Source organism: Neolamprologus brichardi, chromosome 14, assembly GCF_056152115.1.
Source record: "Neolamprologus brichardi isolate AB-2024 chromosome 14, ASM5615211v1, whole genome shotgun sequence".
Taxonomy (NCBI): Eukaryota; Metazoa; Chordata; class Actinopteri; order Cichliformes; family Cichlidae; genus Neolamprologus; species Neolamprologus brichardi.
Genome location: NC_142117.1, coordinates 12,801,226 through 13,067,266, shown reverse-complemented (window position 1 = coordinate 13,067,266; position 266,041 = coordinate 12,801,226). Strand labels below are relative to the sequence as shown.

Genomic DNA, 266,041 nt, shown 5'->3' with positions numbered 1-266,041 from the left:
TTTATATTATATTATCTGTAGAGCACACCTTTCACTTTATTAAAAGCACCTTATCAAGCACTTTATTTAGCATTGCACTTTAAGCATGGATTTGCACAGTAAAACATTTGCACACAAGAAGTTTAAATATTTATTGACTATTTATTGGGAATTTTAAAATCAGTTGGTAGCCTTATTTCAGATCCTGCACAGCTGCTCCTCATCAAGGAATGTGGTGGTTGTCTGTCAGGAGAAAAGAATGGTGATTGAAATAGTGATTAAGGTTTACCAGTAAGGAAAACTAATGCAAATGTGTGTGTGAAATCTAGGGATAAAAGTGGCGCAAATAAGTGTAAGATAATGATTACTCACCTTTCTTGCCTGTGTCCTCTTCAAGGTGTTTTGGCAAATGCTTTCCCGGGGGTCCAGACACCATTTAAAGGTTCCGGGAGAGACCATTGGTAAAGAGAGTGTGGTGAATCTTTTTGTGCTTGGGTTTCTGGGTTTTTATAATATTGGGTTTGGTGTAATATTAAAGTGTGAAATATTTATTAATATGCAAATGTGAAATGTATTTATGTATTTATTTATTCTTATTGATATATTGTATACTGTGGTGGAAGGTTGGGATTTAATAACTTACCTGAGAGTGGAATAATGGTTAAGTCTGTGACAGCTGAACATATTTAAGGCTGCCAGTTGTCATTAGAGTGTGGATTTTTGTGCTGTGAAGAAGCTCGACAAGTTAATTATTGTAAGGAGAGCTGTATAGAAAATAAATACTTTTTGTTCCACTACACTTGCCTTGGTCCATCTCACTGTGTTTCCAGCCGCTAAGGGCCGCCCTGTTACATAACCGATGCATGAAACTATACATTTTTAGACATAAGTTGTAAAGGCCACCGTTTTCTTTGAGTATTTATTACACGGCATGCTGCGGGGAAAAGCCTGTTCTAACGTTTGAGTCTAAGGTTTATTTTTTAGCACCTGGCGGCTCTTTTTTTTAAAATTCTCATCCGTAAATAATCTGCTCTTTCACGTGATTCAGTTTATTTTGAAAAGTCTCAACAGGATCTTGAACTTTATTATGAAAGGTTTATGTGGAACATAAACAAGCGGACACGCGATGCTGTTACCGTAGTTGTTGCTAACCATAACGCATAAAAACAGGTGCTTGTCTTCAGTAGTGTGGTTATATAAGAGAAATAACTTATAGAAATGAATATAGTCACTACCATCAAAACAGTTTATTTTACAACACCACGAAACAAACATAGCGTAAAATGAAACCATAGACGTTTTTATATGGTCATCCGATATATATCTTTATATCGAACAGGCCTATACCAGAGGAAGACTTAATTTTCTAAATCACAATGGCTGAAGTGTTCTTTGATTAAAAATGCTTCTATAGTTTAGAGGACACTGCATTATTCGAAGAAATGTTCTTTCTTTTTGCTACTCTACACTGACCTGCGAAGGAGATCAGTCAGTGATGTATATACATACTGATCATCCACATAGATAAGTCCATTAATGTGAAAGTTGGATCCTTAAAAAAAGAAAGAAATGGTCTCAAAAGAAAAAGGGATAAAAGGCTCAGTTATGAATACCTGAACACACAAGAACTGTATTGAAAATCACTGGCAGCAGATCTTGTAAAGCAATTCATCCAAACTGAATGCATGAAAGTTAATGTCAGATTTTTATCTACCATGTGGAAACCATCTAATTGACAAAAGCTTATTTTTTTCCGCTTGATAGTAATCCCAAACACACTGCCAAAGTAGTAAATGTATACCTGGATAGAAAACTCCATAGTCATGGATTGACCTCAACCTCTCCAGGTTGAGGTCAATCCATGACTATGGAGTTTGGAGAGCTATTACCTGAAGGCTACGTAGAGAAATTACAAGAAAGCTTGCCTAAAAGAGTTCAGACTGTGCTGAAGAATAAAGGTGGTCATACCAAAGACTAACTTTCAGGCTCTTTAGAATTGTACACAAACAGTTTTTGTCTTATATACTGTATTTCCAGGTATGTTTACACATTTCAATAAATCCCTGCAACTAATTCCCATTTCCCAAAAATATAAATGAGTGAAGGCTGGCTCAAGTCCTTTGTACATCACTGCATACACATTAATACAATTATCAATTAATCCCTAAAATGTGCATTTTTGTGAGCTGTACTCACACAAGCCTAATCAGATATCACAGAGAAGATGCGCAACTTTCTGCGCTATTTCGTCATTAACGCTCAGGACCAGCAGGGGGCGTGAACGCGCTTTGAAGGCGGGCTCCGGAGCGCCCCGCCCCGCATGCAAAAGCTGCTGCATTTAGCACAGATTCGCAGCGGCGTGTTCGGCTCTGCGCTGTTTGTTGCGCACTTTCAAGCAGGGGTTTTAATCAGCCACGACGAGAACCAGAATTCATCAGCTTTTAAACTACACATATATAAAGAGTACACACAATGGCCACTGGTAAGTGAGAACGCACTTTTTTTCGATGAGAAAGTAGGTCAAATAGCTTTGGAGCTAACGTTAGCTTGCGAACCGCGAGGCCACAGCCAGGGCTCCGTCTATTTCATGGAACGCAGGCTCCTTTCCCCCCTCATTAATGCATGCAAATAATTGTATTTGTTTATAATTATTCATCTTTTCATTATGGGAATGTGCTTCACGGCATCTTATTTTTTTAGCTGTACTTTAAAACACGAACTGTGGCTACAGTGGGCTTTGTCGGGATGGCTGTTGGCAAAGAAAAAAAATTCAAAGCGTCTTTGTTATGGCGAAGGCTGTTGTTTCTCTTGCGGATCCAGAAGTATTTTGCTCTTGTAACGTTATCTTATATCCTGTGTTATAGTTAACTGTAATACTACATGTGTGTATTTTAATTACACCAGGCTGTGCCAAGAACAAGGGGTATTTTGAGCAGATCATTTGTTTCGTTTTCAACATTTAGTCTAAGCCAGCGCTAAAGTGACCGCCATTTTCCCGGCTCGGCCTGACTAAGGGCCTGTTGGCGTGTTGCTGGCCTGCTTAAAGTAACCTATTTTTGCCTTTGAGGCCAGCTGCTTGGACAGCTAGATACTTCACTTTTTAGCAAACACATTTACACCACTGTATTATTTTTGTTTCAGACTCAGGCTACGGTGGCCCGCAAAGGTAATGTGCAGACAAACTTTAAATTACATACACATGTTCAAAGCGTGTAACTGAACAACGTTTTAGCTTTTTGAACACATTTAAACCCGGAAGCTAAATGTCTTTTTAACCATGTGTCTGCAGCTATGGCTCATATAGTGGAGGTCAGCAAGGCGGGCAGGTAAGACCTCTATTCTGGCTACTTGATGTAATAGTACAACTTCATTTATTTTTACGTAAAACCTGCTTAACTTATGCATTTGATTGGCAGAGTTATGGACAAGGAAATAGCGGCAGCTCCTATGGAGGACAGAATTATGGTGGCTATGGACAGCAAGGTACAGTATGTAAATGCAACTTAAACACCGTTGTTAAACAGAGGCTACCTAAAAAGTGTCTTATTATTATTACATTTTTTTAAATATCAGTTACTAAAATGTCTTTTCACATCTAGTTTAGTTGGTGTTTAAGTTATGTGTCCTTTAAGATCTGGCATACGCCTTAGTTTAGTACAGGTTTTTATTGTCTTTTGGTGGAAAGTATCTTGGGCACAGCAGAGGTCAGGATACTGTCCACTTTAGTACAATCTCATTTGGTACAGGTTAATTGCTTTATAAATTGTGAAATGCTAATGTGAACCTTGAGGTTGCTTTTAACCCTGGAGAACCAGGAGAGCCCATGGGGTCAAATTTGACCCCATGGGCTCTCCAGGGTAAAACTTGGGTAAAACTTGGTTAATGTCATCTCTTCATCTCCACAGAAAATTATGGCCAGTCTCAGCAACCGAGCTATAATAACTATGGACAAGAGTCCTCTGGGTAAGTTCATAATATCTCTGTATTAGGGATGGGGTGTGTTTTGTGTGTGGAAAGGCGCTTCCAGTGACATCCTTTGTCTGTTAAAAGAAAGTTGGGATTATTAAATAATACAAGTGTGTAAGATTTTGTATGTATTACAAAATGGGGAAAATCCAGTAATGATTTGTATGTATGTAACTCTAATGCAAGATTTAAGGGGGGGAAAATCCAGCTAATTCTGCACTTGGTTGATAATTTCCCATTCAGATATGGTGACAAGCCCTCCTATGGGCAGCAAGGATCTGGGTCTTATGGACAGCAAGGCTCCTACAGTGGTCAGGGGCAAGGTGGAGACAGTTATGGACAGGGACAGGGCGGCGGCAGTGGTGGTAGTAGCGGATACAGTGGCCAGGGTGGTGGCAGCGGTGGATATGGAGGCCAAGGGCAAGGAGGAGGTGGTGGCGGTGGATATGGACGATGGAATGAAGGTACGCTAACTGGATCATAAAATCTCAATAAGTCTGTATTCAAAATTGGCCTGTGCTAAGAATTTCTTTTCTGACTTCCACCAGGTGGTGAAGGTGGTGGTCAGGGTGGGAGGTTTGGGCGTGACTATGGAGACCGTTCAGAAGGAGGGGGCTACAGAGGCAGAGGCCGTGGCGGCGGTGGCTATGACCGCAGTAGTGGATATGATCGTGGCGGAAGAGGCGGACCTCCTGGTATGGGGTAAGTTGCACAGTGCCACTGCCCCTAAGGTACCCTTTTTAACTGAAATATGAGAAATGACTTGTTTATAAGCACATCATCACCACTCATCAACTACAAACCATCCACATAGATGGATTTTTTTTCACCACTCATCTGCTTTGTGCTCCAGATCCGCAAACACTGGTAATTTTTCTTCTTTTAAAACCTGAACGATCAAATGTTGCCGCAGGTAAAAATTTCCCCAAACATCTGCTCAAGGTGCTCTGAGCCTTAATTCTTTTATTTTTAAATCGTGTGTGTGTGTGTGTGTGTGTGTGTGTGTGTGTGTGTGTGTGTTTGTGTTTGTGTTTAATCTCATAAGAGACACGCTGGTGACAAAATCCACTGTTAAGATTGTGTGATTTGTACTCAAGTGGTGGTTAATTGGAGCATAGTTGCTCGACTCATTGGAGATCCACTCGCTATCAATGGGATCTTAAGGTAAAAAGAAATGGAGATTGAATACAGCTGCCCAGATAAGAGCTGGTTGTGCAACTAACATACCCAGAAAGTGACACAAGTTTTGTCCATTTGGCAACAAAGGTTGAAAAGGACCTCTTGGTGTTTTCAGAGACTTTTATCTGGTGGAATATTAACCTAAATGGTGCCATACCATTCTTCTTTTTCTTCTTTTTTTTTTTTTTTTTTTTTTTTACTTTGGACTAATTTGTTACTAAAAATGAATCTGACTTTTTAATATTTAAACTGTGCCTCTATTGAGATGAGGTAAATATAATCTTTATTTTTGGAGCCTGTACAGTCCAAAAGTGCCACATTTCTTTTTCATCCTTTAAACCTCCTGTTATGTTTGAGATCTCGGTCTCAGTTAAATTTCCAGTAGCCACACGTTTTTAAGATGCCAGTAAGTTCATAAACTCCAGTTTTTGGTATGTTCATGTCTTATAATGACCACACTATACTGTGAGCAGTGGAAACTCCCCTGAGATGATGCACTTAGACCTGGAGCCACATTTTCAGCTGCTTCACATTCAGCAGGTTTCATTCAAGTGTTGTATATTTGACAATGGCGAACATGTATGTTGTGTTAACATGGATCTACATTTTATACTACAGGTGATTGAACTAAAACATGGACCTCAGTAAAAGGATCACATAAATGCACTCAGTGGAAGATTGCTCATTGGTTTGCTGCACCCCTTAACATCAATTTGGCTCATTTTGTTTAAAAAAAAAAAAGCTGTTTTTTCAGCTAATGGTATCTAATTTGGCCATGTGAAAAGTACTAAATTATATGTAAACGGTGCCCCAGTGACATGTAATAACTGCCTGATTGTTCAGTCAGAGCTGCCTAGTCGTCTGCTTATTGATCTCTAATGTCAAAGACTAACGCATTCATCGTGTGAGACATTTCCACCGTAGTCGCACACCCTGGCAGGAGTGCATACTGGTGGGGATGTAGGGGAGCTTTGAGCTCTCAGTTGGGACAAAGGAAAAGCCATCATATCTCCAATTTTTCCTCTGCAGAGGTGGTGACCGTGGTGGCTACAAAAATTACGGTGGTAAGTGACGAGCATCAGAACTGTGTCGGTGGGGGAGGAAAGAGTTTGAGTTAGGAAAAAGAAAAGAGGGTTTAAAAAAAAAAAGAGAGAGAGAGGAACTTCAGTGAATGCCACCATTTCCATGTCCAGATCCCAAGGGTACTCCACCTATTGCTATTTGTCATAATGGTAAAGAACATGGAGCTTGAGATGTAAAATAATGGTAATAATGGTTGCATGGAGACAAGAGCTGATTGTAAATGAGAGGTGCTCCCAGGATGAAGAAGGAAAACTTTCTAAAACTGGAGACTTTATGGTGGTTTTCATTTCTGGTGTAAGTTCAAAAAAGAAAAGTGAGGGGAGGAAAAAAAAACAGAACAGTTCTGTTCCTGTTGAAAGGTGTTGGTATGTGACGCAATGGTATGAAAACACCCACCAGAAAGCTGTTAACATGGTATTTGGTTAATTTTCTTTGGTATCATTATGCAATGCTAGGGACAAAGTTAATGCTTAATTATGTGAAAGCTCACCCGGAGTTAAAAAATCCTTTTTCACACATTCTCCTTCCATCCTCTTTTCTGTTTTCCAGGATCTCGAGACTACGGCTCAAGGGATGAACCAGGTGAGACTTAAAGTGGGCATTAAACATGTATAGACCTGCTCTGAATAAGTTACATAAATTTTACACTGCCTGTGGAGCCGGATGTAAGAAACGAGTGTTTACGTTTTTAGAATGAGTTTGGCGCCATCTTGTGTAGAGTCCAGTTACAGCCTGGGAGACTCCACCAGGTTGGTTGGTTGTTTTCAGCTAATACACCTGCATTGGTTTATGTTGGCTAACTAGCGAGAGAACACACAACTCATTGTACAGCCAGAGGCAACACAAAGGTGACCCTCTTGGACTCCTTATTTTTAGTGTCTGTATTTTCTGCTGAGTTGGTTCCATCTCTAGTTGATTAACACAAGCTAATGTAAATTTGTTAGTCGCAACTTAAAAAAACAGCCAACCTGGTCATGTACTGTTCTGTAAGATGGAGCCTAAATATGTTCTGTAATCTTTAAACACTTAAATTTGATCTGTTTTTAGATGAGGTTTGTTGACACTTTCTGTCGTCTGATCTCATCCACAGCTGGAGAGCAGGACAACTCTGACAACAACACCATTTTTGTACAGGGACTTGGAGAAGATGTCACAGTTCAGGAAGTTGGAGACTTCTTCAAGCAGATTGGCATCATTAAGGTACTGAGCGAATCTGAGACTGATTTCTTTTCATTTGACTGGATTTTTATTATACCAGATCAGTCCTTTCTTTATGCACCTGAAGCATAAAGACATAAATTTCAGTTATGTCTAATTTATAGCCACAAAACAGACAGTAGGGGTAGTGCATTACAATGCAATCATGTTGCCTGGCCTAATAATGGACTAAAATGATGTAAGCATTACAGAGGACCAGAGGGCTAATACTATTTATCTGTCTTTGATTCGTATAGGCATCATCTACCACCTCTACCTCATTTACTTTAGTGTAATTAGGTTTCAGTTTTCCACCAGCACAAACACACACGATGCTAGTAGCATGGGCATGTACTCGTGTAGATATTCATTGCAGCAGACTCGGGTATTTAAAACAGAAAATGCAAAAAATGCGGATCATCTCGAAATCTTCTGTACTTTTAGGTGAATAAGAAGACTGGCCAACCAATGATAAACATCTACTCTGACAAAGCCACTGGGCGACCAAAGGGTGAAGCTACAGTGTCCTTTGATGACCCTCCATCAGCCAAAGCTGCTATTGATTGGTTTGATGGTAAGAGCCCTGATATGTATTTTTATTTCCTGACCTGTTTCAGCACTGTTTTCACTGACCTGTTGCTTGTTTAATTTCAGGAAAGGATTTCAATGGCAAACCCATCAAAGTATCATTTGCCACCCGCAGAGCTGAGTTCACACAGAGGGGTGGTGGTGGTGGCGGCGGCGGCAGAGGGGGGCGAGGAGGTGGGTGTTGCTCAGGCCGTCATCTGGGTTCAAATGATGGATATCATATACAGTTGGTAAATTAAGTTACCTGTACTGATGATGTATCTTGGCAGGTTTCAGAGGTCGTGGTGGTGGTGGACCCAACTTTGACATTAAAGGAGGAGACTGGCCTTGTCCCAACAGGTGAGGATTTTAAACTTTTTATTTCATTTCTTAATGTTTATTAATAAAAACTCCACAGAACATGTCCATTTGGCTCAGTTGCATTTCTAAATGCCTGGATTTCCTTTCCTCAGCTCTTGCGGCAACATGAATTTTGCCCGGCGGCAGGAGTGTAACAAGTGTGGTGCACCCAAACCAGGAGATGGAGGATTTGGAGGTGGAGGTGAGTGCTTCAGAGATGTTTTTTTTACCTGAAATGTTTACAGGATTGGAAAATGGTCCCTGTGGTTTTAGCGAAAAGAAACCTGGTAGCAGGAACATGTTTCTAAGTATGGCTAAACTTGCCAAGTTATTTTTTTCTTCCCACCCCTTGTCCAAATCCTTATTGCTCAATTTTTATGTTAATACATTTAGTAATGGATTAAAGGCTTTGGGGTAATTTCAGTTCTGTCATTTTATAAATGCAAGAAACTCATTTTTATTGTAATCAAAACACAAAGTTTAACATAGGAAATAACAGCACCGCTTCAGAGTAGTTGCATGTGTTAAAGACTTAAATTGTTAGGCTAGTTTGTGCTCTAAGCTGTCACGGACCCATTTGTGTTGTCACGTCATGATGCATTTGCAGATCGTGGAGGCAGAGGCGGATATGGAGGCGACAGAGGCGGTGGCTTTAGAGGGCGTGGAAGTTTCCGCGGGGGTGACCGTGGAGGCTTCGGAGGAGGTGGCGGAGGATTTGGAGGTGGCGGCTACAAAATGGGAGGAAGGTCAGTCGAAGACTCTTGGTTGTTGCAGTAGTGTCATTACAGCAGGGTGGTCCATGTACTTTGTTGCTCGGTTTAAAAAGTGGCGGTTTCTTGTGAAATGGCTCAAGCAGTGATTTCACTCCTTGGCCAATCAGTGTCATGCAGTCTGTCACATTTTTGCTGGCTCTGAGGGGTACTAAAGTACCAGTACCTAATGGAAAACTCTGGGGGGGAAAAATGGGTGGACTTAGAGTAGGTGCTAGTGGAAAAGAGACTTTAGACCAGGGGTGGGGGAACTCCAGGCCTTAAGGGCCAGTGTCCTGCAGGTTTTAGATGTGTCCTTGATTCAACACAACTGATTTAAATGGCTAAATGACATCCTCAACATGTCTTGAAGTTCTCCAGAGGCCTGGTAATGTACAAATCATTTTATTCAGGTGTGTTGACCCAGGACGATATCTAAAACCTGCAGGAGGAGGCCCTTGAGGCCTTGAGTTTCCCGCATCTGCTTTAGACACTACTTTATGGCCAGAAGAGGGCGTACTCTGCCCAAAAATGACTATGTTTGTCTTTTTCAATAAGGTAAGATAAGACTTTATTGATCCCACGATGGGGAAATTTTTGAGTCACCTCAGGTACAGATATCAGAAGGAAATACAAATAAGTACAATCAATGAAAAAAAGGTAAGATAATACACTATATACAATGGTAGCATACACAGTATGTGATTATGGATGTGGTTGGAAATATGCAAGACATAACCTATATAACTTGACATAACTATTGTACCACTACTATTCCTATGTATAGACATGTACACACTAAATATACATATGTATACATATACATGCATATATACCTACACATGGAAGGTCCATTATGCATGAAGTGGTGACCGTGGATGTCCAGTGACTTATGACATCGTGTTTGAGGAGTTATAGAGTCTAACTGCTGGTGGGATGAAGGCTCTGCGAAAGCGCTCCTTCCTGCAGCGAGGGTGTTTCAGTCTCTGACTAAAGGAGCTGCTCAGCCCACTCACATACTCATGCAGTGGGTGATGTGGGTTGTTCATGATGGATGTCAGCTTTATTAACATCCTCCTCTCGCCAACCACCTTCACAGACTCCAGGGGACATCCCAGCACGGAGCTAGACCTCCGCACCAGTTTGTCAATCCTGCTCCTGTCCCTGTCTGTGCATCCACTCCCCCAACAGGCCGCTGCATAGAAAAGGGCAGATGCTACCACAGTGTCATAGAATGTCCTTAACAGAGTCCTGCAGACTCCGAAGGACCTCAGTCTCCTCAGCAGGTGGAGTCGACTCTGGCCCTTCTTATACAGGATGTCTGTATTTGTAGTCCAGTCCAGTTTATTGTTGAGGTGAACACCCAGGTACTTATAAGAGTCCACTATCTCAATGTCTTTCCCTTGGATGTTCACCAGTGTTGTAGGGGAAGACTTCCTCCTGAAGTCTATGATCATCTCCTTTGTCTTGCCGGCGTTGATTTGGAGTACGTTGGTCTCACACCAGCCAACAAAGTCACCGATGACCCCCCTGTATTCCTGATCATTCCCATCTGATACACATCCAATGATGGCTGTATCATCTGAGAACTTCTGTAGATGGCAATCGTCCGAATTATAACAGAAGTACTTTGGCAGTATGATCTTCCAGGAAATTAAACTGCATTTTGTGCTGTTAGCAAGCTGTGAGTGAAATTACACGATCCAAGGAGCCCCTAAGTGTTCCAGGTGTCTGAATATTCACTCTGAATTGTGTTTGGTTTGTCTTCATGGCAGACTTGTTTATTGCTCTACCCTGAAGGTGACATGCTGCATTAATGGCTGTCTGCTTTATTGAAAGCAAGTTCTGCTGCTCATTTAAAATGTGAAGGCCTGTGCGAATGAGAAGTTGACATTATGGCTCACCTTCATTTGCCGGCTGATTCCGGTTTTTATCTCAATGACAGAAGCAGATGTGGGTCTTCGTTAAAATGCAGCCCGAGTAACAGACATCTTTGTCTTCTCCCCTCAGAGGTGACCGCAGGGACGACAGAAGAGACCGGCCGTACTGAGTGCTCCAAAGAAGAAAACCATTCCAGCCCTTAACTTTGCCGTGGACGGAGGATTTAGATTGGAGGACTAACTGGGTGTAGGAGAGGGGAGGGTGTAGATGAGACAGATGTGATTTTTGTCTACTGTAGCTGGTGCATCCTAAGTATTACTGTTCTTCTGTGATTCAGGGATGTGTTGAGCTTATGTAAAGGGGCTGATTGGCACCTGTAGGCATGTGGTCTTTTGTTTTCGTTTTTTTTTCTTTGTACATCTTTTTAATTTTCTGTCAGATTCTAGTTGCTGATGTTATGTGAGGTAGACTTCATACCATTGTTTTGTATAAACAGAATAAAATGTTTTACTTGGTTTCTTCTTTTTTTTTTTTTGTCTTTTTCTTTTCCAAAATTATATTAAACTGTGATCTTTTCTCTGTGCTCCGTGTGAGTTCATTACACACTAACCTCTTCAGCACTAAAGAAACAAACTGCATGTGATTCATATCTTTAAAATTGGTTGTGTGCAGCAGGGGAGACGCTGCCATGCCCTGCTGATTTGGATTTTTTTTTGCCCTGCAGACGAGGGGGCGGTGCTGACACACCTCCTCTCACTGTAATACTCCAGCTGTGAATAAGCTCCGTCAGTCCTCGCAGTAATGGAGAAGTCTTGGGATCACTTGAGTGTCCTCAGATAGTAAATTTAATCATGGAGGTTGTGAAGGGAGCAGGGCGCTGACTGCGGTTCTCCCCGCGATGAGCCGCCGAGCTCCGGGCCTGTGTGAGCGGGGCGTTAGGAGACTCTGGTTCCTGGCTGTGACGGCGCTCATCACCGCTCAGACTACCGCAGGATCACCGCTGCTCCTGGACCCGGAGGTACTGCTGTCAAAACTCATTTCACAGAGACTCAAAGACCTCTGTTACAAACATTTCTGGTAAGCAGGCGAATTAAAGTGACCCACATTTAAAACTACGCCGTGGGCACTGCGAAGTTATCCTACCGGGGACATTGTTTTATCGGCTTTACACCGAAACTTTGACACAGTGAATTTGGTGGTTATAATAAAATAACATTAATAGCTCACAGCAGTAATCAAATAAGATGATTTTACAGCTGTTTCAGACGAAAGGGCGCATGTCTGTCTAAGTGTATTTCTGTGAAAACATTAAATATTGTTAATGGCTGTTTTGTTTGTCATTTACAACCAACAATTTAAAACGCACCTCCCTCCTGTCTCTATAATAGCGCTTTCCTGTTTTGTCGCCATTATAAAACTTTTTATTACAGAAAAATGGACGTAAAAAGCTGTTAAAACAAAGTCAAAATTATAGATTAACTTTAGTATTTAAGTTGGTAAAATGTATTAACATGCCTGATGAGGCTTTGATGTCTACAGTGCTGTACTATACTGCAAACTTCAGATCTATACCGATATAGATCCAATACCATGTAAAACAGTCCCAGTATTGCCGATACCAATAAATACATTTAACCTAGATTATGAACCAAGAACAAAGATTTTGAGTCGTCGTGGCTATTTCTTTCTTATAGCTGTACTGATTTTCCCCAAATCTTGCATCTTGGAATGTGCCCTCCATACAACAATAGTTTAAAAAGACTAAAGCTAACAATTAAACTAAAAAAAAAAAACTAAGCTAAAATGAGCAACTCCACTCAAAACAGATTTAAAAACAGAGTCTGTATATATCCTATATTCGTTCAGGAAAGGTTACACGTACTGTGATGTAATGTTAAAGTCTACTGCATAAAGACAAGGAGATCTGACCCATTCATAAAGAAACATAAACGAGTTTCGCCTCGCTGTGGTTCAGACTGCACCGCTCTAATCTGACAGCTCCCTTTGCTGGCTGTCCAAAGACTACACGCTTTCCTCATCTGGTTTCACCAGCTATGCTTTCATTCTTACATTAAACAAAGCCCTGTGGCATTTTCAGAAACATTATTATTATTATTATTTTGTTGTTGCACATTCCTGTTGCTGAAACGCATCTGTCATCTCCTCAGTTTTAATTTCCGCCCCGTCACAGCTGTAATCGCACGCTGAGCGGTGCCTGCTGCTGTTGTCTGAACATGAAGGGGCTGTAATATTAAACTATGAACCAGCCTCACAGAATAATGCAACACCTGTTGGCGTGTACCCTGTGGGTTCACGTTAAAGGTATTACACTGGAGCTTTCCGTGACTTGCATGTTTATATGGAATTCTTGCAAAATTATAACTTGGGAGTTTCAGGGGCCCCCCGGGGGGCTTCTTTGTCTTATGGGTGGTCTGCGCACTCATAACCATGTACATGGTAAAATAATGCAGAAGTCTTGCAAACTCATGGGGATGTGTGGTTACTACGCTATGTTCTTATTAGAAATATGTCTGTGTGACAGCACTGGTTTTTGAAAACAGTAGCATTTTTTAATAATGTCACACTATTAAGCATTAGTAAGGTATTAGTAAGTGCTTAATTCATTATTTGTATGTCATTACTCCTCTTTAGTATGACTTAAAAACACGTATGGTTATCCATCTGTCCACTGTCACACCTTGTACAGCTATCACTGCTAGTAAAAATCATAGTCATTTTTGTTCTGCTGCTTCTCTTGGAGTTTAATTATTAACAGGTATGACTTCCCTTGTAGGACTTTCTGGAAAAGTATGGCTACCTCCATCATGACTACCACATCCACAATGCGGCTGAGGTACAGTCTGCAGTCCGGTAGGTCCATTTGCACACATTTCTACCTCTAGGCATTGCGTGTTCATCGCAGGGAGGGGTGAGCTCGGTGTGGTACAAGCCTCAGGGCTGAACGTCTGTGCAGGGCAGTAAAACACACCCTCATCTCCGCATTGGGAAACCTCTCCTGAACCCTCCCTGAACCATCCAGGAATTTCAGGAACCTCGCCCTCTGGCCCGTCTGCTCACTGTATTATAATGGGAACTGATTAAAACTCCTTCATCTTGGACTGAATGATGTGTTCTGTGTAAACTCTGTGCAGTTTTTATGTATCTAAATGCTCATCTCTGCTCAATGTATGCAGGCTCTGGTATATAAAGGACATAAAGGTTGGGGATAAGGCTACATTTTTGATGTTATCAACCTTAACAGCTCTTCTGCTTTCCATCCATTGATGTGGGAAACCTAGCTTCATGATGCTGATGTACTTTTGAGTTATATGTATCTGTAACTCACCTGAATCCAGGAACAGTCCAAGTGTCTGGCTGAAAGCTCTCATGCGAATCTTTAATAGCTCCTCTCAGAAACACAGAAGTGCATCAGATCATTAAATCTCTATGCAGCAAAGATCTATCACCTTTTGCAGCCCTTTTGGCTCACTCACTAGAGAGACTCTAAGTGTTTTGTCTCTCTCTGTCTCTCCGCAGAGAATTCCAGTGGTTGTCCCGTCTGCCCATCACAGGCAAACTTGACAGCGCCACCCTGCTGCGGATGGCAGAGCCCCGCTGTGGGGTGTCGGACGAGGCCAGCCAGCAGATCTGGGCTCAGAGAGTAAACTTCATCTTTACTGGACAGAGACCGCCGCAGCAGCTGCGCAGGAGACGCTCCGCTGCAGAAGGTATTGTTTTATTTAATTTATATGCGTGCATGTGCAAAGTGAGCCTGACTGACATGAGAGCCGGTGTTTCATTCCCTGCCTTTTTATGTAGCGCCTTTGTTTGCCCCATTGTGGTCTGAAAGAACCAACAGTTAACTGGGAGGGTCCGCCGTCATAAACTGAAGCACTAAATAGAGTTGAGGGTTGTAATTAAAGCTGGTGGAGTGTCTGATGGCGCACACGTCAGCCCTTCTTATTATTTAGTTACACAAGCCCGTGTGTCTTTCATGTCATGTTTGCTGGGTAAAAACTTCAACTTTAGTCTCCACTTTGTCTTTCGTTACTGGGATTATGCTTCTCTCTCTCATCTGCTAAAGTCCTTCACATCTCACTATGTGTTCTTCAGTTTAGATAAAGGTTTGGGGAAATGGGCTCGTCCAAACACATATACCCCTGCAACCTCACAACAAAGGTAAATCTGTTCCATCCAAACCTACATACCAAAATCTAAAAACCAGAGGATTAAAACAGGTTCGCCTTTCCAGTCTTTCAGTGTTTTATGTTGTTAGAATATCCTTGATGGGAACAAGAGAAGGAGACACTGAATATAGCACAACTTTGCTGATACCGATACTTTTAATGTAATTGTATTCAAGGCGTACCCTTTCATTACCAAAAAAGATTTAACACAGTTTAGTTGGCTACATACTGTATTTGAAACTATGAACTTACATTCTAGAAACAATACATTGATCCTTTTCCTCTAGTATTGATCGGATACTAATATTGCCATTGGTACTGACACTATCGATATTTAAATCAATATTTGAATTGGTCCTCCCACTAATCTTGAAGTTTCTGCCATCCAAGGCCACTCCACAGATTTCGATGAGACCTGTAAACGCCCTTTTTTGTACGTCTTCGTGTTTTTCGTTCTCGCTGTCTCTCCTCAGTGCTGCTGTTCGTCACATCTCCTTTGTGAATGAACAGCAGCAGCAGGCCGACGACAGCACCAGAAGCCCCAGCAATGTTTCCCACTCCCTCTCTCTGTGCTTGTGCCTCCAGCCTCATGATGTGTGAAGCCTCTGCATTCCTCAGTGTCACTGACGAGGTTGGCTAATGTTGGGGGAATGCAGCGGCGGCTGATGTTTGCCGCTGCCTCTTCGTGTCAGTACCTGACACGTTCCCTCTGGTACACACATCCATAACTGACTGACTGGATCATGTTGTTTGCCACCTATCTCAGCGGTCAGCTGCTTGTATGGATCTGAGCCTGCTCTTTAAGAACCCAGACTTGTCTCATATGACAGGCGGCAGTGTTATTAAACAGGCGGCAGATACTTTTACACCCTCGGGTCAAACCTCTTACTGATCTGGCTTCATGCATCCACTGATGTATTGTAGCAATAATAGCTTAATTGTGAATAACGGCGTTCTGCTCGTGCGGTGCCACCACCTCTAACTCAAACATTATGCCGCGTTATGCGATAGAAACGGCAGATATGTTTCTGCTTGCAGCTTCACGAGTGTTTGCTCAAGGAGCTTTGTGTTTGGATCAGACTCTTGGTCTGAACAGAGTCCTGTGAAAACATGCGTGTAGTAATAATGAGGCCTCAGGTATGTATAGTGTTGGCTGGCAGTTGTTCCACTTTAGCACAGAGAGTAATATCTCAACATGTACTCAACACATGGCAGGAAATACTGTACAGAGACATCTGTGGCTGCAGATAAGCCCAAAAATGTTGGTGATCTCTTTTGATCAATAACGCGACCTAAAGTTTTCACCTACCCTGTGGAACAGTTCAAGTCTGGCATTTTTTATATCCTTGTTTATTTATGTGTAACTTTGCTGATCCTCAGTTTTTGCCTCCCTCCGTCTGGTTACGTGTGTTGGTTGGATTGCCGCTATGGTCATAAGTTTACATACGCTCATCATGAGCATGAATGTCATGGTAACTGAGGTCTTTTAAGGATTTCTCTGAACTGTTGAATGATTGTACATCTTTAATAACTTACACAGGTTCTAACTTATTTAGCATTTTCTTTAATCTACAAAAAGTAAAGGCATACATACACATTTAAATGTGTACATACATACATAATTTGGTTACATTTAGAGAGGAACATTCATGTGAATAACGTTCATGTGCACATCAACTTTTGGTAGCCATCAACAAGCTTCTGGTGTAATTCTGGATGGATCTTCTTGGCAGAGTTCATTAAAATTGGTTGGATTGCTAACACAGAATCAGCTTTTAAACATAGTCCACAAACTTTCAAATACCAGCTTTGGGAAAGCCATTCCAAAAGCTCAGCGTTAGCTCAGTGATCCACACAAAATTGTGATCATTTTCATGTTTGTGTCCATGTTTCAACCATCCAGCTGATTTGAGGTGATGTTGAAGAATTTGGAGGAAATCCTCCTCTTTCATTATTCCATTCACTTTATGCAATGTACCAGTACGACTGGCAGCAAAACAGCCCCAGAGCACGGGGCTACCACCACCATGCTTGACAGCACGTATAGTTTTCTTAGGTTTGAAAGCCTCCAAACATACCTCTTGTCAATCTGGCCAAATAGCTTGAAGGGAGGAGCTTCTTTCTTCATTGGCACTCTCTCAGTCCACGGTGATGAAAAACTCGCTTCTCTGTGGACAGTGATGCTGGTGTTCCTGCAGTTTCCAGTTCATATCAGGCTTGAGGCTTACCATTCTGTCAAGCAGGCGATCCATGACTTAAAGCTAACCCTTAATGCTGTTTGAGCTGTTTGACCTTGACAGCTGACTGTGGCTGCTAAACGAAGCCGTGCGACTGCAGCATTGTGGGTGAGTCAGACGAGCTGCCTGCTCGTTCACTCTCACCTGTGGTGTGATGTGATTTTTGTTTATCAGCTTCTGAGCTTCCTGGAAACTGAGAACAGACCTTGACTTGTGGTTGTTCCCACTGATATTTACAGAACTGACTTTCCACCAGCTTGTCTAAGATAAGCTATTTAAGTGCATGACGTGTGTGTGTATTTTTCTGAGGTGTGCCTCCATGGATCCATGCCATGAAGTGTAGACGCTTAAACAATGAATGGGCATTTTTGCAAATTTTTGGTAACTATTTCAATAATTTCATTTTTAAATAATTAGATCGGAGTTTTCAGTTCAGTCAAAGATTCACTGATTCCAGCAAACAGTTGGTTTCTTTTGCAAAGTTCCCTATTTTCATATGCATGAATGGCTTTATAGGTATCTGAGGCCCGAGAGAGACCCACAAACAAGCAGCAGGTGAAGGTGTCTGCAATAAGGCCTGGCAGAGCATCTCAAGAGAGGGAGTACAGTATCATCCAATTAGAGCACTTTAGCTTACCTGTGGCTCCCAGGATATTTAAAACAAGCCTTCAGCTTTCATGCCCCTCTTCTGTGGAGCCAGCTCCCAGTTTGGATTCAGGAGACAGACACCATCTCTACTTTTAAGATTAAGCTTAAAAGTTTGTTTTTGATAATATTTATAGTTAGGCCTGGATCAAGTGACCCTGAATCCTCTCTTGATTATGCTGCCTGGGCTTCTTCTTCTTCCTTTCACTCTCTGACTCCTGTTAAAAGGGAGTTTTTCCTTCTCACTGTCGCCAAGTGCTTGCTCATAGGAGGTCTAGTCTGAGTATTGGGGGTTTCTCTCTTTCATTGTAGAGTCCTAAAGCACCCTGAGGAAACTATTGTCCTTATTTGATGTAAATAAAACTAACTGAAACAAATTTTGGATTTTAGACCACGGCCTGGACAAAATAACCCATGAGACGTGAATGAAATCTTGTACATCGCGTCGGGTCTTTTTTAGCCTCGCCCGTTGGCTTCGTTGTCAGCGGCATCTCTTGCGTGCATTTCTCGCACAGCCTTCTTAACACCAGAAACAAACAGAATCTCCCCGAACCTCCACAACCAATAACTTTAGCTATCAGATGGTCTAAGTCACTTCCTAATGTCTGTGACAGCACGCCCTCCCCTACACTGCCGCTATAGAGGGCATCATAATTGCTTCCATAAGGGAAGTCTTGGAATGTCTTGTGTGTATCGGACTTCCTGGCTTCTCTGCCGTCCTCTGGGACCTCTTACTCCGCGGCGGTCTGAGATGGAGAGTAGGCGCCTGAGCTCTGCTGAGAATACACATCTACACACATGATGCGGTAACAGGTCTCATGTGTGCAGTTCATCTTGGAATGAGAGGTGGAGCTGGGATGGGAACATGTTTGAGTATCTCACAGTCTCAAATCATACTAATCAGACTTCTAGAGGATTGCGGCAAATGATCACTTTATTTTGAAACTGATTTTTTTTTGTGGTGTTTGAGGCTCCATGTGCTTTCACTCTTACAGCGTCATATCTGTGTAAACTGTTGCAACAAAAAGGATAAGCATGAAGTTCTTCTAAGAGTCAAGCTGCTGCCGAAGCACAACTTCTGTTTGTGTGTTTACTCACACAGCTTACACACTGATGTCACTGCCAAAACCATGTCTTAATGGCTCCAGATTTCCAGATATTTTCCAGTCTCCAGGGTGCTGTTTGCGGTCTCTCGGCCATTCACAGTATGCAGAACATGCTTCTCGTATATTTCTCCCATATTCTGTTTGCAATGCGTTATTTAAACAAGCACAAATGGCATCGAAAGCACTCAGAGTCTGTCCTCCGTTGTAGCGGAGCAATAGTGTGTAACGTGAGCAAACCTCCCGCTCACATTTGGCCGTCTTTTAAAAAAAATATTTTGACAACTTTGGAAAATAAGTTTGATTTATGTGGACGCTTAAGCGTCAGCTCTCCAAGTATGTGTAAATCAGCCGAGCCCTGAAGTGAAGACTGAATGGAGAAGAATCACTTCTTGCAAGGTTTAAGTGTCAATTCGTCGCCCAGGTGTGCAAAGTTTATTTCAGTGACGGTTTCAGTGCAGTGTTCTTGTTTTGGCCAAAACCCCTTTGACAAAATCAGCGTTGAGGCTTATTTGAGCAAAGTCTGTGCAGTTTCATAAAGCTCTCATTTAAAAGTCCTTCTGTCAGCGACAGCCTCTCCAGCTGCCTCTTTCTGAAGGTTCATATTATCTGCTGATTGTTTCCTGCAGGCAGTCCCTTTTGTCTGTTCGGGCTGTTGAGCTGCTTGTGTGTGTCTGCTTTGTTTCCAGACTCTTTTACTGTGTGATCCTGTGTATGTGTGCGTGTATACGAACAAATTGGAGTCTGGTAAATTAATGAAAGGCTGAGCGTGAATCCCCCCTTCCTTCGATCCTCGAACAAATGATGTGACTGTGAAGTTTGCGACACGTGTAATTATAACTAAGCCAAGAAACTACAGACACATGGTGAAGTAAACTGTTTGGTGAAGCATGCAGTCGGAGTGCGTGTTAGTTTACCCAGCTGGAAGCTTGCATGGTTAACATCCTATCATTCTGGCTCAGTCGGCTGGATTTGTCACAGTTGAGGATGGGATATCAGGCATTCAGAACTATAAAACAATTCAATTCAATTCAATCACCCCGATAAAGCATATCCCTCTAAGACTGCAGGTTTACTTGTGGTTCCTAGAGGATTTAAAAGTAGAATGGGAGGCAGAGCCTTCAGCTTTCAGGCCTCTTTCAGTCCCAGTTTGGGTTCAGGAGACACATACCCTTTCGACTTTCAAGATTAGACTTAAAACTTTCGTTGAGGTGACTCTCAATCCTTCCTTAATTATGCTGGTTATTTAAGGTGTAAATCCACAGCTACATCAATGGCTTATAATAAGGACACAATAGTAATAATTTAACAATTTCCAATGGGATTAGCTCTCTAAAAGTTCAACTAGTTTAAAATAGCAGACTATACAGCAAATATGAAAAGAAAGAAAACAGCCACATTAGTCGAATGAAACAAAGCAGGGATTGTTTTGACATCTTATAAAGACGGTCACTTGTCTTTGAAAAGATAATTCAGTTTAACATATATGAGAAAATCAGCATGACTGAGCACTTTATGCTCTTATTCTCGTTCAGTTAGCATCTTTACCTGTCTGAGGGCTAACTGTGTTATTGAGTTTTAGCCAGTATTACTTTTTATATTCTTTGATAATTGCTTTAAACTGAGCCTTGCTCCGAATAACACTGCCGGCTTTTTTTTGGTTGGAGCTCATCTGCTGATGCACCGGCTGAGATGAACCAGACTGGGAGTTTCATAGTGTCTCATTTCTGCTTCTCTGTGTCTGGCTGTTCACCAGTTGACAAGTGGTACAAGCGCCACCTGACCTACCAGATCGTGAACTGGCCTCAGCACCTGTCGCTGGGCTCTGTCCGGCTGGCTGTGCGTGCTGCCTTCCAGCTGTGGAGCAACGTGTCGGGCCTGGTCTTCCAGGAGGCTGCTGGTGGACCCGCAGACATCCGGCTGGCCTTTTATGAAGGAGACCACAACGACGGGGCCAGCAACGCTTTTGACGGACCAGGTCAGGGTCACAACACATCGATCTATTTCATCTTCATTTATATTTACAAGGACTTGTTTAAGAAATTCTAAAGATATTTAACTTCCTTAAATTCTCCTTACACGTACTGGCAGGTTAATTTCATTAGTTAGGTGTGAATAGTAATGAGATTACTGGGAATATTTGGGCTTAAGTCCCACAAAAGCACAAGTTTACATTTAAGTAGAACATGTAAACTCATTAAGATCCTTTGATCTCACTCAGCAAATTAGAAAATATAGAAATATTCGATTTTCTGAATTTAAAGAGCACTTTAATGCAACTTTTTTCTCTACACTGTGTGTTATTTGTAACCTGAAAGCTCCCAGTCTCAAAATGGAAAGAACGGCTGTTCAGAGTCTTTAACGACCTCTTTAATACATGAAGCAGCACCATCCTGCAAGTCCTCACCGTATTCGAGTTGGGGGCAATTCATAAGAAGAGTGATTTTAATCTTGCACGGTTTTTATTTCACTTGAGTAGATGAGTAGGTATGCCTTTTTTGGTGTCTTATGTCCATGTGGGTCGGCGCTTTGTGCATGACGCAGTAAAACAGCTAAACTAACCAGCTCATAAGAAAAAGAGCATGAAGTAACAGTGTCAGTTTATACAGGCTAATAAGTCAAGCTTGATGGCTCAGATCCACAGTTGGAGAACGCTCATATAGTGTTTTTTTTTTTTTTTAAACAAACAGTTTTAGTGCAGTTGCTGCCCCACTGCAGGCACCTCTGCCACATCTCCTTTTTTGCTGTATCTGACATGTTGTCGCTGACAGCTGCTCTGCTTCTGCTCTGTGCTGAGATCCTGAAAACTAATCAAAAATAGCATCAAACAGAATGAACACAGTTCCAGTGCCGGCGGCTGAAATGTGCATCTTGCGAGAACAAACAACTTATATACAGGGGTGTAATTTCCAGGGGAGTTATGACAAGTTCCGCCCATGCTTATATAACGCCTTTCTACTGCGAGTCATCTATGCCTGTGGATGCCCTGAGGGGCAACTTGATGTTTAATACCTTGCCCAACGATACTGACACTGGAGGAGCGACAGATTGATCCATTGACCTTCTGATTGGTAGATAAACTGCTCTAGCTGAGCCACAGCTGCTCAAACCTACGGCACTAATGATTAAATGCAGAGTGTGCGTATAAATACATGGCGAGTGGACGGTGTTAGGTTTAACCAATAAGAATGAGGGTCTAATAAATCATAAATGTGCCTCAGAGTTTGTTTTTTTTTCCTTTTTCTCATTCAGGGGGAACTCTGGCTCACGCCTTCCTGCCTCGCCGAGGCGAAGCCCACTTCGACATGGCGGAGAGGTGGACGCTAAACGGGCACAAGGGCCACAACCTTTTTATGGTGACCGCCCACGAGATCGGACACACTCTGGGCCTGGAGCACTCCCCCGTTCGTCACGCTCTGATGTCGCCGTACTACAGGAAGCTCGGCCGAGGGCTGGTTCTGAGCTGGGACGACATTATTGCCGTGCAGCAGCTGTACGGTGAGAACACGGTGCTTGGTTTATGGTAACAATTTCAAATGTTAAATAAGTTTAAACTTTTTGGAAGAGTTGCATCAAGAGAAAATCATACCAACAGTCAGACATGGTGGTGGTAGTGTGATGATCTGGGGCTGCTTTGATGAACAGTGCATGCACTGTGACAAATCCAGACTGTCTCTCTGTTCTATTGCCCTCCAAATTGGGAGCTGTAGCACCGAGCTGTGAAAAAGGCCAGCAGGCCACTACAGCTCCAAACACTGACGGTGACTGAGTAGAGCAGCAAAGCCAAAACTTAATTTCTTACATTTCTTGTTTGCAGTCACTCGAAGTTTCTGCGTGTTCTTGGCAAAAGAAATATGCACAACACATCACAATCTAATCTTGAGTTTATCTTTAGCAGCAGGAGGAGTTTGTTCAGCCTGACAGCCTCTTAGCTGCTGCTGTGGGAGTGTTTATAGGGAGGGCAGCGGAGGTAGTGTGAGTGTCAAAACAACACACTCAGCAGCCTGTTTGTGTATTATTATTATTATTATTATGCACACTGTATTTACCTGCTGTGATAGATTACTGTTGTGGTTGTGCAATGTGGGAGCATCACCCTGGACTTCTTGAATGACGGCTATAAGAGTTTCTGTTTACTGCAAGTTTGTTGTCCCTCCTGGCATGTGTGAGGCAGGTTTCCACATGTGCCGCTCTGCACACTTCTTTTATTGCTTGTTTTGGGGTTTTTTTCTGCTGCTGCTTGGAAAATAATTTCTCCACAGCAGCTGCGCAACAATACGTCTTAAATCATTTTTGCATTGCCAGCAGCTCTTTAGTCGTGACTGTGTGACGTTTTGAAGATGCACGAGGAGCTTCCTGCGCTCTGGCCCGGCCTCTCAGGTGTACGGCAGCTGCACGGAGAAAAACAAGACACTGTGCAGGAATTCTTGCGTGGCTGCAGGACAAGCACACAGCTCTGAACCTGAGATCAGCAGAAGCTTGCAGGCAGACCACGTCCAGCTGCCTCTCCTTTTATCTAATAAGTGAGGAGTTCCATCTGCTCTGCCTCTGAAATATTCTGTCTTCACCATCCTAAAGTGGCCCTTCACTCCCGCTGTATCGGCCGAACAGAGAGACACACATCTTTATTTCAGCTACATTCAGGACCTAAAGCAATTTGACCATAGATTGAATTAAATGGCAGCAATTATAGCTGATAATTACGTTTAGTTGGTCGTTAAGCTGTATGTGCTTTTGTTTTTAGTGAAACTTGAACTTTGGGTGGCCGCTTATCAGCAGACCTTACACAAAGACCTCAAGACAACTCTCCAATAGCTTTTTTTTTTTGTTGCTTCAGGGAAAATTACCCAGGATTCCTTAGCGGGCACTCAAATGAAGCTTGGTCTGCTTTTTCTCCTTTATTTCTGTTAAGCTGTGGCAGTAATATGTGCACACTGCAGCTGCTCCCACGTAAACGTCAAGCGAGTCCAGCTGACAAGACTGCTGATGCTCCAAAAATGTTACATCTGCTTAAACATATAAGCTTTAAGGAGAATATGTGAATGTGTGTGTGTGTGTGTGTGTGAATCATTCCTGGCACTGCAATCTGATAAGGAGCACATGTGAGCAGACTGGATATGTCAGAGAGCAAACATAGATTTGGTGTTTCTGCCTTTGAATACGGTGACGTGTGCACTGTGACGGAGACATCAAAAACAACAACTTTGACTCGAAGTGGACTTTTTATGCTTTTCCTTCTTTGTTATATATACTGTTACAATGCTGGTTGCTCATATTAAATATGGCCAGTTTGAAATAATGAAGTCAGCGCAAACTTACCGGCCACTTCGTAAGATGCACCCGCTTAACCGCTTGTTAATGTAAATATCTGATCAGCCAACCACAAGGTAGTGGCTCAGTGCATTTAGACATGTAGATGTTTAAACTAAGGGAGCATCAGAATGAGGAAGAAAGATCATGAAAGTGTCTTAAATGGTCTGATTATTTTGAGCTGGTCTGCTGCTGACACTTTACAACACAAACATCTCAGTGGCAGAAAGGGCGTGTGGCCTTAAAGGGACAGCAGCTTGTAAAACAGTTACAGAAATATGTAACTATGTAACTAGTGCAGAATGTAATGCAATAACAATAAAAGTTAAATATTATTCACATCCAGGCCTATATGACATTAATTTTAGGATTTATAGCTTTAATATTTCAGTTTAGTTGCCACTTTGGTGCAATTTCATATCTAAATATCTCATCCACTTCTGATGAATGTGTGCAGAGCACGAGGAGGGAGTTTGTGTGTTTGGATGAAGTTATCTCTGCTCCTACATGCTCACACAGTGTGCACAGCAGAGCTATCTTTCCTGCCTTCTTCCTCCTGTTCTTGGGTGTGCTGATTTTATCCATCTTCCTACAAAAATGTTTGTTGAGTTCCTTGCAAACAAAGTGGCTGTAATCACATCTGAAGCGCTATCATTTACTCTTCAGTTGAGCTCAATGTGTCGTGCCCCCCCTCCCCTTTTTTTCTCCTTTATTCTTTTCTGGTGCGCACTGCGAGGGTACGCGGGCCAATAACAATAGGACGGCTCTGATTTTGGTAGTTAAAAAATGTTAAAGGTTCCAGCCCGTGCTCTATCTACAGTCTGTTGTTTATTTCCTGTGCACTGGAATGTCATCCATCAGTATACATCAACCCAGCCACATCCTGTAAAGGACAATTTAAATGTTAACATTCTCCAAGTCCTGTTTAAGAAGAAATCTCCACAGTTTGTGTTCCCATTTATTCCTGATCTAATTTAGTAAACAGTTAAATTGCTGTTTGGGATGCATGAGAAATCGGACCGATCTGTAATGTAAAGTTTGTCCGGTCAGCCAACGACAACAGTTAACAATAAACTCTGGCTCTTCCTCTTCATTGTTTTATGGCTTTGCTTCCTTTATTTTTTGTGCCTTTAGGTAAACCATTAGGCGATCGCCCGGTGAGGTTGCCGGGTCAGGTTTTGCACGCTGCGCTGCAGGAGTGGGAGTTCTCAGAGCTTCAAAGCAGACGCGACACCCCGGGCCTGCCTCTCTACTGCCAGGGCGTCTTTGATGCCATCACTATGGGTGAGGTCCGAATAAATGAAATCTTATCAGAAAACAACATTCAGCCACAACTCTTGTAGAAGAAGCTGAAGAACAATAATAAACCCTGTAGCAGGAACAGTGGATATTCCTGTTTTCATATTTATTTCTATAACAAAAGGACAAAGCTGCTGATAAATAATGCTTTCCTGTATTTCAAAATCATTTTATAGTTAAGCAAAACAGGAAAGAAAGTTTAAGCCACCCATGTGTTCTCATGATATCTGAGAGAAGAGCGAGAACAGTGAGATGCTGTAATTTCCAGACTTTTAGCTTTGCTCAGGGCTCAGAAACTGTTCCCAGCATGCTCTGTGCAAGAATGAGAGACATAGACACGTATATTCATGTGTTTTCCAGACCAAAATAAGACAGTGCTGGTGATTCGGGGCAGCGTATACTGGACTGTACCGGCTGAAGGGAGCGTAAGTGGCCCGCTGCCTCTCCGTCAGCGCTGGCCCGACCTCCCTCCGGCCATCGAGGCCACTGCCTTCTCTCCGCTGGACTCCAAGTGGTATTTTTTCAAAGGTACTGCCTCATTGAGCACATTAATGTGACTCACACCTCCTTTTAAAGGCATTTCCTAAACTGCTAGCTAACTTCACGCATCTGTTAAAACTCCCAAAATAGATCCTCTCGTGCCTTTTAAAATAGCAAAGTGCTGCTTAAAGGCTGAATACAGCAGTGAGGCTCCAGCTGTGGTTTTAATAGTCTTTTCTTTGTGCTAAAGGCTACAAATATTTGTCTGAAGATAGTGCCAAAATGTTCCACTAAATGCCAAATACCTGACAAGACTTTCTTATCTGCCGAATGCAAACAGTTTTATGCAAAGCTCAGATGCTCTGCTGCATTATTAATTTCCATAAATCATAATCACAAATTTTTTAAATTAAGAAAACCGCCCAAAACACTTGTACATACTGTGTGTACTTTCTGTCTTTAGTCAAAGTTATGCTTAGTTTTAAAGAACATATTGCGTTTTGGTAAAGTCATTTCATCTCTTAAAAGGCCCGGTGTCCTGAACTCTGAGTTTTTTTGCTAAATATCTATATTGCTGTATTGTTTGTGCAGCACTGGTGAAATAGAGGTTTTATTTTATTCTACTCTTCGTGAGCATAAAGTTTGGTGTCATTTCAGTGTCTCTTGCCTCCTGCTGTGCAGGGAAGCGGATCTGGCGCTACACGGGCAGCACGCTTGACCCCAGCTTCCCCAGGAAGAGCAGCGAGCTAGGACTGCCTCGTCACCCTGACAGTGCCTTCTACTATGCTCCTCTGAGTCACATGGTCCTCTTCAAGGGCTCCCGTTACTCCGTACTCAACCTTAAAACCTTGCACCAAGAGCCCTACTACCCACGCAAGCTGGCTGACTGGACTGGCGTGCCGCAGGGGACAAACGGGGCGCTGACCCGTCCAGACGGCCGCCTTTACTTCTTCAAAGAAAAGCGGTTCTGGAGGTTTGACCCAGTGAAGGTGCGAGTCACCAAAGAGGGCCACTGGGCCAAGGACCTGAGCTGGACCGGCTGCAGGAGTGTTCCTCAGAGCAACAACATCCTTTGACCAGCAGATGGCGCCGCAGGATTTAAAGTGCAATTTGTTGATGTATTGTAACACAGAGGAGCTACAGCTTCTCACGTACAGTATTTACACTGCAGAGCGATTAGCATTATTGTGTATGGAAGTGTAATTACAGCCTCAACAGGACTGCACATCAGCAGCAGCAGCAGTGTTTAAATTATAATGCTTACTCTGGAATGTGATGTTCAATCCCTCCTGATTGCTAGGGGCCCCAAATCAATCATGACAGAGTGTGAGAGCAGTGCAGGTGAGTCATCAATGGCGATGACGTTTCAGGATGTCAGTGGGCCAGTTTGAACTCTTGACCACATCTGAAGAGCCAGAAAATCATTTCAGAGACCCGATTGATTCGGAGCAGCGTCTAGCTGCGTGTCAGAGGTAAAATAGTAACATTTGACTATTTCCATATCATTGCATTTTTAGTATCGGCTGGTGTTTTGAGTGAGTGCACTTGTTTCCAAATGCAGCGGTCTGATTGGTCAGCTCTCTGTATTTGAATCAGATAAATCAAGCTTGAGCCTAAAAAAATAAATGCTGCAAATTTTTCCTGCTAAGTTACACGACCGGTGTGACCGGCTACATCAAGAATGTTTTTAACGCACACAATCTGTATACGGATTTTATGTGTTCTGTGTGTAAAGCAGCTGTAACTATCTGTGTTTCAACATTCAATGAAAAATGAAATTATGTCTGATCTGGATTTGAGAATTCAGCGTAGCAGTGTTATCAGCTGTGTGAATATGCGTCTGGGATACTTCAAGCATTCTCACCTACTTCATTTGTCTGCCTGTATGTAAACACACACACACAGAGCTGTGAGGGTGCAACGACGTAGCCATTTTATTATTCCAATCATTTATCTTTTAACCTACATCACTGAACATGTTACACACTACTTGCTTACAATACTCGCTTTCTTCCAGTTACAATTATTTCCAGTAAACGGTTAAACGCTCTGGCATTTTCGAGCTCCCCAGCTTGCCTACGGAGAGCAGCCCAGCGGGAAAAACTCTGACCTCATAATGCACAAGTGAAAAAACCCAGACTCTAATTAATCTGTTAGGTTAAACCGAGAAAGCCTTTTCAAAGGAAAAAAAGATTAAAGAAAAATAAGTAAGAGACTAGTCTGACCTGAATCATTACATTTCTTATTACGATTTTTTCCCCTCACTTAACATCTTTTGCCTTCAGAACAGCTGTAATGATCACAAACACGGTTTAAGTGATCATTAAAAATTCACTCAAGTTAACCTGTCCTTACTGTGACCTCTCAGTAATGAGCATTTCTGAGGTGTCAGGTCGACTAAAGGGAGATAATTATTCATTACTGTTATGTAGCCTGGTTTACTCCACTGCTTGTCCATTTTAACAAGCAAATTCTGGATCAATGATTATCTGAAGTTCCTTAAAACAAATGCTTTATAAGCCACAAATCAGCTTTCTAATCACGACCAAGGGCAACATCAAAGACAGCCTTAACGCTGAGATCATCTTAATCTGTTCGAAGTTAATCAAAGAAAAAAAAGTTGCCTAGCTGAGTGATGAGAAGAAGCCTCGTGTGCCTCACTTAAATACAAAACTCTGATTGCTATTCACTCGGCTACAACAGCTGCACAAATCATTAGCTGCACCTATGTATAAAACTAACTTAGACATTCATTGTATTACCTTTACCTGCGCTGTCTTGAAAAAACAAGACAAGTTAAACTAGTATTTAGACATCTGGATGTTACGTGTCAACTGCTGCAGTGCTCCGGTGTCCCTGTTGTTTGTCTGTGATTATTACCACTGCTCGTGACATGGTGGTAGGAATTTAGATGAAGAACTCATCCAGCCGTTCCTCACAGTTCCTCACACGTGCCGGCTCAGCGGTAGTCCTGCTTTCTACCAGGGGCCTGTTGGAGGGGCTTTGCCTGGTCCTGCCTGCATCTGTTCCACCACCAGAGCCCCATGTCCCAGACGACCCCTGAAGGTGTGTGTGCGTTCCTTGCAAACAATCACTCAGCTCCTTGGCCAGCTCCTTGACAGCTGAAGCTCCAACTGTTGTGGGTCTCTGTGACTGGAGGGTCACCGAAAGGTCCAGAGAGGAGGAGCGAGTCATCGCTTTGACTGCTGGGTCTGGGCGAGGAGAGACAGCCGCTCCCGTGTCAACGTTGGTCTCCGGCTCCTCCTCGTCCTCTTCCAGAAGGAGATGGGAGAGAGAGTGGGTGATCGAGGGACGCAGCGGAGAGTCGGGGTGGTTGGAGGTTGAGACTGGAGCAGGGCTGCTGCGCTGGGACGAATAACAGGAGCTGCCAGGAGGAGTGCTACAGCAGCTTCCTGATCCCAGGCTCTCCGCTCCACCACTTCCTCCATGAAGCTTTTCCAAGATGGGGTCGCTGCGCGGTCTCTGGGCTGGCAAAGAAACACCAAACAGAATTTAAAAATTAAAAATCGTACACTCAATGTACACAAACATGAAAACTATTTCTGCTTTGTGTTACTTTAAGCTGCCCCCAAAGTGTCTCAACCGTGACAGACCAATAAATACGATTTGATTTTATGTTGTAATGTTGCCTCTCCTCCTCTTCTGGGTCTTTATTCTTTTCACTTTGTGACTTTTCTTTTAAAGGGCTATACAAAAAAAAGTACTTACCTAAAAACTCTCTCCAAAAAATGTAACTATGTAACTTAACACTTTCTTTGAAAAAAAATCTGAACTGCTTCAAATAACTGCTTAGAAAAGAGACCACGTGGCCAGTATAATTACTGGTAAACTTTTCTACTGATATTCATCTCCAATAAAAAGACTTTGCACTGTGCTGGAGGAAACATTTAATATTTGAATCATTATACGTACAAATGCTTTCTAAGTCAAAATGATCATTTAATACAACGGCAATTAGAGAGCGCCAGGGAATCATTATGAACTGAGAAGTCTTTGGGAGAGCGCTCAGTGAAGAAGTAATTTGGAGATATTTCTCCCCGTCTGTCAAGCTCCAGGCGATAAATCTCCCACTGAAAGATTGAACATCGCAGCTTACCGTGCCTGTGCGTTTGCCCGGACAGAGGAGATGTAAGGCTGCAGGGTGAAAGGCTGTGTCCCGAGCTGCTGAGTTGAATTCCTCGAGGAGGCATGTTCGAGCCAGTCAGGGGGAAAGCACAGGTCAGAGGTCGCTGAGGTTGTGCCGGGGTTTTCACCTGCAGCACAGGACGACAGAAGGAATGGGATTTATACCAGGACTACATCCAAACATATCTTTATGTTTCTACTGTTTATCTCTGTTAGAATACAGGATGTAAACTCCTGTTGGAAGCCCCAGCCCATCTACACCTGAACAGATGTTCATCTCTTTTTCATAAAATAACGTTCACAGATTTGCATATATTTGCATTAGATCCAAATCCTTATGTCAAACATATAAAAATTTCCTGTTTCATAAATCACACATTAGTGGCACATGGGACAAAGGTCTGACCAGTTTCCCAGCATTCTGTGAGGTAATTAGTGGTTAAACCTCCCACACTTCGGCGTGTTTACTCTTGCAATGCGAGGCTGCGTCAATCTGCCATTCACACAATCCTCACGTTTAACATAAAGAGCGAGATTGACTTTTAAAAACACTCAGCAAAACAACCTGCAGTTATGTTGAGTTAACCTGGGGTCAACCCTCCAAAGTATAAGACACAAGAGAGGTGAAGAAGAGAGTGTAGGCAGGGTGGAGTGGGTGGAGATGAGTGTCAGGAGTGATGTGTGACAAAAGGATAGCAGCAAGGGTGAAAGGGAGGTTTACAAGATGGTAGTGAGGCCTGCTATGGTGTAAGGTTTGGAGAAGGTTGTACTAATAAAAAGACAGGAGGCAGAGCTGGAGGCTTCTCTTATGGAAGAGAAATGAGTACGTTAGAGGAACTGATAACAAAGAGCATTTTAGACAAAGTTAAAGGGGGAAGGCTGAGACAGTCTGGACAATGCGTAGAGGAGGAATAGTGGATATACTGGACAAAGGATGTTGAAGACAGAGCTGGCAGGCTGGAGGTAAAGAGGAAGACAACTGAAAAGATTCATGGGGATGCTAGGGGTGAGAAGGAGACGGTGGATCCCGTGTGGCGAGCCGTGAGGAAGCAGAAAGAAGAAGATAACCCGCAGTTACCTGAAAGAGAACCTTGTTGCCGTCAAGGTCTTCAGTCTGCCAGCGTGTAGCGCTGATGGGGGTACACGGGTTTGGCAGCAGAGGAACCAGCTGGCCAATTTCTTCCACACTAAACTGTAGCACAGCAGAGCTGCATGGCTCCACCCGAACTCCTGGTGACAGCTGCTTTAAAGCCAGCTGTAGGCAGAGCCCGGGCTCTGGATGCAGGGGAAATAAGGCGGGAGGAGACAGCAGGGGATAAGACACATTTTTAATATGACGTTTAAAAAAACCCATTATTATTAAGAAATTTACAAAATTACAAAATTTGAAAGGAATAAATGTGTATGTAGTTTTAATTTGAGGAGTATAAAAACAATACTGCACAATCAAGAGCAAACACTCTAAAGCCTTACCCATATGCAGGGTGAACCAGCAGAATCCTGCCTTCTGCTCCTCTGCCTGTCGCTGCAGCACCGTCTCATAGAGCCGCACAGCATCCTCATAATTGTCATACGCACTGTACAACGTCACACGTAGTATCTCACCCCCACAGTGCACTGGTCGAACTCCCCACACCGGCATCCCCGCACCCAGGCTATAAAAGTCTCTGCTGGGCAGGAGGTAGGGCCGCAGCAGGGCATTGGAGGGCGAGCTGCTGGAAGTAATGTGGATCCCTCCGGTTCGGCTGCCACAACTCTCCGTGTGATGATAGTGCCAGGGAGGACGCTGGAAGAAGTCCAGCACTTTGAGGATTCGTTCCTCTCCGTAGGCCTCGTGCAGGAAGAAAGTGATGGCCACAGACGGGTAACCTGAAAGATGTCAACTTTTATTTTATTCATTCTAAGTAAAAACAGACATGGCTCTGGCAGGAGCTCATGGTGGGATGGCATGTTTACAACGGTTAAAGTGCAGCATTTAACGGGGGGAGATGTTGACCTCAATAACAATCTTAAATTTCTCCAAATATTTCTCATTTTCACATATGGAAGTTATCATTATAGCTGAATAATACACCTCCAAAGTGTGTAATAAGGTATAATGTATGGTTGAAACATCCATGCCAAAGAAACAGCTGAGATCCAAGTATATGTACTGTTACTACATACTGTGCTGAAATGCAGGACTACACACTGAAAACCCAGGATCCTTACCAGCCACGGGGCAGAGGCGGGGGTAAGTTCTGAATGGTGAGGCCCTCTCCGACACGTGGAAGATGCGTAGGCTCGGGCAGAGCCAGCGCAGCAGGCGATCCAGGGTGTGTTGCAACAGCAGGGAGTCTCCGGGGTTAGCCAGCAGATGCAAGTGCATTAGCAGGAGCTGCTGCTGCCGCTGCTGTCTGACCCGCCTGCTCACGAGGTCGACTGATGTGACGCACCAAAAACATGAGGCACAGAGTGTACAAAGATATTTTAGACAAGGACATAACTAAACTAATTCAAGAATACGTTTATCCCCCCCAAAGGGAAGGAGTATTTAATCGGTTCGTTTGTTTGTCTGTCTACTATCCACAGTTTTCAAGATATCATTTTAAATTTTTGTGTGACGATAGATATCATTTACTGCTCCATCTGATTACATTTTTTCAAGCCCACTGGACATAAATTTGGACTTTTAATCTTTTTAATTGCATCGTTTGTTTTACAACCTTTATAAAGATAAAAACCTCCCACATGGCCATTCATGTTCAAGTAACAGATGAATAATACATTACAGAAAAAGTTCATATTCTTCTACTGCAGTAATGTCATTTTTTATTGACAGTATGGCAGATCCGCAAATCCACACACGTATAAAAAAGGGATTAAATTTTATTTATTTTTCATATATTAAAAAATCTGCGGGATTAAATATTTAGAGTCACTGGTCTGACCCACTTAAAATCAAATTGGGCTGTACTGCAGCCCACGAGGTAAGATGGTTTAGACTATTTGTGTTTTTGTCTTTATGAAGGTGCGAAAAGTTTGAGTGTTTTTTTCTCTTTTTACTCTGTGTGTGAGTCTAGGATTACTTACTGCCAGATGACGACATCCTGCTGCAGTCTGATCTGAAAACAAAAAAGGCCACGAATTTAGTTTATTATTCATTCATATATTTGGGGAAACACAAAAAACTGTCTCCATCTTGTGGTGGCCGGTTTGGAAATGTTCCATTTACTTTGGTCTCCATGACAACACTTTATCTGTTGTTAGCTAGCGTACAACTTAAAAGAATCACTAGAAAAAACCCGTAAAGATCACAGCAGCTGCCAAAAAGCCGATGTCGTAAAGTGCTAAAGGGTTAAATGAACGATAAAGTCATACTCTTCATAATTTAATGTCTGGAGCAAAATTAATTTCCATTGTGGCAACCGCTAAAAAAAAGAAAAAGAAAAAAAAAAGCGAAGCTGGCTAGCTGAGGTTAGCCTCCGGAGCTAGCGCTGGGACCGTTGACTCACTCACTCGGCAGTATCAGCTCCAGAGTCCACGTTTTCATCGTCGGCTCTCTTCAACACCGCCGCTCGGCGCAACATGGTCCGGTCCACACTTTCACATCTGCGCCCATGCTCCGGCCAGTGAGTCTGAGCTGTGTTTACGGCAGACCACACTCTGGTTGAAAAGCATCCCGTTTGATTTCTTTCCGCAGGCTGCTCCCCCCCCCAAAAAAATGGGACACTTGCTGGGACGCTGACGTCACATGGCACCCACACACCCTTAGTTTATCGTTTTAACTGTAAGACCGGCTGGTTTTTAAAAAAAAAAAAAAAGAAAAGAAAAGATAAAAAGGAGAGGTGGCCCGTTTGGAGTCTAGAAGAAAAGCAGGCTTGAGGGTGTACGTATGTTTGCGCAGAGACCAAATCCCGGGCGAAAGGGACCAGCAGAGGTGGTGCTACTTTAAATCCAAAGCCGCCTCCTATAATAACAGAGCAGATGGCAAGCTCTAACAAAATGACAAGACAAAGGAGACGGTCCAGACGGCCTGGGCAGATTTAAAAGTGCAGGGGAGGCTCCAAAGACTGTAAGTTAAAACATTGTTTGTTAAGACCTTCTTAAGACCATATGGAGAGCTTTAGAAAGGCACAGTTTGGACAACGTTATCAAGCAGTGCGAAGTGAAAAGCAGATAAAACCATCATTCAGTGAAAGACACAAGTTACACCAATATATTCAGAAGAAAACTAAACAAAAACACCAAAGCAGCCCTGCAATCTTAACAAAAGTGTTAAATGTTGAAAAACCAGGCATCGTGACATAATACAAGTATTTAATCAAGAATATTCACTTGATTAATATCACCCTTTACACTAATTTGGGCAGATATCCTAAATAGAAACGTTTCTAAAGCACAAAGTGCTGGAAAAACATTTTTAATATTTATTGTTGAACAGACTGGGGCTCTAATTCGAAGGCCAAGACTTGTGTTTTTGTCATTTACTGTTATTTCATTACTTAGTAGAAGTATTAAGAACGTCTTTCAGTACAAAATAATATTATTTAACACCAGTACAAGCCACGGACCTGAAATAACTATACTCTGGTATTTATTAGGGACACCTGTTCAACCGCTCAGATAACAGCCAATCACATGGTATCTACTTAGTGAATTAAGGCATGTAGACATGGTCAAGACGATCTGCTGAAGTTCAAACTGAGCATCAGAATTAGGAAAAAACATTATTTAAGTGACTTTGAATGTGGCACGGCTGTTACTGCCAAACAGGCTGGTCTGAGTATTTCAGAAACTGCTGATCTTCTGGGATTTTCCACACAGAAGTGTCTCTCGGGTTTACAGAGAATGGTCCAAAAAAGAGAAAACATCCACTGAGAAGCAGTTCTCTTGGGGAAAATGCCTCGTTAGTGTCAGAGGAAAACGGCCAAACTGCTTCGAGCTGTTTGGAAGGGAACAGTAAGGTAAATGTAAATGGACTGGTTTTTATATACCACTTTTCTACTCTGAGCACTCGAACACCTCAAAGCAGATGGGCTACAGCAGCAGAAGACCACACTGAGATCTAGAGCTGTTGGTCAGAGGAGCCTCCATTTCTGCCTCAACATTTGGATGGTAGGGTCAGAATTTGGTGCAAACATTAAAAGCATGGATCCATTCTGCCTTGTATCAACGCTTCAGGCTGGTGTAATAGTGTAGTGGATATTTTCTTGGCACACTTTGGGCCCCTTAGTACCAACTGAACATTGTTTAAACAGCCTACCCGAGTATTGTTGCTGACCACCACCTTTGTGACCACAGTGCACCCATCTTCTCGGATAAAGCGTATCACAAATGATTTCTTCAACATGATAAGTTTACTGTACTCAAATTGCCTCCACAGTTGCCAGCCTCAATCCAATAGAGAGCACCTTTGGGATGTGGGATTCATAGGAGATATGGACCAAAATCTCAGAGGAATGTTTCCACCACCTTGTTGAATCTGTGGCATGAAGAATCAAGGTAGTTTTGAAAGAAAGTGTTTTGACAGAAAATTATCCAAGCTGGCAAGCAGGGTGTAGCATAGCAAAGTGGCCAATGGCAGCTTCAGCTGAGTATTTTCTTACCAAAAAGTAAAGATAAACAGAAACACGTGAATTGGAAAATACTGTAATAAACAACATCCTCGTGAAGCCTGCCAAATTCTTGTTGTGAACACAGAATCTGACTGTGGCTTACCACTGAAATTAAGCCTTACAGATGCATTCCTGAGGCTTGCCAAGGCCTTGGTTGGTCATGCAAAGATGCAGAAAAAAAAAGCATCCCTTTCATTTTTTTTAAATTCTACATTTAATATGATGAAAACAAGGCCCTGTACAATCCACCTTTGCAGTGAGTACAATATTTATTTTACAATTTGTACACATTAGAACATGGTGCTAAACTGGTTCCAGCTGATCAAAATGCAGTCGAGAACGAAAAATAATATCCTCTTTGCACACCTGCACCACCAGGAACCTTCCATTCAGAGAGAAATCTTTTTTTTAGGGGGGTGGGTGGCCTATCATACAGCAGGCCTTACGTGAAAAATGTGTCATGAGAGTCCAAACACCTTTTATGGAGTTTCATGTGTGTCTTATATTCCCCTGATTGATCCAATAGATAAAAGCATGCTGTGAAGCAACAGCCCTTGATCTCTATAACCACTAGTACAGACCTGGCCAAATGAGAATGGCATTAAATAGTTCAGCTGTGAGGTGGACATGTTTGATAGTAGACATTAAAACAACCCCCCCACCCTCCCTAAAAAAAAAAAAAAAAAAAGCACCCCAGACCTATTTGCAACATAAATTAAGCACTCTTCATGTTTTCTCAAGTACTCAAAATGTATTTCACTGCTGTTTGTAAACCAGGTCTGTACCAGTTAACACTCTGTCCTCTTCTTTAAATCTAAAAATCCTCTTGAGAGGAAAAAGGCCTATCTGTCAACCTGTACAGCCATTATTGTGCCACAAAACACAAACAGAACACATTGACATCAACATTTAAAAACAGGGGAGTGAGTTCAAATGTTTTCTCGTTCTCCGTGTGGCCTCTGATGCGCTCGTTGGGTGGCGGCGCGTCGTTAGCCCGCAAACAGGCCCACTAAGTTCTCTCCAAAGGCCACAAGAAACATGGATTTTATACAAAACTAGACTCCCTCATTTCAGTTCTCTCAGCTGAAGAAATCTAATAATGCTAGAAAACTTCACCATCCTTCGCATGATTTTTTTTTTTTTTTTTTTTAACTCTTTTCTTTTTTTAAACACATTTTTATGGAAGAAATGTTAACCTTCCCAGTGTTTCCCAGAATCAACAATGAAAGCATTTCCAAGTTTGTTCAAACACATAGCAGTCCACCAAAAAAAAAAGAAAAAGAAAAAAAACAAAGGCCCTCAGCTTCTTTCAACTCGACGCTAGCTTTCATTGAATTAATTTGTTTTATGCTACATAAGTGTACACTTTGCGGTCCTCCGGTGTTCTTGCCAAATATTCCCTCTCAATGAGTCCTTCAATGCGTTTCTTGATGACTACAGGACTAGGAAGGAATCGTGCCCGCAACTGCTGTGTGACCTGTGGAGACACATGAAAACACGACTGTTTAATTCACGGCTTCTTCTTTCGTGGCCTTTTTATTTACCAATTTATTATTAACTTTGCTATGCAAGACTTTTATATCAGCTTTTTATGTGAAAGAAGTAAACCACTAGAGCGCACTAGAGGCTCTAACCTCTTGTACATCATATAATGTGCCACTAGGGGACTCACTGACTGGTGCTGTCCACCACAGAACATTATTACAACTATAGTTTTATTTTTGTGCTCTTTACAAGTGGGGTTTAGCTACAGCTTCTGCCGACTGACCTCTGCTACCAGGACATTGTGCTGCATCTTCTTTCTAGACTTCATGATGCGAACGATGGCAGCTTCGATCTCATGCTTCCTGTCGTCGTCCACTTTCTGCCGCGTCTCTTTCCTCTCTGGATCCGACTCCCCCTGTTTAGCAGCCACTGGGTAGTGCACAAAAAACACGGCAGACAGACAATAAATGCAAGAGATCATGATGAAACGTGTCATTTTCTTATGTACATTCAATAGTCACTTTATTAGGTATGCCTTGCTAGTACTGAGTTGGAACCCCCCTTTGCCTTGTGAGCACCTGTAACTCTTTCCCTCATAAAGGCGACATGTGACCACCTCCCCTCTACCCTTAATGAGGAGTTCTGACACCTTAGTATATAATCAATAAAGATGTGGTTTGATGACCATCAGAACAGTTTCTGGGTTTTTCCAGATTGTCAAAAAATAATATAAAATAGTGTGCAAATACTGATAACAGTGCAAATGTTTGCAATATAAAAAATAAATGAAAAATGTAAACATCTATGTTTAGTGAACTTTGCAGTGTTGCTCTGTGGTGCAGCTACGATACTGTAGCAAAGTTTATACACTATGTCTACTTGATCCACGTCTGACTCCGGGAACCCATAATGTTTCCACAGCACTGAAGGTTTTTTTTTTACCTCTCTTTTCAACCAACAACAGTCACTCTCCTCTCCAAATAACTTCTGCTTAGCTTTCCGAGCTTCCCTCGGGTCCTCTTAATCAGCGGTCCCCAACCCCCGGGCCTCACTGGTCCGTGAGTCGTTTGGTACCGGGCCGCAAGAGTTGAGGCTCAGGTGTGAAATGTATAGTTTTTAGGGTTTTTATCGGTTTTCAGCGTTATTTTGTTATCGTTTTTATCGTTTACTCTGTTTTCCTTGGTCTTTTCACATGTGTTATGAATAAATTTTCTTTTTTTTGGTACTGCTGCTCTTAATTGTTGTGACACGTGTTCGAAATGCAGAGAGGTGCGCTAGATTTGCCACACAGAGCAGCGCGAGAGTAAAGCACGAGGGAGGGGCTAATAATCGGCTCAGTCATTTTTAATGATCGTTGAAAGCCCAGATCGTAATCGTGATTAAAATTCGATTAATTGAGCAGCCCTACTACCTTCTGTTGCACACCCATTTTGCTCAGGAAACAGGCCTGAAATATGACAGACATCGCTCAGTTCAGAAGAGAGCTTCAAGGATTACTACTAGCAGGCTTTCAAAGCGTAAAGAGGTAATAGACAAAATCATTAACAGTACTGAGACAGACTGTGGTGTTAGACTTGTGGCGTTTTTGTCTTTCGGTCTTCTTTTGAACTGTAGCGTCAGTTTCCTGTTCTTAGTTGACGGGAGTTTACGTGGTGTGGTCTTCTGCTACTGCAGCACATCTGCTTTAAGGTCGACGTGCGCGCGTTCACGGATGCTTTTCAGCATACATGTAGTGAGTGGCTATTTGAGTTACTGTTGCCTTCCTATCAGCTTGAAGCAGTCTGCACATTCCCCTCTGACATCAATAAGTGATTTTCAGAAAATATTCAGAGAGTTTAGGCATGTCTGCCTAAATGGTATTGAGTTACTGCCATGTGATTGGCTCATTATACAATTGCTTTGATGCACAGCCGAACAGGTGTATCTAATGAAGGTGCCATTAAGTTTATATTTACCTGTTCACAAAATCACCTAAAAGACGACATTAAAATACTGTAATCCACGCATGTTTCCTGCTCTTTACGTGCTACTAGACTTTGAACTTCTTTATCTGACTAAATATTTATTAATTAACTAAGTTTTGTTCTAGTGATATGAAGATACAAGATTAAGGAGGAAAAGTCTTGAAAAAGCAAGATAAGCTGTATCTGTAACAAATTTACTGCCTATTACTAAGCTTTAAGAAAATAAAAGTTCATTTTTTTAAGCTTGACACAGTAAAAATCTATACTCACAGTTTACATTCACAAAATAACACCTAGAAAAAATCAAACTAAAGCTGTGAGCCTCAAGAAAAGTGCTTAACTTCACAATTTTTTTTTCATACCTGTCTGGATTTTGACACGGTGCAGTTTGGAGGTAAACTGGTCGTTAACTGTAAACACATGGCCATTTTCGATCTCCTTGGACTTTGGCTCCTTGGTGAGAACTCTCTGTGTTGGCTTCCCACAGGCCAGAGACTGCAGTGCTCGCACCAGCTCCCTCTCTGGGATGTCCGTCTCCTGCTGGATTTCCTACATAGTGAAGAGGTCAGGCTTGGTGTCAACACAGCACAGAGGCCACAGACTGAAATGACCTTTTCCTGCTTGTCCACTACACATGAACACATATGGGGACCAAAATATCCTACTATGTCGGGTACTAAGGAATTAAGTTGTGCACCTCAAAGGTGGACTTCTCTCTGTTGTTGAAAAGCATGAGAATGGTCATCTGGAAGGTGGACACTTGGAGTATGTGCTTTCTAGTATTGGAGCCTGTCACCTGGGCACCACCTACTCCGACCTCTGACCCATCCTCCTGTTCAAATGTTGGGATAAGGCAACATAAAAACATTAGTCAGAATCCATTTTGACAAGATGTCCACAAAACAGCAGATTTCATTTTTACTTTCCATTACTTAAAATTGTTACATTTATTCGCATTTGTTAGTCTGTCATTTGCTTATATTTAAAACACTAAGCTAATTTATAAAACAGAAAATTCACAATAAGTAATGAACGTAAAGCCAGGTCCACTTGTTATTCTAAAATGAAATAAAGGTTGCTGAAATGTACTGAGACTCCCCTTTCCAAGTGGAGCGTACCTTTTTAATTGGCCCGTAGAAGGTAGCATTTAGATCTGCAGAGCCCATATGGTGCTGCAGGGTGAGCTGTCTCCCACTGTGCTTCCCAAGGTAAAACCTGCATGCAGAGGAGAGTCATACTAGATTAACCTACAACAAATGATCAATGCAACTTTGCTTTCTGCAGCAGGACACAGTAGATATTTAGTTTGAAATGCTGTGTCTAGCAAAACATACACGGTAATATTTTCATGAAAGGGACTAAAAGAAAAAGTAATCTCCATGTACTACTTCTACTGGTAACAACCCATATAATGGATTTATTGTTCCTTGTGGATCACACGGAGAAACCTTTTAGAAAATCACCAGACTGAAAAGCTAAGTGCTGTTATGCACTCACATGTAATCAATAAACTACTAAATTTGTGAGTGAAGTGAACAACTAACAAACCTTCTGAAGACTTCAAATGCATGTCGAGGTGAAGGTGGAATATTGCACTTGGGTGTTGCTGATTGCGTTGGCCAGTATCCCGTGGTCAGGACTCTAACAGTGAGATCGACCCCTCCGAGTGACACCTTGAGTTAGGAAAAACAAAAAACAACACATACGATCACCTACAGTGATGCCATAGTGATACTATGTGGTAATATTGGTAGCATTTAGATTTGGGAGAAAGACATCCTCGCTACTTTTAAGACCTGACTTAAAGCTTTTGTTTTTGATAAAGCTTATAGATGAGGCTGGATCAGGTGACACTGAATCCTCCCTTAGTTAAATTGTAATAGGCCTAAGCTGCCGGGGTTTGTGTCAGTGTTTCTTCATCTCTCTCTCTGTGTTTATACTCTGCATTTAATCATTAGTTATTATTCATCTCTGGCTCTATTCCACAGTGTGTCTTTTGCCTTGTCTCCCACTCCTCAACGCCAACTGGTCACAGGACTTTCCTGGTTCTCCTGGAGATTTCTACCTGTTAAAAGGAAGTTTTTACTTCCCACTGTCGCCATTGCTTGCTCATGGGGAGAAAATTATTGTAGGGTCTTTACCTTACAATATGAAGCACCTTGAAGTGACTGTTACAGTTACTGTGCGCACACAAGATCCAGACATGACAAATATCAGACAACACTACTTGGACCATGAATTTAAAAGCAATGTGCATAAATATGAACTCTGATTGGTTACACTGTTCACCAAATGGAGCTAAAGTAACCCCAGCAATCTGAAAGCACAGCACAAGCCAGAAGCTTATGCACTATGATTTTCCAGGATATGGATAATTAGGTGCCTAATTGTTAATATGTAACTGAGCAGTGCAACAAAGCTCAGTCAATCAAGCAACAATGTCCTGATTACATTTACTAATTAAGCTCTTTATTGTGACAAAAAGTAGATTTTCCTCACCCCAGTCGTCTGTAAATGTTGTCTAAACTCATCCATGGTGGTGTTGGAGATGCTCATATCTCGGAACATGCCCTCCAGTTTAGAGGTGAACTGACAGCCGCACTCGGTCTGTGCAATAAAGACATGAAGAAGGATTAGATTTATAATTGGTAAGCTATTAAAAAGAAAAGGGGACAGCTCAACCTGAAATCAAGTGTAAGAACATAATTCTGGGCTGCAGAGCCAGATTTAGAGATATTAGCTATAGCGATATCTGCTTCCTCCTATCCTCGTCATGCTCAGTGAACCCCCCAAAAACCAATGTACCATGTATTTGTCATAATTCTGTATTTGTCATAAGTCTTGTCATAATTGGAGACGCTTCCATCTGCAGGGATAAAGCGGCGGGTGCAGTTTGGTAGAAAAAAATAAATAAAAATACAATTCCAACATAAAACTGCTCACATCAAGGTTTGTGGATATCTTTGAGTAACTGGGTCATGATTTCTGCAAAGAGTCATTTCTGCTGAGTTTTTCCAAATGTTTTTTTTTTTCTATGGCCGCTTTGAGCAAAAGAAAGCGAAGGACATCTGGTTCTATTATATTCAGGAGAAAGCAGACATTTCTACAGCTTATATCTCCAAAACCAAACAAGTCTTACTGGAAAAATGGATAAAAAGCACTACAGAGCACAGAAAAAGTGAGTATATTTGATTTTGAAGGGAACTGTCTAAATGGTAAATGGCCTGTATTTATATAGCGCTTTACTAGTCCCTAAGGACCCCAAAGCGCTTTACATATCCAGTCATCCACCCATTCACACACTGGTGATGGCAAGCTACATTGTAGCCACAGCCACCCTGGGGCGCACTGACAGAGGCGAGGCTGCCGGACACTGGCGCCACCGGGCCCTCTGACCACCACCAGTAGGCAACGGGTGAAGTGTCTTGCCCAAGGACACAACAACCGAGACTGTCCAAGCCGGGGCCCGAACCGGCAACCTTCCGGTTACAAGGCAAACTCCCAACTCTTGAGCCACGATCGCCCATAAAGTAAAGAAACATTTATATAATGATCAAACACAGTGGATAAAGTGGATACAGTCTGAAAACTGTATGTTTCCTTTTACCTAAACATCCACTGAAATGCAAAAACACGGAGAAAAAAATAATGTAAAGAAGTGTGCATAACACATCTGAGCACTGTGGCCAGTCTCCAAGCACCCAGGGATCTTTCATTTTAGTTATATCATGCCACATGCCTGCTCACCTTAAGTTTTGAGATCATGTTCTTTTCCGAGTCGTCAGAGACGCTCTTGTTAGTGAGCAGCCTGCGAGCCAGGTGCTGCTTGTAGTACCTCTCAAACACATCCTTCTCCTGCATGAAGCGGAAGAGCACCATGGCCTTGTCCAGTATAGACTCCACTTCTTGCTCTGTCAGCTGGATAAAAATAACAGGGTCAGATTATACCCATTAATCAAAAACAGACTTTATGATTTATTTTCCCCAGCACTTTTGAAAACACAAAAGAAAGCAGAAACACAACTTTTTACATGAAAACATTGTGTGGGTTTTTTTTCTTTTTGGCATTTTTTGAAGTGAGGTTATAAATTTGAAAGAAGCAGGTCAGTAACATTTGTCATACGTTCTAAAAATAAGAGCATGAATGCATGATTAGTGGGCTCACCCCTTTAACACCCTTCTTCAGTTTGTCATCGATGAAGAGTGAGAGGTATTCAGGCGAGCGGGAGTTCAGGTTAAGGAAGTACTCAAAATCACCAGCAATAGTTTGTTTAAAGAGGCGGTCATTGTTGAAAGACTCCTGGAGGAAGCGGTCAAAACGGGACTTCAGGTCCAGCAAACCCTGCAGGAAGACAGGAAATGCAGCAGCGGCGTGCATTAGAAGGAGCTTAACAAACAGTAGCTACAGCAAAGGAAAGGTGGTCTCATCAGAAAAGGTGAATCTGCAAGTAAGAGCTGATGTGGTAAAAGAAGAGGCCGCTGTTTTCTAGTAAGAGTAAGAAGTGAGTCATTATTTTAACCAAGAACTTCAAAAGGATTTAAAGGCTATAAGATTTTCAAAAGCACTGATGTCTTTCTAGTTGCCGGAAGGACCTCACATGTTAAGTACAGTGCAAAGACTCAGTGTGGATGAGGGTAAAGACCATCATGGTTTGTGGTAACAAACATGGGAGCGAGAGCAGTTATTCTCTGCTGGGAAGTAATTAAAGTGCATTGGTCAAGGCTCATCACGCAATGGCATGCTGAAATGTACTGAGCCAGAGGAAATCCATCTGTGATCTCTTACAAGGTAGCACATTCTCAGTATCATCAGAACAGTCCATCTTCAGCAACATTATGTCGATTGATAACCCAGTGCCGTACCTGAATATAGTCCACAGGGTTTTTCCCTTCTCCTTCCTCTGACACCAGGGCCTTGCCCTGCTCCCGCAGGTATGAGCTCATACACTCACACATGGTCTTCAGCCCATTGGGAACCCTGCTGAACAGCTTGTACATGCATGCCAAATCTGTAGAGAGGTAAGCATGAATACACACATGAGCACACATCAAAAATCCACTTCTGCCAACTGAAAAGGGACTGAGCATCTGAGATCTGCAGAAAAGGAGGAGAAATATACTCTCCAGGCACTACAGTTCCAGTTTGACTGAAATCAAATCATCATTGAATTCCTCACATATTACTATTTGTGGCATGAACCAATGGGAACACGATATGACTGTATTACTGAGCCAGTAAAGTATTTCCTGGAAGTGACAGCTTCACGGTTTATTAAAGAGTGTTGGGGATTTTCTATTTCACTGTAACTCACGTGGATGTCAATTTAAACAATAAATCACTAAAAATATAAACGCTAAAAAGGTGAAGTGGAGCAGCAGGCTGTGACTGAGGGCTTACCATCTGTTTTGCCGTTCTTAAGCATGTGGACCAGGCCTGAGTTTTCCATTTCTACGATGGTCTTCATGTGTTTGGAGATGAGCTCACGTTCCACCACCTTGACGATGGGCTCCTCTGTGGATTTATCCAGGCAGTGCATTACCCGCTCGATCTCCTCATTAATCCTGGCTTCAACTTTCTTTATGTACACACTGGCACTGTTTTCTGCGAGAAACTTTTGGCTTTCCATCTGAGTGAAAACAAGAAACAGTTTATACAAGAGGTTTTAGTTCCTTTAAGGGAAGCCACAAAGAAATATAGACCCAAATTAAAATAAATAAATAAACACATAAACAAGGAAAATGGATTTTCTCCCAAACCTGGAAAAATTCTGCAGACATTTCTAAAAACGGTGCTTCAAAGTCTTCTTCATACACAGATCTCCCTTCAAGGCCGAGAATCATTAACATTTGGCAGGCATTTCTAATGGCTCCCCTAGAGAAGGAGAAGCAAACAAAATGGTAAGTAATGCAAAACAAAACATAAAAAAAAAACTTTTGTGGAAGCTCATTTCACACTCAGTATAACTGCCAACTAACTTTTTACTATTCATCCATTGAAAAACAGTTACAGTCCACAGTGCATGAAATTCAGAATAGTCAATGTTTTTAAAATGCCAGAGGCTCTGAGGCTTTTGCCCACTGGGTGCAAATGCAGCAGATGTATTTGACAGATCTTATATTTCTAATACCAAAGGCATCTGCCATGTCCACCCCTGGTGAGAAATGATGACTTTTCCATTTAAAGATCAAGAACACAAACTTCATTTTATTTGAAAACTAAAGATAATTTATTAGATAATGCCATTTGTGACTTTTGGCTACCTGTCCACCACCTCTCCCTTCCTCTCCCGGGCAATCATGTCTAGCAGGGTTTGTCGGAGGTGGTCTCTGATGCAACCGTAGCGAACCACTTGATCCCTAAATATGATAAGGCCCAGGTTGTAGACGTTCTCCACGCTATTCTGCTGTACGTACACCCGATCCTGTGACACAGACACACAAAATGTCCCAAACAACATTAGAATGAACTGGAATTAACAGCAGCTGAGCTTAAATGTATATTTAAGCATATAAAATACAGCTGTTATGTGTAAAATATTTATATCTAACGCTCATATGTCTTACTGCATGACTGTATACTCACCATATACATCAGGATGTCTCTAATCATCACCATAGCTGTCTGGTGGTCATTCCAGGCCTGATTTAGGGTCTGGAGGAAGTTATTGTTTAATGAATTGAGAACATCTTCCCGTACCTTTGGACGAGACAGAAACACAGCCTTAGAACTCAAGCAGACACCTGTATTTGTATTTTGTTGCTCGTGCAGCATTTTAATGCGGGCCTTCTTTACTAGTCAGGCACACAACAGCTTGATAACAGTCACACTGCAGTGTGACTCAGCAAAGTAAACTAAATGTCTCAGTGGAGTAAGATTCTTAAGGGCACACTGACCTCTCCTTCCTTCTACTTCGGGGCAGAGGTAATATATTACGGCCTCTGCTCCCAATGTTACAGGCGACCAAGCTTTATAAATGCACCGACTTCTTCTTTTGCACATCCAGATCAAAAGTCAGAAGCAAAACCATAAATCTAAACGTGCACTATGCAAAGTCATGGCTTGCTTAAAAAAATCAACAACAAAAACAAACAAACAATGTACCCCATATTATATTCATCTGTTTTGCCACTTTGTAATGCTGCTTTCCCATCATATCAAATATTACATATATTACAAATCAAAGTGTGTGTGTGTGTTTATAAATGCTTTATTTAACTTTAACTTTCTTAAACACCAGCTGTAATTAAAGTATACCTTAAGTTATCAATTTCTGGCCTACATTAAAGAGCCAGAAGACTGCATATGGTCTCATCTAAACTTCAGATCTTAACAGGTTAACATTTGAAATAAATAGATAAACCACAAAAATGACCTTAAAAGCCAGGAGTGATTGTAGAAAATAAACATCTGAGACCGAATAGACATGCTCAATTGGACTTAAAGCTTATTTTCATCCCTTGTCTAGACAACGATGAATCACTGCTGAAAAAATACACATCTCCAAATCCTTCTCTCAATAATTCATAATAACATTAACTATTAGGCCCAAAACAATATATAACCCCCCCCCTCCCCGCAAAAAAACTAAACAAAGGCACTTCTGACTGAACCGCTCGACTGTCTTCCAAACTTAAGCTGAGTTGAGACGATGCTGCGTTCGTACCATTACAACTGTTTCTTTCAAAGCGATGCCTTTACCATTATAAGACAATAAAAACACACTCAGCTGTCAGAGAACTCGTCTTTGATCCATTACTTGTTGACATTTCCTGACTGCTCATTTACTAAGCCTGCCAAGCTGAGAATGTGCATTTAATTAAGCTGTAAAACCATCTGGCTGTTATTCAATAACATTGTGCTGAAATATTGCTCATTGTGTGTCTGCTCACTGTAAGCTGCAAAGAAGCATTTGCGACAGATCTCATGGACAGGCATAATTTGCCACTAATTATACATGCTACAAAAATACAAGCGACAGCTTAGGAACAATTATGCTTTCTCTAACTTATTAGAAGGAGTTTTAAGAAGGAATAAATCTCAGATAGCCCTCTTTTCTCCCACTTTTGTTTTTAAAAACAAGCTGCTTAGGATAATCTACTTCACTAACATTTTATTTTCAGTGGTAAAACAAACCAATTACATGTCCGATTTGAGAAAATGACTCCATCATCAAAAGCATCCTAAAGCTCTTCTATAACGCACAGGACAACGCCTGTTTTATGAAGGGCTTTCAGACAGATGTGCCTTCTCTCACAGCTGAAACCCCAGAATAAAACACCACTGAAGCCCCCCATCCTCAAACCTGGGCTCTTCCTTGCCTTCCAGCCACAGGAATGAGGCATCTGCTAAAAAAGAAAAAAAAAAGAAAAAAAAAAGGGGGGGGGGGGGGGGCATGAGTAAGGGGTTTTACAAATCTACCACAAGACTTAAGTAACAGCCTGTGGATTTATATTCTCCATCTTTCTGCTTATGTGCCTTTACAAGGCTGCTCATGAATGCAACCGGCTCATATTTTCTGGTTTTGCCTTTGTTGTTCAGTATGGCATGCAAGCCAAGCAAGGGAAAAAAGAAAAAAAGAAATCATAATATGAATCCTATGACAGTTTCTGTTTAGCACCAATCAGACTTTCAAGCATTTGAAAAACGGAACAGGAAACTATTCACAGGCCAGGTTAGGTTATTCTTTTGTGGAACAAACCGTCGCCAAAGAGCAACTACAGCTTCAATCTTTCTTTATGTAGATCAAATCCAGTCTACTTTAAATACCAGCACAGCATTGTGTAATACATACTAGCCCACCATACATGTGCTGCATGTATTACACACAGGAATGACAGACAGCTCAAATGAACTCTAAATATTTTAGTCAATCTGTCATCACTTGACTTCCAGCAACTGTTTTAGGCTGTGATCTCTGATGGCCTTACTTTGTTGATAAGGTGTTCGGTAACAACTTCACGCAGGCCGGTGTACAGCTTCTCTCCATGTTTATGAAGCACCATTGTGTAGGCGTTCCTATAAAGTTCCTCAAAACTCAGGCCGCTGTTGTTCTTCCTCTGAATTTCCTGGATGGCATTCTTCAGAAGGTCCCATATGTTGTTGACGTACTTCTCGTCCATCGTCATCTGCAAGAAGTAACAAGTAATGGGTTTCAACAGGACTATAACCAGTGATTAGTTGTGTCAACATGAAGAATCTGTGCATGAGAACATGTGCATACCACATCATGTTCTAGAAGATCAGTACATTTTGCTAGTAAGGGAGCTAAGACTCCATTCACACAGGCCTAGAAAGTGGTTGGTGACTGTCTGGTAACCACTGGTTGCCAGGGAAAAATGAATATTACCCAATTGGCTGTGAATGGTTGTTGGAGGTTGCCAGCTGTTGCTAGGAGAAACTGACTGCAAAGAGGTATAGCGTCTTTACCCAAAAAACCCTTGTGAATGCTTTGCTTCCCAGCAGGTTGCCACTTTGCTCATAGTTTGCATGTAATATGGCAACTTGTCTGCAAACACTGGCCAACTTTTTTCTTTTTTTCCCCCGTCCTGTTTGGCAGTGTAGCAATCAGAATTGTTGTCTGAAGGCCAAAAAATGACAAACAGATTTAATTTCACAAGTGAAGCATTGCAGCATTTGTTGTAATTGTCCACTTGATACTCATATTTAATTAGACCTTTATTAGGGTTTTTTGATTTTGGATTATCACAACCATAATGGACAAGACCAGGTGACAGAAAAGAAAAAGGAAAAAGTGAAGTCGGGGAGAAAGTTGACAGAAAGAGAGGGAGAGAAGAAGAGGGACAGAGAGAGAAAGGGAGAGAGCTAAATCAACACCTGTTGAGGGGGGAAAAACAGCAGAGAAACCACAGCAACAACCAACATATACATAAATAACAATGACAGTCACACAGCAGACACAGTACAGAGACCCCAGGGGGTTGCAGTGACAAGCCCGGAGGCTCTGTCTGCTAAACCAGAGCAGACTGAGCTCCGTGGCCAGAGACCCGAGACCCAACAGCACCCTACCCCCCAGTAAGGGCCCAACAGAGCCAGGGGGCCCACTGTGTGTGTGTGTGTGGGTGGGGCCCACACCTGAGATGTTCTAAGAGAGAGAAGAGAGGGAAGACAATGTTATCATCTAGGTCACCCAACAAGCAAACTGAAGGGGAGGCTGGAATGTTACACTTCAGAACCTTTGATAAGACTTCACATATCTGGAACCAAAACCTCTGAACAGGTGGACAGAACCAGCAATTGTAGATTGGGGTTTCTAGTCATTTTAGACATATCTGAGACCAAACGCTGTGATCAAAGCTGACTGATAGGTCGACCTCCCATTTAACAATAGAAAGGGATATCTACTTGGAGAGCGTAATGTATATTTGGAGGTTTTGAAATTAAGGAATTGCAATTGTTTGTAATTCGACTTGATTAGGCTTAAAATTCTTTTTTTACTTTGGATTTAATTTGCTGCTTATGAAATCTATAGATTTAATTTGCATTCTAAAAATGTATTCTTGTTAAATACTGTAAAACTAATCTGTCAAATGAAATAAAGTTTCCTTTGAATATATGTTCCAAGTATTTCATACAACTCAATCTAGGAAGTATTATCCATCCATTCTCTTCCGCTTATCCTTGTCAGGGTCACGGGGGGTCTGGAGCCTATCCGATCCCTTAGGGTGAGAGGCAGGGTACAGTCAGTCTGTCACAAATAGAGCCATCCGCACTCACATTCACACCTAATTTAATTACCAACCTAAACCCACTAACTGCATGTCTTTGTACTGTGGGAGGAAGCTGGAGTACCCGGAGAGAACCCACACAAACACAGGGAGAACGTGGAAACTCCACACAGAAAGACCCTGGCCTAATGGTGGAATTAAAGTCAGGACCTTCTTGCTGTGGCAACAGTGCTGACCAATGTGCCACCCCTTGGAAGTATCATATTATTGTTTTCTAGGATGTCACGGTTATTCCAGATGGATTTATGTTTACATGGAATTAGTAAAGACATTTTTAGAAATTCCCACCATGCTGTCAGAAAGGAGCTGATATTGATGCTTGAGCTAATGAACTGTAGGTCCGAAATCTCTATATTACTGCATAGTGCCTGTTCTGCGTCTAGCCACAGCTCATCTAAGAGGGTATGTTTTAACCATCTTGAGATGTACTGTAGGCCTGTTGGCCAATAAGCAGTGGTCCCAACTACTTGCTAGACAGTAGCTGAAGTTGAAAAAGTACAATTCAATCCAGAAACAGAAGATGTTTATCCTCAAAGTAAATAATGTGCCTTATGCTGAAACCAACGTGTTTTAAAAGGCATAACTATTAGTTAAAGTGGACGTCCTCTATTTCTGATTTGCATCACAGTTTTTCCAAGTTTCACTCCCACTAGCTGGTTAGAGAGGCTACGTTCACACTGCAGGTCTTAATGCTCAATTCCCATTTTTTGATCAAATCAGATTTTTTTGTCTGCTTGTTCACACTACAAATAAAATGTGACAGCAAACGCGCTCTAGTGTAAACCCTCAAAGAGGCCCGCACGCGCAAAAGAAGACGTCACACACAACGCGCTGTTTAGACCCAGACCAAACAGTATTGTTTGACTGATGGCCTTAATATAAAGACTTGTTTTGGACTTTACGTTTCCCAATTTTGTTTTAAATTATAAAGTTATTTTGTTATTTACATATGGCCTAATAATTATCCTTATTGCTGTTTTAGAGAGGAGCGGTGCTTCAAACGAAGTCAGAATCTGCAGATTATACAGTACAAATAAAATGTTCACGTTTCTCCAACGCTGTCTTCCCAACAGTTTCACTAACATCTACACTGGATGGCCAGGAAGCGTTCACGATGTCTTCTCCGGCGCTGATAATTGGCGTCTGTCTTGTGTCAGTGACGTAAAAGACGAATTTAATGCGAGATGACCATTCAAACAGCAGTCGCTTTCTAAAACATCAGGTATGTATCAGATTCAGTACCATATACAAAAGTGACCCAGGTCGGATTTGAAAACATCGGATTTCTGCTGTTCACACTGTCATACCATGATCGGATATGGGTCGCATAGGGTCAAAAAAGCCGGATTTGATGCGCTTTCGCCTGCAGTGTGAACGTAGCCTTAGTTACCAAGTGTTTGCAGACAAGTCGGTGCCTCCCATGCAAATTACTCGCAACCGTGGCAATCTGCCATTGACAGAGAGCATTCTCCCCTAGGCCTGCGTGACTGAGGCCTCATGTAGCATGGCAAAATGAACAACAGAGAATCAACTGTTCAAATCACATATAGATATTAAGAACATTTTGTTGATACTGATGTCCAAATTAATTATTTGATAACTCCTTATCTATTTTCTGTGCATTTAAAAAAATGGCTTTCATTATCTCTGAGTCAACGCACAGAGTAGGAAAAAGACTGACATGTGACTCATGTGTCACTGCCACAAGGCTGACGTCACTGTTTTGATATGTTCAACTGCAACAATTAGGATTTCATAAGCTTAGATTGAAATGACACTTTATTGTGGACACACACAGATGTGTTTATGTCCACCCCCATCCCAAAATTTTCTTTTCCGTGGATTCCACCTTCATTGTTGGTGCCCTGCACAGCAAACTGGAGGGCCTGCAAATGTCTGCTCGGAGCCTTGTGTTTATCCTGACCAAATTAAGTCACTTGAACACGAACAGGTCCTTTCTTACTCACAGATGTGTAATGTATATAATACCTGTATTAGTGGCATACGGATCTGGTCTGATGGATGATTAGCACTGGTAGTCACGTGGAACTGGCTCATGCTTCCAATCTCTATTCACGCCTATTATTCCAACAAGCTATGTTTATATTTGAATTGTTTGTGACTTGGTTGTGCTTCAACTACTAACATGAAAGTGGCTGTTTTCACATGTTTTTCTGCCAGCTCTGTTATTCTCAGTGTGTTTAAAGGAGGGAAAATAAGGTGACTACAAATGACAGCATTTGAGATAATTAAACAGAGATGAAACTGAGATTTAAAAAACGAAAACATTAAATAAAATACTTTGGCTCAGTAGTGATGCAGAATACATTTTGCAAAGTGTCAATCCTCAATCTTTGATTTCTTTTTTACTTCATTATTGAGTATAAGACACTAACAGAGCTTATTACTCCTCTAGAAAACTCTTTCTCATTAATAAATTTGCTCAGATCTGCAAATATTAAGATGATCATTTTTTCCCTGCTGTGTACACTGCCTATAAAAAAAAGCTTCAATCATAGGATAAATCTGCTTATTATAGCAAACTGCTCAGACTAGTAAGAAAACTGCAAGAGTAAAAAAGGATGCCTCTAAATTAAAAAAAAAAAGAATAAAAGACCCTAACATGAGGTACATTAAAAGCTCGAGGACGTGCTGCTCCCATTCCAACTGATTTAGAAACCATCACATTCCTGTAGCAACGATGAACACTAATGACTAAGCAGTTTTCATTCTTTTGAACACTGTGTTGTGGGTTAAACACCTCTCAGTTTCCTTAGAACCCTAACCTGGTATACTAATAAGGTAGTTGGAACAATTTTATTAGGTTAAAACCTTTCTCTCTCTCTTTCTTACTTAAACCCAAATTAACCCACCAAAATGATTTGTATAGTGAGAAAGCAGATATCACAAAGGGTAAAGGTGAGATATATAATATCTACCATGTCCTCTGAAAATTTGGCTCTGTCAAAACAATCTCATAGGCTGCTTTAAGTACTTGCATAAGCACTATGAGGAAAATGTAAAGTGAAAGAATGCAGGTCAGTGTCTATACACTAATATTAGGGTTAGTCATTGCATACACCAAGCAATTAATATTAAATATTTACGCATACATGGGCGTGGGTTTCAGTGCTTCTGAAGCTACCAGCCCCAGCTCTTATATTTTTGTTTTTTTTAAGGTTTCAGGTGTTATTTTAAACCAGGAGGAAAGGGGTTCTTTTGTTTGTTTTTTTACGTTACGCACTACAGATAGGATAAATAACCGTAAAGCAAGGACCTAGTTTAGCCCAGCTGTAAAGCATCATGATAACAAGAAATCTATAATCCAGTCTATAATTAAAATCTTTAAACTTACTCTAGACTCTTTGTGGGATTCCTAATTGCCAAAGACACGTTATCCAAAAGCAGAAAACATAACACATGCCACCCCTGTGCTGCTACTCAGCAGGCAAGCCCAAACACATGCACATCACGACGCTGGTTTGACAGCAGCTCTGACAGTTATCCTATCAAGACTGGGCCACGATCAGCGGGCCCATAGGCATATATGAAGGTGCCACTGAAGTAAAACTTCGTCACTAAGATCCATCAGCTACATGGATACTGTTGCTACGCTCTCATCAAGCCTTTACAGACAGGCTAATGCTTTATGAAAATTTAGGTCAGTTCAGAAAATAGATAATTCAGTGTCTCGCAGACAAAGGGAGTGCCATGTGAGCGAAGAATCGATTCCAACACCAAAACAGGTCCACAAAATCCACACAGGTATTAATTCAGAACCAAGAACTGGGTTAGCTCATTTTGGTTTTCATTAGCATCATGTAAAGCGGCCGTAACGCCGCTGAGGCTAAAGTACAGACCTCTGTCTGCACAAACGTCCGTTACATTTAGTGCTCAGTCATAAAGACATTATGCGTTTATATATATACATATATATACACACATAGACACATTTTAGAAGATGAGCAAAAATAAAATCAGTCAAAACAACAAGTGTCAAGACCCATGGCTAACGTTAGCATCGGCTACTTGGCTGATCATATCGGCTAGCTAATGCCTGGGAAGTTGTAAGACAGTTAAGCGACAGGGAAAATAAAAGTGATTTATAAAACTTATCACCGAGCTGGTATTATAAATGAGTTTCCATCTAACAGACCGACCAAGAGTGTGGAAGACTGGATATCTGACGGCTACACTTTGTTTACGGATAGTCAAGTCACCTCAGCTGGTTAGCCTATTAGCATTTAGCCCTTAGCGCAGACCACGGTAATCGAGTCCGCGACCGTCGGACGAGCAAAGCCCCTACTGCGGCGTGCACTTACAGGAAAGGCCCGTATCCTCATTTTGGTGTCCTTCTTGGTGCCGCCTTTGCTGAGATTGGACATGGTTGCCTCGTCCGTGGGCTCCGTATTCACATGAAAGTGTTGTCCAGGGAGGACTGGGCCGACTACTGGTTTATGGAGCAGCCGACGAGCTTTCACCCGACCTCGTAGCTCCGGGTCCCGGCACCACAAGTTTATTGTTGACTGCCAAACACCAAATCCGACAGTTCTTCATACAGCAATGGCGGACTACCTGCAGTTCTCATTGCGCAGAGCTCACGCACTCCAAATCACGCGATGATTCAATTAGTACGAGCGTTTTCTCAACTTTGCTTTGTTTTGAGCTCGTAAATTGCTGATTTTTAATTTTAGAGCATGCATTTAACTGCTACACAGTACTACTGTAGTTTGTTTACTCTACTTTACCAGTGTGATACTAAAGTGAAGTACAGGCGCAGTAATAAAGTAATAAATAATTTTCAGCCACTGTAATTGTTTTGCCTGACATTGTATACATAAAATAGATCACTTTATGAAATAGTATGTATTATTGAAGATACATATAAGTATATATCACGGACACTGCGCTATCATAAGGGCCTAATAGACATGAGTTAAGTAGGCCTCTTTTAGGCCTACTTAACTACCTGTTCCCAAAAGTCAATAATTTGCTGTTAAAATTATTTTGTTATTATTTATTTATTTAATTAGGTTTGTGATGCTTTGTAAGATGTGACGGATGCATTTGTGCTGTGATCTGAAGTCTACAGTAGCTGCATGGGTCTTTCCTGGACCTCTAAGTCTAAGACTCGCCTGTCTCATATTCATGAAAGGTGACCTATGATGTTCTTTCCTTATTCTGTCATATATGCACTATTGGGTGATTCTCATAATTCCCAACGCTCAGGGTTCAGTCTGCTCCAAGCCTTTCTGACAGCTTTTTCAGTGCATGGCCTGTATAATGACACAGAGAGCAGCTATCTCCCAGGAAGACAGCCCCACACACCTATTGTTCCTTTAAAAATATTTTATTTGGCTCAATAAGGAAAGCCCATCATAAAAATGTTGTTTTAAAGCAATCTGCTTATGTCAATTCCATTAATAAAAATATAATATGTCCCCTTTAATCAAATTTTGCTTTCTACTATCGATACAGAGTTGTGGTCAGAAGTTTACACACACTCATCATTGGTATAATTTTCATGTGATTTTGGGCTTTTAATGATTTATTTGAACTGCTATTTTTCCAGGGTGCAATGATTGCACAGCATTCACCTTTAATCAATTAAAAAAAAACAAGAATTGGGGTGTACAAGTTTGGATTTATTTTGGATTTTTCTTAAAAAGAATAAATCCTTTCTTAAATATATACATACACCATCTTAAACCTTTTCATAACTGGTAGTGCAATTCTACAATTGATTTTAACTTGCCAGTGCTGAGGCCTATTAAATTCTCATTAGGGGTCACAATTGGCTAAAACTAGTAGTTTCAGTTTGCCAGCATATAAAGGATTTATTTTACAGCAGTCACTGGATTGACCAATAGTCAGAACAATGGGGAAGTCCAAGGACTTCAGAGACGATCTAAGAAGGAGAATTACAAAAGTAAGAATGTCTCTTTGAATCATTTCTAAACAACTGAGGATTCCAAGATCATCATTTAAACACTTGCACATCTGTACAAGTTATTCAGATATGTCATGACTTTGCCGAGATCTGCAGGAAGACCCAAACCCCTCAGATGGTCAGGAACCCAGAAACCACAAGGTTTAAGCCTGTCATGAACTGGAAACTGCTGGAACACCAGCATCACTGTCCACCGTAAAGCAGCTTGTACATCACCAAGGACTGATAGAGTGCTGACCGTGAAAGAAGTCCCTGCTACAAAATCAAAATCACTTGAGTGAAATTTGCAGCTGCTCACATGGACGAGCCAAATGTCTACTGCAGAAAAGCTCTATGGACAGATGAGATAAATACTGAGCCGTCTCGCTTGAAGAGTTGTCATATATACAGCCAGACGTTTGCCAGAAACTTGTTGATGGCAAAAGTTGAGGCGCAACTTGCAAAAGAACATTAAACCAAATATTAGTGGGGTACATGTATATGTTTGAGTCTGTATATATACTTTTGAGAAAATCCAAAGTCAATTCAAGCTTCAACACCAAATTTTTCATTTTCTTTTTAAAGTTATTAAAGATATTTGTTGTACAGTCATTCAACAGTTAAGATAAATCATAAAAAGACCCAGATTTACCATGACATTTATGCCCATGATGAGTCTATGAAAGCTTCTGACCACAACTCTATACTGGAATATCTTCAACTAGGGGTTGATAACATATAATTTAAATGTAATTTCCCATTATAAAAGTATAGCTGTATGAACAAGCTATATAATTTCTATTTAAACTAATGTAAAAACAGGAGAAATGCTAACTACTTTAGGGGTAGATTTTTGTCCTAGGAACCCCTCCGAAATATGTTAGCCTAGCCATGCTTAACCATGAGTACATGTGGCACAGGTCAACAGGAACAGCAAAGATGCCTCTGTGACGACTAAATCCGTGTTGCCAGATACAAATACACAGTTCCAGACAACATAATACACAGTGCAGCATGTGGTGTGCACACACATTTAGAAAGGACAACCGAGAAGCCTTTCACCAGATTTATTTCAAGAAAAAAAAAGGATTTAAAATGTTGCACATTTGTCTACTTCTGAAAATTGTCCTTGTTCAACACGAAGAACAAGATCACCAGCACTCAGAACTCAATGAAACAAATAATTAACAGATGAATATCCTGGATTTATTGGCCAGTATAAGCATCATTTATACATTTCAGATTTGCCTGGGTTATATATTATACGTATATCCCAAACAAAGATATAATTTTCTTTCATCCCCTCTGTTAAAGTCTGAGCTTAGGGTTGTTCAAAAATGGCTTAGCAAAAAAAAGAAAAAAGAAAAAAGAAAGAAAGAAAAGGAGAACAGAAGGCAACCACTTTAAACACATTACAGAACTGGAAAAAAAAAAGTCCCATTGTAAATAATGACAGACGATCAAGAAACGTTTTCTTTTGAAACTCTTGATATTTACAGCAATTATATTTTTGCCACTTTTAACAATTATGTCACAGGTGATTGTTACGATGACGTTACGTCACAGGTTCGAGTCCCGCTGCTCTGTGATGATGGGAAATCGATTGCGTTCACAATCCATTGACAAGCTGTCATGACGTAGCGGGAAAAGTCAAATATGAACACAGCCCTCGTCGACACTCCAACATTAGAGAACAAAAATATTTTAAGTTCTGTCTGTTTTTTTTTTTCTTTTTTCTTGTGGTGTTTTTATGTTTTCTTTTTCTTTTTCACTTTGCAGCTTGCCAAGAAAGTAGAAAATGTTTGCTTGGCACATTTAGCCCTGACTCTCTAAAACAAACAAACAAAAAGGACAGATACACAATCGTGATAGAAAACTGAAGCATTTTAGGATTAAAATTGTCACACTCCATTGATTTGTGTTTCTTTTCTAAATGGAAACATCATGATCTAACACTTAAAAGGCTTTGGCAACTCAGACCTAAAGCAATAATTTAACAAGAGGCATAGGTATTTACATAGGAATCTATGCACTGTCACAGAGGCAGACAATTTATATTGCACATGGAAAAAAAAAGACAAGTACATGTGAAACGTTGGTTTTGAAATAACTGAAAAATAAAACAAAAAAAAAGAGAGTTCAAGAAAGAGAGAGTGGTTCTTATACAGACACGTCTGTACGCCCTTTAGAAGCTTTGCAGCAAAACTATCTCGTCCACGGCAGATCAAGCACTTCCATCGAGCGAGCGCTGATGCATATCCCAATCTTGGTTTCACACATACATCACACCACTTTTAGAGGCGATTAACCTTCCTCACTAATGGCTCCTCACTAATTGTCTTCAAAAGGATCCCATGAGGGTTCATAAGGTACTTTTCAAAGAGAAATCCTACATTGGTAACCTGCGATTTGAAAAAAAAATGAAAAGAAGCTTTCATCTTCTTCCATTAACATTATCGGGGCAGCATAAAAGGAAAGGGGGGAGAAGTAGGAAGAAATTCTGGTAGATCACTCGAGGTTTGTGTCAGCCTCGTTTCTGTGAACACCGCCTCTGTAGAGCTACACCAAACATTTCTCTCTTGCTCTTAACTACCTCTCTCTCACCCACGTACACGCTCGTGCCCATCCACACATTCGCTCATCCCCCGCCCCCTCCCCGTGCAGCCCACGTGCAATGGTGTCCACTTTCCCTTTGTAACTATTCAGCGGTTTTCCTCACACTGCTCTGCAGCATTTCCTACTTTAAGCATCGTAAGGTAAAACTGAGCAATAGCGTACTGTAACATAAAACTCCAGTCAGGTTTTCTATGAGGCACAAGCTGAGAACATAACTTTCTGACGCTTACTTTGGAGTGCAGCAATAGTGAACTGCTGGATGGTTCCAAGAAAGAGTAATTTTGTGATGGCTACATCTCTAGTTCCTTTAAAAAAGAAGAAAAAAAAAACAATCTGGATGCACTGAGAACTGAACAAAACGCTTTTATGTCTGACTGGGACACCCGAGGGTGGCTGTGCAGATAAAAGAGAAAGAAGTGAAATGACGATTGTGACATCTGAGGTTCTTCACACGGGTATTTCACAGATATACATCTTCTCAGCTGATCATTCAGTCAAACACGTCGATACTCACGCTATCTCTATAACAAATATACAACATACATACTAAACAGACTCTTTATTTCAATTTTTATATATTAAAAGCTCTAAGAAAGGCAGCAAAGATGCGCAATAAGGCAGATCCATATGACACACTCGATGACACACTCTACTCTGGCACATTTGCACTTACAGATGAGATGGATCTTTTAAAGGGATTTGGTTACTCTTTACCTAAAGTGGGTTCATGAGGAAGTTAGTTAAGAACAGAAAAAAGAAGAAAGAAAAGAAAATGACCTAAATGAAGAGGAAATGTGACAGATGGAGGATGGCGAGAAGAATAAAGTGGGAGTCTTTTTAGTTAAGTGAAGGGTCAGGGATCAGTGACTATGTCATTAATAAGTGATTGTCAAATTGTCCCCTAAACACCTAAAAAAGCAAGAAGTGAATCACTAAAAAGAAACAAAAACTCCCCGTGCGTCTTTATGGTCATGAATTTATTATTACACATATCCTGAAAAGCTGTAACTAAAATGTTTTGAGACAGAGTGGAGATGGAAATGGAGTGCATTCATTTCTTAGTTAATGGAAAAAAAATAAACACTGACCCAGATAAAAGGAATAAAACATGAGGTGTCCATACAGCATGCATTCATAAGCATCAGGTGAGGGCTATGGCAGCTGCTTTAAATCAATATAAGCTTTTATGACACATTTTACAGAAACTATAGCACTTTCATCTCACTGTTACATGTTGAAGTAGTCTCTGCTGTCACAATGAATCTTTCCCCCCCCCCTTGATCTTGAGACAGTATGTGCATGTACATATGTGTCAGTGTAGCTGTGTGTTTTTACAATCTTAATCAGGATCAGTACTGTATGAATGAGCTTGTGACTAGTGGTAAAAACCTATTATCCCGGTATAGCTGCTGAAATAGACAAAGTCACCACCTTCTGCCATCTTCAGCCGGAGACGTGTGGCTCCAGCACTCGTTTCAGATCGCTCGTCTGATTCAGTTTGAAACTTTTGTCCCGTCCTGTCTGGCCTCCTAAGCATCTAAGTGGTTGACAGCAGAGAGAGACCCGTGACTCTTAGGTCACTAAAAAGGTATTCTCAGCCTCTTACGGGACCACGGAAAACTCGACGAAAACCGTCCGCGGCCTGCTGCCGTCACTGACCCCTCCCTCCTTCTGTGTCGTCGAGGCAGCCGTTGAGGCAGTGGTCGTCACTCCCGAAAGCGCCCTGGGCCTGCAGCAGCTCGTATTCCTGGTCCAGGAAGTCGAGGCTGTTGTTGCTAGGCAACCCACGGATGGTGAACTTATGGGACACTTTGGTCCACTGCTCACGGTTAGCCGCCACCCTCTCGTACAGCTCGGTGGCCCCGGGAAACAGTTCAGACAGCAGCCTGAGAAGACAGGAGGCAGCAGGTGGTGTTAATTTTAGGCCTACACACGATTGCTAATGAAGAGTCCTCAATGTCCCAGTCTGAGAGTTTGTTCAATTAATGCCACTCTAAATGAAATGGATTAATCATTCATATAATTATTGTTTTAATTTTATTTATTTAGCGTCATGTAATGATTTGAACCATGCTATCGGGTATTTAATCATCCAGTAACTGGCATTTTGATTTTTCACAGGTTGCAGTCACAGCACATTATGAGAATAAACTGTATATATAGACAATGTTAGTGGCCAAAGTGATGTCAATCACTGGTTTTTGAAGTCCTGTTTTCAAGCTTCCACTTTAAGCATTATGTGTTTGTTTGGTTGCTTTTTCAATAACCTCGGACTGAGAATCTGAGGATCATGTGTGCTCAAATGGTAGCAACCACAGGTGGTATAAAAGTCGTCACCCTTTGGTTTTTCAAATCCTGTTCTGAAACCTCAAGATGAGCGTTTGCCATCGCCATCTTCATTGATGATGACTTGTGTCATTAGCTAACGAGTGTGTGGTTCATGCCACCTCCACTTTGAAACGTAACATGAACAAGATTTACATAACAGACTTCATTTGTTATTCAATGAGAACAAAAACGAGTTACCAAGCCCATAAAATCAGCAGAAAAGTGTTTCAAGAGGTCAAGATAGAAAGCTGATTTCCAACACACTTCTATTAGCACGGAAATCGTTTTGCAACCAAAACGAAACCCATCTGGTGGCCTTCAGATAAAATGCAGCTTTAACCTCCAAAGACCCGAACTCTTCCATGACATGCATTTTGAATTTGTCTTTGATATTTGGGCATATTGGGACCCGATGAATGTAAAATCAGGTTAAAATTTTTTTTTAACCTGATTTTTGTTTCTAAGAAAAACGAAAGCCACAGATTAGGATATTTGTTTCAAATTTCGATAGAACAGTAGCAGTATAATGTCCTCATAAGTGGATATCAGGCCACTGTAGCGCAAAATTTAGTATTTTGGTCTAAATAACCCAAAATGTGATGTCCACATATGTGGACGCCAGGTCCTAGGAGGTTAAGCCACTAGGCACACTCTTCTGACCTAGAAGCTACATCCATGCTTTATTCTATCTGTCTTAGTGACTTTTCAGTCACGAAGTAGTCCTGCTTCATTGTTTATTTCACTCTTATAAAGACCCCGACCGGTCACAAAAGAGATGGCTGCCCCTCCCCTGAGCCTGCAGGGGAGTTCTTAGTACTCGCTCATGGGGATCGTCTGATTGTTGGAGTTTCTGCTGTACATTGTAGTGTCTTTATGTTGAGGAAAAGTGCCTTGAAGTAACGGTTGTTGTGATTTGGCACTATATAAATATACATATATCAACTGAATTGAACTCCTGCGACCATAATTTACAAATAAATATCATGCTGTATTCAACAAAACTTGAAATGAAACAGCAGAGTCGCCTCCCCTGCAGGCCATTAGAAGGAATGGCAGGTATAAGGCTGGCTTCACTTTTCAGACGTATTTCTCTATGATTATCAATGTATTGCAAATGTGATGCACTTGCTTATTTAAATTTACTGAATTTAATTAACATTAATTTCAAACTGTTAATTTCGACATAATGAATTTATCTACCTTTATCTGTTCTTGCTCCTTTAAATGAGTTACTTAGATGCTCAAATGTCCACCAGTTAGTTTTAAAAGTTTCAACCGCAGTAAAAACAGTGCTGATGAGAGTGAATGCCAAAACAATCAGCCAAAAGACTCCAGAATCAGGGGATAATTTGTGCATAATCCACAGTTTTGTTTTAAGCACATAGAGCAACGTTTCAAACTAAATCCTTTGTGTTATAAAAGGACCAAAACAGGTCCAATAATAATGAGTCCGTGCTGCTTTCAGGTTTTGTACGCACTTGTAGATCGGCATGGCGATATGCTCCATGAAGCTGATCTGCAGTTCCGGTATGTACGCTTTCTCTCTGTCCATCATCTCACTGGGCCTGTTACCCATGGCTTTTTCCTGCAAACACACACGCGCAACGTTAAGCTATGATTAATGACCTCAGTCAGGCGTACAATAACACACTTTCACCACATGTTACTATTTTCACATGTCATTTAGCAGTTAGCGTACACTAAAACATACCAGATCTCCTTGAGAGAAGAACTCTTTATAAATCAGCTCCTGTAGGAACATAGCAGCAGATATTTGAAAGTCTTAACATGTGTCATATTTATAGAGACATCGTTATGTATGAAATTTAGTTTATTTGTCTTTTATGCAAACGTTTTATGCTGTTACCTGCCATAAACTGCAAGTCACTTCTATTAAAGCTCAATATTTGGTGTGATTGGGGTTTTTCCACTGATAGAAATGTGTTCTCTTGCTATTGAGATGATAATGTATCAACTGAGCACAGTAAAAGCCAATAAAGTCTTCCACAGAAATGTGCTATTGGTTTTGAAAACAAGGATTTACAGTTTATTTGCTTTAGGTGTTTGGAGATTGAGGGTGGAGGATTTGGGGCAAGGTTTACGGGTTTGGTGGTGGAAAGGGGGCAGGCCAAGATTAAACATAATCCTAAAATGGAGTGCGGTTTCTCAGAATAGAAAATAATGGAATACAGCTCAAAGGTTGTTTCCAGCTGTACAGCTTTGCATCTCATAATCTCCAATGTCCTAGAAATGGGTCAGTTTCACTGTACAAACACTGTTAATTAGAAATCTTTAGTCGTGTTGCTAAAAGATGAAACAGAAACTTCTTTCTCCTGCAAATCAGCAAACGCAGCATGAACCCGATCACACTAAAGCCTTTTCTATTTTCTTCTTACTTAGAATAAACTGCTACAGTGAGCAGTTTACTAGGTCAAAATAATTACAGCTATTAGTTCCACTAAGCTTTTGGAATTTGTACTGCAGTAATACTGAAATATTAATAGTCTTAACTGAATTAAACACATTAATACAACATTTTTGCTACAAATGGCAAGATCTAGTAAGTATGTGGTAATGTTTCTCATATACTGGTGCAGAACACAAACTGACAGCAATTTTGCGTGTGGTTTTCCAGCCCTTGGTTTGGTCTGACAGGTCACACGAAGTCATCAACAGGCACAGAAGCAGGGAGTGGTGGGTACGGCTTTTTGGATTGTATCCATCTGAAAAACACACAAAACGCATCGCTCCGCGTTAACAGCATTTCAAGCAATGTTGCCGCCTTTCGTCTCAGAGGAAAATCACACAATTCCGAAGCAAAAGTGCTTCAAACTCATTGCATAAAGTTCATTTTAGTCTCCAATATGCAAAATGATAGAAGTGACAATAAAAGAAGGTCACAACAGGATGTTAGATAAGCAGACTTTGTGTGTTTGGTAGGAAGAAATGATTTTCCAGTGCCTATTAACACTCTACACATTCATTCAGTATTCTACTCCATGATTGACAAGTCACCTATTCTAGAGTGTGAGAAAGTTGCTAACTCATTTAGTGGTTTTTAATGTCCTTGGATTGCTTTAACGGCTCGAAATTGTTTCCACGGAGGAGACATCCACTCAGGATAACTTATAATTGGTTGCATTCAAGCGTAACAAACCACTGGCCTGGAGGTTACAGCCAATTACATTACATAAGAGTGTAAGCAACTGTCTTTTCTAAAGGGTAAATAGTCCAATGAAAGTGGAGGATTATTAAGAATGTCAGAGCTGAATGTTGCAAGCGTGAACTCAGATCTCTGCAAAATGAGTCAGTTCATGAAAAAGAAGCAAGTCATAGTGCAGAGGAAAATGGGTTGTCTGTCTGTCTATGAGTGATCATTCGGCTCAGCGATGCATAATTGTACTGAAACGGTGAATTTCTAATGTTCTATAATGTTTCGTCTCCCTTGTGAAATCAGGCCACTTTAATCTAAGGAGAAGTAAAAAGAAATATTGCTTTGCTTTCAGTGTGAATCGACAATCAGAACCGAGCCTCCTGGAGCTGTTCACGGGTGTGAGTCTAAAGCAACTGCAGAGACGTGGCTGTGCATACTGAACATGTGACATGTACCATCAGACATCTTCTGCAGATCCTTGAAAATGCGAAGGTGGTGAGCAAGGTCCGTGGCCAGAATTATGTCTCTCATTAAATCCAACATGCGCTGGTAGTCCTAGAGACATAAAAAATAATCGTTAGCTTGCAAAGGCGGTGATAGAAGCAAATGAAATACATGAAATCAGCGAGAGACTGAGAGAGAGAGAAAAAAGAAAGTTGTTGAAATGCACGAATGGAGAGAGGGTTTGATAATTCACCTTCCTGGAGAACTTCTCAAAGATGTTGCAGCCATGAGTGTTCAGAATAGCGATGGCCTGGGCAAAGTGATGTCTCTGGCGTGGCGAATAAAGCATAATGACGAAACGTGTTAGAAAACGGTGACTCTAAAGTGACTAATGCTGCAATGCAAAAGGCAAAAACCAATTTAAATTCCTCACATTGCCTCATCGCTGCTGCAAAAAAATGTCAAGATTGATTTTGGCCACTAGATGTCCTAGCAGAACACTACATTAGCAGCTCTCAGATAATGGCATTCATTAACTATGAAGGAGCAAGCCTATACCAGTAATCGCACAATCTTATCGTCTCTGTCATAGGAAATAAAGATTTACACAGTCAGTGCGAAAACTTTGAGAGACTTTACCTCCATCACAGATCCCTCTGAGCTGTAGAGAGCAGCCAGCACAGATTGCTGGAAACATAACAGACACACATTGGAAACACAATCCTTTTAGCATGCGCGGCACATTGATTCAAATCAACATCCTCCAATAAAATATAGCAGTGTTTTCTCTTTAACAGGAGATGGCAGCTCTCAATTGAAAAAAATAAATAAATATATATATATATATACAGAAGCTTATCAATGATGGATTAGTTTTGTCTTATAATGTGTGTCTGATTTAGGTTTGTGCCTGATTAGAGTGTAGCAGGGCGACACGCTTCTAATCACCTCGTGATTAGACCCTGATAAAACCGTGCAACCCTCGCTATTACCCGGGATGCTTCATCTCGAGCATTTAAAGCAAAATTTTCAACATTATCATAACTCTCACTGTTGTTGTCATGTTAAAAGAAATAGTTTGTGCGTTCCTTCCTGGCTTTTGTCAGGCGGGGAAAATGATTCACAAATAACATCCCCCTAACGTTTGCTTTTTAATTTATTCATATGTTTTTTTTCTTTTTTCATTTACAGTAAACAATACATACTAATACAATATTGTTAATGCAGTAACCACTATCATTTACTGCAATATCTTCTCTTCTTCTGTCTCTTATCTCCTCTTATTGTGTTCCTTCTCTCTCAGTCTCATCTGAGTGGTTAGTATCTGGGCAGAGTGGATCCTCTGGGGATCCTCAGGAGCGGGCGGTTTGGGAAGGCAGGCCAGGTCACTGTTCCTATCCTCTTAAATACACGCTCTGTATTTGAGAGGATAGGAAGCCCAAATAAACAGGCCAAATAAGTGGAAAGATACCACAGTATATACTATAATAATAGATATAAGTTAAAATTACTGAACTCATATATCCAAAAAGGAAAAATGCCAAAGACAAACACAGCTTCACCGGCATAAAATTATATTTTTGTGGCACCAAGGTGATTCCTAAAGAGGACACATCAATGCATCTGGCCTTTTGCTCATCCATCTATCCATCTCTTTATCTCAATGGATCATCTATCAGTCATGGATTGGTTTTCACGGAGCCCAGACCTCAACATTATTGAAGCAGAGTGGGATCATCTTGACAGAAACATCCAAAGAAGAGCTTTAAATGTCCTTTAAGAAGCCTGAAGAACTATTCTTGAAGACGACTAAAAGAAATGAAAAGACTAAGAGAGTTCATGGTACCACACTGCTACCTATTTTTTGTTACCTTCCTTGTGGGTTTGTATATATTTAGCTGTCATTTGTATGATTATTTTCCTTGCTCTAATTAGTATTTCGTTTTCTATTTATCAAATAGCTGCTTTAGTTGAATTCACCGTGTTTAAGAGTTCAGAAGCCTCGTCTGTTTGTGGTTTCCTTTTAGGATTTATTCATTTTTATTCACATGTTTTATTCCTTATTAAGATGCCAAGTTTTCAGTTTTTATTAGTTTTTATTTTTACCGTTGACGTTGCTTTTAGTTCACGTTTCACGTTCACCTTTCTACGTTCCTCCGTCTCGTCCGCCGATCTTCCCTCCGTGTCAGGCTCATTCTATTCCATCCATTGTGTTGTGTTGTGTCACACTTCCTGTTTTCTGTGTCTTGTGATGTGTTTACTTCCCCATTTTATTATATTTGTTGGCTTCAGCTGTGTTAGTACCTGCTACCGCTCCTCTCTATATCAGGTGTGTCTCTGCCTCCCTCTGTTAATTGCAGTTGCTCGGAGCTTCCCTGTATCTCCTAGTGTTTTTGGATTACTTGTTCATTTCCCTGGTTTGTTTACTTATTATTGTGTTTATTTTCCCTATATCAGCTTTTGGACTGAATAGAAGATTAATAACATAATGGACTTTTTGTCTGCCCTGCTTAGAGCTTTGTTTATTTTCCTATTTTTTTGTATCATTCCTACTGCTTTCTAATAAAACCAAAGCAAAGTATGTGCTCTCACCGAGGCCACTTGGAAAGAGTTGTTGGTGCCACGGTGGTCCAGATCATGGCACATACAGGACACAAAGAGCGCTAATATTTCAATATCCCTAGAAGACAGCAGGCATAGGAGAATCATTTTAAATACAAATGATATAAAACGTGATTATAAAGTCTTTTGAGACTTGTGTACTCACTCGAGGTAGTTGGACAGCCCTAGGTTTTTGTAGAGCAGGTAGCAGAAGTGTGAGACGGAGAAAGCGTGCATCCAGTTGTGGTAGGGAGGGTCTCTGTAGCCTTTCTTCACCATCAGACAGAACCTGGCACCAAGGCAGCAGTTTAAAAACACTCTCATGACTTGTTTTTCCCAACATGTAACTCAGTGGTAGCCCCGGAAATTCTCATTCACAACCCATCTCTCCATCAGCTTTAAAAAAAACAAACCTGATTGAAGATTTTGCTACAAGCTTACAACGTAATAATACTTAACAATGTAGCCAGAGAATCATTAATAAATAAAGTAAATATTCTTTATTTAAACAGCTGATGGAAAATGATTTAAAGCACAGGCTCTTATACACAGCATATAAATTGATGGATGTCAGACCTGGCGAGCGTGTGCATGTCGATCTTATAGGTGTTGATGAAACCCATGTCTTCAAACATGCTGAGAACGCACTGCAGACACACAACAGGAGAAGTTACATCAGATTTTGTTCTCTTTAAATCTTTGTGCTGATGGCATTCAGACACACACTCTCTCTCTCTGCTTCTTACCATCGGCGTGGTGTCATCGGGAAGGGAGCGCGGCGTGCACGTGAACTCTGCGAAGCACGGGTCAATCTCGTTCACCGGGTCGATGCCAGATACCAGCAGCTTAGTCACCTCTTCCTCTGAAACCTGCCACAGACTCATACTGAATCATACTGAGTAAATAGCATGGACGCTGTCAGTAAATGCTGCACGTCGCTGTGCGAGAGTGAGTTTGTGCGATGAAGAGATGTGATTTTACCTTCATATGGTACATCATCATTTCATTGGCCAGATGGGATCTGAACTGAGCCTCGTGGACTCTCTTGTAGAGCAGAGACTGGAGGAAGAAACGGCACATTAAAACGTTGCTAATTCATTTTTAGTAAATGGTAAAAATGGTAAATGGCTTGTATTTGTATAGAGCTTTTACTAGTCCCCTAAGGACCCCAAAGCGCTTTACACACTCAGTCATCCACCCATTCACACACACATTCACACACTGGTGGAGGCAAGCTACAGAAGACTGACAGAAGCGAGTAGTAAGAATGAATTCATTATATTATCATGATAACTGGATAAACGGCCAAGACAAACAGAAAGAAAGAAATTAAATTAGATGTTTGTGATATAAAGTAATAAAGTTCAGTAAAATATTATGTTATCAGGATCTCCTACTTATGATCGATCTTCCAGCTGGAACCATATTTTGCTTTTCATAGTACCACTGACTACATGCTAGTGAGAGATGAAGTTCTATTTTATTTTGAAAGTATGTTTGTGGGTGGCTATGGGACAGAAGGTAGAGCAGGTTAGTGGTTCGATTCTCCCTGTCTTTATGGTCTTTTACAGAGTTTCCTCCAATGCATCCACTGATATAAAATCATTTATGCATAGAAAAAAGTAAGTGTGTGGATGAGGCATGTAGTAAAAAATGCTTTGAGTGCTCAGATACAGTAGAAATGCACTAAATAAGTGGCATTTACCATCTTTGGATGCACTGAAGCAAAAAAAAAAATATCAGGTTACCAGTTTTCCTAAATTATGTGATTGTTATGGTTAACAAGAGGTATGATGTCATTGATAAAAAGATAAATTATCCAGATTTTTATTTTGGCCTTTCGTTCACACACAAAAAGCATTTTGATCTCTGAAAACTGACATACAGGAAACAAACATTAAGGCACAAGAGCCACTATAAACATATGTTGCAGAAAATTATATTTGATTTTCAGCTTTTGCTCCTGCTTCTAAGACATGCGCCCGATTTTTGATGTCAGACTGTGCGCCGTGTTATTGTTTGTAGGCCTCTGAGTGGCCAACATTTCTATATGATCAGGATTTTATCGCAACCTGTTGCTTGGGCATGATCTCGTTTTGCATTTTCATGTGGACAAAACAGTGGTTGTATGGATTTTTTTTCTTTAATGACAGTGAAAAAAACCCTAAAACCGTGTACGTGTGGATGTAGCCCAACTTCTATGGCTGAAAAACATGTTTAGCTGCTTTGAAGGAAACTCTTAATCCTCTTCAGCTTTCAGTTTGCCAACCTTCGTGTCTGCTCTTCTTGCGCCTCTCTGTTTGTTTTCTGAGTTTTGGCACTTTTCAGTTTTTCCCCGTTTGTTTTTCCTCACTTGGACTTTCGTATTTTGTTTGGGCTTTTGTCGGATTACCCGGAATATTCTTCACTGCCTTTTTCCAAGCACATCGAAGCCATTTTCAGTTGTCTCACCAGTTTGTGATTGCACACATATTATGTTTGTTACTGCTTTTACATTCACATTCAAATGGTAAACCTGTGATTCATGATTAACAAGCATGTTTTAATTTTCGTGGGCTTTTCACAGCCCTACGTCTGGCCCCCGCTTTACCCTTTAGTACACGAGGGAGCTTTTTACAACCTTGAGAGTACTCTACAGCATGATACTGGGTGAGATCTGATGAATAATATATCTGGCTGTGCTTTAAATCATTAATTAGTGGCCTCGAAAGCAATTATTTCTTTTCTATCAAATATGTTTATAGTTTGTTGATAACCTATTAAGTACCAGCAGTCATTCAGAGGTCACACTCTGCAGGAGCTACTCAACATGAAGTGACTCTGTTTATTAGAACGGGAAGACATTTTCTTTTATCTGAGATCAGGGTGGTGAAGGATGAAAAAGACAATATTTCAACAGATTTTGTGGGCGATAACAAATATATCTCTCCTTGTTTGTTCATCTCTATTATCACAGACGTGATCGTCTTCATAATCGTCTCTGTGAGCCGCGCACAGCTGTTCAGCTGGAAGTATGTTAATAAGTTCAGTTTGCAGCAATCATAAAATGCCAATGAACTGCACCACAAAAGCCGCTCACTTCCATCTGACTGAATCTCCTTAAATTTCCCTTGAGACTTTCCTCTCCTCTGCCTCGACTGAGCATTTCACTCCCGCTGAGCTGATCTCATCTCGCCAGGACGGGATCAATCTTTCTGACATCGTCAACTATTTTGGGGAGAGACTCCTAATGATGGATATACTGTAAATACTAAACTCACTTATATTTGCATCATTATAAGGATGCATGGAACTTGCAGAGATTACATTATTTAAAAATGAAGCTGACTTATTGACCGAGAGAGTCAGTGTGTATGAAGATGAATTGTGTAGCAGTCTGGATTTATTCACTGCTGCTCACAGAGATAATAAGAGGAAGTTTGGAAAGTGAGAAGTTATAAAATAATAGTTACTGGAATTAAATTATTTCTGCTCACATGCTCATGTATGTGTGTTACTTTTTAACAACTTAGTCTCTTTGATTAAAGGGAGTTAGAAGAGACTCACATGGGCAATGCTGATGCCACAGTAGATCGAGAAAGCTGTCGCCAAATCCTCATCGAAGCGGTTGAACCACGGCCCATTCATCTTATTCACCAACTCAGCGACGCCGATGACTTCTGGAAAACGGAAGATTTAAAGAGGAAAGGGGCGAGGAGAAGAGGAAGGTGGAACAATTAGGGAGGAAATGATTAAGCAGGAAGAGGGGCGAGAGATGCAGGGATGGATGGAGGCGGGTGAAAGTTGATGAAGAAAAATGGAGAGTGGAAGAAGGAGCGACAAGGACGAGAAAATGAGGCACAAATGGCAAAAGTCAACGTCGAGTCAAAAAGGTCTGCTAACTTGAATTGATTTCACGGTGGAGTCAAACCTAATTGCACATAAAAAGCTCTGAAATTAAAATGTTAATATGATCCGCAGACAGCTCCTTTTTTTACATGGAGACAAATGACACTGAATGCAAAGCTTCTCCGTGGATACAGCAGAAACCATTAGGCAGCAGCATCAAAATGGAGAAGAGGTTTCTGAAAGTCTGGAACACAGAAGATGGTCTAAAGTGCACTTTATACATGTAGGACGTGATGTAACCTCTCTTTGTGCTATTCCGAGAATGTAGCTCCACTTAAAAACAAACAAACAAGAGGGCAATAATGCACTAAATATGATGTTTTTAAATCTGGTGTAAGTTGCTTAGCTTTTATATAAGTCTCAGAGAAGATACTTCTCTGTTTTTGCACGACATCTATTACAGTTCTTCTTGTTTGTTGGGTTTCTTGTGAAATAATGCTGGTCTGGTCTCGGGGACCAGTTCAGCATCTGCTCTCTTTTATTGTAGCTCTTGGAAAATGTCCAAAATGTTTTTTTTGTTTTTTTATACTGAAATAATCAAAGATTTCCCTAAAAACATGTCTAAATGGCAGTAAATGTTGCTTCATATTGATATTTACCCTTCATAATTAAAAGTTCCTTTATAGATGTGTACGTTGCCTACACAGTGTACGCCACTGCATCCCCTTTTCCAGTAAAGGTACTGGTTTTTGAACTGTTCACTGATAAAATCCATGTCCATGATTTCCAAAAATATTTTCATACCAAAGGAGAGGTTTCACGTCAGCCTCTCTTAACTTTTTTTCCTTTGCATCATAGAGTTTTAACTTGGATGCTCTGATGGTTTGCATTTGCTGGTTTACAGAAGCCGTCCTGATCATGTGTAGTAATATTCACTACAGAATCACGTACATGTTTAATGCAGTGTTGCCAGAGGCCAGCAGACCAGAGCTACTCAGTAATGGTTAAAGTCTTGTCCTCTGCAAAAAGAGCTTTGTCTCAATTCCCTGCATCTTTTAATTATATTAATCACTGTATGTGACAAATTCCCCAAATTCTCTGGTATTGAACAATTTGCCCTTCCATGAGTGTTGAGACCCTCCCCATATTTACTTGTAAAAGACTCTTTGGGATGTTTTTTGTTAGACACAGTCCTGTTACTAATTATCCTAATGAGATGTGAGCTGTTCTGCCAGGTGTCTTGTTTTTAGCATCACACTATGTTTAAGGCTTTTGATCCTCTTGCCTGAACTGTTTTGAAATGTGCTGCTAACCTCCAATTTCAAACAGGCTTTGAACTGTTGTCAAATTGAATTACATAAAAATGTTCTGCAAACGAATACATTCTGCTTTTATCAACATTTTACACATAGTTCCCACTTTTTGGTACACAAGGTTGTATATTTTGCATGACTTCATCAGGAAATCCCTTTGTGTCGAACTCACTGGTATGAAATGAAAAGTCCAAATGTGTGTGTTCATGCATTGTTACCGTTATTCTCATCTTTGATGGGGAAGCAGAGGATGTTGCGAGTCCTGAAGCCCGTGCTGTCATCCACCCCACGATAGAAAAGAGGATGAGAGTAGGCGTCCTTAATGTTCAAAATCTGACCAGTTGTCGCCACGTGGCCGGCAATGCCCTGATCGGCTGGGATGCGAAACTCATTCTGTGCTCAGACGCGAAGACACACACAGTTTTGTCTTTACTTAACAGCTCACAGGATAGGGAGACAATCAGCAAGTGTAATCATATAAATATCTTGGAACCATAATCAATGAAAACCTGAATTTTGATGAGAATTACAAATTGGTCTGGAAAAAGGGTCACAAGTGCCTTTACTGCCTTAGGAAACTTGCTCATTTCCACATTGACTGAACAATTTAACTTCGTTTTATCGTCCTTTTATTGAGTCTGTTTTATCTTTTTGTTTGGTGGCATGGTTCGGTCAGACTGTTGCAGAGAAAAACTGACTGAATTGGATAGCGAGATGGTCCAGTCGTCTGATAGGTGGGTCACAGCCCTGTTTAGCCTCCCTGTACACTAAACAGATACAACGGAGGGCTTTATCAATTCTTAATAATGGTTCCCATCCTCTACGGGGTGAATTTCAGCTTCTTGAACTGAACTCAATAAGAACGGTTTTATTTGATTTCATCTTGTCTAATTAACAAATATGTGTCTGTCAGGTTTCATTAAGTGTGTGTGTTTAGTGATGGGATGCTAAATGCTATCATTTTATTGTGGTGTTCCTCAAGGTTCTATGCTTGGCCCACTTTTGTTTTCAATATATATGCTGCCTCTCCACCGTATGATTCAAAAGACTGATTCTAATTACTTTAAAGCATTAAATGGTTTGAATTACATGAAGGACTCACTAACATCTATGTGCCTGGGCACTAACTGATATCAGTGAATGAGATTCTGCTGGTTATCCTGAGGTCTCTTGTAAAGAAAGGTTAGCGGGCCTTATCCATCAGAGCTCCAATTGTGATCGGAATGACATCAGAACCTTTTGAGTCTTTTAAAGCATTTTTTAAGTTAAGTTTTTATGACTGTCACAATGTTGGTTTTAGTATTCATGTATTTCTTATTATTTGACTTGTTGTTATTTGGCTTTTTTTTCTTTTTAGATTTTTAACTCTGTTTAACATTTTTCCTGTGATGCAGTAAAGTTTATTATTATCATTATTATTCCAGTATGTAGATATTTGTTCAGTGTACTTTGATAATTCTCCCTGTTATAATGTCCTGTTACTCCCTGTTGCCAAATTCAAGACAGCCAAAAAAGTCTCCATAAATCTTGGACCATTAGGCCACAGTGCAGCTGTGCACTGTCAGCACAGTCATGCTAAGTGTTTATATGTGTGTTAAATTAAATGCTTGTTTGCCGTACCTCCTCCTCACTGACCACACCACCATCAAACACCTTTGCCACCAGCTCATGGCTCACACGATCTAGCAGGAACACCGAACAGCTGCAGAAACAGTGAACGTCAGATTTCGAGGGGTAAGAGACAGAACGGAGCACAGCTGAGAGTTTTATCTTGTTTCATCTCAGGTCATTTTGTAACTTATTAAATGACGCTAGTCGGTTAAGAACAAATTGCCTAGATAGCCTTTGCAAATGGAGATAAAGACATTCACACTATGCACAGACACACATGCGCACACTCTTTCTCTCTCTCATACACGCACACTGATAAATCCCTTTGAAGATGAATCAGAGGGCTTACATCTCTGCATCACTGAGGTTCCTGGCCTCCACTATAATTTCCTGTAACAGCACTGACACATCATCTGAAAGAATCAGAGAGACAGAGAGGACGGGGGGAGAACGAGAGAAAAAAAAGAAGGATGAGAGAGGGAATTAAATGGAAAACAGAGGAAATTATAAGAGGACACAGCAAAACCCAGATAGACAAAAACAGAGATTACAGTACGAGTACCCGTGGATCCGCCGCACAAGCTGATAAGAGCTTTTGTAATCAACGCTTCAGTACAGTGAGAGGCAATTTGCTCTACCAACAGATCAATTTTTGTACCTGCAATCATGATGCCATCAGTGCTTACAGCTCGATAAGAATGGAAATACCTCCATAGATAGATGGAAATTATAGGAAAGAAAGGTGGACCCATAATTTTCAATGCCCTTTTGATTTTATGACAATGATCACCTTAAGGGTCGCTAATATCTCATTCAATTATGTGCACCATTTGTTTCACAAGGTGATCACTTCAATTAATGCAAATTGCACCACACTGGTCTTGCTTCACACAGACAGACACATGGATGGACAGACGGAGGAGAGAAGACTTACCCAAGTGTGTAAAGAGATTTTTGGCCACTTGCAAGAGCGCCTATAAAGAGAAACAGCGAACACAAATAGCTCTTCAAAGGGCAACTTCATGTATATTTATGCATACGGCATATGTGAGAATATGACCGGATGGGTGTGTGTTTTTGTGTGTGTCCGTGTGCATGTGCAGTACCTGGCACTCCACTTTGAGCTTCTGCTCTTTCTGAAAGGCCAAAGTTGAAGTGAGGACTGTTGAAGTGTAGCAGAAACAGTGCTGGATGGCATGTTCATCTACCTCGGTGTGTCTGCAATAGGGAACACACACAGGGGTCAAAGGTTAAAAGCCTGGCTATAACTAACAGGCTGCTACTTATTTCATTTATAATAACAAATCTGGATTTTGCACTGCTGGTTAGACACAGACATCATTATAGGCTATGAAACATTCCCCATTTATGAAATGGCTTACAAATGCAATTTTGTAATTAAACTATCCAACTGCAGATATTTAAGGTTTATGTAAATAGAGCAGTGTGCAAAAGTCTTGAGCCACCTTTTATTTCTTCATAATTTGCTCCCCAGGATCCAGACTTTCTAATAACTTTTTAAAATGCCCTTGATAAGTAGTTCTCTGGGTTTTCTGAAGGTCTTTCAGTTTTTCTTAGGACATCGGTTGCTTTTTCACTTATTTTTAGTCCAGTCTTTGTACCTGAACATTTTAGGAGGAATGTTTTCTGCTTTAGTCACTACACAATGACCTATGAATCATTCAAGCATACCTAATCCAAGAGATTAACCTGTGTACTGTCTACATGCAACAGACAACTTAGCAATGAACCAATTTCAAATGGTATCTTTAGGTACTTTGTTAATAGCAGCCTGCCAGAAAAAACAAAGATAACACATTTTGACAGGCATCAAATTGCCAAAGAGCTGTTTTTTTCCCATTTCCATTTTCTATTTTCCATATTCCTACTAACATATAAAAACTAAATGAAGACTTTTGTACAATACTGTATATCAGAACCATTTAAATAATCTGTTTTGTCATAAAAACATGAACACGCTCCAAAACTAAAATCATGCAAAAAAGCCTATAGTAAATAAGAAACCTCAATAATTACCTTCACACACAGGAAGGTGGAAAAGACAACAGTCTCTACTCTTGGCTAACTATGACAAAGACTTACAACTCTGTGCAGGCAACAAGTGAAGGCAAAACTGACAGCAACACCATTGACCACATTCATGCTTGTAGTTGTCTGTGTTTGCCTACAGAGGGCAGCGGCACATTATTGTGCAGATATCAGGGTATCTTGTATATTGCTTCAAGGCGTTCTTGCCCTCCGCTTGGAGGCCTCAGAGGAATCTAAGCAAAAGAGGTTGGAGCCTGAAAAAAAGCCTGTCAGGCTCACTTTAACTTCAACAAGTGTCCTACAAATCTTTACGAGTGACATTCAGAGATTCAGAGGAGTCAGAATAAAGAGAGTGGAGAATAATTTTCGGTGGTAGACGCCAGTTATTTGAAGCTGTGATAGAAAATGATCAGCAGCCTGTGGGAGTCCACCTCCAAAGACCAGAAGGTGCATGTCTTCTGTGACACTGGACTGGAGCAGTTAAAAATCCTGCCATCACTTAGAAACAAACCATCGCTCAGCCTATTTGTCAAAAGAACAATATATCTGAGTGTGAATTAAAAAAACAGTGACTCTATTGTCTCCTTCTAACAATGTGCTTCTGCTCATTCTCAAGCTGCTTCTTTTTCCTGCTGTGTCACAATATGTTGTTATACACCGGTGTCACGGGTGAAGAGGACACATAAAGGAGAGACAAGCGTCGGCAAACCGTGAATATGATCACACAATATCTATAATGAGGCGATGCACCTTCGAGATATACGGCTCTTCTAAAATCTGGATGATTGTGCTCACAGAACAGGATATTCATCACATTATATGCGCAGCTGAGACCATAATCCTGCTGCTGTTACTATGGTAATGAGATGCAAGCTCTATCATTTGTGCCACTGGCAGAGGGAGAAATTATAGGACATGATCCCTTCTCATCTCTCACAATCTTGACGGAGAGAGAGAGAGAGAGAGAGAGAGGGAGGGAGGGAGGGAGTACAAACACCAGACTGCATGAGAGTGTCTGCACGTGTGTGGAAACCATACAATACACAAAACAACTTTCCCAGTTTCTTAGACAAACACAGAGACAAACAGCTGGAGTGCAAGTTTGCAGACTTCTGCATTCAGGAGATAGCAGCATTGCTCTGGGCAACACACACACACACACACACACACACACGCATGCCAAAACATAGCGCCACACCAGGCAGCAAAGCCTCCCACTGCTTTTAGTCTCATGACCTGACGCTAGATCCTCACACTGTCATCCTCATCGCAGCCATCTGGATACACACACACACACACACACACACACACACACACACACACACACTAGAGGATTTCACACAAGCTCAAAAAGTGCTGTGGTACATGTTTGGGGGCGGTCACTCTGTCAAATGACGGACTTTCCACATCTGCCAGTGACACGGAGCGGGACCCAGACTTAAATTATCCGTGTAAAACTGTGTCACTCTGGGTTATAATGGTACGTTTTGTAAGCATCAGCCCTTGCAGTGAAAGATGGGTGTGCATTAAAAAAATGATGCTGTTGTTGATGGAGTCATATTAACAACCTGACGAGTTAGCGGGTCTTCTTGCCCAATAAATGACAGCTGCATACTTTTGCAAGACTTTTAAGCAAGAAGCACTGCCGAGTAGGGATTCGCAAGAGTGATGACAAACAGCCATGCAGAATGAGGGACAGGTGAGGCCTTGACTTCTAACAAAAACATATACAGGGTTTTCTTGCAAATCATCAGTAAATACCTGAAGATCAGTTCAGCTCAGACTCAGATGGCAGACTGTTAATAACCAGCATTGTTTCCCTTGTATGCTCTCTGCACAGACACTCGGCATCACCAACAGTTTCTGCTTGAGCTAACCTAAAATATCCTGATTTCACGCATCAGTATCAGGCATCTGTGCAGCTCCGTGTGATTTGTGAATCCATATAGCCTGTGCACAAATCTGGTGCTTGGCTGGAAAATGACTAAGAAACTTTAATAGGTAACTTGAAAAGGAATAAAACAATTTAAGCAGCCTAGTTTTGTAGCCAATGGATGGGAGGGATGTTTATTTTATTCATTTATTCATATGTTTTGAGAAATACAATATATCAGCGAATATTTTGGAGATTGTTATTCAAATAGGTAAGAAGATTTGCTATAACACATCTATAAGAGATGGACAGACGAGACAAACTGCAGATGATCTGTGAATTGTTTTGCTCCACAGTTAAAAAGGTAAAAAGAAAGGTTTTACATATCAGGAGATAATAAAAATCAGCTGGTCCTTAGCAGGTCTTAAAATGAGGTAAATGGAACTACAGCACATAAGATATTACACTGCACCAAAATGCAGTAGCAATGTGTGAAAAAATACACCCTACAAGCTGATTCCTTGCCACCTTTAGGTGCAATAACTTAAAGATACATGTTCTGTATTAATTCATCATTTCCTCACATCATTGTGGAGGAATTCTGACCCACTCTTCTTTAAAATATTGCTTTAGCTGATTTGGTTTGATTTGTTTACGCATAGCTCTCTGAATTTCCTACCACAGCACATCAGTCAGGTCTGGATTTTGACTGGACGATTGCGACACCTTGATTCTTTTCTTTTCTAGTCATTCTGTACGAAGGATCATTTTCCTGTCGCATGATCGAGTTTGAAGCGTTATCTGTCAGACAGATGAATTCACGTTTGACTCTAAAAAAGTTTGGAACACAGAGGAGTTCATGGTCGACTAAAAGACTGCAAGCTGCCCAGGTCCTGTGGCTGCAAAACAAGCACAAATCACCACCCCCTTGATGACAGTGGGATATATAGTATAATATGGTCAATAATCTTCACTTTGGTCTCATCTGTCTGAAGGACATTAGTCCAGAAGTCTTGTGTAACTTGGCAAACCTCAGCTGTGCTGCCACGTGCTATTAACCCTCTCAAGGCAGGCGTTGCCGATTTGCAACAGTTAAAAACTAACAACCTGATCACCCCACATACATATTTTAGGAGTTTTTTTTACTCAGAAGTACCACTGCAGGACTTGGTTGTGCATTAGCAACAAAAGGTTTAATTTGAGCCTGAGAGGGTTAAGAGAGAAAAGATTTTCTTCTGGCTACCCTCCCAAAGACTTGTTCAGTCTTTTTCTAAATTTAACTGAACTTTTAACATGCTAACTGAGGCCTGTAGAGTCTGGGATGTACCACTTTGTTATAACAGGGGGTGACTTTGGTGTAATTTGCTGGGACGTCCGATCCTGGGGTGATTGTCAGCTGTCTCAAATGTTTTCCACTTGTGAATGATCTTTCACACTGTACAATGATGGACTGATTTGTCAATGAAGTACATACCTGTCCTCTTATCCTCTTGCTTCTTATGGAAGCTGTAAGGGTGTACTTAGTTTTTGGTGATGATATATGATGTATGTGATGTGTTGGAGTTGCATTTACCTCATTTTTACACCCTCTAAGGACCAGATGATGCTTTGCTCTGATATTTAAAGCCTTAAGAGAGTATACTTTCTTTTAACCATGACTGTATTTGCTCAATAGCACCCTGTGCTGGAAAACATGAAATAGCCTCTTTGTGTTATACTGATGCATGAGAGTATTATATATTTAAAAAGATAGCCTTTAATTGTAAAGCTGTAGCAGCATGTGCATGTGTCACACGTTGCCGTGCCTATCACTGGTCTGAGTAATATCATTTCTCCTAGCCTATCCTTACCTTTCCATTATTCTGTCTTTTTGCACACACTTTTGGAACCTGTCATTACACTCACATTTCTGACACGTGTCTTTAAACAGACACTCCGTATGAATGTCAGCCCTGCACAAGTATTTCTGGGCTACTCTAGGTTAAACTCCAGGGCTGCTTTTGCATCTCAGTCCTTCCCCTGCATCTGTTCATGGCCAACACAAAGCACAACCTGCTGGTAAGCTGCAGATCTTAGTGGAAACAGCAGTGCAGTCTCTGCTACTATAACCTCAACAAATCTGAGCTGTAAGGCGCAACTAATCAGGCCCCATCCCGACATTACTGTAAGCTGCTGTCAGATAAATCTTTGCATCTACCATGAGTCAGCAGTTGTGGCATTAGGAAAAGCCAAATCACTTTTGGACTGACAGCCGAGTAATTTCAAAAAAGTTTTTTCAGCATTAAGCCATCAACGCTGGAGTGATTTCTGAACAGCTGCGAGGTTCAAAACGCGATTTCAGCGAGTGCCGTGTGGTCTTCTCAGCATTAAACTGAAAAACAAACCAAAAAGAAACAACTCAAAGCGTGGACGTACCTTTTCCCGCCCTCCTTGTTGAAAGCGCACGCTAGTGCCACCACCTGACCTGTAGCCCTGCTGACCACAGGCACACAGAGCATGGAGGAGATCTCACAGCCCAACATACTGGACAGTTGCCTGCGCTCCTCCTGCCATGGTAGCAGGCAGAAAAGACAAACAGATTAGTTACAGTGATGCAGACAGATAGATAGATGCACAAATAGACAGATCTCTTACAGCACTGATGTCTTGAAGAGTAATTGACTTCTTCTTCTCGACAACCTGACCAAAACGTCCAAACATCAGCTGCACAGAAGTAAGAAAAACAAGGAGATAATAAAGACAAGATGAGCACAAGGAAAGTAAATAAAACCAGTATAATGAGGGTAAAATAGATATAAAAAAGCTTGTTTAATATCAGTGAAGCTTATTACCACTGCTAAACAGCACATACAGCCACTTAAGGTTTTTTTCTTGTGTCTTGATATCTCTCGTCACCGGCTATTATCGAGATTTCACACATCATTTAGGCTGGGGCACGCAGTCTATTCACACGATAATGGAAAGCCTGTTAAATATGCTACACAAGCACTGCAGCCAGAGACAGGAGAGTGCAAGCCACCCAAAGGATGTCATTACTGGCCCTCACCAAATTTCTTAATTATAACTCCTGCTGAGGATTATAAGTGATTACATGTGGGAGGCTTATTCTATCATGACACTCGAAAAAAAAAGAAAAAGAAACTACACGCAGGGTTGCAACACTTGCATCATAATTCTGCTTATTAAAAATAGGAGAAGACATCCCTGAAATCCACACCTCAGCTTAACAGACCACATAACGAACAAGAAGCACCCAGAGAGCGCAAACCTCAGCCGAGGCAGCTCACCTTCAATAATTTAAGAAAAAACGACTGCGTTTTGTATAAATTCACTTTGTTTTCTTTGTTACTTTTAAACTTTAAGAAGTTTGTGGCGCAGTAAAAACAACTGCAAAGTGCAGGCTTTTGTTATTTGCCCTGTTGAAACCCATTTGAATATACTTGGCATATTTTTTTGTTCAGATATTATTCTTCGTGATCTTTTATTTATGTGGATATAGCGTTCATTTCACCGTATATCACTCCCTATGTGCCTGTATGCTGACATTGCAAACAATAGTGTCAGCTTTAAACAGCTGTGTGTAGCATTAATATCACTTTGACCTTCAGATCAAGTCATTGATCTCGAAGAGGCATTTTGTATCATTGTAGGGTCTTTAAGCAACTGTTGTCGTGATAAAACTGAATATAATTGGATTGAAAGAGGTCAGAGGTCAAATATGACATATTTGAAATTCACAGCATACTTGCAAGAATCATAGTTTCTAAGTTATACGGTTTTTTGTCAGTTTTTGAGTGTTAATAATTAAATTGACCTTGAAGACCTTGGTGGGTGTATGTACAAATTTTTTAGAATTCATTCAAAGCATTTTGAGCTATTGTGTTTACAGAGTTAGACACACGCAAAAGCTATTAAAACATAACCTCGCTCCCCAAAGGAAATGAAGGTCATTCATGAGTAAAAGGGAAAAATAAGACTTAATGGAAATGCGATCAAACCGGTAAAAAAACTGTTTTACTGGGAACATTGGAAACAAACATGAAATGTAGATGAAAATCAATAAACAATAAGTAAATTATTGCATTGATATTTTGCCTCACCGGGAAGCTGATCTCCTCTTCCAGGACTTTGTCTCTGACTACCTAAAAGATCAGAGATGTCAAAGGTCGGGAGTTCGTCAAATGTTAATGTTCAAATTGCTCTTTGATAAATGAGTCATGGTGTGTGTGTGTGTGTGTGTCTGTGGCGGTGGGGATGAAGAGAACAGTATGTGTGTCCATGTTGTTTTTTGTGTGGTATTTCAAAGACAGATTATGAAAACAAATGTGTACGACAGCGATAAAGACGTGTCTGTGTGTGCGCGTTTGTGTGTATACCTGGCAAAATAGCTGGTGGTTATCCTCAGAGACCAGTAGCAAACAACAGCACTGCGACCGAGTCTGCTGCTGCAACTGCGGAAGAACACAAACACGACATCAGCCCTGACGTATAATCACAGAAATCTCTCTTTATCGGACTCGCTCAGATTGTTTTAAAACCTTCAATTTACTATTCTTTGGAGAGTAGCCTAGGCGTGGAGATAAGATAAGAAATCGGCGGACGGGGAAAAATGACTGCTCCAGGGGTGTGGTGAGAATTCAAACTAATTTTTGCAGTAGATTAAAATCTGGAATGAAATTAGGTTTTTATTACGCTAAACAGACGGGATTTATTCAAGTACATTTTCAGCGTAAGCCCCGCAGTTAGCTGTGAGATGGATAAACAGAAGAAAATCACATTTGGTGTCTGCGTGTGTGTAAATTAAAGTGTGTGTGTGTGCTCAAGCTCCCTGAAGCTGTTGCTCTGTAAGACCTGCAGAGTTGCAACCAATTTCCCGCTGCTGTCTGTGATGAAAACATTTCATTCACATTCATAGACTGAAAATACACTCTGAGCTGTACACGCCCATTGCACGCACGCTGACACAAACATATACACGCACACACACACACACACACACACACACACACACACACACACACACACACACACACACACACGCACACACACACACACACACGTATGCAGCAGCGCTTCCTCACACAGCATTCTTCTCCGTAATCCACCGAGCTGGATGGAGAACAAGCAGAACAGGAAAAAACGGCAGCCACTGCCAACACATTTGCCCCCCAGTCTCTCACACACACATATGTGCACGCACACAAAGCACGCTGCTGCACCCTCATATAATAATAAGCCCCTCCAACCCCTTTTTCAAAAATGCTGTTAATACCATAAGAGCTGCCCCGAGCTCTTCCCACCCGAAAAAACCCACGATTCTTCAGAAGCAACAATCCCATGCTCCCCTTCCCTCTCCTCTCCCCTGTGCCCTCACCCCATTATTTTTACAACTGTAAAAATAAACAAATAGACAAAAACAAATCATGTCGGATTTAACATGCATCTTTAAAAGATCTGCAGTCTATTTTGCACCACCGCAGCCTCTGTTTCGCTCCCTCGCTCTCATCTGTGAGACGGATGGATGAAGGAAAAACAAAAATCCAATGCAGGTTCAGGGGCATAAAGGGATGCAGGCCGCGCTGCCGTTGTTCAGCACCGCTGAGCTGGTCCCAGGGTAGCACAGGTTGCACAGAAGGTCAGGTAGGTTTGACTTAAGCGTTTACAGAGAGAAATATCCACCTCGCTTTACGCCGGTTTTCGGGGCAACCTTTGCTATCCGTGTCCTCAAAGACAGCATCTATAACTTCTGCTGTAACGCCGGTAACAGCAGCTAATGGTAAATGAGTTCATCTGATAGCGTCCGCCTGCTAGTGCATGTTCTCATTTTAGAAACATAATAGAAAATGAGGAAAAACGGTTGTCGAAGGAAAGCAGCGCGTTCACTTGGTTCCTTTAACTAAATTAAAAATACTCGGAATACCTGAAACTCCAAGTATGTTAGGGCCGCAATTATTCCGACTATTATGAGATTATGAGTTGCAGCAGTGCTCGCGATTAGAAATTGCTGATGCTTTTATTTTTCTTTTCATGTGAGGACAAAAGACTGTGTTAACATTTTCTTTTACTAAACTCTGAAGAAAAGAATCGCGTCCCTTGATCCATCAAGCTTCCTTGGATGGACTGAAGCTCTGTCCATTTGATGCAGCATAACCTTCAAATTTCTCTACTTTCTCTTGCTTTATTCTCTCTTATCTTCTTCTTCTGTGAATATTTCCATACATTTGAATTGTAGCCAGAGTCCCGCTGACTACAATTTACCGACTGGCTGAAGCTTGATAACTCTGCTCTCTCTCATGGCTCTCTGCACAGCTCCTCCTTCCCTGCAATCAATCTCTACACCTCTCACTCTGCTCCCCTGGCTTCAGAGAGTGTATCATATAAGAAGGGTGCGCACATTAAGGGGAGGCTAATGGAGTAATTGTGTGACAATAAGCTTGTAGTAAAAATAATGACAGGAAGAGAGATAGAAATCACCGGGAAGGATTTTATGTCTTGAATGTACTGTACATATTTAACACACAGTGTGTGTGTGTGCAGGTTGTGTGTGTGTGAAAGTGCACGAGTGATCTCAACCACTTACATAATTGATGACTTTAAGCTGGAGCGAGGCTGCATCAAGGTCATAGAGCTCACCTAAAAGAGAGAGGGAGACAGAGAGAGAGTCAGAGGATGACAGGAGGAAAAACCAGCGTAGAGCAAGGTCGGAGTGGCGTTAAGGAAGAGTGGGAATGCAGAGCATGTACGCAAGTGGACAGAAAGCAATCCAGGGAGAGATACACTGAGACAGCGAGGTCGGGGAAGGGTGAGCAGGAACCAGCTAACAGAGGGACTAATAATGAAGACAAGACATGGGATGGAGGGCTGCCTGTACTGCAGATGAAGACAGAAGGAAAAGAAGTGAAAACTGAGGTTGCAACCCCACTAAAGACACTAAATGCAACCCACATTTTTTAACAGTTATCAGGGAACAATCTCATGCTTAATGCATATGTGTGAAGAAATAGCATTAAGCATGAGATTTAAAACAATGCTTTGTGTTTTCATCCATCTGAATTCCCACAGCTCCATTATTATATCCCACCTCTCATATACGTATATGCATGTGTGCATGAGTTTGTTGTTTTCTAAGAGAAGAGTGAAATAATGTCTGTAAAGTGTGTGTGTGCTGTGTGCGTACCACAGAGCTGCAGGATGTTGCGGTCAAGCTCGCAGTAGTCCTGTTCTGAGACATTGAGGGGCAGCAGTGCATTGTGGGACTGTAGTGGAGAAGGGCTGAGAGGAGGCCTCTGGTAGGATGTCTGAACAGCTTGGACCCGCACACATGCCACCGAGGCCTGCGACACCACGCGGACGTAAAAAGATCAATTATAACCTCTATATAAGCATCATCGATTTAACATTATACACTATTATTGGATCCGTAAAACAATACAAATGTAAAATTGTTGCGTGTGTCAATACCACAGACTATAGTTAAGGAATAGAAAATAACATCAAGGCTTGAACAGATAGTTGTTAATGCTTGTTTGACAACCAGTGTTTCCTAATTTCCTAACACAGCAGAGCACACGCATGCATGCTGTTTTTTTTTCTTTGGTAAAACACCGTGCCAAAGAGTGTCGATTAACTAAAGAGCACCGTAGCTGCTGCCAGGCTGTTTTTTTTTCGCAGGAGCAAGCTTACATGTTTCTCCAGCACGCTCAGATGCAGTTCATCCTGATCAGATAGTGGACCGCAGCCCACCTGCAATACAAAAACACACACACAGAGTGGAAAATCAACAAAATGCTATTCAGTGGAGGTGGTGGTGCGAGCTGTGTGGTCTCTGTGGAGAACTGAATGCACATATGGCGCACGACTGAAAAAAATCTGCCTTTTGCTTCTTTAATAGGAGAACTTAGAGGTAATGACCTTCTCTGCTGCAACTGGTTTTGTTGCTTTGGACAATTCATTTTTTTGTCCTTGACTGACTCACCAGTAAGACAGCGGTGACCTTGTCCTGCTCCAAGATAGGAATGACAACAGCTGAAAGAAAGAAAGAAGAGCATTCAGAACACATCATGAATTTATTCAGAGGTCTTTTAATCGTCCTTCAGTTTTCCTTCCATGCCCTTGTCTAGCTCCTAATCTTATTTGTTCGCCCCCACGTGTTCTTGTGCTACATATGCAAGAGAAAATTATGGTAAAAAGTACACCTGATGTCCTTGCATAATACTTTTTCTACCTCTGTTCTTTAATTTGTTTTTCTCATCTTTAACAACAACTTATCCTAATGAGCAAAATAAATGTCATCACCGAGGTGTGTGCTGCTGCGCGTGTGGACAGCAGAGGACAAAACAAACAGAATGATGGGTTTAGTACTTTGGTGCCAGGCTAACTCTTTCCCTGCATCATTATTATGATGGGTGTTCAGTATTATGTATCGATTCGCACAGTGCAGAGTGGTCATGCATGTGTACTTTAGGGTCTATAATTACACCTAACAAAACTACACGTGGTATTTTGAGTGTATTCACTCGTCTCCTTTTGCTCTTCTGCATTTTTTCCTCATCACAGACCTCTCGCTGCTTTTTTTAGTCCTCTTGTCCAGCTTTTCGTGCCCACACGGCTCCATGCTTTTCCCTCAGCAACCATCGCCTCTCGCTACTTCCCTCTCTATCTCCTCGTACTTGTTTTTCTCCTCCCACGTTCTCACATCTCTCTGCTCTCATGCACGCAAGCGAGCTCCCGCGCACATGCACACATTTGCGAACAAGGACATGCTGGGCACTTTGTCTGTCCGCTAGCAACATTAAAGCCCTACCCTTCAAAACATAACCACACCTCTTCTGTGTGCTGGTAACGGCGCTGCGAGGCAGATTCTGTACTTCTCTGGCAGTTCGGATGGAGGAAGGCCGGTGCACTGACATCGTTTCAGCTGGTCCGCGATACTCCTGAAACAGATGTATGATAGATAGTTGAGTGTGACTCTGGTCTGAGACAGACAATTACCCGCGCCACATTCGAGACAAAAGGGAGGAGACAATCTGAAAGACAGCTGGAGCAAAAGGAAAAACAAGCGGCAACATTATGAAACCAGATGTGTGCTGAATTCATTCATGCTAACAAAAACACCTCTGAATAGCCCTATTATTCATTGTGAAATTATAAACTCACCGCAGCCATTTGTGCATATGTGTGTATGTGTGTGAAAGAGCAAGCCAGGTGTGAAGCCAGGTGTGAAGCCAGGTGTGATGGCAAAGGTGTAGGTCTTTGTGGGTGTTACATTAAATAAAGAAGGCAGGTGTTTCATGCTAAAATATAGGACACTGGGGCAATTGTGTATTTTGGACCGGCTACCGCACGCAAACACAGTGCACGCCTCGTGTTAAAAGTGCACGAGCATAGAAAGCAACAGGAAGAGGAAGCAACACGGTGCACACAGTTAGATTCAAGATGTATGTACCTCAGATAATAATCGGTAAATCCCTCTGGCAGCCACACACACACACACACACACACACACACACGCACACACACACACACACACACACACACACACACACACACACACACACACACACACACACAGAGCAGCAGTCGCTCTGTAACGCACACAGGCTCTACAGAGTCTGAAATCCCTCCGAGCGTTGAAGCCAAATCTCTGCATGGTGCATTGATTTAAAAATGCCCATTTTTTCAAACTCACTGAGGAGTACTGCACTTCAGTCAAAAAACATTCTCATTGCACTTCACTACTGTGACAAATATAGTTGACCTTTGCGTAATGTATTTGGTTCAAAACAGCTTCTCTTGGTACAGCGGAGAGCAAAACAAATGACCCCGAGGCGCTATGAACAATACTGTTATTTGCTGTTGTGTGTGTGCGTCTGACAGCACATGTGATGTTAAAATGTGTGTTTTAATGTTAACTAAAAGTCTCAGTTTGCTATTGATCTGACACCAAGTAAATAAAGGGCCAGTATCACCAATACCGATACTTTTAACTACTTTAAAAGCACCTTATTTATGTCATTTTCCATATAATAATAACAATTCAGTGGTCTACACACTGAACTTGGAGGATAGCAGTTTGTTTGCGTATCAGATGACAGTTGCAAATGCTTCTGCTTAATCTATAATGTAAATCTTATTTGTCATAACTACTTAACCATCAAGAAAAAAGGGGGGAAACACTGATATTTAAATTGTTTCCAGGGGCTGAAAGGCTCCAGTTTAGCTCTGGACTCTTTTACTGCGGCGCCGTGCTGATGTAATACATCATCTGAGGCTCACCCAGAAAAATATGTCATACATATGGAGGGCAGCATATCCATCGTGGATCACTCATAGCAAGCAGGGTGGTCCCTCTGCTCTTCAGCTTAGAAGATGCGGCAACTTCCACAAAGACGTTTTCATTGGTCAGACAACACTACCCCTCGCTCCATATTTAATGAGCTCCGGCCCAAAGAAGGTGGCAACAAGTTTGAATCGTGTTTATTATCATATCCTTGCACTCTGGCCCTGCATCTTTCTTCTGCAGCATTTGTCATTTGGCTTGTTTGGCTCACATATTGTGAGCACAACAAGTTGTTTAGAAGAGAAACCTTCAAGGAAGATTTCTTAGCTGAACTTGTTTAGGTTTATTTTTTCGCGTGGCTGTGCATGTGCGTCAAGGTCCACATAATGGGCTTGTATGTATTAGAAAGTAGGCTGGAACAACATGGCCTTGCCTCTTATAAGGGTTCATTGTGTGTGTGTGTGTCAAGGACTTGATAACAGGCTTATATAAGCAGGTGAGTCGGAAGGAGAAAAAAGTAACAAACTTCCCTGTAGCTCTTTTAATATCGCCACGATATTTCGCCCTGATAAATGCGAGTATGTGAGCGTTCGTCTGTGCTCAGGTGTTGTGTGTGCGCGTGTCCTTGTGCGCTGGTGCCTCGTGAGGATGTTTGTGTGGCTTCCCGTTGTTCATGTAGCAATGAGGTGTTGGAAACGGGGTGGTTGTCTGACAAACAGACAGTTTCATCAATAATGTAGAATTGGTTTTTCCCCAGCGCCTCGGCAGCAGTCGCAGCAGCACATGGGGGTCGTGGAGCTTCGGGGAGCACTTAAGAGAGGAGAGGATCGCCGAGCCTCGCTGAGGGACCGGAGGCACTGTCACCTCGGCTATTAGCCCCGCAACGCTTCCACAGGAGAGGGATTGAAGGTGAGAGAGAAAGAGGAGCACGGGAATGGGGGAGGGCGGTAGCTGAAGGCAGGAAGATCTAAACACAGGCAGCATAGCGCTTTGTGGCTCTTTGGGGGAAGATCAGGCTGAGAGGGAAAAGAGGGCAAAGATAGACTCATGCAGTGAGGTGGGAAGGTGGGAAAGCAGATGACAAAAGAGGAAAAAAGAAGCTGTCAGAGAGATGGGTGGGTGAGGAAGGGTAAAAAAAAAGTGATGGGGTAAAAATCAAAGGCCAGGACAAAAACAGAGGAGGTCCCCTCTGTGTGTCACCTTATCTCTGTGCTGAGGAGGATGTGATTTTGGACCGAGTGGCTCACATTCATTTAGACGACACCTGTTTCTCACACAGAGGAAACATCCGTCTCCGTTTCCCCTCCACCCCCACCCCTCCTCTTTGTTCTATTGCTTCTCCGGGTATCGCTGCCCTCAACAACAAATGCAGCAAATCAGTACACGGAGGTGATTCACTGAGACGAAACATCTGTGACTTGCCGCATAGAGAGAGAGAGACACACACAGACACAAGCGGCACACACCTGATTTTTCCCTCCTGTGGCAGCTCATGTGGCGGGTCGTCAGATAGTAGCCTCGAGTCTTCCTCCAGCAAGTAGACACATGCACACTCCTGGAATTAAAACACACCCGCGTATACATGCACGTTATGCACGTTTGTAAAATTAATCAGATTCTGATTAGTTTAATGAGCGATGAGCCTCATCCATTTGTAACAAGATTTGGGGCTCTGTTCCCTGGTCCTGTGTCAGGGCCGAGTACTGAGTACTACACCACTCTGAATACTAACAGGAAGCCTTTTCTTCTTCCTTCCCCTTCCTCCAGGTAATAAATTGAGGAAATTCCAATACGTGTGTGTTCTCATGCATTACCGTGCTGGGCAGCAGCTCCTGAACGCCATCTCGAAGGGCCACTCGCAGAGAGCGCGCATCCACGACTGCCGCCAGCCGCAGCAAGGCATCCTGGGGAGGAAAACAAAAACAGATGCTCCGATGTTTGTTGGGTTGTTTTTCTACGATCGTAAAGTGCAGCTCGAAAAACCCGAGGCCTTGGCTATCAATTTGTTTTCTTTGTGGGCACAAGGATTACACCGCAACAGCTCTTCCTCAGATATTTACCTTGGCAGGCTGCAAAGGACTCTGAAACAATATTTAAACTGTGTCACACTCAGTATATACTCAGCAAACTGCACCAGTTGGAGACACAAGTGTGGTACTTAGGAATGAACTGAGCTCGGATGTCACCAGGGAGTGGATTTTGCTCAACAAGGCGCTCGTTGCTTTTATTTCATTTCAGAAAACAAAGCACTTGGCAATTCATTTGCACACTTTGGTAGGCAGCTGATTTATGAAACGAGTTAACAAGTCGCAAGAAAATGTACATTCCTGGATGCTCTGTTATGCCTGATCAAATTCACCAAGAGCCTGTGAGAAATCATCTTTTCAAATCTTTAAGAAAGACAAACTAAAAAAGGCTCGCCTGAGGCTATGCAGGCTCTTACTCCTCTTCACGGCGGAGGCTGGCTCTGCTTGGAAAAAACCTTTTTACAGGAGGTGGCATCTGACCGCTCGCCACACAGAAAGCATTTCATCTGAGTTTCCATCCAGCTAACGCCTGACTGAACAGATACGCTCTTGTTTTAATCACTCCAAGCTGTCTTCAGCACAATGGCTTCCCTTTCATTCATGCCAGTAAATGTGAAACAACAGGTATTTTTCTTTTTTTTGCACCTTTTTGAGACAATATTGGGCTCTGAAAAAAATGCCAGTCATCTCCACCATTCCTGTGAAGACATGGTGTAAAGGAAAAACTGTTTGTACCTGATGTGAGCGGACCGACTTGACAGAGACGTATGAAGAATGAAAAAACAGAGCTTGAGAGAGAAGTTCAATCCTCACTGTCTCCACACACCAGGCTGGGTGTAGCGAACTGCAGAGGCAATTTTGATGTCAGAAAGGTTTAAGGGACGGGTGTTTCAGATACATTTCTATAAACAACCCCATTTGACGTCCAATATTGTCGTAAAAGGGACAATTCAACTGCAAGGCGACAGCGCTTTTATAGCTCTTTTCGGTTCTCTGAAATACACACTTTGATAAAAATGAGATTAAAAAACAGGGTTGAGGAATGGAGGAGTACACAAACAGGGGAGCAGATCTCAGATGAAAGGGACCGTATAGTTTGAGGTCCTGCAAAACGCTACAACGAAGCACCTCTGCATCTCCCGCCTCAGCTTTACCAGAAACGGCTATAAATTCCCACCATAGGCATAATTATTCTCTGTGTGAAGTCTACTTAAATCCCTACCAGTTCCAGTGATCACACTGCATTATCATTACATTTAACCGTGGTCTACAGAAACATCTCAGCGGGACTTCAAAATCTGATCAAAGCAAAGGAAAACACAGAGGGAAATCTCAAAGGCTTTATATGCTCCAGCTTTAAAACTGTGTGCTGAATATGAATGGGGAAGAATACACAGAGCCCGAAACCGCCAGATCTTCTTCTTCCAGTTGTTTACGACAAAGCTGTTAGTGACACGGCGCAACTGAAAGGAAGAACATCTTGTTTCCCTTGGGCGTTCGAGAGCACGAAGGTATCGAACGCCGCGGGCTCAGTGCTCTAACGAGGCAGCCTTGTGTCCTTTTCGCCTCATTTTGATACCTCGCTTCTAGCAGTTTTACCGCTCTCTGTTGGTTGCGACTGATGCTGAACATGGATGAGGAGGGAGGAGGACATGTTTTTTTTTTTGTAGGTCTGCATGTGTCAAATGTCAAGGAGGAGAGGAGACGAAAAGGGGGGAGATGGAGAGAGAGTGGAGAGCGCTGTCATGCCTGAGCGCTCAGTGTTGGTTATTACATATGATTAGATAGGATTAAATGTGATTAGCTTTGATCACTCAATCAGCCGGCCCGAGTGCTGTTGTAATGAAGTTGGAGCTCTGCCAGCCCATGTGTGAGTGTGTGTCTGAGAGTGTTTTGTATCCTAAGTTGCAGATTGTGAAATACTCGCACAAATCCCAGTAAGTAATGTGTTGGCCGTGGCGCAGACAAACAATGAACGTCTCTCTGGCTTCCATCCTCCCCGCGCTGATGCTGTCAGGAACGACGACAGCGTTTGTGGCTGTAACGAATTTATGCCTCGGTAAATGTCACACTCTGCACTTTGACCTTTCGCAATAATTTCTTTCCATATACCTCGAACCATCTGTTTTATTAATTTACCTCCTTCTCCGCCCATCATTGCGCACACATTTGCACACACCCACACGCATTCCTTCAGGTATGCATACATATCCTGCCACCCACTCAAGCAGGACCTGAAGACACGAGATGATGCCGATGATTTTTTTCTTTAAATGATAACATTTCTAGTTTTTATTATCTGGTGTTTCTTCCCGGGGACTGAAAGAAGACGTTTATTTAGTCGAGCTGGTTTTTTAACCGTTCCTCCTCACACAGAGGATGATGCAATCCTGGGAGATCAAAATTGAAATGAAAACGGCGATTGTGATTTCATTACACTAACAGCGTTCTCTAATGCCGGTTCAGTTTATGTGAATTTGGCTACAGCTTTTATCTAAATTGATCTGAAAATGCTTTACAGAACAAATATTTGATCATCAGCCATCACCAAAATGGCAAATGCGTTGCTTTGATTTAATTATCGGAAAAATATTCCCATAGATTTGATATTTATTCAACTCATTGCATTACTGTCATGTTTGAATTTGTTTCGGGATTGCACTCGTCTCAAGCAGGTTGCGCTGCCCTTTTGTGTCTGTGCATGCAGCATCATGATTTTTCTTAAATCCACCTTTCCTCAACATCTCTCCGTGTATCAGAGTTTAAATTTTTATGTTGATCTTCAGGTTTCTCCTCCTCTCATGGGGATGTAGTCTTTGTTGTCGTCTTTATCTGCAGTTATTCTAATCACTTGAAGCACTCTTCTGAAGGGCACCTTTGATCAGCATAACCAAATGCAGTCTTTTCTCTTTGTATCGTTCTCAGATCGTCACATCACCCATGTCTTTTTTTTTTTAAAAGAAACGGCAGTATTGGCGGTGTCAAATACTCCAGTTAACCTCAACTGCAGCACGCTTTGCACAAAAAACAAAACAAAAACAAAAAACTATAACTGACAGAGAAAGTTGAGGGCAGCGCATTCAGGGTGTGAGGTGCTCTGTTGCATTGAGGTCATGTGACTTGAGTACAGTGAAATCAGTGTCACGTTCAAGAAACCAGTTTGAGATAATTTGAGCTTTGTGCATTTTCCTGCTGGAAGAGCCATCATAGGATGGGTACACTGTGGTCAAGAAGGGATGTACGTGGTCAGCAACAACGCCTTTGGTAGCCTGCGGTGTTTAAATTATGTTCATTAAGCCCTAAGAGGTCCAAATTGTGCCAAGAAAATATCCCCCACATTGTAACACCACCACCAGCCTGAGCCGTTAATACAAAACAAGCTGGATCCATGCTTTCATGTTGTTTGTGCCAAATTCTTACCCTACAATTGAAAGTCACAGCAGAAATCGAGAGTAGGCATTTTCATCCAGAGAACTGCAGCACACTCGATATTTTCTCTGTTTCAGACCCTGCAGATGGTTGTGTGGGGAGATCTCAGCATACAACCCTGTATGTTCAAAGTGACTTAAATCACCTTTCTTCCCCCCTTTTAATGCTCAGTTTGAACATCAGCAGGTCGTCTTGACCCTCGCTACACATCTATATATATACATACTGAGTCTGATTGGCTGATTAGATATTTGCTTAACAATGAGTTGAACAGGTGTAGCTAATGAGCCTAATGATTTCCTGCAGGGAAGCTCTTGTAATGTAGGCAGAAAGAGTGTCTAAAGCCTCTCCTGCGATGGCTATTTACTTTTAATATTCTCGACACTTAAGCCATCAAGTTTCTTGGTGACTTATGCAAAATAATGAAAACATAGTGGTCAAGCGTAAGGTAGTGAGGAAATTACATTACAGAGAAGCGGAGCTTGACTATCGAATGCAAAAAGGCTCCTGCTCATCATCGTTAGGCTGCTGTCAGACAGAATTTTCAGATTGTTACAGTCTGTTTCCATCAGCCATTCGGTGGAGTTAAAGGAATCAAAGGTACGAACTTAGATGCCGGAAAAGGAAAAGAAAAAAGCAGCATTTCATTTATGATGTCCCCGAACTACAGCAGTCATAAATTTGAGTTAATAGAGAGGGAGCCAGACATTTTCAGAATAACTCCAGGAGGACATCTCACTGAAAAGTTTAATTAAGTCTACACGGACAGAGCTGTAGCTAGCAGGATAAAGCCAAATCAAGCTCTGTATAATGTCGAGATAATTTCCTGTTGAGCAGAACTAGACCAGATAATATTTGCACATTCTTTCTAACGTTTATTTTTGCTGTCTGGTGAGGAGGGATGCTTTTTTCCCGGGTCATACATTATTTGGAGTTGCATTTCTATATTAAAATCAACTCTTCTGACGTTGCCTGATTTGTACGCATTTTATATTTTGCATTATTTCCAGCTGATTAAAGCAAAATGATATCGCCAAGCTCTCGCTGCTCTGGATGTATTTCTGCTCCAGCGGCGAAAGCATAATCGCACGTTCGCTGCCGGTTGTGCTCTCTGAGGGACTCTTCATATGAATCCAGCAACAACAGCAGTGTGTGAAAGGCTGGAGAGGAAACAGATTTATGCCCCCAGGGAGTGTAGCATCATATATTTGATGAACACTGAAAAGGGAAAAAAGAAGTGAGTGGTGTTGGTAATATAACAGGTAAAAGTGAGAGAAAGATCCCTAATGGCCCACTGTATTTCATTTAAGTGAAGACAGACGAAAGCCTCGGTTGAGACAGGAGCTTGTAAGAGACGACCTATATTAATGTTTATATCTGATAAAAAATGTCTTAAATTACTGAAAGTGTTCCAGGGCCTCAACCGACATCTCCAAGCCTTTATTAATGACTGGATTCTGCTGAAAATAACATAAAATAAATTTATAATAATATGAAGACATAGTTCTGTGTTCCTGCAGTACTTATGGAAAGGAACACGACTGAATATAACAGTAAAAAAGTCATTTTCTTTCCACTTGAATCGAGTTCCAGAGCAGTCTCAGTCTAATGAAGTGCTGAACATGGATGGAGAGAGTGTGGATGCCTTTAAAAGATTGTCCCAGTGGTTATGTGTGGTATTCCAACTAAAACACCTAAACCAGTGGTCCCAAACCTTTTTTTTGCGCCACTGACTGGTTTATGTCTGACAATATTTTCATGGACGGGCCTTTAAGGTGTCGCAGATAAACACAACAAAATAAAACCAGTACTGGTACGAAAAACAGAAGATTTATTCATAACACATGCGAAAAGACCCAACAATAAAAACTGAATAAAAACCCCGAAAACCATAAATTTCACACCCGAGCTTCAACTCTCGTGGCCCGGTACCAAACAACTCACGGACTGGTAACGGTCCGTGGCCCGGGCGGTTGGGGACCGCTGACCTAAACCCTTTATAGATATCCCATTTATAAGAGGCACTTGTATCTCTAATACCATATATTCATTTTAAAACTGTGTAAATAAGAGGCACCAGTGGTGAGTTGTCATATGGTAGCAGAAAAAAAATGAAACTTCAAAAAAGGAAGCCAGAATTCATAGAGTACAGGAAAGAGGAAATCACAGTGGCAAGCAAGAGGAGCTCTTAAGATCTGCTCCGATTTTCTCTTGCAAAATCTCTGGAGCCAGTAGAAAGTGAAGCAGAAATGAGGGAATTGTCGGTGGCCTGAGGTTGTGGTGGTTACAAGAAGGTCCTGGGCTTGAATCCTGCTGCCTGGAGCCTCTCTGTGTGGAGTTTGAATGTTGTCTTAGTGTCTGTGTGGGCTTTCTCCTACAGTCCAGAGACATGCATAGGTTAGATTAAACCCTTAATGCCTAGTGTTTTTAAACAATAAAAATTGTGAAAAGGTTTAATAAACACTTCACTTTTGAAAAATTAAAACTTTCTTGCAATTATTTCATGGTTCAGGCTTTAGAGGGCAGAACAGTTGGGTCCGACCTCGCTGATGGGAGTGCAAAATCGAATGGCCCTTGACATGTTGTTGGCGGAGAAAGGGAGCGTATGTGCCATGTTCGGAGACATGTGTTGTACCTTTATCCCCAACAACGCTGCCCCAGATGGCTCAGTAACTCGAGCTCTGGAAGGGCTGAAAACTCTGTCTAAAACTATGCATGAACACTCAGGAATCGACAACCCGCTGGAGAGCTGGATGACATCCGTGTTCGGACAATGGAAAGGGTTTGTGATGTCTGTAATGCTTTCTATTGCATCATTTCTAGGGATATTGGTGACTTGTGGTTGTTGTCTCATTCCTTGCGCCAGAGGATTGTTGGAAAAGGTAATCACGAGGGCAGTGGACCCCGGAGCGGTGACCCCGGTGTCCATGATGCCATTGATGGAGCTAGAAGCAACTGAGGGGGCCGAGGAGTGACACAACAAACGGTGTGGTTCCCAAGAGAGGGATTTTATTGCTACAATATATCCTGCATCATTAATAATATAATCTATAGTATAGATACTGCATTAAGATGTTCATTAAAACCTGCCGGCCTCACATTAACCTTTTATTACAGGTGCAGCCATAGTAATTGTACACACACATTGCATTTTGTGCTTATTAAAGAGTTGAAGTTCAGTCAATTAAGGAAAGGTCATAAGCCTCGTTCGGCGCGATGTCCGGACGATCTATTGTGTAAGTGACTTGGAGCTACAGAAGGTTAAAACTGCATACACGCCTACAAAACACATATAATACATACAATCTAGAAACAGGCCTGAGCAAAGGCCTGAATGCATTCAGCAACCTGATGCATTTGAGTTTGCTTAGTAACAGGTGACAGAAGATGTGTCAGAGAGGAGGACAAGTCCACGGGGGCCTTCAGGGCCTCAAGTCATCGCCATATTTGGAAAAGATGCTAGAAAGAGGAACTTCTGTGTCTGCCTTTAGCTCTAAAAATTGATCATTGTCTGTAAACGATGCACATAATGTTCTTAAGATGCAAATAATGTTCTTATAACGCGTGAAGGGGCGTTAACCCTGACATTATAAAAAGCCATTGTCTGTGTATTTTGGGCGAAGAAGTCCGCTGATGTGACGCTGTGTGCTTCTTCCCACGCGTGTGTTCTTAATAAACTCTTCATCTGATTGCACTCTACTGGGCCTCCATTGGTTTGCTTTTGTGCCACATTTTCGAATTCGGGACACTAGTGAGTCTACATTGGCTGTAGGTGTGAATGTGGACATGATTGGTCGTCTGTCTTGGTGTCACTCCTGTGACAGGCTGGTGTCCTGTCCATGGTGTACCCCAGCTCCTGCCCTGTAACAGCTGAGATAGGCTTCAGCACCCCACATGACCATAAACTGGATAAGTGGGAGAAAAATGAAGGCAAATCTTGGTTCGATATTTAGCATAAAACAAATTTCTCACAAACATAAAAAAAAAGACTTTGTGTACTTCATAACTGCAAAGCAGCCACCTGCAAGTGCTGATAAGAGAAAGACAATAGGGGACTGGAAGGGAGCGATGTAGTGCATACCCCACTATTTGGCTTTAATTTTGTTATTCTAACCTTAATCCGTTTGCTGAGTCCGTTTCACACTTGTTGGACCCGAGGAGTCTGGCTGGGGGGGGCGGAGATTATCTCTGATAGCGTAGTTACTGGTGGTCCCTGCACACGCTGTGCTCAGTGTGCACACAGCACACCGGAGAAACAGAGCACTCTTAACTGCATCTTAGTTAAAGAAATCATTTTCTTTTACTGCTTTTTTCATAGTAACGCACAGTTTATTTGTGTGTTTAAGAAAAACATAAACCAATATTAGATCATAAATTATTGTAACGTTTTTATCACTTTGACGGGATAAAATTAAATGGGTAGATATAAAAACAATTACAGGGCTGTAAGCGCATCCCTGGGATTGTTTGGGGAACTCTTCACAATACATCACCAACAGCAAACAAGGTCAGGCTTTACTCTTTGTATTGTGGATTTTTTGATCCATAGAAAGTTTGTGTCATGGTCCTGAATTTTCTTTACAGTCAATGTAATCGGGGGTGAGTCCAAATCACATGACCAATTTAAGATGACCTAGAGGCAGCACAAAAGTGTAAACAATGGTTTTAAGCCTAACAGGGTGGTTTTGTATCATTTTATGAATCACATTTAGTTGTATATTTTAGATCATCTCGACAGATATTTGGGATTCATGTATTTGTTTTAGTTTGATCTTGCTAAGCATCATTTGCTGGCAATGGTTGGTGCTGCTCTCCCTGACTGAGTCTTAGTTTGTGCTTGTTTACAATCGTCCATCGCATCTTAAAATCTTGAGCCTCAGTTCTGTTTCAGTTCCTGTTTTGGCTTTAATATCCTGCTCACGGTTTATTCTATCTCTTCTATTAGTTTTACTTCCCTCCCTGTATGTTGTTGTTTGGCTTTAGTTCAGCTGTGTCTCCCAGGTGTCTCTACTCAATCACCCCTGTGTGTGTATACATAGTCCTGTCACGCCCTTAATCTTTGTCTTGAGTCTTGAGTGTATCCATTCAGTGTGTCCCTCAGTCCCCTGTGCCTTAGAGTTTGTTTACATTTCCTTTTCTTATTTCTTGTTATAGTTTGTATTTCACATTTTTTGTGTGTTCTGGGCCTTATGACAGTCAATTATCAGATTATTCTGCCAAAATGCAATCTACAGTGTGAGTATTAAACTGCATATTTAACAAAAGGATACTAAAAGGTCCTGACGGAGCATCCTTTGGTGTAAAAGCTATCCCTGGAAATTTTGGTCTTTTATGTTTTTTAAAATCATTTACACATCCACCTAAAGAGAAAATATTAGCACTGAAATGAAAAACCAATTTAAACCAATTTAGTGTTGGTTTAAATTAGCTACATTAACCTTGAATAATGATTGTTTGAGACTTCTAAGCCATCAGTGTGATATATGTAAATTAATATTTAATTAATCTAAAAAATGAACACTTTATTTTCCAAAAATGTGATTTTTTTGCCGGCAATTATTTCATGGTTCAGGCTTTAAAGAGTTCAAACTGCTGGGAGTTAAATCAGACAAATGCCCCAGCAACAGAAATCTGCCACTTTGCCCCTTTCTAGAAGAAAAATGGCTGCCTTCCACCTTCCACAGGCAAAAACACCCTTTTGAAGTCAAGATGTAAAGTATATCAACACAACCAATTTGTTGCTGTTTGTTATCTGGTTATATAGCTTACAAATTGACAGAGATTTTAGTACCCTGTATGATATATTATCCCACATGTCAGTAGGTGGAGAGAATCAGAAGCATAAAAACTGTGAGTTTCAAGATGCAAAAACAGGTAATAGGTAACATTCATATCCTTATTTATTCTAGCATAACTTCTGCAACTTTTTGGAAGATTCACTACAACAAAACCTGACTTTATATAGATTTTAAAAATATTATTTTGTGCTTCATTGCACTCATGAATTCACTGAAGGAAAACAACCATTCCTCTGAGAAACAGAGCAGATTAGCCAGTTAGTTGAATACTAATATTCTAAATTGGTCACATTAGTTAACGACTGCGCTGCAATAAAGGCCTGACCGAGAGGATTAGTTTAAGGAGCTAATTGGAGTCTTTAGGGTAACTCCCATATTTCTTATCTGCTGCATTGTTCACAGAGCCTTCCGACGCCTTGAGTCAAGCCCATCTGCATTTCAAGTGAGTCGACCTTGATCTAACAGCGAGAGGATGGAGGGTAATGGCATTCCACTTGCACATGATTAAAGGTATCCTCCTTTATGTCTGCAGAGATTTATGCAAAACCAACAATTTACTTGATCCTACAAGCCCCTCTGTGCATTACAGTGAATCACTGTGCTTAACCAACACCTTCTGCTTGCGTATCTGTACAGTTTAAAGGCACCAGCACGATTGTGAGCAGGGTCTACACGCAGCAGCTTTGCAGACCATCAACTACATGTTATAACAGTTTACTGTCACCAGTGTGTGGGCTATGGCTGTTTGTGTTGTTGCTAGTCCTTCAGCCCGCTGCAGAGAGGACTACAGTTGTAACATTCAACAAGTTGAAGTGAACGTCAGTGTTAAACACAATGAAAAACGTCCACTTTGTGTTTCCACTTCATGAAGAAGTCATTTTCCTGTTCAGGCCCAATTGTGAACCAATCAGCATTTGACTTGTGCATAGTATCATTCCTGTTGCATTATGTGCTTTTAGCTTTTGGGACACAAGTACATCTGAGTGAGCTTGCATACCCAAAATCCTTCACTCTGTGGAGCCGAATATCTCCGCAAACTGAGACAAACTCAGCCCACAAATCCCGTTCGAGTCAGCAAGAGATGCACAGCTGGGCTCTTCCGCTCTTTAACATATAAGTGATTTACCAGTGTGTATTGATTTTTCCTTACCGGTCGTCTGTCACGGAGAGAGGAGGGATGAGGGACACATTTAACGATTTAAGGAAAGATTGAGAGAAAGACAGGCAGAGGCATGTATACACACACATGCACACCACAGCTGGTGGGAGGCTAGCAGCGTGAGGTCCTGGTTGTTATTCCAACAGAGCTGGGTCTCCAGTAGCATCACTAACATACTGGAGACACATGCACTGTAGAATACAGCCAAGCCATGAAGACGGGCCTCGGAACAAGCACACACACCCCATTCATTCAGGTAAGAGTACCGAGAGGAGGAGGTTTTATAAAACAACAGAGCGATGCTGACTCCTGTAACAACAAGGGCGACCTATCGCCGAAGTACAGGAGAAACAGATGCATCGCAATGCTAACCCGTAATTAACCAAACAACCTGTGTGTGTAAGAAAGAGAGACTCAGAAGACGAGAGACAGCAATTTTCAGCAGCTTCCAGTGAAACTTATTAAGATCACATCGCATGAGCAGCCAACAAACCACAATTCATAATTCATGCTTCTACAGCGTGACTTGAAAGGAGGCAGATGATAGACAGAAAGAACGAGGAACAGAAATTAAGGCTGAAGTGGACTGACTAAACACGGGAACCCGATCCTATAAAGACTATAAAGAAAACTGTAAAGTTTTTCCTATAAAGAAAACTGCTTGCTGATGAAATTCACACATTGCTCAGTTGGAGAGAGGAAAAAGGATTGGAGGCAAGTGATGCTTTAATAATACAGCACAAACTGGGGCTAACAGATTTTAATAGAATGAAATAGGCGTTAAATTAAAAGCATAGGCTAAGTCTGAGAGGGGAAATGATGACCCAACGAAGAGGACATGCAAACTCCCTGGGCAAACATTTGCCTTTAAGTCATAAACCTCAAACATGTCATATCATATGGTCACTTCCTGTAACATTATAGACAGTCTCCATGCAAAGTTGGTGCACTTGTTACATTGTTTCAATAATCCTACTTACAGCATTCTTTAAACGTAGATGTCTGGATTAGTGCAATAATGGTTTTCGCCAGCAGCTACTGCTCGGCTAGATCACGGACAGCCCTGCAAATTTAATACAAACTCATGCATAACAAATATCCCGCAAGGCTTATTTTTCTAAGACCAACACACTATAAAACTTGACGAAGATTTCATGGCAGTAATAAATGTCTGCCAATCCTCCTCTCAGTTGCCTCCTTTATCTCCTCTGGAGACAACAGCAGACAGCTGTTCTCGTCAGGTCTAATCAGATTTGTATTTTAATTGAAGGAGTAAGAGAAAAAAGTTAGAAATAAGAAATAGTGGATTCATAAGCTTATTTATGGGTCTAGTCTTTATGAAACCTGATTATTTAGCAATAAATTCATCCTGAGTTATCAAATAGACATTGAATCCCTTGTAAAGTTTCATAAAAGATCTCAGTTTATCAGCATCATGGTCTGTGGGTTTTCTGATCTTTCTATTGTTATTGATAATATTATGAAGCCTCTGTTCTTAGGGGCGATTGTGGCTCAAGAGTTGGGAGTTTGCCTTGTAATCTGGTTCAAGCCCCGGCTCCGACAGTCTCGGTCGTTGTGTCCTTGGGCAAGACACTTCACCTGTTGCCTGGTGGTGGTCAGAGGGCCCGGTGGAGCCAGTGTCCAGCAGCCTCGCCTCTGTCAGTGCGCACCAGGGTGGCTGTGGCTATAATGTAGCTGTGGGTGGATGACTGGATGTGTAAAGCGCTTTGGGGTCCTTAGGGACTAGTAAAGCGCTATACAAATACAGGCCATTTATTTGTTGTGTGGGGTTTGGTCATATATTTTTATTTTATTTTATCTGGTGTTACATGTTATTTGGTGTTTGATTATCAACTATTCCTAGCATTTGGGTTTGCTTTCACAAAAAACATCTGCTCGTGACACGCAAAAACCCCCCAAACAAAATTAGCATAAAGCTTGGTTAGGTTATGAAGTATTCTCAAAGATTTGAGATGATTGTGAATCCAAAACTGAGCAATAAACCACTAATTAGGAAGTTAGTTTTTCCTACTTGCCGCTGGTCTCAATTGCACTGCATTTATTACTTACGCCCACTTTTGAAAAACCTTAGCTCATTCGATCTCCCGTCAAAGTCCTGCAGCTAAATCTGTGATGAAAACTGCGGATGACAAACAGCGGTGCACAATGAGCTCGTTTTAGGTGGAGCGTTTGATTCTTGCTCGAGTGTTTGTGTGAGTAAATGCAGCCTGTCTCATGTCTCCTTTTGTTTCAGGCTGTGAGTGAGCAAGCATCGGCTTCCTTTCATGCTGCATGACTCTTTCGCTGTCATCGTCTCTGGAGGTAGTTGTTGTCAGCGGTTATTAAAGCGGCACTAATGTTCCTGTCATTCCTACAACCTGTGACGACAGTGACAACACTAACCGAGCCAGTGATGTCACTTCATGAAATCTGAATTTTTTTTTTTTTTTAGCCGCGCGCCTGTTTCAAAAGAAGTCATCGAGTTTTAGACGCACAGTTTTTTTATGCACTTATAAAACCCCTGACATGTCTGAGTTAATTGGATGGCTAAATTTTAATTACCAGTCTGCTTTGTTAGAACACCATAACATTTGCTTTGAGTGTGTTCCTGACACAGTGCTGGTGCAGTAAAATGCAGAGCACCTTGTCTAATTTAAATGATTGCCATCAGTATTAACCGAGGGACCGGACTGCTCGAAAATGTCAACAACTGCCAATCACGGCTGTCTAAATATCACGGTCGCTCAAAAAAACGACCTTACTCGAATGCAGCAGATGTGTTGTATGATAGCACATTTGTTACAGACAATGACACCCAGGCTCATCTACTTTCTCTCGCCCCGGGAGCGCCGCAGTGAGGATTTATTCAAAGCTCAGGGGAGTAAAAAAGGGACACTGATGGGACTGCGCAGGCAAAAAAAGAAACACTAGTTGTTTCTCACTCGCACAATCTGAAAGGGAGGACACAATAATGGCCTCCATTCTTCATCCTCACCCTTTTTTTTTGTTGCTCTGAACCTTTCACTCATCTGCATCTTATTCACGGACTCACTCTTTGTCACTCTGTTCCCTCTAATGTTTTGCATATTCTCACTATTCACAGCCCCCCCCCCCCCCCCCCCCGTCTCTTTGTCACCTGTTTCTGCATTTGTCCCTTACATCCCATTATGAGTCTCTCTTTCTCTCTGTCTCCCTGCTGCAGGTGTTTGACAGTCACACTGTCGTCATATGGCTGTTGTTCTATTTTAATCTGACTCTTCTGTTCAGGAACAGACGCCCACATGCTCTCGCCATTGTCTTGGTTCTCTATTCACTTTTCTCCTCCCCTGGATCGTTACCTTGCTTGAACTTCTACAATTTGCTCCGTTTCTACCTCCAGTGCTCTTAACATCCATCCATCCAACCATCCTGGGAGAAAGACGGGAGGAAGACACACACATCAACCCAGAACCCAGACCTCTTCATTAGCCTTACAGCACAAATGTTGGCTTTTACATGATGGCTTCCTGCCATCTCTACCATAAACAGTTTGTGGTTATACATTTGAGTTTGGTTAGCTAGACCTCTTGAGCTTATGAGCAGTTATTATTTTTCCAGTGCAGATTCATTTGCATTTTAAACCAAGTAAGTACTTAATTCACCATTTAATGTTAACAGCTGTTCCATAAAAACACACGTTTAGATTCAAGCTACAATGACATTTAATTAAGATGGGAGAAAATAAGTGAGAAAGTGCTGCTGACATATTTTTTAATCCACATCATGGTCCTAACTATAGTGCTTTTATGCTAAAACCCCCCCAAACCGTAACTATAATTTATTCACATCAGAAAAAAAAATAACTCTACAGTAAAATCCTTTTTTTTCCATCAAACTTTTGTAAGATTTGGAAGTCAAACTATTTATGCTCGGTCTTGTTGACTGAAATGTCAGATTCTACTAATCAGGGGACTGACAAATGCACGCATCACTTTGTTAGGTACGCCTCTTCAGCAGCTCTAATCAGCCAAGCACACGAGAGAAACTGAATGCACTGAGGCCTGCTGAAGTTCAAACTGAACATTGCCTGAATATTTTAGAAATTACTGATCCACTGGGATTTTCTCCACAGAACCATCTGTAGAGTTTACAGACAATGGTTCAAAAAAGAGAAAATATCAAACACCACTGCCTAAACCAGCATTGTTGCTGAACATGCCCATTCCTTTATGACCATAGTGTGCACATCTTCTGGTTGCTGCTTTGAGCAGGATAATGCACCATACTCAGAGGCCTCCACAGTCACATGATCTTAATCCAGTAGAGGAGGAAATTCACATCATGGATGTGCGACCAGCAAAGCTGAAGCAACCGTGTGACATCATCATGTCAATATGGACCCAAATCTCTATTCTCTGTTTTCAGCACCTTTTTGAATCTGTTTCCTGAAGAGTCAAGACAAAAAAGTACCAACCAGCAGTACTCCTTGGTGCTAGCAGGGAGTACTGTTGGTTATTCATTAAGAAAACTGTAATAATTTATATTTGTTAAATGACTCACTTTACACTAAAACTTATTGCTGCTGATTGGAAGATTGCCATCTAAATAGTTACGTATGCATAAATGTGCATATCTATAGTTAAATATCAGACCGTAGCTACCTAAACATCCATCCATACATCCGCTTCCGCTTATCCTTTTTCAGGGGCCGACCTAAACAAGAACTTGTAAAATGTAACCAATGTTGCCAAAGTTCCAAAACAAATTTGCATCACTTTTCTTTTCGTGACGCTACAAATTTTGAGTTTTGTTCGTGTAGAAACTAGTCGCACTTTTGTTTCCGCTTTTATGTTTGTCTCCTGTTGCTAAAGCTAGGCCGCAGCAACACGAAATCAGTTGTGTTTGAAAATAGTTGAAGGGTTGGAAAAGTCTAAGACCGAATCCGTCTTATGTCACATCACTCGCTCGGGCATGCAGGGCTTCAAACCCTCTAGATGACAACCGTGGGATTTGTTTTTGGCAACAGGTAAATCTCCTCAGAACCGACCTTCAGCGATGTGGCTGGATCGCTACATAAGCAATCTGTAAATAAAAGAGTTTGATTAAATAATCAAACATTTACACATTCTGGGTTTTGTTGATGATTTTTAAATTAGACTTTTCTCTGTGAGTGTAATTACTGTATATGTCAACTAGAAATGACTCTTGTAAGGTTTTTTGCCTTTTTAAAAAAAAAAAAAATTACACTTTACACTACAATTTATTTTTCTCTAATATCTCTAATTCATTTATTCTTGCTGCTGTAACATGCAAATTTCTCTGGTGTGAGATTAATAAAGTCTATGTCTTTGCAAAGAAATGATTACATTGCTACTTAATATATTCAAGCAGCAGCCAGTGTACTTAAAGGAGGCTGAAAATAGCACGTTCACATTAACTTGCCAGGTGAAATTTCTTCTCTCTGTCACAGAGGCAACTGTGGAGACAAATACACCTTATTACACTTTCACTGTATCTAGTGAACTGCATGTATTTAGATTTATTCATATAGTGTTTACTTATCCAGGGACTGGAGATGGAAATTAGCTGGTAGCTAAATCAGGTACAATGCGCTTTTTCCCCATATTAGATTGCTGTGCATGTGTGTCTCCCCTGACAATTACACTACATAAAGTACACTAAACTGAATATAACTTCATAACAATTTACAGTGCACCCCTTTTGCAGGTCTGTTGTTTTCAGTTTGGTTATTTGCTCACAGCAAAGTGTCTGGGAGAATCTGTGGGGAGGTCTGTGACGCATCCGTAAATACCCTCTGTCATCTTTCAGTGTTGACACTTTCAAGTGTTTCTTCTTTGGACAAGAGACAGGAAGTCAGGAATACCAACACGCACGCACACACGCACACATGCACATTCCCTGTGTTCACAAGTTCACACACTTGTTATTTTAACCGTGGGGGCCTTTCACCCCGACTCCAGCCTTCTGTTTAGCGCGTCACGTTGTGAGCTTGTGTGCCTGTGTGTGAGACCCCACTTCAAAGTGTACACCTGGGGCAGCTATTGCACATGAATACAGCAAATTAAAAATGACAATGTATTAAACTGAATTATAAATGCACTATGATTAGTTTATCCAAACACACACAAATGAAAATACGCACAGGTGCAATCTCATAAATGCAATTTTAATGGCTGAAAAGGAAAGGGAACGCACACACACACACACACACACACACACAACACACACACACACACGCACACACGCACACACGCACACAACACAACAAACACCTCAACACATAATTAAGCAGAGGCTGTCTAATGTGTCTAATGTGATTTGACTAATCTGAATGTTTTGTTGTACTATCTCTGTTGTACTGTACTCCTAAGCACATTCAGAGCCATTGTGACTGTGTGTATGTCAGGGTGTGTGTCCCTTATGCCATTGTTTAGGGTAGAATAAATTTCCTGTTGAAAATTCCAGGATGGACTCTGGACGCTCTGGGAGCTTCCCTGTTTATCAATGTGTGCGTGTGTGTGTGTGCGTGTGTGTGCGTGTGTGTGCGTGTGTGTGTGTGTGCGTGTGTTGGGCAACACAATGCCTCGATCTCCTTATGTTACCTCTGAGTCTCCTTGACATTCCACTCACCTCTCCTTTTCTTTTTTCCTCCCTCACCCCCCTCCCCCCTCTCCTGCCTCCCTCTCCATTTTATCTTCTACTGGGTCATTTCATGTCCTTTTACATGCTTCTCTCCTTTCCCATGACCTATTTTCCTCTCCTGTGTCCTCTTTAAAAACAAAAAAGAAAAAGGGCTACCTTGAACTCTGTCGCTGTGTGAGTACTGTGTGAGTGGAGCCTCAAGTTTTTTCTTCTCTTTTTTTCTGAAGTATGTATTCAGAAACATGTAGTATTATTTTAATTTACTTCTGTTTTTTTCAAGGTGCTGTTGAAGGGTTGAAGGATATTATTTGTAAGAATGAGGTGGGGTGTCACATATAGGAGCCATAAATATTTGCAGTGCTTCTTTACTTTCTGTGTATGTCCTGAAAAAGAAACAAGATTGCATGAGGAGAGGAACTGAGAGTTAGATGGTTTCACTGGGGAAACGGGTGTGAACATGCTAGAAGGGTGACAGCAGGTAAGAAATACACCGGGGTTTTGGCCCTGAAGGCAAACCCGTCAGCTATCGTTCTTACCAGGCGATAAAGCCAACATTTTCCCTACATGTAGTTAAACTTCACCACTTTATTTTTTCAAGGTGAAACTGCATATTGCCTTTAACGTTAGCAGGCGAGCGAGCATAAATTAAAGCTGCTTTGCAATACCGTTTGGTTTGATGGTTTGGCTTCACAATTTTCTGACATGTAAATTGGTTGATGGGTAAACTGAGACCAGTCACAGTGATGTGCAGCACAATCAGTGTGAAAATCAGCTGGGGTGCGCTAGAGGATTCAAAGGAAACTGATGCAGACAGGAGAAAAAATTAAATCTGCACCAAGAAAAGTCCACACAGGTAACACAAAAGTCAAACACAGGTCAGCCTACTGTGGTGTGATTGTGCTGTGTACTTTGAAAGACTTCTTTATATCTTTAGTGGTAGAATAGTGCTAGGCCTTAAGAGTTTGGGATATGGTACTCTCGTCTGCAGTGATGACTAATGGAGAAAGAGTGTTGGTGGCCATTTGGAAGTCTGGTAGCGCCTGTGGTCAGATGGGGGCAGAGTCAAAAACATGTTGTACAACCAGCATGTGGGCTACTCGTGCTTGTGCTGTTGATAGTGCTCTGAGATACAGCAAATTCTGGTATCAATCCAAAGCACACCTTTCAGCTTTTCATGTTTTTCATTGCAAAAGTATTTGTATTTGTGTCCATTTGCAAATGGGCTGCAACATAAATTCAGACCTCACAATGTTATATTTTCTTCACTAGTAGATCCTCATGCTAAGCGATTGTTTGGTCTGTTTGCACTGTTGGCAACGTGCAATACTTAATCACATTGAGAAAGGTAAAGACTATGTTGCTTATATACTAAAAATAGGACATTTTAGCAATTTACTAGGTGGTTGGTAGGCAATTCAACTGTGGATAAAAATAAAACATTTTTGCTGTGAAATTAAAGCGATAGGATGCTGTAGGTGCTTAAAGGCTAAAAGCAGGCCATTTGAGCCTGTTTCTAAGTGGTTTCCAGGGAACATGATAGCATCATAACACATCATTTATGTGTAAATTAAATGCTACTGTAATGATTAAAATTATATGGTATTTTATAGGTTTTTATGGCTTAGTTTAACTTGTTTGCCAGGTTGCTGGCAGGCAACATGATGCCATCATAATATCTGATATAGATAAGAACCTTCAGGGGTCTAAGATGTAGCTGTCTGCCAAATGGAGTTCCTCAAACCCTGATAGAGTATTAGGACAAAGACACAAACATACAGACAGACAGATTTCATGCAATGCAGTACTATAAGGTACAATGTTAATAAGAATAGAGTAGAATTCCCATATATAACATCTGTCATATGACATATGTCAATAAAAATAGTCTGTAATGTGACTACGGGCGGACCAAATGCTGAACACATCTAAATAAACAGACAAATGCACTGAACCACAGCCTCTCATTATGCAGCCCTCCTGGCATTGGCAGAACCGATACTCTCCCTGAGTTTTATGAAACACACCGTGCGGTCCCAGTAGGCAAAGAGTAGGATTTAGGAAAACAATTATAACCCCAATAGCATGAGCATAATATGGAACAAGCCCAGAAACAGTAATTACAAGATGGGTCTATTAATTGAAGTGAGCTAATTTGTCCCCTCTCCGGTCTGTGGATACTGAACGATGTCTGTGGCATCTGAGAAGACTGATGTATTAACGAAAAAATAAACAGACTCTTCCCTCATGTGTGCATTAGTTGCTTTTTTGCCCCTATGACAAAGTTGACCTTGTTTACCCAGATTTGTTCCCACTGTAAACAGCTCACACCCATCTAAGTGAGTCTGATTATTTTGAGCAAGTCAGCTCGCGATGGATGCGTGGTTAGCACTTTGCGTTTATGTCGATTTCTTTCGAAAACAAACTGTCTGCAGATGAGAATTTATGGACAGCTAACCTGTCTAGTTTTTTTTGAATTTTTATTCGAGCTTTTATCTCACCGAGTCAGGTCACTGTTGGCTTGCTTTCCTGCCACAGTCAGTCAACAATGACCTGGCTGCAGCTGATGTCGGACCCCGCTGCCAGGCTTGTGACAAACACTCTTGCAGATCCCACATCGCCACATGGCTGTCCTATTTTTATTGGCTCCCACTGAAGTGGGATTTGATTTCACAGTCTTTTTCATTTCACACACGGCACCATGGTCAGGGGCTGACATTGCTTTAAATGAAACACTGAGTCCTCGCGTGGCCTGATGGATGAAGTCCAAGCTGAAAAAAGTCCGCAAATGAATGTCTTTATCTACGATCTCCTCCCACGTGGAAAAGTTCTACTTCCTGATTAGGCTTAGGCACTAAAAACTCCCTATAGAATCAGTCCCAGTAATATATGCTGGAAATGTAGTTCAGATCCAGGGACATTTATGCATGCTATTTGGGAATGTGGGAAAGTTTATCCCTTTTGGCAAAAAGTATTGGACAAAATAGGAAGGTGGATTGGTTTGGTAATACCCTTGTCACCAAGACTGTGCTTATTAGGGGATTGGTCGGTGTTACCTGGGGTTTCAAAGTATGACTTTGTGGTTATAAAGGTGGGGGTGATTGCAGCGGCTCGAGTTATTCTCAGTGTATGGAAGGAACCATCTCCTCCAGAATATAATAGGTGGAAGGAAAATATGCTGAAAATGGTGTCGTATGAAATATTCTTGGCTAGGATTAATGATGATAGGGAGGGTTTTGACAAATCATGGGGACGTGTTTTTGGCTGAGATGGTTGGAATTTATTTGGTCAGGGCAATTATCTTTAGTTAAATTTTATGCTTGCTGCGTTGTATGTTTGTTTAGGCACTTAGTAATGGAATAACTTAAGATTTTATTGTCCTTTTTTTGCGGGTGTACCGATAGTTAGTAAGTATTAAAAATAGAACCAAAATACAAAGGTGAATTAACCATGGGATTGGAAGCTGTCTTTTCTTTTTTCTTTTCTGTTGTTGTTTTGTTTGTTGTTTTGTTTATGTTTTCATGTGGCTAAATGTTAAAAACAAATAAAGACTTCAATTACAAAAAAAAAACTCCCTATAGTGTGGCTTTGTAAAAGATAGTGGTTTGGTTTAACATATGCCACTTCACAACAGTGAGCCTGCACACTGACAAATTATGAGTTTGGAGCCCCATCTCAGTGATGCCATGACCCAGTCCATCACGTGGACACCGTACGTGTAACCAACGCCTTTGACAAAATGTCATTTGATGAGCAGGGAGGGGAACGGGCTGGATGTTGCACAAACTTTTGTGTCAGAGTGATGTATTCATTATTCGTGTAATTTGTGATATTTTTTGTGAAAATCTGACACGAACCAGTGAGTGAAGATGATAAATTCATCATAAAGCAGCTGCTTTGTGAGCTCAAAAGTAGAGCTCCTTCCAGTAATTAAACCTCTGTCCTTCACTGTTCATTATGTGTTTCACACTGTGACTCTGTTGCCAACTCCCATTACCGCTGACAACAATGTTGCCAATCGCTCACTGCTCGTGTATCTTTTTTTTTTTTTGTGTGTGTGTGAAATGGAGAAAAGGAAGACGAAGGAGCGGTTAAATAAGATGGAAAGAGATAAAATGGAGGAGAGCGGAGAAAGGAGGAGAGCGGGGTCACTGAACATGAAGATGGGAAAAAGGGAGAAAATGTGATGAAGATATGTCAAGAGGAAGAGGCGGGGAAGACGAGACCTATTGCCAATAAAGCTGTGTCGTGACAGTGGGGAGCCAGACATTCAATCAATACTTGCCCCAGAGGTCACAAACACACACCAATAAGGATGCACACACACACACACACACACACACACACACACACACACACACAAGCCCACAAACAGCCTGACAGCATGTTGCTGAAGCCCGAGGCCATAACTCTCACAAAAAGGATTCCTGCCACAGATACACGGAGAGAGACGACCGGACAAGAAGCCTGCTGTGGCAGAACAGAAATGGCACACACACACACACACACACACACACACACACACACACACACACACACACACACACACATCTTTCAGACTATGTGACAATGATGCAGTAAACTGTTGATGCGAACACTTTGCACTCGCGCAGTAAGGTCCCATGAGGTCCGCCAGGTGGACAAATTGTGCGTTTGTTAAACTGTGTCATCGTCAGGGAGACAAGTGTCTGTGTCGTTAAGCCTGTCACGTTTGGGTTCAGTGTGACCAGGAAGCGAGAGACGCCTGACGCAGTGTAAATCTCACATTCAAATGAGTTGTGCTGACTTAGCAGAAAAACGTAATATATTTAATGAAAATGAATTAGATGAAGCAGTCTACACATGGTTGTGTGCATTTTAAACACAAACACACACACACACACATTCAGGCACAAAATCCCCTAGTGAGGTCCACTTAGCTTATTAGACTAGAAGTGATTGATTTTGTTTAGTTTAGTGGCTGATGGATGGCAGCTACTTCAGAACAACACACACACAAACACACACCCCCACACACAGAGACACAAACATGTGATGCAAACCTTATGAAATAGTTAAAACTAATATTAATATTTGTTGTATCTTGCAAGGCTGCCTTATCAGGGACTCGCAGAAGTCTGCTTTGAATTTCAAAATAAGCACTCTGTATACGTGCGCATGTTTCTGTGTGTGTGTGTGTGTGTGTGTGTCTATGCACGTGTTGCACTGTTAAATACACGTCTAACTCCTTGCCATCATAGCCCATGCACTTTTCAGAAATAAACAGCGGGCTGCAGATATCTGAACACGTCATGTGCACATTTGCAGACACGTTCAAATAGGTTAATGGTAGAAAAACGCCATTCTATCCAGACTCTCAGGCTGCCGTCCTGAAACTGCATTTTCACCTTGTCGACAGAAGGCAACATTACTGCGACAAGAAAAACAAACACTTCATTTGGTCACCACATAACTGCAGCAGTGTGTGCTGGATTTTAACCACCTCTCGCAAAGCAAGAGCTGCACTGCTGTAGCGTGTATCTTCTCCTCTTATCTTCTGCGCGTGTTTGTTTGTGGTTGTACTTGCGCATTACCTCTGAGCGGGCAGTCAAACACAAAGATTATAGTATGGCCATTAATTCTCTTCCACAAACATACTTGTGCATGCTCATGGTCAACCGTTTGAACCCTGGCCATGTTATCTGCCTGTGTTAATCTAGTTTAGCATGTGTATGTGCATGTGTGCGTTAGCCCCAGTGAACTGTATATATCACCTGCACCATTTCGAGATGACTGTGTTTATAGAGCAGCTGCACAGCAGATTACATGCTTGTGTCAAAGGTGGGCATTATGTGAAGGTATTTAACCACAGTGTAGTAGTTTACACATTCACTTAACAAGCAAAAGAGCCTCAGTTCGATCCTGCGAGGATGCACAAATCCCTTTGGGGTTGCCTCAAGAAGGGCATCCAATGTAAAAATCTGCCAAATCAAATATGCGGCGTAACCCTTTGTGAATACGAGAGCAGCTGAAAGAAGCTTTTTTAACAGATGTATGCTATTCTGCCGGCACACACACAGCAGCTCTTGTGGAAAAGATATGATCCTTAAAAAAAATATGAATATAAACAAAAAGGAGAAAGAAAAGGAGGGCAATCTGTCTCAAAGAAACTATCCACCGCAATGCAGGCAACACAAAAACACGGGCATGCAGCAAGCACAAAGATATGCGCCTATACTACCAAAGTAAGATGAGAGAGCAGACACTTTTCTTTAACTCGAATCACAACTGATGGAAGTCAATAGTTTATACTCAGTACCAAAGAAAAAAAAAGATAAGATTGAAAGGACAAAGGAGAAGGACGGGGAGAAGTGGGAGACGAAGAGACAAATAGAAGCAGGTAGACAGATTAGGAGACATGACACAACGGACAAGGGGAAAATAGATGGGGGTGAAGTGATTGATAGATGGCAGACAGCTGCAGAGGAAAAAAAACATACAAGAGGAAGGACTGGGTGGGTGAAGGGCAGAGAGAGTGGGAAAAGCATGTGCATGTTTCAGTGCAGTTAAAAAGATTGATGAGGGAGGCAGAGGGACTGACGGTAACTTGTAGGGCAAGTTCACCCGTCTCACATGTCCCCACTGTGCATATTTCATGTATCAACCCAAAACAGCACACTGATCATTTTGTTTGTACCATGCCTGTACTGAGGTTAGCATGACATTAACTTGACAGCCATGTTTGACGTGAGACAAGTGAATAAGGCTTCAGTCACACAGGTCTAGGGATCGGTCAGCGACCATACGGCAAACACTGGTCGAGAGGGAAAAATGTGTTCGGGGAGATCCTCCTTGCTTCTTGTGTTTTGCAGATTTCTGTGGTCACCTGTAGACTGCAGGGAAGATGCTGGCATGTCTCCACACACCCACTAATTACTATCAAAATTGTGATGTAGCCCAGAAATGGTGAGCTTTGACCATCAAAGTAAAAGCCAGACCTTTTGAAACATGTTGGCTGCACCCCTGAGATAAAACCTTTACTTTGACGGCAAAACTTTCTGTCACAGTTTTTCAAGTTTTACAACTGTTTGGGTAGAATGTTTGCAGACATTTCCCATGCAAACTACAGCTGGCCGTGGCAATCTCCTCACGGTGGGTTTTTTGTTGAGCAACGTCTTTGAAATCGATTTCAACAGCTACCAACCGCTAGCTAACCAATCATGGAATACATGTTTCTTTCTTTCAACTGGTGGTTGCATAACATCTGAGAGCTGGTGGACAACTCTCAAGTGATGTGCACAGAGAAACCTCTATAGGCCTGTGTTGGAGCTCTAATGGAGTTTCTGTAGCTTTAAATTGAACTGAAACAGTTGCTTAACACGCCCCTTTCAGGAACAGGTGACAGTAAGTAGACCAATAGAAGCAGCGCAGCTCATTGGATAGACTACACAACTTTACACAAAGTTACTTGTGTAAAGTTGTGTGTATGTTTTTAACATATATCAGCTATTTTATTGGTGCTTCACCAACAGCTGGTCGCAGAAGATTGGTGCCTGTGTCTGAGCCTGGTTCTGTTGAAGGTTTCTTCCTGTTAAACGGGTGTTTTTCCTTCCCAGACTCTCCAAGTGCCTGCTCATAGGGGATCATCCGAATGTTTGGGTTTCTCTCTATTATTGTACGGCCTTTACACTAAAAATTGTGCCTTGAGACGACTGTTGTTGTGATTTGGAACTATATAAATAAAATAAATAATTTGCTGGCCACATAAAAAACGATATTTCATAGTTTGTCTGACAGAAATATAAATCAATACATCCATCAATACATGTTGTGCATTTGGCTGAAATAAAACCCAGTAAAAGTGAGTTCTGAGAGAAGCAAACAGTTGAGGTTAACGGCACTGAAGCACATAAAGTGACAATAACAAAGAGAAACACACTTAGTATCGCTCCTTGAAGTTCCCCCAGTTTGTGGTTGTCCCTCAGCTTTACATTCTCCCCAAAAGCTCCGGCCTGTGTGCAAACGATCAAAGCTAATAATTACATCAGCCAAATTAAGCACGCTAGACAACAACAGGGTTTTCTGCTCCTGTGGGGACACCATCAACTGAAGTATTTCACTTTGTTTTCAGTTCTTCAGCTGGCAGGAGAACATGAAAGTGTCAGTTTGGTTATTTGTAGCCTATATTAATTTTCATCGCTTTACTCGCTGTCACACGGCCCTTTTTGATGTTGTACACGAGCCATTATGTTTCTCTCGTTAAGTCCACCAGACTCCATTGACAAAAAAAGAAGAAGCACTAAGTTTACCTCAGACAACACGGGGTTGCTGCCTGACTATGGTGAACAGCAATCCCATAAACTAACTCATTGATTCTCCACATACACTGATCCAGGAAGAACAAGCGGGCGGAACAAAAGGCGAATTTAGCCCAACTCCTATTGGTTACATATTTTCACGATGTTTTCATTAAATGGTAAAAAGAAAGAAAGAAAAAAGGCGACTTGGTGACGAGACATTAAATACTGAGCCTTTGCTTTACACCTGGTATAAATGGGAAACGGTGCGTAATCTGGCACCTGTGATGTGACTCGGATCAGTGTCAGTGTCAGCTGTGGCAGAGGATCTCAAATGTAAGAAAAAGTATTGCATGTGGATTAAAAAAGAAGTGAGTTTACCACACCTCTGCATGAGGCAAGCAGCTTAAGACTACATTAAGTGCTTTCAACATAGCGCACCCTAATCTCAAAAACTCTCTTTCATTTCTTGGTAGCGTTGTGTTAAAGCAAACACTTTGTTTATGGTTCAGGAGGCAGAGCTGGCCATCTACTAATCAGAAGGTTGGTGGTTCGATCCCTGTCTGTTCCAGTCTGTGTGCTATCCTATGGTGGCCCTGAGAGTCCAAACAGACTGCAACTTGAGAAAAGACCAGCAATAAGAAAAATGCCGCAAAGCCTACAAAACACAACAGAAATAGAAAAAAAGAAAACAGAAATAGGAAAAAACAGATTTCCAAAAGCACAAGGGAAGTTTTTCTGGGGAGACAATAACCCGACGGACCAGTTGCAGGAACCAAAATATGCTAAGAATTGCTCTGGGAGACACTTAAAAGAAGTGGAGGATCTACCGGTTTTGTGAGGAAAGAAAAGATGAGAGGTAAGTGTGTTAGCCTAACTATCAGCCTAAAAATCCGTCATCAGTATTATATGAATTATGATAAAACACACCTACCATGTTTTGGGTTCCTGCAACTGGTCAGTCGTGATATTGTCTCCCCAGAAAAACTTCCCTTGTGCTTTCGGAAATCTGTTTTTTCCTATTTCTGTTTTCTTTTTTTCTATTTCCGTTTTGTTTTGTGTGCTTTTGCAGCGTTTTTCTTATTGCTGGTGTTTTCTTAAGTTGCAGTCCGTTTGGCCTCTCAGGGCTACTGTACTATCCTTTGGTAAGATTCTGAACCCAGAGTTTGAATAGCACGTTCATCAGAGAGTGGATTTTAGAGAGAAAAAAAGTGAGCAGAAAAGCAATATATAAGAGCCAGTCCGTTTGTCATTTACTAATCAAAACAGCGTAGCTGCAGGAAGATGAATGCAATAAAAAAGTATTTTGTGGCATCAGATTTTATCCTTGTTTCTTTCACACTGATATCTGGCGGTGCTAAAGTCACCTAACATGGGTAATGCTATGACTATCGATAGCAGGACAGAGTTCCCTATCAGAGTTTTCCACATAGTTTGAAGAAACAGTGGTAACAGGCAGATTAAGGTGCAAGGGTAAGGAGGGCTACTTGAAATGTCCACATATTAGAAAACTGAAAATGTTGTTGAGCTTCCCCCACAGGTGCCTCGACGGCCTTACCATTCTAGTAACGCTCAACCTCTTCGCGTCACATTGCAGAACTGGAGTTTATGGTCAGTCATTTTACACCCGCTGTCACGGTCGGGTATAAAAGTCAACACAGGCACTAATAACTTCGTTTACATAATTTTCCTCTACGGGGTTCTATAATTTATGTTATTAAGTAAAATAAGCCCTTTGAATGAAGCGTACACAGAAAAAATGGATTTTCTTCTGTGTGTTCGCATGGATGCGCGTGTGTGTTTGGGCATCTCTCTCCCAGTCCAGCTGGTATGTGACAGTGCTGCCATGGCAACACGGAAAGCCGTCACAGCCAAAATGTCTGTTATTAGACTTGCAGATATAATTGTCCTTCTGTTTAACCCTTTTTGTCTTTCTATCTCTCTGTTCTGTTTATTTCTGTCCAAGTGATTATCAATTAATCTGCCCATCTGTTGATCTGTTGATCTATCTATTCTCCTTCAGCCCCTCGATCGATCTTCCTGTTCATCAGCTTTTGTATCGATCCATCCTCCCCCGTTGCTTGCTCAATCTTTCTGCTCATGTGGAACCGCTATCTATCTATCTATCTATCTATCTATCTATCTGTATCATACAGTGGGTGTCTTCATTTTTCCTTACCTTTAAAAGGAACCGCCCAAAAGCATCAGCAAGGCGCGGAGGGAAACATATAGAAGAGAGAGAGGGAGAGAAAGACAAAAGACTATTATTAGAAAAGAATATAGTGGAATATGCACAACTCAGCAGTTCTCCTACACTGTGTTTCAGCGTCATCTCGGTTCGACACAAGCTCAAAATGTCAAAACCAGCCACTGACGAATATTAGTTCCAAAAAATGTCATTGAAATATTCATTGTTATTGTTATAACGTCAGCGCAACAATTGATTCATGATTACAAAATACTACAAAAACACGACATTGTGTAAATTATGGGATTCCACCCGAAAAGCCTTGCTTTGGTCAAAGGTCAAAGGTGATCACGAGGCCCTGATGGAGAGGTCATCATGTCATCACACACACTTCCACAACGGAGCGAACACCACCCACTTCCTTTTGTTTCTCTCTGACCCCTTAAAGCACACGTGGATGCCCGGATGCGATGCATAAACACATACTCGGTGTGTAAAAACAGCTGTGTAGTTAATTATGCTCTGTGTGTGAGTGTAATTAGGTGGTAATTATCATCATCAAGACAAACGTGGGCTTATAATTCTTAAAAAAACACAGTGTCCTGTCAGCTTTGCATGTGCGAGAGAGGGTGTGTTTGTGGGCGTATAAAGATACACATGTGTTTGTGCGTTTTTACATTTCCACGTGAACCATACACAACACCTAGTGTGCATTTGTCTACACACCTGTGTCTTTGAGCTGTTCTTTTCAATACGTTTGCGTGTCACTCCTCTCGCATAGTTTTGAATGTCCTACTGCAGTTTCATCGTTTAAAGCCTGTGTGTGTGTGTGTGTGTGCGTGCGTGTGTGCATACTCCTCTACAGAAAACTCAATATGGCAGGGTCAGCTCTGCAGAAAATGGTCCATTGAGCAGCAATTACATTCTGCTGCCAAGGACTCTCTGCTTGACTCTTGCCTTTTCTATGGAGCTTTACGTAAAACCGCTGAGCCCACACACAAACAAAGACACATTGCGTACGTGCGTGCGTGCACACACACACACGCACACACACGCACACACACGTACGCAGATACACAGTTGTGGAACAGAGGATAAAGGAAGAGACTGAGAGCAAGAGTGGAGGAGGTGTGACTAATCTTCTCTTCCTCTGTTTGGAAAGACTGGAGGAGATGAGCGAGGGCTGTAAAATCATTTTGACGGGGAGGATTAAGACACTAACAGACACACACATGCGCGCGCATGCACACACATATATACACACACACACAAACACATGCACAGGTATACTCCCCTTCTCACACCTAGACAGACCAACATCTCTCACTGATACATACACAAATGGAGAAACACTGCTACATCCTTGGCTCCAACATGTGCATGCGAACTCAGGTTTTCTCTCTCGCGCATTTATTATTATCATTTTAACACACCTACACACATGCTCACAAGCTCCCACACCAACAAGTATACAAACTACCAACTGCACCTGGCAGTAACATGGATCTCCTCTGACATTGTGTCTGATGCTGCCAAATTTCACTAACATCTGCCACGAGGATCCGATTTTTCTTTCCCTTATGTTGCAGTTTGTTACGCTGTCTCCACTCCTCCTTGTAATAATAAACCCTTAAAGGCTCCATGTCATTCAAATTTCACGTGCTCATATCCACCACAGGATAACGTTCTTCACACAGATGTGGGTTAGTTGGACCAGTTACACTGAATAAAGTTGAGGGCTAAATCAAACTACACAGTCATAACAGTGAGCTCTTTCTGGATGAATTCAAGCTGCTGGGTAAACGTAGTAGTCAGACTTAACAAAGCTCAACTTAAAAAATGATCTATGCTATTTGTAAACAAAGAATATAAATGTTTTTGGGCAATGAAGACCTACAATGCATAAAAATGTAAAAACAGGCAGCGCGCCATGTCAGAGTTAACCCCCTGCTGGGCCTACATAGCGGGATGCTAATCTATCTTAATTATCCTGCTGTTTTCGCCATTTTCGCGTACAGAAAAACAGAGTGGATGAGTTCATAAACTATAAATAATTATAAAAAAAAAAGTTTGAAAAGACCCTTTTCAGTTTTTGGCATATTTTTCACACTTAAATGTTTCAGATCATTGAATGAATTTTAATATTAGACAAAAATACAAAATGCAGTTTTTAAACAACTGCAAAAGTTATCCAAACCTACAGGGCTTCCTAAATCTAATAACTGGTTGGGCTACCCTTGGCAGGAAGAACTGCAATCAAGTGTTCAGCCACATTGTCCGGACTTGGCCAAGCCATTCAGAGCTGGACTTGCTGCTGCCTTTTGGATCATCGTCCTGCTGCGTAACCCGAGTGAGCTCGAGCTTCATGACATGAACTAATGGTCGGACATTCTCCTTCAGGGTTTTCTGGCAGAGAACAGACTTAATGGTTCCATCAACAATAGAAAGTCATTCAGGTCAGCCTGGACAGCAGCCTGAGACCATCACACTACCACTGCCATGTTATTAGTGCTGTCAGATGTAAAGGGACGCAAACCTTCCAAAAAGTTCTACTTTTCTCTTGTTAATCCACACAATGTTTTCTCAGACGTTTTAGAGATTATCAGGATGTTCATTTGTTGATAATCGATCTCACCCTGGTTCAGTCGAGTCCCAAAGCCTTTAAAACGTTTTATTTTTAAACCCTTTCCAGACTGATGGACGTCAATGACTGTTTCTCATCTTGTCTTGAGTGATGTGTTGCTTTTGAGACCGTAAAGATAACTTCACTTTGTCAGACAGATTCTACTTAAGTGATTTCTTGATTTAACAGGTCTGGCATTTATCAGGCTTCGGTGTGGCTACTGAAATTGAATTCAGCTGTCCAAAGAATCTGGCTAATCACAGTTAATCCAGGATTTAACAAGAGGAGGCAATTACTTTTTCCACACAGGCGCAGTTAGGTTTGGATGACCTTTTCCCTTAATAAAGGAAACCGTCATTTTAAGACTGCAATTTGTAGTTATTCAGGTTATTTTTGTGTTATATTAAAATATGAACAGCTACATGTGACAAACTTGCAAAAAACGAAGAAATCCTGTAGGGGATAAATACTTTCTCATGACACTATACTATACATTGTATCACCTTATCTCACCTTAAACCATTTCCTGTATCTGAACAAGACCAACCGTGGTATGGTGATCTGCTATAACCTATGTTAGTTTCTTGTGGATGTTTGAAGTCCGTGTCTGTAATGAAGACCCGGTCGACCCTGGAGTGCAGTACAGTCCCAGCCTGCAAAGTTTTATATCAGTTCCCCAAAGCAGCCTTGTCGTGTTAATAGTTTAAATAATTGCTTTGGTATGTTCAGGTGTTCCAGTTACTCTACATGTTTGTAATTCCTCCACATGTGCTGCAGAGGTGTCCCAGAAGCAAATCTCTGTGAGTGACGTTAAAAAATATAGGCGGAGCATATTTTTGAAATAAAATAAATAGTACTGAGCAGGTGAGGAGGACTGGATATCAGACACAGGAAGGGAATAGAAAATTTAGTCCATTTTTAAAAATAAAAGTCCTCTAAACGCTTTACTTCATGACTATAGTCATGTTGTGATTTAAAGCTTATTCCTACCTTATTCCTACAAGGTAGGATGTAATATGTATAATAAAATTTCTGTACAGAAATGTCTGTAACACAAAAAAGGCCTATGTGGGATATCCTGTGTGTTCTTTTACAGAGACATTGAAAAACTTTGTGTTCTGCATTTGAACGTTTGGCAGCACGACTTGTTCAAGTATGACCAACTGCTGGGTCTGACGGGTTACAGCAGGGTTAAAATGACAGAAGACACAAATATACTCACCATTCATCCAACATACACACACGCGCGCACACCCACACACAGAGAAACACACACAGGCCCTTGCATCCTGTCCATCTCTCAGTGCCACAGCAAGAGGCCTGTTGCCAGGATACAGGGGCTGCATGTGTGTTTCCTGTTAGATCAGTCAAAGGAGGAGAAATACAATTTTCTGATCAAGCTGTCACTTTCCTGTCATTTTACAGCCTCTGATCTCCCGTGCCCGCTTCTCTGAATGCACGTTTGTTTTGAGAAGTGTGTTTGCCTGTAAGCCCCGATATGTGTTTAAGCACATTTGATGCAGTCTTGCATCTTCCTCGACTCCACATTAGTGAAATGCCAAATACATAATTAGCATTTATCTTATGTTTCCTGGCACTGTATGACATAATTCTGTTGACATCTGCTATGCCAGTCAAGTGTAATTTAACTTTGTGCGTGTTTGTCTTTTTTCAATAAAGATATCAGGTGAAACATTCAAGGAAGTTTAAAAAAAGCAAACAGGTTTTGCAGACATTTCAGCCTGATTTCAGAGTCATGAAATACAAAATAAATATACCTTTGCAGAACCCCCCCCCCCCCCACCACCACCACCACTTTAGACCACTCAGACCTCATCTTTAAGCCCCCATGTGAATTACGGTGGTCGTTTTGGAGCTTTCCTGGAATCTTACCTGAGCTGACCTAAGAAAGAGTTGAGGAATAAGAAAATAGCAGTGAAATATGGCGTCTGGTATTCTCATCAGCGGAAATAATACAAGAACATTCACTGCAAAAAGAAAAACAAATATGCAAAAAAAAAAAAAAAAAGAATTCTGTGTGACTCATAGATTCATTAGAAACCAGCGCACCATTTTAAGATCCGTCTGTGTCTGTGGTGGCAGGAATATCTGCAGAAATTCTCCCCAGTACACATATCTGGCAGAATACTTACAATTATAAAGCAATATAAAAGGCTTTTTGCCTCTGCACAACGCTGCAACAATACTGAACAGAATACACGCAAAAACTTTCCTTTTCAACCCAAGCTTTTTGATCTCCCTTTGTTTGGCATATTTCTACATTAGTACAGTGAATAGTGGCATTGTAAAGCGCTTTGGGTGCCTTGAAAAGCGCTATATAAATCCAATCCATTATTATTACTATTATTTATTTCATAGTTAGGGGGGAAAAAAAAGCAGAAAAAGCTTCTGGCTTTTTGAAGCGCATATTTTGTGTTTTGGTTTTTGTGGGGGGTTTTTCCCCTTCTTTTTAAGAAAAACCATATGATCGGATGAGTCAGACTCAATTTAAGACAAGGCACTCGAGAATTAGGAAGCTGTCTTTTATACTGAAATCAGTCAGGGGTCTTTTTAAATGTCCTCCGCAGGCTGCTTAGGAAGATTCCTCCAAACTCCAAAGATATTTTTGGGTGAATTTTAAGGCGGGATTTAAAAGATTTCTGCATTTAAAAGGGATTAGTGCAACGACAAGATCAAAATGTTTCAACCAAACGCTAAAGAGTGGGTTGAGTTTAATGTAGAAAATCTCCCCCCAAAACTGGCTTAAACCTGCGAGTGAAAGCAGAGCTGCGTACAGCACTCGTCGCTCTGATCGGAGGGTTACTGTGACTCATAGGTCAGTGTAGTTCGCTCCACTCAGAGGAACTGCTACTAATCTTTTACACCCACATAACCCCCACTAGCATTTAGATCTTTGTGTGAAGGAGGCCGCGACACAGAAGGCAAAATCAGGATCTGCAGCACATACGCAGGAACAATCATTTACATAATAACTGTGCTGATTAATTCCTCACTTACGCCTTGATTTCTCTTTGTTTGAATGACATGCACAAAAACACACAGGGACACCTTACACTTTATTGTGCAAAAAAAGAAAAAAAATCCAAAAAACCTCACCCTGTCATAAGGACATCCATCATTCCACTAGTTGTTTTTAATATCACTCACTCAACTTCCAAGGTAACGGCAATTTTACATTCGTTGGTTGTTTCCACGGTTACTGAGAGATGACTAACTCTAGCAGGTGCCTTTTTTCCCCATCATAACTAATTTCACTTCTGACTTTCTGCTGACAGTTTTACTTGCAGGAGGATTTTGGCTCAGCACTATCACACAGCGCACTCAATGTTCTTCCTGTCGGCATTAACAGAAAAAAATTAATTAAGAAAAATTATAATACGACACTGCAAAACAGCACACAAGCAGACAGTCCATTAAATATCATCCACAGAATGGCCCCAAAAAGCAAGCTGTGCAGAGGAGGATACTTAGATGACAGAGTGCATTTGTCAGGACTCTCTAGTGGACAAACTATGTCATAGTGGTACTATTTTTAAATTATAAAATTGATAAAATGACCACGCACAGGAATATTTCATTTGGCTATTACATAACTGTCAAGTTATGGTGCTTTATCAACATGATGCAAAAATCTAATAACATTTGCAACATCTCCCCGGTCGTCCACTACCATAAATTTGAAAAAGGTCCTGTCTAAAAATGGTTGTGGTCTGACTGCAAAATTGCAGAGTGGATATGAGAAAGGCAGCTGCAGGAGAACTGTTATTTCCACCTCCTATAGACCTTCTATTAGAAACCAGGAAATTTTCGATATTTAAGTTAATGCATGCGTCGGCTATGTGATTGACAACTTATTTAGTTATGAAATGGTGTTCAGATCGCAACGTAGCGTCCGCTCCAAGTAAAAAAGACTTGTATTAAAAAGTACCTGGTTTTTAAATATCCACATGTACACTGTGTCATCATGTGTGGCACAGTAACGTTTTTGTCCAGGTACCTTGAACATGTCCCTCTCTGTACACAGTATGAAGCTGTGGTTTGTACCTGTATGATATTGTGGCCGGTTAGCTCCAAAGTATAAGAAGCAATTGTATGAGTTTGTGAGTATAGATAGATACCACCTCAAGGCAATTAAATGTTTCTACAGGATAAAAAGTTTCTTTAAAAAAGCTCTGCTTTGTTAAAAAAGTCAACAAAGGCCATCCAGCTGAAGGACACAAAACACGTTGACATTGTCTTCTTCTGGATTTTACCTACAAGCCTTAAGAAACAGTTTCCTTTAATTTGAGTCATTTGTGTTATTTCAGTGAAATATGGTGCTTTGTCACGTTAACTCAATAGCTTTTTGTTAAGTCGGTTCAACATTTTAGAGTCAAGTGCAGTCAATTTCTCAACAAACTTATTTAACAAACTTGTGTGGAACCAATTTTTTAAATGAATTAAAAAAAGGTTTTATTTGAGTTCACAATATTTTGTTGAAATAAATAAATAAAAATGTTAAGTAAAAAAACTTAATTTGTTCAAATCCAGCTAAAGGAGATTCTTTAAAACCAACAATAGTGATAGTTCATGTTTTTGGGACTGCCTTTCATCAAAATGAAACATTCTGTGTCTAAATGTTATATATCTATATCTATAGACCAGAGGCAGGGTTATGCTCTGGCAGTTTGACACAGGCTAGCACATAGAGACAACCATTCACACCTAGCTTAGAATAATGAATTAACCTAACCCCACTAATTGCATGTCTTTGGACTGTGGGATGAAGCCACGAAACCTCCACACAGACAGGCTAGTCGAACTCAGGACCGTCTTGCTGTGAGGCAACAGTGCTAACCACTGCCCCTACCTTTTTGGGGTATTTGTGACATGCCCTCTAACCACTAAGGCATCATTCCCTCATGAACCAAACATCTCGGGACTTCAGTGAGTTCAGTGTTGCTTTTAAAGCTGGTTTGAAATCAGGTTTCAGTTGAACAAGCCTTCATTACTGAACTGACACAATTTTAGGCACACATGGGTGAGTCAACATGTGTTAAGCACATAAACTGAGATAAAATGGGAGAATGTGTTTTTACTGGATTAAGCAGAAGCAGAACATCCTCCATTAGCTACCGTAACAAGCGTAGCATTTCTGGATGTGGCATTTCTGCTTTATCTCCCTATCAGATAATGAAATAAATCTAATCTCTGCGTGTGAGACTCGCGCATATGTGTAGGTGCTACATCTGAACTTTTCTGCATTGTCCATGAACATCTCTCAGCTACTGCAAACAGCGCCGATGCGGTCTCGTCTCTCTGTGCTCCTCCCCTCCTTCATCCCTCTCTCGCACTCTTATGTGCCCACTCACTGCCACTCACACTGATAGACACGGGAAAACACACAGATGAAGTGAAATTAAATGAAAAATGAGAGGATGGGATGTAGAGAATAATAGCTCCCCTTTCAGTTTGCACACACGTTTGTGTAGTCGCTAGCACTGCACCAGCTTGGACTGCTGTTTCAAATGATCTTAGGATATCAGCCATGGACTCACTGCTTGTTCTTCTCTGCATTCCCTGTGGCAATAACACATCCTTGCCGTTCCCCAAAACCTCTGTTGCGCGCTCCTACAGTATATACACAAAGACTGAGCACTTTCACACTCCCCAAGGCCTCCTTCAAGGAAAGTACACAGCTCATTGATGTATCTCTGCTTCCTGACCTTCCTCTGCCTTGCACTTACAGTATCTATTTTTCAGTTTCTCTATTCCAGTCCACAGGTAAAAGCATTTATAGATATAAACTGACCTTTAGCGCTGTGAATGTACACAGAAAAACTGGCAATACTAACCAATGCAGAATAGCACTTTTCCTGTTTCCTCTCTCAAATCTGCTTTGCCCATTTAAACCAGTCATTATCTTCCTGTTGTTGGGTGGAGCTTACGTCTACTGCAGGCGTATTTTTACGCCTACATGCCCTTTGTTTGAAGAGGATTGTGCTGATCGTGTCCCCACAATTTACTGTGGGCTGCAGTTTTACTTTCACTTTGATCAGTGTCAGCATGTATCATTACGGAACAGTGAACAATATACCCCGAGGTTGGAGGACTATTAAGAATCTGACAAAATAATTACATTGTAATTTCCCACAAAACCGATGCCCGCATTTTGTCGAGCTGCTTACTCACTCGTGTAAACCTAGATTTAGACTTGTTTTTTATGTTTCTTGAAAGTCTGATATGTGATAGGAAAACAGGAAGAGTTATCTGAAAGGTGTCAGCCAAGTAATCAAACTTCAGCTGTTCAAAAATTAGTGTTTCCCACACTTTGACTTTACTTGGGTGGGGCACCCTGATATACTATTAATGCCCATTCGTGTACATTTGCAGATATATTTTGACATATATTGAGCAATCTCTTTGCTGTGACACTCTTTTGAAAGTCTAGTAGCAGCAAACCAACTGCCTGGGCATTTCCAGTCTTCTGCTTCTCTGCTGGCTCTCTGGCTATTTACAGAGTTGCACATTCTCCAGCTCTCCTGTTGTGGACCTAAGCTGGTTATGATAGTCTTGATTCACTGCAGCTTCACTCTAGTCAGAGAAGAAATTAGTCTCAAGTTCACCATCAAGACCTGCAGTCCAAAAAAGTGGAGTTAGCATTCTCAGTGTGTGTGATTCACTATGGAAGCAGCTGATTATTGCTCTTCTGTTTATTTCTCCTAATGTCGCCCTGTTTATACAGCTGTGTGAAAAACTAAGTGCGCTCCATGATTCAGTAGCTTGTACATCCACCTTTAACAGTAAATTAATTGTTTTCTATATCACTATCAGCCTCTCGCTTGTTTTTGGAGGTATTTTGACCCACTCTTTACAAACTTGCTTCAGTTCATCAAGGTTTGTGGGTATTCATTTATGCACAACTGTCTTAAGCTGTGCATAAACCTTTACTGGGCCACTATAGCACCTTCATTCTTTTCTTTATCAGCCATCATCTTGTAGATTTGCTGCTGCTGTGCTTGGGATCAGTGTCCTAGCTCCTGGACAAGCCTAGCTCCTGGACGGGCCTAGCTCTGCACATTTGACTCTAGAATACAGGAGTTCATGGTCGACTCAATGACAGCAAGATGCCCAGTTCTTGTGGCCACAGAATAAGCCTAAATCATCATTCCTCCACCACCGTGCTTAACAGTTGGTATAAGGTGTTTTGCTAATATGCTCCGCATTATGGCCATAAACATAACAGTTGTTCAGATACAACTCTGCAAACGTAAACAGTGCTTTCTATGTACTTTTTAGAGAAAAAACGGCTTCAAAATGTGACTCTTTGGGTTGTTTGCATTTTTTCTGACCTTGGGGTCAATTTGGTGAGACGTCCACCTGGAAGATTGTGGCATTGTGTTAAAACACATCTGATTGCTCCAAACGTGCAAACTGCGAAAACATCTGCTTTTTTTAGAGGTGCTCACACTCGGCGATGATCAGTAAATCAGTTGCATTTGATTAGCAGCACCTGGCTGTTGCTGACCCTCTTAATTCCTATGGAAACAGTACCAGTGTGTCTGCTAACCATTTACTTTTAAAGTCACAGTGTAATGTCATTGACATTATGATCAAAGGACTATCTGTAAAACAGTATCTGCTCACATAAACTATTGATGTAGTAGTTACAATTTCCATGCGTTTAGGTGGGAATAGATATTTGTAGTTAGTTGTAGTTATACCGATTTATTTATCATCTCAAGAAAACTTTTGATGTTATTTTCCCACAATCCCTCATCCAAACTCTTCTAACAGACGTACAGCTGCTGTACGATGTTTAGAAATCCTCTTTTTCTCCAAACTTTTGGGTTCATTTAACTTCTTCTGTAGAGAACATGGCCCCCCAAAAGCAGTTAAATGAACCTAAGCAAAACCTCATCATCCGTTTCTTCCCAAAACAGCTGAATCTCACCAGGATCACCCAGCGAGGGCACATCATGGTGTGCTACAGAGTGCGAGTTGCAGAGATAACAGAAAGCACAGCTGAGGAGACGAAGTGACGTCTCACAGGAGATGAAGAGGAGAAAGATTGGCAGGTAGAAGAGGGTCAATAATGTTAAGACAATGGATGAGATCAAATGGTTCATCTTTGTCTTTAAAGGATGAAATATTTAATTTCCTGGTGAAACACGCATGGAGGCATTTAGTGGCCGAGGGCAAGACCTCTAATATTATTTTATCAGCTGCAATAACCAAAACAAACACACATCACCACTGCAGACCCTCTTAAAGGGACGGATCTACACATCCAAATTAATACCCACTGCATCTCTCTCTCTCTCTCTCTCTCTCTCTCTCTCACACACACACACACACACACACACACAAACACACACACACACACACACACACACGCACGCACGCACGCACGCACGCACGCACACACACACACACACACACACACACACACACACACACCAGCGCTCTGCATCACTTATCCCTCTTTTCGAGCGCTAACTGATAATTTGGCTCTGTCATTTCCATGGTAACACAGAACTGGATTGCCTGTGCAGGCATTTCGACATGTCTAAATATACTCGCTCACACACGCACGAACACATACGTGTTGCCTCAGATAAAGCCATGCAGAGAGCTATGACTAAATGTAAAGAGTTTTCGCTGTTAGTGTGCATGTGTTGCTCACGCTGTGATGAAATAAAACTGATTGCACAGATGCACGTGCATCCGTTTCAGGGACAAAAGTCTCCCTGTAATGTAAATCATTTTAAAGGTTAGTCGAGTAGCTGGTAATAGATGGTAAGGCTGAGTCTCCAGTCAATGTAATGTCCTCTAAAGAGATGGAAACTGGAGTGTGTGTGTGTGTGTGTGTGTGTGCGTGTGTGCTTGTGTGTGTGTGTGTCTTTGAGCAGGCAGTATCAGTGGTGTCTTATTAGGAAAGGTCATTTTCTTTTTTGTCATACAGACAGGTTTCCCCAGCTAAGAGTCAAATCTGGAAGGTTCAGTGTTCCTTCCAGCGTGTCCTGCAAAATGTGTCCAGCTTTTCTGCATAATTTTCCTCACTGAGCTGAAACTACTGAAGACGTTGTTGTTTTAGCCTCTAAAACCACTTTTACCAACCAGCCAATAATACAGAGCAGCCCTTCGTATATACAGCAGCATCATGTAGGTCTATTTTATTCTAATCGGATAAAACAGAAGCACGCAGAGAGAAATGGGCATGTGACAACATGACATTCAGCAGTAAAAATACATCACCTCCTCTATTGTCCTTTTTTTGTCTGTCCTCTGTACATAACCCCGACCTTTTTCTCTGTCTCTGTCTTTGACTTTAAGTTCGATGACTTGAATTAAACAGTCAATCTAATCCTGGAGGGAGCGGTATAACCTCTCCTCTGTTCCCATTTCTCCTCCCCTACTACCTTAACTGAATACCAAACAGGAAAGATGCAGACTTTGTAAACAATTTAACCTGCCGTTAGCTCTGTATTACTACAAAGTTAATATATCGGTATGCTGTGAGGACACCGTGAAGAAAAAGGCAGCATTAGATGTGCAGTAAGTACAGTTTCCTACACTGCAACCAGTGAGCGAGAGAAGGAAGGTGGAAAGGAAGTTGTGCACCCTGCGTCACAAAATAATGATTGCCCGAAAGGCAATTTCAATTTCTGCTTTCACTTCAAGTCTTCGATGCATAAAATGTCCATTAAATGAATCAGTCTCACCAACTTCCTGTTTTGCTTACAGCTTGAAACAGTTTGAGACGGTTTCTTGGTTACAGGGACTGAGACTGATAATTGGAAAGTTAAGATGCTAGATCCAGGCAATTTTAATCCTCTAACGATTACTCTGAGCTGTCTGGGTAGTGTCGGTGACATTTTTGTTATTTGGATCGGAGGAGATCTATAACAAAGCATTAATGAATGATTGATTGATTGATTGATAGATTGATAGTTAATGGCAATATTCATCTTACTCTCACATGACCTTCCAATAATCCATATACGTATACAAAAGCATTCATAGCTACACAGTGATATGCATGCATACAACAAATATCTGCAATTATACATCTATGCATGCATTCACCTATACTATACACACCTGTACCCTTAGATTCACCCACACCAACACTTAACCACATTACATAGTCTTCATCTCAGGTTTAATCAATAATCACGACACCTGTTAGTGGGTAGGATATATTAGGGAGCAAATTGCCAAAAATGGTTAATGCCAGGGGTCAGAATACAAAGTGGATTGCAGTTTGTTGCAAATAGGCGTAGGCTCAGATCAGTCAGGGTGCTCATGCTGACCCTGTCCACCAGCAACAATGGGCACTTGGGCATCACAACTGGACCCCGGAGCAATGGTGGGCTGGTCTGATCCACAAAGAAAAAATTGTTCAGGAATGGTTTGATGAGCACAACCATGAGTTTGAGGTGCTGACTTGATCTCCAAATCCTCCAGATCTCAATTCAAACAAACAGGTCAGATCCATGGAGTCCCCACCTCCTAACCTACAGGACGTAAAGGATCTGTTGCTAACATCTTGATTCCAGATACCACAAAAGGGAGCCCAACACAATATTAAGCAGGTGTGCATAATGTTATGCCGTATATAACAAAACAATAAAAGCTACACAAGCCAACGAATGCTGAATATACACATAAATTCACGTGTCAAGCTGAGGAAAAATCGCTATCATATCAGTTGTTTATTGAGTTTGCATGATGAAGGTATCGCCACTGGAAAATAGGGGCAATTTAAGAGCAACCTGACACAGTGTCATTAGTCATGTTCTCACTACTGCATGCACTGGTGTGTGTGTGAGTGAGTGTGTGTGTGTGACAGGCGGCAGCTGTGGCGTCTGTTAGCGCTGCCTGTGATTAAATCATAAATAATTAAAGCTTTGAAAGAGACAGAGGGCGAGGAAGAAGAAGAGAGGAAGAAAGAGGAAGAAGGAAGACAGGAGTAAGTGTAATTACAATCTCTGTGGGGTTTTCATTTGATTGTTGAAACAAGTGCAGAGCTAATGTATTTGTGCAGGCTTGCCGTACACCTTCTTCCTGTATTTCTTTCTTTCTTTTCTCTTTTCTTTCTTTCTTGCTTTCAAGCGAATTAAATGTTGGCTAATCCTCCTGGCAAAGACCGAGGTGATTGAGCACGTGCAACTACAAACATGCAACGAAGTGGAAGGAAATTTGACAAACCCAACGTTTCTGTTTGCTTTTTGTTTTTCTCGTTGGGCAACCAGAAAAGCTGCTTTCTGTGGCACCGCTCAGCTCGCAGGTACGCTGTCTTCATTAAATCACAGAAACACTTTGGTAGGTGAATCGCTGGCACATCTGCGCTCTGAGCCTGTGCCAGTCAAAACCACAGCGAAAGCATAAAGGTAAGCAGTTGTGTAACAGTAACCCCCTTCATGTCTCTCTATTCCCTCACCTCCCACACGAGCACTTCATCTAAGTAACATGCGTCACAGCTTTGGATGGAGCAGATATTTTATCCAATATACGAAGCATCAGCAGTCATCTTTTTTTTTTTTCCCTTTCCCACTCATGCAACACTTCTCTCTCCTTCCCTCTACATTTGTCATCTATTGCTCGTCTTTCTTGTTGCATTTCCTTATTTCTCTTCGCGTACAAGCGGCTCTCTATTTCTTTTGAGACCTCTGTCTCATCTCGAGGCTTCGCTGACTGAGCAGAAAGCCAACGTGTGGGAACATTACCCTTTCTCTTCACTTTCCCACCTACTGTGCCGCACCTTTACTCTGTCTTCCTCCCCTTTCCTCTCCTCAGTCTTCCGCTCTCCATTTCTTCTTTTTCAACTCACCTCATTGTTTCCTTATTTCATTCCTATAGCTGCGACTACTTCTAAGGTGTGCAATTATTCCTGCAGTAGAATCTTACACGTACTTGACTGTGTGTGTGACTGTGTGAATACTTATGCATATACTAGACATGCCCTTAATTTAAAAGATGCACACATTGTTTGGCAGCAAAATGCTAAACTTTAAGGTTAGACAGTTCTGCACAGAGGTGATCATTTAATACATGCCCAGTGATGGCAATGGTAAATGGACTGGTTCTTATATAGCTCAAAGCACTTTATATACCTTGCCTCATTCACCCATACAAGCACTTGTTTTCTATGCCTAAGTGCTTTCTATCTAACACTACGATGGATGCACCAGAGAGCAACCTGGGCTTAAGTATCTTCCCCAAGGATTCTTGGGCATGCAAACAACCAAAATAGTCAGCAGTAAGGGATCAAATCCTCAACCCTCTGATTAGCAGATGACCTGTAGTACCAACGTTGCTCTTTAGTAGCGGCATAAGCGTCAGATCGGCCATCATGCACTGACACTGGACATAAACGGCCTCAGTGCGGCCAAATCTCCAGGATTTTAAAGGATAACAGTTTTATTTAGGATAAGTTTTTATTTTTGTTGTTTATTGAATGAAAGTTTTGTTGAAGAAGAGTTAAATACCACAGAAATTTGCATCTCTGGGCTGACAGACACAAAGCTAACGAATCTTGTGCGATTTTATACTACTTGAGGAAAAAAGAAAAAGGACAAAACAAATGGAGCAAACAAAGCAAACTGTCACCGCAAAGCAGGCGAAAACCCTCTTAGAGAGACTACAAGATCTGAGATTGTTTTCAAGCACTCCAAACAAAGAGTGAAGCGACAAAAAGACGCTGCTACTTAGATCATCGAGTTGCTTTATTGAGCCACCGGTTTTGTGCCTATTGCACCCCCGTGACCATGCATCAAGACAAACACAAACGCGACACGCCTTATCTGTCAGGATGGGAGTTTGGGGGATACAAGTTATCTCTCCTGGACCCAGACTTAGAAATGTATCACCGTGTGCTTCATCTCCCTGCTGCTGATAGAGATGGAAGATACAGGAAAAAGTAATCGAGGCCCAATAGTTCTGACACGAGGAGTCACGGGGGAGCAAAGCCGGAGGTGAAACTTTGCCTGTTTCAATCTTGCAGACAGACATTACAAGCTGCTCCCCGAGGAGTGCCATTTTATGCTTGCCTTGGTTTGTAAGAGACAGAAAAGGGGAAAACAACACAGGAAGAAAAGGGAAAGCAAAGCTGGTATTCAAGCATAAGAGGAAAGAGAAACTTCAGAATCACAGTCATGTTTGCATGCCATGGTCCATTAGTTACAAGTTTTTGGATTGCTTTTTACACCTTTCAGGTACCTGTCGGTCAGCACCTGTGAAAATTCCTTAATAAAACCTTCAGAGGTGCAATTACATGACTTCTATTTGGGGGCAGGGGGCAACATGTTGAGCAAAAATGTAACTTGAAGTGAGTCAAAATACACATTTGAGTATGAAAAAACTGTAACAACAGCCTGGGTTGATATGAAGAGTCAGACCTGGGTTAATATAAGGTGTAGCCAAGCTAAGAATGAGATAATAGGCCTTTTCACAGAAGAGATGTGACATGTCACAGTGGGAGATAAGGAAATTAACTGCTTCAGTTACAGGATCCTGGTGGTTTTCATGCTGACTTGTTCACACATGAACGGGACAAAGTACTTATTAAGGTTTCATGTATTTATTTAGAATACTTTTGCTTTTCTACCATCAGGGGTGAAAGTGGGATTTAGCAGGTGGGGGAAGCCAGTCTGAAAAAACGAGTCTTCAGCTGCTTCTTGAAAGAATCAAAAGAGTCAAGACAGCGCAAAGATGGAGGCAAGGCATTCCACAATCTGGGGACCAAAGCTCTAAACAATTTATCCCCTCTGGTCATAAAATAAGTTTGTGGGACCATTAACAGCCTTTGACTGGAAGATTGCGAGAAGACGTGGGTTTAGACAAATTAATTAAAAAAGACACAAGCAGATGTTACGTGAGTTATACGGCTGATTTCCACTGAATCTAATCAGCCTAAATTTAATTTGACGTCTGCTACCCTTGATGTGACCTCACATTGACCATGAACACCACGGTTTGCCCTGCACCAGTCCACATAGTTAATTTTTGTAAACTTCATCACAGTACTGCAAACTAACCAGTTTAGCCTGCACTAAACTGCAACAAAATTAGTATACTTCAATTTGTCTTACAAGACGTTTCACCAAAACCATAAATCATCAGATCAGCACATTGTGTACTAATTAGCATTTGATTAAAAACTCTATAAAAACTCAACTCTTCAACATTTTACACTGTATTTATGCAACAAGATTACATAGAAAATGTACCTAATTAAATTGGTCAAAGTAGCATTTTGAGCATTTTTTAGTATACTTTTTAAAGTAACCTCTCACTTTCCTCCCCTTCCCTCATTCTTACTTCATTCACCCTCTCTCAGTGTCGCACATTGAGATTTTTTTTACAGTAAGTGTATATTTAGCTCACAGATCCATTTTGTGAGAAACTGCACAGAAAACCGTTTTTGTTGATATTGTCTGAGTTATTTTAAAAGCTGCATTTAAAAACCACCTGCCACTTAAAATAAAACAGGCAATTTATGCTCCTGTGTAGTGCTAGATAGTGCCGTGACCACAACTTTTTACATCTGCTCCACGAACGCGTCGCAGGGATGAAAGAAAATAAGGGATGCGTTGAAGGTGTAAGCAGGTGTGGGATGCCATTATTTTCTTATTACTGAGCAAGTATCTCCATGCTGTCACTGGAAACAACATCAGGCTGCAGCACATGAAATAATAACTAATTGAACAGCAATATGCATTAACCTGCCAATCAGATTTAATTACTCATTAACTGAAGGTGCGTTAACACCTGCCTATGGCAGATGAATAATCTAAAGAAACTAAACAACAAACATATCTAGTAGAGCAAGTAGCAAGTAGAGCTATGGGGCATTTTTTTTTTTGCCTTGCTTGCCAGAATTTGATTTATTACTTTAATTATTTTTAATTTGATGTAGGTTATGAGTATACATGTAGGGATGATGAATACCAATAAGACACAATGTTAAATTGCAAAATATTTTGGTATGTTGGCTGCAGCTGTGTCGTTTTCTTGGAGCTAGAAGTTGCCTTATAAGGAAGATCGGAGTGATAATTAGCTAACGCTATAGCAAACGTGATTAGCAAGGTGAATCCATAAATGGGTGTGAGAGCAATCCACAGATAAAAATTTGAGCTCATTAGCGCTACGACTAACAAAATACTAACATTTCACTCACTAAAACTGAAGCACAAACTTCAGCAATCTATAAATCTGAGTCAGTTATTCTATTAAAAAAAAGCTCCAAAAGGCCCTGGCAGCAGGCACACAATGAAGAGGTCCAGTTAAATGACTAAAAGTCGGCAGTGACTGTCTGTTTGTGTAAACACCTGCCACGCCCATAACTCAATAATCCAGGTGGATGAGCTATAAAAAAAAAATCTACCTATTCAAAATTGTCATTAGGTGGGAAACAGTTTTTTACCAGGCTGTAAAAATGCTTTTTAATGGTGGACATTTTCACACGTCCAGGGGAGTCCAGGGATGTCCAGGGATGTCCAGGGGAGTCCAGGGGAGTCCAGGGGAGTCCAGGGGGACTGATTTGCTTTTGGAGCCATCCTCAAGTGGCACCCAGAGGACCAGCAGTTTGTGCTACTTCTACATTGGCTTCATTTTTCAGCTCTGGAGGTTTCCCCTTGGTTGGCAGCAGATCCCTTGGGTTAGGATTGGGTCTTTTTTTTCCTGGTGTATCCCAAGCCCGCTCAGTTAAATTGAAATCTGGGGAATTTCTATTTCATGATAACAGGCAGTGGTGCTGTCACTAAGGTCGCATACGTGTGCAAAAATTTGGAAGAGGTGAAAGTAAAAGTTACATGAATGGCATGGACAAAGGTTTGTCAGCTGAAATGTGACTAATCCATAAATGTTTTTCACTTGGCTTGTTGGTGAACTGTGAACAAAAAACACTTTTTCTGCACTCTATGTGCACTCTATATGCATGTCTATTCATAAAATATCAGAAAAGTCAAGCTTCTAAAGTTTATGGGGAATTTGTTGGAGAGATGCTAGTATTATCTGCTTAGAGCAAAGTACACTAAAAAGAGAAGAACCAGTCTTTTAAGCTTTGAAGAACGTAAACTGCATGTCGTCTTTGCACTTAGTGACATAAAATGCCAAAGACCACCTTGTTGTTCCTTTACAGGCAGGCATTTATATTCACAAACACGATACACTGGATATAAAACATCATTCGAGGGACTTGCAAAGGAATTTTCAGTTCACTTTGCACAAACCAAATCTCTTTAGTCTTATTTGCGTCACTTCTTTGTATTAACTGCAGATAAACTTTACCAGGAGAAATCAGTAAAAGAAAATGGATTTTCTTTTTTTTACCTGATTCAACTGTTTGATCATTCAAAGGAAAATGTTTCCGATAAATCAGAACTTTAAAGTACATCCACATTTCCACAGCTCATTACTTTGATTACGACATCTCTGTAATATGAAAAACCTCGGTAATGTAACTTCAAGAGGTCTTAAAATCACTTCTGTTGCCGCTTCTTTTCGTCTATCAAAACGTAGCTCCGCATTTATCTTTTCCTCGCCTCGCTTCCTCTCCTCCTCCCATTTTCTTTTCTTCCTATTTGCCATCTGTCTCTCCATCTTCTCGCTTTGCCGTCCTCCCTCTGCCGCTGAGAACAGATCTGACTTAATGTGGCAAAAAGGGGGAGGATTGCTGGACCTCCCTCGCCAGACTGGCAGAGTCCACTGCTAAAGACCTCAATTAGCCCTAGCAAAACAAATACCCGCACAGGGACACTTGGATTCATTTAGAGGGACATTCAGTATGCAGTGTGAATATACTTTTGCAGAATGTAGATTACACAAGTGCACATGAATATAGCGTTGTCTGCAATGCTCCGGGCGCTGTCACACTGCACGCTTACATGCGAGGAGTCGGTATATATTTGTGTTCATGTGTTCTGCCCTCCCTGCATGTGTGTGTTTCATTTTGCTTTTTTTTTGCTTTTTTCTAGACTGTTTATTTGTCCACTTATAAAAAAAAATGTGTTGTTGTGTGTTGGTGTGTGTCTTTTTATAACCTCTGCGTATCGCTAGAGAATTCCTTCACACCCTCGGCCCGACAGATGCTGTGGCAGCGACTGTTGCGCTGCGCCTCGCTCTCTCTCTTGGCCTTCAACCCACACATAGACAAACACAGCCACAATATACTGCACTGTTACACTTACACGAGCACACACACACCTCATTTGTGCCTCATAATTCATAGAGCCATAGCCAGAGGGATAAACTGGGGATTGAGGAGGAGGCAGGGGGAAAGAAAGGGATAAGGAGAAGGAGAAAATGGAGTGAGGTTATTAAGAGCAGATGTATTTACTGATATATATAATTGCCACCTGAGGTTAGACTTTATTGATCTGCCCTCCTGTAGCTCCGTTTCCTTCCTCCCCTCCTCCCCTTTTCCCCTCTTTCCCTCTCTTCCACGCTGTCTGTTTGAGTTGTGGTGTCAGATCTCTCATCCATATTCAGTGCTGAGGCCATCTGTGTGTCTCCAATATGCATGGACCAGCCTGGCGGAGAATCACTGCCAAGCTCGCAGCCATCCAGTGTTAAAAGAGAATGCCGGTGTCATTTTGAGTCAAACTACAGCCCGTTTACTTCCATCTATGCATTTCGCAGTGCACGTCACTTTGAATTACTCGTATTCTGCTGCTTTTGTTCAAACCCAGCTTGAAATGACTGTAATGCCCCTCCACCCTCGCCCCCCCCTACCCCACCCACCAGCTGAGGAAGATGCCCTGAAACGAGATGTGACAAAATCTGCAAAGCGACATGCGATTTCTTCAAGGACACTCGCGTCAGACGATCGCGTTGTGTCACAGAGGACTGCAGTGATCAGTTTTGTCCGCTTCCCTTGTTTACGAGATGTCACCCCTGCAGCATCTTTCATTCAGACAAATAAATATTGTTTGGTGTGGCGGGAGCTTTCTCATTGCTTGCGTAGATCTGAAAGCTACTCGGACGCAGGAAGAAGAGAAAACTATAAACTGCAGGCTTTTTGATGATCTGGATGGTGGAGCCGGTTCGAAGGCTCTCACTGACGAATCCACAGTAAAACTCCTTCTGAGAGAAAGAAAACAAGCCCTGATGGCTCCGGCAATTTTGACTGTGCGTGGACTCACCACGTGTGTAATGAGTGCTCTTGCGACCTCAACATCTGGCATTAAATCACGCACTTTAGTGAACCCTTAGAATAACCTCGCTTCACCTTTTTTCTGTGTCATCCCATTCTCAAGGCAGATGCACACACATCACACACATACATATCCCACAAAACAGTAGCAGAACAGATGCCTGAATGCAATACCTCATGGGATTATGTGTGCTATTTTCTAAAAAATCCAGGAAAAAAGAAAAAAAGAGCATTTCTAGCTTGCTTCTATCCTTTCCACTCCTCACCTCAGGAAACTCTTTGCATGCCCTCTAACTTTTACTCCGTCCCTCTTCGCTCTTTCTCTTATTTCTCCCTCGATTTCTCTCCATCGCTGTGCCTGTTCAACACGTACCCACTCTTCTTGTTATGAAGCCAATTAGTGTAACTGAAATAGTTTCCATGGCGACAGAGGTGCTAATAATAACAGACACCCCCACAGCAAGGGCTGCTGAAGAACATGCATGGCTCATACACATATATGTGAGCTTGCACATGCGCGCGCGCGCACAAGGACACGGACACACACATCTCCGCAAACACGTGGCACGAAGAGGAACATGCAACACATGAACGACTAACAAAGACGAGCCTCTTGCATGTAGCGGCTGTGTCGCTCTCGAGCAGTGTCCAGTCAGTGTGCAGTGCAACACTGACAGTGACAGGTGGTTTAATCTCTGATGCTAAGTTGACTTGACGTCGAGCATGGGAATATGTTTACTTCTAATTTAACATTTGTAGCAGGGCCTCTCTTCACAGGCTCTTGATTTAATTTGATAAGGCAGGAAAAAAGAACACTGTTTGATTGATAAAGCTTCTGGAAAAGGCAAAAGAAAAACAAGAAAAGTGCAAGAATTTGAAAACAGACAGCCCTCCTAACCCTCTACTCGGTGCTGTCTTTACATCCTCACTAGACAGCGATAAAACCAGTGAGGTACAGTGCTATGTTCTACTGGGAAACTGTACATCCTGGTTTTAATGTGGCTATTGTTTCAAAACGTACCTGCATTGGCGCTTGGAGTTTTGAGTTGTGGACTGTTAGATTTATCCAGTGTTCTCTTTTTGGTTCCTACTTTATTTATCGGTCACTGTTTCTTGTTGGGGTGGGTTCTTCAGTATTTTGAAACTTAACTTATAGCTCTGAGATTTTGGTTACACGTTATGAGGTTTGTTGTTTGGTTTTCTTGAAATTCCTGTTTTATTTTGGAGGTCTCTTGCCTCTTCCTTTATCGTCCCATTGCCCCAGGTGGAGGAGTTTGAGTATCTCAGGGTCTTTATCACAAGCTATAGGAGGGTGGAGAAGGAGACTAGTGGCAGATGGATCAGCTGTGTCTTTTACCCTCGTGTGTCCACTCTAACTAATTACCACCTTCATCTACTTAAAGCCCCAGCTAGCCTATATTCATTAAGAAGTTTTGATAGTGTTGCAAATGAATTTATATGTTTCTCATGTGTAAGGATTGTCAAAGGAGCTTGCAAAGAAAAGTGTCTGGACTTCTTTAAGTTGCATGAAGACGTTTCACCTCTCATCCGAGAAGCTTCTTCAGTTCTAAGGTCAAATGGTGGGGAGTCCCAGATTTAAACCTAGTGGGAGTATCCCCCCACAGAGGGACAAAAGGACCCCCTGATGATCCTCTAATCGCCTGAGCCAAGGTGTGAAACTGGGTGTGGGTCCCAATCAGCCAGGGTTTCGGGTGAGCTCTTTGTGAAACCTGGCCCCACCTTATCATGCGAATTCCTGAGGTCAGATGGCCCAGGATGTGAGTGGGCGTTAAGGTGTCTGGGGAGGGAACTCAAAACTGGATTATAGATGGCAGACAGTTGGTGTCGGTGATTGGGACCCATACCGAGTTTCACACCTTGGCTCAGGCGATTAGAGGATCATCAGGGGGTCCTTTTGTCCCTCTGTGGGGGGACACTCCCACTAGGTTTATATCTGGGACTCCCCACCATTTGACCTTAGAACTGAAGAAGCTTCTCGGATGAGAGGTGAAACGTCTTCATGCAACTTAAAGAAGTCCAGACGCTTTTCTTTGTAAGCTCCTTTGACTACAATGACCTGGATGACTGAGAACCTTCACAGACATGTGTAAGGATTGCTGACAATAATCTTTCCCCCCCAATCTTCCTGGTTACTTCCTGTAGATTTTTCTCTTCATACAACTTTATTTTACTCACTGAATTCGTCTGAAAACATCACTGATTGTCCAAAATGACTGAAAATACCTTAAAACAGTGCCCAGGGCTCTACATCCCACTCACTGAACATATTTAAGCGCGACAACGACAGCCTGCGAGGGCGGCTGTGGCTCTGGAGGTCGAGAGGGTAGTCTACCAATCAGAAGATGGGTGGTTTGTATGAAGTGCCTTTGAGCAAGATATTGCATCTTAACGTATCCCTGATGCATCCATTAGAGGGTTTGTGTTTGTGTGCTCGGTAGGATAAAAGTGGAGAATTAGTGAAAGTCACTAGTGGTAAAAAGGGATTCAGTTAGAGTAGAAAAGCGCATTTGAGGGCCAGGCCACAAACTGAATTTGTCACTGAATCAAACTGATCAAGTTGCCTCTCATTTCCTGTTAAAAAGTGCGGACGCGCACACACACACACACTTGATCTAATGTCTCGCTGCAGGCTGCACAGTCTGATCCTGGTTGAAAAGAAATTAACTGGTCAATAATCTGTATTTGTTCTCCAAAGGGCATTTTAGATAAATGTACAAAAAGCCAAGTGTTTTAATGCCATTGTGAAGCTCATTATGCATTCTTGGCAGGAGTGCTGACTGAGAACATGTCTGATGTCTGGTATGGTAAAGTTTTCTTCTCACTGCTTTGCTCTGCTGCTTTGAGCTTTTGCTCTTTTGCTTCTAAAAGATAAGTAGAAAATAAGCACGCAATAGAAACAGAAATTTCAGTAATTGGCTCTTTAGGAAAAACAGTCAAACATCTCTGCTGTAACCTCCTGTGGAAATTTACACTACATTGCAAAAAAAGGAAAAACCCCGCGGGGGAATATTTCATGTCCGTCTGTGGGGGAACTGAAAAGATGTGACCAATCGCCTCAATTTTCAACAGAGGATAAAATCTCAGTTATGCTCCAGCGCTCGTTCAGACTTTTCTTTGGCCAATTCCATTCACAATAAGAACAACGAACACTTTGTTGAACATGCTAATGAGAATTTAATATCAGCTGAGTCCGTTTTATCGAGCCGGCTTCAGAGGCACGTCGCTAAAATCCCATTTCTGTGATATCACTATTAAGCAGTGACTCACCTAGGCACTCTTTTCATTTCAGTGCTATTCCGAGTGTGGGGATCTGTAAGGCTTTAAAAGATATTGATCTAAAAAAGTCACCTAGCCCTGACAGCTTGGAACCCAATCTTTTAAAGGTTGCTGTCGTTTATATTGCCGAATGAACCCCTAGTATTTTTAACCAGTCTTCAAACCAATTTCTTTTCCAAACAGACTGGAGCTGCCTCCGTGATCCTCCGATTATTAAACAGACCCGTCTCATCACAGAAAAATTTCCCACATTTCCAATCCCTGATGGGTTTATCAAATGCAGAATTAATTTGTAGTTTGAAGCTGAGTGAAAATGAATTTATAATTTAGCACCAAACCTGTGGGGGAGGGAGGGCACTTTTTAATGACAGCAACGGATTTCACTGCTTTGTTTGGACATGCATATTTTGCAGTATTTGTTTTGTTCAGTGACTTTAATTTTATAGATTGGTTTAGTAGCTTTCCTGTAAGTAATTACATAGAAAGTCAGATATTAAGCGTTATGGATAAAACTGAGATCTGAAAAGCTTGTTCTGATTTTATTGCCAGTGTTTGGGAATCAGGAAGAACATGTCGTTTTTAAGCATAAGCAGGTATTCTCTTTCAGACCTTACACAATATTCAAGGGCAAGGACTCAGCTGGAAGAGTCTTTGCTTTTTAGCTGCATTTTGGTCAGTTTGTAATGTGAAGCCTAAGCATTCTAACTTTTATATTCTTTTAAAAAAATTCACTTTTACCATCTCTTTGAGATTTTCGGTCTATTGTACTTCTGATCAAACAGAATCGAAGGCTCAAAAATAGTTCCTCAAATATCCACCTGAGGCTGCCTCCAACCTCAATGTCCAACTTAAGAACATGCAGCTAATTCACCATCTCGCTTTTTTATTATTTTTTTTGCTACATATTGATTTGTTGGAGAAGAAAAACCACAAATGTGCCGTATAATGTTTGAACAGGACAAAAATCAATGATTGTTGCACACATGCTAAAAACTACCTATTCTTCCCCAGGGAAATGAATCTGAGCAAATAGTGCTACCTGGAGCCCTGCTCCTGCAATTTCATCATATGTCGTTGCTTGATCTTCTCCACTGTATACTCTCTAAAGAGGCGAGTGATTGAAAAAAAATGCATCTGAAAAGCCATTTTCTCTGCTGAGCATCTCTCAGATATCTACAGACGAACGCTGAAGAGGCGAGACTGGTTAAAAGCGAAAATGAGAGAGGATTGGTGCTGAGGGACAGACGGAGCGAGAGAGTAAGGAAAAATGATGGTTTGGAATAAAGACGGGAATTGATAAAAGCAAAGGAAACGTATTAGGTGAGAGGCCGAGAGCCTTTTATTGTTCTCTGATGCTGTGCATAAATGCCATCATCAACAAATAGAGTGCTTTTAAATTGGCTTGACTTGAAAGTGCGTAGTAGAGAGAAGGGGAGAAAAAAGGAGAGAAAAATAAAGGTGGTCTTCTGAGGAGTGAATGACGCACAGAGCTGACTGGGACCAGAGTGACAGGGCAGCAAAAAGACATCTCTCACATTACCTCAATTTTGCTTTACTCAACTTAAATAAAAATACATAAATAAATGGAAATGCTCATGTTGAGGCTTCAAAACAGGACTTCACAAAACAGTCAAAAAAGTTTTGGTAGCTACATCCATCTTTTATTGTCTACCAGAGCAGGACACAGCAAGTTAATCTGAGCAGAATAAGGCTTGGTCATAAATTGTCCAGCATCTCTTTTTCGCCTGAATGAGTGCAGGATTTAAAGGCAGCACAAAGCTTTTCAAAGGCTCAGTAGATTTGTGATGGCATGTCCTGACACTCACTGCAAGGCCTGTCACATCCTGTATTATACTGTATGCTAAACGTGGTGCAACAGGAGCATACGTTGAATACATTCATAAAATTGATGATCTCAAGCAGCCAGTATGTTTTACAACTGTCTCTGACCTATCTAATGTTGCCTAACACAAGCTAAAGTTAGCAGTATTTGATAATGTAAGCTAACGCTATAAGCAAAGCTCACTCAAGGATGGAAACTGAAATTTGTACCAACTTAGTCCAACCTGTTATTCCTCGTTGGGCTGGTGGTCTCAAAATTTAATAGTAATTGCTTTAGCTTAGCTGGCTCCTTCATCTATTGAGCTCTTCTGCTGGCAAAGTTTGACCATTACAAATCAATTTAAGCCTCTTTGGAAATCAGGTAAAATGAAAAGGGTCAACATTACACCGAAGAGAGTATATAATATACCCAATATACTCAGAGCCACTGCACTTCCACCAATATGATAGCAGAGCTGCGGTGGTGACAGTCTGAGGAAATTGTATGAATCATATTTTGAGGAAGAGTCTCTTGACAGCTCTGCAGCAACTTGGGCTTAGACACACAGCAGAAGCAGATTTACTACAACAAACACACTCAGTGTGGCTTCCACATGGCAAAGAAGGCTCTTCAACGTCGATAAAGTCAGCTTACAGTGCGAAGAACCTAGCGAGTGAAAATAAGCCTAGGGCCGTCAAAGTAAAATCAGTTTACAGCAAAAAACTTTTCCACATGATTTGACTTGAATCAGCCAGTTTGATTGTTCATTATCTGCTGGTTTAAGCTGAAACGCCAAATCTGATTTTAAGTAACAAAATGGGTAAAAAATGCCTTCACTAATGAAATGTTATTTTAGTCTTTCTCATTAGGACTAGTAGTCTAAGGTGGAACAATCTACAGCAGTTATATAAATCTGTCTATATTTGCTGTGTGCACAACATTTTCACTTAGAGGTAGAATGTATTCTGTGATTTGTGTTTTCCTCATCACATAATAAGATGTCGTCCAGGAAAAAAATATGTAGAGAAACTGTCAGTAATACACAATGTTGAAGAATAAACTCTGCTAGTGGTCATTACTGAAATGTCATTGCAAATTGCTGGTCTGCTCCTTCAAAAGTTACTTCAATTATAATCAGCTCGAAATTATGTAGGTTATAACGGACTTAAAAGGTGAGAAGTTTCAAAGGTGAAAGAAAAAGATTTTTAGAAAATCTATAAAACCTTTAAAACATTCCTGCATATCAGGTTTGATGTTGAAGTTATGGCTGAATAAGAGTGAGATGCTGAGGGCGCACACAGCAGAAAATGCTAAGCAACAATAGCAATCAAACGAATGATCAAGGTAGTAGCCGTGCTGCTCACAGTGTGAAAAAATGTCACTTTACTGTTGCAAAAATGTGAACCTGAAACGTTTAGCTTGTTTTCTTGTTCTTAGCTGACAGCTGCTGCTGTAGCCCATTTGATTTGAGGCTGGGCGTGCTGCGTGGTCAAAGATGCTCTTCTGCATACCTTGGTTGTAACGCTGCCGTTCTATCAGCTCAAAACAGTCTGGCTATTTCACCCTGTTCACTCGATATTTTCTCTTTTTACACTAACGACTGTTGTGTAGGTAGATCCCAGTATATCAGCAGTTTCTGCAATATTGATATATATAACCATGGCTTGGTCAAAGTCTTAAATCACCTTCCTTGCTTCATTTTTATGCTTATTGCGAACTTTAGCAGGTTGTCTTGACCATGTCTACATGTCTAAATAAGTTGCTGCCATGTGATTGGCTGATTAGATAGTTGTGTTAAAAAAACATTTGAACCAATGTGCCTAACAAAGCGGCCACTGAGTCTATATCTACAGTCACTTCCTCACTCTTGACACTTTTTTCCCGGTTTGTTTCATGTCACTCGTGCTGATGCTAATTTGCTGGTGAAGAGAGAGAGAGTCAGCGAGGGGAAGGATTTTACTCCCGCGCTGCCTCCCAGAGGGCAGGAAAGCTGCTACCTCTGCACCAGATGTGGGGTTTTCAGCGTTAAAGTATCGAAACGTTGCACACACACAGAAATACACATGTCCAAACACATGCTGTGCTGTTTTATACGTCTGAAAGCAAAGTAACCCTGCTAAAACACGCACAGAGGGTAAAAGGCGCCACAGAAGCCGGCACTAGTTTTTTCCTCTTGTCATCTTCTCTTTCATACAACCAATGAGGCTGTCTCGTGTGAATCACGAGGTCAAATCCACAAGGACAGTGGTGAATAATAACAAAACCTGTAAAAAGGTGCTACAAAAGGACCCAAATTAAGTTATAAAATAAAATAGACCAATAAAAAATTCTATTTTTCATCACTTAAACTTATTGTAATCATCTAAACATCAGCACCTCACGTCCCAATTCCCCAAGTGTCTAGACGTCCCGTCATGTTGTGCCCATCATCCCACCATATGAGCTGTGCAAGCCACAAAAGAAACAAACAGCAGAAGTGCATTTCAAGGTCAAGAAAATAACAACCTGTTCTAGTGCGGGGTACAAGTCTGAAGCACTGCCATCTCCTCTCACTCTAAATCTTCTTTTTAAACACACACACACACATTTGAGAATGACGCTGCTTTGAGACTCCCCAAGGACAAAAAAAATCCAGAAGATTTTAAAACTTTGGGAACTTTCGGAACAAAATGTCGACCCATACGCCCACACACAATCAGTCCGTTTTCCCCTCACACCCGTCCTCTCAGCATATATGAGCGGCATCTCAGGCCGGATACATGCTGTGTGCGTCTGTGTGTGTGTGTGGGCGAGCACATGATCTTTGACATTAGGCACCGAAAAGATTTCCCATCGTGAAAATGTGCTCGCTATAACGAGAAAAAAGCCGAATGGCAGAAACCTCCACACGCACACCCACACAGGATGGACACACACACACCGAGTACACACACGAGCACGAGGAGTGATAACTAGATAGCGACAGAAAGAGATAGAGATAGAAAATCATGTTTAGAGAGAGTGCCTCAGGCTGAGGATCAAGCAAACAGGCTCTGTGTTATTTGTGGTGCTGTATTATGTAGAGCAGTGCATTACAGGGCTGCGGTTCAATTATTGAGCAACACTTTTCATCACAGCTGAATTATATGTAATTGTTTTTGGTAAGCCTCAGCAATACACTGTATCCAGCAAACACTCTACTTTTTTCCAAGCACACACATGCTGTACATGTAATCATGAGATTCCTTCTAAGTGTGCCTTTGCTGGTGACCTTTATAAAGGAGTAATAGACAGTAGGGCGGCACAATTACAGCCTAAAAGATTATAACATCAATATTAAGAGCATGATTATTTGTGACAATTATTCATTAATTTTAGTGACAAGAATTGTATTATTGCACTGTCATATAAACAGAAACGCTCGCTCCACATCTTCTGTGGATTAAAATAAAATTGTTATTTTTTAATCACCTAAATTCAGTTAATCTCTTAAAAGAAAATTAAAAAATAAGAAAAAACAAACCTTAAATTAAATAAACAACGTTGCTGCTTTCACTTGCTACATCCCTGCTAATTAAAACATCTTTGCAGACAAATGATGCGTTTAGCGACCTGACCTGAGCGCATCTCCGAGAAGCACAACATCACATCGTTCACTCCATTCATCAAAACCTGCATGATTGATATTAATAAGGTACTTGAGCACTGTGCGATCTCTCTTCATGAACCCTCCAACGCTTTACACAGAATCGCATGAGGGGATAACATATCTTTTCTCCAGTAAGTTGACCATTTCTCGGAAGTTGTCCTTCCTCGCAGTGTTTATTGGCCAAATGGAATACAACTGCGATGGTGATTTCAGTGCCTCTTTGTGAGCTGGCGCGCTGTACAGCCTCACTTTAACCGATGTCCATGTTGATGTTGAACAATTCACGTTAGCAATCAGTGCAGTGTTTTTCTAGGCCTTAATGCATTAATTATAGAGCAGTTTGTGGGTAGTTTCAGGCAGCTCAATACGTTTGTTGTATTGCTTTGTATAGGATCTGTTTTTAGCTAACATCGTTTGCTCTAAATCTGAAGTATTTATAAAAAATAGACAATTTTTTTTGCTTTGAGGGACAAGCTCTGTACCTTTTGCAGAGCCAAACATTTGAATGTCTGTCGTGTCTTTTAATGTAATGCCACTCATCCAGACTAGTTCGGGAAAGTTCACGCTGGACGGTGCAGGGAACAGCTGTGACTGACTCATACCGGCACGTCAGGCATTGATTTTGCTTTTGCTTTGGTAGAGAATGCATTTTCATTATCACTCAATCATTTGCATGAAATTGTGCGAACCTAAAACCGTGATCGAGATTGAAATTGCATTAATTGTGCAGCCCTAGTAGAAAATATACTAAATGGAAAGATAAAACTGGTGCGTGATGGGCGAAATCCAAGACAGGAAAGCTCAGCAGCAGGTGACTCAAACCACTCAGAATATCACCGTCACTCATGTACCGAGCATCAGCGGTGTCAGTGAGGTGTTTGCAAGGAGCCCAAAGGGTACAAAAAGACAACATTCACACCAGCCTGTTCACCCTGCTGCCATCTGGCATCTCCTCAGGCTGTGAGCCTACTGAGTTCATCCCCAACACTTCACCTCAAATAGTAGATTTATTTTATGTAATTATAATTTATTCATTACTTCATATATGTTTGTTAGAATTGAGGGACTTTATCTGAATTCGTCTAGTGATGCATACTGACGGTTACAATAATTCTTAAGTCTTGATGACTAATGGCACATTTTTGAATAAATCTTCTCTCTGGACAAATTTAAATTGCTATTAATTTCTGGAGAAGAAGAAAAAAAAATCGCTGTTAGGTTTTATCGGAGGCTGTGACTCTCTCTCTCTCACCACACCCCGCTGAACAGGATGCCAGAAGAATGAAAATATTCTTTCCACTGTGGACGATTATTAAACATCACCGTCCATTATTCTGGTCTGTAGCGGCCCTACAATTTCTTTTTCCTGCCTAGAATAACACATCTTCACTTCCCATCGCCCCCACATCGACACGTCTATGTGACAGTTGCCACGGTGATAAACGGCACTGAGGAAGCACAATAATCTGATGGAAAAACAGTTAAGGACATCACAATGCACTTCATTCATTCTCCTCTCTGTCTTTTCATCACCCCGTCCATCGGTCTCACTTTCTCCATATGTCTGCTTTTTCTTTCTTTCTGCTCCTCTCTGTGCTTCGATGTCTTTTTGTTTCAGCCTCTTTGCCTTTATCGCCCACTCATTTTGTTTCTTCCCTGACTTGCCCAGATGCCCGTGTCCATGATGTCAATGGTAATGACACAGTATCGGTGTGTTTTTGTCCACGTGCATGTGTCTGTGTGTCTGTTAAATGGCAAAGCTATTTTTATGGTTTCTACGATATGTCTGAAAGGGCCTGAAGGCTAATGAAGAGACCGCATGGTGGTTCTGCTCATTAGTAGGGGACCACCACTGAGTGTGTGTGAGTGTGTGTGTGTGCTATAAATTGGTACTGGTCCATGGGGGTCGGGTCATGATGACACTAACTAAAATGTAACACAGTACATACACAATGACTCACCCAATGAGAAAATATAAAATGAGAGGTGCTGAAATCAGTCGAGCGGAGGCTTCAATTTGAATCATATTGTTGAAACGATGTAATCAGTATGCTTTGAAAGTTTTCGTGGGTTTAAGGAAAATACCTATACATTAAAATTAGAATCTTAACAGTTTTTAGTTGTGCATATGGCCTGTAGGCTATTTAACTCATTATTGTTACAAGGGATATCACCAGAAACAATACTTAAAGTACTTTTCAATAACAAAACAAACTGAAAGTTTGCCTCCTCCAGCTGACAAACAAGCCCCTCCCCTCACTAGCAGCTGAACAGACACTATTTGCCAAAAGTATTCACCCACCCAACCAGATGGTAAATGGTAAATAAACTTGTTCTTATATGGTGCTTTTCGACTCTACTTGAGTACCTTATACATAACCCATTCACTTCCCAGACGTCCAAACTTAAAAGGAACTGTTAATTTTAGTGTGCCAAGACATTCTCGACAATTTCATGCTCCCAACTTTGTGTGAGCAGTTTAGGGATAGGGCTACACACCAGTGCACAAAACAAGGTCCATAAAGACATAGAAGAGCGAGTTTGGTGTTGAATAACATACTGGCCTGATATAAATATTTAGTCACAGTACCAACAAAATTGAACGTGTGATCTGGGTGAAGTAAGCAACTTGATAAAGGGGCCTGGCAACCAGTAATCGTCTCACCTTTAAACGCATCCCATATTTATTGTTAGCGTTAGCTAGCATCAGTCCTTACCAACTATGCCGGTTGCCTTGTAACCTTCATTTGAAGCTACATTTTGTCTTCCAGATGCTACAGTAGTACCTGTTGACACTCGTTGACACCTTTTGTCACAAGTTTGGGGAGGATGTTTGCCCAGGCGATAGCCAACTTTTTCCCCAGTGCATGTGCTTTGCTTCGTGTTTAGCGTCTTCGCTAAATTCTTGGTGAGGGATATTTGCCTACGATATCTACACTATGTTTTCATTGTGTGGTTTACTCATTTGTTTGCAAATAAAGATTTGCTGATTCAATTCACTAAAACACAAATACCCTTTGGGGTTTTATCAGGAAGGGCATCTGGTATAAACCAACCATGTGGAATGGTCCGCTATAGCAACCCCTTGTGACAACGGAACAGCTAAAATTAGCTTTTTATTAGCAATTGTTACCCCATCTCCTGTCCTGCTGTGATTCTTCTTGCCTTCTTGCAATAACTGTGTTGAAGATTTTGTGACAGTAGCTGATTGGCTTGACAAGTGCATACCAACATTAAAGAATTAAAGAGTTAGTTATTAAAACGGTTAAACAGGCCAGCACATGCTAGTGTTAGCTGTTTAACTATTAGTACTATTTCGTAGCTAATGATAAAGTGGTAATGTTGCAGCTAGACAGCAAACATTTTTAATCTTGCACACTGAAACCTTAATAGACAGTGCTAATTTAACAAAATATAACAATTATTTGTACATAAAAAGTGTTATGTTTTTCATAAAGTCTCTAATTGAAGCTCAGAAAATTCTATGAACAGCAATACAGAAACAGTAGCAGTTTTCAATTCTATCTAATGAGCAATGAAAATATAGGGACATATAAAGTGCAATAAATAGGCTGTAGCTCAATACATTTTCTAGGGATCAATAATGTTCTAATCTTTATTTAAAAAACAATGACAACAATTGCCCTCAACATTTCTTTCACTATCTACATGCACACAAAATGAAAATGTTGATAGTGAAGAAGATGGAGGAACATTATTGGAAAATCTGGTTTTAAGGATCTGCCCACCTACAATTCTGGTGAATTTTCAGTCCAAAATCTGCCCACACATTGTATAAAATCTATTATAGCAAATAAATACTTCAGTGTGATTCCATGGCTGAATAAATGAAATGGTTTTTCAGTTCCAATCACCACACACTGAATGATCCACTGTTATTTTTTTTTATAAGCTTGAATTTGTTAAACAGCCTCAAACCTTTTTACCATGAGAGCTACTCAGAGAAATGAAATCTGTTGAGAGCTGCCATCTGATTTTATTAGAGTCTCACTAAATGACACAACGCTGTGTATTTAGATTCAGACATATTCTCTTTTCTACTCATCCTGACACATCCATTTTTCTAAGCCATTACAACAGAGACTTTGTGTGACACATATTGTATTCCATATTTTATTATTTCACTTCCAAGTACAGTATATGATGAAGACAAAATATTAAATATATTTCAAGTTAGCGAAAAAAGCACCTCAGCTCACCAGGTAAATAAAATGAGCTTTCTTGTTGCACAGTGAATCTGTCATGCTTACTACATATACCAGCTGATACTATATTTTTAAGGCCTGCACTGATATCAGTGAACATAAATAAGAAATCACTTCATATTACTTATTTTACTTGAACATTGAAGTGTTTAGTGTAATGCACATACATGTACATGTACATGTACATGAAGATGCTCTGATTTCATTGGGAGTGACCACGATGGACAATTTTAGAAATGTGTACATCAGAGGGACAGCTCAGGTGGGGCAGTCTGGAGACTGTTAGAGAGGCAAGGCTGAAATTGTTTGGACATGTGGAGAGGAAGGGTGGTGGATATACTGGACAAAGATGGAGCTGCCAGGCAGTAGGAAAAGACCACAGAGGACATAGTGAAGGAGGACATGCAGAAGCCTGGTGTGACAGAGGAGGATGATAGTGATAGGGTGAGATGAAGGCAGATGATCTGCTGTGGAAAAAGAGGTGATTTGCTTTCCTCTGTTCTCTAACTTTCCCCCCACTGAGTTTCTTTTTCTTCACTGCAAGTGTCTTAGCTTTAATTTGCTTATCCCCCAAACATCTACACATGTGCCACCACAAAGTTTTATGGAGTTATGGAGCAACCAACTATGAGGTCACTGAGATTTGGACTTACGTGTAATTTTATTTTATTTTATTTTTTCAAAAATGAGACAAAAAAATTGGCATGAAAAAATGCGTGACACCCTAGATGGCTTTTACTTTGAAAATACTCCACAGGAATCCTACAGTTATGGCCCATCCTGCAGTGCTTCTGATTGGATTGTGTTTAAAGATTTAGGCTGATGCGTCACTCTTCAGTGATGGTAATCGGCTGGTTTAGACATGAGGAGTGAACACAGCAGAGGCACCAACTAAGTAACTTTAAGATTTCTGTAAATTTTATTCTATTGCTTTATAAACACCAAACTAATGTTTTATTTATACGGAATCAAATCAAAAATGCTTTTACTGTAAGGTAAAGACCCTGCAGTACTCTGGAAAAAACCCCAGCAATCAAGCCATCCTCTATGAGAAAGAACTTTGCGACTGTGTGAATGAAAAACTATTGTGAAAAAATATTTCACCTTAAAATGCATTAAAAGAACAAATTGTGGAACTCATAATTTCTAAACGCTGTCCCTGTAAACAGTGACTCTGGTATCAGTGCTGACATGTGGAATATGTTTAGAGTTGGTGCATGTTTTAATTATAATACTGAAATCTTGGTGTTATGATGTATTCCCTTATAAATATTCAGTCTCACCCATATTTAAAAGCTGATTCTGGCCAGAAAGAGTGTCTGATTCAAATTAAAGCTTGGAGCTTTGTTTGCAAACTTATGTGCATGCGAAGGCTAAATGAGATTTTATATTAAGAAATCAGACCGTAATTGTTCTTTGTAGCAACATCTCAGATATATAATATATGATCTACAATATATCTTCTTCATCTAATCTAATCTTCATTAATTGTAATTTTATTTTTTCATTTTGCTGTGGTAAGACCTTCAACAAACCATATGCTGTGTAAGTCTCTTCTCATTCCTTGTAACTGCTTTTTTTAATAACAGCACGCTTGCAGAGAGCACGAGAAAAAGCCCAAGAAATTACAATCAAAATTGGTTTAATATTACTTTGTTTCATGTGCAGTGTTAATATCTACAGAGCTACATTACTCCTCAGCGGGAACATTGCTCCTTTTAATATCCCAATAGCGCCGCGGCAACAGTTAAGAAAGCATCTGGCTCTGTTGTTAGGATTAAACTCCACGATTAAACTATACGAGGATAGGTTTGGGCTGACACTGACAGGTGAAAGCTGTCTGAATTTGCAGACACCTGTCCTGTGTCGTTACAGCTTCTGTCATCAGCTGCTTGCTGTCATTGTCATTGGAGAACAGAAGGAAACAGAACGCAATCATCTTTAGGGGAGGCAATGTGCATGACATTATTTCAGGGTGAACTTGAAACTGACACATGCACAGTTTTAGACTTCTGTTTTAACGTGGAACTGATCAGACAAACTCAAATCAGATAAGATGGAAGATGCTGAAGCGGCTATTAGGATTCAGGGACAGAAAAAAATTAAAAAAACTGCCAGTGCATTCATATTATCAGAGGTCTCTGTGCACTTGAATAGGCCCAGGATGAATAGCTGAGCAGAGGAACAGGGCTGTTTAAAAGATAAGTAGAGAAGAAGAATGGTGCAAAGAGTAATGATGGAAAGGAGCAGATTTGAAAATTGACAGAAGTGGAGAGCAATAGACGCGGGGAGAAAAAAACAGTGAAGGGAAATGAGAAAATATGGAACGTACTGTACGCAAGGAGAGTTGGGTAGAATACATGATGAAAAGAAGAAAGACACAGAGGGAGAATGAGGCATATCCGGCAAAGAATTGAGATCGAACAGACAGAAGGAAGAAGACAAAAGAAGATTTGAAAAGGCCAGAAAGAAAGAAGGACAGGCGGAGGGAAGAGAAAAGCTGAGGAGACCGGGGTGACGGAGAGAGGCGCAGGGAGAGAGGAGGTAAAGACGAGAAGAGTGGAGAGATGAGGGGAGGGATAGCGGTCGTGATAGATGAGTAATGTCAGGTTCATTTCCTGAGGAGCAGAACAAGACAAAGCCCATTTAATATCTGTCACACACACACGCACCTTGGAGACACACGCCGACTGGAAGCGTTCGGGGTGTTAGCTGTATTTTTTGATAAAAGATTTGAGAGCCACAGAGTGCGCTTAGAATAGATAACATGTCATCTCATACTGATTTGATTTAATAGAAGACGCCTGCTGTTTAGCATGCTGCCATTGGTTTTAGAGCGCGTGCGTGTCTGCGCGTGTGTGTCTGCGCGAATCGTCCGGTGTGCTCGTGTGTGCTCGCCATGCTCGGCCCAGGTGCCAGCAACTTTAAACACATTTGATCCGAAGCAGAAATGTGATTTTGCCAGCATAGTAATAAGGGGCCGTAACAAAATAGCATAATAAAACGACATGATGTGATCAAGATAATTAAATTACAGGGAATCCTGTTTGCTTTGTCTCTGCCTTCTTTTTTTATTGTGATCTATGTACACAGCTGCTGCCAGTCTGTCTGTCTTCCTGTATACGTGTGCGTTTTTATGCAACTCGTCCTTAGGACCATTTCTCAAGAGAGCCGTACAATTGATCGTTTCATCAATGGTGACCTGTCCTGCTATTGGTTAATCAATTCCAGGGCAAACATTAAGATTAACTTTTTAAAAGAGGGAGATAATTGACTGCAAAGGCTTGACAGACATGCTTGTTGGAAGTGCAAGCTGGTAAAAGGACACAGAGACAGATGGATGCAGAGCAGCAGATGGAGGGATGGATGGATAGAAACAGACTGAGATGGAAGTAAAGAGGAACTGAGAAGAAAGGGGAGAATATAAAACGTGTATCATGGATGCAATGATCATTAAAATGCTCCCTGACCTCTTTTTAAAACTCTTTGCCGAACACTCAACAGGTCGGGCACACCTGACAGCTACTGTCATTCGTACTTCCACTCCAGGATAAAAACCACATGCAAAAATTCGATTTAAAGGAAAAACAAAAACGTCCGACAAACGAAAACGACAAAAACATTCGTTAAGAAAGGAACGTTGTTATGTTAAACTTATTAAAAATGCAATTTGCCATTTGAGTTAATCTAATAGTGAGAGACTGCAAGAGTGCAGACCGCAATATTTTATTCTAAATTTCATTAGGAGCAACACAGGAGTAACGTGCTCCTTGTGTTTCTTTCTTTGGTAGGGGGCAGGGTGCTGTGTTTTGAACCATCTGTGTATGAGTTATACCTTGTTTAATAAGGAAATATAAAGATTTACAACAGTCCAGTGCCAGTATAGGTCACCTGATTGACCTGGCAACCTGTATACTGAAGGCTACAGTCCTTGCTGCAGGGGCCTGTGTTCAAGTCTGCCCCAGACCTTATCTTTCATGCCATTACCCCTCACTCTCTCCTTATTTCCTGTCAAATAATGGCTAAGATATAGCAGCCCTGAGTGGGCAAGAAAACACCACCAAATAGAAGAATACTAACCTTAACACAACAGAAGTAATTTAAGGGACATGAAAGAAGAAGAAATTAAAAAATCTGGACTTGAAGACTGTTTTTTTCCCTCCCAGCACAGTTAAATAACATAATTTATCTAAACTTCTTAAAATATCACAACATCACATCAGCAAGAGGAACATTTCAGCCTTTGATCCTTTGATCAGACATTTCGATCAGCTCAAACAGTCCTGTGGGGAGAAATCAATCAAGGATCAACAAAAATAATGTGGCTGCAAGACGCATTTCACTTTAACTTAGTTGGAGCATCACTCGCTTCTTCTTTACTAGTATTATTCTGATAATAACAGTTTGATGGCTACTGTCGCTATGCTCCCTCCTCACTTATAAGGAGAAGAAATGTTTTGAGGCTAAAACCCTAATGGAAAAAAGTGGAAGGCATAATCTGTGAAAAAGTAAATTAGAGCACTTTAGACAAATCCTTGCAAAACACCAGCTGGTTAAATGCTAAAGAAAATGTGTGAAAGTTTAAATATATCCCTTGGCAATACTTGCATATGGTCCAGCTTAAGTTTTTTTAGAATACAAAAGATCAGCTGGGATTGGCTCCAGCGCCCCCGCAACCCTGGATTGGATAAGCGGAAGAGAATGGATGGAATACATGGATACATGAGATCACATGCCTCATTTGTTTAAGACACCTTTGGAAGTTGTTTTAATCAGTAACTTTTGTTCTTTAAACCAACGCGGGGCTTGTTTTAGTCTGCAAACGCAGACAGTAATATACAGAAATTTCACACCAAAGAGAGCACAGCAGCAGAAATGTACCAGCTCCGGAAAAAAGATAAATCCTACAGTTTTTATCAACTGAAGACGCCCAAATCACGGCATTAATCAACAGCAGCAATGAAATGCTAATCTGCTGTATCTATCATGTAGCCACAATAAACCATGAAGACCTTGGTTTCAGACCCTGATGAGTATTCGTTTAGATTTTTGTGGCAGTGTGGTACCAAATAAACAGGAAAACTGCAAAATTGCAGCTACAGAAAAACAAAATGATACTGCATTCCCTCTGAATCAAGTAGCGCTGGCTGTGATATGGCATCATTTGGCACTGAAAGCACCAAGATTATTAAAATTTGATGTAATTAAGTAACGGCTTTAGGTCATTTGGAGACGTGGTGTTTCTCAGGCATCTGTGCCAGCATTAAACCTTTAATAAGATAAACATTATAAATCCTGTAAATTTTTGATACTTGCTCATTAACGTACAAACGGAGCACTAAAAGCGAACTGAGTAGCAATGACACTGGGTTCAGTTATCTGCAGTACAGAGCCAGTGGTGGATAATACGTTTTTTACAAAGTTTTTTAATTATGTTTTTAATCATTCTCTTTAATGGATCCAGGAGAAACATCTTCTGAGTGTTAGCAACAGTTGGTCCGTTTAAAGGGCTTAATGCTGTCATTTATTTCTCATTTCAGAGCCGTCTGGAAACATTTAGTTAAATCAAACTGTCGATGTAAAATTGCACGAGAGAGAAAAAACAGCCCTCTTTTTTTTAGTTACATTTAATGCTGTTTAGCCTCTCGATTACGTTTACATGTTTTCATCAGAGCAGGTCAGCCAGTTCAACGAGTAATGCTCAAAGTTCATACAGTGATGATTTAGTGTGAAAACATTCATAAGTTTTAAGAGTTAAGAGCCTGAAACACCAACGAGAAGCCTAACTGGAGACGCAGACGGAGTGTCGACATCACTTCGACATCACTTCGACATCACTTCGACATTTTGGCCGTGTTGGAGTATCGCTGAGCGACACACCAGACACACACATACACACTCTCTCCAACATGCTTGTCGAGTGGTTCAGGAGTCCACCGTAGATAACAGCCTTGCCCCTGATGCACGACATGGAAAAACTCTTTAGAGGACAGAAAGGCAATTATGGGAAGAACAAGAGTATCTAGCTGTCAGGGAAATGTTCGTGTTGGAAGTCTGCACGGTAAAAAGAGGCAGATAAAAAAGGAAAAACAAAGACGAGGAATCAACGGAGTAATTGAGAAGCACAGTGACGGGAAGACAAGGACAGCTGAGCTGAATACAGAGTTGTGACTAGTTAACATGTTTGAAGATTAAAAAACGAGCAACTACTTGTCAACTTTTTGACAACACAACATAAACGCTGAAAAAATTAAATTGGCATCACAAATCACTACGAGTGGCCTCTGTTTTTCTATATTAATGACGTTTCTGTTTGCTGTGCTGATTTTTTTTCCAGACCTCTGATTCACTGAAGCATTCGATACCTGCAATTATAATCCAGATAATTTGACTCTGTGGAGCACGTATAAATGTACTGATTGCCATGCCACTTTAAAGGTGATAAAGGCTACTAATTAGCATCCAGTAAATTATGGCCCACCCAGGTAGCAGTGTTTGTAATGTAGTTTCAACACTTCAAAGTTAAAGTACCTTTAATGAAGGGCTCACCCTATTTTTTATTCTACTTCTAGCAAAAAAAAAGTCCCCTTTAATCAGACTTACGGCGTTGCTTTACACACTCCATGGGGTTCTTTAGTAAACTAAAACTTTCACAAAAGGCATTTTTCACAAACAAATGCCTTTCATAGTTCTCTGCAATTCACAGAAAGTCAATTTAGAGTCTTTCATAATGCTGGTAGGAATGCAATTTAAGATTGATTTTCAAAAACGAAGGCAAACAAAAGCAAAAGAAATCCAACCTTGAAATAACGCAGCCGCAGCTTCAATTCAAAGGCACAATACATGTCCTCAATAGAAAAGTTAAAATGAAGGCAATAGTCTATCTTACATAACATACATACCTCAGCTTTGAATGAAACACATCCATCCCCTAGCTCAATAATGAATGATGCCCCAAATAAATAAATAAATAAAAACAGAGCACCAAATGTTTTTTTTTCTTACTCCGCGTAAACATCTAGAGGCAATTCAATCATGTCCTCTCAGCATCAATGTTCAAACTTTTTCAGTTTAATTGAAAAAGTTGTTAAAACAGCAATCATCAAAATTTGAAGATGTTCATTATTTGTGATGTAAATCTGTTTGCCCAGAGGCGAAACGTGTTCATTTACTCAGAGGCAGAGCGGCACAGAGGAACAGACCTCGGTACCGGCACTGCAGGTGACGGTGGCTACGCCCTGAGGCACCGGATCCTTTTTAAAATGCCATGCAGCGTCGCCAGTGCTGAATGACTTCTTCTTTAGAGACACCTTCATACAACTCAAATGCCGATGGTGATGCTTCAGTACACTCGGTGGCAGGAGGCTACACCTCTTATTCAAACTCTGATGAACTGCCAGACTGAGCGCTGAGCTGTAACACAGAGGAAGCTCTCTTATTTTCCTTTTTCTCTCTGGCATTTGGCCTTCAGACTGTGATCAACATCCTTATCCCCCAAAAAAGTTCATCTCCAAATTTAAAAGTCAGACTTCATCTGCAGGTAGTAAGAGAATGGTGCAGTGCGTTCTGCTGCAGTGAGGTGGAAAAGCAACAGATCGAGACTGCTGCAAATTATTTGTCAAGCAATTATCAGTAACTTTTTTTAAACACGATCTTCGAACTTGGCCTCCTCTTACCATTACAGTGTGTGCGGCTTTGCTGGAGGGTTGCAACCCTAAAACTTCCTTAACAGAGCAAAATAAAAATAAAATAAAATGCTATCAAACACCAGTGTACTGTGAGTCATTACTCTCAAAGGGATTACTTTTTTGTGTATCTATAGCCAAACACCGGCCCTTTTATTAGGCCTTGCTAAAACCCACTTTTACCTTCAGAACAGTTTCAGTTTTTCACAGCACAGAATCAACAAGACCCTGGAAACATTTCCAGATCTCAGGGATGAGGCGCTCCTGTTCCACCACATCTCACAGGAGCTCCACTGGATTGAAATCTGGTGACTGTGGAGGGCATTTCATGTCCAAGAAACCAGTCTGAGATTATCTGGGGTTTGTGACATGGTGCAGTATTTGCTGGAATCACTGTGGTCATAAAGGGGTGGACATGGTCAGCAGCAATACTCAGGCAGGCTGTGGTGTTGAAACAAACCTCAGTCTGGCCCAAAGTATGCAAAGAAAATATCTTCCACACCATTACACCACCACCAACAGCCTGAAGGTTCCCAGACAGATCCATGCTTTCATGCTGTTGCAGGGCAGGGATAGCTCAGTAGGTAGCGTGGTCGTCCCATGATCGGAATTTCGGGGGTTCGAATCCACTGAACAGCTACCCTGAGGTACCCCTGAGCAAGGTACGTCCCTACACACCGCTCCCCGGGCACCTGATTTGCAGCTGCCCACTGTTTCACTGAGTGAATGGGTTGAATACAGAAAGAGTAATTTCCCCACAGGGATCAATAAATTATATGTTGTTATCGTTATTATTATTACTCTAAATCCTGATCCCACCATCGAAATGTCACAGCAGAAATCAAGACTCATCAGACCAGGCAAGCGATGTCTTTCGAATCATCCTCAGTTTCCTGTTTTTAGCTGACAGAAATGGCATTTGGTGCGATTGTGTGGTGCTACAGACCATCTGCTTCAAGGTTTGATGTGTTGTGCATTCAGGGATGTTTTTCTGCTTAACCTGGTTGCAACCTGGTTGTAACAAGTGGTTACTCAAGTTACTGTTGCCTTTCTATCAGCCTGATACTGTCTCGCCATTCGGTTTGAAGATCAGCAGGTCGTCTTCACCATGTCTAAATACTCCGAGTTGGATTGCGTTACGAGGAGTTTAAAGGGTGTACATAATAAAGTGGCCTAAAGTGTAAAATCCGGCATGCTCTATTGTTATGACACCATCACGTTATTTAATAGAGTGCCTTTTAGAGTTAGTCAGCCATCAAATGCTGGGTCAGTGCATTCTGTCACAGAACTAATTTAAGATGCCATACAAGTAGCGCAAAAAGAGACCAAATCGGTTTAAGCTGCAAAGAATTACAGCTGTTATTGTGAATGCTATGATGAGAAGCACCAGCAGACAATCATTTTAAGGGACTAACACAAGGCTGAGGATAAAGAAATTTGCATTATGCCTCGATTCAGTTATTTCATCTTTTATGAGAGAAGCAGCTTCAAGACTCTATTACAGCCTCTTTACTGTCGGTTTGGATGCAGCAATCCTCAAACCATTACAGAGGTAAACAAGTTTAGGCATGGCTTGGCATGTCTGCACCCCCCTCTATGCATAAACCTTTTTAGTATTTTGGGGAATCTTTCCAAGCATGAGAAGTTTGAGAACCTTCGTTTTCTTTTCTTTTTTTTTTTTATTGTATTTTAGCTTACAATAACACAAGGAGAACACTCAGATATCCCTTTTTTTTTAAAGTTATTCATTATTAATAAGGTTTTCTAAACTGTAATCATAGGCAACTGCTTTTATGCAATAAAGGTGCTTTGCATTTTGCATTCAATGTAAGATGTGCAAAGTCACAAAGCAGCGTTAAATTCACAAAAAAACAAACAAACATGCAGTTTTCTGCATATCAGTGTTCAGACAGACCGATGAGAAGGACACGGCTCATTTTTACATTGGCCGTCTGTAGGGATCTAAAAGCTCATATTTCCCCCTCAGTTAACTGTCAGTTTCTCCACAGGGATGTCTAAAAGCCACTCACGTCTCGATGTATTCCTCCTGATAGAGCCGAGCTTTTAGAGTAAAAGGTACATAAGCCTGGGGGATGTTGACCTCTGTGCCTATGGAAATTTTTAAGTGTACCTCTGAGTGCATCATTGTATGCGTGTGCAGCATCGACGTGTTTGTGTGGAGGTGAAAGGATTGATCTCTTTTATCGGTGCGAATCGGATTAATCGCGTAGGCCAGTAAACCACCATCTAACAAGGTGGAGTGATGAAAACACACCTACATGAAGACACGCATGTATGCACCCACACACGCACAAACGCCTACACCCTCACATACACATACTGAAATCTCTCCGATAGGAAAACTTGAGCATGTTAGAAGTATATATAAAGGTCAACACTGAAAAGTGGCACAGTACACTGCATAGGCGTATACAGTACACACACACACACACAAGCACCTACACATTGCAAGTGGACAGGAACTAAGTGTGAGAGACCCAGAAAGAAAGGGACACGCCCCTCTATTTTAGTTCAATCCCCTGGGGAAATCACATACTGACACCTCTTCTCCTGCTGTTCTTTCACCCACTTCCTCAGTTCTTTTTCTTTTTTCCTCTGGCTTTTATTCTCCCCTCTATTCAAGTCTCCATTCAGTAATGGTCTATTACCACAATGGAAGGCCCACAAATTGAATGGGACAGAATAAGAATAGCACCAAAACACACAAACAGCCACAAAAAAATCACACCGTGTCACATTAGGAGGGAAATGAAGAGTGAAGAGAAAAGTGCACCTTTCTCTCTCTCTCTCTCTCTCTCTCTCTCTCTCTCTCTATCTATCTATCTATCTATCTCTCTATCTCTCTATCTATCTATCTATCTCTCTATCTATCTATCTATCTATCTCTCTATCTATCTCTCTATCTCTCTATCTATCTCTCTATCTATCTCTCTATCTATCTATCTATCTCTCTATCTATCTATCTATCTATCTATCTCTCTATCTATCTCTCTATCTCTCTATCTATCTCTCTATCTCTCTATCTCTCTATCTATCTCTCTATCTATCTATCTCTCTATCTATCTCTCTATCTATCTATCTATCTATCTATCTATCTATCTCTCTATCTCTCTATCTATCTATCTATCTATCTATCTATCTCTCATCCACCTCTCAGTACCTATTACTCATACTCTCTTCTGCCTCTGCACTCACATCCTTATCTAACTTGGCCTCTCTGGCGTTAAGCTACTGCAGTGATGCCAGATGAACAGAAAACCATCTACTTTTTTTTTTTTTGGAAAAGAAGCGTGGGCAGGCCACCCACCTTAAGTTTTGGATTTTATGCCATTGCTCATAAACTAGCGAACAGTTCTTGAGTAAAAAAAAGGTTGTTTTTATGAGGCATAGGCATGAGTGGGATGAAGCAAGAAGCATAGAAAAAGGTGAGACATATGTTTATATATGCATGCTTTTTGTTGCCTGGTAAACTAAATTTACATTATATAATATTACAGGATGTCTTTGCCATCCTCAAAATAGAATAAGAAAAATGTAGTGGTCGTGATGGACGCACATGCAGCTTTTGGCTATGAAATCCCATAAAGCCTAAATGGCTTTGGTGCTTAGATGAAAGAAGGGTAATGTATTGTTATGCTGCACTTCATCTCACACTTACAGCGTCCAAACAATGATTCACAATTCTCTGAAATTCATGTTATTTATTTAAGCTTTATTTAACCAAGAAAAGAGGACTCTCCTGAAATTAAAAATGTCTTTTACAAGAGATTCCTGGCAAAGAAAGAAAGCAGTACAACCAGCAGAGTTGAATAAACTCAAGTTAAGTAGACTAAAATACAGGCAATAAAGACGAAAAATACAAAAATGACCAAATTTTATAAACTTCAGGGCCAATAAACCCTGAAACATCAGTAGAACTCTTTGCCTGCTGCCTGAAACAAGGATAATACAATCCAAACATTTGCAGCCTGGAGTAACTACTTTAAAATCCCCTGAAGTTTTACTGAGACCAGTTCCTTAAGTTTTTGTTGATGTTGAAATGTTAATTGGATTCTCCCTGCAGACTACCCCGACGATGAGGCATGTGTACGTCCACCTTTTAACTTTTCATGACTTATATTTTTTCAGACATGCAGCAAAAACACCGACTGCAGCTCATTACCAAACTCTGGACTGACCGAACATACCCGAACATTGCCCTTATAGCTTTCTGTGTGTAGTTATATTATTAATAATGTGCCAGTCAGAAATCTTACGAAACTGACATTAAAATATCGTTACTGCCAGATCTTTCCTGCAACCTTGAGCAACACATAGTTGGTTTTTGATCATTAAAGTAGCAAATGAGGCTAAAGACCTTCCATTTTGACCGAGGTCACAAACCTCCCTTAGTTATGGAGCTGCAGACTCAGGCTATTAAGGACATGGCGTGATGCACCGAACATTTTCCTCCAATCCCTAGTTTTTCCACTCGCCGTGCATTTATAATGTGCATACTGTAGGGCCACTATGGCAGACCATTAACTGTTTTCTATCCTCTCCCATAGCTTGTATTTTTTCCTGTTTGTTGTTGGTTTTTATGCTTTTTTCCCCCTCTTACTTTTAAAAGTCTCTTCCTATGAAAACTGAGTTCTTTTTTCCCACCATCACCCTCTGCTTGCTCACTGTGGATCATCAGATTACCGGGACTCCCTGTTAAATATTGTATGATCTTTACCTCACAATGCAAAGCACCGTGGACTGAATTGAACTCTGACTAACATCAGCTTGCACCATGAAAGCCTGCAAAGGTGTATCTGTTGCTGTACTTGCTTGAAGAGTTTCTGGGTAGAGGATCACTTTAAGAAAGAGTTGCAGAACAACTTCTCTATATCCTTTCTGCCTACATGAGGTGAATGATGACTCACCGCTTGTTTCTTTCTTCTGTTTTGCTCAAAGTGGTGAATGCGCCTGGAGGCAGATAAAGCCACCTCACAATTTCACTTTTCTTGTTGTACTGTGGCAAGGCCACAGACGAATTAGCTTCAGAGAAGGGTCAGTTACTGCAAAGTGGGTTTTGCAAGGCGAATAGATCATTTCTTCTTAACAGGCATACAATTTAAACTGACATCTCACTGGGTGAATATACCATTTCTTTACACATGAGAGCTAGAGAGCTTTAAGAAGCAGCAAACGATGTCATGTACCAAAATCTGAGGAAGCGAGAAGCAGCGTGGATTACATGCTTCTCTCTTGATCACCGGCTAATGAATCCACGGATATGAGTAATGTCTATGGAGCCCTGGGGAGCATTTTTGTGTGCTGAATAAATCAAAGTTCTTCTCCGTTTCCTTTTTGTTCTTGTTGAGGCAGAGGTGAAGAAATAATTAAGACCCAATTTTTACTTTGATGTCATATTTACAATTTTTTTTATTGCTGTGGACAGGTTTGCTGTTAAAAGCTTTGTGAAAATTAATTTATTCCTAATTAATTTAATATTTTGCTAAACTAATTCATGTTTATATGTATGAGTGGTCCAATTACAAAACTGTTGTTCACAGGCAACAAAACCCACAGCTTCTAAAACATAAGACCTGTGGCTGGTAATCAATGTAATATACTGGCTCTGTTTAGTTAAAACCCAGTGAGTGACCACAGGTTACAAACTGGAGAGACAATAAGAAGAAATGTCATGTTCACTGCAGGAAAAAAAATACATGTTATATTACAATAACATAGTTTATTTTTATTTTTAAGACCATTTCTTGCAAGGCAGTCTCCCCTGATCTCTGCCTACCTTAATTTCTACATTAAATAAATTATATTAAATAAATGCCCAGAAATGAACAACAACAAAAGTTCAGCATCCCCGGGGTATCTTTCAGGAGTCTCTTTACCCTACTGTAGCATCAGTCACATGAAGCTGGTTATCAACTCATTAAGTTAGCTCAGTGTTTTCCCTTCACATTAACATGAAACCTGGAAGAAAAGCCAGCAAAAATAACAAATGTGCAATCAGATGGATTATAACTGAGTTTTTCATAAACGTAATATTTAAAATATGGGCTTAGTTTTTATTCTTTAAGCTGTAGTCTGAGTAAAGAATAAATATAAAACAGAATTTATTCTATGTGCAAATTTAATAATAAGGTCCAAGGTATTTTAGGATCACATATTCGTGCTAATAGCATCCCTGTTTTTTCCTGATGCTAACATTGGACATTATTAATAACTCTAGGCCACAACATTTCCCTGGATGGAGGTCTAAAGGATCTTCCAACATAACCTGCTCCACAGCAGATTAAGTTACCATGGCAATGTACCCGGTAAGAAGTGAACTGCCTTCATAGCACAGAAAACCCTGAAGTTATCTGCATATGATGAAATTGTGCTTCGTAGTACAGCCCTCAGCTTGGGGTTCAGAGTCAGTGTCCAAAGCCCTTCAATACGAGGACAAGAGCAGCTGAGGAACAAGCCCGCAATTAGAGAACAACTATATCTCATCTCTAACCTTATTAGAGGCGAAACAATCAATTAAAATGCAAGAATGTGATTAATGAAAACCGTCCACGGCAACAGTTTTTGTGGCCTCGTAGTGTTTGGCTGCAGTCTTTGGAAGCTCCCGTGCCCGCTTGCCTTGTTTTTTGTCATATCAACATTGCCAGCTGACAAAGAACGTGTCGTGATTATCACCTTTCTGTCTGAATGAAAGGGGGGCTAGGGGGGGCTCGAATGCCTACTCGTTCTCTTTGGAGTTTTGCAACTCAGCAGGGTGCCTGGACAACAAATATACAGCCGTACAGCATATTTACCTGCAGATATGTGAGAGTAGCGGACTGCGGGTATGTGAACACGCGCGTGCAAGCAGAAGGAGAAAGAGCTTGTTCAATGCCCCACAGGGATCCACTTGAGATAAAATTCAGCAGCTCTGAATAATACAGTCCATTTATCAAGGAAAAAGCGCTAACCCTGACATGCACACGCACACAACACATATATACAGCACGCAGAGGGTTGTTGTGGAGTGAAGGTGCCCTTGTGTCCCAGGTCATTTATCAGAATGTGTAATTCAAAGTGCCATGGCAGGCGAAGCCTGATGGTCTGAACTTCAATTTCTTCTCATTGCTTTGAACCGTACAGCATGTAATGCAACACTGCTGTGCCCCTGTAAAATAAAACACCCTCTCCCCTCTGTCTGGATTTGCATCAGTCAGCCACAGAAAGCCCCGCTACGGGAGAAATGCCACCACAGCAGGACAAGAAGGCAAACAAGCAAAAGCACAATCTTTTATCTTAACAATGCAGAAAAAAAATGTTTGAAGCAACTTTACTTTTTAATAATATAAAGTTTCCAAACAACTATCATTAAGTAAAAGTACATAAATTCAACCATGCTCCAAAATCTTCATCTGGGAGCCACAGGACTAAACAACCAAACTATGTAAAGTAGGTAGAAATACCTCAACCACATACTCTGGTTAATTCTTACTAACCAAAAATACATTAATATCAAAGTTTTAGTATGAGTAAAAGTTGATTTTGTTAGTGAAAATTGTAGAGTAAAGGTATTGTGATATTTGTAGCCACTGAAAATGTAAGTATGTAAAAGAAAACAAAGCACTCACTACAAAGCTCAAAAATATTAGGGAACATTTGATCATCACAATATAACACAGCTAAACTTCAGGAGTGTTAATCTGTCCAGTTAGAAAGCACAAAACACTGTGAGTTCATTTCACCTGCTTTGATGCAAATGAAACTGATAACAGGTGCAACAGAGAGGCGACAATAACACAACACCAAAAAAGTTGTTTGGTCTTGCAGCTGCTGTCCATAGATAATTTTCTTATTATTTGAGCCTCCTGAGTGTTTTTCCTCTTCTTTTGCTTTTTCCTCATCAGTGTTGGTAGCATGAGATTATGCCTGCAGCCCATACTGGTAGTCCAGCTCCTCCAGGATGGCACATCCATACGTGCCATTGCAAAAATGTATATTTGTCTCAACAGTGTAGAAGAAATATCCGAGTTGGGCTCATGAGGCCAGAATGTGAAGGCAATCCCTGAATGATGGAGGCACTGATGCCATTGTCTGGCCCTGATTTGTCCCAGACCTGAATCTAATGAGAACTTCAGGGAGTTTTTACATTGGTGCACCTGACACCAACACAAAGCACCACAGACTGATCAGGAGCTAACTCATACGCTGATCCATGTCTGGAAGGAGATCCACCCAAGGACACCATCCACCATCCCATCAGGAGCATTTCCAGATGTCGTCCGAAGTGCATCCAAGTCAGATCGGGCTTTTAATGTTGATTTTTAACCTGTTTATTTAATTGGTCAGCGTCTGGTGTGATTTAAGTGTTTTGAGCACTGCACAACTTACTGTAGTTGTGGCTCACATCATCAGGCACCTTTAATTAAAACATTTCATGAGTTCTCTTAATGACTTTTGGATTATTTCATTTGCATTAAAGTAAAAGACCGCCAGTGCAAATTATTACAACCAAAGCAGGTAACCTTCCTCTTTGCTTCTGCACTGGAGCTAGGTAAGGATGAATGTTTTAAGATTGCTGCAATGAAACCTACGAATGACACGACTGTTACAGAATGATAGTGTGTAAACTTCAAACTGACACCTGCAAAAAGACAATAAAAAGAAATGTGGTCTGTTTTCCCTTTAGGCTACACAGTATAACGCACACTGCGAAGTTTGATCTGCAAACAAACTGAAATTGTCCTTGATTAAAACATCAAAGCAGAACAACACAGGCTGTACGAATGAATATCTGCTGAGTTTGATTTAATTAAACAGCTTATTATTGCTTCGTGTTTACTCTGAGCCTCGGGTTCAGTAATTCTGCTACAAGGAGGAGGGGTTTCTGTTTTTGATCATGCACAGGTTGGTGCTGCTCTGTGCACAACACAATCAAATTGAAAAATGGACGTCCATGAGAGTAAAGTTCACTGAAAAGTTTCTTTCCCAGCAGAGAGCACGGAATATACAGAATCCTAATATTTAAAGCAAACTATTGTTGTCTGGTCCAATACTGTACTTTTCCAAAACATTTACAGACAGTGAAACAAAGTCCACAGGCAATCACGCAACAAGCTCACCGAGCACCGCTGTCTACATCGGTTAATGAGCCACCAAGCTTGCCTGCTGCCATCACCGAACGGGCAATCGATTGAAGCTGTCACCTCACTGCACATTCTCCGCCGCTGCAGCCACTGCTCATGCACGACACACCTACCTGTTATTACAGAGTCCCTCGAGGTTTGGAATCGAAATACTGCGTTGGGAATTGGAAAACCTCATGAATCTTGCTCCCCATAGTTTCAGTTGTGCCACAATCGATCAGCGCAATAAAACCGAGAGCAGAAGCTCATACATGCTGGATATTAACTGTAAGACTGCGAGTATGTGGAGCTCCACAATATTATGTACAAGACACACATAGCAAGCAAATCATCCTCCAGATGTAATTTGATCTCCATGTGGTTTCTGCTGCATGTAAATGTCCTTCCCATCATGTAAAATGATGCAGTCTCCTTATTTGTGGCACAGCTTTATATATGTCTGGATTTGTAACTGTGAGGTACATTTAATGCATAATTCCATGCATTTAAAGTATTTAAATGAGGTATAATTTAGATGCAGGCACGCAGGCGACGAGACACGCACTCTGTGCTCTGCCATCATCTAAATGAAGAGCACTTTAAAATATTCTCACTACAATGCTCGTGAGTAATTTGAGTCGTCATGTAATTCGAGGTTATCTGCCGCTGCGAGGTGACTGACAATCCACCTTCCATGCAGCGGCACACCCACACCACCTCACATGCAATTCAGCGACACACACACACACACAGGTCACTGGTCTTCTGTGACCAGTTGAGGCGATTTGTTTCAATTGCCTGATCAACAACAATGGGATCAGCGGTGTGTGTATTTGGATGAATCCGCTGAATTCATCTTGCTCCAGGTTCGCTGCTTACAGCCCCATGTCGCATCGGTGGTATATTATTGAGGATAAAATCAAGGCAGACAAGAAGAAATACACTCTGGAGGTTTCACACGAGGCTGAAAAGGCCACATCAGGGCTTAAGGGCAACAGCGCTGCTTCCTCATGTCTCCTTTCAAAAGGAAATGTTTGATATTAGCGGGATATTAGCGGCTTTTTGCATCAGTCTCTGGCTACTGTGGATGGATTTTTTTTCCAGTGATTCCTTCTACTGGTTCCAAAAGAAAATTCAAGATTAAATAAATACCTTTTTGGAGTATAGGCCAAGCTTAAAATAAAGAGATAAGACAAGCTATTTTGACTGATAGTGAAAGAGCAGTGAGTCAGTAGCTTTACTGCGAGCTCAGCTCTATGTCTTATTGTTTTGCATGTATGCAAATGAACAGTGAACACCTGGATCTGCCCACAACCACTAGATCAGACTGTATGAATAGGTAAAAATTTATACAATATTTCACATTACGCGAGCAACAAGTAAAATGGTTTTCTTAAACTTTTGTCGTCAGTTCAGATTAACACTTTTATCTCAAGGGCAGGCACGCTCATATAGAGCAAGCAGATACATGCCCAGTGCAACTAATGCAATAGTCATGTTTTAATCCCCATAAGAAAGCTTTCTCTTCCAGCGGTGAGGTCAGAGCACAGAGTCTAACCCTCGCTCCCCAAACTGACAATTATAACACTATATAATGCAAAACCCCAGTGGGCTAAACCTACTCCATTCAGCAGAACCACTTTCATGTCATTCAGGTCAAGCTATCAGGGGAGCTCGGGTATGGAGTTCTGGGACACGCACTCAAATCCCCTCACGCACACACAGAAATAATTACAGGGTTTTTTTTCCTTCTTTAATTCAAATGGGCTTTTTTTTTTCTTCCATCTTAACATTCAGTGCAGAATTTTCCCCTGCTTTTAACTCGTGCCCATCATCTTTGGCTAAATGAGAGGAAAACGTGGAAACATCTGTGCAGAGAAATGAGAAAATGACAAGGATAGCGGATAACTGGGAGCTGGAGGAGAAAGGTGAATGCACACACCTGCCCGCAAGTGTTGCTTCTGCACGCACTTGGTGAAAGTCACAGAGCTCGCAGACGTGTACGTAAACACTTCAGAGACTTTGGAGTGAAGCATGTTTGTGTGAGTATAAGCATCTATGAAGCCAAAATGATAATAATAATAATAATTTGTATTGACACACAGACACCCAGTGGAGTGGAGAGTGAGAAGAATCCACGAAAATAATTATTTTGTTAAACACCCTCCGATTCCCTGATGAACTAATCCTCACATCTGTTTCACTGGAGACTGAGGAGAGATGAGTCTGCTGCTTTTACTGCCCCACTGTCTCGCAGGCACGTACAAGCCAGCATATAAGTGAATGCATTTCACTCCATTACTGTATAAACTCACAAATCTCATGCATGACAGCAGAGATACGAACACTGAGGTACTTCTTAATCGCCCTCCACCCCTCCAGCTCCTACTTATCTGTCATCCAGAGTACTGTAAGATCCATGGTGTGACAAAAATACTTTATTGTGGACAAAACTGCACTCAAGAAAATGAATGCAAAGACTTTCTCTCCCTTTAAAATGCACATTTGTAACCTGTAGCAACTGTGACGCTTCAGGTCGTCATCCTGCAGGGCGTTACGTTCCCTCCAGACCAAATCACACAAGGAATTACAGTACGGGTGACGACAACTAACCATTAACAAACAAAACAGGCTTTAAGGGAGGAATGCAGTAGGACAGGACTTTCAGCCATGTGACCTGAGTGCGGAAACACGTACGTGGACATCTGAAGCACAAATGCATTGGCAGCGTAAAGGCAGATACACATATACCGTACCTGCAGGCAGGTGTGTACGAATGAAAGCCGCAAGAATAAAAGAAGTACGTCACTGCAGTCAAACACACAAAAGGTAGTAATGTTTTTGACATGAAGCAACATGTGGACAAAAAGTGTCGGGACACCACAGTGGATTTTTCAGACCCATGTTTAGGTGTCCAACACGTCACTGACACGGATAAAGCATTTCTTTATGTTTATCACCTAACCCGCGTGTGTGACACTGCACATGCACCTGCACCCCTGTGAGCATATATCTAGGTAATTGAATCTGAGCACAACATGTCAACACTGGCAGCCAATCAAACTTTCTTTCTTTTTTTCCTTTTTTTAATTTCACTCCCGACACTATGCTTGACGGGACATGTGAATATAACAGAGGGTAGCAATTTTAGATTTTATGCATCTGCGTGTCATAAATCATACAAATGCAAAATAAGGAGCAGTAGGGACGACAGGATGCAGGGGGAAGTAGGAAAGATGAAACAACACGAGGCTTGTTGATATGGGGTCGCCAGGACAAACAGCGGCAATTTAACTGTTAGCCTAAAACAAACACAGACACACAGACACACACCCACACACACGTGCAAACAAGCACACCACAAGTGAACACAGACTACAGTGCACAGGGCTCATCTGCCATTGAAAAAAGGCACTGTCTTTAATTTCCTACCTTTCATGTTTATAGCTGCTTTATGTTTCATCTTTCCATCCCTTATCCCCCCACCCAACCTCCCCCTCACTCATTCACTCTCTCTCTTTCTCTCTCTCTCTCTCACACACACACACATCCAGAGAAGTAATAAGCCTCTCAGTGACTCAATCAACAGAAAAAGAGAGAAAGCAACAGGAGCTGAAACTTACCCTCCACAGACAAAAAGTCATCATTAGCACCCCCCCCCCCCCCCCCAAAAAAAAAAAAAAAAAAAAAAAAAAAAATAGAGAGGGTCAAAAAAAGAGAGAGAGAGGGGACGACAGATGTGTGTGTTAAAGGGAGGTCAAAGAAAGGGATGATAAGATTTTATGTTGGGAAAACCGGAGAGTTGGAGGAAAATGCTTAAAAAAATCAGTATTGTTGTTTATAACTGGAAGAGAAGAGAAGAGAAGAGAAGAGAGGAGAAGAGAAGAGAAGAGAAGAGAAGAGAAGAGAGGAGAAGAGAAGAGAAGAGAAGAGAGGTGATCCTACCTGGAGTTGTTCGGACAGCGTGGTGGACTGTCTGGCACTCAGGGCTGGAGCTGAACTCTCGTCAGGACGCAGGAACACTTGCTGACCACGTCTGTAGGGATCAAAAACAGCAGTGAGGACCTCTGTGTGTGTCTGCGTGTTTGAGTTGTCCTCTGCGCACGCCAGCTGTCAGACTTTACGTGATAAGCTGCTGGCAAAGGAGCATTTCCATTCACACACACACTCCTAGACACAACAATTTATCTCTTCCTACATCTGAGGAGTGCAGGAATTTAAAGGTGTGTGTGAGGGAATGTAGGTGAATGTGTTTGTGAAGTCCTTACAGGTCCTTTCCTTTCTTCCTCTCAAGCGCAGTCATGTCATCTCCACCTGTCGTATGCAGAGAGAGCGCCGGAGTCACACACACATTCGCGCACACGGCGAAGTACCAAAGCACACGCTCGCAGGCTGAGACGCACACTGGCGCGCTAACTCCACGAGCTGCAATGCATAGAGCTGAGAGTGAACACAGTCCCTCCTCCTCTCTCCTCCCACCTCTCTCTCATGCTCGCTCTCTCTCTCTCTCTTTTTCTCTTTCTATGTTCCTCCTCTGGGTCTTACCGCCTCCCTCAAACCCTCCCCATGATTCATCTCTCTACTGTCAGTATGTACGCTGAAGGGATCACTGTTATAAAGACACACATGGACCGACTTCAAAAAAAGAAATAGAATTACCATCTCTGTTTTGTCGTTTGCTTCTGCCAACATGTTCTTATATATAAATATATATAAGAACATGTATATAGTGATAAATGTCAGGTTAAACTGATTTTACTTGGCTTTGTTACCTGTGTTTTCTTGCTTTTTGTTGGTTTGCCAGTTCACTGAGACAGAATAATCTCCCTGTATTTGCTCACGAGCCAATTCTAATGGAACAAAACTGCAGGCATGCTTCAAATGTTGCTGTGGCTACAAAGGAGCGACATATTCTAAAACATGGATGCATTCCTAACGTCATCAACCGAGCATCACAGAAAATCTCTACAATCATTAGCCAGTGTTTACCAAACTCAGAAATGTAATCACAAGCTCATCTTCTGTATAGATTTATTTCCTATTTGCACAGCGTCATGTCACACTGAAGCTGACCTTTGACCTTTTTTTAAAAAAAAAATTTAATCCAGTATTTTTGTTATGGTCAGAAATGTGTTTGTGTCATCCATCCATCCACAACCTTATTGGTCATCTGGCTCCATCTCACCCTGTCCCCATCATCCTCCTCTGTCACACCAAACTTCTGCATGTCCTCCTTCACTACATCCATGAAGCTTACTCTGCAGTCTTCCTCTTTTCCTTCTGTCTGGAAACTTCATCTGTCCAACATTGCCACCGTCGCTCCTCTGCACATGTCCAAACCATCTCAGTCTTCCCTCTCTAACCTCGTCTCCAAACTGCTCGACTTAAGCTCTTCCTCTGATGTCCTCATTCTCTTCCATCCAGGTCACTCCCAATGAGCCACCTCCAGCTCTGCCCCAGTAACTGTCCAAACCGTACATCATAGCATGTCTCACTACCATCTTGTAAACCTTCCCTTTCACTCTTGCTGCTTCTTCTGTCTCCCATCACCCCTGACAGTTGTCTCCACCCAATTCACTCTGCCTGGACTCTCGTCTTCACCTCTCTTGTGCACTGTCCGTTGCTTTGGATGGCTGATCCCAAGTATTTAAAATTTATCTAGCTTCACTGTCTCTACCGCTGGCACCTTCACTTTTCCACCTCTCTTCCTCTTATTCGCACACATGTATTCTGCCTTCCTTCCACTGATTTTCATTCCTCTTCTCTCCAGCGTATACCTCCACCTCTCCAGGCTCTCTTCCACCTGCTCCCTACTTTCTCTATACCTCTCCATTAACACTCCACAGGACTGTGTTACACATTCTGGTTTAAAAGTTCACCGTCCCTTTTCCTTGACATCTGTGTAGACTTTAGAACCCCCCCCCCCCCCCCCCCCTCCCAAAAAAAAAATAACCCCAAAACATCAGGTTATTTGTGGAACCACTTAAAATAACTTATTTGCAGATATTTGGAAATTCATGAAAATTCATGTCAGCAAAGTCGGATGTGGAAAAGCTGTTGATGCAAGAGTAACAAGCATAGATAATTAAAATATATCTGACAACATCCTCTGGTTTTTGATAAAGTCTTATTTTGTTTTTAAGCAAACAAATTTGCTAAATTTGGTTGCTGTTCTGGAACATTTAATCACATCACGTGACCTGATAAAGGAAATCTTTGTGCACAAACCTTCAGGCTACAGTTTTTATGATATAGCAACAGGAGAAGAAAAGTGAGATTGCTTTGGTGTTACTTGGGTCTCCTACCATCGCACACAGTTTCATAGGCAATAAAAATCGATGAAGAATCATTTAAAACTCTCCACGGTGTCTAGAAGTATTTAAAAAAAGATTCAATTACATCATTGGCGCTTTCATTTTTTCACACCCGCATTTATTATTGATGAAGTTTTCTTAAGTCTAAATAAAACAGAATAAAATCTTTGAAAATAAATCCTGAAAATCAAAAGCAGGAGGAACCCTAATTTATCCGAAAAACCAGCTTAGCAGAAACACAGTCACACACCACCGGAGTTCGATGCTTTTAATCAGCCGACAGATTTATCATGTCGGAGTCTGGAGCGATGCTGACAGCGACAGGATATTTAGCATGAAGCTGTCAAACAGACTAAAAGGAGTCTGTCTAATGCAAGTCTAGCAAACTCACAACAAACCATGGCTAGGCACGCTTACAAAGTCACATCACATGTTAGTGGATGCTCTTCTTAAGCAGTCGTATCAAGTCAACACTCTGCTGGTAATTCTTGTTATGTTTAATACATTGTAGGTATTTGCATGATAGTCTGCTAACAGCTAGGCCACTTAACTGAGTACAGATTTGAAGCTATCACAGACAGACAGCCACAGTGTGGGATTACGGCGGACCGATTCAAATGAAGTAAGCAGCTTCGGTTCAAATGCTGAAAATTGGCCTGACTCGGGAAAGATAATGGTAATTGTTTGGAAAAACAATCAAAACTAAGCACTGTTGTGATGTGTTCACTGAAGGCTGAAATTGTCTGAAATAAATTCAAGAAGGTTAAGCATTCATACAAAATCACATAGAGTGTATAGCAATGGCTATTTGTCTTTGAGTAGTACTTTTGCTTTAATGTACAAGCTCATGCTGGACAAATAATCAATGGCACGTGCTATTTTATGAATTTATCACTACACTAAATTTAAGAACCAAACCCAGTTGAATCCTTTTAAGAACTTATAGAGTTCACAGGCAGTCAGAGGTTAAGCCCTGGCTCATGGGGTTATGTTGAGGTGAGAGTGCTCGGATATAAAATGCTCTAATATCAAACCCAGCGACTGCCTGTTTTGTAAACAGTGAAGGGTTATTCCAGTACAGCACAAGCTCAGACTGTATCGACTGTGTTGTGTTGGCTAATAGCTGCAAGACACAAAGACATAATCAGCACAGCACACAGTTCATATCATCAGCTCTGTATGGCACACACTCACAGAGGCCGGAGAGCAGGCCCTTACATATACTCAGAAACACAAGCAGAACTACAAACACACACCTCAAAATGGGTTAGTTCAAAGCGAATTCTCCTCAAAGACGGTCTCTCTTCATCTGCCGTGGACTCGGTGATCTAGATTACCTTTTACACACATGCACGCACGTGCACGCACGCGCAAACACGGAAACACAATTCTCCACGTTACTGCTGCCATAGTACAGCTGAAGAGAATATTGATCTCTTGTTTCTGATTAAAACCAGGGCTGCTCAAACGCAATCAACACACAAACCCACCCACTGCTCTTTCTCACACACAGACCTATAAAACAAACACACGCACACACACAAACTCTGGCAGCCTGAATCCAATGTGAAGGGCCATAATTAGTAATCAGTGAACACGGGATCGGATGATGATCCAGCCAGTAACCGCGCTCTAATAGTTGTGTATTGTCTTTATGAATAAAACATATATGTGAATGCATGAGATTTATATAATGTCTATTAAAAAACTGTGATTGGAAGTGTGTATATGCTGAAATCCAGAGCTCGCTTTTGTCCAGACTCTCTTTGAGTGATTGAAAGCACTAAACAGTAAAGCTGCACTCAGGGGAATAGGGCTAATCTACATAATGGTGGAGATATGTTAACAGCATCCTGATGCACACACACACACACACACACACACACACACACACACACATCTTCCACACTAGCAGCGCCCTCTCCGATGCGACTGAGCCAAACAGAGTTAAGACAATGATGTATTTATGTTTTGTTATGTTTATCTCTCTATTTAACTGTATCATTACGATGCTAATTACAGGGCAGTCTTTATGCAGTTTTATGTACATATTATAGCACCCTGTGATTAAAGACTGATAACAGCCTTACAGCTGGTAGATTACAGCTATTTACAACTGTACTGACATTTCACTATTTGTTTTTCTCTGAGAATATCACTAGAATGTAAATGAAAGGATTCATTTTCAATGCAGATTTCTCCAAAATCAGCCCTGTTTTGTCTTACTTTCCTTTCAGACCTCCATCAAAGCTTGAAAGGGGGGGCTGTGCAACTTGACCCTTTTCTGTAAAACAATAGCGATTCCTTTTTCAAGATGGGATGTGCTCCGCTTGATGAGCAAAGTGCATTCGGACAAGTGTTTCTACTGTGTGTGGAGCAGGTAAGGACAAAGAGAGGAATTACTTGATCATGCTCATAGTGGGAATATAAGATTGTTAGATAAGGCTGATAAAACTCAAATGGATCTGAACCACCTCACAAAGACGACTTATTGTGCACAATAGCAGTCATACCTCATGTAATGCACAATGTCTTACCTTAGCTTTGCACACAGTGCTGAAACAATCCATCATGGAACCTATTAGTAAATTGTCAGACACCCAGTTATTGATTAAAGCGACCAACCCCTGGTTGACAGTGGGTAACAAGAACCTGCTTTTAAAAGGAAGAAACACTCCTGCAGAACCAGGGTCAGACGGTGGCAGCCAGTTGGAGGGTGAGAGCAAAGGGAAGACAGAAAAGAGCACAGTGGGATGACAAACCGCAAATAGGACATATGAATAAATAACACATAAAAGTGAGAAATAAATAGAGTATGTCGGATTATGATATTATTTTATGCCATGTTAGACCCCTAATTAAAGATTGTGAATTATTATGTAGTTTTAGTTTGCATTATTCTCCTGAATTAGAAGAAGGTGATAACTATTACATTTGGTAAACTGATTTGCATTATATTAGACTGCTGATTTATTGTGAATGAATGAGATTGTTTTATGATGCATTATACTGCTGAGTTATAAGAAATACTGTTTGCAGAAAGTCATCGCCTTATTTGTCTGATTAGAAGAGAACAGAGCATACTGCCCCATCTCACCAGGAGCAGATAAACAGGGAGCCAAGGTCGTAGCTTAGGCGCTGTGTGAGAAAGAATGTGAATGTTTAGGCTTTTATGATTAGGTGGGGGCCACTAGAGGCTATAAGAGTTTGATCAAGGCTCCACCATTTTGAGATCTGATGCTGTCTGTGTATGGTGTCCATCTCCCACGCGTGTGTTCATTAAATCATCGTTTGACTTGACCTGGCCGGACCAGTGTTGTTATTTTGGTTTTCCTCTTGTATCCATTCCCAATATTTGAATCCGTAACAAGTAATAAAAGCACAAACTGTCAAGTCTGTCTACATGAGTTAATAATAAGGTCACAGTCGCACTAGGAAAAACAGCTTAAAGGCCAAGGCACCTCAAAAATTACCGAGACTTTACACAAGGAACTTCGGCAATGAAATGTCTTGACTCTTGACAATGGCATTAAGCAGGAGTGAGTCTGCGAATGGTTTGTAACTGAATGCAGTAAAGCAGTAAATCTGTGAAAATTGCAAATCTCACTCCTACACGCACAGAAATTCCTCCAAAAATAGCTATAGGCACGATCAGGTATAATATTATGACCACCTGCCTAATGTTGTGCCGGCCCCCCTTTTGCTGCTAAAATAGCACATTTAGGCATATGCTCCACAAGACCCCAGAATGGGTCTTCTGGTATCTGGCACCAGTGAAGGTGGGGCCTCGACGGATCAGACTTGCTTGTTCAGCACATCCCACAGTTGCTCGATTAGATTGAGGAACTGGAGATTTTGGAGGCCAAGTCAACACCTCAAACTCATTGTTGTGCTCCTCAAACTATTCCTGGACCATTTCTGCTTTGTGGCACATTATCCTGCTGAAAGAGGCCACAGCCATCAGGAAGTAGTGTTTTACAGTGTACGTGGTATGTGTCAAAGTAACATCCACATGGATGGTAGAACCTGAGGTTTCCCTGCAGAACAAAGCATCACACTGAATTTTACCTTCTTCCCATAATGCATCCTGGTGCCAGGTGGTCCCCAGATAAGCAACACTCACACATGCTCAACCGGCCACATGAAATAAAAGACAATGTGATTCATCAAACTAGGTCCAGTTCTGATGCTCCTGTGCTCATTGTTGATGGTGGACAGAGGTCAGCATAGGAATCCTGATTAGTGTGCAGCTCTGCAGCCCAGTACACAACAAACTGGGATGCACTGTGTATTCTCACACCTTTCTATCAGAACCAGCATGAACTTTTTCAGCAGTTTGAGCTGCAGTAGCTCGTCTTTTGGACACAGAGATCAGCCATCGTTCCCGACATCCATCACTGAACCTTGGCCGCCCATGACCCTGTCGCTGGTTCACCACTGTTCATTTCTTAGATAGATACTGATCACTGCAGACTGGGAACTGCAGAGCCGCAGTTTTGGAGATGATCTGACCCAGTCATCTAGCCATTACATTTTGGCTCTTGTCAGACTTCTTCAAATCCTTACACCTGCCCATTTGTCCTGCTTCTAACACATCAGCTTTGAGGACAAAATGTTCACTCGCTCACTGATACAGCTCATCAACTAACATGTGCCATGACAACGAGATAATCAGTGTTATTCCTCAGAGATCATAATGCTGTGCCTGATCAGTGTAGTTTTTGCAGGACAGTAATTCAACTACAAAATTATATAGGTTCATTTATATATATATATATATATATATATATATATATATATACATATACATATATATATATATATATATACATACATATATATATATATATATATGTATGTATATATATATATATATATATATATAGGAATTTAACCAAAATAAAACCACTTCAGTTGAGTCCCCTATTCCAATGAGAGGTACTGCAGACAAACTGTGCTGATCAGTGCAAACTGACCCAGACCGGCTGCAATGTTCTGGCAATCAGTCTGCGTTTATAAATTAGACAGCAGCTATTTGCAGACTAGTAATTGCAGTCATTCGGAGTCGGACCAGACTGCCTCTCAACGTGCGACCTGTACTTGTAATCGAAACACTGAGCGTGCACAACCCCTGAACCTCTGGGCTGAACTGTTCACCACAACTATTTGCTATTGATCACCACATGCTAAAATACTCAATATGATCATGAAGCACCCACCGATTTTTCTTCACTGCAAAGCCATTACAGAGCAATGTGCAAACCTTTAATCACTCTGTCTGTGGGCATTTATACTGGTGCGATTCCTGTACTGAAACACTGTCACCTCCCATTACAGTGAAGTTGCTCGGTTTAAAGAAATACTCCAAGTAGCGTGCGACTAACAGCTTAGAGGGAGGTGTATGTCTGAGCATGTGTGTGAAAATTACTTAAACTTATTTTTACTCATAACTAATTTCCTTAAACAAAACAAGCAGTAAAACAACAGCAGGAAGGCAACAACGACACGCCCTCCTTTGGAAAGTCACGCAGGCGATCACACATGCACTTGAGGGCGAGCTGCTCTGTTTGTATTGATAACGTGTTTCAACACTGCAGTGCCTTTGTCAACGCGAGTCTCCTCTGCGAGGCATAGCTCTGGCAAACAATGAATTTGAACGCACAAAACTGCAATAACGCTGCAACCGGGATGAGGAAAAAAAGCGCAGAAAACACACATGCACATATTTCACCTTTGTACAGCATGTATTCACCACACTCCTCTGATTCAAACCCTCTTTCACTTCTCAAGATGCAGGCCTCTTGTTTTTTTACAGTTTGATCAAAGTGTCTCATACGCAAAGGTCTTAATATGACTGTGACCGATTTTTCAAACAATGCTCGGTTCGCTTCATTTTATACACCAGTCAGTTTCGAGCCCGATGTTGTGGGAGTCATTATTTCACTGAAACGGTCACAGCACCTTACAAATCCAAAGCTCTTTGTGTGAACAGTGGAGCTGTGCGTTGTGTCACGGCCAGCAGAATCCAAACAGCATAAATAACAAACCTTTCTGACTTCTGTTCATCAAAAATCGCAAAGCAAAATTTTGAGAGGTTGCTTGGTGGTTGCTATGTGAACCTGAAAGGTTTATAAGCCAGTTTCCATACCAACACGCGCTGTTTCCTAACTGAGTACAGGCAGATGAGAGGATGATGAAAATGGAAAAAAAGAAAGAAAGAGGAGAGGAAAGGAGACCTTACTGCTCTATAGAAATCTCTGTATAGGCTTGTGTTGTTTGGAAATCCTGCATGGTGTGGAGCACAATAACCCGACCCTGTAAGAGCTAATTATGCTGTATACTTATCTGAGAAATACATTTCACCTAGCAAGTACAAGGTATATAAACAGACGAGAGCAGCTGCTTAATTGAATCATTTCTGAGTTTGCTTCTAAGCCGAACTGATTGATACTTCACTGCTGGTGAAATTGCAGGCTGTTCAACACGTAGCCTGTATGAAATTCAGCTTCTTCCTTTGTTTCTTTCTTCTTCTCTTTCTTTCCCTCTTTAAAATAAATTTGCTCTGTAAGTGATTAAACACTCGAAACGAATCTTCAGGGTGCAATATTGAGAGCGGCTCTGCCGTGCTGCAAAACCGCCAATTTGTTGTGCATGGCATGTTGAATAATGATAAAACTGTCAGGGAGTCGTTTTTGGACGGCAGATGGTGCAGAAGGAGACAATTTTCTCGGGCTTCCAGCAACAGACTGGACACAGACTCTGCTTTGTTCTCTGGATTTCGTTCTTTGATCAAAATGCCATGACTTCAGTGACCTTTACATAAGAGCTGGACTGACCCCAAGCCGATGTCTGACTCTGTGTCTGTAATTGTTTCTTGCACTTCTTAACTGATCCTTTGGTCCATATTAAGGTCGCTGTCACTCACGGCTAATGGACAGAGGCTTCAACTGGATTTACAGCAACAACAATTGCTTCTTATTGGTGCAGGCAAAGCCAGCACTTTGGTGGGTTTAAACACTCTATGGAAGTGATGATAAATTAGTAAGTGACAGTGATTTTATGTAACTAAATTTAAGAGGCAGTTTGCAAGTTTGGAACTGGCTTGGAGTAGAGCCAAATCCTCCACATCATAAGGAGCCAGGTGAGGTAGTTCGGGCATCATGCCTAGGATACCTCCTGCACGCCTCCTTGGTGAGGTATTCCGGTGTCCTACTGGGGAAGCCCCAGGGCAGACCCAGGACTCGCTGGAGAGATTATATCTCTCGAATGGCTTGGGAATGTCTCAGTCCCTCCGGATGAGCTAGAGGAGGTTGCTGGGGTCAGGGAAGTCTGCAGCTTTGAGAGGCTGTTGAGCCACCGCAACCTTAACCCGGATTCTAGAACAGATGCTACATTTGTTAAACTTTCTAGGTTTCTTTATTTTTTCTTCTGTAAAAACTCGAAGAAAATAAATTGCAGTTGAAAACAAGCCAGTGTGTCCCAGTGTCCAAAACCCTCAAAGTGCAAAAGAAAAAAAGAACATTAGTTAAAATGTCCGAGTGCCCAGGAGAAGACTTTTGTTTGTTTTGTAGGTCTAAAGATTTCCCAACTACAATTACGTACAACACACAACAAAACAGCTAATGACATTTGAGAAGCTGGAATCAATGAATGCTCAGTGATTTCCACTAAATGTTTTTTGTGTGGCCCGTCGGTTTGCGCTAATTGTAACTTGGGTGGTTTTGAAGAAATCAGAAGCTGCAACAAAAGGCGGCATGCAATTGATTCAGTCTCACAGGTGATGAGCGCAGAGTGCTGGTGTTTGTAGTTGTCTGTGATGTGGCTTTCTGCTCTCACCGTAAAGGGCTGTAACTGGCTTTGTTAGTAATGAATACATACATCATTTACAGGAGCCATTTATAAGATATGAGAAGAGTTTTAGGAGTGTGAAACTCCCTTTGCTGTTTCTCTATGTTCTCTATGTTTACTGTGCTTCAAGGGCTGTAAGGGCCGGGCTGAATAGGATCTGGACTTCTGCAGAAACCTTTCCAATTACAATAAGTGTTTCCTTATTTCTGCTAAGAATTCATGTCTTCAGCTATAAATGTTAATACAGGGTTAGGCGATGTCCCCGAGTCTTCAACCGATCCGTCTATTGTTCACTGAAGCCTCATCAGAAATGGTCTCAGTGGAAGGGTTGCTGTCAAGAAGCTATTCTTAAGGAAGGGAAACAGGAAGAAAAGTCCAGGGTATGCCAAATTACACAAGAACTGGACTGAAAATCAGTGACAACAAGTCTTGTGGAGTGATTAATCTAAATTTGTAATCATGAGTGTGTATAGAGGAGGTCAGGCGAGAGGTACAACAGTGAGTGTCTACACCCATCTAGAAAACATGGTGGAGGCTCAATGATCCCAAACACACTGCCAAAGCAGTAAAAACATACCTGGTTAGAAAAACACACAGTGGAAGTAGTGGATTGGTCTCCCCAGAGCCCGGACCTCAACTTTACTGAAGCAGTGTGTGACATCCAAAGGAGAGCTTTGAGTGAGCTTTAAGAAGTCGGGAGAGCTATTCCTGAAGACTGCTTAAAGAAATTACTCTTTAATTAGTCTCAGGTCATAGCAAAGATGGCCTTGCAAGCACCTTAGAATTGTGCAAATGGTGATTTTTCCTTATATACTGCATTTCCATGTATGTTTCCACATGTTTCAAACGCTATTTTCCATTTTCCTATTTTCCATTTTCTTAGTAGAATATAAAGAAATAAGGGTGCCTCAAGACTTTTGCACAGTACTGTATATGAAAGACTATCTACACTAAAATGAAAGTTTCTAGTAATAACCTACTTGACTTTCAGAGTGGGTTTTTTTCCAGAATGAAAGTCCCCAAGAAACAGTGTCACCATAAAACGTGGATTAAAATAGGTGTTTGTGTCTATGTTTATGTGTGTCATAGCTAACTGCTTCCTTCCTGATGTGCTGCTCAGCAGTGTTCAGGCACTCACACAGACACTCGGACTCACACACCCATTTCCTTCCTTCAGTAGTTGGTTATTGCTGCTCATGTCAGAGGTGAAGTAGTAAGCAGGGTTAGGGATTAGTGATAAAGCTCAGAGGATAGGGAAGAGGCAGAAGACAGCAAGATCAAGAAGGAAGCAAAGAGATGGAAGGAAGGCGCCAAACCTGCTAATAGGACATTCACAGTTGAGGTGGGTCATCCGTGTCAGTCATATCGCCCGCGGTAATACCAGAATCAGTTAGAAGTTAGAAGATATCGCAGATGAAATACAGTTGTCTTTACATGCTAGCTGACTTGAGCTTTAAAAACATACAGAGTGTGGTGTAAACTGCAAAGTAAGTAAATGCTGTGGAAGCTCTCCAACTGTGTGAAAATGGTCAGAGCAAGGTTAAGAGAAAGGGAATCAGAAAACAACCAGAGTGCATCTGAGAGAGGGAGAGAGCAATAGAGCGAGAGACAGAAATGGAGAAAAGCAAAACACTGCAGCAGCAGCAACAACAACTATAGACAGAAAGTAAAAAATAATTGATTGAAGGAGTCAAGCAGGGGTGAGAAAAGAAGACACGGGAACATTGCAGCAAACCAACAAAACTTCATCGTCCGCCCTCTCACACATCTTTTTCTTCTTCTTTTTAACTTTCTTTGCACAATCCTTATAAACAACTAATGAGGTGTGGGGGCGACAAAGTCCAGCTGCTGCACGCTTCCCCGTGAAGTCGATGTGTTTGGCAATGCAGCCTGAAGATTTCTGCGTAACATGCATCATATTTGTGCCAGCGTATTTGCAAACATTCGCATGTGCATGCGCTGGCAGCAGCCAGACAGATCAGATGGAAAATATCCAGCTAAATCTTTACCTGCACGTCCCATTTTTGTCTTTTTTTTCTCCATCAAATGAGAACACAGCAGAGACGACATGGTGCTGAACAGATTGAATGGATGCTACAAATGGTAATGGCAAAAGATGATGTGTGTGCGCACACGAAACAGCCACGCGGACTCCGATTTGTTGCTATGGCATCCCATCTTCCTGAGGTGCAAAAATCACAGAACAATTTATACCCACAATTTCCTCTCTATAATGAAGCGGTGAATGCACCGACGCTGGCGTGCACAATGCCGAAGTGGATGCTGAAGTGGACTATAACGCGCGCACTTACCCCGAACAGGTGAACGCAACCATGCTCAAGAACAACATTTATATAAAAAAGTTATGAAAGAGAATAATCAGAAAAATACTGCTCACTAATTGAGCTAATAACACAGAGTACACTGCAGCACAAGTTACCAAGACTACAGTCAGTATAGACAGTTCATTAGTGGATGCTGAAGGGGAGCATGTTGGAGAAGTCCTGTGCATCATTGCTCCAATTCCTGTGATACATTGATTGGCATTGCTCTGGTCTATGTGCCTTTAACAAGCATGGGGTTTGTCTCAGAGACTTTACTACAGTTATTAATGCAGACACTTTCAATTCATTTCAATTCATATAGCCCCAAATAACAACAACAGTTGCCTGAAGATGGTTTATACTGTAAGGTAAAGATGAAAATACAGAGAAAAAAGAGAAAACCCAACAATTAGACGACCCCCTCTATGAGCAAGCAATTTGGTGACAGTGGGAAAAAACCTCTAGCAGAACCAGGCTCACCAAGGAGCGGCCAACTACTGTGACAACTAGGTGAGGGAAACAGGACAAAACACACAGTGTGGAAGAGAACCACAGATTAATAATAGCTAATAGCTAACAGGAAGAAACCTCTGACACAACCAGGCTCAGGGAGTGGAGGCCATCTGCCGCGACCAGTTGGGCATAAGGGAAAGAATACTTTCCAACTGTATCATCTGCAGGTTTTTTTTTTAATGACTTGTTATTGTCATTTAGAAGTTTTGAAGTCATGTTGTTTATTTGATGTGCTTTGTGCAATTAACACACACAAAGATGGCACAGTTATGTGCAAGTTAATGTGCAAAAACATCAGGTGGGACTTTGGTTGAGTTCTTTTTACATCTGAAATAGCGATGCAGGAGATTTTACAGCACTCCAGATGAAGAGGGATGAAACCAGGATGTAGTCTGGGTGTGTAACCTAACTGCGAATAGGTTTATGGCAGCTCGGGTGAAGCAGTGGTAGTGTAAGCAGATGCTCAGCTGCTTTTCTCCTGAATCACACCAGCTCTCTTAGTAGATTTTGATGCCAACGTTTCGCAATCGCATTTTGTGGTTTTATAATAACAAGCCTGAAATGTATAGAAGACCAAAATCGCCAGAAAGAGGATAAAGAAAATAATCAATAACATGATATAATTTGGGGATTGTTTAAAAACACATTAAATATACACACAAGGTCTATTAACCTACTTCTGTGTTTATCATGTATAGAGGACGCAACACATGGAAATAAGGGTAAATAATGCCTTACTAAATATACACATAGATACACACATTTCAAACAAATCAAATCAAATAATATAACATGAACAGAGGCAATTTTCTATAGATATCCATTTTTGCCTTAATTAATTTGTATTTATTGTGAAGCAATTTAAGAGGCAGATAACTTCATTAGTTATTAGCTGTGTCATTAGTTTCTTTACGTGCTTTTGATTTGGCAGTTGTCATATGTGTCCACCATATAGAAATATACAAACCATATAAAAGTTCCTGCTGTAATGTGACAGCATCAAAAGCAAAAACCTTTCACTCATTCTTTCCAGGCAAATGGCACAAATTCATTGTGAGCTGAATGCAAAAAATATTTTAAATTAATAATAAATTAATGTAACTTTCTTTTTGGTTCCACACCAAAAATATCAGCACATCTGTCTTGTAAATTGTTAATTATTTAAATGTATTAAAATTGAGGAAATTGCTGTTATTATTTTTTCACTAAACTGTTAGTGTTTAGTGAAAACTGCTAAATTCAAATCTGTTGTTATCGTCAGGGTAAATACATTTTTGTTAAACCAGCAGAGATGAAGGCCCGGCTGAGTGGACAGGAGGGAGAGTAATGAAAGATGAATGCAAGCAGCCGCTGAAGGAGGAAGGACGAATTAGTTTGAGCACAACAGAAATGGAGCAGTCAGCGGGTCGACACAAAGACGCAGTATCCAGGTCTGAATGCACAATTGCAATTTCAGCCACCACACACACGCTCGGCCTGCACGTTCATGTCGTAAACATGACGTGCCCTGGCCTCCCATCGACATCCTCACCTATAAAAACAGACCATAATCACACATGTTTGACCTTGTTCCTCTCTGGCCTCTTCTTTCCTCTTCCCTCATATTTTCTCACTTGGCCTATTCCTTCCTCCTCCTCTTCCTTCACATATTTTTCTTGTAAAGTTTCCTTTTCTCTCCTCTATTATCTATTATCCTGTCGACCTTTTATTATTATTTTTTTCTGTCTTCCTACTGCAGGTTTGCAGTAACAGGCAAATCTGTGCTGCTGTTAGAGTGCCCTCAAGTGGACATACACATAAACAACATACAACGTAGATGGATCGTTTTGTTGCAAATTAAATCTTAAAACATCAATAAGCTGCTCCACATCCATATTAGGTTTTATTCTTGACATTCGTTTTTCCTTGTTTCTTATATCTTTGTGCGTGTACTCAACAACATATGAACGAGGAAGTAACCTTGAGCAGCTGTCATTAAAGTAAATTTGCACTGCAACTGAACACACTGGGCATGTCTGCTCTCCATCTCACTTGGATTATTGTCAGGGATGACAGCGCAGCTCCCTCCACTTTATAAAGGCTGAGGACCAAAATGGAAACCAATTTTTTTTTAATTTTCTTGACAATTTCTCTCAAGGGTCCTGTAATCATAAAGCCGCCGCTACAGAGCGGAAATGAAGAGCGGCTTCTATGCTGACTTCATCTGAATGCCCCGCATCAATTACAACATCACTCCACCTCCCAAACACAAACTTCAAAGTCTTACAAGTGTTCTCTCCCTCTCTCCTTCTCCTTCTCCTACACGCACACTTACACATCTCTATAAGGAATACCAATGAGCATATTCTTTCCATTTCAAAGGGAAACGTCAGGTCTGAAGAGGGTAAGAATTAAACATCAAGTCTGCCCCCCCCCCCACCCCCTACCCAAGAAAAAACAAAAACAAAAAAAACAGGATAAATAAGACAAAGAAAGGAAAAGGGAAATAAAGGCAAGAAAGAAGGAAGTCTAATCCACTGAGACGCTACAGTGCCAACTAGGCCAGATTGACAGTGCACTATTTTTCCTTTCTTTGTCTTTCTTTTTTTCTTCATTCATTTTTTCCTTTCTTTCTTTCACATTTCATCTTCTCTCTATTCACTTTACAACTCTTGACTAGCTTCGTCTCAGTGCTCTGACAGAAGTACTCTAGCGTAAGATTATGTGAGTGCAGCTAGGTGCGTGTGTGTGTGTGTGTGTGTGTGTGTGTGCGTGTGTGAAACAGCAGTCTCAGCAGAAACTCACTCCAGTAGAAAACCTTCTGTGACAGGAAGTTGGTACCAACATAAAGAACATATAATAAGTAACACTTGATCTGAATCATCCCTTGAGGTGGAGGAATTAGATCATCTTGTACTGCAGTCAGTATGTTTCCATAATAGCACAACATAAATCTTGACATAAAGTGATGACAATTAAGTTATAAATGGGCACAAATACTGCAAACCAGCTCAGACTAGTTAGGTTTACTGCTACGCTCACATGATATGTTTGCTGCACTGAAAAATATATCAAAGGAACTCTCTTAGTAATGGTGGTTTCACTTCACCAGTCGGTGTGCTATATAGTACCAAGCTACAAGCAGAAAAGGTCCTCCTGAAGAGCAAGCAGAGCTTAAAACAGTTTGCAGAACCACTGCACACGTCTTTAACTTAGAGGATACCGTGAGATCAGCACCACATCTGTGTGGGTGTTTGACAGGGTTTGGCGTGCACGCTTGTGGATGAACATATTCAATTTTATTTTATGTATATACCGCCAAATCAAAACTGTTTCCCCAAGGGGCTTTATATTGTAAGATAGAGACACTACAATAATAGAAAAAACAAAACAACAACAATCAGTTGCATGTCCCCATGAGCAAGAACTTGGTGACAGTGGGGAGGAAAAACTCCCTTTAGACAGGAAGAAACCTCAGGCAGAACCAGGCTCAGCAAGGGGCGACCAACTGCTGTGGTTGGGGGCAAGGTGAGGGAAACAGGACAAAACGCACACTATAAAAGAGAACCAGAGATTAATAATAGCTAATGTTTAAATGCAGAGTGGAGTATAAATGCATACAGAGGGACAACAGGTGAGTGAAGAGGAAACACGGACACACAAGACAGTAAAGTCAAACTGATCGAAAAGGGCACGGGTGCAGTCTTCTTCAAAGGGGACTGTAGCAGATTAGTGTAAGTCAGCAGGCTGGAGTAAGCCAAGGCTGCTTTTGTTCGTTCACTCTCCTCAACATATAGCAGGAGAGATTTATGACTGTTTCACTGGAGGGAAGGAAAGATGATGGTAAAATGGCCTGACGAAGGATGATCCCTGACCAGTTGGTGGTTGGTTACTGTGAAATGATTACCAAAGCCCCAGTAAAGCAGAGAGACAGGTTAGTGACCCCCAGAAACACCAGTCTCTAGGGAAAAAGTGCTTGCTGTCACTGTTGCAAATACAGCGCTGCACAACACTGTAAGTGGTCACCTGTAGTTTATATGGAAGATGCAGACTTGTCTGCAACCATTCACCTTCAAAGTAAAAGGTGCCCCTTTTGAAATTTGATAACGTGCAGAAGCAAAAAATTTTCTATTCTGATTTGCATCACACTTTTTCCAGATTTCACTACCAAGTGTTAGTTGGCAATTGTTTGCAGACAAATTGGTGTTTTCTATGCAAACTGCAGGTGATCTGCCAGCAACCAGAATGCTCTTTGTCCCTGATTTCCAGCAATCTAGCAACTAGCAACCAAATCCCTGCTCAACAAATTCACCATACATCTAGTTTAAAATATTGACTCGATCAAAGTAGCTATAGAAGACATAAGCATAACTCATATGAAGCTACTATGTTATAACAGTAGTTTAGAAACAGCATATCTGCTCCTCAGCAGTTTATCACAGATTATGTTTAAGGATGGCGTTTGCAATCCTGCACATCACAGAGATTAAAGGATAAGAGGAGTGAATCTGCTCCATGATTAAAACACTTTATCTCATGATTACTGCAGCCAAGGCCGGCTCATAGCACTCGCCACTGAAGTACTAACAAAGTGTGATAGTGAGGGGGGGGGGATAAGGGTGCACCCCGGTGTGTGTGTGTGAAATTGTAGCACTCTGTCAGTAGTGCTTGTACAATCTCCGCATCGCTGCTGAGAAAAACCGAAATAAATTTCTTTTCAATTTTTCGCTCCCGTCATCTTCCCCTTTTCTTTCCTCTCCCCACCCCACCGTCCCTCTCTCTCTCCCTGCAATTCTATTTTCTGTTGTTAACACGGTTTCCACTTAGACGTCTCTTCGGTACTTGATGGGATTTCTAGAAAATGATTTGTCTCTGCCTTTCGTGACCCTCTGCAATAGCTTGCTCATCCCAGTTGCAACACCTGTTTCCAGAGGGTGACACCGCTCGAGTACACAATCGCACACATGAATACACAGAGTGGTGCTTCCACACAAAAAAAATGCACAACCCACCCAAGCCTTTAGGCATCTACATACCAGTTATGACACACACTGGGAACGCTGTCATTATCAGCCAGCAGCCGCATATTTAGGAATGGAAAGGGTGATTACACTGAGACACACACGGAGCGAAACATACACGCACACACACACTGTTGCAAACAACATCAGTATGCTGCAAAGGTCATACTTTGCTTCTCTCTCTGTCTGTCTGTGTTACACACACAAACACAAAAAGCAGACAGCTCCCATGAACACCTTCATCTTTATCAAAGTCAGCGGTCAAGAATAAGAGACAAGCAGGGAGGCTTCACAGAAACCTGCTGTCACCATGGTAACATGGTCATAACAACCTCCTCTTTTTTCTTCCTGCTAAAAACACATTTTCTCCTCATTTTCTCCCTCAAATCATCCCATCACCCTCTCGCTCCCTCTATCGTTCTCTCCACATCTCATTTCTTCCTCATAATTCTCTCCTCTCCTTCGCCCCGTTTCACTCAGACATGCTTCTTAAACTTTCCCACTTAGCACTTTTCTGCCTTTCTGGCTTCTTCTTGTTGCAAGACTGAAACAAAAAGGTGCAGATGGAGACAAATCAGACACAAAGACAGGCCAAAAGACAGCTGACTGAACACAATCTTCCCGCTTCTATCTAACTAAACTAAAATGACTAACAAAACGAAAGAAGCAAAATCAGAATCCATAACTATTGCTAAATAAAAAGGACCAGTATTATTCATCCTAGTTACCAAGTCATAAAAGTCACAAAAGAAAATAAAAAATGAAAACAACTAGATTTCCTACCATCACAGCAACACAACTCTTGCCAGTGACTAGGGAATAATCAGCTAACGAGCATGTGCAGCGTGTGCCTTACCCAGCCCCCAGGGACTAACTGAAAACACAACTCAGCTCCACCTAGTATCTTATGAAATTTACAAGCCAAATCAATAAAATTCACTTCATGTGTGCCTGCTTAAAGCAATCATAGACTAAAACAGAGTGTAGCTTACAAATATTCTAATCATAGAAAAAAATAAAGAAGTGGAGGTATAGCCTACACTGGGCGGGATGCAAGCAATCACCCATCTGTGCATGGACTGCACAAGTGTCCGGATCTGTCGTTGAGGAATTGCTCTCAGTTCCTGGATGAGCGCAGCCCGCAGCTGCCCACTGCTTGTGGCTGCTTCTGATGAACAATGGGCATGTCTCAGGCATGTTCAATAAGAGACATACTGGGACTAAATGCCAGCCAAGGAAGTGTCTGAATATGCTCCTGATTCAGAAAGGCCTGCACAACTCTGGCAGTGTGAGAGCTTGCATTGTCCTGCCAAAACAGCTGCAGGGCTGAGTGCTGTACAGGTTGGAGCACCTCATCTCAGTCCCTCTGTCCAGTCAGATTTCCACCAACAACACTCAGATCAGAGTTTGTGCTCTCATGGACACGCACGGCTGCTGCAACAGCTTGGACACGCGCGCCTGGATCCAGCATGCCAATAATCCTCCCTCAGTCTGCTCAGCACGGTAGCAGTGACGACAATGTTGTGCATGCACTGTTTTTTGTTTCTGAGACCGCTGGCTTGAGAAATCAGCAAAAAACTGGATTAATTCTGAGGTGCAAAAAGTGAGTTCATCGTGTTCAGTAAACACATTACCAATAACATCACTGACTAAAACCAATCAAACAGAACTGAAAAAAGTAAAAATATAAAAAGTGATGGAAAAAACGGCATTCAGGTGGTAAAAAATTCAATTTTTGAGTAATATATGTTGTTAAAATACTTCTCTGTCATTAATCCAAAAGAAAAAATTGAAAAAGAAATTTATAAAGATTTCCAAAAAAGAATAAATGCATGCATTGTTAACTGCAAAACTTTGAACTATCTGCAAATCCATTAAAATGAGTTTTGTTTTGTTTTTTTTTACTTAAAATGCACTCCAAATACACAGGACTAATCAATGTGAGATGAAACTAACGAGGGAGAGGTGAGCAACTATGTGGCAGGAACAGAGAAAACCACAGGAATGAAATGAAGAACAGGTGCGCCCAGGGATGCTATTACCAAATTAAACAGGAAGTGACTATAAGTAACACACAAGGCAGTCAAACAGATGGGGCACAGAAGTCAGAGAACAAAAAGAACATATAGTTATTGTTCAAATAATTCAAAAAGGAAACTTGAGCAACCACAACATTTAAGATTAAATACACTGCTACCCCAAAAAACTTTCCTGTGACTTTCTTTAAATTGCTCCAGTTACTTTGAGTTTGCCACTCAAGACAAGACAAGTCTGTCTTTTCTTTGAGCTGAGCTCCGAGACACATTATCTGTGTGCGTCCCTTACGAGGACTGACAAGTTGAGAGGCAGGCGTGTCTACAGAGTGGAAAAACTCTTGAGATAACATGAAAGTGCAAAAACAGATGCAAAAGAAAATCCTAGATAATTAACAAATGGAAAAATTGTGGCCTAACAGCGTTACCGGTATACTGTAGTTGTTTAGATACAGCATGGGACTAGCTTAAAATTTTTCCCAGCGCAGTGATTTAACATTAGTCTGACACATGGGTTAGGATCAGTGTAACACCCACAGCTTCTCTATAATGCTGACAGTAGGATGAGTCAAAACATGTCACTTCAAGGCACATCAAATCCAAAGGATTTTGCTGCTCCGTTCTGTGCTTGCTTTGCACACAACTAATGACTGGCAATTTGAGAATGTACAACTTTGCAGATAGGAAGCCCTGCTGTTCACTCGCATCTCGCAGGATCAAAACAATGACAGTTGTGGCTGAGCTTGTTCACAAAACCCTGGCTCTGTTTATATATGCATCTCAGTAAGTGCAGTGCGGAACGGCATACCGTTATCGTTATTCCGCTTAAGAGATTCGCTGCTAACTCACTGTAAACATGAGTCTTTGCCTCTTTTTTAAATACAGGCTATATATCCACAAAAACTTTTATCAACGTTTTTGCTTAATTTGACATTGAGCATTGTAAAAAAAACAAACAAACACAAAAAACACAAAAACTGTGATTTTTACATTTCTAAATATGAAGAAATGAGACTGTGAGAGTATCTAACCTAACAGTAATGTTTGTGATGGCACCAACTGTGGCTCACACACTCATTCATATAGTAAAAGGACTAGTATAAATATTGGCCTTTTCCCCTTTCACTGAGTACTAAAAGCTCTTAATGCTTCTCCGACATGCACACACTCGCTGATAATACACCGAGGGGCATTCTTTGGGGTCCACTATCTTTCCCCAGGACACATGCAGACAGGAGACCATCCAATAAGCAGACAATCCACTCTATTCTCTGCTGCCCTCATCGTCACCGTTCAGTGTGCTGAGCTGAGAGCTCCAATCGGAGTAAAAGAATCATGTCTGTGAGAGGTCCAGGGTTTCGGTGAATAGGGAATTGTGACTTCAAGATGAATCACTTTTCAGCTTTTCATGGGCCACTAGAAAACTCCAGGAAGTGTATGAGTCACTTTAACACTCTGCTCCCACTTGGTCATCCGGGATAAATGTGAAGTGCATTCAACTGATTGGTGAATAATTTCCTCCCATGCTTCCAGCAGGCACATTTTTAAGATTCAAATTAAGGGTTTGGTTAATAACACAATCACAGCATAGACTCTGCATGTGGTGGCTAGTTTGGCCGTGTGCTATGAACACTTTAATTTTATTGAGGTAAATATAAAATTGCGGATGACTAAACCCACTTCTGACAGCCTTATTCACACACAGAAGACCGAGCCAAACAGGAAGTGATTAAAACATCTGCTTGTTAGCATAAATATAGAATAATTCAAATATCAGCAAATCAGTGCCTTTAGGTATGTAGACATGGTCAAGATGAGCAGTTCATGATTAAACTGACCATCAGAATTGGAAAGAAAGGTGATTTAAGTGACTTTGAACGTGGTATTTCTGTTGATGCCAAACAGGCTAGTCTACTGGGATTTTCCCACAGAACCATCTCTAAGGTTTACAGAGGAACAAAGCAAATACCCAGTGAGTAGTAGGTTTCTGGGTGAAAATGAGAATGGCTAGACTGCTATGAGCTGAAAACTGCTTGTTAAAACCAAGGTACGCAGAAGAGCATCTCTGAACACACTACAGGTCAAACCGTGAAGCAGATGGGCTGCAGCAGCAGAAGAGCACTGGTGTCATCTAAGAACAGGAAACTGATGCTACGGTTCACACGGGGTCAAAATTGAAAAAATGTTGCCTGGTTTGAGTCCCAATTTCTGCTGTGATATTCAGATGGTAGAGTCACAATTTGGCATGAAAGCATGGATCCATCCTGCCAACAGATGGTGGTGGTGTAATCGTGTGGGAATACCAACTGATCATCATTTACACACTACAGCCTATCTGAGTATTGTCCATCCCTTGTACTGTACTCATCTTCTGAAGGCTGCTTCCACCAGGATAATGCACTCAAATGACCTCCACAGTCACCAGATATCAATTTAAACCAGCACCTTTGGGATGTGGTGGAAAAGGAGATTCAGATCATGGATGTGCAGCCAGCATATCTGCAGCAACTGTGTGATGCTATCATGTCAATATGGACCAAAATCTCCAAGGAATGTTTCCAGCTCCTTGTTGAATGTATACCGTGAAGAATTAAAGACAGCCCTGAAGGCACTAAACTAAATTAAACCCAGTACTACCGAGGTGTACCTGATGAAGTGGCTGGTAATTTTATGTGCTTTTAAATCGACTTGTAAGTGTGTGTGTGTGTGTGTGTGAATCTGTTCTTGTGCAACAGGCTGATTGAAGGTTCTCCTTAATTTCCTGTTTAACAGGCTGCCTCTTCCCTCTTTCTTCACTCCACTTGGCCGTCTTAACCTTGTGCATCCACATGTCCTCAAACGTCCCTCCCTTAATCCCCTCTCCCACTTCGTCTCCATAAGTATGTTAAGCATTATTTATCACACATTCGTATCTAGAAGTGACTTACATTAATGCAACCAGTGGAAGCTGTAAAAGCTCATCTGCAAACATCAAGTAGCAGCTCTGACAAGCTTCTGAACACACTCTGAATTCACTACTGATAAAGAAAGACAGAGAGCCAAAGAAAACTATGGCTGTGCAACAATATGACTTTTAAGTTTTTATCTACTCTTCAATGTACAGCAATCTACAGTAAACAATCATAAACATTCATTAAAATGAAATATTCTCCACAGGGCGGTGGTTTACATATTTCTCTAACAAGTAAAAGGTCTAAACCACTGGGGGTTGGTCTGGGATGTCAATGATGGGCAAAGTGGTCCCAAAAAAGGCGATTTTACCATTTACCGCTTTTTGCCAGGCCTGCAGCACTTTTTTAAATTTGTCATTCCGCTATGTTACGTACAGGTGATGTATGTGGACTATGACAAACAAAGACAAATGGAGAACGCAACGTTGCATTTTCTGTGTGACGATGTTTGTGCAAAGTTTCGTTCAGACCGGCCCATCCGGTAAGGAGGAGATAGGGTGCATGCAGACATATATCCGTACGATCCTTACGGTAAGACATCTATTGTTTATTTTTCATCAACGTGATGCACACATGCACTCTGTTTCACTATGTACAAGGGTAGAAGAGAAGCTGGTTAAGTGAACATAACATACCTAATGACAGCTCACTAACTTACTGTAAGTGACATAAAACCTCAACAAACGTCTTCTCCATCACTCAGGTCATCACAGTAGCATTTCAGCTGAAAGCACCTGGACTTCAGATGCAGCTCTAATGACTGACATAATGTCAACGACTCTCAGAACCACCTCCTACGTGACAAACTCACTAGGGGTTAAAATACCTGTGACTTTTTATCTTCAATTCCATTCAGTTTATTTCTAAATCAAATCGAAATAGAAGTTCTGGGCGCCAGTTTAGTTCACTGGTCGAGCAGGTGTCCACCTAATACCTTACGCCTGAAATTCAGCAGCTCAGATTCAAACACTTTGCTGTTTGTGTTCCTATCTTTCCTGGAAGACATGCAGCACTCTTCACTGCTAAAAAGGCAAAAAGCCCAAAAAGAAACACCTAAGATAAAATAACATAACTCTTTATTGTTGCACAGTCATACTTAGCACAATCGTACAATGAAATTGGAAAACTGTCCCAGGACTGCACTAAACACAACAAAACACAACAGAGTAAACTTTAAAGTCGATTAAAAGAGCAAAAACTATATGAATAACAATTTAAAGAATGAATGTTCAAACATGGCCACAAATAAAATAGTTATTGATGAAATGGGACTCCTCAAAAACTCTCCAGAGCTTACAAATAGGGGCCCAGGTATTAGATGAAGTACATATAATAATCAAATAATCTAAAACTAAAATCCCTAAAATTATCCAAATAATCCTAACATATAAATAATGCTGGTTGACACACAGTTAAACATATTTTAGAAGCAAAAATAAGTGGTTTGACCCAAACAAGCCTTTGGGTCGAACAAAGTCTCTAAAGAAACCCTGCAGAGTTTCTTCATTATAACTTGTGTGTAGCGTCCACTGTTTATGTTTGTGTTTGCGTTTATTTTGCCTTCTGATACTGTTAAGGGCCACCACAAGAAGTGTTAAAGCTCTGGTATGTAGAATTGAGCACTCAGTTCATATCATCTGTTGAACACTTGAGTGTGTCGATAATTTTATCACATTAAGAAGAAATAAAGAGTAATTTCATACAGGCTAATGCGAAGGGTGAGGAATTGACTATTGCAGTATGGAGAATATTCCACACCTATCTGGCTCTTACATAACACAGCTTTTATCAACTCTGCTGCATATTTTTAGCACTGTTAAACATGCCAACAAATAATCTTCAGAACACTTTGTTGACATGTCTGCAGCTCCTTTCATCAAACTGGAGAGAGAGCGGGTGTCAGACATCCCCTGTATCCCTGAGTCAGATATACAGGAGAAGTATTTTCCCCCTCCCAGCTGCTCTTTAAACAATTTCATGTGAACATAATGCATCCTGACACTACGGCCAGGACTACATTTCCTCACCACCATCTTATCAGAGTGTCTGTAGTTTGAGTGTAAACGTTACTATTGAGTAATGCTATAAATTCCTACAATGAAAAGGACACAAATTATGTCTGTGGCATTCACAATATTTGCTGCTGATAACTGGTCACATTTTAAAAAGGCAAAAACACAGCTATAAATGCTTAAACCTACCCAGCTTTACACAGGGTCGGCTGTGGGACTGTAAACAAACCTCCTGGTTTACTACTGCTGTGATATTCAGTTTACATAGTAGGATGAAAACCAGGGACTGATGTCATATCCACAATGAAATTTAATTACACATGCATTTATTGTGATCTAGATTTCAAATATAATAAAATCTGCAACATGAATGATACTCAGGCAGCATAATAGCAAAGTGGTTAGCTCTGTCGCCTCACAGCTAGAAGGCCCTGGGTTTTTATCCACCATCTGACCTGGCTTTCTCTGTGGACTTCGCATCTCCCTGTGTCTGCGTGGGTTCTATCCTGGTAGTCCCACAGCTTCCTTCCACAGTCCGAAGACATGCACTTAGTGGGGTTAGATTAATTGGTGACTCTAAATTGCCCATGGACGTGAATATCAATGCGATTAGTTCTCTGTGTTAGCCCTGCAACAGGCTGGCGACCTGTCCAGGGTGTAGCCTGCCTCTCAATCGATGGCAGCTGCGATAGGCTCCAGTTCCCCCACGACCCTTAACTGGATAAGCGGAAGTGGATTGATGGATGATGCAGACTGATGACAGCCATAGCAGGTTCAGATGTTAATTAGTATGTCTGAGATGTGCAGTCCAGACTGGCTTCATGTATACAGATGCATTTTAGAAGTCTCTATGCAGGATTTTCTGAACATTAATCATTCAATTATTTGCACACACGTGACCTGTAGTTTTATGGAGTGGCTATGGCTCAGGTGAGAGAGCAGGTCATCTACTAATCAGAGGGTCAGCGGTCCTCACTGTGTCCAGTTTACATGCTGAAGTGTCCTTGCCCAGCGTACTGATCCCCAAACTGTACTTCAAAACTTACAATGAAGCAAGTGAGTGAATGTCCTCTAACTTGTAATAAAAGAAAATTTTGAGTGTTTAGTAAGAGCAGGAAATAAATATATAGAAGTACATAAGTACTCCTCAATTTACCATTCAAGTTGCAGATTTAATGTCACAGTAGTGCACTACACACACACTCAATATGATATTAGCTAAATACAATTCTCCTTGGCACTAAGACAGCTTGACTCTCCTGTTTTGTTGTTTGTTGTTGGGGTTTTTCTTTACACTAAGTAGCCTGCAAACTTATGTAAGCTCACCCATTAATTTTATACTGCAGCTCATGCTGTGAATAACTATAATTTTATTCAGGCACTCAATGGCTACCAGCTGCCTAAGCTTACACTGAATCTAAAGACGAGAGAACAGTCGAAACCTGTCAATAAAATATCATGTTATTAAGGGAATTACTTATTCTGGGCCTTTGAAGAGTAGCAGTGAATTAGTGTCACATATCAAATCAGTCCAGTCCTAATGGTCATGAGGTCACAGTGGAAACAGTCTCCTGCTGTGCAATATGTTCCACCCATGGGCGATACTGTAGCGATCATCTCATCGGTCAATACGTGACTGCAAAGTACACTAACCCAGTTAGGTCCAGGAAAAGGCTACATATACAAAATAAAAGGAAATGTCCACAAACTGAAATCTAACTTGATTATTTACCTTAATTTATTTAACTAAATCTGTTGGTTCTCGTTAATGTTTGGAGGGAAGTGCAAATTTCATTTTGAGTTTCTTTTTTTGGGGGGGTGTAATTCAACAGACATTTTTAAATCATCCTCTGGAGCCTTTAATAACCCGCACTATAAGTTCACAAGGAATAATATGCACTTATTGGGATATTACACTATAAATCTGCGGTTATATTATGTTATTATGTTACTTTTGTGGCCTCCTAATTTGACTTTTGAGGATCCGCCTTAATGTTTAGGGAAGTTTCTCAAGGTTATAAACCTAATATAAGGCCGCCACTGTGTATCAGTAAAAGGAAACATAATCTTCCCTGTTTCCATCAGACAGTATTCACTGCCTTAGCTCCATAATCATCATTCTTACAAAAAACTACTGTGCAAAAGTCTTGCATCAGGATGTTTGTCTTGAGCCATCCCTCATTCCAAGTTCAAAAGGAAGATCTGTAATCACTCATCTGCCTGTTTTCTTGGTGTTGGGCTGCTTTTCTGTTCTTTACATGACTACCACCTTCCTGTGCTGTCAATCTCAGTACTGACATCATTACTTTAGTCCATTAATCTTCTAGCTAACCTTCTTTAAGCCAATCAGCCTCCCCTCTGTATGGCTTAAATCTGTGCTCTCTGTCATTCTCCCTGTCTCTTCCATCCAACCCACTTCCTCCCATCCCCACCTCAGACACCTCACCCAGAGCTCCATCCAAGCCTCAGTCTTCATCTTCACTACCACCAGGATCTAGACTCTGGGAGTTCCTGTCCTATATCAATCACAGCTGGGACTGCATTCTGCCATCATGAGTCATCGGAGTCTAATTGCCAAATACATTCATTTCTCTGTCTCATTAAATAACGTTCAATTCTTCCAAGTGATCTGTCTTTAATGAAATATATATAAGGAAGAAACAGTATGCACACAATCAGTGTTGGGAAGGTTACTTTTAAAATGTATTCCATTACAGATTACAGAATACATGCCCCAAAATGTATTCTGTAAGGTATTCCGTTACGTTACTCAATGAGAGTAACGTATTCTGAATACTTTGGATTACTTAATATATTATCATGCTGTTTACAACTACATGAATGTACTATTGCTGTGATTTATTATTGTTACTGAAGGTCCGCGGCTCCGAACCGTAGTAAAGGGACCTCTGGCTAATACGTTGGGTTCCGTGTTGGGCTCGTAGCAGAAAACTAGCTTTACTTTGTTGTCTGGGTCAACTTTGCTTGCGAGAGACAGAGATTGGCGATGAAAGGCTGCTCCAACAAAATTGTTTTTGGAGGAAAACACGAACACGGTGTAGTCGAGTTTTAATAGCTTACTTACAACTAGGCTCGTCAGGCACTCTTCTTGGCTGCAGTGGTTATTATTATATTTACATGCTTCCAGCTCCCGTTTTTGCTCGATGACAGCTCGTACTTTTCCTTTTTCTCCCTCCCTCACTCACAGACACATAACGTGTATGGCAGTCCATTCTCCCTGCAGCACGGACTACACTGCCTATGATGATACATTCTTTAGAGCTATACCGGTAACATTCTGCCTGTTAGCTTAGCACAACAACAACAAAAAGGCGCTCTCTCACCCAGGAAACACGCAGAGAGAGAGCGTCACCCTGAAACCATGGCAACCATAACGCTGCCACCTGGAACAACAGAACGTAGCTGTCAAACAAAACCCAAACAGTCCTGACCCGCCACAATATGAAATAGGGAAGTACCGCAGTGTAATCCATTTATTTAAACAAAGTAACTGTAATCTAAATACCACCTTTTTAAACGGTAACTGTAACGGAATACAGTTACTCATATTTTGTATTTTAAATACGTAACGGCGGTACATGTATTCCGTTACTCCCCAGCACTGCACACAATACACAACAAGCTTGAAAGTCTATTTTTGGTCTGAACTCTCTCTTAGGCAACAGTCTTTAAGCAGGAATAGTTCCTCAACGTTCTTGAAGGACATTCAAGGCTCTTTGTTGAATCTTGGCTGACTTCTGTTCTGTTCTCTGTCAAGATGATTCCACACTGCTTTAATAACGCTGAGATCCGGGGTCTGGGGAGGCTAATCCATAACTGATATTGTGTGTTTTTCTGTTCAGGTATGTTTTTACTGCACTGCAGTGTTTTTGGTCATAGTGAAAAATAAAGCTGTTGCCACTGATTTTATCCCACTTTTTCCACTAATTTTTAGTCCAGTTCTTGGCATACCTTAATCTATCACTTTTCCTTCCTTTAGAACGGCTTCTTCACTGTCACCCTTCCACTGAGACCATTTCTGATGAGGCTTCAGTGAACAGTAGATGGATCAACCAAAGGGAAGATGCATTTCTCAGGTCCTTGGAAACACCGCGCTGGTGCAAAAACACTACTGCTCATGAATGTCAAACTGTTATCTTTGGCATTTTTATAGATTCAACTAAAGAAATGAAAACCAATGATGTGTTTTTCCAACAGGCTGCCAGTTCCAAAGAAACTCGTTCTTTGGAACTGGCGGCCTGGAAAAAAGCCTGGATGATTTAAGATTTTTGGACAGTACTATAACTATGTGACCAACAACAAATGACATGCATTGACAGATCACATATAAGCATTTACTATTGCTATTAATAGTGCATAGTATCATTAGCACTATATACTCCTATTAATCATCCTGTTCTCTAGCTGTTGACAATACAGGCAGATCAATATATGGACCCACACACAAATACGTGCATGCACAGCATATAGCAAACAGCAAGCTTCCTCTCATTGCACTGAATGAGTATGTCAGAGAGGAAAGTAAAGGTGTGTGCATGTGGGAGAGAGTAAACACGGTGGTGGTGTTTGGAGTGATAAGGTTTCCGGTCTTCTGTTGGTACAGTTCCTGTGTTACACTGTAGATAAGAGCGTGCATACACTCATGCATAAATTTGCACACATATGATATATCACACTCACAGACAGAGGTACACAAAACTCAGTTTAAACCTAAATCAGTTTCTGGTACACTCCAACTCTCTGTCTCTGTGACAGACACGCAAACACAAACAAAGGATAACATTGTACCCCCCCGCCACAAACTAACATTTACACATCAGTCACTCCCTGACTGGGAATGATATCAGAGCTAAAGCAGCTCAAGACACAAATTTAGCACAGAGCGAAAAGAGAGTATAATGTAATAATGCAAAGAATCATTTAAATATTTAATGAAAGAAGATTTTAGATCAAAAGCTTGCAAGATGGCTCTGCTTTCTGCAGTGCATGCAGAAAAAGTGTGAATTGTGCTCAGGCTGTAGTCAACCATTAGAAAATTCTACTGAGTAAAAGCTGCACTCAGATGATAAAAAATGAATGTCACAAAACTCACCGAAGCTCAATAATTCCATATCTGAGGTTTTTTTATTCAGGAATCAACATCAGCAGCTCTGCTCACAATCGGAGTATGATCTGTGATGCTGATCTTTGTTTTGACGTCCAAATCCTAATGGTGATACAAAAATTGTTTCTTTTTTGAAGAAAGATGGCTTTGCATCAGGTTTTGACCAAATGTCAATGAATGAATCTGTCAATGAATGTGCTAAATCAACCATTAGATGGAACATAGTGCAACATAATCATCATTAAAATATCTTCAGACTTAAACACAAAAGAAAACATTCCAGGTTGTTTGAGCTGCTATATGACATTTTTCACTTTTTCCCTCTGCAGCTGTCACAAATATCGAATTCATTCTGAAACGCTGTTTCTCTTTATGAAAGTACCAATGGCTGCTGAGATGTGAGATGGATGAGAATTTATTTCAGATCATCTGTCATTCACACAGGGTCTACAATAAAACAGGTGAAGACGATCATACAGGCAGGAAGTTAAATCTGAAAAGAACGAACTGTAAAAAACGTAAAACCTGGGAAAAAATAAATAAAACTCAAATATTAAACACTGAGAAGAAGGCAATAAAACATAAGAGACTGGAAGAAAAATCCATAAACACAGGAACTAGGCAAAAGGCAATACAGACGGGAAAACACTTTGAAGAGCAGAATAAAAGTAAAATGAAGTCATAACCAAAAACACAACTCACCACTAGGCTAATAAAGCCCAAAGAACTGAATCACAGACACATAAATAATATCTGAAACCAAAACATCAAAAGCAGGAAAGAAAGGCAGAAAGTTAAGTGGATAATTTTAATGCGGTTACAAAGAGCAATGAAGTTCTTTACCGTCCATTACACACTAATGATGCCATGGAGTGCAAACTAATGAAGCGAAACACGGGTAATTATTTCCATTAATGGTTCCATTGATTCAGTGTCTTTGATTAACAAAACAGTAAAAATCTCTTTTTCTAATTAAGTAACAGCAGCTACAAAAATGAGAAAACGTGTTCTTTAGTTTCTGAGCACGATAAACCAATCAATCCTGAGCTGAATATAAGTGGGAAAAGAAATATTTCTGCAACAGAAGATGCTCATAAAATATAAGTATGACCACCTTTAGCTTGAATGGTGACAACTTTTGTAACAGCAGGCAATCTCAGCGCTTTAGTTACCCATAAGTTAAAAGCACCATGCTCATCGAGACTGGCGCTTCACCTTTATTTCCACACGTCTGTCTGTGTGAATTTTGTCGATGCCTTGCATGTCATCACTTCTCATTTTAAAGGATCTCAAGTACCTCAAAATGAAATGAGACAAACTGTGTTGTCTTTTGTGCTTGAGACAGGACACACAGGATGGAGAAGGAGAGCGAGGCGAAGAGGCAGAACGAACAGGAGGTGAGGAGGAAGAAATGAGAGAAGGAGAGAGAATGTCATCAGGAGCGAGAGGGAAACAGGAAACAGTCCACAAATAAGTTTATAAGTAACTGCAGGACAATAAAACAAGGCGGATAGCTGCCACACAGTGATCAAGAACAAACGCACACACATATAAAACTCAGACAGCGTAACAAGGTAAATGGAGCGGTGAGCAGAGCTCCCAAAGAGACACAGAGGAGAGGAAGTGTGAAATGAGGGCTACCAGATTCGACAGAGTGCATCCATACACATGCACAAACACATACAGACACACAAATAAGCACCTTTATCCGCACACACGCTTTCTGATTATACACGAGGATATGCTGACATTTAATCCGCTACCCCTTACGGTGCTAACGTGATTATCCATGGCAAGGTAATTAAGCAGCATAGCAACCTGTAGACTCCCTCTGCTTTTTCACACACCCTCTCTCACACACTTTCTGACTCACTCACACAGAAAAACACACAGGCCTGATTTAATGAGTCCAGTTTAGCTTTATCTCTTTCACACTGTACTATTCATTAACAATGACATGAGACAAAACCTGCCCCAGGGCATTGGACGAATGCATGCGTGTGTATGCATGTGTGTGTGTGCAATAAAATCTGTAGTTAAGCCGTCAATTAGACCTTTCATCTTTAGACAGAATGCAGTAAATTACTCTTGTCTTCCAGTTCACTATACTACTGCAGAGCATGTGGACATGAAAGTATAAAGTATATGAAAGTCTGTATGTGTGTGTGTTTGTGTGTGTGTGTGTGAGAGAGAGAGAGAGACAGCGAGAGAAAGAGAAACAGACTGCACGTCTGGCTTTTAAATTAATGCGCAGGACTTACAGTGTGCGACATTATCGCTTATATGTGATGGCATTTGAAGAGAAAGCAATGGGACTGACAAGACTGAAATATAATTAAGGTCAATGAAGGTTAATAGCAGCCCACAAAGCTCCTAATAAGAGTTTATAGACAGGCCCGCACACTCACAGGCTTGTGCTCAAACGCAAACACACACACGCACACACATGCTAACACAAAGAAACAATGACATTTCAGGGGTTAATTGCGTGTTCAAATGCCTGACGTGCGAAGTCATTTGTCAACATTAGCTTTCTAAAAGGGACAGTTTGCTGATATGCAAGCAACTGGCATTTTACACAGGCGGTGTCATTCATTATTAATAGCTGTCATGGAAATATGGACAGAGGGAGGGAGGACGGGGATAAAGAGAGAGAGGGAGCATCATAAATCAGTCATGAAACCAGGAGCTCCACAAAATCCAAAACCTCCTTGCCAAATTAAATTATTACTGATTACAGTGTTTCATGTAATATCCATGGCAACGTCCTTGTAGGATTTTTTAAAACATCTTCAGCCATCAGAAAAACAGCAGGTAATGCAGGAGCAGATTAAATTGGCAACCAAATCTGATTACATGGATCACCTGTCTACGGGATAAGAGTGCTCATGGATGTGAAGTTAACCAACGGATGAAGGCTTCATAACGAGAAATTTGTGTTTACAGAGGTGCACAAACGAAGGGCGGATGGGTGACTGGTTCAGGATGGAAACCACAGCGTGTCAACTCTGATGTCCTGTTGTCGGTCAATTAGGTTTCTCCCTTCTCTTCTCTAATGGGTCTGTGTATCCTTCCTGATGGAAAGCTAATGGGAGACACACCTAGCAGCTGGCTTCACAAGATCAACACGGCTATCGCTCACACACACACATAAAGACACACACAGACACGCATTCGTATGCACACTTTGACAGTAAACGGTTTGGCGGTTCACTGGATAGACTCGGGGTTATTGGACAATAGAGCCTACTGTAATGGCCTTCTAACGTCTCTATCGCCTGCCGCACACATCACCCCGCACCACATGACATCCACTGCATGTCATGTGGTGCAACTGTTAGGACACAATATACGGTGACCACACAAAATACTGCTACCTGATGACCATAAGAATGTCTGTCGAGACATCTCAGATCTAGTGCCAGTGGACAGTTGCACCATCATTGTAGATTTAGCGAGCACCTTGCTATGACTAGTAAAACTGAGTCACCCACGAGTCGAAGCAAATACACACTGATTCATTTACAGTTTGTTGTTCTAATTAAGAAAGATATTATAAATCTTAAATGAGTACATGCCCACACTACACTATTTTTTGGGCTGTGATTTTAGTCCAGGATTAGGTGGTTACCAGGCAACATTATACTATGCATAATTTAAGTTTGGTTTGTATAAATGATATGCTTTTGTTGTTAAATGAATTAAATCATATGCTTTTATAGGGTGCACAAATGCTACAAATAAGTCATTTTAGCCCATTGGTAAGTGGCTGGCTGGCAATATGATAACATCAAAGTATTCAGTATAGATAAGAACCTTCAAGGGTTCAAGATGTACCTGTGTGTCAGATTCGGTTGCTCAGCCTCTGATCGTGTCGGATCAGCTGTGGTCATGAAGAGATGGACATGGTCAGCAACAACACTCAAGCTGTGGTGTTTAAATGATGATCAGTTGATACTTAGCGTGTCAATAAAATATCTCCCACATGATTACATCACTACCATCAGCCTCAACCACTGATGCAAGGCATGATCCGTGCAACCATACCTTGGTTGTAATGAGTGGATATTTGAGCTACTGATGTTTTCCTTTCAGCTTGAAGCAGTCTGTCCATTCTTTTCTGACCTCTGATATCAACAAGGCATTTTCACCCAGAGAACTGCTGCTCCCTGCATATGTTCTCTTTTTCAGGCCATTTTCTGTAAAACCCTACAGATGGTTGTGTTGGTAAATCCCAGCATATCAACAGCTTCTTAAATACTCAAACCAGCTCCAATGACCAAGTTTCTTCTTTATTCGGATCCTTGCTTTGAAATGGACCGTCTTGACTATGTCTGCAAGCCTGAATGCATGCATGGTTCATTTGCTGATTAGAGATTTGTGCTACAGATATACCTAATAAAGTGACCACTGAGTGTACATTATTGATAGCCTGCTGGGCTTGTGTTCAAGCCTTATAAAAGCATTTGATAACTGTGGTTTCACTACATCATTGCAGCACTGAAGAAGTGTCCGGTGTCAGCTTGTAGCTTCCAGCTGCCACTGAAAATCACTTACAGCCAAGTGAAAAAAACTTATGACTTGCTTCTGGACTGCTGGGGTGAACACAAAGGAGGTCACCGAGACCACATTACTGTAACCGAAAAGAAATTGGCTCACTGAGTCAAAGATGTGACAGCCAGCTCAGAGTTTGCCAAGCTGCGGATAAGCTACTATGAAAGTATGCGAAAACTTGAAGTCTTCAAGCAGAACTAGAAGAGTGCAGTATGTGACCAGGCACTGCTCATTCCCTGCAAATACAGTCCTAACAGTGAAGCACTGTGATGACAACTGTAGGAAGATTAAAGGATAGAAATGCGGCCAAATAGGCAGAGGTCCTACTGAAGCCATGAAAACCTGTTCCAGAGTACACAAGACTAATTGCTAAGTTTGGTTAAGGAGCCCAGCTAAATTATAGACACTACAGGTTTTTCTCAATTGCTCACATTTCTTGCAGTGCTTCTGAAGCTCTGAAGGCACATACACAAAGGTTAATAGTCTAACACAGGGTTACCTGGAGAGAGCCCACGCAGCCAAGAGAGAAAAGGTGCAAACTCTACTGCATGTAACTCATAGAACACCTTAAACTGATTTGCCAAAATTAGGTTTTTGTACCAATTAATTTTTTTTTGACACTGAAATGAGAAGCTAGTTGCAAATTGTTTAAACCAGGGTGGTAAAAATCTTTATCAATTATTATAATGACAGACGAAGATTAATTTTAGGAGAAAAGGGTTTTGCATTTTATTTTATAAATCAAAAGAGCAATAACATGCACATGCATTGTATGGGGAAACTGGTTTTGAATGATTGACAGTTACATCTATGACTACATCTATGACTCAGAAATGGATCCATAAGGTCTTTATAATTCTGGACATACCTGAGCATCATGAAGATGAACTGTTAAACTACATGCACAGTCTTCTGCAGAGTGAACATCAAATATCCATAAGACTAAGCAGCCTTAAACAATAATATGACAAAAGGCATCTTGTACATTTTTGACAAGATTGTCCCCTGTTATAAATCTCAACAGAGTAAAACCAGAACATACAATCCCCTGAACTCCCATGTTTCATATATTGCACTTTCCAAGTCCTGAGAATTGAAGAAAAATGTAACTTCCACTGTTTTGTTTTGTTTTTGATATACTAGGATAACAGCAATTATTAATAGGTGTGATAACTTTCTGCACACAGATCCACACCTTATCTGAAATAACTGTCACCTTATGTTCCTTATTTTTTATATCTGCTTTCTCACATTTCTTATTAGAGTCCTTTTGCCCACCATCTGTCCTTCCATTTTGGGAAAGGCCAACCAGTGTACATCTGCGAATAAATTGAATCCTAACAGCACAAAACAACACTAACACATAACAAGATGGAAATGGAAAGATGGAGACAGTCAGGATGGAGGAGGGAGACACAATATTGGTGCTGGGAGTGGTAGGAGATGAAGAAGGGATGTGAAAACATGAGATGAGACGAAGCAAGAGGAGTAAGTGTGAGAGAGAGGACGGGAAAGAGAGAAAACGAGTGGGGGGGCTTTTTGGTCTCAGTTGTAATGCATTATGTATCAGAAATGGGCAGACCAGCAGGAAAAAGCATATGAGGTAGTCTATTCTCACATGGTCTAGCTTGTGAGTGTGCGTGTCTGTGTGCACTTGTACGTCTGTGTTTGTGAAGACAAATTTGAGATTTAAGTCTTGGGAATGAGGAGGCACTTTGAGACGTACACCAAAGGGCTTCAGCAACGTTAAGATGTGTTTTAGAGTCAAGTTAAAGTTAGGCTTAGAAAAGGAATACCTTATGCAAATGGAGGCATGTATGGGTGTAAAATAAGAGAAAAGTGGAAATTTTCTGCCAGCAGAAAACTATACATGTAATTGTAGTGAAGGTTTAATCTAATCGGTTTCTTTCAGAATAATCCCAGTTTTTCTCAATCAAATCACATTCCCAAACCATCCATCCATCCATCCATCCATCCATCCATTCGCTTCCGCTTATCCTTTTTAGGGTCGCGGGGGGCGCTGGAGCCTATCCCAGCTGTCATAGGGCGAGAGGCGGGGTATGTGCACTTCACATTTCATCCAGCTACTTCTATCAGCAGCCACATCATCAATAAACAATAGTAATCTGGTTCCTTTAGCAGCCGTAGATGCCCATGCAATAACACTGCCTCCACCATGTTTGACAGATGATGTGGTATGCTTCAAATCATCAGCTGTGCCTTTCCTTCTCCATACTTCTCCCTGTCATTCAGGCACAAGTTCAGGTACAGGCTTATTTAGATATTTCCTGGCAAAATGGAATCTGATGTTCTTGTTCTTGAGTGTAACCAGTAGTTTGCATCTTGTTGTAAATCCACTGTTTTTCCATTCATGAAGGCATCTTTGACAATGATTAAGAGGAGCCAGTCCTCTCACTTGCACTGTTATCTCTTTGTACCTTACATTTAAAGTTACACTGAAAAGCTTTGAAATTCAAACTCAGCACTTTGAATCAGTTTCAGGATTTATGTCTGCTTCATTCATCCTAACCTGTCCATGTTGTTGAACCTCTTTAATTAAAAGTGAAAGTCTGCACTTCAATAGTATCTAGTAAGTATTTGCCAAAATAAGAAGATGCCAAGAAAAAACAAACCTCAACCCAGTGAGCTAAACTGGTGGTTTAGGTTGAACAGCAACCCATATATCATACAAGACATGGGTTCAAATCCCCCCCCAGGCCATTTGCTGCTTGCCTTCCTCGTGTTCCCTCTCTCCCAGCTTTCCTGTCAAAACAGAGGCTTAAAAATGATGCGTAAATCCTACTGACAAGCACTGAAACTCAGAACAAAGGCATAGCAGAGGTGAAATGAGAAACAGGATGACAGTAAACCAGACAGCTATGATGTTATGTACTGATTTGTTAAAACAACAGTCGAGTCAAAGACAAAAGAGATGTTGCACTATAATCTGCTCCCACCATCCTTATTCTTTCTTCCTCAAGTGTGTTTTCGATACAGCCAGCTGATTAATTCGAAAGATAGTTATGTTGAATTAGACAGATATGAGGACCTGTGTGACTCTAAACCTACAACCACAACCGATAAGGAATCATTGCGCCATCTCAAATATAGGATCGAGATAAAACAGGGGCATACAATGAAGCTATTTATGTACAAGAAATGGTTTTAACTTCATTTTTGAAGGGCAATTGCGATGGCAATTATGGTGATTTTCTTTTAAATAAACTGCAGAGTAAGTCTTGGAGTAATTCTCAATTGATAAAAATGTGTCAGCTCAATTTTTATAAGTGTTTCACAAATCAGATGTAATGAGGGATGCTGTGTGATAGGATTGCCCTTGAAATAACAAAAAAGAAAAGTTTGATATGCACAAACTGGAAAATCCAAATTCCAAAGTCAACAGCTGGACGAATGAGAGTTTGTTGAAATGAAAGTCTCTTGCAAACTCCAGCCTGTAAAATCAACCCTGTCTGACAGTCAGAATTTCAGTGGGAACAAGCAAGCGTGTCTTCACCATTCCTCTGTGGTGGGAAACATGAAGTCAACAAGCACAAACACGATCAACAAAAATGAGACGGAGCTAATCAGAAAACATCCAGTGCCTAGTTAGGGACCAAGCGAGCTTTGCCCGATTTAATCTAAGCACAGAGAAAACAGACATAAACAAATTACAGCAAAGGCAGTTTTTAAGAGACATGGAAAGAAAGACAAAAGCCATGAAAGCAAGCGTGCCCTCCCATACACAGCAAGCCACTCCACCATGAGGAAACTGCCCAAAGAAAACTTTTAAAAAAGGGACAATGAGCCAATCAAAGACTTAAAGTCTCCCTCCTTCTCCTGAGAGCAGAGTTCACACCGATGCACACTGGGACACATTGGGAAACATGTAACAGCGCTGGTCTTAACACTCTAAAATCACACAAACGCTAAAAGACAACAACAAAATGAACACTTCTATCCCAGAAAGACTCCAGCCAGACGATGGACTCAAACCCAGGTAATTCTTGGTGTAACAGTTCTAACCACTGCCCTGCTGAACTGCACACTTCTTCCATAAAAGGGTTTTTAATGTGTTCAGGCTGTCTGTAAAGCACTGTACGTTTACATGCATAAATATAAGCACAAAGAGCGAACGCGGTTCCCTTTAAGACCCCCTATTGGCAGCAAAAATTTTTCATTTTTTGCTTGAGTTGACTTGAAAAAGAAATTGTTAAGAAGCAAAGAGAAAAAAAAGATACAAGGTGGAAACAGGAGATAGAATGACAGAGACAGAAAATGGAGCCTCTGGGCAATTATGACTATCTATGTCTTTGTGTGCTTGTTTGCGAGTGTGTTTACAAAGTGCGTGTCTGTCTGTCTGTTTGTGTGTGCTGGCTAGAGGCATGATGTGGGACAAGTGTGAAAGGTAACCAGTCGGGGTCATTGATGACAGAAAGAAGAAAATGGGAAAAGACATGCTGACAGAAGTATTTAGAACTACAGGGAATCACACAATAAACACGCAAACACTTAAACTGACAAGACTACACAAACCGAGGAACGTATGTGTCTTGAGGTATAAGAGGTTATGAGAGATTCAAATATGGAAAGTGTGTATGCGCTGTCTCCTTAGCATGTAACAAGCATATCGTAATGCTGCTGCTTTAACAGCCAATCAGACTGAGTGAACACTGTCTGAATGCAAAGGAATATAATCACAAGCCTGCCAAACTCTCTCTCTCTCTCTCTCTCTCTCTCTCACACACACACACACACACACACACACGCTCGTTGTCATATCTTAGTGAGGACATCTCATTGACATAATGCTTTCCCTAGCTGCTCACCCTAACTGTAACCATCAAAATGATTGCCTAATCCTAACCCTCAGCCTAAACCAAACCACAACCTAATTGTAATCCTGACACAAAAACACATTTTGAGCCTCAAAAATGCTTTCAAACTCGTGGGGACGGGCATTTTGTCCCCATAAGTATAGTAGCATGCCAATTTTCTGTCCTCACTAACATGTCTAAACATGTACACACACACACACTTCTAATTAATATTAAAATAAAGAATGCATAACCCTGCGTGTATGTGTGTAATCGCTTCTTTAACCATGTTTTTGCCCAGGGCAGATTGTCTTCCTACTAGAAAACAAGCAACAAGCAGAGGTCAAGGACGACCTTTGTCTGGAAGCAGTTTATGATTAGTGTGTTAGATTCACATGTTTACTAAACGGTCCAACAGACAATGTCACTTCCCGAGCACAGAAAGATTCAGGATTTTATTCCTCGTAGCAGGCCCATCTGGATTAAACTCATCCTTAATAAAATGTATAAAAACGTGGAGCGCTCTGTATTGGTCAAACACTCTTTGAAAGACACCCTGCCAAGACTTGTCATGTGTTGCATCCATCTATTGATACAAGTTGCTGGATATGAATTTGTATTTATTTTTTCTACATTACTTTGTTTTCTCTATTTTTTAACATCCACTTCGATCCCACATGTGCTGACTCATGCCCATGCACACAACGTCAATGTGAGAATGCTTAGAAAAAGTCCATATTTGGTGGATGGAGGGGAGTTTTAGTGGCTATCATACCAGAAATCCTAATTCAAGTCATACACAACACAGAGTTTCACAGTCTAGTGAAAGATCAGGTTTTGGTTGAAATACAGTTGCTACATCCTTTAAAGGTTTGTTTTCTTGGTTGCCGTGGTGATGCCTCCGGCTTTCTCAAAACAAATATGTGTTTCTGACACAAAACAGATTTTGCATTCATTGAAACATGTTACTTACAAACTCATGATCACTTAAAAACAAAAAGCATAACAAGTTGTGGAAATGAATACCAAAAAAAAAGATTGTTTTTATGACTATTTCACAAACTGTAAAGAGTTTGGGCTGCTTTGTTCACTTCATGTTTATTAAAATGAACCATGCCTTACTCCAAAAGGCTGCTAATACTTTGTTTTGTTTTTTATGTTTAGCGTTCCCTTGTAAAATGAATTATTTGTGCTACATTGTTCATTTATGCATTTATCCAACATAAATGCATCGGATCTGTGCCACAGCTCAAAGAATGCCACTTGATTTACACTTCTCTTTAAAAGCTTGCAATGTAAACACTTAACATTTATTTCAGTCTTTATGTGGCCTCTGAACTTTAAGAGCACTTAGCGACAGCGCGATATACATAGCTGGCTAACAGTTTACATAATGTCCTTCCCGTGTTTTTAAAACCTCCAGTTTTCTCTAAGAGGACACCCTGATGTCCTTAGTCTCCTGATGTTGTGTGACTCACTCATTGCATAATCCCAGCTCTGTCTGCAGCTCATCAACGTTAGAAAGTTTTTTCTTTTTACCTGAAAAATGGGATTTTTATCTCTCAGTTAAATCAGAATCATCTTTGGTCTTATCTATTTATATAATCCTCGCTGTTTCATTTCTTTTGATTTATGTTTTAGTGGTTGCATTATGCATTATTCTGCTAAAAGGGGTTCATTCAGCAAGTGCACCACAATCTTCTTTATACACTTTTTTACTTGAGGGATCAATACTGACCTTATATGCTGTTATCTCCATGCTGCCTTTTAGCCATTTTTCAACAGACTCAACACTCAAAACTACTTAAAAATCAACCAAGTTCTTCATAAGTTGACTTTCATCTCTCCTTCATCAATCAAATCACTAAAACAGCCAAACTTTTTCCAAACTTTTGATTCTGATGAGTGAAAATCATCACTCATGATCAAAAAGACAAACTCTACCTCCCTCCCTCAGCTTGCACTGAAACACAGCTGACTGCAAACTAATGCCACACTAGTTTGACTACAGTGGCTGGAAAGCTCATTGCTCACACTGAAAGCCTTACACAGCTTAAGTAATCACACTGTGGATATCCCAGCTGGAGGATCTTAGTCTGTCTTCTCTTTAAAATCCTTCCTCAAAGCATATTTTAATGCGACAGGATTTTTATGATCTTTTTTTGAGTCTTTCATATTTAACAGCTTGTTTATTGTCTCAAGTTTAAGCTTTTTTATCCTCGTTGAACTTTTTTTTAAAATGTTATTGTCTTGGCTGACTTCCCTTTTCATTTTTGGCACTTTGTGTTATGGAAGGCGTACAGTGACACTACTGAGGGATCCAACACAGCTGTAAATCACTTTATTATGTCTGGAAAAGTGCTCAAAAAGTCAAAAAATGATTACTAGTAGAAGTAGTAGCAGAAGAAGTACAGTATATGCATAATCAATTGCTTTTAGTTGGACTACCTACTGTAAGAATTAAAAAGAAACCATTAAGGCCGTCCAGCTGGAAACTGTCCCAGCTGATTTTGGGTGAAATGCAGGGTACACTCTGGGCAAGTCTCCAGTCCATCACTAAGACAAAGACAACCATTCACTCTCACAACCACACCTACAGCCAATTTAGCGTCACAAATTAAGCTAACAAGCATGTCTTTGGACTGTGGGAGCAAACCCACGCAGCCACAAGGAGAACATGCAAACTCCACACAGAGAGGCCACAGTCTGAACCCAGAACCTTCATGCAGTGCCTCTGGGCTTTTATTTGGACGTTACCTAGATTACCATAAAGTTCAACAGAATCATTGCTCATGTCTGATAAAATAGACTAAAAACATTCTGCTGGCTTTGCTCAAAAACAAGGTTTTAGAAGCTCTGTGGAGCTAGAACTGCCCCATCGAGTGTCATGTCTGTCTTTGAAAATGTATGTGGTCTGATCTTTTTGTTTCCATTTGGATCAAAGATTGTGAGCTTACAAAGACTATCCAGATTTTTAAAAACAGTGTGAGGGAAACATTTGATCTGTCCCAAGTATAACAGCCGTATGGTTTAATCTGTCTGACAACTAACCCGTTAGCTATCGGTGTAGCTGCGGCCTGAAAATAAAAGAAATGAATGAATTAAAAAGAGAGAAGAAATAAAAAACCTCCAGAAAATTGCTGTGCAGCTTTGCCACATCTGTCACACACTTGTCACGGAGCCTTTGATGAGACGCACACGGACTCAGTAACAACCACGTTCTAATGAACAAACGCATTAATTCGCGTCGTGCAAGACAGATCAAAGGAGGAAAACACCACATCTAGGACAACAATGCTGAATATAATACCCCTATATGTGGGGTAACCTGTGACACCATTAGTTGCCAAGCAACCTGGGCTACCCTTCGGATGAAACACCTGCCGTTCGTCTATCAAGCCATCTGAGCAGCCCCTTCTTCTCTCTGACACACCTGTCTCCCTGTCTTTGTCTCTGTATGGCAGGTGGCATGATGAGGGTTGAAAGATGGCGAGACAGATGTTGAAAAAGAGAAGTAATGAAAAGAATAGAAAATGAATTTGACATAACCAGTAAATATCCAACGCTGATACGAGTCCACAAAATAATCTATGATACGAATCGATACTAAAAATTATTATTAGATTAGACACTCGTTTGCAACAGTATTGATGCCGTCAGTCCTCCAGTGGACACTCGAGTTCACACAGCCCCTTATTAGAAGCATTTGACATTTACTACACTTTAGCAGGAACTTAAAGAGGTCAGTAAGGAGGTCAACAATTCTGATGTTTGAACAGTAAATGTTAAATGGATTGGCACAGTTAACACTTAGGAATAAGCTGATAACCACAAACCTAGCCTCAGGGGATCACAAGCTAGAGTCAGTCCCAAGCTCAGATAATTGGGAGGGTCATGCCAGGAAGCGTCAAATCAAATCAAATATGGTGACCCATCTGCACTGGCAGCCCATGTGGAAATACGGGAGCAGCCAAAGGTATCTTTATCTGATAGCAACCTTAGCCGCATGTTATGTTGAAGATACTGGCTAGCAGCTATGACAAACAATAAAACACTAACCTTAATGTAGGAATTAGGTTAGTCCTGCCCATCTGTAACACTCTAATGGGTCGTGTTAATTTAAAGGGCAAACACAAATATTTAAAAATTCTTAAAGTCCAAGATTTGAAAAAAAATTTGTCATCACCTAGACTTAAAATATCACCAAATATCAGGAAATAAATGGGGCTCTGGCTAAACACATTTGCACAGACTAGTATTGTTCTAATCCTGATTAAAAACAACTATTCCTCTTGATTTGATCATTTTCCCCCAATGATATCAAAAATGGCACTGAGTATTTTCCTGGGTATTGGATTCGAGTTTGGAATTCTAATATCATCACAACCCTTGTGTGCACTAAACCCTGAGAGACTAACAGTAGTTTCAGGAAAATGGTGAACATACTGGACAAAATGTCATCCCCACATGCAGTTATTGTTCCAAAGTGACAAAACCTGCACTGAACACAGAACATCACAGGAGAAATAAAGAGGAATTTCACAGCTACCGAGTACTTTGCAATGAAATATTTTACACTTTGCTTTTAAAAAATGCACTGAAAACAGTGCTATGTTTACGTAATGATGCACTAAAATCAGCGAACAATCGTGACAAATAACCGTGCGCTACTATATACACTGCAGTAAGAGTAAGACAGTTAACAGTTAAGAGTTCATGAGAATAATCACCATGTTTCCACTGGACAATCGCCATAAAATAGCAGCACGACTCCGGCTGAAATGTGTGTGAACTCTTGCCAGGTTTTATTACAAATTATTGCAGGATACAAAGTACTGTGTGCGTTCATCTTTAGTGTGTTTCTCCAGGTGTGTATCTGTGCAGCAAAGACTATGTGCAGCCGATCAATAAGAAAAGCAGTCAGAGAAAGCGGCACAGTAACACATGCCACTCTAGACTCAGCACGACACAACAACACCGATAGGCACGGCAACAACCGCTGAAATGACATCAGCATTAATCCAACTTCAACACACTGCACCGATACAGTGTGTATCATAAAGAAAACACTACTAACGGGGGAATATGTTTAAAGAGCAACATAAAACCAACTTCTAAAAGGTTTTCTAAGTCAGCAGACGCAACAGAGACAAGTGTGGATTTACATCATGATGAATATCAGCAATAAAGCTTTAGCAACAATAATAACGCTTCCAACAGCAAGTAAAGTGATGAAGCACACAGCAAACAACGAGCAAATCAAATCAGTTCACCAAAGCGCTGTGACAAGATTAACCACGGTGCTGTTTTACCTGCACAAGGAGGAACACCAGAATGTGGGAGGGCTGATGTCTCCTGGCTACTCTGTGAACTTCTGAATTTTTGAGCTGTGTGAAATGTTTTTTGTGTCCGCTGGTTTAAGATTCATATATTATTTACTTTGGTCATGTTGTGTAAATTTAAACCTCCTACTTATTTTCAGCAGCAGCTTTGAATAGTCACTTTGATTCCACAAGAGACGATTCTTACTAATACCATGTTTGGGAGTCCAAAACATTTAAGGGAGGCCCATGAACAAACTCCAGTGCATGACTGTGACGTGTGACAAAGTCCTTTTATTGTAACAACACCTTCAAAGAGCAAAGCTGTACTTCCTCAAACTACAAAAGAGTGACAAACTAAAAGATGAACCAAGATAAAGTGTCAGCCACCACTGATCTCTATGAACGATATCTGCAACATGCAGCATCTGTAATGCAAGGGCAAGAAACCTTCTGGATTTAGTTTACAGTCCACTACAGTACTCCTGTCGACGAGTCATGAATTCGACTAGGTTGCATGCAGGTAAACAGTCTGTTGGAAACCAAATGAGAAATCGCATGTCAAAAATATTTGCTATCATCTGATTATGATTTTTCTTTTTTAAGTGTATCTGCATTCTTTAAAAGTGATCAGACAGACCCTAAAAAACTTGGTTGTTAATACGAGAGATGAAAGGCCCAGTCACACAGGCCAGGAGACCGCTCACTGACGCCGATGTGTATTCCTTAATCACAACAAGTGGTTGCTGTTGCAAAGAGTTATATGGTGCTGCACAAAACCACTCCTTGCTTGAAAGATGCTGGCTTGTCTCCAAACATTTGCTAACTACTTGCCAAGCAGTAGTCACATGTAAAAGCAATCACAATGAGTTTTTTGGTGCAGCCACTGATTTCACTTGGCAACGACAGGAACCTCCAGCAACCAGTTATGCAACCAGGGAATGCAGAGGTTTTTTTTGAGCAACTGGAGGTTGCCAGAGGGTTGCTGACTGGTTTGTGGGCCTGTTTGCCTCAGGTTTAAGGCAGTGGAATTGCACAACCAACACAGAAAAGCTTTAGTTCCCCTTGGAATTAATTCCCCATATCTATGGAAGTCTTCTAGAGGATTGACCATGTTTTTATCATAAGCTGTTACTTAGTTGTGTTGATGACAGCAGAGAGTACGACTTAACATGTTTGTCCAAAAGTCAAGATGTGGTGACAGCGAAAACAAAAGCAAGCATGTAGATGTTTACAGTTCTCTGTCCCGAGACCTGCAGAGAACGTCTGCTGTCTGATAGTGACAGTGTCAGAAATACACTACATTCACCATCCATCAAAATCCCTGAATTCAGCTGTTCCAATCACCTCCATGGCCAAAAGTGCATCAAATCAAGCACCAAGACATGCAAACTAGTTCTACAAACATTTATGAACGAATGGCTTGCTCTCAGCAGCTCTTTGGATTCCAGCATGATTCCATGATAGGACGCCACCTCTGCAACAAGTCCATTGTTGAAATTTCCTCACTACTAAATATTCTACAGTCAACTGTATTATAACAAAGTGGAAGAGATTGGGAATGACGGCACTCCGCCATGAAGTTGTGGCCACATAAAATCCCAGCGCAGGGTCAACGAATGCTGAGGCACATAGAGCACAGAGGTCAACAACTTTCCAAAGAGTCAATCGCTACAGACCTACAAATGTTACGTGGCCTTCAGACTAGTTCTTTTTTGTGCCTCTCCCATTCCTTGTGAACTTCCCTTCCTTATTCTGGTTCTCCTCTCCTCTCTGTCTGAACAGAAACCTGACAGACACATTTGCAGGGCTATAAGTTACCCTTTAAACTCAAATACCCTAAAGTAATCTCAGTGCATTCAGGCACTGAAGTGTTGCACGGGAACACAAAGTCTGAAACAAAAACTGCAAGTGTTAAAGCCATCTGCCAATACTCCTTTAGCTTCTTGCCACGACGATGGAGGAGACATGATAGCGTTTTCTAATTAAACCAAACTTCTTTGCCACAAACACAGCTGCCTCACCTCCTGCCTTGATCTCCTTGGGGAGGACACATACACACAAACACACCACGATTGTAGCCGCTGACAAAAACACTCATGCACACAGTTGTGGTTGTCCATTTGATTACTGACAGTGAGACAGCTGCAACCATTTATACACACACACACACACACACCTGTCTGTGGCAACAGTACATAGAGATAAGGAGGCTGACAGGAGCTGCTGGAAGCAAAGCTGGGAACCATGGGGGCTGTCAGCGTCATTTTCCTGTGACACCTCCAGGCTCACACACACACAAATACACACCGCACACTTGATGATATTGTATCAACTTATATTCATTTCCTGTCTGTATTCTTTCCATAACTGGCACATAATGCACCTACAGAAAACCCTCCTCTAAAGTCAACCTGCTTTTGCTTTAATCGGCATGAAAAATGACACCATAACCCAGCTGTAATTCTACCCTCCACCTTTAAAATAACTCCTCCTAATAAGGTGTAAGAAACAGTCACCATAAGAGACCAGATGGAAAGGTTTTCTATTCCTGTGCAGACCCCACAATAGAAAAAAAAACAATGATGACACACAAACCAAGAAAAGTTCTAGATAAATAATGTTCTACAAACTCATACGTACCTTCAACTACCTTTGTCCATATAATAATGAATGCAAAGTCATAACAAAATTATATAGAGGGGTGTCATATCTTTTAAGATATTGCTAATTCACACTGCTTTGTGCTACAAAACTAGTGAAAATCATGACTTTCTTTCACCTTCAGCTTTCAGCTACGTGCCCACTCCCTAAAACCTAATCAAAATTACTCTGTATGCAACTAGCGTGTGCAAAGTTGACGGTTATTTCTCTACTCTAACTAAACTACATGATGTTCAAATGTCTGCAACACTCTTTATTTACATGAAAAGTCTGCAAAACTTTTGCAGGATGCTGATTCAAACAGTCCTTGATTCTAATGTGTTTTTATAAAGGATTTTGGTCTTCGATTTTTAAAAAGGTATATAATTATGTGTTTATTTATGTATTTTACTCATGCTCACATGCCTCTGAATGTTTGTTTTTGTTGACTTATTGAATATGCCATCAACCTGCCAAGGACTACAGATGAAAATTAATCTGTGTGGCTAAACCTAGCATATTTACTCGATGAATTTAAGTGCTCGTATTAATTAATATCCATTGTCCCTTTTAAATAAACATAAACATAAACTGAGATAAAATGATCTCAGTTGACTGCAAAATGTTAGCAGGACTAAACAAACATTAACAGTATCTCGGCTCATTTAGAGGCTCCACTTGGTTAATCATATTCACAGATCCATTTTTACGATAAATGGCGATTTTGCGGTCTATCAGTTTATATAAAACTTAGTGAAGGGAGTGCAGGGTTTTCTATTGGCTGACATGAAATAGACTTCCACTCTGTTACAGTGACAGTTGTATGACATCTAATTACACAGATTACGCTGTTTAACATTAATGTTGAATGGCTTGTAACTAAATTAATGCATCCCATCTCATTCTTTCAAGCTTAAATACACACACAAATTAAAATACATGCCTTGTTATTGTGATTATTGAGGGCATTGAGTTGAATCCATTCAGAATAATGAAGTAGCTCAAATTCCCATTCACAGAGGCATATAGACGTGCTTCTGTTAAATCCAGAACTGAATTCAAAATCATTCTGAAACCTGCTCCCAGTTTGGATTTGGAGACAGACACCCTCTCTACTTTCAATGTTAGGCTTACAACTTTCCTTTTTGACAAAGGATATTATCATTAGTTATTATTAATCTCTAGGGCTAATTACGCACACACCCCACTTTTCAGTTATTTATTTGTAAAAAATGTTTGGAATCATGTATGATTTTCATTCCACTTCTCACGTGTACACCACTTTGTGTTGGTCTTTCACGTGGAATTCCAATAAAATTTATTCATGTTTGTGGCTGTAATATGACAAAATGCAGGAAAGTTCAAGGGGGCCGAATACTTCTGCAAGCCACTGTATGTGTGTAAATCTGTGATAAAACAAGGTGTTTGAAGCCTGTTATCTAATGTGGGTTAGGACAGGGATCATCTCCATGCATACAGAAAATGAGTGGATGAGCAGATGGATAATAACTGCACTACAGTCTTTATGATTGTTTTGTGCCAGTTTACAAAAGTCATTTCAGTTTTATTCAAAGCAGGGAACTCATTTTAAACAGAAAGCTGCACCGAGCAGAGAATTCTTACTCTATTTGGCAAATTAAAGGCTTTAATAATGAAAACCAGCTGTGTTTACAGGAGGAAATCGTGTATAAATGTGAATGGAACCGGTTCAGTTTACGCTGCGTTCAGTAAACTCGACATCATTAGAGAAGTGCAGTAAGTGAACCAGGGTTGGGAAGATATGAGAGCAGTGCTTCCTGTGATATTTCAATGATAATCTCAAGTCAGAGAGTATCCCCTTGACAATATTAAGACAGGTTTCCTTACAGTTTGGGCTTATGTGTTTAAACGCTTCTTTAATTAAGTTTATGTTGATTTAGTTTGATGCCTGAGTTTGTTATGGCCAGAGGCGCAAAGCTGACACATGTCTCTGCAATTAGGAACAAAACACTTTAGCAGTTATTGAATTTACTGAAGATCCAAACCCCAAATCACAAAGTTAATTATACAAATATGCAGATGCAAGATTATGTAACTTAACATTCATGAAAAACCTGCCACTCATGATGACGAGACAATGATTTTTAGCCAGTATTGGGGTTCTTGTATTTCCTGTGGAAAGCAATTAATTACACATTTTTTTTCCTGCCTTTCTCTGTAACACAGCGTCACATGGCTGGCAGTTAATACTACGCTGTTAAGCCTTGCATACGGCCACATTGTATAAGCACAAATCCTTATCCTAACAAATTCTGTATCAGCACAGAAGCAGCCTTAGCGGCACGTCACAGAAAATGTTGTGCTGACAGTGATTGGAAATGGGTCGTCTCTGCTTCTATTTTATGTTGGGATTCAAAATTCGTCTGCGTGTCTGGGGTCTGTGCTTACTCGGTTTAAACATCTCTGGATCTGAGGATCTGATTGCCTTTAGAGGTGACAGGAAAGGTCTGAGGTGGTGTTAGATATATAGATATGGCAGTTTTTTACGGCTGTTGCGCAGTTTCCTTTGGTGCAATAAATTATAAATAATGTGCACATCTCTTCATTTGAAAGTGGTTACACTGTCCAGGATATTGCTGTGACATCGCATATGCAAAACCCCTGTTATGATGTTTCTCTGTTCACCCATAATGCAAATAATTAAAGAACTTATGCAATTGGAGTAATCACATAATCGTTTGGATTGCAACTCTGTGATATGCAATAATGTGATGATGAATGTAGGAACTGCAATGTGCTACACACTCCCTGCAATCTGCTCATGATTCTTCTTTCTTTCTAACCTTTGACCTCCCATAATTCAACGCTGCAGCGAAGCTTTAACAGCTGCCTCGCAATAGGCTTTTTCATGCAGATAATGAGAGCAACCAATTATTCATTCACTTTAATATTTCAAGCAAACTTAACTCATTAAATTTACACCCTAGCTAAAGGACATAACATTATAATTTGTGCAGCACAGGTAATGGTTTCATTTGTTAAGCGAATAAGACTGTATATCAGCAGCTCATGCACAGACTACATTGTACTTTTAGGATAAATGCTGCTGCATGAAATCCTGGAGACGGGGGAGGGAATCAAAATATGGATAAAAGTCAGAATAGAGAGTTTTTAAGCCAAATGTTTGTTTGTATGTTTTTTGCTGAAGCGCACATATTTAGTAGCTACACAAAACCACACAAACATGTGCAAAAGCAAGCAAGCAGTGCACACAAAGGTTTGTGCCACTTTCTCTTTGCCTCCACTTTATCTGCCTGTTCCCGCTCTGTCTCTTTTCTCTGTCTCTCTCTCTGAATATTTTAGTATTGATGAGCCCATTACTGATGATAACACAGTGCAACATCAGCATCCTTTCTCCCTCTCCCTGTCTCCCTCTCTCTAACACACACACACACACACACACACACGCTCACTCATCAGGAGTCGGGTTACAAGTCTGCCTCTGCTGTGTACTTCTGTGCATTTCGCTGTGAGTGTGTGTGTTCAGCGGGAGGCTGGGGGAATCTGACTTCCTGGCGTCACTCCAACAAACTGCACTATTTTTCAGGCTGGATACCATTCACGTGCACACCAGCTGACGCACAGATACACACACACAGGGGCGATGTGTGTCAGCTGTTAAAATGATAACAGCGAATAAGCAAAGTGCGCCGAATGCGAAGGTGGCTTCCTAAAAGGATGTTTAGAACCCGCAAAACACTTCAAGTAACGTAACGGCGCATGGCACAAACATTAAACACAGAGCGGCGAACGATTCGGTGGCAGCGTGCATCTGATACTGTAGAGCGCTGTCACTGTGTCAGATGATGAATAACTGCCTCTCAAAGCAACGATCCAGGAATCCATACCTCTGAAAACCCATCACAATGACAAAAATGCAAAAGCCTGCAGATGTCTCTCTCCGAATTTTCAGCCAAAAGCGCTGCATTTGATCTCAGCACTCAGTCGCAGGAGGCTCACATCCCAACGGGTGCAGGCATGACATCTGCTTTTCTGTATTTTGTCAAAGTGCCACACTTAATGACCCCCTCAGATCACCGGTGTGCGGTGTCAAACCTGCTCGAGCGTGAGGGAAGCAGGTGAGACCAGCTACTGAATCTAATTGTATATCAGAGATCACTGACATCCATGTGGCACAGTCATTATTCCCACAAACTTCTGGCTATAATCTTTTTTTTTTCCAGGAATGGCCAACAAACGTTCAAAGTAAGAAGCTTAGTCTTCTCTGCGGTGAGGTGAATGAAAGTCATTATCCTCCAGTGATTTCCTTTATTGAGTTTAAACCAATAATGAAGGAGGGAATAAAAGCCATTAGAGGATTTTTTTCCAACTTTCAGACAGAGCTGAAATTACTATGAGGGAGATTTTACTAATATATGTGCAGTCAGTGTAAAATGACATCACTGGGTTATTATCCACAAATGATCTTATTCAGTTACAAAGGAGGCGAGGGGGGTGGGGAGTTTTATAAAACACACAGTGTGCTACGGATGCCTTCCTTGGGGAGAAGTGCTTGCTATCTGATCGGTTTGCTTATGCAGTGTCACTTTAATTTGAGAGCAGGCTTTGTGAGCTTACACGGTAAACTTTAATTTCAGACGGCAGAGAGCTGGTTCTACGTGAGGACCGCGCTGCTTTATTTACTAACATTTAGATAATCATTGAGCCCTGACATTTAAAAGTTCATCAGTGTTCAGGCAGGTGTAAGTGTGAAGACTCACGTCAAACACACAGAGGGCAAACAGCTACAGCACACAACACAATGAACTCCAGCACAGCAACACATCCAGCTGAAGCAATGATTAATGCAGCGTTTTATAAACAGCCCTCTGACACGACAAACACTGTAAGCCAGACAAAATTAGGATGCGATACTGGGCTGCTACATTGGATCAAATAGAGCAGCCAATTATTATAATGATCATGTCAGCCTCCTTTGATCCAGGGCTCATCGTTGCCTTCCTGTGAAAGAAAAAAAAACATCTATCTTTTTTAGAAAGTAAGAAAAACAGCCTCGGGAACGGGAATGAACATTAACTCTGAAAAAGAGCCCCGGTTTAAGCTCTGTGATGATGTATTTCAGGGTTTCAGCAGACAAAAATCTGTGCAACAGAAGAATTTATCTCAAAAAGGTCGGGGGATTTCAAACATAATTTCCCTTATAAGGCATTCTCTATAATGGATTTCAAAGTGGCAGATAATAGCTTTATAGATGAGTTATAAACCGCATCAGATGTGTGCGTGTTCATTCTTTCTTTTGAGTAGGCTTAACATGTCAGCAAGACATAAAGGCATGCAGAAAAAGTCAGAAACAGATATCTGTGCAGTTGCCAGAGAGCCTTTTTCCAGGTCAAAGGTTGGCTCCAGTCACTCAGTTTTTCCCCAACTTGGCGACCCACAGTTGCACTTATTTCAGTTCATCTTAAAACGTGGCTAAATTACTTCTAAAACATTAATAAAGCTACTAGCAACAGCTTATAAACCATTTACGACGAGTACCTTATTAGAAAGACAGAGCAAGACTATCATTAATTCTAGATCTAGTCTGCCCTTAAAATATGTTTTTAATATCATAGTTTTCATGGAGAGAATCCAGTTAGGAGGCATATCACGGCTGGCGGTGTATTTCTCCCTGTAGGAATATTAGAGGAAGAGTAGCCCATCAGTGTAATGTCATGATTTCCTGGAAGATACAAAGGGGCGATAAGGTCACCAAATTCCCTGCGGGAGCAGTCAGAGAACATTTTGGTGACGTTACGGTGATTTTGTGTGCGGGTTTGCACTGACAGCTGCATGCATGGTTCACGTGGGGTCTATTACCGCCGCTGTCAGTGCGGAGATTGACACCCTGCAGGTCGCACTCACACTGCTGCTACTACCACACACACACACACACACACACACACACACACACACACACACACACACACCACTCAGTATTTGGCTCGCTGCTAGACGCCATGTGTTTCCACAGCGGAAGAGTGGCAGGCAGCTTCGAGATGCACACACTTATCAGAAACACTCGCACTTACATCTCAGAGGACGGCGGCTGGCTACGGCAGAGGAGCGCGTGTCCGCACGCTTGTCCCATCGCGCATCCTGCCTCGCGCCTCTCCGGTTTGCCCGAACAGCTGCAGCTGGAAGCAGGGAACAGCCCGTGCGCGAGTTTCTTAGGCCGGGAGGGGTAAAGGAGGACGGACCGACGGATGGGTGGACGGCTGGGTGTGTGCTTCTCTCTCCTTACCCCCCAGTGCGGTACGCCTCTCTGCGATTCCGCTGTCCGCTGCTGCCTCTTCTCTCGAGCTCTGACAGCGCGCGGGGATTGGTCGGGACCCGGTAACTGATATTTGAGCTGTGGCGAGCTGGGATATAACAGCTGAGCAGAGAGAGAGAGAGGAGAGAGAGAGAAAGAGAGAGAGAGAGCGCTAACATGTGGAAGCGTCCACGAGAAAGACGCGTGTGGCTGAGGCACGTCACTCGTCCGCGTGCGCTGAAAAACAGTCCTTCCTTTTAGGCAATGCCCACTCCCTCCGCGAGCGCCGGACGATTAATCCGTGAAAATGAAAGTTGCATTGTTGTGAATATTTAACTTTTCACGGCGTGTCCCCACTGCGCGCGCTCATCCTCCAAATCGTCCTTCGTAGAGTACGGGCTCCTCAGGACACACTTGGAAATGTTTTCTCTGCACTTCACAAACAGAAGACCTCACGGTTTTATTGGAAAACACTCGTGTGTCTGTGTGTGACAGGGGACAGGTCTCAAGGTCCAGATCTTTTTCTGCCATATATGGCCCTTCCAGTACACTCACGGAAGCGGCAGAGATTCAATTCAGGAGCGGTGCGGAGCTTGACGGGAGCACCGGGATTGTTTGTTTATGTTCAAAGCCTGTAAATGTGGTGTCAGGTGTCAACAGTTTAACATCCTAGTGCTCAGTTATTGTTGCCTCATATGTTAAAGGAAGTAAGTAGTTTGTATAATAATACACTCCCCTTCGCCTAAAACCACATGTCCGCATGTGTTTTGTCTGATTGGTCTTCTACCGGAGGCTGTGTGAGCATGAAGACACCGTGACTGATTGACACATTTGTGGCCTGTGTTTGCTCAGTTGCATATGTGCATCTTCATCATCGTCATTATCAGAACGACCAATTAAACATCTGTGTGAATGACCAGGATTTCATATCATATCAGCTACAGGGCCTAGCATCGATCTACATTGTAGTAGGGCTTTCTTTGAGTTTTGGTGCGTGACGCTATTTCTGTGTTTACATCTGGATTGTGTTTGCTCCTGTTTTATTATTTTTGCTCTGGTCACGAGAACTCAATATATAATTGGCAAAACTGCAATGTGTTTGTATGAGTAAAGATAGTCGTATAGTCATATATTAGATCAAACATTGTTACTACAATAAAACAGTGAATAAATAAAATCTGTAACTATTGATATTAATAATTTGTCAGTTATACTACACTGGTATGCAAATATGCACAATGTGAGGACCTCTGAACTTGAATACAGTACGGTCACCATTAATGATACAGTTATGGTAAAAAATATAAGGACACCTTCTGTCAGTTCTAAGGTTTTACATAACAGGATATAACAAAAATAGGTAAATACAGCCTCAGATGAACTACGGCACATGACATATATACAGTTCATATATTTTACAAGAAACTAAGCAGAAGCAGTTTGTGAAGAACTAGTTACACCCTTACTGCTTCCATAGGAATTAAGAGGGTAAATAACGGCCAGGTGCAAATGCAAAGAAGCTGCTGCACCAAAAACGTGAGAGTGATTGCTTTAGTTGCTAGCAGACTGCCACAGTTGCCTGTAGTTTTTCATGTCTGTCTGCAAAAAGCCAAGATTTAGTAAAAACTAAGAAATTGGAGATTGTTTACCTTCAAAGTAAAAGTTGTGCCTCACTGCTACAGCCAGTGTGTTCAAAAAGTGCAACCTTTATTTTGAAGCCTGTGTATCACCATGATTGTCGCACTCCCAAAAAGCAGTCACACATCTGCAAAGCCTCAAGACACATGACAGCTGCACTGGGATTTTGCCAGATAGCACATGATTCTGAGAGTCACTGTCATCTTTATTCGGTCTGATAAAATGAAGTTTAAAGTATTGAATCACAATTCCCAACACTGTGCAAGGACCAAAAGAGCTATTGTGCATCTTTCATTAATACCACCAGTACAGTAAAATAGGGCAGTAACAGCACCATGCTGTGCGGATGTTTGTTTGTGTAACAGGCAGTGGGAGTGTAGTCAGGATAGGAGGAAGTGTAGAGGCAGTAAGATATGAAAAAGTTGTTTTTCCAAAGTGCTCAGCATCTAAAGCTGGGCAAAAGTTTAATTTCAACAGATAATGATCTTCAGTTAAACTCTGCGAAGGTGCTGAAGCGGACCAACTGGAGTCTGAACCTGAACCCAACAGATGTGCACCTACTGTACCTAATGAGTAGCGTGGCCCTGCATCAGTGTGTCCCATCCAACCCAATCTTCTAAAAGTTCCTAGATTTAGTCCCACCTTCATGGTGTCCTCGGGATTCCCATATGCTTGTTTGTCATTCACCTAGGGACCGTTTGTGATTCGAGGAACCACACTTGAGGCTATCATTGCTGCCAAAGGTAATTTAACAAAGTAGTAAGTGAAGGGTCTGAATACATACATGAAATATTTCAGCCAGTCATTTATTTTTAATACATTTATTTAAATTAAAAAAAAAACTAAAACTAAGTAATTTATCTTGATTCACGAGGAAAAGATGAGATCTGTGAGACTGAAAAATTTAAAAAAAAATTGGACATTTGAAAGGCTCTTAAAGCCTTCTTAATGCACTATTTATCTTAAGATTTAAGACCTCTAAGATTCAAGCATGCTGAGATGAAAGGAAAGTTTAATGGTAATGAGAGAATGTCAGTGACTCAGTTTTTTAAGATCTGCTATACTTCACAAAAATCAACGATTAAAGTGCAGATTGAATAAGAAAAATATTGTGTATAAGTGAAAAAAATATGTTTATCTTTTTTTTTCCATCCCATAATGCATCCTGTGATGAAGAGTGGGGTCCTGATGATGCTGACACATACACAACTGTCACTGGGATATGTTTTATTTCTTATAATTTGGCTGTTAAGTTACGGCTATATTCTGGACTATGCATGTGGTGTACTTTGAGTTTATATTATCTTATTTGATTATATCCATCCTTCTTCATTTGATGAATTGGATCTTTTACATGTGAAACACAAAAGCCAGAGTATAAGGACATGACCTCACTGTCATCTATGGTAGTTACAGACCTGCTTTGGCTTTATTTAGACCCCAACAGAAAGTGTGTTTATTTATAATTTATGACATGTGGATCATCTCCATATCACTGTCTAAACAGATACAATCTGATTCAAGCCAGACTGTCTCACTGTACCAGAGGAAAACCAGAAGGGATCCAAAAATCAGATCTGTTGTGCCTGTGCAAATTTATCCTAGTATCTCTGTCCATCTAACAGCCATTTTTTAAACTATCCACTATATATATATATATATATATATATATATATATATATATATATATATATATATATATATATATATATATATATATATATATATGTATCTGTAACCATATGGATGGAAATTTCATAAAACTGTAATTTAGAAAATGCAATGTGTCTGATAAGCTCTGCAATTTCAAGAGAGGCATCTCTGGAGACCCAGCAGGACCTGTCATGACACATCATGACACATAGTGAGTGAGACAGGAACGTGTAGGGGGAGGAAGACAGCGAACAAGAGATCGTGACAGTAGATGTGAGAGGTGGGATAGAAATAATAATGCAGAGGTGAGGGTGAAGGAAAAGAGGTGCAGCAGAATGAGGGAGACTGTTGATGTTATCACCACCACTGGATTTGTCTGTGTGTGTGTGTGTGTGTGTGTGTGTGTGTGTGTGTGTGTGTGTGTGTGTGTGTGTGTGTGTGTGTGTGTGTGTGTGTGTGTGTACATGTCACATCTGGTGTTTTGGCATAGAGACTTACGGTGCTCAGCTGTGTCTCAACATGTATTTGTGTGCGTTTGTCCAGAAGGTCTTCTGTGCCTGAGGCTTCCAGATTCACATCAGTCATTTTGGGCACTAAAACATCACCTCCTGGGACTTGTGTCAAAGAAATGTCTGCAAAAGATACTCATGACCAGCTCGAAAAAGCATTTATGCTAGTCATTTTTGTTTAAATTGTTTTCTCATCGAGCCTCAACAAAAGGCTGCAGCTTTTTTAATGACTGATGAGAAAGAAATGAGACGTAATGAATGTCCAAACAAACAAAGGCCTGTTTTTTTGTTGTTGTTTTTACCTCTCAGTGCATGTAATAATTTATTAGTTGTTGTCTTTAACATTTAAACACAGGTGTAGAAATGTGAAGATGCGTTTTGGAAGATAAAAGCTTACTTTACTTACTTTAGGAAGATGTGAAATCTTACCAAGAGCTCAAAACAAACTCCTGTTATGTTTCAAACTTAAGTAACAAACCAAACATGGCAGCAAAAGTCCTAGAGTACATTTAAATCCACATAGAAATCTTTCCAATGTCCAAAGCCTTGTTTGTGATATCAAGCAGTGGTTTTTCAAACTTTTCATGTACAAGAAAAGCCAAAGTTGGGAGGTATTCATATCTGCAGACAGCAGCCTTCATGTCATCTGGAATATCATCAGTTCTTCTTTTGATTGTTTTATCAGATTGCCTCCAGTCCTCATCAGACACTCATCACACAATCCAACCGAGCTCTTGCTGCCTCTGGTTCGAATCCAGAGCTAGTAGGCAAAGTTTCTCTAAATGGATTTTTCCTTTCCAAATTCCTCTTTCCTTGCTTACTTGGCACCATGCTTGCTTTGGTTGACTCCTCCCAAGAAATGATGCACTCGGACAGAAGGTTGCTGAATTCTGCGGTCCAGCTGAAGCCATGAGACGGGGAGCTGTCGCAGGAGTTTTTTCAAGACAAAGGGCTTTTTTTTAAAACTATATACTACTATTAAATTAAAGAACAAGTAAGTTAAAGGAGTTAATAGATCCTTAATAAACACATCTTGTTTTGCAGCTATTCCAGAGTATCGGAAAAACTAAAAAAGGTCAGTAATCAGCTTCATGCTGAGAAAGATTGCTACACACGCTGCTTTGAGAGTGTTGATGGAGAAGTACAGAGACGCTCAGAATCAAAACAGTGGTGAGGTTTGCAGTATGAGTCAGTAGGGGTAGTAAGCATTTAAGGTGGTGATGGGATTACATCAGTGATTGGTCTGAGAGGTGGAGGTATGCACTGGAGAGACGAGAAATGAAAGCCATCAAGAAGCAAGACTGAATACATGTGTGAATGGGAGGGAAACACTTGGAAAGGTGAAGCTGCAAGGAATTGGGTTAGTGAAGATAAACGTAAGTAGTTTAAATACCTGGGTTCAATCATCCAAAGCAACGTTGCAGAAGAGGTGAAGAGAAAAGTGCAGTTGGGGTGGAGTGGGTGGAGATGATTTGTAACAAAAGGATAGCAACTAGAGGTGATGTGGGCAAAATTGACAGGATTAGAGATGAATACATCAGATGTCCAGCTCAGGTGGAGCAGTTTGGAGACAAAGTTAGAAAGGCAAGGCTGAGATAGTTTGGACATGTGCAGAGCAATAGTGGATATATCTGGAAAGGATCTTAAGTATGGAGCTGTCAGAGAGGAGGAAAAGAGGAAGACAACAGAAATCATTTGTGGATGTAATGAAGGAGGATATGCAGAGTTTGGTGTGACAGAGGAGGATTGACAGGGTGAGATGGAGGCAGATGTGGTAATCTTTGAAGTAAGCATCCAACTCAAGATAAAGCTAAACTGGCCCCAAATAACAAACATGCTGCGAAAACACACAAAACACAACAGACGTTTAATAAAATGCAATAATAAAAACTGAAAAAATTAAATCTCAAAAGTACAACGGAAGTGTTTTTCTTGGAGACAATAATGTGACAGAAGAAGTAGTGACAGAGAAGACAAGAAGCAGTGGATTCAGATGCAGGTAATGTGTGTTTTATTTGCATAAATCAGTATAACACTGTAGATATAGGTTTGGTATTAGCGTTTTACTTTTCACTTGTCACTTCCACACCTGGTCTGTCATGTTATTATCTCCCCTAAAATGCTTCTTTTCTATTTCCTGGTGTTTTCTCAGTGTATTTGACCTCTCAGAGCCACCGTACAAAGAAGACTCTCGAAATGCATTCCGAGTTCCTAAAATCTCTTTCAACATCCCATAGTTAAGGGACCTTATACTCAGAAAAATTCAAAGGTTTCCACCAAAGAGGAACAATAAAAATAGTGCAGCTGTAGTGTGACAGCAGTGTCCTGTGCAAAGCTCTAACTGGTGCTCTGCAATAAAGTGCACTGAAGCTCGTTTTTATGGGGGGGGGGTTCCTGTTTGTTCCCGTTTGCACTCAAACACACAAAGTGGAGCTGCTGCTGTAAATAAGGCGAGACTGATGAGCAGAGCAGCTAAGCATGGCTCTGTTCATTTTAAAACTCCTTTAATATGTGATTGAAGCAACCCATTAATGTGACCCCAAACACGCTTTCCCTCATTAAAAACTCATTTGATTGTTACATAAGATGAGAATTAGAGACATTTTATCCCATGTGTCCAAGTCCGATGTGTTGAAAGTGCAAAGCAGTGAAATAAATTATGTTTTAATCTAGCAATAAAAGGCCACACAGCATGTCAGATGTGCTTTACTTTATGGCTCAGTGGGATCAATATCACTACCACAGTCGATGGCTGTTTTGAGCATCCTGTAGCGAGGTCTAATCAAACCCCGTGAATCGGATAAGGTCGAGAAAACAGCGAGACAAGAAAATTCCCCTGCCATCAATTTAAGAGTTTAGTGACCATGAAAACTAAAATCCTCTTGTTGTGATTCAACAAAGCTGTGCAGCGAGAAGAAAGCATGTCACGCTTCAGTTGATTGGTTCCCCAGAGAGTTGCTCCCATATCAGCTCCTTGAGTTGATTACATCAGAACGTGATTAGACCCACTGTCCTCAACCTGGAGTGTTTACTGACATTTATAGGCAGTCTGATCTAGCAGTCATTAATGCTTCCCGGAATTTGAAAGTGCCGACTGAACACTTAATTATTTATGATCCTTTCTGTGCCCGTGGTCTGACTGGTAAACAGTTCTCTGTTGAGCCATGATATCTGTGATGATATGGTACTCCGAGGGGCTGTAATAGAGTGTGTTCAGACATGGCTGCTGAGCTATAGAGCCTGCAGCACACATATGGAGTGACAATATGGTTGGAAATAAGATAACGGGGCAAAAAGATGTAGTTTAGAAAGCTGTTGGCAAAATGAAGCCTGTATATCTCCTGTTATTAACTGTTCTGTACACTGAGAGATTTATCTACTCTCTCTCAGCTGAAGCTGATCCAGAACACAAACCTGGGCCAGACTGCTGCAAAGCAGTAGATGTGTGTTTTTGGGTTTTTTTGCTTGACTTTGCTTCCCTTTCTTTACAAATATTTGATGAATCTGCCAACATCTCCCTCCCCATCTCACTGACAGTGTGAGTATTTGATTTTGGCATCTTATCTGACAGGCTGCAGCACCTTGTACCAACACTGCAGCCCTGGTTTTTCACATCTTCACTCATTTGTTCTGATGTCAGACTAACAAGCAACAAATAACAAGCAGCAGCAACACAATGTGAGTTCAGCATTGAGGAGATGCAGTGTAAGGACATGTGGAGTAGGGAGGTAAAGTCACTAAATATACTATTACCACCAAACAACAACTTGAAGTCACGCAATTAATGGCCGTCCTGTCTCAGTAGAAAAATCAGAAGTAGATACCTGACAGGATGTGATGTATGTTTGAGGATGGCTGGTTGAAACTCGAGTTTGTATCCTGCCTCATGTACAGTTGTGGTCAGAAGTTTACAAACGCTCATCAAGGGCATGGATATCATTTGGGCTATTAATGATATATTTGAACCGTTCTGTTTCTAGGATGTAATGATTGTACAGCAAACATCTTCAATGACTTTAAAAAACAAGAGCTGGTTGCACAGGTTTGGATTTATTTATGCAGCGGTGAAGGTTCTACAGCATCATTTAACTGACAAGGAAAAAGCCTATTAACCCATCCTTACCCATCATGATTGACTACAACTGGTTGTTTCTCTTTGCTAGCATAACAAGGCTTTTTTTGACAGCACTCATGGGATCAGTCAGTACTATCAATAATGCAAAAGTCCAAGGAATTCAGTGAAGATCTGAAAAGGAAATTAATACAAGTTGGGAAGATCTTTGTGATCCATTTGTAAACAACTGAACATTCATAGATCATCATTTCAATGAACTGTGCATAAGTACAAGTTATTCAGATGTGTCACCACTTTGCAAAAGTCTGGACCACCCTCTAATAAGACCAAATTGGTTAGGTTGTTCAGGAACAACCCAGGAACCACCAAGGCTCAAGCCTGCCACGAACTGGAAACTGCTAGAACACCAGCATCACTGTCAACAATGAAGCGAGTAAACTAAGTGTAGACTAAGAAAAAAACCTCTTCTCCAAAATCAACCCCTTCAAGCTCAAATTACATTTGCAGCTGCCCACATGGACAAAATCAGTGCCTTCTGGAGAAAAAAATCTTTCAATCATAGGAGACCAATATTGAGCTATTTGTCCCCAATGACAAGGGGTATGTATGGAGGAGTAAAGGTGAGGCTTTCAAACCTAAGAAAAATGTACCAGCTGTCAAGCATGGTGGTGGTACCATCATGTTCTGAGGCTGTTTTGCCTCCAGTGGTACTGCTACACTGTACACAGTGAATGTAATAATGAAGGAGGAGGACTACCTCCAAAATCTTCAACTTCACCTCTAACCAACAGCTAGACTTGGGACACCAAGTTCCAAAAGGACAATGATCCCAAACACACATTAAAACTGGTTTTAACATGGATAAAGAAGACTAACATAAAACTTCTGGAATGGTCTTCACAAAGCTCCAACCTCAACCCTATTGAAAATTTGAGTACTATGCTTAAAAGCAGGGTAATTGTAAGGAAAACAACCAATTCAAATAACACTATTTAATAATTAATATTAACCAAGGAGGTCATACAATCATTCTTTCTAACTTGCACAACATATTAGACAAACGCAAACAAACAAAATAAGTAGCTTCACTCTCTTATCTTTCAGCTTCCTTTTTTGTTCTTGCAGACTCCTAAAGGAAACATCTGACCTGAGGGATGCTGAATGTTTAACTATCTTACAAATCTCTGTCTGGCTTTTCATCCTTGGCATATAATGGCTTTTTGAGAGTGTCTTTGATGGAACGCTTACAGGCTGTAAAGATGCTAAACACACTGCAGATCTGAAGGGAGCTGCAAACTTTAATACAGGCAAACCTTCACCTTTTACAAGTAGTCATTATAAAGATAATGATTAACTAAACAGTTTTAGTTAATCCAGGCCATTTCTCTGTCCCAAGTATCACTGATAAGAAAAATAAATCATTTTACGCAACGTCTTCTGGTAGCCTTTGATGTTTCCGACAAACCTGACATGCCCTTTACATGTGAGGAAATAAATCAACTGCTAGCAAAGAAAATGAGCTCCTGTTGACTTCACACGCTTTTCAGACATTTCTCACACCTCCAATCTGTCCTTCCTTATCATAATCCCCACCTTTCTCTCTCTGTGCCCCCTTGCTCTTCCCCTCCATACTCCCTCCTGTCATCCCTGCTGCACTTGCGCTATTAAGTTCCTGTAACGCATATTTCCCTCTTCTTTCCCGCTTCTAGCTCCATAACTTGCTCCCTCTGTGTCCTCCATTCCTACCATACGAGCACCTTTCCTCACTGCTATCCAAATATGACACTAACTAGAAACCCTGTGGGTGCTGCCATCCTCGCTTGATCTTTTGCATTTTTATTGCAGCAAGTTATAACCCAGTGTTATCCTCAGCCCAGAGCTGAGTTTTCCCAAAACTAATTAAACCCTTTCTTAACGGGTTTGCCTTCCATATGTGTGTTATCTTGATCCAATTGAGGGCAAGCTAGCTCAGGGCTAAAGCACATTTAGTGCCCTTGAATGTAGCTCTGTAAATAGTTCATACAGCTGCCCTGGGTCAGAGTTACAGTGCGTCTTTAATCAAAGACCAACATAAATAACAATTGCTTTTTTGGACCCAAAGTGATCATACATATTTGACGTGGGTGAAGTGCAAAGTTAACAGCTAACGCTATAGTGTGGTTGGTTAGCAAGTAGAATCCATAGACTTCATGGGTGCATCGCACAGATCTGCTAACAAGTAAAGTGCACAAATAAAACACTAGAATCACATTAACAATGCTTGATGAGGTAGATTAGCTGTATAAACCAAAGCCAGATTTTATAACAGGCTGGTAACTTGTTAATTTCAGCTTTGAAGTTGGATATTTTACCATGGGAGTCTATAGAGATTGACTCTGTTTTGGCGCAAACCTCTGAAAGCCTTTCAGCTGTTACTCCTTTGCTTAATTTTACAGACCTCTAGGTTGTCACTGAAATTCGCCAACCACTTCATTAGTTACATCTTGCTAATATCTAGTTGGACCCACTTTTGCCTTTAGAGCTGCCTTAATTCAACAAGGTACTAGGACCATTCCACTGAGATTTTGGCCCACATTGACATGATAACATCACAGAGACGCTGCAGACATGTTGCCTGCACATCCATGATGCCTGCACATCCATGATGTGAATCTCAGGATCCCAAAGGTGCTCTGTTTGACTGAGATTCTGGCTGTGATTTCGAACTCAGTGTCATGTTCAAGAAACAACTTCATGATAATCTGAGCTTTGTGACATGGAGCATTATCCTGCTGGACTCTGCCATCAGAAGATCGGCACACTGTGGTCTTAAAGGGATGGACATACTCAACAATAATACTCGGGTAGGCTGTGTGTTTAAATGATGCTCAGGTGGTACTAAGGAACCCAGCTGCAGGGCAGTTCCACTAAGGTTCTGAATAACTTTAGGCCTGTGGCTCTGACTTCTTTAGTGATGAAGTCCTTTGAGAAGATAATTAATTTTAATGCAGCTTGAACATCACCTTGACTCCAGTTTGCATATATGGCAGGAAGAGATGTGGAGGATGCTGTTGTCACACTCCTGCATTTCTTGTATAAGCATTTTAAAGGCCCCAACACTCATGCAAGATTATCATTTGTTAACCTTTCATCTGCATTCAACACAGTTCAGCTCTTCTTACTTGCTGATAGGCTTTATGATCACTTCACTAGTCTGATCAGTTGGGTTTGGCTGGTTTCGCTAGACTTTTTCGACTAATAAGACACAATGCATGAAGGTGAACAGTGTACTTTTTGATGTGCTCTCCTCTTCTATTGGATCTCACCAGGGTTGCTGTCTCTCGCCCCTTCTGTTCATTTTTTATACGAATGAGTATCGCCGTAATTTCACTGACAAACAGTTTGCAAACAGTGATCATTAGTCTTTTACAAGACAGGCCATTGGCAGCTTGTGGAAGATTTTGTGGCTTGACGTGATGAGTCCTTCCTTTCATTAAATGTGTGAAAAACAAAAGACATGATTATTGATTTTAGGAAGTCTTCTTATAGCTCATCACCTACTATCACTAAAGCTGCTGATATTGAGATTGTGGAGAGTATTTAGGGGTTGTTCTGGACCACAAACTGTGTTTTGAGCCTCATGCTGATGCCACTACCAAAAAAGTTCAACATAGACTATTCTTTTGAAGAAAAATTAGATGTTTTAATGTCTCATCTGAAATGTTGTCCTTGTTTTACAGAAGTTTTATTGAATCTGTTATTTCGCTGCTTGGTTTGGTAACATGACTCTCAAGAACAAGAATTGGTTGGGACTTGCCAGCAAACTGCCAGCAAAATCTCAGGGCGTTGGCGAGACGGGCTTTTGGCCAGGCGTGTGCTGAGGAAGGCTCATTTTATTGTTAATTTTTTTAACCATCCACTTTTTGAGTTTGACTTGTTTCCCCTGGCTGTCGTTTTAGAGTACCTGTGAGGACTTCAGGTTTCTTTTATCCCTACTTCAACCCATCTCCTTAATGGCAAATAACTGTCTTGTGGCTTTTTATTTTTTATTATTATTATTTATTTATGTATTTTTAATTTATTAATTTTGTTTTGTTTATTCTTATTGTTGCCCTTCCTGCTAAACTAATTTCCCCTTGTGGGACATTAAAGTATTGAACTGAACTGAATTCAATTGAAAGTGTGCCAAGAGAATATCTCCCACAACATTATAAACTGGCAGCAGCCTGAACAGTTGATAAAAAAAAACATTTTTAAAAAAACATTATTACAAATTCCAATCTTCTATTGACCGATTTTGGTGAGGCTGTGTGAATTGTAACTTTGGTTTCCCATTCTTAGCTGGTAGCAGTGGCACCCATTGTTCTCTCTTGGTACTGTAACCCATCTGCTTCAGGGTATGTTTAGTGATCCTGGTATGCATACCTTAGTTGAAACGAGTGGTTATCTTGCCCCACAACATATTTTGACCCAGAGAACTGGCCCTCACTGGACATTTTCTCTTTTGCTGACCGTTCACTGTAAATTCTAGAGATGGTTGTGTGGGCGAGGAGATCAGTACTTTCTGAAATACTCAAACAGCTGGTGTTACACCAACAACCAGGGGCGTAATTTCCAGGGGGGTTATGGACCCCCCCCCGCCAAATAATCACACCCAGCCAATATAACCCCTCAATAAAATTATGAATCATCTTGCATAAATAGGCTGTTGATTTTCTTTACTAATTTCAGGTATTACCAGCAAAATAGTTGCATGTTTAATCATCTGGGAATTATTAGTATTATTTATTTAGACAGAGATCTTGACCCCCCCAATGTTCATCACAAAGTTACGCCGATCCCAACAACCATGCCACATTTGGTCTGCATGCATACCTACAGCAACCACACTGAATTGCTGCCATGTGATTGGCTGATTAGATATTTAAGTTCTCATTTCTGCATTGAGAACATCTGGAGCCAAACAGACAGCTTCACCTTTTCTGCAGCATTTTTAAGGAACAGTTTTAGTCCAAGTCACCCATCCTGCTGTGAATAATGAAACCATTTCACTTCCATTATGTCGGCTTTGCCTTCGACATCCTGTGTTTGCAGATCATTTGTCTTCTACACAAAGATTCAGATGTTCTCATAAATGAACCAACACCACATTGTGAAATACTGTAACTTGCTTGTCAAGGCGAGCCCATTTTTATCACGAGGTTTACAGACAGCTGTGATGTCAGCCTCATCAGCTCAGCACAAATCAAACAGGGAGAACTTCAGTCTTCATTCAAAGCCTTTATTGGAAATTCTTTACAAGTGAATCCTCATAACTTGCCCAAACGAAGCTAAAGTTTGAGTTAGACCAGCCCATCTGCCACTAACAGCGCTCAAAGTCACCTAAATCTCTTTTCTTCCCCATTCTGATGCTCAATTTCAACATCAGCAGGCTGTCTTGGCCATGTCTACTTGCCTAAATGCATTCAGTTGCTCCATGCGATTGGCTGGCTAGACCAGCTGGGGTGTTGACCCCATTTTAACCCACTAACAATGGCTTGTATACTTAAATGTATATTTTAGGTCAAATGAACATGTCACATGAAAAAATGACTTATTAATCTTTATTTAATAAACATGCTGACATTACTTGGCTGGAAAACACAGAGTCATTTACTTTATTACAAGTAATATAGAGGAAAGACAGAAGAAAAAGTACACAGAGAAAAGTGATGCTCATTGCAATGATACAGCTCTTTTAAGTGAACAGATTTCTGTGTGCATATTTTACTGATCTCACCTGGCAGGCTGCTTTAGATGCATAAAATATCAGGGTGCTTGAAAAAGTTTCACTGCAAATCTGTTTCACTGGAGAACTTGCAAACTGTGTTAATTTAATTTACAAAGCACAGAGGAGGCCAATAGGAGCACAGGCTTTAACTGCTGAGTGGCTCCCTTTTTAAACACAGATGAGTGGCCTGTTTTCAGCTCTCATTACCACATTTAGAATAAAACCTGTGTTTTACACTATACGGATTACTAGTTACCTGAACAGTTAAGCTTGTCATATATGTGGATGAGATTTTCAAAATGACACAGCAAGATAACAGATTTGTTTCAATAGTGAGACACCGAAAGTCCCACATGGTCAAGACAATCAGTCACCACGGATTAAAGAGTCCAATAAATGTAAACTGTTTACTGACTGCTTTTGCTTGCAGACAGAAACTGTAGGCGGTGCAAAGCCTTGCAATGTCTTGCAGTACTTTATTTGAAATGGAAACTTTTCTGGGGCTGTGCAACGGGAGAAAATCCAAAATTCAACAAAACCAGTAGTGTTTAAGCTTTATGTCAGCGCAAAGCCAGCTGACCACGGTTAGTCACGCGCTGACTTGTGGGTGTTGATATTAATGCTCACAGCACAAGGGCTTATCCTTTTATTCTTTCTGCTCATATCACATGAATAACATCAACATCATTTTTTAGGCCCAGCCAGAGGCACAGCACCACATACTGTGCGTGGACGTTAACATATCAGCAAAATCTTTTGAAACGCGCAGGGGGAGGGCGAAAACTCAGCGGCTACCACCAGCAAACACCGGGAGCTGATTGCCTCTATTGTCCTGAGTGGTTTGGCCATGTTTAGTGTACTCAGAACTACTCAGTGTTTTCAAGAGCTTCAAGCAATTTTACAAATACCTGGAAGGAAAAGAAAATGTGTAGATTTGTAAAAAGAAGGAGAGTGTATGAATGTCTAAATACTCCATTAGCGAGGAGTTATGGTCATCCTGGCCTTCCATGATACCCTCTCTCTGATGACCTGCCCTCGGGTTGTGTGTGTAAGAGTATGTGTGTTCCTATCTGTGAGAGTGTGCGATGGAGACTTTGTGTATCTGCGTGTGTGTGCGTTTTAGAGGGAGCCAGATGGCTTAGCAGCAAGAATGAAAGGAAATCCTATACGACAGTTGTGCTTATCTTTCCATTAATATATGTCACTGATTATCAGGCACTAACGGAGAGTGCCTGATACGAATTATTCCCCTTTCCATTTACACGCATGCACATCTGCACACATAAAACACATGTTGCATTTACATCAGCGCTTTCAGAGCTTTTGGGGTTTCCTTAATGGATAATGGATAAGAATAATAGTTCTCTAAAACCAGGAGTGGATGTGGAGCAGGAAGAAGAGCTCGCTGTCCACTTATTCCTGGCTCTTCTTTTCCACATTTCATTCTCTTTGCAAAACTCACTGTGGGTGACTGTGTGAGGACCAGTGTGATGACCCAGGCCTTGTCAATATTGTTTGTTTTCTGCTTTTTGCTTCCTCATTTTCAGGTCCTCATTGATGGCTCCCCACATCTGACACAGTGGAGGAAATACTTATTTGATCCCTTGCAAAAAAAAAAAACCCACAAAAGGATTTAGAGAGTTTCTGTAAAGAGGAGTGAGAAAAAATCCCGCCTGAGTGTGCAAAACTAGTGACAAGCTACAGGAAACATCTTACTGTTGAGCTTGCCAACGCAGGTTTCTCCACCAAGCAGTAAGTCATGTTTTTCTTGGAGTTTAAATACTTATTTCACTCACTGACATGTAAATACATTTATAACCTTTATGTAATGTGTTTTTTTCCTGTATTTTTTCTTGATATTCTGTCTCTCGTTATTACAATTAAACTATCATAAGAATTGGAGAAAGTTCATTTCAACCACTGTAAAGGAAATTACTTCACTTGTTGGGAGCTTATTTACTGCAAACTGTTTTTCTTCCAGGATGACTCTCTACCCTCCCAGAAGGCGGGCGCATTCATGGCACCCAACTTGATTTTCATTTACTTTGGCATAATTTTGTTGTAGTTATTTCAAGTTTAAATCACATGTAGTTTAAAACTTAGCACCTAGTTTTCTTTAATTCATCTTTTTTAGATTATCATTAATAAACTGGCTCTCTTCTGGCTGCCGTGTGGCTCTTCCTTCCTTCTTATGTCCTGAAGGAGTCGAGCACAACAGCATGTAAAAAGAGAGCCAAACTGTAAAATGCTCCTACAATCACTGCAGAAAAGTGGCATGAGACAGCTATAGCCACTTAAGAATGCTGGCTGGACTTTGACAGGACCTTGGTGGATCCTTGGCTGATTCTCGGCTGGTCCTTGGCATAATGAGATTCACTGTCAATAACTTTGTCAGTGCAGCCAGAAGTGGTAACACCCCTAAGCAGGAAGGGAAAATCAGTGGTAATGTCTTGTGTTTCCCCCAGATGGATGTGTGCTAATTTCATGCTAATTTATTAATTTCTGTTTATTGCTGCTGTAAATATAATGAATCCAAATTAATCTGATTAGAAATCATTCAAACGGTACACATTATATTCGCCCCATGCGGTCAGGATGGTCTTCAATTTGCATGCACATTTAATGCTTTTCTAAATCAGCACTTTATCCAGAACACCTGCTACCATCTACTGAGGACTGAGACTTAACTAAGCATCTAAGTGCCCGACAACATCTCGGTAGCAACAGCCGGAGTTTTCAACCTGAGAACCACCGCGCTGTCTACTTGTTTCAATGTATTTGTTAATATTATATACCTATTATGTTACTTTATGAATAATTCACAAACATCATATGTTTATCAGACCAGAGATTGGGGGACTTTACTTGAGACTTCCTGGATTTTCATTAAAAAACAAAACAAAATTAAACTAATAAGTAAAGAAAGAGAAAACAAAGAAATAAAGAAAATCAATTTACTAATAAGTACAATGATTTTTGACTGGTGGGTTCATTCATAATCCCTTTAAACTGCATTCATGCAGGGTTTGTGAGCTTTTCAAGCTTTCTTCTCTGCTAAGTCGATGTCAACTGATAAATATGGTTTCAAAGACAGGTAGGAAATATCCACCTAACAAAATAAGCTAGCAGGAAATACTGTTAGCTCTCTAAATGTGGTTAAAGGTGGAGTGGTTCACAGACTTGCATGCCTTGCCAAAAGATGCATTTACAGTAAGCGAGTGCACCCTTGCCCTGGGGAGAGTTGCAGTAGATGTGTGGATTCTGAACTTATCTTGCTCGATATATTATCGCTGGACAAGTTGTTGCTCAGTGCAGGTCAAAACAACCCTCTGGCCACCAGGAAAAGGCTCAGAGCTCCCAACAGCTCCTAATCACCATTTTCTTCTTATTTCCTCTTCCTTTAGAGTAGAACATAAACAGTCAGTTTCAGTCAGTTTCACTGAGCTTTATCCCTGCACGTCAAGCACTGTGCTACCACCAGTGGGTCAAAAGTGGAGTTGTATCGGTGCGGGTAACTTTCAAACTATATGTCCAGTTTTCAAACATGACTTCAAACTGGATATCATCTCGCACCATATTAGATCATGGACTGTGTTAATTTTGAGACAAAGCTTCATAAAAGTTATGATATGGATCTTTAAAACTTCCAAACAGGAAGTGAGGTCATATTTTATTAACTCTGTAACATTTTATGACATTTAATTGTTGATGTGTTAAGTGGAAATTAAAAAAAATGTCAGGTAGTATGGTTGGAGGTCCCAAAGTGTCACAGTCTGGCAGAGGCAGACTATAGGGAGTGGAGAGGTTGGACCCAAGTGGGTACACGCAAAATAACAAGACTTAATATTAACTGAAAACGAGCAAAACTAAATCATAACCTAAACTGGGTGAGCTAAACATAACAAAAACCTGGAACATGAACATGCATCTAGGGATGATCTGATATCCTCGTGTTGGTGTTGTTCCCAGATCATCATGAAAATGTTGTTCCAGGTTCAACATTGCAAGTGACCAATCACATTATTGTGACGTTATTCTTTTGCGCACCAACCCATTCGTGCATTTATGAAATTCCAATGTTGCAAGGACAATATCAATTCTGCTTAGCGTTTATTAAAGGGTTAGGGTCAGGGTTAGGGTCCGTTGATCGGCGGACAAAGGCTGTTTCTCGCAGCTTAAGTACAGTTTTTTGTTTTACGCCGGTTTTTCCCGAAGTCACAAAAGTATGACATCACAACATTCTGATTGGTCACTTGCAATGTTGATCCTGGAACAACCTTTAGTATGATGATCTGGGAACAACACCAACACGAGGATATCAAATCGTGCATATATCTAGACATAGAGACCTGGCATGGAGACAAGGTAGGATAGCAGACGCTCGGACAAGGCATGAATGAACACACACAGACTAAAAGCACACAGGAGGTGATCAGGGGAAGTGGAAACACATGGGGAAAAGCAGCTGACACAAATGAACATAATGACATGCAGTAGAAGAGTAAAACTAAACACAATGAACACAGGAACACATGACCTCTTCAAAATAAAACAGGAAACACAATGAGACAGACATGACAACATGAACTTGCAGACATGAAACACATAGGACAGGGGAGACTTACAGTTTTTCTCCATTGGTTTGGCTCATTTCTTGAAACAGAAATTACATTCTCAAAATAACATGGACAAACCTCCAAACCTCTTGGCAAATGTTCACAACAGAATGGCATTTCTCATTCATTTTATCAAATGGCAAATGCCTTAGTACATGTCTCAATTGTCTCAGTGCATCTTTGCAAATGATTAAGTACAAGTCGCCTACAGTTATACAGTTAGCCCACATTTAGCACATTTTCCAAATGAATAGATCTTGTAGATCTAAACTGATTAGTTGATTCTCAGTCTAATGATCATTCTCTCCAAAACATGTCAGCATGATTTCATTGTATAAGTACTCGCATGCACAACCGTCTGTTCAATCGTCAAAATTGGTCAAGAACAGAATACCATGAATACCATATATGAATTTCTTTGAATATTTGATAAACTGATGACAGTCATTGACAGTCAGGTGAAACTAGGTGTACTAGGTGTCACACACAGGTGTGTTCCATGATTGTGTGCTGCCAAACACAGATATATAGAGCTTGACCAGGGCCAGTCTGATCTCTGAACATGGATAGACAAGGCCAAGCAAACGGACAAGGGGAAGTTCTTCCTCAAGGAAGAGGAGGACGAAGAAGAAGAAGAAGAAGAAGAACAGGAGGACTGAGAATGCGTGGTGGAGGAATAGGGGGAAGAGGAGGCCGAGGAGCACGAAGACACTGTGCTGTCCCGAATGAAATTCGGGCCACAACTATAGACCATGCCATAAACCATGGCCTCACAATGGCAGAGGCAGGTTGTCGAGTGCAGCCTAATGTGCCTCGCTCTACAGTCTCCTCCATTATCCAAACCTTTCGCAGGGAAAACAGGTATGTACTCTATGTAATCTATGATGGAATTATATGTTGTATAGGACAGGGCACTGTGCGTGAGGCACAAAATGTATAACTTACTGTAGAGATTTTGTGTGCATCTGCCTACAGTGGTAGGTCTATACTAGCAGGTGGAGAGGACTAGTGGAATGTTTTGATACTAAATATGAGAAGAAATATATTGAACAAATTACTGTAAACTATGGAATTACATAATTTATACAGTTTAGAGTAGTATTCCAGTCACTGTGCAGTGGGAGAATGAGTACAGCGACCACTGAATAAGTCCTTGTTTTTTGATTTTGTGTTCATACAATTTACTACTGTAATGTACATTTTCTTTTTACATATGTATGAAACTTTCTTTGCGTGTGAATAAAAAATGGTTATCATTTCCTTGGTAGTGTGAGTGCAATCTGTGATGTCAAACCTTGGAGGCTACTCTTTTCTGTTGTATATTGGTGGTCCTCTGCCATACTGACAAAACATCTAAACATTTTGTATGGCAGTACTCACACAATGCCAAAGGGACGATGCATTTTGGGGGCACTGACTATTCAGATTAGAAAGAAATGTAGTTTTGACACATGAGTGAACTGTTTTAGGGGAGATATGAGCTTTTGCAGGTGGACCATGTTGTTGTGATCAACCATCCAGGTTTATTTTGACAAAAGCACCAAGAATGATGAGAATGTCCGATCTGTGTCGAGAAATGAGCCAAAACTATTGAGAAGGATCTTTGCCATTTTGGAGACACTGACTGTTTAAATGAGAAAGGGATTTAGATTGAAGCCTGAGTGAACAGTTTTGGAAGAGATATGAGCTTTTGCAGGTGAGCTATAGTGTTGTGCTAAACTGTAAGAGTGTTTTGCCAAATGATCTTAGAGTTTTGAGAATGTAATTTCTGTTTCAAGAAATGAGCCAAACCAATGGAGAAAAACTGTAATACAGGGGTAGAAAACACAAAGGGAAACTAACAAACAAAGAACTATAATGACAACCTAGGCATGATAGAATGAACTTAGAAAACCTGAAGGACTTAAACATAACAAACTAAAACCAAAACGCTGATCGTGACACAAAGCCCACACTTCATGTCTACATATCTGATCTAACCATAGTTTTTCAAAAATCATTCCCAATATTTACTAAAACTTGCACAAATGATTGTTTTTTCACATTATGTACGTGTGACAGTTGAGAACATGAATAAGGCCCCAGTCACACAGGCCTAGAGAGCAATCCACGACTATCTGACACAGGCACGTGCAGAGGGGGGGGGGGCGGCTAGAGGGGCTTGAGCACCCGCCCCTTTCCTGATGGGTGCCCAAAGTGCCCTTTTGTTGAGGCAACTTTTTTAAAAAAAATTATTATTTTTTTTTTAATGTGTGCGTGCGTGCGGAGTCCTGTCTGTGCCCCTCAACAATAATATTTAACTATTAATCACAGTTTTGCTAAATAAAAGGATCTGGCTTGCATCAGTCACATGATCACATTTAACCAATGATCGCCCTTGACGGCAGAACGCGCTGGTTACGAGCCGGGAACGAGCTCACAAAGAGCACGCGCATTTTTAGCGGTCCGGAGCTGTAGGAGAAACACAAGTTAACTCAGATACACAGACTGATGCGACAAAACCAGTAAGTCGGTGTACAGCGTACACTGTAGTGTACAGCACACAGGAGTATTAGCTTATTACGGACACGTTGGTCAGCTGTCTTGTTGCAACTGACGAACTGAAACAAACGAGCGTGCTGTGTGTGCAACAGCGCGACAAACATTACCTGTCCTTTTATTAACTGCACAAGTAGTGCTGGTCATAGCTGCTGGCTACCTGTGTAAGGCTGTCATGGGTCTGTAGCTGTGTCACCGTTTTAGGGAACATATTTAGTTTTAAAGTAAGTTTCCGGGCTTTTCCTGCCTTTCTGGAGGGATTATATTTCACTAAAAAACGATCTAATATGCATGTCCACATAATTATGCATTATTATAATTATAATATATTAAAAAACACACGCTGTATTTTAAAGAACATACATTAAGAAGCAGATTATATTAGATTTATATTTTAAATAAGACAAAATTTGGTTTTTACAGCAGTAAAATGATTTTATCTCTACAGTTTAAAAAAGCTTTCCCCCCTGCACAGAGTGGATAGTGAAACAAATGGAATCATCATAATGACATTATTTCATATTTATTACTTCCCCCTCCTCATTGCTTTATTATTGTAGCTCTAGTAATAAATAATAATGTAAGGATTCTGGATCAGCACAGTGATGCCCATAGTATATACAGTATTCTGAAGAAGGTCTAAAATGTCACTGTGTGTGCGTGCATGTGTGTGTTTTATTTAGATGGATTAAAAAAAAATATATTACTCATGATATAACATTGTCCAGACATGCCTGGTAAGGACATGAGGAGGGAACAGTAGGCGCTGTGTGAGGCTACTAAAGGCAGGGCTATAACATTTTTCTGTCATTATTTTATTATAGATTAAGAGTTAGGTGTGGATAATTAGATTATAGTTTATTGCAATAGCAAGTTGTGCCTTGTTCTCAGATAGACAGCACGTGGAGACTAATATATGAAATGATGGGATGGAAGGAAGAAGAGAAGCAAAGAGTGATTCACAGGCAGAGCCTAAATTATTTCTCACAGTTTTTTTGTTGCCTTTTGGTTCCAAGCGCTGTCACCAATCTTTGCATTTTGTTATTATCTCATGACACTTGTTTAATCAGCTACCATCTCTCCTATGGACTTTTTACTGTCTACAGTCTCAGATCAACACAGCCCTGCCCTTCCCATATTAGATTCTTGATGAATGTGTGTTGTTGTTATTCAGCCTGGTTCAATGTGCCCCTTTTTAACTTTGAGCACCTGCCCCTTTAAACCTCTCTGCACGGCCCTGATCTGACATACACTGGTTGTGAGGGAAAAGAAGTATTCCCAAATCGATGGGCAAGCACGTGCTGGAGGTTGATTTGTCTGCAAACACTCGCCAGCTGCTCTCCGAGCTGTAGTGAAACTGTGACACAAACTGTTAAAAGTATAAAAGCTGCACTCTTTGGAACTTGTTAGCTTGGCACAACTTTTACTTTAACTTGCTAGAGCTCAACTAAGTGCTGAGAAAATAACGACTCTTCTCCAAGTGTTTGCAGAAAAGTCATTATTATCCACACAGACTAAAGGTAATGTGCTAGCAAACAAAGTAATCACATAGAGGCTTATGGTGCCCTCTGCAACCTATTTCACCTAGCAACAGCCAGGAACCACTCACCAACCAATTGGGAAATGTACATTTTCCCCTCGCAACCAGAGGTTGTACCACTTCCATGATGACTATCCAGTCTTTAAGTCTGACGTCATTAGCCATTTCTGGGTCCAAACTCTGCTTCAGATGCCAAAGTCAAACAAACACTGCAGCATCATGAGAGTTACAAACTGTTTAAAGTCTTTTATCTTTAATAAAATGATCAGTTTGGCTGCTCTACCAGGTGTAACAATTAAGTTTAACATCCAGGCATCCACAAAAACAGACTTTATAATGTTTAACAAGTTCGAAGTTAGCAGGGAGTTAGCTTGCAAGTTTCCATCTAAAGATTTTTTTTTTTTTTAGTAGTTTCCATCTAAAGATGATATACCATGTTCTGACAGGGATTTCTGAGAAATTAAAACGTACAGCTCTGCTATCACTTCTGACATAAATGAAGACAGAAAACTGGGCTAGCTGTTATATAATATTGTGCTATGTGGTGGCTAGCTACACAGCTATGGTTAGCATAATATAAACACATTAGCACAGTGAAGCTGGAGGATAAATGCTAATGTTTTTCCACTTGCTAAAAGTTAAGATGAGGGTTGTTGATGGTTAGAGACAGATGCAATCGTGTGGCAGGAAAAAGATGCAGACCAAGCTTCAGTCAGGAGAACAACTGAGATAATCCAGCCACAATACGAGGTTAGTCATTATTATGCTGCTGCATGGGCTGGGCTGTCGTTACATCGCAGGGTTTTAAAAACGGAGCTTAAAACGTGCTGCCGAAGAATAGCGGTAGTAAAAGTGATCATTTTATACACACAGGCTTCTTCAGATTACAGTTTTTTACAGCCGCTAGGACACATTTCGCAATACTTAGGTCACTTTTGCAAAACTCTTCACACAATTCTCCTAACTGACCTTCAGCTTGGCAAAGCAGTTCATTTCACATTCAAAATGCACTGCAACTACCAAAACACTTTATTCAGGTCTCAAATAAACTCATTCTTCCAGAACACTAGCAAAGGTTGACAGCCGACAAACACACTTTGTCACCCACAAAACAATGACCTAAAAAACACTAACAACATGTAGCATTACACAGTGTTTTCTTGTGTAAAACAAGGACACATCTCTGTTTATAATTTCAATATATGTTACTGGAATGAATCAGACATCATGCAGAATTCATTAATATTTGTTTATGTATTTTTATTGTTTTGCACTAAGTAATCCCAAAATACAAGAATTTGTATACACACCATCCACTGATACACATACAATCGTAATGCTAATCTACTCGGTCTTCTCCATTTGGCCACAGGTTCTCATCCACATCACATCTTATGTCATCTAGGGCAATACACCTAGGAAAGAATCTTTTTTAGATTTTTAGATTTAAAATATGTTTCAATAAAATATTGCTGTTGAATTTTGCTGTCTTATTCAGTTTTGCATTATGATATTGTTTTGACCATAAGTTTAACAGTTTTGAAAACAGTATGTAAGTACATGCAAAATGTCCTGTACGTACAAAGATTTTTGGCAGGTGTTGTGTCTGAGTGAGAAAATAATTCATGAAATTTGAGAGATGTAGTCATTGAATGCATTTTGTGCCAAAACAATGATAACTGATCCTCAGTTTAGCCCACATAGACTTCTGTTGTGCTCACTGTGTGAGGAGTTTTGCAAAAGTGACCTAAGTATTGAGAAATGTGTCCTAGCGTCTGTAAAAAACTGTAAATAGAACAATATACAAAGCATTAAAATGTGTTAAAAACACAATAATAAACGCAGAATAGTTTGGACCTGGAAGCAGGGTTCATACGTCATCACTTAACAACCGGATGTGTCAGTGACTGAATGATGTCACATGGGAAACCTCCCTAAGGAGCGGTGCATATTACAGTTTTTCTTAGTGGCTTTGGTGCTTTTCTCACATCACTATTAGCATTTGCACAGCAGTTAGTGTATTTCTCAAAACAACTGGTGCGAACGGCAAAACCTAGTGGATAACCTGCAAAAGCAGGTCACTTGCTCAAAATCGATAATCCATTCCTCAAAAGCAAGTATTCATGCCAATGAAGCTGTCAGTGTCATCAAAATGAAAAGTCTTCACACCATCTTGATGAACAAGATAATCAAATGGCTTTGTCATGTTTTCATTCTGACAATGTACACTATTCTCTCAGTGTCTTCAATGCAAAAAAAGGTCAGAACTCGGTGACACTACCTGAAAATGCTCAAGACAGCACTATCCATTTTTTGCACAGCCATGTACAGTAAAATCTACAGTAAAGTTAGACATTCCTGCAGTTGTGGAAGTAAGTGAGTACAAGACACTGAATACGTATGTTTCACATTTTTACTGTGTAGGATGTTTGTAATTCTACAACATTGTGCAAAAGGAAAATACTCTACAGTCACGTATTTAGAATAAACACGAGAAACACCCTTTTGGTAGAGCTGTGCACAAATGTGAACAATATAACAGTACATATTGTAACTGAACTAACGTAAATCATTCTGGCACATTCAGATGTTCCTGTCTGTCTGGCCACATATTCTCATTTACATCACAACTGATATCATCCCTTGCAATGCAGTGAAGAAAGTATCTCCTGGAGTGCCGAATCCACCCTCTGCATGGCTCTGCTGTGATGTCGTCACATGCTGCATCCATGGCTGCTAGCAGGGCCATTTGTGCATGTGAATGCCGGTCATAAACCTTCCACCTCCAGGCAGACAAAAATTTCTCTATTGGATTAAGGAATGGGGAGTAGGGAGGGAGATATTCAACAGTCATGTGCTGCAAACCACTGTCTGACCAGATGTGAGTAGTGAAAAGGGACATTATCCAACACAACAACATACTTGTTGAGTTGACCTCCACCCCTCTCATTTTCAGGGACTATGGCATGAGAGAAATTGTTCAATTTCGGGGACAGGAAAAAATAATATGCTTGACAGCATTTGAAAACTAATTCACCAATTTTGTATGTAATGTCTCAAGCAATGAAATAAAGACTATTCGTTTTAGTGGGAACGACTATTTAGCATCCAAAAGTGTAGTTCATTCTGACTGACATGACATAAGCAAATGATAATGTTGTCAATGGCAGAGAATTGTACGAAAGCAACTGATACATGTCCAAGAGCATTTGCAATTTGTTCAGAGGAAGGAGAAATTGCTACTACGATGTGCACAAATGACTAAATGCTGTGGAGGTAATGGTTTTGAGAATTTTCATTTTGATCTGAGAAAAGCACCAAAGCGACTGAGAAAAACTGTAACCTGACAGCTCAGTCACTCTGTTGCTGAACCATAAATACCACATAAACACTAGAAAAAAAAGACAAGGTATTCAGTGTCATCTGTACTTTACATTTCTCTTAATTTCAAGTATCATCAGTGTCAAATAATAAAAGTAGGGATTTTTTTCCTTCTATGTTAAGTGACAGGGATAAGCACACGACACAAACAGTCAGGCACTAGACTCACACAGATGGTGGAATTCTTTGTAAAAGTCTAATATGTTTTTCTACAGCTTAGAGGCAGCTCGTTGTGTCACACAGCAACATACAGCAGTGGGGCATATGTGCACGCACACGCAGCCAACACAGGCAGAGTGAAACGAATAACAGAGTTGGAAGAGAGCGGGGTGAGGGTAGTGATTGGCAAAAGGGAGCGAAATGAGGAAAGAAAAGAGGATTATGCTATAACATTAAAAGTTCTGTGCATATTAAAAAAAACACTGGCTGTGAAGTTTGGAAATTCATAATGAAATGGAGTGTAGCTGTGTTAATGTGTGTGTGTGCATGTGTGTGTCTGTGTGTGTGTAATCAATCAATCTGTGTCATTTTCAGTCTCTATAAATTGTATTTTTGATGACACCCCCACCCCCACTCGTCCAGAGTTTATCCCTTTTCCCAAAGAGCTTACATAATTCAGACAGCATAACCCAGGACTACGCACGCACGTACATACACGCGCGCACGCAGGAGAAGGCCCCGTGGCTACATCATCAGCACACTCTCTCTATTTTTTCTTTGGTTCCCTGAACAGCGCCCATGCTGCTTTGTGCTCAGCAGGGTGATTCTAACTGCAGACATATGATGCATGAAGGCTGCCCTCGTATGTGCGCTGTCTGTGTTTTATTTTCCAGCACAGCCAGTGTTAGAGTGCTGTCAGAAAGTATAAGCGGGTGTCCACGAACGGCCATACAGATCGAAAAAGATGGAAACGGACAGAGCTTTTACACTCTGCGTGCGTCATTTTCTAAAGCAGAAAACGTATGAATGGGCAGGAGTTTCTAAATCACAATTTTGTTGTAATCAGTTTTTCCTACATCTGGGTCACATTCTCATTTGCCAAACCGCTTTGAAGTTGACATCCTGAACCACGAAGAGCAATCACTGTGCTTTGCTCTGCGTGGAAGTTACACAGCTTAAATTGCAAAATACAATTATTTTATCCAGGTGCATATCCTTATGCACACGCATAAAACCCCTTAAACTGAAGAAGAGTTGTTGAATCACAACATTGATTTATGATACTATAGCTGATAAGATAAGACTTTATTCATCTCATAATGGGAACATTTATATGCATATTTGTCACCTTGTTTGTGGTCTTTTCATGTTCTCCCTGTATCCGTGGGTGACTCTGGGTGCTCGGCTTCCTCCATTAAAGACATGCAGTTAATTAGTGATTCTAAATTAGCCATAGGTGTGAATGTGTCTGACTTTCTATTTTAGTCCTGTGACAGACTGGTGACCTGTCCAGGATGTACCTCCAGTCTCACAACTGAGATAGGTTCCCAGTTGTATAAGCAGAAGAAAATGGATGGATCTAATATCACAGAATGCTGTGTGAAGTTGTGCTTCCAAATGCAAACGTTAGTCTGCGGGCGAATTTAATATGATTTATATGTTTTGATAAGGGTCCAAAGGCAGCACAATTATTTTATATTGAGACCACTTACTGTTGTTATGATTTTATTACTATCAGAATAAGTAACGTATTTTTTTCACATCTGTCTGAAAGAAAATTCAGCTTTAAGTGGTAATTATAATGAAAAAACAAAACAAAAACAGAGCGTTTAATATTAAAATGCAACGTCTGAACGCAGTTTTTGCTCACAATATGCGTTTGTTGCCGTCACAAGACAGTTGCTGTCTTGTGGTGGGGAAGGCCAAAGAGGGGATGAAGCCATCAGTAAACAAACACAATGCTGTGCTGTGTCGTTTTTGTGCTCGGGGAAGCAGAAAAGGAAGGGAAAATAGAAGGAAAATAACAAGAGGAGGAAAAGAAGACGTGTGTTTAAAGAGATACGCTTTATTTCTGCCACTGTATCGCCAGAGAAACGTGTTTGCTGGCATACAGATGACGCCACTACTGCCACAGCTGCCTTTACTCTAAATTACAGTGACATCATCTGCCCTGTAGTGCTCTGCGTGTGTGTGTGTGTGTGTGTGTGTGCATGCGTGTGTGTTTTCATCAAGTCAATCAGGCTTAATTAAACTGTACAGTGATTAACAGGCAAATTCCTCTGTCTGTCGGCCCGTGCACATCCTGTTTCACCCTCATAAATTCAAACACACACGCACACACACACACAAACATGCAATGACAAGTAGTGTACTAGCCAAGAGCATCTTTAGAGTGACTAATCTACTATTAGTACTTGTCTCCCAGGCCCTCCCTTCCGCCGCCTCCTCCCCCCTTCCTCCTGTAGTCCTTCCATCCATCCCTCACTGTTACTCTGCTCCTTTGCCTCCTTGATCCATGTCACCTCAAGGGGTTTCTTGGATGTCAGCGTGTTCAGTTTTTTTTTTTTCCCAATAGCACTAGTGATAAGAAAATAAGAAAATCACTGGGTATTTTGCTTTGTTTCTTTTCTACACAGCATCTGGCGCTTTTATCCCGTCCTCCATCTGTCTTCTTTTGTTCAGTGCCATTTTTTTTCTTGGACTTTTAGGACTTCCATTGTACCATTTCACTCTGTCATTTCCCCCTATCTTTTCTCTTGTTGCAGTTTCTTTTAAATCGTTCTCATCCGCCTCTCTACATTGCATCATCTACTATCTTTTTTTTTTTTATATGGCTCTATGTCTCTGTGCTATTCTCCTTTTCTTTCAACTTTAATTTAGTCTCTTCTTCCCTCCAGCCTGCCTCCTTCCCCATCACCACCTCCAGCACCTCCTGAGTCCTTCCATGGTGATTGTATCTGTGAGATAAGCTGAGTGTCAGACACGAAATGTTCTCCAATTTCTCTGTGTCTGCTACTGGTGTGAAATGGACAGAGTGAAAGATAAAGTCAAAGACGGATGATGTGGCTGTAGGAACAGGCAGGTGGAAGAGGAAGACAGATGTGAGATTTGACCTGACTGTATTGTTAAAATACGATAAAACACACGAATTAAAGGTTAATCCATCATTTGTTATACATGTGTTAATTTTAATTAGGTTTGAGCCGATGGCCGTTTGCGCCTGTTTTAGTAAAGACGATAGAAATTTGAGGCCTGTCGAAAAATGTTTCACGTTTTCGTGAAATTCGATATGGCTTAATATCCATATGAAGAAAAGAGCCTCAGTACCTGTCTTACAAATACCCAGCAAACACACATGATCCACCAATGATCCAGACTCATCATATTACTGTCATCAATGTGTATCCTTGCAGCTTTTATATGACTGACACCTTATCGGGTTGTGAAATGATTATGAATGCAGGATAGACTGCTGTAGTGATGTGCTGCATTTAGAGCTTCAGGTCTCCTGGACTATTGCAGTGAGCCGTACAGATGTCAGGACATCTGTCACGTAGGAAATGCTTGCTGGGTATTGATGTACCATCAGTGACAGGCACAGACACACAATGTTTTATTGGTGTGATATTTCTTTGTTCTTCTCTTCAGGCTTATCTTTCTTGAATGAGCTTGACTCCACCAGTGGACTCCACAACAGCTCCCATAAAGCTGTGAAACAGGAACAGAAATGAAAAAGCGTGTCAAATTGACAAATTCTTAATTGAGGTCAACAAAGCGAAATCTCGTTGGATTTTATAAATATTGAGAAAAGGTGCCTCTGTTAATCTTTTATCGCTCCCTTTAGCACAGCGGTCCCCAACCTTTTTTGCACCACGGACTGGTTTGTGCCCGACAATATTTTCACGGACCGGCCTTTAAGGTGTCGCGGATAAATACAACAAAATAAAACTAGTACCGGTACTGAAAAAAAGATTTATTCATAGCACACGTGAAAAGACCCAGGAAAACTGAGTTAACGTTGAAAAACGATAAAAACCCTGAAAACTATACATTTCACACCTGAGCCTCAACTCTCGCGGCCCGGTGCCAAACGACTCACCGACCGGTACCGGTCCGAGGCCCGGGGGTTGGGGACCGCTGCTTTAGCAGAAAGCTTTCTGTATATAAAGGTAAGGAGAGCTATGGACCACCCGATTGTTCGTGAAAAAGCCTGCCAAAAGGTGCCAATCGTTGAAATGTTAATTCAGTCCATACAATTCAGTCCATAATTTGTTTGGCAAAGACATTTTTTGTAGCTTTGCCTCTGTACCACACCACAATAGATTTTAAATCCAGCAATAAAGATGTGACTGAAAAACAGACCTTCAGGGATTTAACAGCAAGTTCACATGAACTGTTTTTATACACAGCTCCGCATTTTGATTAGACACTGACAAGCAGTTTGGCCATGGCGAGTTCTGGTCCCTCGTTATTTTGTGACAAATGGAGCAGACTGCAGAAGTATTTTATTTGTATTTTTTCACTATAATTTGAAAGATGAGGCCCAAAGAGATGTCAGCGCAAGAGAGGGAGGCCATCATTAAGCTGAAAACACAAAACAAAGCTATCAGAGAGACAGCAAAACCTTCTGGCACATTCAATCTGGTGCACACCAAAACACCAGAAAGGCCACAGAGGACAACTGAAGTGCATCGTGGCAGAATTATTTCCATGGTTAAGCAAAATAGCTTCACAACATCTAACCAAGTCAAGAACAAACTCAAGGAAATCACTGCAGAAGTCTACAATAAAGAGACGCCTTGATGAATGGAAATACAGCGAGTTTACAATAACATCTAAAGCACTTGTTACACTTTAGAAAAGGAAAAACCAGAAAGCAGCTAAACGAGCCTTCACAGGTCTGAGGAAAGTTCTTGAGAAATTAGAATGATGGCAAAGAAACATGGAGAAAGAGAGAAACAGCTCATGACTCGAAGCATACCACATTTTTTGTTATGACCACATTGTTAGCATTATGACACGAGCATGTGTGGCTGCCAACGAAACCAGGTCACGAGTGTTTATTGATGGTGGCTGCTGATAGAAGCAGCAGGATGACATATACGGGGCAGACATGGGATATTCTTCAATGGCCAAGTAAGTTAGTTATGAAATACAAAACTGTCAGAGCATCTCGAAGGCGGAAACAGCATCTGCTGATGTCCATGCGTCTTAGACTGCAGGGAAGCAGCAAAGGATTTTCATCCAAGCATTAAATACACTGTTTATTTATAAATGTATGTCAGCATGTCCAATTACTTTTGAGCCTCTGAAAATTGAGGAGTGTGTCCAAACATATCTGTAATCCTTGGCTGGCCTTCCCTGAGCCTGGCTCTGCTGTTGGTTCCTTCCTGTTGTAAGGGAGTTTTTTCTTCCCACTGTTGCCAAGTCCTTGCTCAAAGGGGGTTGTTTGATTGCTGAGGTTTTCTCTGTATTATTTGAGGGTCTTTACTTTCAATATAAAGCACTTTGAAGCGAATGTTGTGATGTGATAAATGCATTAAAACATTTTTTAGGCTTGGATCTCTAACAACCCCATGACACTTATGATGATGAACCCCATGATCAGTGTTGGGGAGTAACGGAATACATGTACCGCCGTTACGTATTTAAAATACAAAATATGAGTAACTGTATTCCGTTACAGTTACCGTTTAAAAAGGTGGTATTTAGAATACAGATACTTTGTTGAAATAAATGGATTACACGGCGGTACTTCCCTGTTTCATATTGTGGCGGGTCAGGACTGTTTGGGGGTTTTTTGACACCTACTTCTGTTGTTCCAGGCGGCAGCGTTACGGTTGCCATGGTTACAGGGTGACGCTCTCTCTGCGTGTTTCCTGGGTGAGAGAGGTCTTTTTGTTGTTGTTGTGCTAAGCTAATAGGCAGAATGCTACAGGTATAGCTCTAAAGAATGTAGCATCATAGGCAGTGTAGTCCGTGCTGCAGGGAGAATGGACTGCCATACCCGTTATGTGTCTGTGAGCGAGGGAGGGAGAAAAAGGAAAAGTAGTCTACGAGCTGTCATCGAGCAAAAACGGGAGCTGGAAGCATGTAAATATAATAATAACCACTGCAGCCAAGAAGAGTGCCTGACGAGCCCAGCTGTAAGTAAGCTATTAAGACTCGACTGTACACTGTGTTTGTGTTTTCCTCCAAAAACAATAAGTTCCGTTGGAGCAGCCTTTCAACGCCTCTCTCTGTCTCTCGCTAGCAAAGTTGAGCCAGACAACAAAGTAAAGCTAGTTTTCGGCTACGAGCCCCACACAGAACCCACCGTATTAGCCAGAGGTCCCTTTACTACGGTTCGGAGCCGCGGACCTTCAGTAACAGTAATAAATCACAGCAATAGTACATTCAAGTAGTTGTAAACAGCATGATAATATATTAAGTAATCCAAAGTATTCAGAATACGTTACTCTCATTGAGTAACGTAACGGAATACGTTACAGAATACATTTTAGGTCATGTATTCTGTATTCTGTAATGGAATACATTTTAAAAGTAACCTTCCCAACACTGCCCATGATCACGTCACGGTTTATGGTTTTTGATACCGTTTCTGATTTATTTGACTTTTTAAGTTCAGGTGTTTCCTCCATGTGTGACTTTGATGGTCCACACTCACAGACTTTGAGGCGAGTTCCCACCAACTCAGTGAAGGATTGGTGGATTGGATTGTCAAGTGCATCAGAGCTATGTGGAAGATATTTTGAACCATTTATGCACACTTTTCCACAAGTCCATGTTTCTGCAGAGTTTGCCTGAGGGAAGTACCCACAATTCATAGCACTCTGGTGTCAAACAAGTGGTTGCAGGGAAGCTTACACAATGAAGGTAAACACGCAAGCACATGAGGTGCAACCAAATACAATATTTACATGAAATGTGTTCTAACAAAATCAAGTGAAGTGATGATTATTAGGCAGTTACAGCTGGTCCTCCCCGTAAGATACAATCATGGATGATGTTCAACTCAGACAGTCATCCTTCAGCTTCTTTGGCTGTGAAGAAAGTAGAACATGTCGATGTAAAAATGTCCCAAACCACAGCAGTAAACAACACGGTTTGGCACTCACATGGTAACATCACTGGATGTGTCACAAAGTGCTGTTCCATTCCTGCTCCTACCAGTTTGAGCCCTCGTGTACTCACACACTCAAACACTCCAGCAGCACACACAGGTAATATAGTTTAAGTCTGTAAGAGCTCAGTAACAAGGGTGGACTGGGCCTATGCATGAGTTTAGTTTTTCTCTCTGCCTTTATGACGTCTTTCCTTGTCCCGTGAGTTTTAATATCTCAGTTAGCTAAGTTTCTGAATCACCTTCCACTTTTATTTTATTTTATTTAGTTGTTTTTTTTTTGTAATCTGTCCGTTCATCGCTTGTGTTCTGCATTCAGGCCCACATTTTATACAATCTGGACTCATCCCAGCAAACATATTGACATTGTTTCCCGGTATGCAGAGGTCGCTTCAGCGCCAGTCTCTTACAAAATGCGAAATATAGATCAGATTATTGCAAAGAAGAAATTTAATGCATTTGTCTGTGTTTTTATTTTGTTAAATTTTCTGTTTTGCTTTTTAAAAAGCAGCAAGTAATTTGATAAATAGAAGAAAATGGAGAGATGGAGCACTAAATGGAAGCAGTGCCAAAAACAGAAGAAGTTCCTATATTAGCCACTTGAGCGACGTCAGGCCCCCAAAACATCATTTAAAAAAAAGAAAAGAAAAAAAGTTTGGTCTCATTTCTCATTCATGCTAACAATAGATTCATACATTTAGATTTTAAGGTGAAAAGTTAGGGGTTTGGCTTTTCTGATTGACTGGTGGATGCTGGGGGAGGCGAGGCCCTCACCTTCACATTAAAGGTGAAGCTCTCTGTGTTTTTGTGATGGTGCATTTGGATGCAGAGCTGTGGCACGTCTGTGCTCTCACATGTCTGTGAGCATGTGTTTGTGGCACCTGTACAGTTCAAGGATGCAGCTCACAAACCAAGCCTCAGCCTGATAACTTAGTACTTCTCACTCTTGTTTAAATACCCCTCACAAAAAAAGGAGTAGAAAACAAAAATTAGTAATAAATTAAAATAAAGAGCGCTGCTAAACACCAACTTTGAAGATTCATTTTTGTCAGTGGGTGGTTGTGTTTGCCATTTCCATTTTTTTGGATGAACGGTGCCACAAGGACTCCAGACCAGTTTATGAAGTTGGCCAAAATTAAGCAGGAGCTTTAGTAGTTGATTTCTGTACTGCTGTGCTTTGACATGATCAAAAATCAGGTTGCTATGGTGAATTGCTTGTCTCCCTCATCCTTTTTTTTAATGTCATAGTTGTGTTTAGGCTCTCTTAAATTTATTTTACAGGCTACAGGTGCCTAAGGAACAAGCAGAAAGTCAGCAGTCACAGGAAAAGCTGGCTGACAGGTCGACACTGAAGGTGAAAATAACCCAAAGTAGCCTCTGTTCCAAATCTCTCTAAATAATATTTGGTTGCCCGACATAACCTCTTTAGCCAGGCTGGGGCAGGACAGCTAGACAGTCGCTGTCTGATTGATTGCGAAGAAAAAGAGAGAAGAAGAAGAGAGTGGTTGCCATGGGGACAAGGAGAAGGGGTCCTTTTTTTTTGTCTTCTCAGACTACCAGTAATTGGTGATAAACTTGAAGGGAGGGGAAGAAATCAGACGCAGCGAGGCACAACAGCTTTCGCCAGTATGAAGGAGTGCAGCAGGACTCAGGAAGCGTGTGTTTGTGTGATAAAAGTCAACACGAGCTCACCAAAAAAAAAAAACATAGAAAAAGAAGATTGAGCGAGCGTGTGTGTTTGTATTCATGGGAGTTTGTGTGTTTTTCAGTCTGGTGGTGGCGACTGGAGACAAGGTGTTAATGAAATGTATGAAAGGAAACTGTTGCATCCAGCTGAGAGATACTCCATGAGGCACTGCAGACCATCGAGCACACGAGTTCACTCCAACTCCATTTTCATTTGCAGCCGGCAGGAGGAAAACAGCACACACACACACACGGGAGCTAAAAACATCAAGCGAAGGTTTAAAGTGAGATGTGAGAACTGCACATATTACTTTGTCTTTATGTCAGAAGTAGGAAATAACAGCGCGTACCACCTCGTGCTTTATGGCTATACTTTATGTTTTCCTTTAGAGTACACACATTTATATACCAATGTAAATGGTAATTTGAAAGCAACGTGAATGGGTCTCAAACAGAGAAGTGTAACTGGAGACTGCACTGGAGCTATTATAAGACTTTCAGGTAAGAAACTCTTGGGTTTTTATTTTTCACACATAGGCCTCTTTTGATTAAACCAAAGACAGTCCTATTAATGTGTTTTCACACTTGGTTGATCTCAGCCTTCTTCTCTGCTGGGTTTCCTTCTGACAGTCAAAAAGTTCTGACAAATTGTTCAAAGTTTGTTTTGAGGGCTCGCTGAAAATTCACTTTACTGTATTCAATCTGGTCAGTGCAAAAAACAGGAGGAAAAAACAGAGAAGGGAACAAAAAAAACAATAAATAACAGCAGTGTAGATACTGACCTTACACACCATGAGGCCATAGTTTGTCAGTGTTCATCAGATATAGACAATAAAAGATCTGAAAACATTTCCTGGTCTGATAAGAAGGTAAAAAAACATGAAAGTGTGGGTCCATCCATTCATGTGTCAACAGATCAGGCTAGTGCGTTCAGGCCAAAGGTGTCTGGGATATTTTCTTGGCACACTTTGGGCCCCTTGTACCAACTGAGCATCATTTTACCCAACAGCCCACTAACTGTTGGTGACCACATCCATAACTTTATGACCACAGTGCACTCACGTAACAAAGCTCAAATCCTCATCAAACTTGCACAAGCAAGGAGTACCTAATAAAGTGTCAGCTGAGTGATGGATTGTTCACATATCCGTTTTATCATGTAGTCGACGTGTAACCTTACTGATGCTTTGTGTTTATGTCTGTTTATTCTATGACATGATGCAGGCTGTAAATCAGTCTGACCTTAGCCTGCGATGCATGTGGTTCTTATTGTTGTCGCACTGACTCAGACCCACACTGGACTTTTTGTTGCATGTTTATCAGTGTGGTTGTTTTTTGGTTTTGGTTTTTTTCACCCTGTCGATTTCTGTTTACTTTTCATCGCAGCTATTGAAGGTTCCCTTAACTAGAAATCTTGTTGAAATATAATTATTATTAAAACTGGAGTAACTTCTAATAGTCTCACAGTTCAATCCAAATCAGAATTATGCATCTGACCTCTGACCTAAAGAATATGATCAGCGATTTCCTGCGTTACTTATTTCTTATCTCTTCACCATGGCAAGTTAAGCCACAATTTAGATCATTAAAACCACGGCAGAGGGGAGTTGTAACAGTTGTTGTTAAATGACTGTCTTTAGAGGTGATATTACACGTGACTCAGTCAAATTTTCCTCATAAATCCAAATCAAGTTCTGAGTGGATGGCAGATTTTCTTATCTCAGGAGGTTGCCGTTCTTCCCCTCTCACCTGTGCACATTTCTTCACACCTCTTCAGTCTCCCTGACAGCTGCTTATATTAATGTGTGCTACTGAACTTCAGCACTAACAAGAGGTTATGCTGCTTCAGAAAGACACGAGCACGGCCTGCTGATACAAGTATAGCAAAAGAAATAAAATCCTTTTTATGGTTACAGTGCAGCGGAGATCGAAGGCTTTAACGCCATCAGGTCTTGCTGGACTGTTCTCTTGACAACAAAGCAGAAGAATCAGTATTTTTGAGACTGAAATGATTTCTGTGTGGAAGCACAAAGATCAAACAATATGAGCTGATTTATTATGTCCACAAAACTCATCTTAAGCGGTAAAGTTTCACAGGGCTAAGCAGCCGGCTCTGGCACAGCGAGTGAATGAGTGAGAGCAGGGGGCCGTGTAATTACCAGAATCTGCGCTGATGCAGCGTGCAGTCAAACACTGCAGGTGACTGCACAGAAAGTGAAATGAAGGACACAAGGAATGACAAATAAATTGTAGGTTAAAATTGAAGGCGGACCACAGATAGCTTGATTTTATGATTAATGGCTGACTATCGTGCTGGTTGCTTCTGAAGGGGACAGAAAAGAGAAAATCAAGTGAAACATTTACTCTTCTGTGCAAGACCTGATCTCAGCCCAGCAGAGCATGCTTTTCAGTTACTAAAGACAAAACTAAAGAAAAAGACCCACAAACACCAACTGATGGAGGCTGCAGAACATCTGAAGGCAAGAAATATATTATTACTGTAGATGTTCATGAATGTTTAAGCCTCGGAAAATGTGAGATCATGTGTTAAAAAGGCTGTAATTCCTAAATAGCTCATGTAAACCTTTTGTTAAAATCCTGAAATTAGAGATCAAAATCTGCGCTTCAATCACGTTTTGATTGTATGAGTGAAAATCCACTGTGGTTGAATGTAGAGAACCTGACTGTACGCCGGAGAATTCACGTGAAACTGGGTTTTGCATTTTCGTTTCTTGTCAAACTCAAACCCAGATTGCAGTTTATGGGCAAACCGATTCCACGGGTCACTTTTTGAAACACTGGGAACACGTGGAGTAAGTTCTAAATGACAATCGCAAATAATTGTGGTTAATATGGGGGGAGCGTGAAAAATCTATCAGTAATCAATGGCAAGCCAAATGCGTCAGTCGCGATTCTGCTGATCACAATTACTGAAAATGGTGCCATCCAAAACATTACCATTCTTGATTTATGTCTGCGTGGTTGTCTGAATCAGTTTTGTGCTTGGAGATATATTCTGATAAACAATCAGATAATGCACCTGTGAGAAATCTTTAATTCTGTACTCGAACCCACCACTGATTGTCTTCCGATGCAGTGGAGCACGCAGTGAAAACCAATTCAGGCTCCACTCACTCACGCTGTTCTTGTTGTTGTGTGCCCTGAGTGGAAATAAAGGAAACACAGGTGGATGTCCAGATTTCTGTGGGAGGCTGTTGTCCCTTCTATTACTTGTCAAGTGAGAATTTCACATTTTTTTCCCAGAGGGGGGCGTAAGGCTTAGAGGCGTCTTTTTCACTGCTGAATTCAAGTTGAACTTTCACCATGACGTTTTCGCCCCAGTCCGCCAATGTAGGTAGAACTGTTCTTAATGACTCACTGCACCATCTTGTGATGCAAACTGTGATTATACAAAAGTACAGGCAAGCTCTAGTTCAATTTCAGCTGATATCTATTCCACATGAAATGATGATTTTCACATAAAGGCACAACAGCTGTTTGTTCAAACCGTAAAGCACTCATTTGTACAGAAAGTACCATTATCCTTACCCTCGTTTCCCATTCATGGTCTTTTTTCCCCCCTAAACATCTGTCTCCATCCTTCTGCTTTATGCAACTGCTGTCATGACCTATATAGTAAAGGCCACTGTGCTTGTGTGTGTTCTTGCCCGCTAGGCCTCTTGTGCGTGTTTGAGAACGGTTTGCTGAAGATCTCCTGTGTGCACATCCCTCGCAGGGCTCTCCGGTGTGTCTCGAGGTACAGGGTGACCCTGATGTGTCAGATCTGTTTAAAAAGAGCGCACTGGAGTGCTGGTGGCCCACTATGACTCAGTCCCTCTCACACACGCAGGAAACTTCCTCAGGGCCCTCCCTATGATCACTGTACCCCACACACCCACACAGCTGACATTTTTCCTCAGAGCTCATCAATAGTCTTCCTTTTTATAAGTGTAGCATGACACTGTTATAAAACCTGCAGGGCTCACCAAAGTTTCTCTCCAAAGTGTATGTGCATCTGTATCCGAGCCCATGTTTTCACAGCAACCCCGTGAAGTGCTGGACTGTGTATAAAGGCACAGAAGAAGCAAGTAGGTTACCATGAGGGCAAAGCAGAGCTGGAGGACATCAACCTTCTGGAAGAAAGATTTCTTCCAAGAGTAAAAGGAGTATGCATGTCCCACAGGAAACAAGCAACTAGCAGAATGTGTTTATTAGAGTTTTAGAGATGCAATAATTTGTAAAATGCACAGTAACAGAATACAAAAGGCAGGGACAAAGAAACACACTATCTATAAACAGTATCTAACAGCCTCTGTTGGACTTTTGTTTTACAACTTTGAATTGTAATGATGTAAAAAGGATGAGAGTGACCGAGATTTAAAAAAAAAAAAAAAAAAAAATCCACATTATGTGAAACATTTAAAATAATCACCTGCATATTTTTAACCCATCAATACTTCAGCTAAGTGTTCCAGAAATCACATAAAAGGGATTATTTTTGTGCAACACAGGTGTGAGCGACTATTTATGTTAGATCACACCTGAACCTGAAAGCGACAACTTATACACAGGCTACCTTTAAACCTGAAAACTAAAATCTGACGATCAGCGCCAAGAACCTTTGGGAAAGTAAGTACACCCACTCTAAATGAATGTTGTAAAACAATAAACCACTAAGAAGTACAGAGTGAATACTTTGTATACAACGTGCTATTACACAGTTGAGTCCTTCAGGACTCCTGCTGAGGTCAGAGGGCAGTTAATGGCACACTACTGTAAATACATATTCTTCACAGGAACTCAACTTCAAGGTGTTTACACATGTTGATGAAGATCATCACCAACTCAGGTTGAGAAAACACAGCATCACAGCGTCCTCTGCTGTCAAAATAAATAAATCTTTACATTACGGGAATCCCACAGGTGAGAACATTAAAAGGAAGCGACGACGAAGCTGGTAAGGCAACTGTTGACAGATTAATTTCTTTACATTAAATATATACAAGGTTGGATTCATGTAGAAGGAATGACGGAGCATCGTAAAGCACTTCGTTTCTTGTACCTACAGATTTTTCAGCACCACTTTTGTGCTCCTTACTATAAAAAACATGATCCCGTGAAGATTCCAAGCTGTGCATAAAGTAGATATTGAAAAAGCGACTAACACATAATCTAAAACTTTATAAATACTGCTGGTTAATGCGCTGTATTCTGTAGCTCAGGATTTTTAAAAAAAAAAAAAACATCTACAAAGAGGATGCAGTGCCTGTGAGGATGGGAAGAAAAGATGAAGGAAAGAGAAAAAAATAATGCCTTTTTTCAGCACAAGATTCTCCTTGCTTTACTCCCTGAAGGTCTTCATATCTTCATATCCCCATGTAAACGCACTCTATGCACCGTACTGCACATATGCACAAAAGTGGCAAAAAGCACAAAAAAACCCCAGACTAAGGTTTTCCACAGCACCGCCCAATGTCCCGTGGACTAACATCATCCATCACCTGTCATTTTTCAGTCCAGTTTGGTCCCCTTGGAACAAACTCCAGAGAGAAAATCAGGTCACAGTGTCCTCTGATATCAACGTCACA

At 41.1% G+C, this 266,041-nt stretch overlaps 6 protein-coding genes across 11 annotated transcripts in view; 2 read left to right on the top strand and 4 right to left on the bottom strand.

The window, feature by feature from the left end:
- Positions 1-2,293: 2,293 nt before the first annotated feature.
- taf15 (TAF15 RNA polymerase II, TATA box binding protein (TBP)-associated factor) lies at positions 2,294-11,537 on the top strand. 2 transcript variants are annotated; one of them, XM_006799931.3, is made up of 16 exons: positions 2,320-2,461; positions 3,121-3,145; positions 3,269-3,305; positions 3,396-3,462; positions 3,885-3,942; positions 4,189-4,409; positions 4,494-4,647; positions 6,154-6,188; positions 6,757-6,789; positions 7,298-7,407; positions 7,849-7,978; positions 8,059-8,166; positions 8,262-8,331; positions 8,445-8,533; positions 8,939-9,077; positions 11,091-11,537. In XM_006799931.3, the coding sequence occupies exons 1-16, from the start codon at positions 2,452-2,454 to the stop codon at positions 11,128-11,130; spliced, it is 1,326 nt and encodes a 441-aa protein (XP_006799994.2). In that variant the 5' UTR covers positions 2,320-2,451; the 3' UTR covers positions 11,131-11,537. The 2 variants fall into 2 exon arrangements, with proteins under 2 accessions (XP_087706975.1, XP_006799994.2); XM_087850849.1 differs by lacking the exon at positions 6,154-6,188 and having other exon boundaries at positions 2,294-2,461.
- A 144-nt stretch (positions 11,538-11,681) lies between these two features.
- On the top strand, positions 11,682-27,836 carry mmp28 (matrix metallopeptidase 28). Its single transcript, XM_006799934.3, has 8 exons — positions 11,682-11,979; positions 13,756-13,832; positions 14,499-14,689; positions 20,890-21,111; positions 22,386-22,631; positions 25,578-25,727; positions 26,103-26,270; positions 26,904-27,836. The coding sequence occupies exons 1-8, from the start codon at positions 11,860-11,862 to the stop codon at positions 27,296-27,298; spliced, it is 1,569 nt and encodes a 522-aa protein (XP_006799997.2). The 5' UTR covers positions 11,682-11,859; the 3' UTR covers positions 27,299-27,836.
- Positions 27,837-28,132: 296 nt separating this feature from the next.
- Positions 28,133-34,344, bottom strand: fam124b (family with sequence similarity 124B). The gene is made up of 7 exons (XM_006799933.3): positions 33,867-34,344; positions 33,441-33,472; positions 32,580-32,789; positions 31,842-32,237; positions 31,447-31,643; positions 30,340-30,496; positions 28,133-29,710 (listed from the first exon to the last, which is right to left on the bottom strand). The coding sequence occupies exons 1-7, from the start codon at positions 33,935-33,937 to the stop codon at positions 29,130-29,132; spliced, it is 1,644 nt and encodes a 547-aa protein (XP_006799996.2). The 5' UTR covers positions 33,938-34,344; the 3' UTR covers positions 28,133-29,129.
- A 1,811-nt stretch (positions 34,345-36,155) lies between these two features.
- cul3b (cullin 3b) lies at positions 36,156-54,750 on the bottom strand. Its single transcript, XM_087850848.1, has 16 exons — positions 54,483-54,750; positions 48,343-48,540; positions 45,998-46,111; positions 45,676-45,836; positions 45,172-45,286; positions 44,813-45,041; positions 44,278-44,423; positions 43,580-43,756; positions 43,162-43,332; positions 41,914-42,021; positions 40,963-41,087; positions 40,533-40,629; positions 40,112-40,246; positions 39,777-39,963; positions 37,734-37,879; positions 36,156-37,442 (listed from the first exon to the last, which is right to left on the bottom strand). Exons 1-16 carry the CDS (start codon positions 54,543-54,545, stop codon positions 37,311-37,313), a joined length of 2,304 nt encoding a protein of 767 aa, XP_087706974.1. The 5' UTR covers positions 54,546-54,750; the 3' UTR covers positions 36,156-37,310.
- Positions 54,751-57,141: 2,391 nt separating this feature from the next.
- On the bottom strand, positions 57,142-226,186 carry pde2a (phosphodiesterase 2A). 3 transcript variants are annotated; one of them, XM_006799937.3, is made up of 31 exons: positions 225,785-226,186; positions 172,207-172,297; positions 90,000-90,089; positions 89,652-89,740; positions 86,730-86,839; positions 85,882-85,931; positions 85,590-85,649; positions 85,084-85,240; positions 84,487-84,539; positions 82,283-82,357; positions 82,007-82,048; positions 80,541-80,609; positions 80,322-80,452; positions 75,091-75,202; positions 74,919-74,958; positions 74,334-74,397; positions 73,994-74,075; positions 72,592-72,766; positions 70,779-70,891; positions 68,214-68,291; positions 67,979-68,101; positions 67,809-67,879; positions 67,399-67,521; positions 67,224-67,311; positions 65,271-65,318; positions 64,885-64,959; positions 64,643-64,742; positions 63,644-63,756; positions 62,745-62,783; positions 62,512-62,618; positions 57,142-60,591 (listed from the first exon to the last, which is right to left on the bottom strand). In XM_006799937.3, exons 1-31 carry the CDS (start codon positions 225,841-225,843, stop codon positions 60,357-60,359), a joined length of 2,862 nt encoding a protein of 953 aa, XP_006800000.2. In that variant the 5' UTR covers positions 225,844-226,186; the 3' UTR covers positions 57,142-60,356. The 3 variants fall into 3 exon arrangements, with proteins under 3 accessions (XP_006800000.2, XP_006800001.2, XP_035767517.2); XM_006799938.3 differs by lacking the exon at positions 225,785-226,186 and adding an exon at positions 172,530-172,689; XM_035911624.2 differs by lacking the exons at positions 172,207-172,297; positions 225,785-226,186 and having other exon boundaries at positions 86,710-86,839; positions 90,000-90,019.
- Positions 226,187-264,648: 38,462 nt separating this feature from the next.
- Positions 264,649-266,041, bottom strand: part of arap1 (ArfGAP with RhoGAP domain, ankyrin repeat and PH domain 1) — a 67,250-nt gene continuing 65,857 nt past the window's right edge. For all 3 annotated transcript variants that reach the window (XM_006799940.3, XM_006799939.2, XM_035911600.2), the window contains one exon: positions 264,649-266,041. This exon is cut by the window's right edge and continues 499 nt beyond it. The gene's annotated coding sequence lies outside the window, so the exon portion shown is untranslated.

Bases quoted from the DNA above. Each gene is read 5' to 3' on its own strand.
- taf15 (XM_087850849.1), top strand. From the start codon at position 2,300: ATGCAAAAGCTGCTGCATTTAGCACAGATTCGCAGCGGCGTGTTCGGC. The intron at 8,167-8,261 runs GTGGGTGTTGCT...GTATCTTGGCAG, and splicing joins CGGCAGAGGGGGGCGAGGAG to GTTTCAGAGGTCGTGGTGGT. The intron at 8,332-8,444 runs GTGAGGATTTTA...TCCTTTCCTCAG, and splicing joins GACTGGCCTTGTCCCAACAG to CTCTTGCGGCAACATGAATT.
- mmp28 (XM_006799934.3), top strand. From the start codon at position 11,860: ATGAGCCGCCGAGCTCCGGGCCTGTGTGAGCGGGGCGTTAGGAGACTC. The intron at 25,728-26,102 runs GTGAGGTCCGAA...TGTGTTTTCCAG, and splicing joins CTTTGATGCCATCACTATGG to ACCAAAATAAGACAGTGCTG. The intron at 26,271-26,903 runs GTACTGCCTCAT...CCTGCTGTGCAG, and splicing joins CAAGTGGTATTTTTTCAAAG to GGAAGCGGATCTGGCGCTAC.
- fam124b (XM_006799933.3), bottom strand. From the start codon at position 33,937: ATGTTGCGCCGAGCGGCGGTGTTGAAGAGAGCCGACGATGAAAACGTG. The intron at 32,790-33,440 runs GTAAGTAATCCT...GCGTCACATCAG, and splicing joins CAGGATGTCGTCATCTGGCA to TCGACCTCGTGAGCAGGCGG. The intron at 29,711-30,339 runs GTAAGCTGCGAT...TTTCTTTGCCAG, and splicing joins CGGGCAAACGCACAGGCACG to CCCAGAGACCGCGCAGCGAC.
- cul3b (XM_087850848.1), bottom strand. From the start codon at position 54,545: ATGTCCAATCTCAGCAAAGGCGGCACCAAGAAGGACACCAAAATGAGG. The intron at 45,287-45,675 runs GTAGCCAAAAGT...CTCCTTCTCTAG, and splicing joins AAGGGAGAGGTGGTGGACAG to GGGAGCCATTAGAAATGCCT. The intron at 37,443-37,733 runs GTCAGTCGGCAG...GTGTCTCCACAG, and splicing joins ACAATGTCCTGGTAGCAGAG to GTCACACAGCAGTTGCGGGC.
- pde2a (XM_006799937.3), bottom strand. From the start codon at position 225,843: ATGGGACAAGCGTGCGGACACGCGCTCCTCTGCCGTAGCCAGCCGCCG. The intron at 85,932-86,729 runs GTGTGGTTATGT...TCTTTCTTTCAG, and splicing joins GTTACCAGCACACAGAAGAG to CTGTTGTCATTCCTATCTTG. The intron at 85,650-85,881 runs GTGAGTCAGTCA...TTTGTATTGCAG, and splicing joins AGGTCACCGCTGTCTTACTG to GTGGGCTGCGGTCCACTATC.